At 39.9% G+C, this 288,358-nt stretch overlaps 1 protein-coding gene across 1 annotated transcript; it reads right to left on the reverse strand.

The window, feature by feature from the left end:
- Nucleotides 1-5,221: 5,221 nt before the first annotated feature.
- Nucleotides 5,222-214,761, reverse strand: LOC115266894 (paired mesoderm homeobox protein 2B-like). The gene is made up of 4 exons (XM_062856179.1): nucleotides 213,227-214,761; nucleotides 126,392-126,588; nucleotides 23,770-24,055; nucleotides 5,222-9,945 (listed from the first exon to the last, which is right to left on the reverse strand). The coding sequence occupies exons 1-4, from the start codon at nucleotides 213,573-213,575 to the stop codon at nucleotides 9,569-9,571; spliced, it is 1,209 nt and encodes a 402-aa protein (XP_062712163.1). The 5' UTR covers nucleotides 213,576-214,761; the 3' UTR covers nucleotides 5,222-9,568.
- Nucleotides 214,762-288,358: the final 73,597 nt, after the last annotated feature.

Consider the following 288,358-nt stretch of genomic DNA (forward strand, 5'->3'; position numbering starts at 1 on the left):
TCTTGGAACATCATTGAACATTGGCATTGCGAGTGAAGTGTGAAGCTCTTGAAAAATTCCTGAAGGATCATCGGTGAAATTTCTAAAAGAACTACTGAAGTATACAAAAACAAAATCTATGAGCAGCCCATGTAGTAAAACTTGGAGGACCTTTTGGAGAAACTTCTAAAAGAATATCTTGAGAATTCATAGAGGAATTTTTTGAGAAATGCCAAGGAATAATTGGGGAAGGAAGTTTAGAAGAAATGTATAAGGAAATCTGTGGAGTAGATCTTGATGGTATCCACGCAGAAAAAAACTACGTTAAAAACAAAAATTTTTGAGGTGAATTCAAACAAATTGTCAATTTGTTCAGGCCACAAAAATAAAACTGTTTGGAGCAAATCGAACGTCACATTTGAAGCAAGTGCAATCCATGTTTGAAACAAAAATGTATCTTCTGACAGATTATGTTAGAAATAAATGTAAATATTTTTGTTTTTTGGGGCAGGTCGGCCCTATGGAAATATTTGTTTCCCCTTAAACTTATAAAGTCATTTCCTTCGCAGGAAAAACCCACCGCCTGGGTTGTACTTTCAATGCCAACATCATGTTTACATCTATTAGATAACATACGCTCCCGAAAACAACGGGATTTCGTGGAGACTTTCGGTGAACCTTGCCTTTTTTGCAGGAGGAAATCTTGTTTGATGTTGCAGTTGGAGCTTGTGAGTTTTGTTTATGTTCTCGACGGCGGAACGGGGGACTCCTCAATAAGTATTGTCGAAAAAAATGTGTAATTGAGTTAGTTTTAAAAATTATAATTTTAGTTTTCAACATTTTATCAGTTTACCGAATAAACATGAATATGTTTGTTTCAAACGAACGAAATTTGTCTCCGTCTCGCAGGAGAATATGTGGAGGAGTACCTGAAACAACCTCTGGAGGAATTACAGGTAGAATTTTTGAAAGAATTTCTGGAAAAAATCTGATGGTTTCCATAAGGGAATTGTTGCAAGAATATCTGAAGTAATCTTCGAAGGAAAACCTGGGAAAATCCCTGGACGAATTTCTGATAGAATTTATTGTCGTAACCCTGCACAAATCTGCCTGGATGATCTTTTTAAAGAATCTTCAGAGAACACCTGGAGAAATTGCATGGGAAACTGTCAGTCAAATCTTTCGAAATTAAGAGGTGCGATGAATTTTGTTTCGAGTACATTGGATCTTAAAAATCAAAGCCAAGCGAAAATTTCTCGCAGAGTAATACTTTTAACACGAATTGAAAGATATCTTTGAAAGCAAAAGAAAATCTGGTCAAGTACTGTTCCTTTTAATTCCAACTAAGTTTTTTTTATCTGTATTAACGAGATTTTTAGCCCTGAGCTAGTTCATCTCGGGACCCACGCTTTACTTCCCTTCCGAAGGAAGAACTCACATTTTGTGAGTTTGTCGGGAGTGGGATTCGATCCCAGGTCCTCGGCGTGATAGTCAAGTGTTCTAACCATCCAACCAGATCCGCTCCTTCAACTAAGTTGAATTTTCGGTTAATTTATTGTTTTTTTTTTCCTTAAGTAGCTCGTTTGATGACTTTTCAAACAAGTTCATTACCAACTCGTTCGCTCCTTCCATTCTTAAGATAATCCAAGCTCAACCTCTTGACTCATGCACTTAAATGCGGTGGGTTTGGCGGTACCTACTACGAGTTGTGAAATATTGCCACCGAAATGGACGTGAAATTGAGTGTCGAATCATTCGCATCTGTTCTTCCCAGAGTCTTTCTCCAAGTGGAAAGGAAGACGCCGCTACAAGACCCAACCAAAAGTACGTCATCAACGGAAAGCGGGACCATGGTGATTCCGCGATTTTCCCCTGGTGGTAATGATGGAGAATCTCAAAATAGCACACCGATTTTGGTGACCATCGTCGCCGCTGCTCATGGATAAATTTAGCGAAAATCATGATTTTTTGTTGGAATTGTGCCGGAGCACATACATAATTGGACATGTGTGTCACTCACCTCCTTCGGGGAACGGGACAATTGGAAGGAAACACGTTCATGGTTGACCATTTTACGAAAAGTTTTATTCAATTTATATTTAGAGATATTTACATGACCTAAACTCTTTACAACGTTGTTGGAAGTAGCCACTATTTACAGTTTACAGTTATGATCAAGTATTTAATCTTTTCTTTTATCGAGTGTCCCTTAGCTACATGTTATTTGGATGTTCTTATTTGTGTTTACTTTACCAAGTTATAAATATTTATTCGTTTTCACATTTCTCCCTACCACTTTGACTAGAGCAATTTGATTGGATTTTTTTTTTCGCCTTACAGCTATTAGCTTATTTCTCTTGTCGGTCGTCGATCAGCACTTGAGGCCGATAATCGCTTCTTTTGTAATTGTAAGTCTGGACAGTACTCGTTCCGTATACTGCTTTGTATCTAAGAAAAAAAGGAAAAAGATCACGGAATGAATCATGTTTATTCTGCATCTTTTTTCCATAGTCCAAAATGTTGGGGGTGTATATAAGCTGGGCAATACAATTCGTTCTGTGTCTGGATTTATATTTAGTTTCTGCATTTTCGGTGCAATGACGAACTAGACGTTTCGTGAGATCAAGTTTTTTGAACTGAAATGATTGACGGTAGTTTGAACTAATTAGTTTGACTTGCTTGCGTGTCTTGGACGGGAAGGTGATGGACGCTAAGTTATAATAAGGGAAGTAAATACTTGAATTTTTATGGAGTATTTTTTAATTGCCTTGCTTTTCAGAATTGATTACAACGTGTTGCTATCCGTTGCGTCGATAGGCTGGATTATGATTTACATAAATATCGGTTGATCATTGAGATTTTGTGCCATGTGAGCTACTGTACTTTTAAGTTTACCTATGCCTATCCGCTAGGCTTGTCCGCACGGAGTGCCACCTTTGCGGATAAGTTGCTAACTACTAAACTCTTGGCAATTCATGCCCCTGATCATTACAAAAAATTTTGTCGAAGACACCATGTGCCGGAAATACTTCGTTTCAGAGTAATAGATTTTGTCTCGCTAGATTGCGATCCTGGCCCATAGTGCACTGGTTGATTGGGTTACTACGGTCTCCGAAGAAAACTTCCCAAATCAAATCGTCATGTTACAGATTATTTCTGAAAATCTTTTACGTTTTCCTCCAAATGAAATCCTCTACGAAATCTTGCATGTACTGCCAGACGTATTCGTGTCTTGAAAAAATAATTGCTTCACCAATACCTCCATGATTGTTCACAAATCAATTCAGAGATAATTCGAGAAATTTGCCCAGGTATTACTTCGGAAATACCTCTGCTTATTTATTCCATCTCTAGGCATTCAATTGGAAAATCTTTCGGAGATCGCTTTAGAAAATCTACCGAAAACTTCTTCAAAAATTCTTCTAATCTTTCCAATTTTTTTTCGAAAATTTGTGAGGATATTCGGCTAAATATTCCCTCGCGGATTTTATTCAAAAAATCTTTCATGGATTTTTATTTTCTGGAAATTTTCTTCGGGGATTTATTCAGACATTCCTCCTATTTTTTCAAATTTAGCAAAGTATTCTTTTAAAGCGTCTTGTATGATTTAGTTCAGGAATTCAACTATTTTTTTTCCAAAAAATATCCTTGAATTTGAGCAGAAATTCCTCCAGGTATATTTTTCAAAAATTCTTTCAGAGATTCCTTCAGAAATTTCTTTAGAAATTTCTGCAGAGTTTCCATTAACAGAACATTTAGTAATGCCTTCAGAGTTTTTCAGAAAATGTTTCAAAAGTACCTTCAATTTTTGTACTGGGGTTACTTTGGATTTTTGGAAATTTTTCCAAGGATTTTACCAGAAATTCCCACAGTAACTTCCAATTTCTCCAGAAGTTCCACTAGGAATTCCTCCAGAAGTTTCACAAAAAGTTGTGTATGAGTTTCAGCAGAAATTCATTCAGGGATTTCTTAAGAAAAGCCTTCACAGAATTACCCTATCTTTTCGGATGTTTTCTAGATATTTTTTCCGGAAAATCCTCCGGAAATTCCCTTAAGCATTCTCTTAATCGATCTTCCAAGGATTTATTCCAAAACTTTCTTCCGGGGTTGCTTTATAAATTGCTCCAGTGTTTTTTTTTAATCTGAATTTCTGCCAGAAAATCATATTGGGATTTTTTTTAATTCCCAGGTACTCTAAGAAACTGCCATAGGGTTTCCTTCACACATTTATCGAGGGATTCTTTCCGAAAATCTCCCATGGCTTTTTTTTTTTATAAATTCGACTACATTTAATAATTTCTTCAGAAATATCTCCTGATATTCCTCCAGAGATTTCATAACATATTTCTCCAAGGATTACTGTGGGAAAAATGACCATAGATTTTTCGATTATTCTTTCATGGACCCTTGCTGAAATCCATCCTAGGATTCTTTAAGAAACTCTTTCATGGACTTCTTCGGAAACTCCTCATAGATATACTTTAAAAAGTCATTCTGGTAATTCAGATTTTTTTTTCAGAAATTTTTCAGAATTGTTGTAAAGCATTCATTTAGAAAGCCTTCCATGAGCTTTCTCAAAAATATTCCATGGATTTATTTTTTGGTTCCAAAGATTTCTTAAGAAAGTCTTAGAAAATCTCCCCAGGGTTTTTTTTCAGAATTTTTTCTACAAATTCTTTCAGAGATTCCTGTAGAAATACACAAAGAGATTTCATCAGAAATTTCGAAAAGTATTCCTCTTTGTTTTTTTCTCAGAAATTCCTTCTGGAATTCCTCCAAGCGTACCTCTAGTAATTTCTCTATGGATTCATCCAGGCATTCATTAAAATAATGTTTAGGATTTTTATTAGGGGATTTCTAAAGGCACTTTTCTATATCTCAAGAGGTTTTGTTGGGTATTCCAGCAGGGTTTTCAGCTCTGGATTTCTTCAAAAGCGGTTCCATGGAAACTTTCAGAAGTTGTTCCAGCAGTTCCTTCAGGAACTGCTCAAGTGATTCCTTCAAAAGATTTCTCCAGGAAGTCATCCATGGGAATGTACCAGTGAAGGGGCGCTGAAATCGGAGAACCTTGACTAACTAGCTCTGATTTTACCATGATAGCACTCGAAATAATTTACCACACATCTTCTCCTTTGCGATGCTATCTAACGTCTATTCGTATGAATACCCAGACATTACCACTTTCGTATGACTAATAATGATGCGTATTTCATTTTGCGATACATGTTTAAATTAGAAATACGTCTCCAGTTAGCCTAGTGGTTAAGGCTATGGATCGCCAATCCGGAGATGGCGGGTTCGATTCCCGTTCCGGTCGGGAAAATTTTCTCGACTCCCTGGGCATAGTGTATCATTGTGCTTGCCTCACAATATCCAAATTCATGCAATGGCAGGCAAAGAAAGCCCTCCAATTAATAACTGTGGAAGTGCTCAAAGAATACTAAATTGGAGAGAGGCAGGCCAAGTCTCAGTGGGGACGTACAGCCATAAAGAAGAAGAAGAAGCATAATTAAATAAATAAAGATGGTACGTTCAAATCACATATTTGTTTTTCGAATTGAATTAGGAAATAGGGTAGGCTATTATTTCACCCACTGAGAATTTCTTTGGAAATTCCTTCAAGAATTGCTCCGGTATTTACTTCAGCAATACAATTGAAAATGTTGTCGGCAATATATTTTGAGAAATTATTCGGTTATTTCTGCAAAAAATGCTTGATAACTGCTTTGTGAATTTCTTAAATAATGCTTTTATAAATTGTTCGTCTATTTCTTCTGGAATTTCTCTAGATATATGTTTTATGAATATTTTCGGAAATTCCTTCAAACTGCTTCGTCATTTTCTTTGAGAATTTTCTGCGTTAGTTTTATTGGAATTTGATCAGTAATTTCTTTGGAAATTTGTTATGAAATTTCTTCTTAAATTTTCTTGTGTTTTCTTCTGTAATTCTTTAGGATTTGAGTGCATACATGCTCTTCCGAAAATTGCTTCGACAATTTTTTTTATAAATTTTGACGGAATTTTTTTTTTTTGAAAAATTTATTAAAATTCTTTGAGAATTCTTTTGGTTGTTTCATTGATCATTTCTTCGGAGATCCCTTTGTGAATTTCTGGGAATTTTGGCGCATGACCATTGATCAGCATGATTAAAACCATTTTATTTTGTATGACGAAAAGCATCTGAATCTTCTCCGAAATTTTTATTTATTTTTTCAAATTTTTATTTCTGTGTATTTTAAATTATGCTAATTCTACACTTTCTCCGAAAATTTCATAGCAAGCTTTTCCGGCAATTCCTCTGGAAATTTCTCAAGCCATTGATTTGGAAATTTCTCAGACAAATATTTTAGAAATTCTTTTGTTAATCCCTTCGGCTAATTGGAAATTCCAATACATACTACATACATACATACATACATCCACTACATACGGCGGTTGTTATGATATTTTTTTAAGGCTTTAACGTTTCGTGGGTTGTTGTTTACGATACGGACAATTTCGTCAGCTTTTCATGGGAGGTTTGATTTGATTCATAATGTGGGGTGCGCGTGTGTGGGAAAGTGTGCTGATTTATGACTTGATAATGGCACGGTGGCATCCCTTCAGGTTGTTTTTGTGAGATACCACAGGAATCCCAGGAATCTGTCGTGTATTCCTCACAAATTTGTTCCAGGAATTCTCCAAGAGTGTCTTGTAGGATTTTCAGGGAGTTCTAGATTAGATTCTTCCGAGGGTTTATTTAGGTTTCATTCAGAAGTTCCCTCTGGATTTCTTCCAGGAATTTCTTCTGAGATTCCTAAAAAGGTTTTTTTTGGAATACCTTCAAGAGCTCTTGCCAGGATTTCTCGAAACAGCACTTCCGGGATTCTTTCAGAGATTTTTTCATTATTTGCTGAGGAATACTTTCTGAGATTGTTGCGGTTGTAGGAGGTTCTGGCGAAAGAATTTTAGGAGACCCTGGATTTTTTTTATTTTTTTTTCCCAAATTTCTCTAGAAATTAATTCCGAGGTCCCACCAGGATTACTCCTTCCGAGCTTACCCAAACAATTTTCCTGAGATTCTTCCAGGAATTCCTTCCGTGGTTTCTCCATATCTTTTTTTCTAGGATACCTATAGGATTTTCTTCTGTGTTTCCTCATATCTGAGATTCTTTTTGGGGTTCCTTCTGAAGTTGCCAGCAATGGGGTCCCTCCAGGTGTTTCCTCTGAGGTTTCTAACAGGTTCCCTCTCAGGAACTCCTTCCTGGAATTACATCCAAAATTCTCCTAAAAGTTTCTGATGAAAACCAGAAGGACTTTCTGGAATATTTGCTCAAGGAAATCCTGTAGGAATTTCATAAGGAAATCCATAAACAAAACATGCAGGAGGAACTTCTCAAAATATTCCCTAATCGACTTCTGGAGGATTTCCATTAGAAGCATCTGAAAGAATTCCAGAATGAACTTCCTGAGAAATTTCAGAAGGATCTGCAGGAATTCAAACGAAGCTTGAAGAAATCCAGAAAAGAGTTCCTAGATGAATCCTGGAAACAGTTTCTGCAGAAATCCTGGAAGCAGTTTCTGATGAAATCTAGAAGAATTTCCCAGAATGAGTTTCAAGAGGCATCCCAGAAAGAGTTCCGAAAAGAATCTCGGAAGAAGTTCCCGAAGAAATCCACGAAGGAATTCCTGAAGAAATTTCAGAAGTAATTCCTGGCAGAAGCCTAGAAAAAAAAACCCAAATGAATCCCTGATGGAGGTCCCGGAAGAATCCTGGAAGTAGTTTCTGTAAGAATCCCGGAAAATGTTCTTGAGGGAATTCCGGAAGAAGTTCCCGGTGCAATTACCGTATAAATCCCGGAAGGAGGTCCTGGCATAATTCCGAAGAAGATTTTGATGGAATACTGCAAAAAGTTCTTGTAGGATTCCTGAAAGGTTCTTAGAAAGAATTTCTGAAGAAATTTCAGAAGGAATTCTGGGAGGAATCTCGCATAGAATTCTAGAAATGCCCTAACGGAGTTTTGGAGGAGTTTCTTGGGGAATCTTGGAACAAATTCCTGATGCAATCTCCGAAAGAAGGCCCGAAGGAATCCCGAAAGAAATCCGGGGAAAAGGAAGTAAAAAAAAAACTCTTGAATACATTTCAAAAGAAACTATTAGGAGAATTTAGGATGGAATTCTTGGAGAAGAAATCCCAGAAAAAAAAATCTGGAAGAACAACGGGAGTACCTCTTGGCATTGGTTGATCGGCAGAAGTAAAACCATTTCATTTTGTATGACAAAAAGCATCTAAACTCGAATTTCTCGAAAAAAAAAGCATTTCCCAAAAACATATTTGGTAGGCATCAAAGCGGTTATCCTTGTGCACAACCGCTAACAAATATATTTTTTCAAAAATGAAAGGAAACAAAAAATTGAGGGAAACACGACACTAGACAACAGACCAGCATGCAACGCCCAGTGGCACAGCCGAAAACTTTTCCTGACAGCTACGGCGGGAATCGAACCCGCGCTCTTCAGCACGATGCGACTAAGAGCTTGGTGACACTAGTAGCACCACCATGGAGCCGCAGATGCTATTTGCCATACAATATTGTGATTCCCCGATTCTTAATCGATGCGGAGAGTAGAAAATCAACCAAAGTGTGCAGTTCATTGACCAAATCCAACCCCAAAATAAATTGGCGAAGAAATTGCAATACAAGTTTCTGCAAGTATGTATTCACAAATAAATTTTGAAAGGAATTCTGAAAAAATTCCAAATAGCATAAATAAAGAAATTCATGTTCAAAGAAATTTGCAAGGAAATTCGCAGAGTCATTGTTGAATGAATTACCAAAGGCGTTACCGAAGGAATTTCAAAGGAATTGCTAGAAGAGTTTTTGGAGAGTTAAAAAACAAATACCAAACGAGTTGCTGATATAATTGAAAAATTCTTTAGAGACTACTAAAACAATGAGGGAGTACCGATCCAAATTTTCTGTTTTATTCCGTTTTAATCACAAACAATATAAACTTGCTTTAGGAATTCGACCAGAAAAAGTTGTCGGACAATCTTAAATACCTATGCAAGTAATATTGGAAGTTTTTCATTTTTCTGAATATTTCTGAATATTTGGTCAATCCAAAGTGCAATTAAAGCGCCTTGTCAGCTGGAAACTCAAACCTGTCCATTTGAACCTATGTATGCGTTCCAACCATCAACCCATGCAGCGAAATACTTAGTAATTGACTTCTGTATTTAATTAACGTCACTCAATCTCACCGAAACGGACATATTCGTCATCGCGTTGTCATGGAATCATACCCCTGCTCTGCCTACTATATGCTACAGCTTCTACCTTTTCTTTTTCTCTTTGCTTGGCTCGGCATCTGCACTGTGTATCTAGTAAGCAGCAATAATCCTGCTGAAAAGCGATTTTCTAATGATGACTAGATTCGTTCTTGCTCAGCCTGCTTTGATTGTGACAAGATTTTATGAAAAATTGAGTCTGTATCTACACCGGTGAAGTTGCTTCACCAAATCTTATCGTTAGCCTTTCGTATCTTAAACCTACGACTAGTGTGGAATGCTTAATACTAATATCGACCTCTAGCCCCCCCCGTCCAATTAGAACAGATGATTGGCGGCGGTCGTTTTGTTCAGCCCCCCTAGGGGATCCAACAAGTACCCGGCGGCTCCACCGCCTGCCCCAAGCAGCGACGAGAACGGGGACGAAAGGGCCGCTACCGCGTGGTGGTGGTGATTCTGCAGATTGTGATTCATGCCCAAGTGGTTAACCGCCGCTGTTGCCGACGATGCTTTCTGGCTTTGCAGCAGTGGATTACACGAGGAGCTCCATTTGCTGGCACTGCTGCTGCTGCTACTGTTGTTGTTGTTGTTGTGATGGTGGTGGTGGAGGGACCCGAGGCCACCACCTGCTCCACCTCCGGGGCCTCCGTGGTGCGGCACCGACAGGCCATTCAGATCCGAATCGGATAGTTTTCCTGTACGGATGGTAGGAAGAAATGGGGTGATCAGTGCCGGATAATAGTTGTGACAGATATGGATGGCGTTCTTGCGGAGAAATGACGATGTGTGTTTTATTCTAGTTTTGTTTTATCATAATTCATAATTCATTGACTCGCTGCGATGGAGTTCATGGGAAGAAGGAGCATTCGGATCGATATCTAGGAAAAAAGAAATGAGAAAATTTGTCGCAGTATGTAGTAAGCCATGTCCCTTGTGGTACTTTTTCTCGTCCACTGCTTTGTGAATGGTTGAGATGCTTTGGCTACTAGAATCGATAAACTTTTCATGAAAGAAAAATAAGGGACGCACCTATGGGAGCGTCCAGCGTCCATAAATTACGTAACGCAGAAATTGCACATTTTCCATCCCCCCTTTCCTCCTATGTCACACTTTTTGTATGAGACCACTGAAATTTTTGTATGGATTGTCACACTTTATTGAACCCCCTCCCCTCCCCCTAAAAGCGCGACGCAATTTATGAACGTTCCCTGTAAGAAAACAAGGCTATCACCCTCATTCTTGTTTACGGACGTATCCACTTTCGAACGTTTTTGGTTCGATCGAATCAGTAGGCCATTTGATTTTGCTGGCGTAAACGGGAATGCGAATGATTTTCGTTCGAAAGTGGATTCGATCGAAAACAAGAATGAGGGCACGGGGGTGAATCTTCATCGCGAAAAGAGCCGCTCGTTTGATTACTGTACACTAGCGAACCTGGTGGTGGAAAGCAAGCTTTTTTGTACAGCGAGCATAGGGCGGGAGCGAGGCACGCCATGATGATTTTTTATTTCTCCAAGGAAATTCATTCCAATCTAGTTCTCCAAGTGAAAATTTTACGACTTCCATCTCGAAATTTCAAATTTGTTCGAAGATACACATCTGTTCTGTGATGAGGGTGTACATTGCATCTTGCTTTGCTTTTTAGATTACCGTGCAAATGTTCAATCGTCTAAAATATTTGTTCACACGTCAAACACCAAAGAAAGTAGCAAGTAAACAAACCGATTATTCCATGCACCACCCAAAAAGTGTAACCGGCGCTTAAAATTTCTAGCAGCGAAACGAACCAATGTATGCTGAAACTGGTGGGAACATATTGTGGTGTGACAAAAAATTTCTGCAGGGGGTCGAATACGGTGCAAAAAAAACAATATTGCGCATTGCTCATCACACTGGATCCTTTTCATAGTTCTAATCAGTGTGGGGACAAGGTGTGGGATCTTGAATAAGTAAAACAGCGATTTTGCTTCAATTGGTGTCGGTATCTTTTGCGAGCTTATTAAGCATTTTAAAATTAATAAGTGGAACGTTATAAATAGAAGTGAAAGCAGCAGATCCGCCTCTTTCGGGAGAAGCGTCACCTAGAAGAAGCGCTGTGCGAAGAAATAGAACTAGTGCTGTGCAATTCCCAAGAAATACGGAATGTCTACCAGAAGTTAAACGCATCCGCAACGGCTTCGTGTCGCGAGCCGATATATGCAGGGATAAGAACGGCGGGAGCTTCTTGACGGACGGACGTGAAGTTCAGAAGATCTAAAGGTGGAAGCAGCACTTCGATGAGTACCTGAATGGCGTGGAGAACATACACGGAGAAACTCAAGTACCTAAATTTGAGTTTTTTTAAACTCACTTTTGAGTTCTTTTTTGTTTCTTCTCTCATCCACTCTCTTTGTTGTTGTCAGAGAGCGAAGAGCAAACCAACCCAACTTTGACAGTTCAGTGCGGGAAGCTAAAATTGAGTAAACAGCATTGAACTCAAATTTGAGTATTTTGAACCAGCAGTTGGGTGAAAAAAGCTTAGCCAGTAGGTACTTTGTCGCACGGGATCAAATGTAAAAAAAAAAAACATTTCAGCATCGCTTCCACGAACTCAAATATGGGTTCCCGCACGTAACCCCGAAGTTGGGTGTAATGAACTCATATTTGGGTACTTTGTTTTCTTCGTGTAGGCACGGGAGACCGCGGCAATGGAGGAAACGGCTACGCCAATGCAGTAAAGGACGGACATGATTCAAATTCCGGTTGTAGGACAAAAGGTCGAAGGTCAAAAGGTCGACGGTCAAAAGGTCGAAAGCTCAAAAGTAATAATAGTAGTAGTAAGAAAATCCTTTTTATCGTCTTCTTTCTTACTTTACGTTAACATTGGAACTTAGTCTGCATCTTTTCAATTTAGTGGTCGTTTAGCACTTACAGAGTTATTAAATGAAATACTTTCGGATGTCCCGTTCGGAACGGGAATCGATCCTTTAGTTTGTGATTTGTATAAAAGTTTATCTAATACATCCCTTCGAACAACGGCAGTTCTTTGAACTTACATATTCACGTCTATATGCGTAATTAACATTACTGTTCCCTATATAATTTTGCCTTCTTTTAGGCTGTTCTTTCTAAAAATGCTTTATGACATTTTTTGACGTACTACTAATAATATAAATGTTAATAATACTTTGGCTTCTTTTGAAATAGGTCGTTCTTTCGAGTTGTACTGTAACAGCGGTTATTTTTAATTTGACTTTAGATATATCCAAAGAGTTCTGCTTCAATAATCTACTAAAATATCAAAAGATGTATTTACCAACGTTACATTCTATTTTTTAGTTCAATGTACTTCTCATATATGTACATTGAATTTTGTTGATATTTTAAACGTAATGTTTCTGGATTCGCACTACTGCTCAATACATTCGATATCAATTGAATATCAGTTGGAAAAGAGCAACCAATGCATCTTCAATATTAATGGAACTTCACTTCAATTCGTTGTTGAGAATGTTTTGATTTCAAAACAAGAATCAAACAAAAAAAGGCCCCCCCATCCAGATTCTACCACTACACTACTTCACATCTGTTATTTTTTTATTTATTTATTTGCCAAATACTTGTAGCGTAAGGGTTCACCCTTATAAAATTACTACAATCGGTATCTTAATGTTGTTCAACCACTTTCATATACTCAAGCTAATTCATTTCAATACATATATATATATTAAAAAAAAACAAATTTAAGCTATACTCTACTTTGTTGATTAGTTGCCTCGTTCACTTCAATTCCCCTCATTGAGCCAGCTCAAACACTCACGACGAAAACTTGCTGCAGCTCGCAAAACTTTAATTTCGTTAGGAAGCCACTGGCGTAGCCACGGGGGGGGTTTTAGGGTTAAAACCCCCCCCCCCCAGAGCCAAAATTTCTGGAACAAATTTCCAGTATAAAACGCTTTGTGATGGAAAAAAATTTCGGCTGCGCCGCTATTTTTAACATACAGCTCAAATTCAGTGTATATTTTTACAAAATGTGAGTGTCAAATAAAAAAAGGTATTATTGAACATCAAAAACCCCTCCCAGAGCAAATTTCTGGCTACGCCACTGCAGGAAGCTGATTCCATAGAATGATGGCACGTACAAAAAAGGTATTGCCATAGTGTGACGAGTTGTGATGCAATAGAACATAATGTCTTACACGATTGCTCCTAAAAGGTTGCAGCTTATCAGCTAGGTATTGAGGTCCATGATGAATTATTCTAAACAAAGAAGTATAGCAGCGTAGTTTAAAATAGTTATAGAAAGAGCAGCCTAAAAGATGGCGCTGTAGATGCGTTACACTTGCATATCTATTGAGATTATAAATCCATCGTACGCAGTGGTTCAGAGCAACTCTAAGGCGATTATAACTAGCAACAGTGACATTTAAAATCAATTCAAGACCATACGCGAAATGAGGCAATATTAGCGACTTGAACAATTTTAACTTGGTAGTAACCGGAAGCATTGAAGCAGTAAGTTTCAAGTGGCGAAGACCAGCATATATTTTCCCGCATTGTGAATTAACTTGAAAGTTCCATTCAAGATTATTTTGAAATATGATTCCTAAGTTTGTAGCTCTATCTACATATTCGATAATTTCATCATTAATAAGTAAAACAGGTAGAGATGGACGTGTTTGTAATCTAGAGATAAACATAGCCTTTGTTTTAGAAGAATTTACGGGTAGAAGATTATGTTCGGACCATTGTTGAACACGTTTGAGGTCTGAATTTATCAACAGCGCTATGTTTCCAAGGTCATTACTTGTAGTACAAAGGTAAAGCTGTACGTCATCAGCAAACATATGTATTAAGCATGATTTCAACACAGTTGGAAGGTCATTTATAAACAGAGAGAACAGCAGGGGGCCTAAAACTGAACCCTGAGGTACACCTGATAGAATAGAGATTGGTTTCGATAGATTATCATTTGCTTCCACCACTTGCATGCGTTGGCTCAAGTAGGATTTTATCAACTCTACTGCATTCCGGTGAAAATTGAACTGTGTTGAGAGCTTTTTTAGAAGTTTAACATGTGGGACCCTGTCGAAGGCTTTAGAGAAGTCGATCAGAAGCAAGAATGCTACACCTTTCTTATCAATAGTTTGATGTATATCATCGTGTACTTTTAGTAAGGCGGATGTTGTACTGCGCCCTGATCTAAATCCAGACTGGTAAGGACTGAGAAGATCGTATCGTTTAACATAATCTTGGATTTGAACTTTCAAAATCTTTTCGAATGCTTTCGAAAGAGAGCATAGGATGCTGATCGGTCGAAGGTTATCCAAACTATTTCCAGACGACTTTTTGCGAATTGGTAAGACCTTGGCAGTTTTCCACGCTCTAGGAAATTTGGCTGTAGTAATGAATAAGTTAAAAAGGTGGGTAATTGGAGTAATAACATAAGGTAAAATAATCTTAATAAACCTTAGAGACACGCCATCTAAACCAACAGCGTTTGAAGAAACAGCGAAAATTGCTGATGAAACTTCCAACTCACTACACGCAATGAATTTGAAACCATATGCGTTAAGCGGTGGTATTGAATGAAATTCTGATTCACGAGTAAAGTTACCGCCAAAGTAATTATTTATTTCATCGCTAGTATTACAGAATTCTGCATCGCTTTTTGAATTTGTAACATTTAATTTTTTTAATTTCTTCCACAATTCTTTGCTAGACAGTGATGACTCTAAGTTTGTTGAGAGATAATCAGATTTAGCCTTACAGATCACGCAAGTGACTCTATTACGCAACCTCTTGTACTCATTTCGGTCAGCTGTGTTTTTACTGCGAATCCATTGTCGATATGCTACGTCCCTTTCTAACATAGCTTTTACAATATCATTGGTCATCCATGGTGCCTTTTTTCTTGGTCTATGCAAGCGCAATGGAACAAAATTATCGTAAAGTTCGTTGATGGTATTATTGAAAAAATCAAGTGCCAAATCAGAGTCATTGATACTATAAAGCAACGACCAATCAAGAAACTCTAATGCGTTTCTGAGACGAGCATAATCGATCCGATTGTAATCTCTGAACGATTTCGATTGCTCCAATTGAATACGAGTTATGTTAAGCGATGCAAAAATAATATCATGCTGTGAGAACACTGGAGCTGACACTTGATTGAAGTTAAGGATAAAATTAGAGCTGTTTGTTAACATCAAATCAATCAGGGAACTTCCCCCATTATAAAAATGAGTAGGCTCGTTGTTAACACAATGTATACCGTAATTGGCCAAAGCATCAGTAAAGCGCACTGTTTGAGAGCAACTCTTCATCAGGTTGGTATTAAAGTCTCCTGTTAGAACCATGTTAAAATAATTTAGAGATAATTCTGAAAATTTTTGTTCTAGTACATGTGAGCAATCAACCCCTGGAGGACAATAGACTACACCCAACAAAAACTTAACATGGTTGATACACATTTCAGCAAATAAATATTCAGTACGGTTAGAATCTTCCAATCCTAACACCGGCGCGGAAGCAGCAATTTGTTTGCAACTAATTCCTTTTCTGTAGTAGATACAAACACCTCCACCACGGCTATAGCTTCGATCGTTCCTCAGAATCGCATAACCCTCGACATCAACGGTAGTGTCAGGAATGCTGTCTTGCAGCCATGTTTCTGAAATGCAAATAATATCTAATTTACTGTTGACGAAACAGTATTTGAATTCATCAAGTTTCTCTAGTTGACGAGCGCACAAACTTTGAGCATTGATGTGACATAAATTGATAAGATCGTCGGGCAGAGCAACATTCATGACAACTCGTGGAATATCGGTGATACCTATATTTGTACGTGCATCATTTCTTGATTGACTATCCGGCATCATCGGCGAGCAACAAGTCCAATCGAGAATGAAAGAGCCAACTGAAGTGAGCAGAAATTGTGAACGAAAAGAGCAACAAATCAACAAACGAACTAAACACAAAATCCAAGTAATCCATTAAATCTAACTAAGAAAGTGGCAGTAGGTCGTGAATACAATGAAACAAGTTTATAAGCTATTCGATACAATGTAGCATTATCATTGGCAACATCATGACACCAGCAGCATAAAAAAAAACCGCAGCAACCGACAGCAGTAGACTCCAACGGCAAACTCCAGCAGAAGCAAATTCGACAACAGCAGCAGTTCCCAACAGCAACAGCGACAGCAGCAGTTAACTTTTAGGAAGGCAGGATTCATGGAAAAGTAATGGGAAAGGAGTCATGGAAAATGCTTGGTAGGAAAAAAATAAAAACGTCCGTAGGAAAGGTTTATGCTATTGACTTCTAGGAGGGGAAGAATCATAGGATGCAATGATGATAGGAATCATGGATCGTAATAGGTAGGAAAAGAAATTGCTAGGAAAGGTTATTTTGGACTGTATCCATACTCGGTCAGTTGTCCAACTTCAAAGATCGGTTGAGCAGCAGCACCATCATTCGGTTTGACATAGATAGTACCATCCTTGGAGTAGACGTTCTTTATCCGGCCGCTAGTCTTCAACTTCAACGCGATACCTTTGATGTTGCGCGCCGACTCGGTGAGGTTCTCGTTCAAATACACCCTTTTATCGACATAAAATCCAAGCTGGTTCAGGTTCAAGCTTTTCTTCGATAGGTAGCGAAAGAAGAAGTCATCTCGGGAGGCACGAAAAGCAAACTGTAGCAATATTGGCGGTGACGCACCGGCTGCGATTGGAGCACGAGCCAGCCGTTTGGTATACACTGAAGGGCAATCAGATTCACAGTAACCAATGGCAGCAGAAAGTAGCTTCACGATAGTTTTGGTGTTCTCCGTGGCACTGTAAGGAACACCGGTGAGGATTAGGTCGTCCGATTTAGCCAGTCTGTTGATAGCATCTTTATTCTTCCGCACATCCATTTCCGTTTTTGTTTGGACCTCACAAATCTGCTTGAAGTCCCGAGCACAGTCTGCTTTTAGTTGATGTACTTCCATCCTCAAAGAAGTGATTTCATTGACGAGAGCAGTATTATTGGCGTCAATTTTCTGCTCAATCCGCGCATTTCCCTCTGCGATCAGTTCCTTCATACGCATGAGTAGAACGTCAAAACCCTCTACCTGATCATCCGTCTGATCCAGATCATCTCGTGAGCGTTTTTTGTTTTGGTTCTCACCACTCGAACCTAAAGGCAGAGCTAGTGTGGGTTTCTCCTTACCGTCTTTACCCATAGCAGCGGCACGAGTTTGCCTGTTGTAGCTTATCCAAGTGAGTGGATGGAAGACGTGAGCGCAGTAGCAATGGACCAACAACAGTGTGAATCGATATGGAGGGCAACAGTTGCACTTTTGCACGACAATAAAATTCCGTTTACCAGCGGCGGGCAGCAAACATCGGTTGAAATTTGGCAAAACTAGAACGGCAGTGTTGATGTGTGCCACGATCGCGAAGAAAATTATAGCATGAGGGAGTTTTGCACGTCGAAAAACTTCATCGAATCACGACCAGAACAACTCACTAACTACCGCGCTTCATCACACTCACACTTGAGTTAGAGAGGCACGAATCAAAGCAAAACACTTTCTACCACCTGTCATCTATATTTAATTTCATGCCCAAAGCAGTCATTATCAAATCAACAGCTTTTCACTTTGTATCGTACAGCTTTGTACAGTAGTGCAAATCGAAGTGATTTTCAGATGATTTCCTTGGTGGGTTTGTTTTGGTTTTCAAGTCAACACTGACAGCAATGCGAATTCAAAGAAAAAGCATTTCTGATCATGTTGATTGCGATGTTGAGTAGTTGAGGGATTTTTCCCTTGAATCGAATTTTTACCGTGCGGAAGACGGAAAAAATATGGCGGACATGATCGCGCAGCAGGCACTTAAGTAAATTGGAAACGAATCCTGGTTCTTTCAGTTGTATTACTATCTACAGTAGCATTGGGCAACTCTGGCTGAAACATCGATTTTTGTGAATCGATTCGAATCGGATCAACCGAATCGATTCACCGATTTAATCGAATGCTTTAAATCGATGTTTTCACAACTATGAGAGAAACTCTCCCAAAATATTTAAAGAGACTCCTTTAGAATTCTAAAAGGAGTTCATTTAAAATTATGAGAGATTTTTTAAGAATGTTGAAAATGATTACTCCAGAATCCTGAGCGACATTACCTAGAAAAGAAAGCAAAACTCTTCCGGTATCTTGGTAGGAATTCTCTCTGAATTCCATTGAGGATTTTCCTAGAATCCTCACTCCTATAAGACGGATTGCCTCAGAGTCCCGAGAGGGATTCTTCTAGAATCCTGTGATAGATTGTCTCAGAATCCTTAGAGTAGTCCTCCCTTGGGATTCTCCCAAAATGTTCCAGAATCCTAAGAGGGGTTATCCCCGAATCCTGAATACGATTATCCCAGAATCCTAAGATGAATTCTCCCAGAATCCTGTGAGGAATTCCAAGCGTGGTTCTTCCACATTATTGAGATAAATTAATGTAGAATACTGAGAGAGATTCTCACAAAAAAAAAAAGATTTTCGGAGTTCCCCAAAAAACTTAAAAGAATTGACCCAGCATCCTGAAAAGCGTAGATTAGAACTCTAAGAAGGATTACTCCAGAATCCTGAAGAAGGTTCCTTCAAAACACCTGGCGGGACTGCCACAGAAGCCTGAGATATACTCTCATATAATTCTGGAAGATAGGATTCCCCCAGTATCCTGAGAAGAATTCCTCCATAATCCTTTGAGTATTCTCCCAGAATTCCCCTAAAATCCTGAGTGGAATCTTTTAGAATGCTGAGAATCATTCTGCCAGAATCCCGAAAGGTATTCCGCAGAATTCTACGAGTGATTTCCTCAGAATCATGAGAGGGATCATAAGAAGAGTTCTTCCAGATTCTTGAGAGAAATATATCTATTAACCTAAGCGGGATTTTCCGAAAATCTGATAACGATTCTCCCTGGAAGGGATTACGAAAACTTATAGAATGAACTTTCGCAGCATTCTGAGAAGGGTTCTCTAGAATTCTAAGAGGTATTCCCACATAAAACAGAAAAAATACCGCAGATTCCTGAAAGGCATTCCCCCAGAATCTTTGAAAGGACTCCCCTGAACTCCTGAAAGGGGTTGTCCCAGAACTCTGAGAGTGATTCCTCTAGAATACTTTAAATAATTACAACAGAACCTCAAGAGAATCTTCCCATAATCTTGTCAGGGATTTTCCCTGAATCCTGAAAAAAAGGTATACCACCCTTGGTAGGGACCCCTGGTAGGGAATACCCCAAAATCCTGAAATGAATTTTCTTAGAATCCAGAGATTCCGTAGAATTCTGATAGGTATTCTTTTATAATACTGCTGAGTAAAATTCCTCCAGGATTTTTAAAGGGCTTTTTCCTCAATTCAGAGGGTTCCTCTAAAATTCTTTGAGAGATTCCTTCAAAATGCTGAAAATTATAACACCATCATCCTGAGAGACCTTATCCCAGAAAATAGAGAAAAACTCTTCCAGTAGGAATTCTCCCTGAATTCTATTAAGGATTTCTCTAGAATCCCGGGAGAGATTACTCCAGTTTTCTGAGATGGATTCTCTCGGAGTTTAAGAGGAAATCTTCCAGAATCCAGAGGGATTTCCTCAGGTTCCCGTAATAGATTCTTCCTGAATCACAGGATCACCCTGAGAGAAATTCTCATGCAGTATTGAAAGACATCCCATTAGATTCATGTATCAGATTACCCCAGAACTCTGAAAGGGACCCTTCGAGGGGATCTTCCACATTATTAAGGGAAATTCAGCTAGAACCCCGAGAGGGATTCTAAAAAAAATGGAACCCAGAGATGGACTAACCTAGAATCCTGAGAAGGATACGCTAGAACCCTGAAAGGGACTTTCTCGACTATAAAAAGGATTTCTCCAGAATCCTGTGAAAGATTCACTTAGACTCCTGGGAGGGGTTGCCCAAGAAACCTGATAGACAGATGATTTAGTGAACCCTAGATTATAAAGCCCCTCGATTTTATGAACTTTGATTTTATGTACATTTTACCTCGATTTTAGGTAATTTTTTATTAATGGTAAAGTTCTACACAGTGCATTCTAAAAAAAGAGAAATTAAATATTGCCGTGGACCTGCCTAGGGCTAAAAATCTCGTTAATACAGATAAAAAAAAGTTAAATATTTTTGAATGGAAAAATCGAATGTAAAACATCGATTCGGTCGATTTCGTGGGGCTTCAACATCGATTCAAAAAATTGATTAATCGGAACAAAAACATCGATATCGCGAACATCGACTCAAAATTGCCCAATGCTAATCTACAGCCTTCGAGCTTTTAACCTTTCAACCTTCTTCTTTTAAATATTTTGTCTTATTTATTTTTTGATTAAGCCCTTTCGACCGCTTGCATTTTCGACCTTTTGTCATAGTTATTTTTTGATTTTGACCTTTCGACCTTTTGACCATTTGTATTTTCGACCTTTTGACCTAGTTATTTTTCCATTTCGATCATTCGACCTTTTGATCACTTGTATTTTCGACGGTTCGACCCTTCGATCTTTTGTCCTTTCGACATTTTGTCCTTTCGACTATTTGTCTGTCGACCTTATGACCTTCGACCTTTTGACCTTCGGCCTTTTGACCTTCGACCTTTTGTCACAGAACCCAAATTCCCAAGCTGAGGGAAGTTAAGAATGTCATTAACCAGTTCAACGAAGGTAAGGATGGCATCGCAGCTGAACTCATCAAGATGGACCCAGAGAAGTCACCTGTCTGCACCGGTTGATAGTCAGTTCATTCGAATCTCGCCGGAGACTGCGATAAGGTGACGGACCCTCATACTTACTCTTCAATAACGCTCTCGAAGGTGTACGACGAGCCGGGGACTGGCCAGTCGGTGTTCGGTTTTCATGAAATCCGGTCAACTTGTATACTTTGCGGACGACATGAGTACTATCTCCAGCACATTAGAAACGTTGGCAGAGCTGTTTACTTGCCTGAAACGTGAATCAGCAATAGGTCGGACTGGTGATGAATGCGTCAAACACTAAGTTCATATGATCAAAATAGTATCATTTTATCAATATTTTTATCTTGTCTTATTCGATTAAAGACTGCATAGTGGAGAAGTAGGATAGTGGACGTATGTTAGCCAGGGCAGGTATTTTGGCCCACCTTGGGAATTTTATTAAATCTATATAAATAAAAATGGAATGGTGTTTGTATGTCACGAATAGGCTCGGAAACGGGCCAACGGATCTCCACCATTCTTTTAGTGTTGCATTCGTGCAGGACTCCGACGTGTTCGTACGACAAAATATTTGGGAAAATCGAACCCACATGAGATATTAAAGCACAGGTTGCTCTTTGCAAGGATTTGTAAGGTATGCCCTTCTGTTCGGGTTTGCAGGGAAGTGCCACCGTTGCGTTGTGGGGAAATCGGACATACAGGGGATAGACAAAATGTTCGGGACAGGCAAAATTTTCATTTTCCAAAAAATGGTGGAAACGCTGTAACTTTTTATAAAATGCATCAAAAAATCTAAAATTTTTGCTGGAAGTTGATCAGCTAGTTGTGTATCCATGGTCAAAATTTGAGAAAGATCGGGCTATTCTACATGAAGTTTAAAAGATTCTTGAAAAAGTCATAATCATCCGATAGCCAACTTTGAACTGTTTTATCTCCGGATTTAATGAACCAAATGTTATGAAATTTTGAGCGTTCATGACTTATATAATAAGCTTTCAAAAACTTTTGACATAACCTAAAATTGTTAACGCGGTCGAAAATTATAGCGTTTAGATTATTTTTCTGATAGAACACCAAATTATCGTAAATTTCAACATCGCTTCAAAATTCGAGATGGTAATTATAGTTTATTTGAATTTCCTCTAATTGACTCAAATATGAATATGTTTTGACAGGAAGTTATAAAATAACTAGCAATAAATTGAAAAAGTAATGGGAAGCATATTTAAATTAAACCAATTTACTAAAAAATCATAAAATAAATGAAATCGCTGTTACTTCTTTTCATATTAATAATTTCAAGTTTAGTCAAACTTTTTTCAAAGCTAATTATATGAGTCATAAATGCTTAAAATTTCATTACCTTCGGTTCATTGAATCCAGAGATATAACAGTTCAAAGTTGGCTGTCGGACAATTTTGACTTTTTCTAGAATCTTTCTAACTTCGTGTAGAATAGCCCGATCTTTTCCAAATTTTGACCATTGATACACAATTAGTTCAACTTCCAGTAAAAATTCAAGGTTTTTTGATGCACTTTTCAAAAAGTTACAGCTCTTTCACCATTTTTTGAAAAGCGAAATTTTTGCTTGTCACGATCATTTTGTCTATTCCCTGTATGAAGAGAAATGGTCGTATGAAGAAGCCGAAAGGTAATGCTACCCGGGTAGAAGTGAACTACTGACGATCCAAACGTGATATTGGTATGGTTGATATAAGAGATAAAGGATCTGAAAATAATATCTAAAATATGTTCCTAGAACATCGTCATCGGGGCAATATCAAAATTTGATATTTTAAGATCAATCGAATTTCTCGCTGCTATTGGTTAGATCTTACAAAATCCAAAAATGATATGATGATGATGTTCCTGGGGTAAATTTTCGATATTATTTTTAGATCTTTTATCTCTTATACCAATCAAACCAATATCACTTTTTGATATTCATATCAAAATATGCTATTATTGAAAAATATATGCTAATTCATATGCAACATATGTATTTTCATTGGCAAATATAATCCTACTTCTAGTGGTAATATTAGGATAGAACACTTTCCATTTTAACTTTGCCTACTACGTTTATTTTCCACCAAAAACATTTGCTTTTCATTTTCCTCCGAGAAGGAGATGAATTTCTCCAAACGATGAGAAGGTACCCAACCAGAGTAGGCTACGGCTGCTCTGCTACGAAAAGGGAATCCCACCAAACATCGTCGTCATCATGATGGTTCTGTCTCTTCTAGCAGGAACGATAACGCATGTATGCTTGTGTTTCTGTTCTGTAAGTGTCACGTGTGCGTCAGGCAGGAAGACGGTCGGCCGTGGTGACGCTCCATGGCGCGACATTTTCCCAAATTATCTGACGTTAATTCGTATAAATGAACGGTGTAACAAGCAATTTTCTTGATTAAACAATTCCATCCATTATTCAACCTACGGCACCGACTGACTGGAAGACGTGCGGGATGTTTTTAGATATTCTTAGTCTGATAATCTTGATCTTGTGTTTTGGATGGTAAAGAGAATAGTTCAAATTCAACAGATCAATTTGGTTTGCTTGAATGTTTTGATTCAATTCGCAGATATGGTTTGAGTACTTAATTTATTTTATTCATACCATGTGTGGTATGGTTGCATTGAACTTTTACTTGAATGTTGAAGACAATAGAAAAGGACATGGAAGTTTCAATGGTAATGAACCATAAGTTGTATCATAACGTTATAGTTTTGAGTGGTTACCTCTTTAAACTTGTTTGCAGTTTATAAAGTAATTTTTAAAGGATATCTTACCATTAATCGGCTTAATGTCTCCGTTCGATTGGTGGGAGGAAGCACTCGAGTTGGGCGTGGTGGACACATTGGACAGCGGCGAACCCGGTTTGATATCCTTGGGGGTTGTACTTCCGGCAGCCACGCCACCGTTGGACGATTTCTGTTCGCTCTTGACCGATGACGAATCGGCACCGTTGTTATTGTTGTTGCTTGTGTTGCTGTTGTTGTTGTTATTGCTAGACACCTTCTGTTGGGCGATCCGTTCCTGCTTCCGGAATTTTGCCCGTCGGTTCTGGAACCAAACCTGGTGAGAAGGAAACGGAATGAAACGTTATAACCTCCATCCTGACTAATTATTAACGGCGGAATGGGCGCTTATTCTTGATATTGTCGCATTAAAAGTGGATGTTTATGCAAATGATTTCACATTTGATCTGGAGAGTAGAGTAGGTGGTGCTGGGTGATGGTTGTCAGCTAGCTAGGATGTCAAGGTAGGGTTGTTATCCTATAGTAGGGGTGTGTGAAGCGAAGGGATTATATCGTGACATTTATTAGCGCACATTCTACGATGAGCGGTGCTTGTTTCTATTTCTCTCGTGTGACGACGACGACGGTTTTTGAGGTTATGCGTAGTTTTGAGTTCTGGCGTTGGGGAGACAAGAGTTGGGAAAGGGTCGTGGTTTCCGGGGGGAATATATTCAAATTAATTAGCTTTTATTTGTGAGGAGATTAACCCATATCTATACCTCACCCGTGTCTTCTTCTTCTTCTTCTTACTTCTGATTCGGTGGTGCTTTTCTTTTGCGCACACACCTCCTTATGGACCGGCATCGCAGGTCATATGTCCAACCTGTCACTATTTATACTCCGTGGAGTTTACAAAGTTTCTTCTTTATCGACTGTTTTCATATGGTACAGTGAATTCCTGTTAGTCCGTAGACTTTACAATTCTGTTTTACCGTCCGGAGACTGACTTTTTCTTTTATAGTCCGTAGACTTCCCCACTCACCCCTGGAGGGGGTGGGAAATGAACCCATGACCTTCTGATTTATAGTCAGAAGCCTAACCACTACGCTAGATCCCCCCCCCACCCGTGTCTTAGAAACATATTTTTGAGTTGCTTATACATAAAACTACACAACATTTAAGTCTATTTCTCCAGAGAAGTGTTGTTCACATGATCGATACTTTGATGTATGCAATATGCCTACTTTATGATCAATACTTTCGAATTGTTGGAAAGTTCACTTCAGAATGGAAGCATAATCACTAGTAACGCATCTGTACAAATAAGTTGTTTTGTCAATACAGTAAAGGATAGCTCTTTTGGAGTTTTTGAATTCAAAAATGCTCATCTGTACAAAGGTACAGATAGGGTTTTTATCCAATTCCCTTTATACTAAGCACTGACCAATTATGATCAAGTTTATTCAAGCTCCTCGCCCAATGCCAGTTTGCTTTCAATTCACTTTTTAGCTTTCATAATATATTTACCTACGGAGAAAAGCATTTTATTCCAATAATTGAGCAACTTTTGCTGTATTCTACAGCAGTATAATCCAATTTTGAAGTGCCACAGTGGGGTGTGAATTGAAGTTTAGTTTAGTAGGTGAAACTGAAGACATTAAAACTGAACGGTAATGGAGAACAATTCGGCTAGTTGCTGCTTTGGTGAGGTTGCCTTCGTCATACGCAAAACGAGAAAAAATGTGAAGGCGTAAGTTAAGTAGAATTGAATCGGGAAATGTTGTACAATTTGTATTTGATTTCTTGTGCTATAGGGGCTGGTTATTGAGGCTCTACATATTTTTGCTTCTACCTAATAAGTCATTGGGAAAGGTAAGATGAAAAATCTTATTGGCTATTTTCCATCCAATATGGAATAAGCGCATATGACAAAGTAAATTTCTTTCCTACAACATACAGAATAATGCGGTTTTTCGCACGATTCTCCCATCGGGATGAACTGTGGTGGAAATAATTTCCATTACTAAAGTTTGTGCTACGTTAAATGTTAGACCTATTTAAATGAATTTAGTCACTATGTCCGAATTTTGTTTAAATATTGCAGTGTTATTTTGACAGCCGTTCTAAAATCCATGTTTAAAAACCACTTGGCATAGAAAAAACTGTGTAAGTAACTTGTATAATCTGTATGTTGTATGTTAATAAACTAAATGTGAAATTTGTAATTTACCCTGAGGATGAATGAATAAACATTCGAAACGTCGGCTTTTAACCTAACCGGTTGTTTCGAAGACCGATATATCGCAAAAAAAATCTCATAAATTATCAAGACAGTCGGAAATCAACCAAAATAAATATATACCGTACTGATGGGAATCGATTCCAAGACTACGAATTTGCTAGATCGGTGTTTTAACAAACTAGGCCACAGAGCAGTTGAAACTCTGCGGAATAGAAAGTCAATCTAACTTAGAACCAACACCATTTACATTATCTTTTTCATGGTGCCGTTGTATTAGTAAACGGAATCTTCGATATAATGGTTCGTACATGTTTTGCGGGGATTTCTTTGGCGATTTCTCAGAGAAAATCTCTGAAAACTCCTCCTGGTGCATGTCTTAGAAATCATGAAATGATTTTTTGCGAGTTGTTTTGTCAGATATTACTGCAGCGATTTCGTCTGGAATTTGTCGAGGAATATTGCAATGGTTCTCTCAGGATTTCTTTTTAGGTACACAGCAAAAAAAATCTTGTAATATCACATCATTTTCGCTGCACATCAGTCGCGTCGTAAAAGTGATGTAAATAATTACGTCATTTTCATGCAACAAATTAGCCGCCGCAGCTTGACAGTGGGTCTAGCAATCGCTAGAAGCGGATCTATAGATGAATCATATATAAGTAAAATATTGGCATGGATTCGTACACATATCCGTTGATTGTGAGGCATATCCCTTGCCTCTCGGCTATTTCACCGAGCTAGAAGGTTGGTGATAAATATGATACTGCTTCTAGGTGTCTGCTGGAATGGGTTTGTTGACACTTTCCGGTGCCAACTAGGGTGTACATGGTGAGTGTGATAATTGTTGGAAAACGATGTAACCGAGTGAAATTACGTTCGAAACTGGTTACATCACCAAAAAATACGCGCCTGGATATTACAAAATTATTTGCTGTGTATATTGCAAGCAATTTTCGAAGAGATTCCCTCCGAAGATAGATCCAGAGTATTTCCAGGGACTTCACGCGTTTCTTAGGGAATTGCTCTGGGGTTTTCTCTCCCCCAGGTTTCTTCCAGCAACTCATTCACGGATTTTTCATAGATTATACTATGGTTACCTTTTGGGATCCTCCTCAAATGCTACTGCAGATTTTGGGGGCAATTTCTCTAGGTTGTTCTGCTACAATAATTCCTCCAGCGATTTCGATAGAGATTTTTCTGAGTATTCATTCGGATATTTCTTTAATTCCTGCATGAATTCTTGCCAGAAGTTCCTCTAGAGGCAAATTCTTTGTTATTATAAAGAAAAAAAAAATACCATTGTACCAGTCAACACTTTGCCGAAAAGGTCATATTTATTGTAAAATTTGTATTTTCCTGAAGGTTCTTAATATTTATCCATATTGAAATTTTTTCTAGAGGTCCAGATTATTCACAATGTTTTTAGCACATATCTGCAAGGCACTCTAAAAGATTTGCAGTTGGTCAAGCAGTTGAAAAGTTATTGAGTTCTCGAGTTAAAAAACGAGATGCCCTTATTACAAACCCCGACTTAATTTATGCGCAAAAATACCTTTTTTATGTTTTTTTTTTTAAATTTGTGTACCCCCAGTCAATGGTATAAAAAGAGGTTCCACTGTACTTGCAACATGGGAACTGATGCAATATGGATATTTTTGGAAGGGGCTCGACGAGTAATCCTTGTTATTCCACTAACACACCCAGATTCATCGTCATGTTTAATCCTTGTTAAACTGAAACACACACGAATCGCAACTTCAAATCACGAAACACATATTTCTTATGTTTCTGTGCTCGTGTATGTACACGTTGCAACTCACGAACACTATTTGTAACTGATTGCTCACTTCTCAGTTTTATCTTTTCACTCTTTAATGCTTCACACTCCTCGTTCTTCATTCTCTATTTATGCTTACTTCTCGCTGCTTCACGCTCATTACTGTTTATCAATCACTGCTTACTTGTCACTCCTCATTTTACGCTGCGTACTTTTCACTCCTCACTTTTCACTGCATATTCCTCACTACTCACTTCACTCCTCACTTTTAACTGCATATTCCTCACTACTCACTTCTCACTTCTCGCTCTTCATAACTCACTCCTCACTCTGCATTGCTCACATCTCACTACTCCTTCTTCACTGCTCAGTACTTAGAAATCACTGTTCACTTTTTCTTATCATTCTCAACTCTTCACTACTCACTCCTCAGTTCTCAATGTTTCACACTCCTTACTGCTTTACACTCATTACTTTACTCTATTAAGTATTCACTTCTCATTTTTCGCTAATCACACAGCTCACGCTTCACATATCACGCCAAACTTCTTACTTATGCTCGGAATTGCTCGCGCACTTGCCTCTCCTCACAGTCTCACATTCTGCACTCTTCACAGGGGAATCCTCGCAACTTACTCAAACTTCTCACTTCACATTGTACACAGTTAGTCGCGTTCGGTAATTTTCACCGAAATCTCAACTGCTGAGCGTTCGGTAATGAATTTTTACCGACATTCTGTTAGGAATTATAAAATGTCGGTAAAATGTTATCGTTTATCTGTCTAACTTTAACAAAAATCGATAAATGTTTCCTGCTTTACCGATTTTCATCCGGTAAACAAAACATGAGGTTCGGTAAAATATTACCCAAGTCGGGGATTTTTTCTAAGTGTTTACATTGCTAATTCCTCAATCATTATTGCCCACTCTTTACTCCTAATTGCTCACTCCTCATTCCTTATCATTTGTGGGACAACTACATATTTATTAGCGTGGTTCAAAAAATCGTTTTTGCTCCACACCGCTTATTCGATTCATAACCAGATTCTATGCCTTCTCACAAAATTTGAGCTCATTTAATTGGAATTTGAGACTGCACAAGCCCTTCAAAGTTTGTAATTACTGTGGAAAAACGATGTTTTTCATTCAATCGACCATAGCATTTTCCCAAGTGCCCTAGAGGGTTAGTTAACCCTTGGTACTCCTAGGCTACTATATCAGCTACAACTTTGCCGAAGATCTTGCCGTATCTACGTTCCAATCTGGGATGATTCAAATCTTTATCAACCTCCTTGATGTCTATTTCAAAGTGGAACTTTTCTCTAGGGAGCACATTTTATAGCTAAACACCTTGCCGCATCCCGAGTGAATAATTAATTCAACCCCCTGACTCAACCACCGCCAGTGATCCTCCGTAATCGCACTAATTCGATTCTAATCCGATTTGCATCCTCGACCTTTCCCCAATCCACAGTAGCGGTCCCGTCGAACAAGAAAACAGGATGCGGAAGAAAGTTGGGTCAAATCGATCGACCCCGATGCTACGTGGAAAAGTCGTAAAGAAACCACCGATTTTTATAGTTTACAATCTCCGTTCGGGTGGAACGTTGTCGCTGATTGAGTTAAAAGTTGTTCAAGGATTGGGCGAAGTTTTCTCTCCGCTGGATCGTCAAAAACCCCGAAACCTTGCGGGATTGTTAATGTTTTAAACCTCGCGCACACATGAGGAGGAATCGAAATGTGCCAATAAATATTTTTACGACCATTAAAATTCACACGTACGCAGTAGGCCATAAAAAAACGGAGGGAAATTCTCAGCTTCGCTCTTAAATTTGCGAAACCGATGCGTTAAAGTGGATAGCTTTTCCAGCAGACGGAACGTAGATGGCCATGTCATTCGGCTGCCTAAATATCTCTGCGTCTATCATTTGCCGAAAGTTGACAGATGTTGGCAAGCGTTACGTGAGCAAACATTCGGCAGCACCATCACACACCGCAGGATGCGAACAGATTCCAATTACCGTAGAAGTGGGTGACACTGAAAGGATTGATCTTTTGCAGTAATATAATTTAGGATATTGCTTGAATTTTGTAGCTGATCTCAGCAAATAGATTACCGAGGATCTGACAGCTGAATTATCGGAAAGATTTTCAGCCCGTGGAAAGCCACAAAATTTTGATTGTTTTTAGGTTTTTAAGTGTATTTCCTATTCAAAAAATGGTTTAAAAACAATTAACCGTTTTCACATGGTTACCTAGGTCTACTTAAAACAACTAAAAAAGTTACAGCCACAGGATAAACCTAAGGACCAACAACAGTTATGAAATGTTATCCTGGAATCGTACTTCGTTTTGCATTTTTGGTTTATGTTTTGTGTCCCTTGTTATTATTTTGTGATGTTTGCATTTGTAGTGTTCTGTACAAGCGTTCTACAAGTTACCAAGGTAACCAGATGGCTTCCCATGGAAGCTCCGTTATACAGTATTGACTTCATTGGACAGAACCGTACCACACCGTGATCACGATGGACCCTGCCTGAAGCTGGATAGCTTTGGTTTGTGCTTCGGGTTGTTTTGTTGTTGGTCGACCAGGAGCGCGATAATAAATGTCAATCCAGCAACCAACAACCATCAGTAGAGAAGGCCTGGCCTGGCAAGTCGGTGAAGGTTTGGCACCCCTCGTTCATTAGAAACGCGCGACATCATAATCACCATCGATAGGGAACGGCCGCCGTAAACAGTGAGCAGGGGCCTCAACAGAGGGAAGGGGATGATGGCTTCAAGCAATAAACTAAATACAGAAGTTAGCACGCAGGCAGCAATGTTTATCCTCTTAGCGGGAATAACGAAGCACTTGTGCCAATATTTTTACTTCATCATCTCTGTTTGATATACCTACACAACAAGCGTGGCGGTGGTGGTGAACTAAGGGCTAAATCTCGGATACTTTTTCAAAACGACGTATCAACATAGGATTTGCGTGTATTATACGTCGTTTTGAAAAAGTATCCGAGAAATCGAGATTAGGACACACCCTAAACATATTTCCAACATCAGCTTGAATAAAATTGTGTGATTAAGCTCGTGCGTTTCATGAACAGCAAACTCTAAAGAAATGAATCTACGCTCGTTCTTGTTCTTCAGACCTCAGGTTATCAACAGTCATATAAACATTTTTGACCTTTTATTTCGAACAAACAATGCGTAACTTTTTCTTAGAGTCATGCTGAACAGTTCAAGCATGTGTAGATATAACCGATGACAGATTGGAAGTTGTAACATTTTTTGTTGAAGGGTTTTATTGTTTTGCACACGATACTGTTTTTAGTTTACCATTGGGGACTACGAAGCAAATTACCACAGTTGATCATGCGCGTGAAGCGCCGATTTTTTAACATGAGGAAGCATAGGAAGTCAATTTTAAAAAGCTTCTTAAAAATTCAAAACATTATTTAATTAAAAACGGATTGATGTACGGGTTAAGAATCTTCGTTTTCTACACAATCAGTACCTAATATGAGAAAAAACTTATTAATCAAAATTATATGCTGAAAAGTTTGCTAATTGAATTTCTCATCACATACACCAACCCGCTTTTAATTAAATATTGTTTTGAATTTTTTAGAAGCATTTGAAAACTGACTTCCTATGCTTCCCCATGCTAAAAAATCGGTCCTTCACGCATACAGTAAACTTTTTCCAGGTGGCAGCAGCGTACCTTCGAACTCTCGAATTGTCGTGTTTGTTTTGAATCCCATTCCAGCCTGGGTTGGAACTGAATCAGGTTATGTTGTAGATGGCATCCTTCTATATTAGCATTAGCATTACCATTAAGCGAGTCGCACAAATTCGTAGGTGGTACAGTCCTAGACCGCTGTTATGAGGGTTGCCTCCTTCCCGTCCGAACCAAAGCACAAAGATTTGGGACTAATCTCTGACTCTTAGACAAGACTGACGCAATCCTCCAATGATCGAGAACTGTCCTGGCCACGTCCTTGCAACTGCTGAGGAAAGGGAAAGGATGGTTAGTTTTGGACACCTATGAAAGATGTAGACAGCTCTACGATCTCTCAGGCCTAGGTGTCACGGGTACTTGGGTGTTGTTAGTGGAAGGGTAAACTCCAAAGGATACGCTTGGTCAACGTTCAGGCGCACCGTAGTTGGACTTCTTAGAATCAGTTGTCTGCCCGAATCATCCTATTTTCCTCGTCATCTTGATGGCATTTGGTTGAATTACTAGATTCTTCGGTTGATAATCTGAAATATCTATCTATCTATATATATAAAAATGGATTTCCGTCTGTCTGTCTGTCTGTCTGTCTGTCTGACCGCTATGCATTTGGAAACTACTGAACCTATCGGTGTGAAATTTTGTATGTAAGTGCGTTTGGGGCCGGGGAAGGTTCTTAGCTTGGTGTGTGACCTCTCCGGTCTCTGGAACGGGGGGCTCCCATACAGATGACTTCGCTGGGGACGTCCCTATGGAGCTGTGTGTCAAAAAACACAGTAGGCAGGCAGTACGACGTTTGCCGGAAAGTACAAATTTAGATGAGCGTTCAAAACAGACAGTGCTCGACCAGTGCTATTTTGGCATCGAAACCCGATTATCTAAGGTAATTTACCTTTGAAATAGAACTATGGAGGCGGCCAGGCCAAGGCAGTCAGAAAGAGCAGGTAAGACACCTTTTTTTCGCTTAGATCTAAAAGCGTTGGATAAGGTGAGGTTTAAGTTGCGTGTGAAATTTGTAATCTAGCGTGATAATAACAAGAATATTTCCAAAATAGGAGTACGCTAGCATTGATGATGATCAGCATATTTCGGCGCTGCAGGATTCAGGCGGTCCGAATTTACCATCATTGGTACAGACATGCCCGCAAGAGTCGACGATAACGGGACGCAGAATGGTCGCGCAGGCGTCCACCGACCGCGAAATTCAACAGCTGCTTTAAGGATCGATAATGCACTCGAACGACCTTGGATTGCTAGAAATCCGGCCGAGGGATGGATTCTAAGTGGAGAGAATCAAATGGGTCAAAACGACGATCCTGGTAGAAAAGTATACGACAATTGACAAGTATGGTACTACCAGTGTTAACCGCTAAGATTATTCATAATTCATCCACGAGAAAAACTCCACACTATTGTGGCAATTCAATGTCGTCATGCTCAGGCCCTTCGAATAAGGCCAACGAAAACATAAGTCCTGTTCAATGATCTAGGTTGAACGTTGTTGAACTTACTGCATCCTGATCTTACCTATTCGTCAAAAAATGGGTAAGAGCGGGATACAGCAACTTCAACAATGTTCAACTTTTTTCATTGAACAGAACTATAGAATTCCGATGCAGTTCACTCCCGATCAAAAGCTTTTTGTTATCACCTCAAAAGAATTCTATTTATTTGAAGCCCATATCTCCGCTGAGAAGCATCCGATTTTAAACATGGTTTAGGCGAATTTTATTAAAAAATAATTTCAATGAAAAATTCAACTTAAGGATTGGCTCTCAAATGGAGGGCGGAAAGACTCCACCCCTTCTAGAAAGATGGGCTCCCATACAAATGTATCAGACATTTTTGAATAATCCGATAACTAATCAAGCAAATGGGGCCAAATTTGGCATATAGAGGTTTATGGAGGCAAGAAATGCGTCTATGATAGTGTAAGACTGTCCCTCCTTTGGAAAAGGAGGCGTCAACCCAAATAAACGCAATTGGCCGAACGTAGACTAACCACCTTGGACGGCCGAGAGGGGAAAGTTCCCTTACGTTTAGGTCCTTCGGCCCGAGATATTATCCTCCTATGAGGACTCACGCTCATTTACAATGTGTGTTGGACGGAGACCTATTAAAAATCCAAGCAACGAGGTCCTAATGGACGGTTCATTTTAAACATATCTACAGCTATGGTGCAGGGTATTCAAATTTACCTGAGCAGTACTCTTCCCCAGAGCACAGCCTAGCTCCTACTAGGAAAGGCGGGTGAGGTTCTTGCACCGAATTTTATCACTGGACTATTAACCCATAATAAGGCCGACAAAACTAAACGAGGTGTCAACGCAGACTATTATGGAAATGATTATATGCATGATTAAATGTACAAAACCACTTTTGTATAAGAAAAACACTCAAAAATTTAAATAACAAAATACTTGCCCGTTTAGCCCAAAAACACTGGTGGAAATATAGTTGCCGCCACCCATTTAGACCACCAGCGTTGGCGGCAATATTCTTGCCACTGCCTGTTTGATGTATTTTTCTTCTTAAGACTGCGACAAACAGCTTGAAAAAAAGATTTCGCAGTGGAAAAAGGCGAAACACATAATATACACTGCGTAATACAGATCATGTAAACCAGTAATTTGATTATTTCTTAATATATTTACAAAATCATAGGTTTTACAGTAAGTTTGAGCCTTTTTTTTTTTCAAGCAGTCAAATTTAATCGTTTTTCAGTCAACAAACAGCTCCCAAATTGTGATTAAAGCTTGGTTCAGGACAGAAGACAAACCCAGCGTTGTTAATAAAGAATATGGTTGCCATTGCCTTATGTAGTGTTAAAACAACCACAGCACACGGATGCCTGTTAGCAATATGTGATAGAATTCTAATTTTCGCCCTTTCCCGTCATTTGATATTTCGTTGCCGCACATTTCTAAAGCCAGTGTACAAATTCGAGCGAAAAAACGGACGCAATTCAGTTCCGGCCGCTAAGCAAACGACAAGTACCCATTCCTAAGCAAAAAACTGCGAGGAATCGAATGGTGCCAACCCCTTTCCTGAAAAACATCGGCAAGTGTCTCATTTTGGTCATTTTCCCCTAAAAATGTCAAAAATACTTGAACATATCAAACCAAATTCCAAAAAAGGTAAGGGGAAATCCTAAAAATTCCAAAAAGTTCATGTAGCAATGTTAGACAACTTAGTTTAGTAAATATTTTCCACTTCTGATCACAATAAGTGTCTGATTTAGTCCATTATCCCCTATAAAATGAAAATATTTGAGAATTTCGGATGAATTTGAACAAAAAACTATGACAGTCGTTCAAAAGTCGTGCTACCATATGGAGAAACCTCAAATTGATCATGTCTTGTCCATCACATTCAGATATGATGTCTCATTTTGTCTAATACCCCCTATAAATTGAGAATATTTGAGAATTTTAGATGTTTTTCAACAAAAAACAAAGTCGTTCAAAAGTCGTAATACTGAATGAAGAAACCCCAAAAAGATCATCTCTCGTCCACCACATTCAGAACTGATGTCTCATTTTGTCCAACATCCCCTATAAAACGAAAATATCTCAGAATTTCGGATGTATTTCAACAAAAAACCATGCAAAGTCGTTCAAAAGTTGTGCTACTACATGGAGAAACTCCAGACGGATCGTGTCTTGTCCATCACATTCATAGATGATGTCTCTTTTTGTCCAATATCCCCTATGAATTGAGAATATTTGAGAATTTTGGATGAATTTCAACAAAAGACCCTGCAAAGCCGTTCAAAAGTCGTGCTATCTTATAATAAAACCCCAAACGGATCATCTCTTGTTCATCATATTTCGATATCATGTCTCATTTTGTCCTATGTTCTCTATGAATTGAGAATATTTGAGAATTTCGGATGAAATTGAACAAAAAACTATGCGAAGGTGTTCAAAAGTCATGCTATCTAATGGAGAAACCCCAAGCGAATCATTAATTGTTCATCATATTCAGTGATGACGTCTGATTTTGTCGTTTCCCCTAGGAAATAAAAATATTTAATAACAAAAACTATCTGTTGAAAATTGTTCAAATGTATCGTAATTTTATGTTGGGATGTCGGAATGATCTCATGGTGCCATTTCCTATTGATTCCAATTTTATTGAATTATAGAGTGTCTTATTGAAGTTATTGTCCCCAATGCATTACATCAATAGTAAATTTTCCTTACCTTTTTCCCTTTTTCCCTAGATTTTTTAGCTAAACTCGGCAAAAATCAGTTGAAAGCTAATAGAAAATAGGTTAAATTACCGCTCTCATCTTTAAATTCGACCCAATTTCCAGTGACACTGCCGTTAGTTCAAGTTTATGTTTTAGAACATATGCTAACTTTGGGTTAAATTTACATGTAAATATTTTTGAAAAGTTTCACCTAAACCCTGTTTAAAGTTTCTTTGACTTATAATCGTTTGAATGAAACCTAGGTTCTTGAAATCGGACGTAAATTGGCGAAAATTTGAACATGTTTCCAACTGATATATTCTGTTTTGAATATTTTCATGTATTTTTAATTCCTAGGGGATATTGGACAAAATGAGACATCATTTCTGAATATGTTGAACAAGTGATGATCCGTTTAGGGTTTTGCCATTATACAGCAGGACTTTTGAACGACTTTGTATAGTTTTTTGTTTAAATTCATCTGAGATTCTCAGATATTCTCATTTTATAGGGGATGTTGGACAGAATGAGACATCATCTTTGAATGATATGTGTGAAAGATGATCTTTTTGGGGTTTCTCCATTCAGTATTACGACTTTAGAACGACTTTGCATGGTTTTTTTGTTGAAATTCATCAAAAATTCTCAAATATTCTTAGTTTATAGGGGATATTGGAAAAAATGAGACATCATATCTGAATGTGATGGACAAGACATGATCAATTTGAGGTTTCTCCATATAGTAGCACGACTTTTGAACGACAGTTTATAGTTTTTTGTTCAAATTCATCCGAAATTCTCCAATATTCTCATTTTATAAGGGATATTGGACAAAATGAGACACTTATTGTGATCAGAAGTGGAAAACATTTACTAAACTAAGTTGTCTGACATTGCTACATGAACTTTTTGGAATTTTCAGGATTTCCCCTTACTTTTTCTGGATTTTGGTTTGATATGTTTAAGCATTTTTGACATTTTTAGGGGAAAATGGCCAAAATGAGACACTTGCCGATGTTTTTCAGGAAAGGGGTTAGCACCATTCGATTCCTCGCAGTTTTTTGCTTAGGAATGGGTACTTGTCGTTTGCTTAGCGGCCGGAACTGAATTGCGTCCGTTTTTTCGCTCGAATTTGTACACTGTGCCATGGTACATAATTTTTAGTGACAAGTTACAGCGGTAATTGATCCTTTAATTTCTTTTATATTTTCATACTGTTTTACACAAGAAACGTAATGGTCCGACACTCAACATAAAAGACAAAGCAAAAACCAACAAATTGTAACCCAACGGTTACAAAGCAGTAAAAAAGCAAAAGGAACTAAATTTGGTTTATGGAGGTTTTTAAAGGCTGGAAATGTCAATAATATTGTGAGTTCCCTTCCATCTATAAAAAGGGAAAGGACCATTAGGCCGAACGTCATGCAGCCGAATGAACAATATCTCGAACAGACATTAGGCAGTATGGTCATCATTCCCACATTGTCACACAGGTTGTACTTCCCGATATTTATGCTTCTCACTCCATCAGAGATTTTTCCTTCTTTTAATAATATGCCGTTCTTTGAAGTCACACAGCTAAATAGATGATCTGAAATTTTTCTTTCTTTTAAAAATAACTAATTCTTCCGCATTACACTCCAGGGAATTTTAGAAAGAAAAGATTGACAAAAGATAAAATTTATTCAGACAACTAAACACAAACTGTGTTTCTCAGGTAATAAGCATGTACTGATAAACGTTTGAACTTCTTCTTAGCCAAAAATGTGGAGGTTTGTAAAGACAGTAAATGTTTCTATGGTGGTGGATAAAGGTAAAGATTCTCATACAGATAAAACATGATTCATAACTAAAAAAAAATCAAGCAAATAAAAAAAAAATAAAAATGGAATGTGGAGGGTTTTGAAGGGAAGGAATATTTCAAAAGTTGAGGGTCTGTGACCCCTCCTTCATCTGGGAGCAACACTCCACCATCCTAAACAGAATGCAGAGAATGTCTGCATAATATGTGCAAAACAAACTAATTTGGCATGTGGACATTTTCGAAGGCATGAAATGTATATGATATTGTGAGTCCTTCCAGAGGGTGGAGGGGGTTCTCATAAAAATGTTTTAGAAATTTTTGCATAACTAGGACGACGTTTATAGAGCCGAATGAGGATTAGCCTGAATGGACATCACGCCGAAAGTTCATTGAATCCACAGAATGATCACCATGCCCTCTTTGTCACACAGGTTGTACTTCCTGCTGTTTGTAATGCTCACTTCATCGGAGATTTTTCCTTCTTTTAGTAATAGGCTGTTCTTTCAAGTCACACTGTTACATTTTCTATACGGATCAACTGCTAAAATTTACAACATACCTAAATGTATCTTTCATTCTATCGAAGGTTTTTCTTTCGAGAGGCGCTGTTGTGTAGTTTATGGCAGTTGAACTGTGAACTCTATGATCGATTCCTCCCTTTAAGTTACATTGATAAAGGGTTGGTTAGCAACCAGACCACCAAACAGCGTTCTGTATCTGAGATTTTTCCATCTTTAAAAATAGGCTGTTCTTTTTGCATTATGAAAGAATGGGCCTTCACGTAAAAAATCAACCAAAGATAAAAAAAATAATATAATACGAATTATTTCTTTCTCAGGTAAGTAGCATGTTCTAATAGAAATATTAACTTATGTATGTACCAAATGGAAGATAACGTGCCTCTAGAGCTGGCCTTCCAAAGTATATACAAATGAGTTTACATACCCAACAATATAACTTATTAATGAATGAAATGATCAACAAGATTTTTGAACGGTGCAAATTGTCCTCATGGTAGCTATGTTCATACGTAGAACAAGTTAAGAAAATTAAGAAAAAAACATTAGAAAAACTGTGTTATAGTGCAAGAGCCACAATTAAATTTGGCAATACAAGGTTTGCCGGGTCAGCTAGTAAAATAATATTAACATCGTGCGTCAAATAAGCTACATATTAGTGATACGCTCGCCACAGTTACATATTTTTACAATATAATTTATAGCATACGATAAATTTACCTGAATCCTGCTGAAATAAAATGTTAATTAGCAGTACATTGAAACAAAAATACTACAAAACACAAAAAAGTGCATCAAACTTTGATCTTAGAATATTTATAAAAACGGTAAATATCAAGATCAAAATTTGATTTGGTAGATCTTACACCGCAACGCACCATTCTAAGGTTACCCACGTTACGGGGTTTGAAGATGGCATCCTTCTATATTAACACAATTTCGGGTTATTTGAGATTGAATATCTATGGCACTATGCGCCACCTGGCGGGTAGGTTCCGAACCAAATCGACTCAGAGGTTTGCTTGCACTTAAGTTTATTTGCCGTTTCTTTGTTTTTACATTGAATTCGGCACCAAAAGTCCTGATTTGCACGATAAACAGGAGATATGCGACACGTGGGCCCTGCATGCCCAGTAGGGTGGGGCTAATTCTTAAAATTCCCTCCGGGATATGATTTCCCAAGTGGAAAGTGATCTACTGTAAAAAAATGAGCAATGTCGGTTGATATTTAAGGGTAGCGCAAAGGGTTTGAGTGGAATTTATGCTAGAGCAAACATTTAAAAGCATTTCAATTTTTTTTTCAAGCATGACTTTTCTAGAGTGAATCGGTCATGCTAGAACCCATTTGGACAAAATTTGACCTCAAATTTGCGATATTCTTCGATCATTTAACATAATTTACAGCTCTATTGTCCACTAGGGCACTGTGTGAGCGATTCCAATTGGAAGCTGTACATACACTTTGTACAGCGCCTAAATGTATTCTATTCTAATAGTACTACATCGAACTGGTTGCCGTTGCGCTGCTTTCACTTTCTATCCTATCATGGTAGAATGATGAGCACGAAGATGTTGATGTGTGGCTGTTTGTTGTTCCTGTTTCCTGATCCGAGTCATTGGTGGAGTGAGGCAAGGATGTATACCTTGATGTATACTATCATCGCTACTGTTCCTCATCGTAATCGACGAGATCCTTATAGGTGCGATTTCCGATGGATCATAAACCAAATCGTGGGTTGCTGTGGCAGTCCATTACCATGGAGCACCTAAATGATTTCGGATTGGCTGATGACGTTGCTGTCCTAGCGCAACAGTGCAGTGATATGCAGAGCGAGCTCGATGATCTTGCCATCGCTCCTCGAAATCAGGTCTTACCATCAACGTCAACATGACCGAATCGTTGGATGTAAACACGGTCAACCCTTCCAGCTTCAGGTAGTTGGGCAAGCTGTGGGGAATGATGAATGCTTCCAATATCTAGGCAGTGACGGAATTGCTCTTATCATGAAGCAATTCGCGATTATTATTATTATTAGCTTTATTAAGGAGATTTTCAGCCCGCGGCTGGTTTACCTCCAAAAAATAAAGGAAAAGATCTGAAGATGTCTTAAGGGTATCAGCAGATTAGAGAGTTTTAGCACAGTAGTTGCCATAAATCTACTTATTTCTAATTAAACCTGTCTTCTCATATGGGCCAGAAGGGCTACAAAATATACTGTCAATGTGTTTCAACTGTCCGATCTAAAAACTTGCTTGATTTTTGTGTGAGGTGGATTAGCTTTGAAAAAAAGGTTCCAAGAGTTTCACGAGGGGAAGAGTGCTTGAAAGAGGTATTTCCTGACCACCTCTAGGTGGCAATCGGCCACCATTTGTAGGCCAGGATGCCCCGACGTGAAAGAGCATACAAGAGGGAGTAATCTGCGAAGCTACAAGCGGGGCTTACGACACCGGGATAGGAGATCCCGGGCTGCCCAGCAATTCGCGAGCGTAAAGCCAACACAAGACTTATTCACGATTCCGAGAGTAAACAGTGTGTGAGTTTATTCGTACCCGCCTGCTTCGTGAGTAAGAAGCAAAACGAAAACAAAAACACTCATGAGTTTTTATTCGTGAAGAACTAATGGAGGCGCGGGAAGTGCATTTTAGTGTGGATATAATAGCAAATCCAGTGATTATCCATCATAAACTATTGCTTTATTCACCATTGTTCCTGAAAAGCAGCACTGCGTTTTTAGTCAAAAACTCAGAGAAGGTTCGCGAATCACAGGCGAGTGCTTGCCAGCTTAGTTTACTCACGAATAAAGAAGTGCGAGTATTCTCGGGCTGCTGTTGTTCACGAGTAGGTTTGTTTTGGTTTGTGTCTGCTCAGCTGCAATCTTCATCATTTTCCATCCCTGCCTATGTCGATCTCGATGCCACCATATCGGCCGCCATTTGGCTACCTAGATTATCTAGGTAGCCAAATGGCGGCCGATATGGTGGCATCAAGATCGACATAGGTGCATGGATCAAGAAGGTGAGGGCTGCTTTTGCGAGTTTAAGAAATGTATGGAAAAACTACCAGATTAGTCGACAACCAAAAATCCGAATTTTCAACTCGAACTTGAAATCTGAGCTGCTGTACACGCGTGAAACCTGGTGTGTACTGCCGTTCTACGCATTATGGTTCCATGTTATATGGGATTCCCATATAACATGGGACAATCGGGTGTAGAACGGCAGTGTATCACACTCAACAGCTGTCGGTATTCATCAAAAGATGCATGCTGTATATCAGGCTGACACAAATTTCGAGTTTCTCTTATATCACCCCACCGTCAGAAAATTTTGGTAGGATTTCAACATATTTTATAATAATTTCATAGACTAGAGTACATGTCTAATGTTCTGAATATTTACGAGTAACTTCAAATTTCAACGCGTTCTAAAATCGCAATGTAATTTAAATCATAAAATTCAAATTGTAAAATGACATCATTTCACATCATTCACTGAAAACGATTCTAATCCACCAACTCAGAACAGAATCAAATGGTCAACTCTAACATATACAATCCTCTCAACTGTACCGTAGGAACTGTAGGCATTTTGCATTCTGCGGCAGGTGTGCGAGTCATTTGAAGAGCCACGTGACCGTGCACGTTTCACACACTCGAGTGTGAATCCATTTCTACGACTTGAAATGCATCATTGTCGACCACATCCAGCCGTTGTTGCGTTGGACCAACGCATCCGTGTGCGCTTTGTTGAAATTGATAGTTCGTTGAATCTATAGCTAGTTTGGAGCTTAGATTTGTCAGATGACAACCGATCATCCTCGGATGTGTCATGGTCGACAAAGGTCTGTCATACACTGCATGCAGCAGTTATGTCTATCCCCTGCACATCAGTGACCAGACTAGCTAAATTCAATTAGCTGAATTCCCTTCGGATTGATTGAACTGTGTACTGCGTTGGTGCTGTCAATCGTTGCTTTGTCGAACGAACATTTGTCTGTAAAAATCGGAATTCTATGCAAGGTGGGCGAAATTTATCACTCTCGATTAATTCATCGCCCAGATTTATTCAAACATGATCACAAATAGCCACTATGTGTTTCTCTGCACAATTTTACCGCAATTAAAACCAGATTTGTTTTTTTAATTATTCACAACTGGCTAGCTCTCCGCAGTGTTTTCAATCCTAGGCGACATGACACGTCCACAAACTCTCCGCATGCACTCGTAAATAATTATTATGCAACCAGACATGATTGACTCGCCATCGTTCGAATTGATTTGCGTCGGTCCACTCACAATAAAAAAAAAAAAACAAATTAATCCACCTAGTGGTGATTGTGCCTTTCTCGTCGAATATGTTCTCACAATCTTTCCGTCGACGTAAGTGAAAGTGTTCCTAAATCCTGATATTTTTTTAAAGAAAAGCAAGCATTTTATCAAAGCCATCATTGAATTGACTTAAAACTTATTAATGGTACATGGTCCGACGTTATGTTCAACGTATATGCAGAGCTGAATAATATCAGACTTCTCAGTTGACTGCTTGAGCACCTTCACCAACACTGGAGGCTGATCAATATCAAGACGATACTAACAAGCTAAGATATAAGTTTTTACACAATTACAGATCACTTTGCGGTCTTCGACAAAGTTTTTTCCGCATATTTTAGGCTATATTTTATTGACCGTTGAAAACAAGAACGATAGGTAGTAATTATAGTGAGACGTCTGTTTGTATGTGGGTTTAGTTTGTAAAGAATTTGTTCTCTTACACATATTTATCGCTTGCATGGAATTTATTTACTTTCGTAGTTCCGGCGAAGTACCAAACGCTGGTTGTGCAACTCTACCGGCAGTCTCTAATGTGATATGAGCCTATTTTCTACCCAAGCAACACACCTTGTTATGGAGAAGTTTCTCGTACTTCTCCAAAACATTTTACAGTCATGGAATGAAGTTGCGGCAACATGTTTCATGACTTTTGCATGACCAAAAAAGCGCACGTTTTTTGTTTTGCAAAAGTTTTGACGTAATGAAAACAAACAAACATGTTAGCAAGATGTTATGAAATACATATTATAGCCTAAAGAAGGGAGTATTTTTGTGGAATTTATTATTTTTAAAATACAAAATTCGAACGTCAACAAACTAACAAGAGTAATGAGTAGGGACAATGGAAATTCGCGATTTCGCGGAAGCCGCGAAATTTAAGAAATTGCGCGAAATGACGCGAAATCAAAGAAAATTTAGAAAACAATCCTAAAATTTCGCCAATATTAAATTTTAAAACATAAATTAGCTGATAACTTTTAACAGTGTAAAGAAATTTACGTATCCGAATCTGTCAAAATAAAAGTTTGATGCATTTTGCTTCTACTTCTTTTCAGATTTTTCATCAAATTTGTTACTGTTTTCTGTAAATTTATGATTTCGTTTCACAGAATCCAAGTGAATTATTCATTTCACGTGCAATATTGATGTTTTCTTCAACGATACGGTCAAAAATATGGTGCCGCGAAATCACCGCGAAGTTAGCAATGTTGGTCCGCGAAATTAAGGAAATTTTGCCGCGAATTTCCATTGTCCCTAGTAATGAGTAATGAGAACACAAATACATGAAAGTATAATTGATTTCTTTTATTTTGACAGCAGGTCGTCTGAAAAGAGCAAAGTAAATTTTGAGATGAACCAGACTCAAAAATAAAATGGAGAAACGTAAACCTGAAAACAATCCATCTAATACATTTGACCACTTCCAGTGGGACACCCAGAACTGGTTTCGGGACACTACCAGGTGTCTAAAATATGATCTGAGGCTAAGTTCTTACAAATCGATCATTGTGTTATCAAAAAAGCTGCTGTTTCATGTACTCTTAAACCCTGCGCATTCATCACTCTTTAATACGACATTTTTTAATTCGACAATGTCACAATGTAATACACTGTAAATACGAATGATTCGATATTGTGCTGTTACTCACACCCGTAGCGGCTCCTCGTGCAGCTGCTACTTCCGAAAGTTCCAATTTGGTGCTTTCCGACACCTGATCCGTTTTGTGACCAACTTCAGTGAACTTCGGAAGCCAACAATCGTAGAAGGAACAAGCTATCAATTCGTAACACCATTTGTATTCAAAAACCAATCCTACAATCTGAGCATGAGCATGAGCATGATTGACCGCCCGCGGTTGCTCCTCTGTTATTGCAAGGACATCTGCATTTACACAAAGAACCAACAGATGATGCTTGGGATTAGCTTTCTCTTCATTGTGTAAATGCTGCAATCCCAATACTTTTCAATAAGCAATACCAGCGCCGGCCGCGTCCGAATGCAGGTCAATTGAGGATAGGGAAGGAAATGATGACGTGATTCTCGCTTAGGCCAATAACCGAGGAATTCTCTGCGTTACTACGAGAAATCACTAGGAGTTTGGACAGGGGAAATGGAGATGTGTTGAGGATTTCGACGTGGTAAACGAATGTAATGTTTTGATTCGCGATTAATAATGCGCTCGCGAAGAAATACCCTTCTAAACCTTGGACGACGAACGCGATCTATTGTGCCTCAAAACTCACCCTACATAAGTTATTCATTCGCAACTAAGGAGAACACAATGCTAAACACCGACGCGTCTGTAGTTTGCGTTTCCGCGCGAGACAATGCTGAACGCGATCGATTCACAAGTATTAACAAAAAAACACGTGATAAATAAATCAAAAAGATCTTACCGCATGGTTTGCCGTCTATCTTTTACCGACCCTCTTTTTTCCAGAAATTCATGCAACGTTTATTTGAGTCAAAACATTTATTCATTTGGGCTAAAATATTACAAATGTCGACACCGAAGATGACGAACCATTCAAAATGTTTGTGTACATGCAAAAAATGAAAGAAAAATATTTATTATCAACTAAATTTGCATTTGGAACTAGCGCCGACACATGACGTGACGAACTTTTCAATATTTGTTAGATAAATACACAAAACCCAGTGCAGAATTTTATACATCCTATAGCATTAATTATTGTGATAAAATGGAACGAGCTCACCAATAAACATCCTTCGAAGTGTCCAGTGCGTATGTGCTGCAGCATCTTCCACAAACTGGCCTCGAAATCACACTGAACCGCTACAACAACACACGGGTACGACGATGTGCACATTCAAATTGTCGACGACGACGCGGCCGATCCGAATGAAAAAAGCGGCACTTCCACTTTGCCTCCAAAAACACACTTAACCGCCCCGTACGAAGACGAGCACGCACGCAGGACGACGACGCGATGCAACGACGAACCAAGACAGACTGAAATGTCATCCGCTGCTGGCATCATACGACCGACTCGCGCGAAAACTAGTTTTTTCCTCCAAAAGCACGCACACAGGACGACGACGCGATGCAACGACGAACCAAGACAGACTCTCAAAAACCAATCCTACAATCTAAACAAAAACTAAAATATAGTTAGTTTATCGAAATAAAAGTTCACCCAGGTAATCTGACAGCAATCATTGTCGAATTAGCGTGGTTTTATGGCACCACACGCATGGGTTTGCTTCAATTTCACATTTTACCACTTTCCAACGCAATCTCGGTTCACATTTCATCACTTACCGATTGTCCCTGATGCGGTCTTAGACTAGTTTCATGCAAATTGTCAATCAGTTTTCCTAAAAAAGTCGCGAATTGATGTACTGCATGAATGGGTGTGGTTCATTTGTACATATCGCCGGTTCCTGCGAGACACTCGAAACTGATTCCGGAACACTAACGTTAGTCTTAAATGTGGCCTGAGACTATTTTCTTGCTGACCGTTCTTCGCGTTATCGAAGAAGCCGTTATTTAATATGCTGTGTGTACTTTTCGTGGTTCCGTTCTACATTTGACCACTTTCGTTGGGGCACCTGGAACCGGTTTTGGTACACTATTGGTATTCCAAAGTATGGCCTATGATTTTTTTCATGTTAACCGTTCATTAGGTTACCTAAAAAGTCATGGCGCACCCGTAGTCGGTTGCGGAACACTATCGGTTGTCCCAAATATGGCCGGAAACTTTTTTTTAGGCAACTCGAGATACCTAAAAATCCGCGATTTGATGTGTTGCATGTCTGGGCTTGGTTTACTTTTATATTTGGCCATGTCAAGCGGGACACCCAGAACCGGTTCCAGACATTACCGGTTCAGATATGTTCGGAAAATATTTTCCTGCTTACTGTTCATCAAAATAACAAAAAAGCGACTATTTGATATGTCGCATGCATGGGTTATACTTGGCCATCTCCGACGGGACATCTGGAACCGGTTCCGGAACACTACCGGTTCCGTTATGATTAAAGAATGCTTTCCTGCTTACTGTTCATCAGATTATCTAAAAAGCCACGGTTTGATATGTCGCATGCATGGTTTTGTTCAATTTTATATTTGGCCACTTCCGGCGGACACCCGGAACCGGTTCCGAAACACAACCGGTTGAGATGTGGTCTGAGAATATTTTCCTGCTTACTGTTTATCAGGATATCAAAAAAGCCACTATTTGATATGTCGCATTCATGGGTTTGGTTAACTTTTAAACTTGGCCACCTCCGGCGGGACAACCGCAACCGGTTCCGGAACACTACCGGTTCCAATATTGTCTGAGAATGTTTTCCTGCTTACTGTTCATCAGGTTATCGAAAAAGCCGCAGTTTGATATGTCGCATGCATGGGTTTAGTCCACTTTTATGTTTGGCCACTTCCGGCTGGACACCCGGAACCGGTTCCGGAACACTACTGGTTCAGATATGGTCTGAGACTATTTTCCTGCTTACCGTTCATCAGGTTATCGAAAATCCCGTGGTTTGATGTGTCGCATGCATGTGTTAAATGCATTTTCATATCTGCCCCTTCCTGTGGTACCGGTCCGGAACACCTGAATGGCCATAACTCCGGAACGGCTGGACCGATCCAAACCATTTTCAATAGGAAACAATGGGACCAGATTCCCCGTCGAATGAACCGTCGGTCATTAAAATCGGTTGAGGTTTACTGCCAAAAAGTGATGTGAGTTTTTTTTGTACACACATACATACACACAGACATCACCTCAATTCGTCGAGCTGAGTTGATTGGTATATGTGACTCGACCCTCCGGGCCTTCTATCGAAAAGTCATTTTTGGAGTGAACATATAGCCTTTCCAGTACACTTAGTGTACGAGAAAGGCAAAAACATGCAAAAATGCAACTAGTGAGTGGATGACCGCCACCTTTCATCACCTTCCACCACCCTCTAACGTTCCATAATGTCAAATGCACATTTCGACGGAATATGTACAAAATGCACAGCCGAAAATTCAACTCCCGAAAAAAAAACGCCACCGAATTGTTTTCCCAAAATTCCAATTTCATTTCGCAAATGGAAATCTATTGGATCAGGTGCCGAAGCTCTGTTGGGGGCAGGAGTTTTTGGGCCGGCCTGGCTCAGTGTGGATGAGATGACACAAAGCTGTTGGATGCTGGATGCTGGTGTGTGCGACATACAGTGCACCGGAGATTTTAATATCAATAATCGATTCGCATCAACGAATCATAACTCATATCCGCACACCGTGCGCGCGTGTGCCCCTCAACGCCAAACTGCGATATGATTCAGCTACGCATCAGGCAGTGGTTTTCAATTTGAGTATAGCGTGCCCCACACGAGCATCAATATTTCATCAATATCGGTAGTTTTTGTCAATTTTATGGTTTTTCTAATGAAAAATCTTTCCTTAAGATAGTCTTGCAAGGATAGCTTCCAAAATTTTGCTTCAAGAAATCCTTTCAAAAAATCTTGCATTGATTGTTATAGAAATTCATCTACGAATTCCTTCTGATTTTTTCTTTAATAGAGATTCCTCCAGAAACTTTTCAAAGCATTCATCTAGAAAATCCACCATAAGTTTTCTCCAAAAAAACCTAATGATTTAATTTTAGAAAATGATTTACCAATACAGTCAGAAATACAAAACTCCTTCAAAATTTTCTTAGAATTTTCTCCAAGGGTTGCACTGCTTCGTGGCCGAGCGGTTAGCGGCGTCAGTCGTTTGGGTGTCTCGTAAGCCTCTAATGGTACAAATGCCCCAAATGAAGGATAACGTGCCTCTGGAGCCGGCCTTCTGAAGCCTCGGAGTTTGGGTTCGATTCCCGCTCCAGTCGGGGAAACTTTTCGTCAAACGGAAAGGTGCTGTCCGTTGTCTAATGTTAGTAATGTTCAGTCTGTAAGGTCTCTGGCCGAAGACGGTGTAATGTCTTTTTTTCAGGTGTTTTTTAGGTTTTCCTCCCGGAATTTCTAAGAAAATCCGTCTATGGATTCAAGAAATATTTCTGTTTTTATTTTCAGAAATCCTTTCAGGAATACATTTAGAATTTTCTTCAGATTTTTTTAATTATTTCTGAAATTTCTTCAGCGATACTTTCGGAAATATCTTTAGAGACTTTTTTAACCCTTATAGGGCCGACAGGGGTACCCGGGTACCCAGCGCCCATTTAAAAAGCACGGTGTAGAAAAAAAGCAAAAAGTTTGTCGGACACATAACGGTTAATATTCCTAGAATTACTTCAGAAATTTCAGCACGGCTTTCTTCAAAAGTTGTTCCATGGATTCCTCCAGAAATTCATCCATGGGAATACATCAGTGAAGGGGCGCTGAAATCGGGGAGCCATGACTAACTAGCTCTGATTTGACCATGACAGCACTGGAAATAATTTATCACACATCACTAATCTACCAAAGCATTACAATGACTTTTTTATGGAATTTCCTACAACTTTTTGAATTCAATCAGCTGAGTACACACCAAGATAAGGCATGAGATATGCTTTGGCGCTATTATGGGTGCTCCACAAAACAATTTACACCCGATTTTTTTTTTTGCACGGGTCGGGTTTTTGCTATAAATCAGTCAATTTTGATTGCCAACTGATTAGTAAATTCGATTCTCATGAAATTTTGTACACATGTAGGCACGATTAGTACTATCCGTGTACAAAAAATCAGTACAATTGTATTAAAATGGTATGAGTTACAGCAAGACTCATGCAAAAAAAAAAAGAATCGGGTATGAAGGGCTGTGCTCTGATTGATTACAACTACATGTTTCCATCTTATGACACATACCTGACCTGAACTGTAAGGTCGTCTTCAGTGTCTCGTACTCGAATCGTACACCTTTCGGAAAGTTCCTATAAGATTCCTCTGGGAGTTCCTTCTGGGAATGCTACAGGAGTTCTACTTCGTTCTACTAAGATTTCTCCAGGAGTTCGCTTAGGGATTTGTAGTAGTAAAAAACTGCCCAAGCAGCACACAAGTCACAAAGGAGTGTCGACAGCGCAGGTTTTTGGTTATACAGGAGCTACATTCATGTAATTCTAACTTAAAGGCAGATCAACTTGAAAATGACTCGTGTCCAACCAAAAACCTGCGCTGTCGACACTTCTTTGTAACTTGTGTGCTGCTTGGGTGAAAAGGCCTTGCTTATTTGGAGGGATAATTATTAGAACTGTCAACTGAACAAGTACCACAAGATTCATTTAAGATTTTTTTTCCGGGAATCCTCCACGATCTTCTTCCGGCGATTCCTCCATACTCCATACAATCCATTTCAGGGTTCCTCTAGGTACGAACCAGGCTTGTAAACATTCGACACTTTTCACTACCTTCGTTTCGTTGCCGCGGTCGGGTGTCAGCTTGCTTCTTTTCATTCGAGCGCGACCGCTACCTCTTACACACAACACGAGTGGCAGAACGAAGATCAATAAACAAAAAAGTGGATCAAATCATCGTCGTCTGACACGGTGACATTTGTCTAATTCCAGCTTTTCGCAAGATTTCAGCCAATTTTGATAAAGATTGGTATTATATTAGTTTATTCGTGTGTAATAAATCGATTACGACACATACATTTATACAAAACAGCTCTCTTTATGGGAAAGACAGGAATAACAAGAACCAAACCATCTCCCGAAGACGCAATCGTGGTCAAGCGCATTCATTCGACATTTTTGTTCCGGACAGTAGTTTGATCGTTTGTGTTGCGTATGTTGGAGAGAAAGGCAGCCGAATATCGACAAAAAGGTGTCAAAGACTGTGATCGCTAACAAGACTGGTTCAGTGTGTGGACTCGGAGTCAGTGTAACTATATATTCTATAGAATCGTTACATGTTCTGTAGCTTAGTTGGTTAAAGCTCCGGTCTAGATAATACGGAGTCGTGGGTTCAAATCCAACCACAGCGGATTTTTTTTACAAATTCATATCTCAAGTTGTCAATTAGCAACATTATGTGCCTTCTAATTGAAAGTTTTGAGTATGTTTAAGGTATTCCAGCAAATCTGGTAAGTCCCGGCAAAGGGCAACACCGCACGTGCTCTTCTTTTCACGGGCTTTACCGATTGAATTCCTTTGTGGATATACACTAAATCCTTTTTTTACACGACTTTTTTTTACGCGATTTTATTTTGCACGATTTTTTTTACGCGATTTTCTCGAAGTTACGCGACTTTTTTTTACGCGATTTTGGTTATTTGCGGAGGGCAAATCGCGTAAAAAAAGATTTCCCTTTGATTTTTTTACGCGATTTCACGAAGTTACGCGAACTTTTTTTACACGATCTTTTTTTGCGCGGACGCATCCATCGCGTAAAAACAGGATTTAGTGTATAGCGCATTTCTTACTCCACTGGACCCCCTTTGTATTTGTTTCGATAAGTGTGGCATCGTGGAGAAAACTGCAGTTTCACATCGAATCGTATCGGAGTCTTCTTTGCACTTATTCAATCTATAACACTTATTCAATCTATAACACTTATTCAATCCGTAACCTACTAAAGAACGTAGATTACTCTAGGTGTTCTTTTTGGGATTCCCCCCTTCTAAGATTTCTCCAGAATTTCATCCGAGATTTTTTTTCCGGAAATCCCCCAGGATCTTCTTCCGGGATTCCCCCTATAATGTTTTCCTGGGTTCTTCTAGAAGTTACTTTTGGGACCTTTCGAAAAATTCGACCGTGGTTCCTCCAGAAGTTTTTTTTTAGGAACACATTCATAAATCCTTTTCGGGATAGCGTCAGAAGCTCCTCCCGGGAGCTTTTCAAGATTTCCTTCCAACACTTCTTCAAGAGTTTCTTCCGGGATTCTTTTAGAAATATGCTAAAGTCCTTCTGGGATTCTTCCAGCAACTTCTTTGGGGGAACCCCGAGGAATCCCTTACGGTATTACTCCAATGAATTCTTCCATGAGTCTTCTACGTGAAATTTCTACAGGACTTCCTTAGAGGAATTCAGACTAGAATTTCTGGAGAAATCCGGAGAAAACATAAAACCTTCTACAGGAAATCTAGAAGGAACTTCAGGAGAAATCACCGAAGGAACTCTTGCGCGAATCTTAGACAAAATTCCTGAAAAAATCTTAGAACGATCTCCTGGAGAAGTTTTGGATAGAGATCACCGGTATACCAGAATCTCTTCGTTCCGTAAGTATTCCACAAATTTTTGCGAGTAAGTTCGGGCATGTCAGCGGGGCAGACAGTTCTTCACAGATGGTTCAAAAACCGATGACTCAGCTGGTTTCGGTGTCTACAATGAATTTCATAGCGCCACCTTCATGCTTCAAAAACCCTGTTCTGTATACGTAGCAGAGCTAGCGGCCATATATTATACCTTAGAGAACATTAGCACTCTTCCACCTGAGCACTACTTCATTTTTACCGACAGTCAAAGCTCTCTGGAGACTGTTGGGTCAATGAAACTGATGAAGCACTCAGCGTACTTCCTGAATGGAATATGCCAAGCCTTGCGTGCGTCTTCCAAACGCTCATACATCATCACCATAGCTTGGGTCCCTCCACATTGCTCGATTCTGGGCAATGAGAAAGCGGACTCTCTGGCTAAGGTGGGCGCTAGCGAAGGCGATAGTTACGAGCGTCAAATCGCCTTCGACGATTTTTTTGCATTGGCCCGTCAGGAGACCTTGATCAGCTGGCAACACAAATGAAGAGATGGAGAGATGTGTAGATGGTTGCATTCCATCATTCCACAGGTGTCGAAAAAGCCATGGTTCAAAGGGTTGGATTCAGGCCGCGATTTCATTCGTGTAATGGGTCGGCTGATGTCCAACCACTATATGTTGAACGCCCATACCTTCCGTATTGGGCTCTCGGAAAGCAATCTCTTTGTCTGTGGCTTGGCTTACCAGGATATCGAACATGTCGTGTGGGGATGCGATGAGTATCGTGAGGTCAGATCTGAGCTGCATGAAATTCTCCCGGTCCGAGGAAAACAACAGAAACCCGTTAGAGAAGTGCTGGCAGGCCTTGATTTGGAATACACGAATATCTTTTATCAGTTTTTAAAACGTGTTGATGTCAAAGTTTGATGTAGTCCGTTCCTTGTTTTCGTTGTCCACCATTTGATTTTGCGTCCCCCTATCATTTGTCCTCTTCTTGTCGTTGTCTACCGATAAAGTCGTTTCTTTTTGGTTTCATTACAGATCTGGACAATTTGTCCCATCAGTGTTTTTAGTATAAGTTAGCAAATAATTTATTTTAAAACCCATATAAACCCCCTCCTTCCGATTTTTATTTTTTTCCCCAACCTCGAAACAGCCGCGAGTACTCGGCTTTCCAGACTAACATAGTTTTAAGGCAGTAATAAATTGGTAAATGTTAAATCACTGTATAACAAATGATTTCGGCTCAGTTATGCCCAAGTGGCGCTCGAGGAAAAAAAAGTTCTGGATAGAGTACCTGAAAGGATCCTAGAGGGATTCTCGGAAATCTTGAGAACCTTGAAAGAACTCCTGATGGAAGCTTAGCAGGAACTCCTGGAGAAATCTTAGAAGAAATTTCTGAAGGAATCTCAGAAGAAGGAATCCTCAGAAAGAAGAATCTTAGAAGGACCTCCTGGGGGAATCTGTGAAGGAACTCCTGGAGGAAGCTTAGCTTCTATCCCCTCCCTGTGGGAGTGTTTAAAGAAATCCTTAGTAAACCGTTCGAAGCATCCCATAAGCATCGTTGGAGAAACTCTAGGTAAAACTCTCACCAGAATGTCATAATATAGCATACTTCTCAACGCGTGTGAATACAATTGTAGTATATTAGCACGGTTACAATGATGATGTGATCAAGGTAGGCTATGATGATGGGGGGAATTAGTTAGTTACGAACTGTTACGAAGAGACAGGACGTACGGACAGGTGTGTTGGCTGTGTGATGAGTAGTAGAGTGTCCGAATAAATCTCAGTGAAATATTAACCGTTTGTCTGTGCATTATTTGTAATTCCTGATAATCCCGATTCCTACAACAATCTCTTCAATTTATTGACGAAATTTGACGAAATTGGATTCAAATCTAAATTGCTTTCAAATGAAAATTTCTTAACAAATCCGATGAGTTTAGTGATTTTGCCTAATTGATTGCTTATTTTTTAATCATATTCATTTGTTATTCATTATTATCATCCCCCTTGACGAGTCAACGGACACTGTGAATAAAGTCAATCGAAATCATTTGAAAGCATGAACATTACAGGCGGAAATTGTTTTTAAAATTGTTGGTTAATATTATCCTATAACAGTTCTAAACCACAGAAGTTGAGAATCGCTATTCTAGTGGGCGTGTGTATGGTAGGTGGTGAGGTACTTCACCTCCACCTCATTCCATCAGCCAAGGGGCTGTCCATAAACCACGTGGTCATTTTTTTGGGACTTCTCAACCCCCCCCGCGTGGTCATTAGTCCATACAAATTTTTTTTTCTTCCATACAAAATGGTCATTGGCCGAAACCCCCCCCTCATGACCACGTGGTTTATGGACAGCCCCCAAGCTGCCAGAGAATGCTTAAGTGAGTCGAACTCCCGCGTTTGTTGACAAACAATAATGCGTATTGATTAATGGCTCCCACGCGTTCCCCGGGAAACACATTCACATCAACTAGTCTACTCCGATCAGGGGGCACTGCAGGTGCAGGAAGTCAATTAAAACTGGCTGATATAATGTGGCATAATTGAATTGGAACTTCCAATTCAATTTTGGTGCCGAATCTTGTGCGGCAAATTTGGTGGAAAAATCCGACGGTTGTGAAAATGTGCGGAATTCACGTTGTTTTGTTTCAACTTGTATGCTCGCGAAAAAAAAAACCGATCTCACCCTTGCAATATTTTCACGCACCATATGTGGTGTCAGATGTCAAACGAAAACACTAAAACCGAATCCCCGGCAACCCTCCCAGCTGTCAGCACCTACCGTGCTGCCATTAATCGTCCGTAAATCTTCTTGTAAACATGACCGGCAATGAATAAAAAACATGCAGCTAATGATTTTTCGCACCACACCGTCCACCAGAGCAAAGCGTTGCATCACTTTTTTTCTCTTCTGCTGTATGAATTGGGTACCGTGAAAAGGCTCATCTTCAAATCACCACCCTCCCGTTCTTCGGTACGGAAAGCCAGCTTATCACATCGTCCTGTCCTGGAGCCTCTGATGACGACGACAAGGACGGTGCTGCCTGGTGGTGTAAAGTTAATTGAATAAACATCGGAAACTATAAACCACCACGCAGCCTCGGGAAAAGAGTGATTTCCCCTCGTCATCCCAGCCCAGCATCCTTAACGACTTAATGGGAAACCTGTTCTCTTACCCTACAGCGCAGAACACCAAACTTCAAAATGCGAGCGCGTTCGAAAACGAGGGGTGCGCCCATGCTGCTGTGTATTATTCGGCGATTAACAGCCAAGTACCGTTGAACCATTACACTCTATTCAATTCAATTTAGGTGCCAGATAGGAGAATTTCCCTTTGTCTGTCCTGCCCCTGCCTCTGCTGCCACCCGTTGCCAACTCAATCAATATAGCAAACAAGTCGAATAACTTACAGTGGTGAAGAGTGAGGGGAAGTGCCTTTCATATGTCGTTCATTGTTTGGCTATGGTGTTGTTGAGCCGTTTTCGGAGAAGCTAATCAGCAAGGATAGACGCCCGCCAGTTTGAAACCTTAAGTTGGAACGATTTCAGCACCCTTCGTTTTGAGCAAAATATACCTAGGTGGCTGGTGAAAAATTTAACCTGTTTTGTGTGGTTTGAATAGCAGAAGTGTCGGTGCCGAAGAACTATCAAAGTTTTAAAGAACAGGATTGTCACATTTACGGGGCCGCCCATATACCACGTGGATAACTTGGAGTGGGGAGGGGTTTCGGAAAATTGTACACTTGTCCATGGAAATTGGGATGGGAGTTTGTGAAATGTTCACATGGACATGCGTATAAGAATAATGATATGAGAAATAAGTAACACAAATTCGTCAACGAAACTGATGTGGTCATTGATGTTTTTTTTTTAAATATTTATCTGTATTAACGAGATATTTAACCCAAGGCTAGTTCATCGCGGGACCCACGCTTTACTTCCCTTCCGAAGGAAGCACTCACATTTTGCGAGTTTGTCGGGAGTGGGATTCGATCCCAGGTCCTCGGCGTGATAATCAAGTGTTCTAACCATCACACCAGGTCCGCTCCTCAACGTGATTCTTCTTTATAGCAGTTCTTCAATAAATTCTATTTCATAATGCCAATTGAGGAGCCAACCGAGAGATGCAAAGGGATGTAAGTTACCATTTAATCGATTTTGAGCTGAGCATAATAAAAAATTCTTAAGAATTCAAGCTTTTAGAAACTTTTTAAGATATTATTTAACGATAATTGGAAAAAAACCAATAAATCGGAGTAAATTGGTTTAATTTTGAAATTCCATGCATTTAGTATGGGGTGAAAATTTGGAGAAAATTATGTACTGCCTTGCTAAGCATATCTGTCCCATGTTGTTTTGCATGGAAGTCATGTTTTTCTCAGTCATAACTTTTGAAAAAAGCGTATGAAAAAAAAACCTAATTTTTATTTAAAACAAATGTAACTCAATAACGGTTTGTTCGATTGAAATGATGTCTTCGAAGATTTTCATAGTCTTTTTATTTATGTAACGAGTTGCAAAATGATGATTTTTACACCACGAGTCGTACATTTATCCAACGAGGCTTGCCGAGTTGGATAAATATGACGAGTGCTGTAAAAATCGAGTTTTGCAACGAGTTGCATACAAAAATTTTTGCAAAGACAAAAAAACGGTAGAATCTATTTTATTCAAACAGTACCATCGTGCTTCCCCATGGCTGAATGAGAGCGCCCACGTGTTCCATCCTACGATATTTGAATCAAGCAAGCCGTGCTATAACCGTCACAATCGTCACAATATTTCAAGCTCTTACCTTGGAAACTCTGGTTTCCAATCAAACAATCGCATTATGATTCATAATGCAACCCAAATGAGTTGCATTATGAACCATAATGCAACTGTTTGATTTAGTGAAGAAAAGTAGGCCGTTACGATTCCAAAAAGGCAAGTATAAAAATAGATATTATAGGACCCCAAGCAGCACACAAGTCACAAAGGAGTGTCGACAGCGCAGATTTTTGGTTGGATACGAGTCATTTTCAAGTTATTCTGCCTTTGGGTTAAAATTACATAAACGTAACTCCAGTACCACCAAAAACCTGCGCTGTCGAAACTGCTTTGTGACATGTGTGCTGCTTGGGACGGAGTAGCAAAAAAGTTATTTAAAAAATACACTGAGTGTAATATTTATTCATCGTGGATCTATCTTAGATGTTATTTTAATTTAATATTCAGAAAACCTTATCCTTCGATTTGTTTTCTTATTTTCAGTAGAAGCCTCAAAATTTGCCAAGTAACCTAGGATAGCCAAATGCTCCTAACTATTTTTTCTCGAATTTTTATTTTTCATCAATTATTGAAACAAGCAAAAGGGTACAATTTTTGGAATTATCGATGTCAAAAATAGATTCTAACCAAGCAACACACATGTTATATAAGAATTACGACAGCGAAAGTTTTGGTTGTATACTAGTTAATTAGACATTAGCATTTGTTATTAATTGATCTAGCATTGCGTTAGAAGTACGTTAAATAAACTTCTCTACAATCAAAACTTGTGCTACCGTAACTCTTATTGAACATGTGTGTTACTGCTTGTATACGTACAAGTTCCAATGGAAAAATCATGCACATTTTTTTCCTACATTCAACCATACTTAGTTGCAATGAGTTCAAAAATAAAAAAAATAAGAAAAAATGGACCTTGTTGAATGAGCGGGTTAGAAGCAAAGGGGTGTAAGTAACAAAAAACCCACTTTCGAGTAAATGAGGTTCAAAGTTTTTCACCAATTTTCCATCCCATACAAAATGTATGGAGTTTCGAAATCGACCCAATTTTCTCTGAATTATTGTAGTTTTCCTGATTATCGTAAAATAATCTTAAAAAAGTTCCTGAAAGATTGAAATCTGAAGATTTTTTTTTAATGCTCAGCACAAAATCGATCAAATGGTCACTTACACCTTTTTGAATCTGGACCCCTCAAATGTTCTTATGAATATTATTAAATATACACTCTATTATGCCACAAAAGTTCAACGCAGTTGAACGCAGTGGCTTAATTTCCCCAACAGTGGAGGAAAAAATATAAACTCAGTAAAATTTGTTGTGAGAAACCCAACTGGGTGCACTGCTATAAACTGGTAGGGATTCTCGGATGACATTTCTCGTAGTCATGTGTGCGGATTTTTTTTGTTGAGTGAGGTGATCCTCTTCAGATTCCTTTGTGAATTTATGCTGAAATTGCTCCTGGAATGCTGCTGGGATTTCTCCAAGAATTCGTGGTGGAAATCCTCCACGAAGTCTTGCTGGGATTCCTCAAGCAATTCCTGCCGGAAGTCTTTCAAAAATTCCCGGAGGATTCCTAAGAGCAACAACTGAAGAAATATCATCTGGAAATCCTTTTGAACTCCTAACAACAGTTACTGAAAAAATGCCAGCATAAACTTCTGGGGGTACTCCGACAGGAATTCCCAGAGAAACATTGAAGAAATTCCTAAAGGAATTATCGTAACAGTTTTTGGAATCTCAACAAAAAATCTTAGCAGAATCCCATCAAGCATACCTGGACCTGGAGGAATTCCAACCAAGACAATTTTTCAAAATATTTCTTCCTAAGAATCCTCAAGGGAGTCCTCTTGAAATTCTTCAAGGAGTTTCTGGTATGATTCCTTTGGAGATTTGTTCAAGGATTCCACTACGAATTTCCCTTCCAATACAGCCGGTAATTACTGCAGGGGTTTCTTCAGAAATTTTACTCTGATTTCTTCGGATATTCTAGCTTAGGTTTCTCAAGCATTTTCAGCAGAAATATCTCCAATTGTTGCTCTTGAGACTCCTCCAGAAATTCCTGGACTGAAAGTCACAACCTCCAAACATGATCATCAACAGTCGAAATTCGAAGTAAGGCACGTTTATAAAGAAGAATGAGTTGAAAAAAAAAAGAAAAAGCATCCGAAGGTAGTGACTGTAATTGCATGCGGTATTCCAGCAATACTTTCTGTAGGAATCCTAGGTTACCTGCAGGAATGTCTCAAAGGATTCCTCCAGGAAATCTTTTTGAGATTTCTCCGTTGAGATGCAGGCTCTGTTCCACTTGAAGCATTGTTTAAACAAGAAGGAAGAAGCATGATAAGGTGTATTCTACGAGAAACCGAAACTTTGTATAAGACACGATAATTCCCAAAAATCCCTAGAATAAATTGTAATGGAAAACCTATTTAAATGACACATAACTCATAAAATTGATCAATTACGGTAATTGTGCAGAAGACACCAATACCAAAAAATAATAATATCAAGAATGCCCACACTCCTAAAGGTCGGGGGACATTTTAGGTGCGCTTCGTTCTTGAGTTATGATTTTTCAAAGTAGGTGGTGTCTGGGGAAAAGGATTGTTTTTCACTTTCCGGAAAATAAGGCGACCCTGATTTTTTTTTTTCAAATAAGTGTTAGTTTATGTATATATGAACCCTACCTATGAAAAAAAAACTGATCAGATGCCCATAACCTTATTTTGACTTTTCCAAAAAAAAACGAGAAGTGCACTATACATTGGAAAAAAATCTAAGGTAAGTGCTACATGAAGTAATTTTATCAAAACCTATGAAAGCGATTAAATGTATGCATTCAAAAAGATAATCCAAATTTTCTAAAATGACGTATTTTATAACTATCAAAAGTGGGTCGCAAGCTGTAAAAGTTTGAGAACCCCTAGCTAACAGCATTACTGCAAAATATTGTTAAGTGCTGCCTTGTGGCATTCAAGTAACATGCAATGAAATTCTAGCAGAAGTTTTTGAAACTCTAGAGAAAATAAAGGTCACATATTAAGAAAGCTGAACTGTTTTGGAAATTACGATCTCTTTTAAGGACAAACCAAGAATTTTATTCACGATTTCCTTCAAAATTTTCTCCAGTAGAACATAATGGAAATCCATCCGAAGATTTTTTTTAAATGCCTACATAATATCTTCCACGGCTAACTCGAGTTTTTTCAGTGATTAATCATTCATTTTTTGTATGCTTATTAGCAATCTTGGAATGTCCTGGATCTCGATTCCTCCAATAAACCTCCAATAAACCTTCAGTTGCACCGAGTACATCCTTGCCGGATTTTCTCTAAAAACAGTTTTTTATACTCCTATACTGCATATACTCATCTCAGAACATAATCTTATAGAAAATGTCAATTGACGTATTTCCAGAAGGATCCTTGGAAGAATATTTAAAGGCATTCTCGTAAAAGCCTTGAAACTATCACTGAAGGAAACCATTATTGAGGTGTCCCTCAATGGACTGGAACTAACTGGAATGTATTCAAAAATAATTGTCTGAAAGAGTTTAAGAAGAAATTTGCAGAGGAATTCGTGGTGCATCATCTAAAGAAATTCCGGGAGGGAACCCTGGGTGAATTCATGAAGGACCGCCTGAAGAAATGTCTGAAAGCGTTTCTAACATATAAGTACATACTGTTACTTTTCAAGTAAGTCACAGTGACTGGTAAAAAAATCACAGGATATATTCCTGAAAGAATCGCAGGGCGAATTTCTTAAGAAACTCCTTTGCAGGAGCTGCAGGGTGTATTCTTGAAGGAAATCTGTAGATGAACTTCCCAAAGATTTCTCGGAGATAATTGTGAAAGAATTCCTGGATGACTTCTTGGAGAATTTCCAGGCTCCTGTATTCCTCTAACACCATCTTTGAGAATTCTGATTAAAATCGCTGGAGGAATTTCTCTAGGAATCCTTCAAGTAATTCAAAAAGTCTTCAGGTAATCCTGAAAAAAATGTTGAGTGAATCCCCGGAAAAGATGATAGATGGATTTCTAAAATGTCTGACCCCTGAACAAACTTTTGAAAAGATCCCGAGAGGAATTTCTGAAGAAATCAATCCCTGAAAGAGCTCCCAGAGCAATCCCTGGATGAATTTCTGGAGAAATGCATAGAGGAATTCCTGCAGACGGGCTTGGCGGTCTAGTGGCTACCGCTTCTGATTCGTATGCAGAAGGTCATGGGTTCAATCCCTGGCCCGTCCCTTTCATCCTACTTTGTATCCGTTCTATCAACTTTCTCTCTCTCTCTCTTCTCTACATATACAACTCATGTATATTCATATGCTCATAGCCATCGCTAGAACCAGAAACGAATTGCAAAAACTCGTTCTAACTTCCACAGCACAGTGTATATAACGCCTACAAGTTATGCAACCAAAGCGAACTGTGCCGCTTGACCTTCATAGTATTCACCACACAATCTATACCCTTACGAACACTATAAATATCCCATATCCATGGATCGCATCACCGACCCAACGGTGACTCCCAGATCTTCCATCCTTTCCGTCTAACAAATACCCCAGTCCGTGCTGGTTGTGGGGATGCAGAGGTGCTCTCGGTCTTTGGTAGCAACAACCAGCACACTCTAACATTCCTTACCTTTCCCAACTGACTATGAGGACGTGGCCGGTGCCGTTATTGATCAAAAATGTATGAGCTGCTTAAATTGCACTTTGAGAATAAGTGGAGTGTCCCAGCCCTTATTCATTTGGATCTCAGTGCAATTGGTACCAGATTGGTAGCTCAGATCAATCACGCAGGAGCAACCATTGATATGTAGAGTCAGACTTGATCGTTGATCGTTGATCGAAATGCCTAGAGGAATTCCTGCAGGTATACCTGGAGTGAACTCTGTTGAACTCCCTAGAGGAATTTCTGAAAGCATACCTGGAGCAATCCCTGGATGAATTCCTGAAAGAATCTCTGGAGGATTTCTTGGAGGAATCCCTGGAGAAATTTCTGAAAAAATTCCACGACAAATTCGCAGACAAATCCTTGGGGGAGTTCTTGGAGAAAACCCTGAAGCACTTCCTAGAGCATGGTTTCCCAAACTGTGGGTCGCGACCCCCCAGGGGGGTCGCCGGCCTTCGTCCAGGAGGTCGTGAAGGACAGTAAAATATTTTACTGTAACAGACAACAAATGAGGGAATTTCTATGGTGGGTCGCGAAAACTACCCGACTAGAAAAACAAATCAAGTTTATAACACAATGTGTTATGTTGTTATAATCTTTTTCGACAACTTATTATGTTATAAACTAGATGCAGGATGATGTTAAAATAACTAAAATTGTAACAAAAAGTACACCGATCACCGAATTTCAGCTTCAAGAAAATTAGTTTCTATCATATTTTGATACAATTGTGTAAAATTATTTTCTGAATGGATAGAAGGAAAACTAATTGCTTCACAATGAGTTATTAAACATTATTTATAACATAATATGATATAATTGAGTTATAACTTTTTTAAACACCAAAGATGTTAAATATGATTATATCACAATGAGTTACAAATATCATGATTAGTTATAATTATGATATATTTTTGTTAGAATATTCTAGTCGGGTACGTCTGCTGGCAAAAGGGGGTCGCGCGACCTGAAAGTTTGGGAACCTATGTCCTAGAGGAATGTCTGGAGAAAATCACTGGAGAAATTGTTGGACGGATTTCTGAAAGTATACCTGGAGGAATTACTGGAGAAATCGCTAGAGGAATTTTTGGAGGAATCCCTGGCAGAATTTCTGAAAGAATAACTGGAGGATTTCCTGGAGGCTTCGCAAAAAATCTTTTACAAATGCCTGGAGCAATACCTGGATGAATTCCTGGTGGAATCTCTAGATGAATTCGGGGAGGGACTTCTGAACGAATTCCCGGAACAATCTGGATGAATTCCTAGAGAAATCCCTGGAAGAACTCCATGGAGAAATTCGTAAAGGAATTGCCGGAGGAATTCCTGCAGGAATACCTGGTGAAAACTCTAGAGTAATACCAAGAGAAATTCCTGGATGATTCCTTGGATGAATTCCTGGAGCAAACCCTGGGAGAAATCCTGAAGGAATCCCTGAATGAACTCCTGCAGGTTTCCCTAGAGGAATTCTGGGAGGAATCCCAGGAGAAATTTCTGAAGAAATCTCTTTATGAATTCCTGGAAGAATATCTATAGAAATTGTTGGAGAAATTCTTGGAGAACCTCTGTAGGAATTCTAGGCAAAATTCCTCGATGACTTCCTGAATCGATTTCTGGAGGAACCTCAGCAGGAATGCCTGGAGGAACTTCTGGATAAATTGCTGGCGGAATCCCAGGATAAAATCCTGAAAAACGCAAAAGGGATTCTTGGGAAAATTCCGTGAAACTATACTTGAAAGAATCTCTACAGAAAGTCTGGAAGGAATATGTGGCGAAATCCCTTAAGAAATCTCTGAAAGAATACCTTCAGTAGTACATTAACAGATCTTGAGAAATTCTTGACGGAAGCCTCGAAAAACGCACTGGAATAATCACTGGTGGAACCTCTAAAGATGTCCCAGGACAAATCCCCGAAGAAATGTCTGGTGAAACCCCTAGATGAATTCCTGAAGGAATCTCTGGAGGAATCCATGATGATATCACTGCAGCAAGCTATAGAAAAATACTTGGAGGAATTATTCAAACTCATATAGTTTACGACACTAGGAACAAATCTAAAACAGTCATTCTGATTCCCTGAAACTGCAATGACGATACATATGCATATTCACATATCGGACGCCCATGTCGCTTAAAAGTCATCTCAATTCAGCCCCCCCCCCCCTGCGCCCCCTCCAGAAAAAGTACTAGCTACGCCAATGTTTATACGCCTAGAGAGCGCTTGACGTTTGTATAGAAATAGGGCAGAGTTGTCATTCTTTATATTTTTTTCTTTGCCAATACTCTATCTTCAGTTATTAGTTCAGTAACAAATTTTGAAAACGACGTATAATCAATGCTACACCATTGATTATACGTCGTTTTCAAAATTTGTTACTGAGTTATACTTTTAATTTGCTAGCTAATTCTTCACTCTACAACAGTACACAGTGGTCCACGAACCAGACTTACGAGGAAAGATGCGTTCAGCGCCTTCAAATGAGTTTTAGACAAATATGGTCTTCTACAAAGTTGTTCCTAAAAATAAGGTCCTCTTTCCAATGTAAATTAGGGTGGACCATATTTTTAAATAAAATGGAAACCAAACTTTTTTATTTGTAAGAATAACTACATACATTTTTTTTGAAAAGTTGTAGATCTATCAATTTTGAGCAAGTTTGCTGAAGACAATTTTTATGTAGCTTTAAAATTGATCGATCTAGAGATATCTTTCTGAATAAGCTTAGGGTGGTTCAAGAAAAACCGGTTTTCTGGCATTAACTTTTCAGTTTCGATTTTCCATCAAAGCCACCCAAGAAAATCTTGTAGAGCATTCGTAGACGCATCGTTTCGTCACGATTTGTTTTAGCGTCACCCTATGAAAACTATGGAAAAATGCTCCAAATTTAGTCAAAACAGTTTAAACGTTTTATCTTTTTTGCTTCATATTTCTTATCAAAGTTGTCGAAGTACCATTTTTAGAGCTTCAAAAAACGCGCATTTTCGTGCGCTGAAAATGTTGCTACATCATTCCGTTCAAAAGATATTGATGATTTTCTAAAAAAAATGAGCACTTTTCAAGTATTTTTTTACTTGAGTTACAAAAATAACTACCCCTATTTTTTTATATGTTTTACAACAACATTTCTTCTTTTGACATTTTTTAAGTTTGCTCCAACCCGTCGTATCACCTTTTAAAAAAAAAATATGATTTTTTTTAAAGAAAAACTCCTAAATCAATTAGAACCAAAAAGAGATAACGACCATCTCAGCGCACGAAACGACGCGTCTACGAATGCTCTACTATTTTCTTGGGCGACTTTGATGAGAAAGTTAATGCTAGAAAACCGGTTTTTCTTGAACCACCCTAAGCTTATTCAGATAAATATCTCTGGATCGGTCAATTTTAAAGCTACATAAAAACTGTCTTCAGCACACTTGCTCAAAATTGATAGATCTACAACTTTCCCGAAAAATGTATGTAATTATTCTTTCAAATAAAAAAGTTTGGTTTTCAATTTATTTGAAAATGTGAACCACCCTTACTTTTCATGTACATCGAAAAGAGGGCCTTATTTTTAGGAACAACTTTGTAGAAGACCATTTTTATCTAAAAAATCATTTGAATTCGCTGAATGCATCCTTTCTCGTAAATCTGTTTTGTGGATCATAATGCCCATCGATTGATCAAAGTTACCCCGTTTACGGTCCATATGAGTTTGCGTTTTGTCTTGTCCAGTCGTCGTCGCTAAACTACAAGAGAGATGGCCATCACCCACCAGTCACTCAGTTCCGAGCCAGAATCGTCATGTTCTTTGGACAGCAGACAGACCAACTGCCATGTTGTTTCTAGCCCAGGGCTTGGGGTGGAAATCAAAATTCATTTCCTAATGAAATGAATAATTGATTGAACTGTAAGAGAATGTCGCCTGTAAAAGTGTGACGATGGCTAGAGATGGACCGGACCGCCGTTGAATGACTGTCTGTCTGACTGAAAGACTGACTGACTGCCTGGAGGAGTGGTCTTTGACGTTTGGCATAATGCCGACAGAGACGTATCGTTGGGGCACAAGCCTTCAGTTGATTGGATCCATTGGAAATCTTCGATACGGAGAATGGTTGTTCAGAATGATGGACAGTATTGTGACACTCGAACTTGGGGCAGAAATATTCAACCATCCATTTAATTCTACATTTTTCTCGTCGTTTTCCATCGAGGCTGATTTCCTGGAGTTTTAAGTTTCTGTGATCTACAAAAACTAGTCTAAGTATAGCCCATTCTAGCCAACGTTTCAAGCGAGGCAGATGCCGGCCACGTCCTTGTAGAGTCATATAGTAAGGGAAGGAATGTTAGTATGACAACCATTGTTCCTCTGTATACCTCTACATTTTTATAGCTATCTTGGGACGAAGCTCGTCTCAGTAGAGTAACCTAAAATGTGGATTGCGGTTGATGCGATTCTTTCCCGATCAGAAAGGCATACCCAAGTAACACACATGTTATATAAAAGTTACGACAGCGCAAGTTTTGGTTGTATAGAAGTTTATTTTACGTTATTTCAACACAATGTTAGAATTACGTAAAATAAACTTCTATACAACCAAAACTTGCGCTGTCGTAACTCTATTATAACATGTGTGTTGCTTGGGTAACAAAAACATAACATAATTATATTAACGGTTGATATCTATATCAAGGTTTGTTATATTTAGATATATTTGTTGGAATCGGTACGAAAACTAGTTTGTATTATTTCAAGGTTCTAACAAAGTTAGTTACAATAAATGAATATGTGATTTGATCATCATTATATCAACATTATAACAAACTCAGTAATAATTTTAAAAATGCAATGTGTAACTAATCAATATTTTTTGGTGGTGTTTAGTGCGTAAATTAACCGCTGTATGGCGCCATTGTGTTTAGAAAATACACAATTGTTGATAAACTTTATTATGTGAACTACCAAAAAAGCTCATGTCTTCATCAAATTTGTACAGAAAGCTTATGACTTCGGAAGGTGGAAAATGAGTTAAGCAACTCCACCATTACGTGATGATATTAGGTAATTTTAAATGTTTCTCATCATGATCCAGATCACCTGCACAGTTCGTATGTTCAGCAAAGTAGTTCATGATTCTTGAAATTCTCGAATGGTGTAAAATTGTATGCGCAATTTCACTACTACGAGTTATTTGATATGTTAAATCTCATTATTCTGCTGTCTTAGGAAGTTCGGATCATCAATCATCAGCGAAGTTGTCGAGAAGTTCTTGGCTCTCAAGTGGAAAATGTTATGTGTAATTGAACTGCAGCGTTTGCAGTATTTTGTACATGACTTACAGGTTGAATGTTTATTATGGATGGCTACGGAGTACTTTCAGGGAATATTTATAGAGATATGAAAAGTATTTCTCTTGTAGGTCTTCTAGGGAGCTCACTAGAAGTTCTTCCAGAGATCTCTCCGAGAGTTTTCTCTACTATTCCCACGTGAATTCTTACTGACGATCGTCCAGTCAAATATTCAAATATTTCTCCAAAAGTTCTTAAAGAGATTTCCCCTAGAGTTCCTCTAGAAATTGTGGTTGGAGAATTCTTCAGCTACTTCTCCAAGGATGTCTTAAGAAAAGCTTCCGATGATTCCTACAAAAAATTACTCTAAAGATTCCTACGGTAATTCCTCCAAGGAATTCCTCTAGAGATTTTTTCCAATAATTTTCAAAGGTTTCCTCCAGGAATTTCTGCAAAAAATCCATAAGAAATTCCTCCACGTATTCTTCCGGGTAATCCTCTAAGGAATCATCCAACAATTCCTCCATGACTTTTTTCCATGACCTTCTTCAATTCAATTCTTCAAAGAACTTTGCCTCAAGGATTTGTTGGAAGATTAGTTCATATATATGTTGAGATCCCAAGTAAACCACTCCTATGAACCATCATCTCTGATCATAGAACACGAAAACACATTTCAATTCACCTACCAGATTACGTCACCTTTGATCTGTCGGAGCTGTCAACTTAAACTACTAATATGAATTCAATTGTACAGTAAACAGATCATTCGTGATAGGGATTTCCCGCAAGGTTTAATTTAAGTTTAAAATCCAACATACATTTCGTCCCTTGAGAATTTCTTCAGAGAATCCAAAAGGGAGATTCTCTAAGACATTCTTAGCAAATTACTTCAGCCTATGAATCAAAAATTCCTTAAAGAATTCTCCATCAGGGAAAATCCATCAGAAATTCTGAAGGATCTCAGTAATTAATTAAGTTCTAGTTTTAAAGTTAAACTTTTCAATCCAATTCCAATTTCTTCAAAGTTTCTTAGTATATGGTCACTCAGTCTCTGTTGTGAATATCACTACAATTAACTACAGCTTTTTTCCGCATAGATAATCTGTGTATGCATATCTGCCGATCGAAATAGTTATGTACTAGCAAATGAAGTGTAGTTGTTTTGTTGAAGTCCTACCGAAACATTCACCATGTAAGCGCCATGATACTACTGAACAACTTTGCAGAAAGAATATCATTAATTAATAATAATGAAATAAAACATGCCAAAAAACGCTTTAAACATTTAAATAAACGCTGGCGCAACTAGTGCTTACCCGACCAGAAGCTCCTAACAAGATTATAACAAAATTATTACAACCGTTGTTAGATATAACACAATTTGGTATAATTTTGTTGTAAGGATTCGTATATGTGAATAACCATAACAAAATTGAAACAAAATTTGTTATTATTTTAATCACAAAACTATAACAAAACTTGTTTTATTCATGCAAACAGATATATAACAGCATTTGTTACATTATGGGTATTAAAATAATTGCCTATAACAAAAAATCGTAACACATTTATTGTAGTTTTTGCTACATTTTTTGTAACAAAATAATTTAAAAAATTGTTGGTTTTTTTGTATTGACGCGAAATAGTTTGATAATTTTTGTAATATTGATCACTCGAACCAAAAGCCCTAAAACAAAACTTATAGCATTCATTTAGAACGAAACGCTTAAATCGTCATGTTAAAACTCCCCTCCTCTTCCATTACGCTTTTTTGTATGAAACTCCTAAAATTTTTGTATGGACCGTAACGCTTGGTTGCACTTTCCCCTCTACTTCGAGCGACGCGTAATTTGGGAACGGCGTCATATTTGTTAAAAAAATGTGACAGAACAACTTGTTAACATTTAGTTGTAATCTACCAAATTCTTTCTAAACCAGCAGTGCTTTAAAGCTACTATCGTTATGCGATGTCATTACAGTTGGAAGGTGTAATAAAAAAAAACTGTTGGGATATCACCATGGCTTGTCGGATGTATAGCTGGAAATTAAATACTTCACAGCTATCTTTTTTCTATTTTTTGGGGTTCCTTTATTGCACTCTAATCCAAAACCGGAGTAGTTCCCGGATGATGTGCCAATCGAATAAGAATCCTCACCAACAAAACAGCTGCTTTCATAGAGAACGTTTGGTATGTTTTGATACTGTTGCAGCGCTTTGTAGCGTTTTAAAGAACATTCTTTCTGCTGGAAGCTGAGGCGAAGAACCTGTTGACGCAACAGCACAGTATTTTCTAGATGATGTTGGGTTAGTTTTGTGGCACAATTGTAATGTCTTGTCTGGTGTGAAACACAACAAGTAAACATTGACAAACTTCCCCTTCATCAGACCATTAGCTTTTCTTTCTTCTCTGTTAACCTTAGTTTTGTTTTCTTACGCGATAGATAGTCGGGTAAACAACATGAAAAAAGGTTTGCAACTTTTAATCAGACCGTTTTTATATTTTGGTAGGATGTCAAAAATACAATAGACGTTCGATCCCGAGCAGAGGAGAATAGCAAATTGATAACAACAGAATCACATAGCCTGTTTTTATATCATAATTTGTTATTATTAACTTATCAATATATGTCTTTTCAATAACATGTTTTGTTGGGCAATCTTATTTTGTTTTGTTCAAGTTGTTGGGATATCTTGTGGGTTAATATTTGAACAATATATTTTGTTGTAGAACAAGTTAAGCTATTATTCTACTTTAGAGAATGTACAAATATATGATGAACAATAACACAACAGTAACAAGTTCACAAATTACCCGTTATTAAGTTGTGATTGGTCTAACAAATAATGTTATTGAATTAGTCTTCTAGGAACATTTTTTGTTATGATATTTGTTATTTAGCCGCTTATGACAGACAAGTTTATAACATAATATGTTATGCTTATAACATAAAAATTACTAGTTCTATTATACAGTTATTAAGCCAAAATAACATATTTTATTATGCTGTTGATATTTTCTTCTGCTCGGGATAACTGCAACATGTTAACGTTTCACTTAGCGAACAAAAATCCGATAACTGGAACGTCTGACAGTATAAACAAACCATCAACTGACGTTAAGTGAACGTCTGTTCATTTTGGCTAACATGGCGCACCATTTTGACATTTGGCGGGGCGATAACTGCAAATTTGTTGCACTTACCAGACTTGCATTTAAAAAGCATTGCAGTTAAACCGCTTGCACTGTTCGGTCTACTATAATAGCGTTTCTGAAAGTAACCGTTTCCAAGATATTCGGAATTTAACTTTATGAGTCTCTCAATATGTAAGAATATGTGCTATTTTCATAAGTTATTCGATACTCAATCAACAACATTATGTTATTTCCAACACATTTGTGTATCCCAAAAACTGCAAACAGTTTGAAAGTTATAAGAAGATTGTGAACTTCATTTTGTAGAAACAAATGAAGTTTCTAACGTGAAATGATGATAATGGGTTGTTTTTATCGATAACTCAAAGTTTAGAACAAAGAAATACAACTTTGGAATAAGTAAATTCTCAGCTTGTAAATCAATCATGTGTTTTATTGCTTTAAAGAAGCGTCATTTTTGCGTGACAATCCGTATCAACCAGATTCGGATTTCTTTTCTAGTGCTTTATCTACACGGAGAAACTCAAGTACCTAAATTTGAGTATTTTTAAACTCACTTTTGAGTTCTTTTTTGTCTTCTCTCTCATCAACTCTCTTTGTTGTTGCCAGAGAGCGAAGACCAAAACAACTCAATTTTGACAGTTCGGTGCGGGAAGCCAAAATTGAGTAAATAGCATTGAACTCAAATTTGAGTATTTTGAACTAGCAGTTGGGTGAAAAAAACTTAGCCGGTAGGTACTTTGCCGCACGGGATCAAATGTAAAAAAAGCCACTTCAACATCGCTTCCACGAACTCAAATATGGGTTCCCGCATGCAACCCCGAAGTTGGGTGAAATAAACTCATATTTGGGTACTTTGTTTTCTCCGTGTAAGGATAACGATCGCCATCGATTCAATACAAATCGATATCGATTGATATCGAAAATCTCTCACTGCTTGACCGGGATGTTTCAGGCAATTTGGCCGATAAAACCCTCAAGACGAAGAGAACCAACCTGTCGATAATACCCAAAGTCTTCCTCAACGACGGATCTTGCATGTGATGCAATTTGCGACCGGACGAGCAATGTTTCCGTTACATTGAACTACGTTTTGTTTGCCTTGCAATACTTTTGAGTTGAATTTTACACAAATGACGTATCTCTACAATGTTCACGGGTCGATTACATTAAATACCAAAACAGTACTGCTGTCTTAATTTCGCCAAAAAGTATACCAAGTAGTGAATGTAAATGTTAACATGGAGGAAGCAAAACTGGAACCAAATAATTATAACATGGAATTGGTTTATTCTACTATTTTGCTTCAACCTTAGGGAACATCTATTAAGTACGTCACGCTAAAATTGGAAACTTTCAACCCTCCCTGCCACCTCCAAACATGACGATAAACTTAATGGATGACCCCTTATGTGATAGATTCCATTTCATTGCTTAAAATTAAAAAAAAAAAAAGTGGAATATAACTAACTTATATCTACAGCTGTTATCACATCTGCTTATGATATAATTGTGATAGATTAAAACAAAATAACCAAACACAAATCAAGTCTATTATACGTCAACGAGTTCAATGTGACGTCATACCACCCCGCTCGTGTGCGTCTGACAAACAAGGACTTGAATGAGGAAACTGGCAATATGTAGAACCAGTAGAGCTTCTATTACCGCCCTCTTCAAGTGTTGTGATGGCCTCATTGGCAGAGGTGTCAGATTGCTACCGATGGTGGGTGTCTTAGTTCAAATCCCGTTTGGCTCTGAAAATTTTATAACGTACTGGAAACTTTTTTTTATGTTACCTACTTTTTCTAAAAATAGAATAACACACTTAAACAAATTACCCAAAAAATGAGTATAAAATTAGTTTTTACCCTAAAAGGTTGCCAAGGTATTATAACACAATTTGTTATAATTTTGTTAAATTCTACCATATTTCATGGAGCAGGTTTTGTAATATTTTTGTTATGATCATAACAAAAGTTATTACATTTTTGTTCTTTTCATATGGGAACTTTGTTAGAATTTTTGTTATTTTAACTACTAACGGTACATGTTTTATAACAACCCTTGTTAGTAAAATTTATTGTAACAAAATAACACAGCTTGTTATAATTTTGTTATGTCCATCTAGTCGGGATAGTTACACACTTTTCACTATTTGAAAGTCATTAGCTATCTGTTCAATTTAGTTAATAACGCGAAGATATAATTGCTATCAACTGTATTAAGAACAGTTTCGTGTGACGTCCATTCGCGTAGGTACAGCAATGTGGGCTCCAGCTCCGAAGTAGTGAACGCTGGTTCTAGTGCACAACGAGCGCACATGACATTGAAGCTGAGGGACTAAATGGGCTGTAGTAACGTGCATGGTGACGTCATAACTGGGTATGGTGACGTCATACTTTCCCTCTCCTGTATGTTGGATCAGCAGGTCTATTTATAGAGGAGCTACCAATATGAAGAACCATTTCAGCATATATCGCCCCTCACTTTAAGTGCTGTGATGGCCTCACTGGTAAAAACGACGAGCTCCTGTTCTAGGATCTAGCCGTCGTAGGTTCGAATCCCTGGGTTTTATGTATACTACGTGGAGAAGTTTTTTGATGCCAGTAACTTTTTACTAAAAATAAATTTTCACTCTAAAAATTGATTACCCAAAAATGAGTTAATTTTTACACTACTTAATTTTTACCCAATATATTTATAACTGCTTTATAACAACATGTGATATAATTTGATTGATTTTTTATATCTCATTTTGTTATAAGCTTGTTATAATTGTATCAAGACCTGTTATAATTATGTTATGACTAGAGCAATTTTAGTTATAATTTATGTTATTTTAACACCTAACCGGTGAATTTTATAACTCATTCTGTTATGAAAAATCTTTGAAATAAATAACTTAATCGGTTATAATTTTGTTATGCCTTTCTGATCGGGTTAGTTACCCAATAAATCAATGAAACTCTAGACTTCCCATTACATTACATACATTACATAAATGTAATGTATGTATGTATGTATACATGTGTGCATACATGTATGTATGATCGATCCTATTGAATTTCCAACAAAAAAAATAACCAAAGCCCTGTTTCTTCCCATCGTCAGCAACTGGTCCCAAACAAAAAATGATTGATTGCAAGTAACTTTCCTGCCGTTTTGGGAAGTAATATTTCACCGCAACAAATTGGATGTCTTACGCCCACTTTGTTCTGCCGCCTCCTCATCCCGAACTATTCACGCAGCCTATCCTGTTTCAAAACTAGTTTCGTCCTTTCTCACGATGACTGCTTTTTTTTTTTTTTTATTCTTACTCACTTAACCTAATTTACAGCTCATTTGTCCACTAGGGCACTACGTGAGCGATTCCAATTGGACGCTGCACTTACATTTTGTACAGCGCCTACATGTATTCTATTCTAATTCAACCATATCGAACTGGTGTCTTGTTCTGCTTCAACTTTTCTACCCTGTCCATGGTAGAATGATGAGCACGATGATGCTGATGTGTGGCTGCTGTTCCTTTTCCAGTCCGATTGGGGGTCCATTATGAGTTGCGGTTCGCCGATATCCAAGTTCCGGGTCCGTTAGAGCTATATGCTCCGAAGAGGGTCAGGTGCCAGCTGTTCTCGGGGGGAAGAGCAACTGACGAAAAATTGCAAGTGCCGGGGCTGGGTTCGAACCCATGACCATCCGCTTATGAAGCGAACGTGTGGACTACTGCGCCACGGGCCCCGACCGATGACTGCTTCGATGCCGGAAAATACTGGCAAAACTTTTCGGATCTTCATTTTTTTTTCGGTAAATCCCATAGATCTTATCTCTTGCAGTAAGTAATCAACATCCCTACACAGTCAGTGGATTCTCCCTCCTTCAACCGAACATTTTCCCACTCGAGTAAAGGATCACACCGAGCGATGCGAATATTATGATGTCAATGTGTCATGTCCTGAAAGTGCCACCACCACACTGCAGAGTTCGTTAGTCGGTGCGGGTGACAAACAAGTGTATCCGATTGCAATTTGATATGGACTTTTTGGAGAGTGCGGAATGGATGGACGACGGGTATTCTTTGGCACACTTCAGAAGTTGAAAGGCGCCACCGTAGGTACCAGTAAAAAGAGGGTGTTTGTGTGAAACAAGTGTTGCTAATCGATTCATGTGCCACTCGACTCGTACGCACCTAGATGCCCTATCGCTTGCTTGATAGATGAGAGGCGTGAGAATGCATGTCGGACGATTATCCCACTTGAGAGGGAAAGCTAAATCTGTCAACAGGTCAGTGGGAAGTTGGTGTGCTTTCCATCGTTTGGCGTAGCGATGTAGGCTGTATTTTGACGCTTCTAGCTGGTTTTATCAATGGTTTATGATAGCTTTGTCATTATATCATTTATTCTTAATGGTTTTATAATCAAGATAAGCTCAATTAGTCTTCAATAACACTAGTTTACAGCATTTTTGAACTCGGTAAGCTGATGATCGTTTTTGGTGTAGAATCATGCCCTGAGTTCGAAAACGCGAAGGAAAAAAAATTATGGTAGATCGGATTTTTTTTTCGATTTTCCATACAAGGTTGATGATTTGAAATCGATTTTTGTTCTATTTTTAAGCAAAGTCGCTCACTTCACACATTTCGTTCTCCGTAATGAACGCTCCCATTTAGCTGATTTTTTTACTGTAACTCGCCTACGTATGATATGTGAAATACACGATGAAAATGAATTTTTAAGGTGAAGATATGACGAAGCCACACCTCGAATTTTCAAGAGCACAAATCTGAAGAACCGAATGTCGGTTTACGTTGAAAAGTTGATCGATTGGTCACCACCAGCGGGTCACCAATCGATCAACTTTTCAGCTCAAACCGACATTCGGTTCTTCAGATTTGTGCTCTTGAAAATTCGAGATGTGGCTTCGTCATATATTCACCTTAAAGTGTTTTTTCTTATTGAAAAAAAAAAAAATACATCTCTTCAAATATTTTTGGAAATTTTGCTAAAATTTAAGGAGATTGTCCCCAAAACTCGCCAATATCTTGAATTTAATCAATCTGACGCAAAACCTGCATTGAGATGATCGAATGGTATTATATTCAGCTTTTAATTTATGGAAAAAGATTTAAAATTGGTTGAACAAAACGCAAGATGTTTGAATTTTATCAAATTCCATATTTTAAAAAGTTGTAAAACTTGATATTGAGCTAATACTTAAAAACAGCTCTACTTTAAATTTTTTGAAGCACGGTTTCGAAATCAGCGCTGAATTGTGTTTAAAAAATTATGGTCGTTGACAAAAGTTCACGACTTAAAAGTTCAAGACATAATTAACAATAGTTTACGCCACAATACTCGGTTTGTGGCTGCCGCTCTCCATCCTCGTTCGCGCCCAATGCTCGACAAATCACGCCCTTGGCTCTCTGCGCTCCATACCTTCTTGTGCCAACCGGATCAGTTGCAAACACCAGCTTTGCAGGGTTGTTGTCCGGCATTCTTGCAACATGCCCTGCCCACCGTATCCTTCCGGCTTTGACCACTTTCTGAATGCTGGGTTCGCCGTAAAGTGCAGCGAGCTCGTGGTTCATCCTTCTCCGCCACACACCGTTCTCCTGTACACCGCCGAAGATCGTTCTTAGCACGCGTCGCTCGAAAACTCCGAGCGCTTGTAGGTCCTCCTCAAGCATGGTCCATGTCTCGTGCCCGTAGAGGATCACCGGTCTTATTTGCGTTTTGTACATGGTGCATTTGGTGCGTGGGTGAATCTTTTTCGACCGCAGTTTCTTCTGGAGCCCGTAGTAGGGCCGACTTCCGCTGATGATGCGCCTCCAAATTTCTCGGCTCACGTTGTTGTCAGCCGTCAGTAAGGATCCGAGGTAGACGAATTCCTTCACCACCTCGAAAATATCCCCGTCTATCGTAATATTACTACCCAGACGGATCACCATATAATCTGGGGCAGCTCAGACATCAATTTGAGAGGCTCCAGTTTGATGGAATACTTAAGTAGTACAGATCTTGGATTACTTAACATAGGCAACCGCCCAACCTTTATGGTATCTGGTAGAGATGAAGTGTTAGACATAACGCTTTGCTCTAGCAGAATTAGTCATGAGCTGACCAATTGGCATGTGTCAGATGAAGAATCTTTATCTGACCATCGTTACATCTTGTTTGAACATGTGAATGTTACTTCGCAAACTTTGCGTTTCAGGAATCCCCGGTCAACCAACTGGGATCTCTTTACCGATTTGGTTGCAGCCAAATTTCATGGATACTCACCATCAATTGACACTCCAAGTGATTTAGATGATGCCGTTGATACTACAACGGCCTTCATCATGGAAGCTTTTGAAGAAGCCTGTCCTCTGCGGTCTGTGAAGACCACAAGAGGAACCTCTTGGTGGAACTCCGATCTGGCGAAGCTCAGGAAACAATGTAGAAAGAGTTGGAACAGACGACGTTCGGCTGGATCGGAGGCTTTCAGGTCGGCTCGCAAGGCCTACCAGAAAGCTCTTCGGTCTGCTGAACGATCCGGCTGGAAAAACCTTTGTACAAATGTTTCCAGTCTGAGTAAAGCCAGTCGATTGAACAAAATCCTTGCAAAATCTAAGGATTTTCAAGTGAACGAAGTTCGTTTGCCAAATGGTGATTTCACTTCCTCTGATGAGGAAGTTTTGGAATGTTTATTCAGTACACACTTCCCCGGATGTGTGGATATTACATCTTCGGATGAACCTGATGTCTTTTCTTGTTGTTATGATTCTTTAGCTTCGGCTCGGAGTATCATAACTATAGAATCGATTGAATGGGCACTTAATAGCTTCGCTCCTTTCAAATCTCCTGGGGCAGATGGGATTTATCCCATTTTGCTTCAGAAGGGATTTGATCATTTCAAACATGTTTTGAAACAACTACTTGTTTGCAGTTTTGCTACAGGGTATATTCCCAAATCCTGGCGGGATATTACTGTGAAGTTTATTCCGAAAGTGGGTCGCGCGTCGTATGAAGAAGCAAAGAGCTTCAGACCTATCAGTTTGACCTCTTTTCTTCTGAAATGCTTAGAACGCATAGTCGATCATCACATTCGTGATGTTCATCTGGCCAATGTGCCTCTTCATGTGAACCAACATGCTTACCAATCTGGAAAGTCCACTGTGACTCTTTTACACAAAGTTGTTTACGATATCGAGAAGGCATTCGCTCAAAAGCAATCCTGCTTGGGTGTTTTCTTAGATATCGAGGGTGCCTTTGACAACGTGCCTTTCGATGCCATATTGGAAGCCGCACGGGGTCATGGTATATCTCCAATGATTTCCAATTGGATTCACCAAATGCTCAAAAACCGACATCTCTTCTCGACATTGCGTCAAGCGGCGATTAGGAAATTGAGTGTTTGTGGATGCCCCCAAGGGGGAGTCTTATCACCGCTTTTATGGAATCTCGTAGCAGATACGCTATTGAGGCAACTCAATAATAGCGGTTTTCCTACTTATGGTTTTGCCGACGACTACCTAACATTGTTAGTCGGTATGTGCATCAGCACCCTTTTCGACCTGATGCAAAACGCTCTTCAGGTAGTTGAGGGTTGGTGTCGCCAATATGGCCTTTCGGTAAATCCGAGTAAAACATCTATTGTTCTTTTCACGGAAAAGCGAAACCGTAATGGTGTTCGAACTTTACGTCTCTTTGATTCTGAAATCAATGTGACTGAACAGGTAAAGTACGTTGGAGTCATTCTTGATTCCAAGCTTTCCTGGACACCTCATGTTGAGTTCAGAATCAAGAAAGCTTGTATGGCCTTCGGGCAATGCCGGCGAACTTTTGGTACAACTTGGGGTCTAAAACCCAAGTATATCAAATGGATCTACACAACTGTTGTTCGGCCAATATTGGCCTATGGATGTCTTGTGTGGTGGCAAAAGGGCGAAGTGAGAACGGTCCAATCAAAGTTAGGCCATCTCCAAAGGATGTGCTTAATGGCGATGTCTGGAGCGTTCTCTTCAACTCCCACGGCAGCGCTCGAAGTTCTCTTTGACGTTGCCCCACTACACATTTATCTCAAACAAGAAGCACTTTCTTGCACTTACCGCCTATGGGTACTCGGTTTACTAGAGGAAACTCCTGTGAACCGCAGTTCAACACACACCTCGTTGTTTCCACTTTTGGTGAATTGGGACAAAGTTGTCCTTCCTCCAAGTGATCTTACAATTGCTTGTAATTTTCCATATAGGACATTTTCCACGAATTTCCCTTCCCGGGAAGAGTGGACATCTGGTTATCTGGAGAGAAGTATTTCAGACGGCATCGTATGTTACACTGATGGATCCCTTCTCGAAGGTCGAGCAGGTGCTGGTGTTTATTCTCGTGAGCTAAGGCTGTATCAATCTTACTCACTTGGTAGACACTGCACCGTTTTTCAGGCCGAAATCTTTGCTCTTATGTGCGGAGTGCAATCAGCACTTCAGCAGCACGTAATGGGCAAAGTAATATACTTCTGTTCAGATAGCCAGGCTGCTATTAAAGCACTTGCTTCGGCCAACTCCAGGTCGAAGATAGTTATCGCTTGTCGAACTCAAATTGAAGAGCTGAATTCAGCAAACGCTGTTCACCTTGTATGGGTACCTGGCCATTCTTCCATCGCTGGAAATGAATTGGCTGATGAGTTAGCTCGCACTGGAGCATCACATGACTTCATTGGCCCTGAGCCAGCTATTCCGGTATCCAAGTGTTGGGTGAAGCTTCAGATTGACACCTGGGCAGCCACTCAGCACAAACAATACTGGAATAGTTTGGAGTCATGTCGTCAAACAAAATTGTATTGTACTGAGCCATCTCTAGGGGTGGCAAAGTATCTAACAAATCTGTCAAAGCAGAATTGCAGCATGCTGGTCAAAGCATTGACTGGCCACTGCCGACTCAGCTATCACATGGCGAATATTCAGCAAGCTGATTCATTTGCATGTGATAGATGTGAATCCGATTATGGAACTTCGTATCATTTAATATGTAACTGTCCAGTTTTTGCGCAATTGCGTTTCCGAGTACTCGGGAAACACTTATTAAGTGAAACTGACTTCAGAAACCTGAATCTTCAGGACGTTCTGTTGTTCTTGACCCGCTGTGGTAAAGAGCTATAGGCTCTCTTTACGCTCTATGCATTATCACAGTGCCCTTCTCAGGGCGCTGTTCGAACCCATTGTGGTACGCTTATGCGTTATTACAGTGTCCTTTTCAGGACGCTATGTGAACCCATTGTGGTACGCTTTTGCGAGAATGACGATCCTATTCCCTTACCTGTCCTTTCCCATGTCCTATCCTTTTTCCTTCCCTTCTCCGTCAGGTAAATGATGAATAGGCTCGTGTTCATGGCGATGGCACAAATTTCCCGAATGGAGGAGAACGTGCCTCTAGAGCCGACCTACTGATACCTGATGGTCCATGTCTCGTGCCCGTAGAGGATCACCGGTCTTATTTGCGTTTTGTACATGGTGCATTTGGTGCGTGGGTGAATCTTTTTCGACCGCAGTTTCTTCTGGAGCCCGTAGTAGGCCCGACTTCCGCTGATGATGCGCCTCCAAATTTCTCGGCTCACGTTGTTGTCAGCCGTCAGTAAGGATCCGAGGTAGACGAATTCCTTCACCACCTCGAAAATATCCCCGTCTATCGTAATATTACTACCCAGACGGATCCGGTCGTGTTCGGTTCCGCCTACCAGCATGTACTTTGTTTTTGAGGCATTCACCACCAGTCCGACCTTTGCTGCTTCGCGTTTCAGGCGGGTGTACGGTTCTGCCACCGTTCCAAATGTTCTAGCGATAATGTCCATGTCGTCCGCAAAGCACACAAATTGACCGGATTTTGTGAAAATCGTCCCCGGCTGTTGAGCCCGCACGGGTAAAAATCTGCTCCCAAAAATCATAAAAACGACTCATGATTTCATGAGCCTAGTACATTTTCGTTTTATAATAATACACCATGATTTATGCTCATGATAGTATGAGCCATTGTCTCGTAACGCTACCAATGCGTTACTTTTTTCTGAAATCATGAAGCTAAATCATATATTTGAGATTTTGAATCATGGTTTCGGGTGCGCATCGTTTATGAGTCTGGTATATTTTCTAGGACCATGAAGCCAAATCATGTTATTGAGATTTTGAATCACGGTTTCGGGTGCGCATCGTTTATGAATCTGGGGGTACATTTTCTAGGACCATGAAGCTAAATGATGACGATATTGATATTCACGTGTTCGGACGCCACCTCCTGTCATATTTTTATTCATAAAATCGGCTCGTAAAATGGACTATTAACTAATAAATATATCTTAGTTTCAATTTCGCAAAAAAAATCTTAAATAATTACCACGAAACGAAGACTTTCTTCGCTGACTGCGGAGTCAGTTGTTTGACCGAGCCGGAACGGAATCGAATAGGTACGTTGCGAAGCCGGCACAGGGAGCGGCGTTGTTTGGTGCTGCCGAAACGGGAACAGAAGAATGCGGTCGGAACGATGCTGCGGGATTGGACGAATCCGGACGATTATTGACAGCCGCAGCCGTTTGAGCTGGAATGAGAACGATGGCGTGCAATCGGATGTTACTTAGAAATCATTTTTTTCACTCTCATTTGGAAGACATTTTCAAGAGTTTGTTTTTACTCACGTGTCGTTAAACGGAGCCGGAACAAGAACTGAACCGGACGCTGTCGGTGGCTGCGCCGTTTTATGCAGCCGACAAAACCGAAAAGAAGTACATAGGTAGTCGGGATGGTAGTAGGTGTCGTTTGACGGCGGAGCTCGTACGAACGAAGCCGGAACGGAATTGGCAGGGTTGAAACGAGAACGATGACGCGCAATCGACTTTAGGAAGGAGTAACAAAACGTAAACAAACATTTTCGGCACTTTTTTTACTTACCAGTTTCTTTGGGAGAATGTTTTCACAATTCCACGCTAGATCAGTAAGAACACAAAAAAGAACAATATAATAATCATTCAAATCTATATTCCCATTAAAATAATGGCTTTTTACACTTTTATCACCATTCACTAGCGATGCCACTCACTGAATGACCACGTTTTGACAGGTGTGCGGAGTGTGCGTAACGCTTGAAAAGTTTCATGAGTTCGAGCTCAGAAAAATGGTTGCAACGAATCATGATATTAGTTGCTCAGTTTATGAAATTATGATTCGCGATCATGATTTCATAAAATGACAAACCTTTATGTTTTATGATTTGTGAATCATAAAAACAGGATCAGATTTGTTTCCGTGCGGCTCGTCGCATCACACCTTCCAGAGCGATGTTGAAGAGCAGGCATGAGAGTCCGTCACCTTGTCGCAGTCCCCGGCGAGATTCGAATGAACCGGATAGTTCACCCGAAACCCTTACGCAGTTTTGCACACCGCCCATCGTTGCTTTAATCAGTCTAGTCAGCTTCCCAGGAAAGACCATGATTCTCCATAGCTCTGCGCGGTCGATACTGTCGTATGCCGCTTTGAAGTCGATGAACAGGTGATGCGTTGGGACCTGGTATTCGCGGCGTTTCTGGAGGATTTGCCGTACGGTAAAGATCTGGTCCGTTGTCGACCGGCCGTCGATGAAGCCAACCTGATAACTTCTCAGGAACTCATTTGTTTTAGGTGATAGACGACGGAAGATGATCTGGGATAGCACTTTGTAGGCAGCATTCAAAATAGTGATCGCCCTGAAGTTCTCACATTCCAAATGGTCGCCTTTCTTGTGAACGGGGCAGATTACCCCTTCCTTCCACTCCTCCGGTAGCTGTTCGGTTTCCCAGATCCTGACTATCAGCCGATGCAGACAGGTGGCAAACTTTTCTGGGGTTATCTTGATGAGTTCAGCTGCGATACCATCCTTACCAGCTGCTTTGTTGGTTTTGAGCTGGTGAATGGCATCCTTAACTTCCCTCAGCGTGGGAGTTGGTTCATTTCCGTCCTCCGCTGCACTGGCGTCGTCGTTTCTTCCGTTGCCGTGGGCTCCCGTGCCTACACGCTCAGAAAACCGTTCTGATAAACGTGAACGAACAAACGCAAATATGAGAACAAGCAAATATACACCGTGAACTGGAACTAGTTCCAGCTGTCAATATAGGCGTTCTAGAAACCGTGACATCTAGTTCACGGTGTACATTTCTTATTGTTGTTATCGTTGCTATGCATAGTTCCCGTTTGTTCCCGTTGCCGTGACTGGGAGTGCACGTATATCGGAACGGATTTTTTTTGCGTGTACGTTCTCCACACCGTTCAGGTGCTGATCGAAGTGCTGCTTCCACCTTTCGATCACCTCACGTCCGTCCGTCAAGAGGCTCCCGTCATTATCCCTGCATATTTCGGCTCGCGACACGAAGCCGTTGCGGGATGCGTTGAGCTTCTGTGTTTCTTGGGAACGGCAAAGCAGTTCCATTTCTTCACACTCCGCTTCTTCCAGGCGGCGCTTTTTCTCCCGAAAGAGGCGGGTCTGCTGTTTCCGCTTCTGTTTGTAACGTTCCACGTTCTGTCGAGTCCCTTGCTGCAGCATTACCGCCCACGCTGCGTCGTTGGTGGCTGCTTTCACTGTACTCCAGTAGTCCTCTAGAGGGGCATCAACGAGCTCGCCCTCATCTGGCAACGCGGCCTCGAGATTCTGCGCGTATGCTGAGGCGACATCCGGTTGTTTCAGTTGCTCTGGGTTGTACCGTGCCGGTCGGCGGTACCGTACATTGTTGATGACGGAGAGATTTGGGCGCAGTTTGACCATCACCAGATAGTGATCGGAGTCGATGTTGGCGCCACGATAGGTCCTGACGTCGATAATCGGAGAAGTGCCGTCCGTCAATCAGAACGTGGTCGATTAGAGATTCCGTCTGCTGTGGTGATCTCCAGGTGTAACGATAAGGGAGGCTGTGTTGGAAAAAGGTGCTACGTATGGCCATATTTTTGGAGGCGGTGAAATCAATGAGTTGTAGGCCGTTTTTGTTCGTTTGCTGGTGGGCGCTGAACTCACCAATCGTCGGTCTGAATTCCTCCTCCTGGCCTACCTGAGCGTTCAAATCTCCTATGATGATCTTGACGTCGTGGCTTGAGCAGCGATCGTACTCGCGTTCGAGCTGCGCGTAAAATGCGTCCTTGTCATCATCACTGCTTCCGGAGTGTGGGCTTTGCACGTTTATTATGCTGAAGTTGAAGAATCGGCCTTTGATCCTCAACCTGCACATTCTTTCGTCGATCGGCCACCAACCGATCACGCGCCTCTGCATGTCGCCCATCACTATAAAAGCTGTTCCCAGCTCACGTGTGTTGCCGCAACTCTGGTAGATGGTATGATTACCTCTAAACGTTCGCACCATAGATCCTGTCCAACACACCTCCTGCAGCGCTACGATTCCGAACCCGCGGTCCTTCAGTATATCGGCCAGTATGCGGGTGCTCCCAATGAAGTTGAGAGATCTGCAGTTCCACGTACCGAGCTTCCAATCGCAAGTCCCTTTTCGTCGCTGTGGTCGTCGCCATTGGTATCGGTTCGCATTCTTCTTTTGTTGATTTTCCGGTGCTAGTCTTTTTTACGGCTGGCTCGCAGGGCCTGACACCAACCCCCTACTTTCCGGAAGACCATAGTGCACAGTTGAGCTTAGAGTCCTTCCCTGGCACTCGGACGTAGATCAGCCGCCCCTAACATGGGGATCAGACGCTGTTGTGAGCCGCTCTTCCTGTAGAACAGACGCTCAGGTTTGCCGAAGCAAACCCTCCTTCCCTGTCAGCACAGACTGTCAGCCTACGACCAAAGTTCCCACCGGGGTTGGTTACCCGATCTTCCCTAAGGTTGCTCATAGTTTCCGGCCGGTACCGCGTGGAGGTAGGGATAGGAGTTGCTGGGCAGAGGCTAGTGGTTCACAATGGGATCTGAATTGCGCAGCATTTTATAACATGTATTAAATTGTTTACATGATATCGAGGATTCATCTGTTTTATCAGGTGCCTTGACTAGGTTTTAAGAATTGGAAATAATGATTTTGTCTCTTATTACAGGACTGAATTGCTGCTGAAGGAGAAAATATTGAATTTTTGATATAGAACCCAAACGAGTTTAACCACTACAAAAATCTGGAATTATAAGTAATTCAATTGCTCCCAAAAACTTAATCGTTAGTGCTTGTGTATATCAGGCATTTGCAAGGGAGTAAGAGCATTGGAGTATCTAAGATTTTTGGCTAGTTCTGTGCCTAGAGGGTCCCAATTTTAGTAGCTTTGTAGTCCCTAAAACCGATTCAACCCACTTGCTAAACTTTGGATTAATTTTGGAATAATTCTTTTGCAATTAATAAGTAAGATTCCAGTACAGTAGACGCTCGATAACTGTAACATGTTTACTGTTCAAGCTAACCACATTTTACGGTATCTTGACATGTACACTCCCGTTCAAAAGTTTGGGGTCACCCCCTCAAAAACATGTCATTTTTTTAGGCCCATATCTCCGCCAATTTGCGTCCGATTTCAAAACCCTAGGTTTCATTCAAAAGATAATAAGTCAAAGAAACCTTTAACATGATTTAGAAGAAACTTTTTCAAAAAATTTTGTATGTAAACTTAACCCAAAGTTGCCAAATTTTCTAAAAAATGAATATAAACTTACGGCAGTGTCGCTGGAAGTTGGGTCGACCAAATTTTAAGATGAGAGCGGTAATATGACCCATTTTCTATTAGCTTTCAACTGCTTTTTACAGCACTAAGCAAAAAAAATCTAGAAAAAAAGTTATTAAGTAAATTAATCCTTGATGTCATCGACCAAAAGTTTGGGGTCATCCCTCAAAATGCTGTATCGGCCAAAAGTTTGGGGTCACTATCGTAAAACATGGAAAAGTGATTTGTTGATATCTTTGTCATCTTTCATTCAATTTTAATTCTTCTTGGCTTATTTGAAACAAAATGAATGATACTTACTGCATAGACATTGAACCACACATATTTGTAGAAATTTACATACTTAAACTTAACGTAAAGTTGCCTCATTTTTTGAAGCGTGGTAAAATGTGCTAACTTTACATAACATTTTTATATACAAAAATCGTTGAATACGTTAAGTTGAAGACAGCAAACGTAAATTTAGTTAATTATCTTTGAAATGAGCCAGAAATAATTAAAATTGAACTATAGATGAGGAAGATATCACCAAATCACTTTTCCATGTTTTACGAAAGTGACCACAAACTTTTGGTCGATACATCATATTGAGGGGTGACCCCAAACTTTTGGTCGATGACATCAAGGATTAATTTACTTAATAACTTTTTTTCTAGATTTTTTTGCTAAGTTCTGTAAAAAGCAGTTGAAAGCTAATAGAAAATGGGTCATATTACCGCTCTCATCTTAAAATTTGGTCGACCCAACTTCCAGCGACACTGCCGTAAGTTTATATTCATTATTTAGAAAATTTGGCAACTTTGGGTTAAGTTTACATACAAAATTTTTTGAAAAAGTTTCTTTTAAATCATGTTCAAAGTTTCTTTGACTTATTATCTTTTGAATGAAACCTAGGGTTTTGAAATCGGACGCAAATTGGCGGAGATATGGGCCTAAAAAAATGACATGTTTTTGAGGGGGTGACCCCAAACTTTTGAACGGGAGTGTATGTACGTACAACGATCAGCTGCCTTCTAGGAGACTAGGATACTATGCGTCTGGTTGGTGGTTTCAGCAATGCTATAAGAAGGAACCCTTTAATGTCCCTTGCGTAGACTTTTTCTTCCGGAAGGATTCGCGAGGGGGCGGGCGAATAGCTGCCTGTCGCAGTAGGCGAAGAAGATGAACGATAACGAAATGGAAAAGAAAGAAAATCAGCAAGAATAACAACACAATCGCTTAGGTACATATCCCATCGCGTAGCTACTGTTCGTTGTTGGTTGGCGGAGTGTGAGCATTAACCGACGACGACGACGGTCAGGACGTCTTTCGTGATGAATTAAATTGCTTCAGTGTTCTGACATTCGTTGGTGGTGGTGGTGGTGGATGGGGGTGTCAGATGGAAACAAGGAATGGGTTTCGACTTTAGTTTTTTCTTTATTTTTACCATGGAGGTTTACGAATGAAGTGGTTAAATTTGTGTTAAAATTGTAGTGTAATAGCTAAATAGGACAGTGTCATTACTAAGCAAGATGTATTCTTCATCGTTGGCTACATGGGTTATTCACTCACTTCTACTTTTTCGTGGCTCTACGTTCCCACTGGAACTTGGCCTGCCTCACTTCAACTTAGTGTTCTTTGAGCACTTCCTCAGTTGTTAAGGTACACCGCGGCAAAATGAAATGCGACGTTTTGAACAAGATTTCAATACGATTTGGGTCTGGGACATTTGGGCAGGGGGCCTAGTTTGGGCACTTGCTGCTATAACTCAGTCAATTTAGAGCTGATTGACTTGATTTTTGGGACACGAACAGATACGTATAGTAACTAGCCATATTCAAAAATTCAAGTCAATCAGTTTGAAATTGACTCATAGCAGCAAGTGCCTAAAATAGGTTCCTGTGCCCAAATGGTCCGACCCTTTGTATTATGACATTCAAATTGCTTGTCATGATTAGATAATATCATGTTAATCCACTGTTTCATCTTACACCACCCGATTCAATTTGCCCCGGCGTACCTTATTTGAAGTGCTTCCTTTGCCTGTCCAATGTCACCCCAAATGATAGTACTCAAAGTAATTGTGCAGGTGTGGGACCAAACACTTTAAACTGGCTGTATTATGTAATCCTCGCCCGCAAACTATGTCAAAAGTTGGCCCTTGAGTTCGAAACCTCAAAGAAGCTTGGAAGAATGTTACGGCGGACTATATATTCAAAAAAAAAACATGGTTTTATAGTAATTTCCATATGAACTTTAGGTTATGGGCCCATATAACCACAGCTGTAAAAGCAAGGGCATCCAGCAAGGCCATGCTCTGAGTGACGGGTTCATTTCCCGGTTGGTCCAGAGACGTTTCGTAAAGGAAATTTTCTCGACATCCTTGGGCATAAATAGAGTATCTGCGTGCCTGCCTCACGGTACAAACTTTCAATTTTAAAGATCTTTGTTTTATTCAAAGTATCTATTTTATAATATACCAAAAGTATTTATTTTTATTTTTATTTATCGAGAAGTAATCTTTCTTTTGTTGTATAGTCCTAGGTACCTTCAATGACTGCCAGTTATGCTCCTTTTCCAGTAAATTATTTCAGGAGTGTGTATACATCATGCACAGTAATTTTCTCCGTTTTTGTTATGCCAAAGTGCAGCGTATGGTTTTCCACATATCCACTAGCCAAGTGATTGAAATTTATTTCCCCGAGCTTAAAAACCACACACCGATGGAAAATTATAATTTTGGAATAGCTTCTCATTCCCACGTACCGGCGATGATGATGATGATGGTGTTGACCATTGCGCTATATAAACCTGCAGGATGTTGGAGTTTTTTCTTCATACCTGCAGCTGTAAGCTCATTGTTTTCACGTGGCCAGCCAAAACTGACGCGACGAGCTGTGGCGATTTCAAAACGGCGAATAATCGTAACTTTCGGCAACCGTGGTGACTGGTGGTAGCATATGTGCGCTGGATTGGCTCCAAAATGGCCATTTCCCCCCGTATGTGGAATGCGGCGCGACGCTGGCTGTGTGCAAGGATCATCTAACAGATGCTGGATTTTGTTTCGAAGTTATGAGTGTTATTTTGCATGCAATAATAGTAGTTCACCCCACGCTTGGTAATGGTAATGGGGAAAATGGCTGGCTATGTTTAACCAACATAGGTCGTAAACTTTAATGTGTTGCCTATTCGGGGCGGTCATCGGAAAAAAGGTAATGTGAATCCTGGTGGTTCAACCACATCCTACAGCGCGAATGGTAAATTGTAAACGTCGAGTGAAATGGCTCTTAAAGGGAGCTATTTCAATACGAGCGAGTTGTTGAAATACCAGGAAGTAACAACTTCAGAGGATTCAGAATAAAATTTTGAAAATGATTTTGTAGTAGCGTCAAACGGGCAAAAGCTGTGTACAACACCCACTGAAAATAAATTGGTGAGCTCGTTTCACGCTATTGATCTATCCAAAAATCTTCCAGAGATTCCTTCAGGGTTCTTTTTTCAAACATTCACTATTCCTTCAGGAATTCTAGAGGCTGTGTTTCTCGAGTAATTCTTTTGGAAAACTTTTGATGAGTTGCTGAGGAAATGTTTCCGTGAATTATTCTAGAAATTCGTTTAGGGTTTCATCAGAAATTCCTCTAGCGATTGCTCCATAAATTTCTCCAAGTATTTCTTTAGAAAGCCTTCCTGAGATATTTTCAGTAAATCATATATGGTTGGTCATTTATAATATCGTCAATTTTTTTTTTCAAAAATCTCTTCATTCTTTTTTCTTGGAGGATTGTCGAGGATTTGATGACTTTCTCCAGTTTCTCTCAAGTTCCCATGCTAAGTGATTTTCTTTTATTTGCTCCCATAAATAGTTCCTTCTGTGATTATTTCGGTTTTTTTTAGAGATTTCTAAGTGTTATTTTTGGAAATTCTGCCAAAGAGTTTTCCGATATTTCACTTGAATTTCTTTGCTGGTTTTCGTCCGAAGTTTCTCCCGAGATTTCTCTGAGAGACTTTCACAGTCCTTCCATAAATTTTCTATACTTTTCCTACCAGAGATTTTTTCTGAGCTGTCCCAGTTCTTCTCAGGACTTCTTCCGAAGTTCCTCTCAATCTTTTCCCGACAGATCATTGCGGAATTTCTCGCAAAATTAACGTGGTTTCCTTCCGAGATTTCTCCGAAAATTTACTACATCAAATTTTGTAGGTTATCTCAAAAAGCAGTTTTTCCATGAAACACTCCTAGAAAAGTACAGTACTGGACAGAACAAAGTACGCTTTGGCCGATTTTCATACATAATGCTAAAGTTTGGAGCTCTGTATCCCAGCTTCTAGAGCGCCAAGTCCGAGAGAAATCTCAGATGAAACTTCAAAAGAACTCTCACAAGAATCTTTATAAAATATACCGGATGAAACTCCTGTAGAAATCCGGGGAAAACTCTAGAAAAAAACATTGAAATTTCTTAAATTTCTGGAGAAATCCCAGGAGCAGTTCCTGTAGAATACTCGTGAAAAACTCCTTCCAAATTTATGTAAAAACTCTAGGAATTCCGAAAAAATCTCATGGAGAAGTCTCAAGAGGAACACGGGAGAAATCACGGAAAATCTTCAAGACAAAATTTGAAAGAGAATCTCTAAGGGAAATTCTACAACAACATCTGATGTATATTCTATGAGAAAAGAGAATAAATCTCTCGTAAATTTCTTTGGGCAAAACACAGGAGGTAAAATCCAACGAAAGACTCTGAGAGCAAACATGAGAAAACCTCTGAAAGAAAATCTGTAAAACCCACGTGAAAAACTCTAGGAGACAATATTTGAAATTCAGAAATCTTGTAAAATTATGAAGGAGTTATTCCGGAAAGAACTGTTCGAATTTGAGATGGAATACCAAGAAAAAGATTGAAAAAAAAACAGGAAAAAAATTGTAAGAAATTCTGGAAGGCATTTCCAAAAAAGTTTCAGAAAGAAAACCTGACGGATTTTCTATAAAAATAGATGAATTTCTAAATGGAATTTGCAGTATACCGAAAATATCTGATAGAGTGATCTAGGAGCTCTCTTTTTGCTCCTCTAGCACTGTTTAACAGATTCTTTCTTCATTTAATTTCGAATAATCATCCAGAGGAATCTTCAACTTCTTCACGGAACGACACGCTTACAGTAAGAACCTTCAGCATTTCGGGAAAAATACTTGTTTGACAGTTCTTACTAGAAGCAAGTAGTAGAAATAAAATTTAAAGCGATGACATATGTTTTTTTGACTCTAAGTCATGCGTACAGCCGGAGTGAACATGTTTATGCAAAATTAGTGATCTTTCATTACACTGTTATTTTACCTTACTGAAAAAAACTGCTAAAACACCCTATTTTCAACATAAGCAATAAATCCAAATTTAAAGCGATCACATATATGTAGTTTTTTTTTGGTCTTAAATTGTTCGTAGAATTGTACCGGACATTTTTCATGAACAATGAAAATATGCTCATTACCCGGAAAACTACAAAAAATCTATATTTTTTACACAAAGTAGTCCACAAAACTAAATTTTAAACGATAGTATGTAGCTTTTTAGCCTTGAATTGTTCGTAGCAATTTGGGGGACATACTTGAAGAATAATTGTGATGTTTTTATTACACTCAAATTTTGATTCACTCAAAAACCAACAAAAGTACCACATTTTCACACAAAGTGATTAGGAAATAAAAATGGCTTACAATGCATTGAAGTTTTATGCCTTGAAATTATCCGTGAAAGAGTACTTGACATATTTGAAGAACAATGGTAATGTTTTCATGAGACTCTTAGTTTATTTTAATATCATAATATTCCTACAAAACAGTCAATAAAACAAAATTTAAAGCCTTAACATGTAGTTGATTGGCCTTAATTTTTCCGTTAGAATGTACTGGACATGCTTTTGATAAAATGTTGATGTTTACATTACACTAATATTTTGTTTTATCTAAAAATGTACGAAACTACCACATTTTTGCACAAAAGGCCAATAAGCCAAAACACAGACAAACAGACGTAACACTCTTCAAAACAGATTGGCACATGCATTTATCGATGAATTCAAATTTCATTCGATTTGCGCGATCCTTCCACCAGAGGCGCTAATGTTCGATCGCTTTGACGTTTGCCAGTGTACACGTTGCTGAATGATGCAAACGAAAATTACAGGCGATTTGTGTAGTAGTGTGCGTGTTAGCAAACGTCAAATCGAAATCCATCATGGCCGACAGTGTCTCGCGCGGTTATACCAACAGGTGGCAGTGTGCTCATGAAAAAGACACCGGGCAAAAGTTTTTTTATGAATTTCCTTTAAGAGTTACGTCTGTTTGTCTGTGACCAAAAGTTAAATCAATGACATGTAGTTTTTTTAACTTTTATCGTAGTAGTTTGGAGGATTTATTTGAACAACACTAGTGATGTTTTTATAACACACATTTTTTATTTTATTCGAAATACTTGGAAAATTTTACATTTTTCACACTAAGTAATCGACAAATAAGAATTGGAGGCAATGCATTATAGTTTGTTACCATGAAATTATTCGTAAGCTCACCAAATTATACGAGTTCCAGTGCTCTTGAGACGAAATTGTCAACTTCCATTTGCATCTCCTGAACATGCAGTAGCAATCACAAAAAATACAGGGAAATCTCGTGAATGATTTCCAAAGTTTAGGTTTATTTGAGAGATTTTCAGCCCGGAGCCGGTCCATCGCTTACTGTTCAGAAGTGCTAAGAATGCAAAAAACAAGAAAGTGGCTTTTGCTTAATAACTTTGGGTAGACGCATCTTTTTTAAACTCTTCAAAATGGACGTTGTTCTTGAAACCTGTCCGGTTTCATTGCAAAATTAAGTTTTGAGATCGGTTGAAAAACGATCGAGAAATGCCTTGCCAAAGTGGGACTTTCGACAATCACAAAATTGATTAAACCCCGCTAATCATATGAGGATACCAGAGATATTCCAAAAGTTTTTCCACTGATTTATCTAAAATTATATATATTTAAGGACTTTATCGAGAGTTTTATTAAGAATTCATACTGCAATTTTCCCAAACATTTCTACAGAGATTGTTATCACTTTTCGTCCATAAAATCTTTCAATGTCTTCTCCAAGAATTGTTCTTAAGATATTCCAGTTGTTATTAACGAATGTTGCAAACATTCTTTCAGTAGAATTCCTCCAACAATATCTCCAAGGATTTCTTCAGTCTATCTTTTATTGTTTTTTTTCTTAAGTTCTTCAACGAATTTATTCAGGAAATCCTCCAAATATTTGAAACAGTATTTTTTTCAATTATATCACAGGGATTTATTTTCTAAATAATTCTCATAACTGAAAATCCTTCAAGAAACCTTCATAAATTCTTCCAGCATTTTGTGCCGAAAATCATCCAACGATGGCTTCAAAAATTTTACTAAAAAATTTGCGCAGGACTTTTGCAGATTTTTTTCCTTAACCCTCTAATACCCAATTTTTTTATTTTGATCTAAATATCATTTTTCGATTTAATCATGTTTTGGAAGATGATTCTTTTTAATTCTCGATTTTGTGAATTTCAGTTTTTGATTTTTCTAATTTTTATTTTTGAACATCCCCAAAGTTTTATATTTTTCCTGGAAGCCTATTTAGGGTACGGATTTTTTGAGATGAAAACATTTTGAGATACACCAAAACCTCCATTTAGGTAATGACTCGGGACTGCCTAAATAGAATTTTTACCTAAATGGATTCATTACCTAAATGGATTCAGTTTATTACCTAAATGGAGTACAAGGCTGCAAAGAAGTTTAACTAGGGAGAGTGACTCGAATAGGAGATTTAAAGAAGGCAATGCGGAGTTTCAGAGAACTTTCAAGGGAGTTTCTGGGGGAGGAGGGGCTTCAGGGGCGTTTTCGGGGGTTTTGGAGGGTCTAAGGTGAGAATTGTCATGCAAATGACTAGCTGGGCACGGAACACAAAAAAAACAGCAAAATTCCGCCAGACTGAAAAAATGTTGAATGTCGGGTCAAAGTCGGGTCAATTTTTATCGTATGTTGGGCCACTGTTGGACCAACATCGAACAACTGTTGGGTCTATGTTGGGTTTGGTGGCCAAAATTAAAACAGGTGAATGATAGGTTAATGTCGGGTATGACGTCATCAATCTTAAGTACTCCAACTGTTCTGAACACAACCAAATTCTATTTAGGTAACGTTACCTAAATGGAGGGACCTAAATAGATTTTACCTAAATGGATCCTACCTAAATGGAGGTTTGAGTGTATTATGATTGTTGTTGAAATATTTTTATTTAATTTTTTTTTCATAGAAAATTTTATTTTCCATGTAATTTTATGGGAAATAATTTTAGAGTGTATTCGATTCCCTTAAACTATAAAACTAGGATAGAATGATTTGGGAAAAATATAAAATATGTTAATTGCAGAGATTAAATGCAAAATAAACAATGACTTCTAGAAGGTGACCAAAACATCATTTTTTCGATGATTTTTAAAAAAATGTAAATACGCTTCAAAATACACCAAAACCATTTTGAGATATACAAAACATTCCTAAATATCAGCCAAAAATATAAAAAAAAAGATTTTCCACGAAACAAAAATTACAAAAATGCTCAAACTATACCCCGTCTAAAGGCGGTATTGGGTATTAGAGGGTTAAGATACTCGAGGGCTAGTATTCCTTTTGAATTTTATCTAGATTTTTTTTTTTTCTGAAATTGCTTCCGATGATGTTTCGAATACAGTAAAACTTCTCCTCAGGAAAACTTCTAAAGATCTCGAAAGGAATCATTTTTAATATTAGTCTTCCAAGGATTACTAGAAGATCTGCTAGAAAACATCTGAATGAATTTTCAAAAACAAAAACAAAAAGTTCTACGAGATGGAGACTTTCAAGAACTATAGAAATGCAGTATTATCGAAATAGGAGTCGTGGATTCCTTTTCGTAATCGATATTACAATTTATCCATGGAAAACGCGTAGATTCAGAAGGCTTAGTACAGCCTAAGAATGCCATGAATGTACAACTGTTGACTAGCGCAGTTTATTAAATCACGTTAAAGTGCCTTAGTGAGACTGTTTAATTTTTTCTTAGCTCAATGTAGTTGTCCAGTTGTATTAGATTTTTTCGGGAGATAATTACTGCACCAAATAATTACCAAATGCAAATTGATGCTCTCACCTAGGCCATAAATATTTAAAACGCACCAACTGCAATTGATTTAGCTAATCATTTATTCATCAGACTGGAGCAAGTAGAAATGCATTTGGAATGTTCCACTTCCCAGCACATCCCGATCCCACACACTCCTCTAGGCGGAGCCCCAAAAGTTTATTGTCAATTTCAAACCACCTCTTCTAACTCGTGCCCACCATCACTACACTACTAACCGCCCCCATAAGCTGTTTAAGCTGATATGCAGCTGGCTAAGTCCGGCACCGAGGTTCGTGTGTCATTTTCTATATAAATTTTCCCTGCTCCCAGCGGATCAACTAATTATTTAAATTGTTTCGGAGATTATTTGCTGTCAATGTGAGGGGGCTCCAACAACAAGTCCGAACGGTGTTTAGGAATCCTGGTGTTCCCGGGTAGTGACTGACCACCACACCACTAATACTGATACAAAACCGACCGAGACGATCAGCTTTGTCGTCCGGCTTTGTGGTTCCATAATTTATTGGCTTGTGGCGAGATGAGGGGGATTATAAGCTTCTGGTGGGTTGTGGAATGTGATTTTGAATCAGGAAAGCATAGCTATACTGTTATGTATTTGTTGGATTGGATGTGAGGCAGTACCTCAAGGTGCACTGGATGAACATTGATGACCATCCGTATTATATAACACCCAAAAATTTACAAATTTGAAAATGGTCAATTTTTGCGTGACATAGTTTGTGTATCACCCCTATACATTATACAGAGTAATAACTTTTTAATGATATCTGTTAGTAATGGGTGGAAGTCAGGGTACTTGTGGCCGCTCGAGATTAGATTCATCCCTCAAAATGTGACCTTCTGAAGGTCACATTTTGTGGGATGGACAGGGTAAGGATTGGACCAAAGGTTTCACTGCAGCTCATCAGGGGGTGAATCGCATCTGGCCAGCGTATTCGGTACCTTGTGGTGTTGGTACCAACTTGTTGTGGGACTTGGTCTTCCGGATGGCCAGAAACAGCTTGGGTAACACTGAGCGAATTGTTAAAGATCCACTTCCCTGATTCAATCCCTGAGTCGAGCATCGGCGACCAAGACACTGGAATTGCTGTCTCAGATCCACAAGAGATCCAATCATGGGTTTCTGGATCTAAAAAAGACGCAATAAAGGTTGCAAAGGAAGCTTTCACTCGGGCCAGGGTTGAGAGGGCTGTGAGATCTTTCGAGCCATTTAAGTCTCCTGGCATGGATGGAATATTCCCAGCGTTGATCCAAAAAGAGAAGAAAACACTGGTTCCACCCTTGGTTGAGATTTTTAGGGCGAGTCTGGTTTTGGGGCATATACCCAACCATTGGCGTCAAATCCGGGCTGTCTTCATTCCGAAGGCAGGGAAGAGGGATAAAACCAACCCCAAAGCATTCAGGCGGAATGAAGACAGCCCAGCTCCCTGGGTTAGTGGGTTGGTGTCAGGCCCTGCGAGCCAGCCGTAAAAAAGACTAGCACCGGAAAATCAACAAAAGAAGAATGCGAACCGATACCAATGGCGACGACCACAGCGACGAAAAGGGACTTGCGATTGGAAGCTCGGTACGTGGAACTGCAGATCTCTCAACTTCATTGGGAGCACCCGCATACTGGCCGATATACTGAAGGACCGCGGGTTCGGAATCGTAGCGCTGCAGGAGGTGTGTTGGACAGGATCTATGGTGCGAACGTTTAGAGGTAATCATACCATCTACCAGAGTTGCGGCAACACACGTGAGCTGGGAACAGCTTTTATAGTGATGGGCGACATGCAGAGGCGCGTGATCGGTTGGTGGCCGATCGACGAAAGAATGTGCAGGTTGAGAATTAAGGGCCGATTCTTCAACATTAGCATAATAAACGTGCACAGCCCTCACTCCGGAAGCACTGATGATGACAAAGACGCATTTTACGCGCAGCTCGAACGCGAGTACGACCGCTGCCCAAACCACGACGTCAAGATCATCATAGGGGATCTAAACGCTCAGGTAGGCCAGGAGGAGGAATCCAGACCGACGATTGGAAAGTTCAGCGCCCACCAGCTGACGAACGAAAATGGCCTACGCCTCATCGATTTCGCCGCCTCCAAGAACATGGCCATTCGTAGCACCTTCTTCCAGCATAGCCTCCCGTATCGTTACACCTGGAGATCACCACAATAAACGGAATCGCAAATCGACCACGTTCTGATTGATGGACGGCACTTCTCCGACATTATCGACGTCAGGACCTATCGTGGCGCTAATATCGACTCCGATCACTACCTGGTGATGGTTAAACTGCGCCCAAAACTCACCGTTATTAACAATGTACATTACCGGCGGCCGCCCCGGTACGATCTAGAGCGACTGAAGCAACCGGATGTCGCCACCGCATACGCGCAGAATCTCGAGGCAGCGTTGCCGGACGAGGGTGTGCTCGATGTGGCCCCTCTAGAGGACTGCTGGAGTACAGTGAAAGCAGCCATCAACAACGCAGCCGAGAGCACTATCGGGTACGTAGAACGGAGTCGACGAAACGATTGGTTCGACGAGGAGTGCAGAGCGGTTCTGGAGGAGAAGGATGCAGCGCGGGCGGTAATGCTGCAGCATGGAACCCGACAGAATGTGGAGCGATACAGACAGAAGCGGAAGCAGCAGACCCGTCTCTTCCGGGAGAAAAAGCGCCGCCTGGAAGAAGCGGAGTGCGAGGAAATGGAACTGCTGTGCCGTTCACAGGAAACACGCAAGTTCTACCAGAAGCTCAACGCATCCCGCAAAGGCTACGTGCCGCAAGCCGAAATATGCAGGGATAAGGAAGGGAGCCTCCTGACGGACAAACGTGAGGTGATCGAAAGGTGGAAGCAGCACTTCGACGAGCACCTGAATGGCGAAGAGAATGTAGGCACGGAGGACCAAGGCAGCGGAGGAAATGACTATGTTGGTGCAGCAGAGGACGGGAACGAACCAACTCCCACGCTGAGGGAAGTTAAGGATGCCATCCACCAGCTCAAAAACAACAAAGCGGCTGGTAAGGACGGTATCGCAGCAGAACTCATCAAGATGGGCCCGGAAAAGTTGACCACCTGTCTGCACCAGTTAGTAGTCAAGATCTGGGAAACTGAACAGCTACCGGAGGAGTGGAAGGAAGGGATAATCTGTCCCATCCACAAGAAAGGCGACAAGTTAATGTGTGAGAAGTTTCGAGCGATCACCGTTTTGAATGCCGCCTACAAAGTGCTATCCCAGATCATCTTCCGTCGTCTTTCACCTAAAGTAAATGAGTTCGTGGGAAGTTACCAAGCCGGTTTCATCGACGGTCGGTCGACAACGGACCAGATCTTCACCGTACGGCAAATCCTCCAGAAATGCCGTGAATACCAGGTCCCAACGCATCACCTGCTCATCGACTTCAAAGCGGCATACGACAGTATCGACCGCACAGAGCTATGGAAAATTATGGACGAGAACAACTTTCCCGGGAAGCTGACTAGACTGATAAGAGCAACGATGGACGGTGTGCAGAACAGCGTAAGGATTTCGGGTGAGCTATCCAGTTCATTTGAATCTCGACGGGGACTACGACAAGGTGATGGACTTTCCTGCCTACTATTCAACATCGCCCTGGAAGGTGTTATGCGACGAGCCGGGCTCAACAGCCGGGGTACGATCTTCACGAAATCCAGCCAATTTGTCTGTTTTGCGGATGACATAGATATTATTGCCAGAACATTTGGAACGGTGGCAGAACAGTACATCCGCCTGAAACGTGAAGCAGCAAAGGTCGGACTGGTGGTGAATGCGGCTAAGACAAAGTACATGCTGGTAGGTGGGACTGAGCGAGACAGGACAAGCCTTGGCAGCAATGTTACGATAGACGGGGATACTTTCGAGGTGGTAGAAGAATTCGTCTACCTCGGTTCCTTGCTAACGGCTGTCAATAACGTGAGCCGTGAAATACGAAGGCGCATCATCAGTGGAAGTCGTGCCTACTATGGGCTCCAGAAGAAACTGCGGTCAAAAAAGATTCACCCCCGCACCAAATGTACCATGTACAAGACGTTAATAAGACCGGTGGTTCTCTACGGACACGAGACATGGACGATGCTCGAGGAGGACCTGCAAGCACTCGGAGTTTTCGAGCGACGGGTGCTAAGGACGATCTTCGGCGGTGTGCAGGAGAACGGTGTGTGGCGGAGAAGGATGAACCACGAGCTTGCTGCACTTTACGGCGAACACAGTATCCAGAAAGTGGCCAAAGCTGGAAGGATACGGTGGGCAGGGCATGTTGCAAGAATGCCGGACAACAACCCTGCAAAGTTGGTGTTTGCTAACCATCCGGTTGGTACAAGAAGGCGTGGAGCGCAGAGAGCACGATGGGCGGACCAGGTGGAGCGTGATCTGGCGAGTGTTGGGCGTGACCGAGGATGGAGAGCTGCAGCTGCAAATCGAGTATTATGGCGGCAAATTGTTGATTCAGTATTATCATGAATTTGATGTGAACTAAATAAATGAGCATTCAGGCCGATAAGTTTATCCTCTGTAATGCTTAAAATTATGGAAAAGGTACTATGCGAGTACATAAATCACAAATTTATGAAAGCAATGCCTTTGTCAAAAAACCAATTCGCTTATCAAAGTGGAAAATCTACGATCTCGGCACTACATACGGTAGTTCAAAAGATCGAAAAAACACTCAATGCAAAAGAAATTGCTCTTGTAGCATTTCTTGATATTGAGGGCGCATTCGATAACGCTTCTTATTCGTCTATAGGGTCAGCAATGTTGAGGAGAAAATTCGACCCATGCATTGTTACCTGGGTACATGCTATGCTAGCTAATCGAAAAATCTCCTCTGAGCTTAGCGGTTCATACATTACTGTTAAAGCAACAAGGGGATGTCCGCAAGGCGGAGTGCTTTCTCCTTTGTTGTGGTCACTGGTGGTGGATGAGCTTCTAGACAGCTTAGAGAGAAGAGGCTTCGAAGTGGTTGGATATGCTGATGACTGTACGAGGCAAATTCGAAAGTGTTATCGTGGAAAGAATGCAATCTGCCCTAAATCACACTTTTCCTGGTGTCATAAGGAACAACTAGGCATAAATCCTACAAAAACTTCCATTATCCCTTTCACCAAACGGAGGAAGGTCCAACTGAAACCCCTTTTCTTGAATCATACACAACTAGTTTATTCAAGCGAAGTAAAATATCTAGGTGTCATACTCGACGCAAAACTGAATTGGAACTCTCATCTCCAATCAGTTGTGCAGAAAGGTCTCAATACACTTTGGGTTTGTTCAAAAACCCTGGGTAAAAGATGGGGCCTAAAACCAAGTATGATCATGTGGATATATAAAACCATTGTTCGTCCCAGGACTACTTACGCTTCCCTTGTCTGGTGGCCTAAAACTAATGAGGCTGCTGCAAGGGCGAAGCTCAACAAAATCCAACGCACCGCTTGCATAGCGATCACTGGTGCAGTTCGTAGTACACCCACTTTGGCCCTAGACGCAATGCTTCACCTGCCCCGGTTAGATCAATTCATAAAGCTGGAAGCGAAAAAAAGTGCTCTAAGGTTAAAGAGAACAAAAACGCTGCTGTCGGGAGACCTTACGGGTCACCTCAGCATATTAAATGAATTTGCCATAAATCCCGCAATAGGAATTTGTAGTGACTGGATGGAAACGGTAGTCAATTATGACTTACCTTACGATGTGCTCATTCCTTCCCGCCAGGAGTGGGAAGGAGGTGGACCCAGCGTTCCAACAGGCTCTATAAATTTCTTCACAGATGGTTCGAAAATGAATAATCTGACAGGCTATGGCCCTAGAACAAAAATCTCTGCCCACTTAGGACAGTGGCCCACAGTATTTCAGGCGGAAATATATGCAATATTAGAATGCGTGTTATTATGCCTGAGGAGAAAGTATAGGTTTGCAAAAATATGTATTTTCTCTGACAGCCAAGCGGCACTTAAGTCGCTTAATAGCTACACTTGTAACTCAAAGCTAGTGTGGGAATGCATTCTGGCTTTGAAAAACTTACCCATACGCAATCGAGTCTACCTATATTGGATCCCAGGACATACGGGTCTAGAGGGAAACGAGATTGCTGATGAGCTAGCCAGAAATGGATCTAATGAAAGGTTCATTGGCCCTGAGCCCTTCTGCGGGATCTCAGACTGCTCTGTAAAAATGGAACTGAACAAATATATGGTCAGTCAAATCACATCAAACTGGAATGCACTTCCCCATACGAGCCAATCTAAAAGGCTCGTAACGATAAACCCCAAGAAAACCCAACAACTATTAGGTCTCAACAAAAGGGATCTCAACATCTACACCGGTCTAATAACTGGACACTGCCCCTGCAGATACCATCTACAAAAGATCGGAGCAATCCAAACCTCAAATTGCCGCTTCTGTGACGAGGAGAGGGAAACATCAGAACACATCCTCTGCTATTGCAGTGCACTCACTCAACGTAGGTTCAAAGTTCTCAGCAAGCCCTTTTTAGGGCCTGCTGACATATGGATCTTATCTCCCAAGGACGTGGTTGGCTTCATAAAGCTAGTCTCGCCAGAATGGGGGAGTCACATACTGTAACTCAGGATCTCTATTCATCAATAATAGATGGTCTTGAGTTCAGTCGATACCAAGGTATCTCAGTGACAAATATGTTACTGAGATAACTTGCGTACCTCACAGCAAAAGGGTATATCACAATAGTTCTAAAATCTGGACGCAGTGATCTTCACCCGACAAACGAGAGAAAAAAACACAAAGAGGACAAAACAGAGAAAAAAACTGGCGAAGAAAACACAAGCAAATTAAACTTTCATACCAGCAGAGCGAAGAAAGTCGAGAATACATCCATCCCATGTATGTGACATCGCGGGTACCCATCACATCTCTCACAAGAACAAAAGGTTGTATACCTCGGGCCTCAAGGGTATCCAAAAGTAGTGCTCTGGAGGCGTCATTATCCGGGCATTGCCAAACTACGTGGTCGATAACCGGAACCGCACTTAGTACAAACATTGCTCAACGCGAGGTTATCCTGTGTAAATGCGCGTCTAGAAAGTAATAGTTGGACATAAGCCTTGACATCACGCGAATGAAATTTCGATTTACATCCAAACCATACCACCACGCTCGCAAAGAAACATTAGGCATAATGGAATATAAGCACCGACCCAGCTGGCCATCTCGCCAATCATTTTGCCAACTTTGAAGAGAACTCTGGCGAACTAAATGGAAAAATGCATCGTGGGAAATTCTTCTATCATAGATCTCGCCTACCTGTGCGCCCACCTTTGTGAGAGAATCCGCCTTCTCATTGCCATAAATTAAGCAATGTGAGGGGACCCATACAAAGGTAATCTTGTATGATCTTTCGACCAGTGCACCCATCTGCTCCCTTATTTTTGTAAGAAAGTCAGATGGATGCTTAACAGGTTTCATCGACCGGAGTGTCTCAATCGAACTAAGGCTATCCGAGAAGATGGAGAAATGGTCTACGGGCATGTTGGAAATCATCCCCAAAGCAAAGTTGATTGCTGCCAGCTCAGCAACTTAAACCGAACAAGGTTCCTAAAGTTTGCGGAAGGCGGTGAAATTTTCATTGAAGACACCAAAACCATCTCCGATCCATCTATGCGAGACCCATCAGTGAAGAATCTTTTACAGGAATTGACATTTTGGTACTTTTCGTTAAAAATGCGAGGAATAGATATACACCGAAGTTGATCTGGTATTCCCTGAATAGCTTGTTTCATGGACAGATCGTATTTATCCAAGTATTTAACAGAGGAACTGTCATTGGTGAAGTGTACACAAGGAGGGTTATAACTTGATAGGCTTATGTCAGACGACATGTAGAACAGATAAATTCTCATGAATTTTGACTGAGTGTTCAGACTGAGCATTTCTTCGAAGTTTTCAATAACAAGTGTGTTGTTCACTCCACACTTGATAAGTAACCTTAGCGAGAAGTCCCAGAAGCGGTTCTGGGGAGGTTTCACTGCCAGGACCTCTAGGCTCGCATTGTGCGTTGAGTGCATACAGCCGAGGGCAATACGCAAACAACGCAACGGTATTGAATTCGTTCCAACTTTATTAGGTGGCAGTTTGCTGCTGAGAGGAAGAAGCCATACTCTATAACAGAGAGAATAGTCGTTTTGTAAAGTTTTATGAGGTCTTCCATGTGAGCACCCCACCATGTTCCAGTAATTGTGCGTAGAAAATTGATCCTTTGTTGACATTTTGCACCAAATACTTAGTTTGGGTACCCCAAGTGCCTTTTGAATCAAACCAGACCCAAAGGTATTTCGAAGTTAAAGACTGGTCGATTTCTGTTCCCAAAAGCTTAAGTTTCAATTGGGCTGGAATCTGTTTTCTAGAAAAAAAAACAACTAATTGAGTTTTTTTTTTGCGGAGCAAACTCGATTCCAAAACCTCTTGCCCAACCGGACAGATTATTTAGGGAATTTTGAAATTGTCTTTGCAACATTTCTGCATGTTGCAAAGACCATTTCAACCTGCAACCACAGCATCATCTGCAAGTTCTCTCAGTGTGCATTGGCCTTCCAAACAACTGTCAATGTCTTTCACATAGAAATTATAAAGCAAGGGACTTAAACATGAGCCTCGGGGTAGGTCCATGTAGCTAATTCTGGAAGTTGTCAGTTGTCCGAGGTTGAAGCTCATATGTTTTTCTGACAACAAATTATACAAGAAATTATTTAAAATTCCTGGAAGTCCACTATTGTGCAGTTTTTCTGACAATAATCCTATGGAAACTGAATCAAAAGCGCCAATAATATCCAAGAAAACTGAAGCCAATTTCTCCTTTTCCGCAAAGGCCAGTTGAATATCTGATGAAAGCAACGCAAGACTATCGTTTGTTCCTTTACCCTTGCGAAACCCGAATTGTGTATTTGAAAGCAAGTTATTCGATTCGACCCAATGATCGAGTTGTGATAGGATCATTTTTTCCAACAATTTCCTTAAACATGATAACATAGCAATTGAGCGGTATGAATTATGATCAGATGCTGGTTTACCAGGCCTTTGAATAGCTATTACTTTGACCTGTCTCTATTCATGCGGAACGATATTGTTCTCCATTAATGAGTTGAACAGGTCCAGTAATCTGTCGCTGTCGGAAGCCGTGTTTCCAGATTTGTGGAAGGAGTCCGCCGTTACGCCAATTCACAAAGCAGGTAATATCCACAATGTTGAAAACTACCGGCCAATTTCGATTCTTTGCTGCCTTGCTAAGAAACTAGAACTATTGGTTCCAGAGGCGTCTCGTGGCCAGCAGACTGACCTGTTCTACAGATCACAATTTTGCTAAATGAAAACACATTAGAGTTATTTGATACTATACTAACTAGTTTTTTTTTGGTTTTAGTATTGTGATTTTTACCATAAGCTGATATTTACTTTTTGTTTGTTAACCATTTCCTGAAAAATATCTTCCGCATTTTCATCACAAATAATGGTGCGAGTCGCATTCAGATGCGCCTTAGAGCGACTTTCAAAGTTTGGTATCTCACATAGACTTTTAGAAAAATCCATTTTCGGTGGAAGCCTAACGTTCTTCACACACCGACGATACTTTTTTTTCAATCATGTACATTGTACAACCATTGGCGAAACTACGGATTTTTGCAAGGGGGTGTACTACAAACAAATATTCATTAGTTCATCCATTCACCATTCATCGCCCCATATTTCACAGTAATGCTTCAAAATTCCAGGGGGTGCCTGGCACCCCCGGTAGTTTCGCCTATGTGTACAACATGGTCTCTTTTTCCGCAAATGTTCAAAATTTCTACCTCCATAAATTGTTTTAGCTCGCGCTCCAGCTCCAAAATCGCGCTCGCGCTGGATGTAATGCATGTCAAGCGCGCACGACATTGGGTGTGCCAAAAATGTGCTCTAGCTGCGCAAGTTGTTCTCAGCCTACGTAGAACGAGAAGCCACAGTCCAAGCTTTCATTCATTTCTGGTTTTGCTACACACATGTAAACTTTCCACAGAAGAAGCTCTTCGCGTTTAGCTGTGTGCCTTTGGTCCATCGTTTTTTTTTTCTCGAAAGAGTATACCAAGCAGCATGCTAACAATCATTTACACACATTTGAGAGCCCGATTGGTAAGCATGATTGGCAAATTATTAGAATACTGTGCAATCAATGTTCGTTGTTCCATATTTTTTTGTAGATATTGTTAAATAATCCTTCAATTCCCAACAACGATACAACATACATTTTTTAGCACTGTAAAACTTTAAATTTTTAACATGATTTTAAAGACTTTAGTCGATTGCGCTTAGCGTGCGCGTACGCGTGAGAAGCAGGCGGGAAGTGAAAAATGGAAAGAAACGTTGACAACGCTGTTGCTGGTTCTAGACGAGTAGGGAACGTATGAGCGACAGAGTAAAGTGAAATGAATTCGAATGAACATTGGCATTCGGTGGCAAAACAAGTGAGGAAACGGTTGGTTTGGGAACAGTATCCATCGTTCGCATGAATCGGGGAACCGGTGGCATGTAGTTTCAAAGAGTCGAACAACCCGGGCAGAAAAGAATTACAAAACAATTGCAAGTTTTACCATTCAAAAAGAATTACTGAATGGTAAAATTTGTCATTGGTTTGTTTGAAATAAGTGACAAAAGGGCAAAAATAATAACTGACATTGTTCTATAAAACAACTAAAGAATGTCAAATTTTGACATTACAATGGCAAACCAAGAACAAAAAAATTAAGATTGAGAATTGCAAAATATACCATTATTTGGTTATTAAAAATAGAACAATATCAAAATTAGTTATTCCCTTGTCATTCAAAAGAAGGGTATATGAAGTTGTTTATTCCAATAACAAAATGAAAACTTATAAGTTTTTGGATGGAAAAAAATTGCAAACAAATATCAAAATTTACCATTAGAATAACCAAAATTCAAATTTTGTCATTATGTTGTTCTTGATAAGTGCCAAAACTGCGAGTTCATCAAACTCGCAAAAGGTCAACAATATCTCACCAGTTGCAAAATTTGTTATGATAGCAAAATAAGACATTCAGTAGTTATTCTTCCAAATTTTAAAATGACAAGCGAATGGCATATTTTGATATGATATCATATTATGCTTTTCACATGTTGTTTTTAGCTCTTCATGAAGAACTCATGAATGACAAAATAAGTTATGACAATAAAATTTGTTATTCTTTTGTTTTTGGTTTGCCATTCACCTCTACCCGGGAAGAGAGAGCTGCGCAAGGCTGGCTCTCGCATGCTCTTGTTATATGGTTTCTGCCAGTGGATGTCTTGGAGTCGTCTTTCGTTCTTCATAAACCGGGAACCATGTTTGCGCCTTATGTGCAAGTTGTTATGGGGCATGTGCGGTGGGAGTTTTTAATTTAGTTTATTCTTTTGGTCCTATCTACTCAAAGATTATTTTAAGAGTTTTTTTCTCAGTCTATACCCGTTCCAAGAACAGGTCGATCATGTGGACGAGGCGCCTCTGATTGGTTCATGAAAAATTGTACCTCGCTGCCATGCCCATAATCTCGCAATACCAGCATGGTTTCGTGAAACACCGCTCCACTACAACCAACCTGATGGCGTACACTAGTTCACTTAACTCTAGCTTGGAAAAGCGCTTGCAAGTAGACGGTGTGTATGTGGACTTTTCCAAAGCGTTCGATAAAGAGCGATTCCAAGCAACAGCATCAAAATTAAGGAAAATTTTTAATTCATGATTTTCTATTGAACTGAAACTTTGCACAGTTTTTCAGTTCCATCTAAATCGCCATTTTTCGATATCAAATTTTTATTTAGAGCCACGACTAACTTTTCAAAAGGGTGTATGTGAAAATGGTTCAAAAGTATTCAAAAATATGCACAGCAAAAACGGATTGTTCGATTGTTATGAATTTTTCAGCAAAGTTAGATAGCTAAATGGTGATTTCTAAGAAAATATACACTGTGAAAAAAAATCTATTTTATCATTGAAAAACATCATTTTTGTCACAAAAACTCAAATATCTCAAAACCCTATCTTTTTACCAACTTGAATTTTTTAGGGAAAACGGTCCATTGTATTAGCAATCTACCATAAAAATTTGGTGATGGTAAACTAATAAACAAAAAAGTTATAACATTTCAAAAATTTCACAATTTTTACATTTAGTAAAAAAAATTTTTCTGTGTAAATTATTTCGGTCGGGAATCGCGATTTGATGCTGATTTTATTGTTCAGCAAAGTTAGATAACTAAATGGCGATTCCTAAGAAAATGTACACTGTGAAAAAAATCTTTTTTAACATTAAAAAATATCATTTTTGTCACAAAAACTCAAATATCTCAAAACCCTATCTTTTTACCAACGTAATTTTTTAGAGAAAACGGTCCATTGTATTAGCAATCTACCATGAAAATAAACAAAAAAATTATGACAATTCAAACATTTCACAATTTTCACATTTAGTAATAATTTTTTTAGTGTAAATTATTTCGGCCGGAAATTGAAGTTTGATGCTGATTTTATTGTTAATGGCCTTGCGTGAGTAAAACAAGTTGTTTTTATTATATATTATATATACATATAATATACTATGTACCGTAATGTTCCGATTTTATCACGCCCTCCGCGCATTAGTCGTTTATTCATTAATTTGCTGTTACATTTGAGGACAAGTGTTTTCCCTCTTCTTCAAGATGAATGTTGAAAGCGTGTTTTGCAACGTTAAAAATATTGAAATGGGTATAGATGTTGAAGAATATTACAGGGCATTTTTGAAAAGGGGCGTAATTAAATTGTTTAAACAGATGTCGCTGATGGCAATTTCTCAGTTGTTGTCGTTTTCGAACTTCCTGCGCCCTGCTTTACCGATGATATACAGATGGCTCGTTTGTCAAATTCTAGACGGCAGGACGTGCAAATGCGTAATTTTGTACACAATGTGGACATTTGGGCATAACCAGTCTCTTTCAGTTTATCTATGGTGCTTTCGGTGAGATTTCGTAACTCTTTTGAACATTTTTTTTCATCAAACGGTCTACAAGAGAGCGTTGAGTTGAAGACCTTTGAGAAAGCGACTGTTCATCTTGTTCGTTAGATTATAATAAACAAAATCACTTATTAATTTTAACTTACTTGGTGGCTGAAGAAAAAAAAAATACTATACAATGCTGAGCATTGTCAGGTATGTATACAGACAAACAAACGTAACACTGGCGAAATTTTCATTGACCACGCCTTCAACGATCATTTTGAATCTTGGTTGTGGCTTTCATAACAAGAAGAGCGCCCATCGTTTTTCTTTGCGTTTGACGTTTCACACTAGCGCCTTCTGATGACGATATTGCACAACGCAGTGTTTCGTGAAACATTTCCACCAGGTGGTGATAGTGTGAACTGGGCGATGAATTTTCACTAAAATTGTTCTAGGCGTTTCGTCTGTTTGTCTGTGGTATGTACCTCTTATGCATTTGTTGTTGTTGAAGTTACTCGCATTCTTCCGATCATAAAGTCTGTTCTCTACACACTTAATTTTGATTACCGAGTTCGGTAATTTTTTGACGAGATTAAAACTGCTGAGCACCGAACTCGTTCAGCAAAAATGCATTGTTTACCTTTTCCATACGATTTTGACAGTTGTTTTACTGAGCCTCAGTAAAATCGATTACCGAAACTACCGAGATCGTACTGCTGTTATAATCTCGTCAAAAAAGTACCGAACAGGCAATTCAGAAATAAGTGTGTAAGAGGGATTTTTTTTGCGGATAAACTAGACGTATACGCGTATAAAAAACTTTTATTATACAGCTTTTGTCTTAAAAATAAATTCAATTCCATTTTTCTTATAATCAATAGCTTTTCAACACTATCAAGGGATTTTTTCACCAGTCACGTACAATAAAAAGTATGACAATCTCAATATTTTTGATCACAACACTGGATCGCGTCTAAGTTTCAAATAGATACTATAGTAATTACGAATAATCAAACTAAAGTATCATGAAAACAACGTGTTTAGTTCAGGCGGTAGCCTTTACAATAAAATCAGCATCAAAATATAATTCTCGAAAAAATTTACACAGAAAAAAAATTTTTTTTGTTACTAAATGTAAAAATTGTGAAATGTTTGAAATGTCATAACTTTTTTGTTTATCAGTTTACCATCACCAAAATTTTATGGTAGATAGCTGATATAATGGGCCATTTCCCCTAAAAAATTGAAGTTGGTAAAAATATAGGGTTTTGAGATATTTGAGTTTTTGTGACAAATATCATATTTTTTCAAAGTAGAAAAAGAAATTTTTTACAGTGTATATTTTCTAAGGAATCATCATTTAGTTATCTAACTTTGCTGAAAAATTTATAACAATCGAACAATCCGTTTTTGCTGTATAGCTTTTAGAATATTTTAGAACAATTTTCGCATACACCCTTTTGAAAAGTTAGTCGTGAGTGAATATGAAGGTTTAATATCAAAAAATGGCGATTTATATGAAATTGAAAAACTGTGCAAAGTTTCAGATATTTTTGAAATGGTCGCTCAGGATCGACTGACATGACTCCGTGGAATTCCTCTAAAGTCCCGCATGACCTAACTATAAGGAAGCTCGATAGATTAGGATTTCCTGATTGGCTTATAACCTGGTTACGTTCCTACCTACGTGATAGACCGCATATGTTAAACTGAAATCCGTAGCGTCATTTCGTTTTCCGACACCTTCAGGTGTCCCCCAAGGAAGCCATCTAGGTCCACTGATATTCGTGTTATTCGTTAATGATCTGAGCTACCGAATAAACTCACCTCACCTCATGTACGCCGACGATCTTAAGATATACCGGATCATTAGCTAACTGGTAGATTGTGCAGCCTTGCAAAAAGATGTCAACGCTGTGGCTGCTTGGTGTGTTTCAAACGGAATGGAACTGAACGCGATCAAGTGTAAGCTAATTAGTTTCAGGAAGTCGCAAACGCTGTTGACTTTTGATTATAGAGCAAATGGGATAGCGATGGAACGAGTAAACTCCGTCAAGGATCTTGGAGTAATTATGGACAGCAAGTTAAGCTTTAACAACCACGTGACCTCGACAACCGCCTAAGGCTTTTGCTGTGCTTGGGTTCATCCGACGGAATGCGTCTGAGTTCCGTGATGTGTACGCCTTAAAAAGTGTTTACTGTTCACTCGTCCGAAGTATTCTCGAGTATGCGGTTCAAATCTCGGCTCCCTATAGGGAAGCTCAAATCTGACGTATAGAAAGGGTCCAACGGTGCTTAGTTCGCTATGCTCTACTGAGACTGCCGTGGTTTGACCCACTGCAGCTGCCACCGTACAACGACCGATGTCAACTTATAAGAGTGGAGCCATTGCGCAAGCCCCGCTTGTATCTACAAAGAAGGTTTGCGTACGATGTGCTTAGCAACAGGATTGACTGCCCAGAGCTTCTTCAGCAAGCGCGTTTCTTTGTACCTGCACGCCGAACACGCCAGCGAACTTCATTCATGATTGCTCGGCATCATACAGTTTACGGTCAAAACAATCCGTTAGAGCGATGTTTCAATGCACTTAATGATGTTGATTGTTTTGACTTTAATATAAGTAGAACTCGTTTTAAGAACATTATTAGGAATAGTATATAATTAAGCATTAAATCAGTCTGTACAGCCCAACTGAAGACGGTGAAAATAAATAAAAAATAATAATCGTCTTTTTGCGATGTCTGGGAGATTCTTCAGAAGATTGAACTTTATTATATCGCGTCCCGGAGCAGAATTGTTTGATGAAAGAAAGGCATAGAAAACTCCAGCATGGAGAATGGTCTGTCCAGAGAGCTGTCTCCCGAGGAAGTTTCCCAAAAGAGCGGTTTAGCTGGGACCGAGTCTGGCTGGGCAGACCTTTTTTGCGAAGTTGAATATCCAGCGATTGAAGTATTCGTCACTCTCATTGCTCTCATTAGAGGATGAGCGGTTTCGCATGTTGCGAGCCACTCTCCAAAGCGTTGTCATCGAAAATTCTCTTTAGAGACCCTTAATGAAATGTCGCCAATAACTACGCTTTTTTGCTTTCAGCAGGTTTTCCAACTGTTTTTCAAGCTTAGCGTACTCTTGATAAAGATCTGAAGTACCATGCCTACGAAAAGCTTTGAGAGCATCAATTTTATGAGGCTGGTCTTCTTTTGAAGGTTGAACTTGGAAAACGCCGTTTTTGTGATTGAAGCACTCAGTTAATAACTGTGGAATACTCATAAAATATTAAGTACCCAAGACACAGATATAGCTGAATCGTAGTTATAATAATAATTATTATTATTAATATTTATTAAAGACACTTTACCACTTATGTGGCATTCGTGTCTGCCTTAAGCTTAAGTTAGCTTAAGAATTGTTTGTTAAACTCTTACACAGCTAAAATATTTGTTGGGCAGTCTTTGCCCCAGTTGGGACACGCTAAGAAGAATAAAGAGAACAAGCAAGCATGTAACTCTATTCTCGTTGGACGATAGCGACTTTTCCACTTATTGACCGTAAATATCCATCAATTTGCAATTGGAAAGAAAAACAACAACCGTCTTCATTCGAATCCCGAAAGAAAAGTTGACCAAAATCGTACCGATCTTTGTCCGTTTTCGCAAGAAGAAAACAATCAAAGATGGTGCACGTTCGTCCATTTGTCCATCCGGTTTTCGGGGTCCCATGCAGGGGAAGGGGTTGGTCACTTTTCGATTCCTATCCGATCTCCGGTCCTTTCTTACAAAAGAAACAAGTTCGTCGCTGTCGGGGCTCCCTAAATGAATTGTTTATTTTAATCATTTATAATCGAATAATAAATTAAGAAAGTCAAACAAGTGCACTCACATCGGTACAGGCAGAACTCCTTCGCTTTTGTTTCAGCTGGGGATCTGCCAGTGTCCTGTGTAGCACATGTGAGCTTACGCTTTTCTTTTATGGGACACATTTTGTCGAGCATTTTAGTGCTGTTGTTGCCCGTGGTAACCGGTGTGGCGGTGCGAGAGAACTCGCAAGTTGACAGTTGTTTAAATGGCCATATTTTCTTTGTTGATTGTCAGGGTGGGTGGGGAAGCAAGGGCAAAGTGGAAGTAGATTTCAAGGGGCAAGGGGAAGTAGATTTCGATTCTTTTGGGAAAGAAATAAAAGTTTTCCTTTAGGAGTGGAAGAAAATTTTCTTTCCTGTTACCAGAGGGGTTGCCAACGACGAGTGGACAGTACGGACGTCGTTGCTAATTGCATTAAAATTCAGTAGGATCCGGGTCAAGTGGTACGCGTTTCGTTTTCGATTGGCATATAAAGTTGACGTTCGTTAAATGGCTATTCCGAAACTTGATCGAAATTTTGCTATTGGAACAAAGAAAAAAAAAAACGTTAAAAACAATCAATAATCGCTCAAATCAACGATGGCAACAAAAGGCTGGAATTGTTCCACCAGCTTCATTTAGAAGTGCAAACAAAACCGAAAATGACAGTAGCTTTAAAATGTCAACAAACAGGCGCGTCGTCACCTCTCCTGGCGGCTGATGGCTAGGTTGCATCCTATTCCATCTCGGGCGCAGTCAGTGGGGAACAACCGGCGACACAGATGAGCTAGCTGAACAGGAGGGGAGTTGTTTGACTTTGTTTTATTTTCACTGGGCAAACAACAATGAATCGAATGAACACGGTTTGTGTTCGGTAGGTGGCGTTGGTGCTGCTACCATGGCAACAAAGTGGTACACTAGAAAGCTGTGTCTGATCCTGGATGGTTGCTTGGATGATGAGCTTTAGGGTTTGTTGACAGACAGCTGGTGTGATGAGGAGAGGCAGCTATGAGTTTGACAAATGTTACGCCAATGATTTTTCATTTACTGCTGGATGTTCCCTCCACCAGAACTACACACCGTTCGTTCGTTGGTTGTGGGGACTGACTGTATAGATTGCCCAGAAGAACAACTGAACGATGGGAAGAAAAATATGGCTGCAGTAGAGCGTGCAAAATTAAACAACCTGTTTGGCTACAATTTCTGGCATTGTAAACAAAGTGCACAGTTGATTCAGGTTCTAAGCGAGTAATTGCGATGATGGTTCATGCCAAGAGTCATTGCAGATGGTCGTCGAGGAGTCCAGTAGATGCCATTTACTGAAAACTGAGACGCACAGCAATGCCAGCGACGAATGAGTATAAACACGAGTATAAATCATTAGACATAAAGTACGTAAGGCATAAATACATTAGGCAGACGTTAGACATAATAGTCGTTGGGCATAATGAGCGTTTTAAAAGAAAGGCAAATTATGCCTATCGTCCATTATGCTAGACATCCATTATGCCTATTGTACGAATGCCTAACATCCGTATGCCTAACGTTGCACACCCTTGACGAATGGCCTACTATTGTACAGACACATAGTTGTCCCCTCTTTGAGGCTGTTCGATGTGATCAAGTGTTCGCTCGTCAACAAGCGTACGCAGATAAGTTCTATTGAACGGACTTCTAGGTGTCTACAAATTGTTTTAAAGTTATTTGTTCGTTTAAAATTATTTTAAAATATATGAATATGACAAAACCATACAAAAATTGTCACAATGCATAGAAATCGTTGCTTGGAATGGGTAGCCAAGGCCATAGAATAGCCTACAGAACATATGCGATGTTAACCCTTCCGTTACCAATCCCCCCCCCCCCCCTAACGAGAGTGCAAAAAACACTCTTTTCGCAATAACTTTTTTGTTTTTCAATATTTTTCAACCAAATTCTGACACAAGAAGCGGATATCCTTCTAGTTTAAAATTTTCCAGGGATTTTTGGAATGGTCACCTGGTTCCGGAGTTATTCCGGAAACATGGGTCCAAATGGGTCTTTGGGATTGGCCATATTGGATAAAGTGAATTTTCGATATGAGAACAGTTTAGTTTTTAGACCTAAGTGAGCTAGAATGATAGAAACATTCGTCTGGAAGTCCATACCGGTCACTAAGTGCCTTGGAACTAGTTTTGCGGATGTTCCGGGGAACCGGTTCCGGGGTCAATTATTGAATATGATTCAATACTATCATGCGACACCTCAAACTTCGTGATTTTTCAAAATACATTATTCTGAACTGTTTTTGTGTAATCCGAAATACTTTTGGCCATTTTGGAACCGATAGGCAGATTTCACGGGAATTGGTTCCGGTGGTCCCGGGGTCAAATTTTCTAAGATGAATAAACACCATCATGCGACATATCAAACTTCATGATTTTGAAAGTTATAGAATATTATTACCATGATTGGTCGTTTAAAGTACAATTGGACATTTTGGAATCGGTTTACCGATTTTCCGTAATCCAGTTCCGGGGCAAAGCATTGGAAATGGTGCAATATTGTCATTTGAATTTCAAACATCGCGGTTTTCAAAATACACCATTATGTGCTAGTTTTGCGTTGTATGGAATACTTCTGGCCATTTTGGAACCGACAAACTGATTACCGGGAAATGATTCTAGCGGTTCCGGGTTCCATTTTTCGAATGTGAACGAAACAGTATCATGCGACACCTCCAATTTCATGGTTTTTCAAGATACATCATTCTGAGCTGTATTTTTGTTATCCAAAATACTTCCTCCTGGTATTTCTTCAATGCCTTCTCCATGGGGGTTTCAAGGAGTATATCTATCGTTTCTTCCAGTAAATTCTCTAGGTATTCCTTTATGGATTCCGCCCGATATTTCTTCAATATGTATCTCTAGGGTTTTTTCCAGGTATCGCTGAAGTTTCACCAGACATTTTTGCAGAGATTCCTCCAGCAATCCCTCCTAGAATTATTCTAGAGATTTTGGCCTGGGATTTCTCGAGAAATTCCACATAGGATTCCTCCAAGAACTCGTTTCGGTCTATCTCCAAGAATTGATTGCCTGCAATGCCTTTAGGGACTCTTTCAAGGATTCCTCCAGAATACTTCTAAAAATTATTCCAGAAATTTATCTCTTGGTATATAATCATAGAACATCTTTTAGGATTCCTCCAAGCATTCCTTATGGGATTTCACAAGGTAATTTTCTAGTAACACCTACTAGTCCTTAGAAAAATCACTAGAAGTATCACCAGTGGCAATTCTGGAAGTATCCTTGGAAGACTACTCGAAAGAACCCCAGCAAGAATGTCAAGAGCAATCCATAAAGGTTTCCTGCAGGTATCACAATAAAACTTTCTGGAGGAGTCATAGAGGGTATTCCTGAAAGAAACACAGTGGAAATCGCTTGTTGAATCCCAACTGGAGCTCCAGGAGGAATTCCATGGGAAATTTTCGGAGAAATCCCAGGATATAGTTCCTGGAGTAATTACTCGAGGAAATACTCAAGGAACTTCTGGAAGAAACGAAGAAAGATTGCCTTGAATCATCCCAAGAGTTTTTGAAGGAACCCCAGCAGAAATTATAAGAAGAAACCCTAGAAGAATTAGGTATTACAGTAAGAATTTCTGGATGACATTTTTAAAGAAATTCCAGAAAATATATACCCGAAAAAATTAGAAGGAGCTCTTGGATGAATTTCCGAAGGAACTTCTGGTAGAATTTCAGGAAGAAATGCCAGACATAATCTCAAGGCATCATACTGAGAAATTCCCTGATGAATTCCCGATGGAACTCCCGGATTGATTATTAAAACAATTCTTAGTTGAATTTTCGAAAGAATTCCTCTAGAAAGTTCTTAAAAAAAATACCAAATAAACTCCCAAAACAATTGCATAAGAAAATCTTGGGGGTTTTCCAGAGGCTTTCCCGAAGGCTATCCCATGGAACTTGTGGGGGATATCCTGGAAGATTTTTTTTTCTGTATTAACGAGATTTTTAGCCCTACACAGTTCAAAATTGTTACATCGAGTTCGCTGTAACAAATTTACCTCCATAGCTTCCAACAGGATTCTCCATCGGATTGTAATATTACAGGTTGTCTGCAGTATGGAGCTTGCTTACAACATTGCGTGCAAGAAATTATTTGATGTGAAATCGAATGAAATAAAATGGAATTTTAAACGTTCTAATATTTACATCACGTGTAGTTTTCAGATTTTTTTTCTGTGTAGGCTAGCTCATCTTGGGCCCCACGCTTTACTTCCCTTTCGAAGGAAGAACTCTCATTTCGTGAGTATGTCGGGAGTGGGATTTGATCCCAGGTCCACGGCGTGATAGTCAGGTGCTTTTAACCATCATACCAGGTCCGCATCCCGGATGAATTTCTTAGTGTAACCCTAGAGAAATTCCTTGAGGTAATCCCACCCGGATGAGTTCTAAGTAGAAGAAATTTTCGGAAGAATTTAGAGGTATTCTGGACGATTGAAATTATTTTTTGTTAAAAACTTTTGAGAGCAATGCACGAAGGAAGTTTTGGAGAAATTCCCTTGGAACTCCGGGATGAATAGCCGAAAAAGAATCTGCGAAAAAGTGTCGGTGGAATTTTCAAAGAAACTCCTGAAAAAACTCAAAAAGGAATTCCTTTTTTTTTGTCTGTATTAACGAGATTTTTAACTCTAGGCTAGTTCATCTCGGGACCCACGCTTTACTTTCCTTCCGAAAGAAGAACCCACATTTTATGAGTATGTCGGGAGTGGAATTCCTGAAGAAACTGCTGGGAGAACTTCCGATTGAACTTCGTGAAATGTTCTCGAAGGAACGCCTAGAAGAATTACGAAAGGAACTCTCCAAGAAACTTCCGGATAAACTCCAGAAGGTACTCTTGGAGGAATTCCCCAATGTACTCTTTGCTGAATTTCGGGATAAATTCCAGGAAGAACTCATGGAGAAATTATTGACGGAACTTAAGGAGGAACTTCCGAAGAAATTGCTGGGAGAATTTCCGATTAAACTCCTGGAAATTTTCTTAAAGCAGCACCTTGATGAATTTCAGAAAGAATTCCAGGAGGAACTCTCGACGGAATGCCTTTAGGGATTCTCGAATGAACTTCTAGAGGGATTCCCAAAAGAACTCCCGGAAAAATTCCGAAGAAACTCTTTAAGGACTTTCCAATGCAACTCCTGGAGCAATACTCGAAAGGGCTTTTGGGGGAATACTCGAATGAAATTTTGGAAAATGCCCGACAGAACTCCTGGAGAAATTTCTGAAGGAACTTCTGCAGCAGGTTTTGAAGGAACACTTGGAGAAATCATTAATGGAACTTCTGGAGGAATTTCCGCTTGAGCTCTGGAAAAACTCTCGATTTAGACCCTGGAGGAATTTTCGGAGAGACTCCTGGATTGTTTCCGGAACGAAATGCTGGAGAAATTCCAGAGGGAACTCTAGCAAGATTTCCCTGAAAAACTCCTAGATGTAATCTTGAAAACACAGTAGAAGTGATTATCACAAGAACTACTCGAATGATTCTCAAAAACAAAAATCCTACATGAAAATCTGAAGGGACTACTGGAAAATCTCCCACATAGATTCTTACAGAAAATCACGCAGAAACTTGTCGGGAATTCCCATGTAGCTTCCTCGAAGAATTCTGAAATGAAATCCTTAATTGTTTCTCGAAGGAACTCGGAAGAAACTCTCGCAGAAATTTTCAAAGGAACTCCTGGAGGAATTTCTGAAGGAATATTACAAGTTTTATTTTTGTGTTACATGTTGTATTTTAATTTGTGAATATTCCCCTAGTATTAATGCACATTTATAGGGCTCTATCAGAATGGGACCCGCAATCCTATTACGATTGCCAACATTCAGGCCATTTAGAGCCGCGATTAAGTACTAAAGATGTAAACCTTTCCCTGGCACAGACTTCAAGTTATAGAGCTCTAGTGATGAAACCTGAATCGGGATGCCCCCTTAGGATTAGAAATTCCTAGACAAAACTCAAGCTATGAAAGCAACTAATGCTGCGAACAAAAGGCAACCTGCCAGAGAAAATACGATTACAGGATTGTTTGATGGACCAACAACATTTATGAATGTGGAGCGGATCTGGTTGGATGGTTAGAACACTTGACTATCACGCCGAGGACCTGAGATCGAATCCCACTCCCGACAAACTCACAAAATGTGAGTTCTTCCTTCGGAAGGGAAGTAAAGCGTGGGTCCCGAGATGAACTAGCCCAGGGCTAAAAATTTCGTTAATACAGATAAAAAAAAAATATGAAACCTCATTATCCTGTCATCGGAAATTGTTATCCAATAGGGTAACAGGGCAAAATATATGGTCTGTGTTGTATTTGTCTTAATGAGAGTCCTAATTTATTACGCATTTGTAAGGTTCCACTACAATATATTATATTTGATATGCGTTTGAAGTGCTTCATTATTTTTTTTCGTAATAGGAACTCCTTAGGAAATTCCTGATAGAACTCCCAAATTTTACCGTTGGAATGCCTGAATGCATTCTTAAAGGAATTCCCACCTTAACTCCTGGAGATATTCTCCTTGGAACTCTTGAAGGAACTCCCGATTGAGACCCTGGAAGTATTTCCTGAAGGAGTTCCTGAATTATCTCATACAAGGTTTCCAGAAAAAAATCCTAGAGATATTCTTGAAGATATATAAAAAGTGACTTTCAAAATAACTACTGGAATGAAATCCCAGAAGATTTTAGGGATCTTGCTCAAGGATGGAAATCTAGTGATCATGATAGGATCCCAAATGTGTCGCGGTTGGAAGGCATCGCTCGATCATAGCAACACAACGATAGAATTTTGTCGTCAAGCATTCATAACAACCCATGCTCCGCGAATAATGAATCGCTCGGCATGTGCGGCCGCGATGCGATCGTTATCATGAAGCCGAAATGATAAATTTCGATTATCAATCACTTCTTGTGCATTCTTATTGCTGAAGCTTCACGATATGTATATGAGTGTAATATTCCTGGCCATGAATTCGGGTTCCGGGTGCATAAGTGGCATTAATCGTGATGAATAAAGTTTATCGCGACTTGTAACATGATCCGATAACGATAGATCCCGCGATAAAGCGTGCATCAGATGCTTTGATTGCTCTTTGATGCGGGCACAGTGCGAGGGTGTCGCATCATGCTACCGCATGAGCAACGGCTATCTTTGATTGTTCGTATCGTGTATCATTTATCGTTAGAAGTGATTTTCTTCCATCCTTGATCTTGCTAGAAATTCCAAAGGGAATTCCGTATGATTTCTTGTAAGAATTCTTTTAGGAAACTATGGAGCTATTCCCGATGGAATTTTTTGAGGAATTGTGAAATAACTCTTTTGTACGTCCCCAACCCCCATTTCGACGAAAATATCAAAATTCAAATGGCTGGTTCTCAGTCGTTTTTCAACGGATTTTAAAAATTTTTGCACCAATCGATCACAAATTCCTTCTAGTTTTAAGAACCGGAGTCCACTTTACGGAAGCGGTCATGGTTCCGGAATTATTCCGGGGAGTCGTGGGGTAACCTCCTTATCGCTCATGGTGGCCACATTGTAACGTTAGCTAAAACCTCACATACAGCATACCAATCTTCATGATTTTGCAAAACAGTAACTCTAGAAGGTATTTCGAGACTTTCTGGAGATAATGGCCACTATCGGAGTAACTCCGGGAACCTGGCTCCCCCGGGGAAGTGGCCAGTTCGTGATGTTTTTTCTGAACCCTATCTTGCGACATATCATTCTTCATGATTTTGCAAAACAGGAACTCTAGAAGGTATTTCAAGACTTTCTGTAGATAATGGCCACTCGGAGATACTCCGGGAACCTGGTTCCCCCGGAGAAGTGGCCAGTTCGTGATTTTTTTCTGAACCCTATCTTGCGACATATCATTCTTCATGATTTTGCAAAACAGGAACTCTAGAAGGTATTTCGAGACTTTCTGGAGATAATGGCCACTATCGCAGTAACTCCGGGAACCTGGCTCCCCCGGGGAAGTGGCCAGTTCGTGATTTTTTTTTCTGAACCCTATCTTGCGACATATCATTCTTCATGATTTTGCAAAACAGGAACTCTAGAAGGTATTTCGAGACTTTCTGGAGATAATGGCCACTATCGGAGATACTCCGGGAACCTGGTTCCCCCGGGGAAGTGGCCAGTTCGTGATTTTTTATCTGAACCCTATCTTGCGACATATCATTCTTCATGATTTTGCAAAACAGGAACTCTAGAAGGTATTTCGAGACTTTCTGGAGATAATGGCCACTATCGCAGTAACTCCGGGAACCTGGCTCCCCCGGGGAAGTGGCCAGTTCGTGATTTTTTTTTCTGAACCCTATCTTGCGACATATCATTCTTCATGATTTTGCAAAACAGGAACTCTAGAAGGTATTTCGAGACTTTCTGGAGATAATGGCCACTATCGGAGATACTCCGGGAACCTGGTTCCCCCGGGGAAGTGGCCAGTTCGTGATTTTTTATCTGAACCCTATCTTGCGACATATCATTCTTCATGATTTTGCAAAACAGGAACTCTAGAAGGTATTTCGAGACTTTCTGTAGATAATGGCCACTCGGAGATACTCCGGGAACCTGGTTTCCCCGGGGAAGTGGCCAGTTCGTGATTTTTTTCTGAACCCTATCTTGCGACATATCATTCTTCATGATTTTGCAAAACAGGAACTCTAGAAGGTATTTCGAGACTTTCTGGAGATAATGGCCACTATCGGAGATACTCCGGGAACATGGTGCCCCCGGGGAAGTGGCTAGTTTGTGATTTTTTCTGAACCCTATCTTGCGACATATCACTCTTCATGATTTTGCAAAACAAGAACTCTTAAAGATATTTCGAGACTTTTTGAACATATTGGCCACTACTGGAGGAATTCTGGGAGCCTGGTGCCTCCGGGGAAATGGCCAGTTCATGATTTTTTTTTCAGAACCCTGTTCTGCGACATATCATTCTTCATGATTTTGTAAAACAAGAACTCGAGAATGCATTTCGAGACTTTCTGGACATATTGACCCCTAACGGCGATACACCGGGAACCTGGTGTCCGCAGGGATGTGGCCAGTTCGTGATTTTTTCTGAACCCTGTATTGCTACATATCATTCTTCATTATTTTACGGAACAAGAACTTTAGAATGCGTTTCGAGACTTTTGGATATATTGGCCACTATCGGAGATATTCCGGGAACCTGGTGCCCCCGGGAAAGTGGCCAGTTCATGATTTTTTTTTCTAGACCCTGTCTTGCGACACATCATTCTTCATGGTTTTGCAAAACAAGAACTCTAGGATGTATTTCTGGACTTACTGGACATATTGGCCACTATCGGAGGTACTCCGGGAGCCTGGTGCCCCCGAGGAAGAGGTCAGGTTGTGATTTATTTTCTGAATACTGTCTTGCAAGGTATCACTCTTCATGATTTTGCAAAATAAGAACTCTGGGAGATATTTCAAGACTTTCTGGACATATTGGCAACTAACAGAGGTACTCTTTCCGGAACTTGGTTTCCCCTGACCAATGTTTTTTTCTGATAACATTCCTGCGACATACCACTTCATGATTTTGTAAAACACACACACAATTCAAGACTTTTGGACTTATAGACCATTATTAGAGATTCTTCGAGAACCTCGTGCGACATCAATCTTCATGATTTTGCATAACAGAACAATTTGGTCATATCGGTCACTGCCAGAGGTACATCAGCAACCTGATTTCCTTGGGGAAGTGGACTGTTTGATTTTTTTTGAACAAATATATGGTCAGTGATTCTCGTATGAGTTTCCCGGAAATACGTCCAGGACTTTTTTTCAAGGTTGCGGCCATTCATTTGCAAAGATTTACATTCATTTGCTATTATCTCAGTTCAGAAGCATGCTATCGAAAAACAATGTATGAATGAATTTAACCTTGTAGTTTCATCTGAAAGTTTGCCGAATAACATTGGGGTCGCAAACGTATACCAAAGTCGTGAGCGAGCTGTGAAGGCAACTCTCCAGGCGGTGAATGTAAATTTCATTCACGCTGTGGAAAGTTGCCTTCACAGCTCGCTCACGACTTTGGAATGCGTGTGCGACCCCAATGTTATTTGGCAAACTTTCAGATGAAACTACAATGTTAAATTCATCCATACATTGTTTTTCGATAGCATGCTTCTGAACTGAGATAATAGCAAATGAATGTAAATCTTTGCAAATGAATGGTTGCAACCTTGATTTTTTTGACGTTTTTATGTGATTCTGAAATGTCTTCTTCTGGTCATTTATGAATTTGCAAAACAAGAACTCTAGAAGACATTTCGAGACTTTTTGGTCGATTCGGGATTTTTTTTTTTCTGAACCCTGTCTTGCGACACATTTCATGGGATTATTCTTTGAAACTTTTGGAGATTCCTCAAAAGTGGTTTGGAGATTACACAAGGAGTTTCTTTTGGAATTCCTAAAAACATGTTTCTGGGATTACACCTCAATGGATTTCGCTTTATTATCTTTTAGAATTCGTAAGAAGTATTTTTGTATGGATTCCTCAAGGAATTACTTATGGGGCTATTTTACCATTTCTTATGGAATTCTTCAATTTTATTCTTTGGAATGCTTCCAGAAATACTTTGAGGATTCTTCAACGGGTATTATGGGATTTTTGTATGTAATCTATGTAATGTATGTATGTATGTAATCTATTGATTACTCTGGGAAAGTACTCGGGGAACCTGTTTCCCCACAGGGAAGTGGTCAGTTCGGGGTTTTTTTCTGGACCCTTGCGACATATCAATCTTCATCATTCTGCACAACAAAAACTGTAGAATGCATTTTGTATTTTTTTGGACATATTGGTCATTATCAGAGGTAGGTACTCAGGAAACCTTGCCAGAATCGACTCGTTTGGGATTCTCGGGAGAAGCTTTTAGTGTAAACCTAGTAGGAAATCTTGGAGAAATTCCAGAGACGATTTTGGAGGAAATTCAACAGAAGCATTTGCAGAAATCTAAGAATAAGGGCAAGGATGAAAAGTACTCTAGAAGAAACTAGGAATCCTTACAGGAAGTCCTGGAAGAACCTCAAAAGGAACTCCTGCAGAAATTCATGGAAAAATCTCAGAAGGATTCCTTGGAAGAATACCAAAAGGACCTCTTCTATGAATCGCAGATGGAACTTCAAAATGGAAAGAATTTCACTTTTTTATGAAAAAATCCCAAGCAGAAATTCTGTGGGAACTCATGTAGAAGTTTCAAAAGGAATTATTGAAGAAAAAAAATCCTGGAACAATTATCATAGGAGCTTTTGAAGAAAACGCCGGGGGAACTCTTACAGGAATATCCAAATAATAATCTGGGTGAATTTCAGAAGGAACTCCTGGAGCAATTTCAGAAAGTAAAACCCAGAGATCATTCTTCGAAAAAATATATCAATTCCTGGCGGAGGAATTTAAAAATTGGCACCTGGGTCAATCCTAGAAGCAGTTCCTGGAAAATTCACAGACGTCAAACATTATTTTAGGTGTCCAAATAAGAACTTCACACCGAAATCCAAAAGATAACGTAATCCTTGGAGGAATCCCAGAGAGAAACTCAGTAGGGAAAACAAAAAAGTAATTTTGGATAACATCTAGAAATCTAGATATCTGCAAATGTATATCTGGATATGGATATCTGGAAATATCAAGAAACTACATGTAAATTTCCCATTCGTCGAAATATCCTGAAAGTACTTTTGGAGGTAATCTGAGGAACTGTTTGGAAGAATTTCATAAGAATTCCTAAAGATAAACTCTTTGAAGAACCTCTAAAAAATACTTTTTCAAATTCAGAACATAATCGAGCGAAATCCAACGAGGTATCCCACAAACCTTTTCCCTAAGGAATTATTTGTGTTAACTGTAAACCGCTTGAGGAGGAAAAATTATGAATATTGATGTGTCGAAAAACAAGGATCAGAAAATTTTCACAATTTGGCCTCTTATCAGAAAACAGGTTCCTGAAGGACTCGCCAATATGTCCAAAGTTGTTGTATTGATATGTCATAAAACCAGGGTCAAAAAAGTATCTCGAAGTATCTCCTGATTGTGGCTAACATGACAAAAATACCTTAAATATCTTCTAGAGTTCTTGTTTTGCAATATTATGACGGTTGAAATGTTGCAAGGCCGTTTTCAAAATAACGAACTGGTGGCTCCCTTGGAATAATCAGGTTCTCTGAGCTCCTCTGATAGTGGTCTGTATATCCAAAAATTCTCCAAAAGTTTCCTACAGTTCTTGTTTTGCAAAATCAAGAAGATTGATATGTATGTCGCAAAACAGGCTTCAGAGGGAATCAAAAATTGGTCACTTCCTCGGGGAACCAAGTTCCAGAAGTAAATCTAATAGTGGCCAATATTTCCAAAAAGTCTTGAAATGTCTTCTAGATTTCTTATTATGCGAAATGATGAAGATTGAAATGTTGCAAGACCGGGTTCTGAAAAAAAAATCAACTGGCGGTTTCCCCGGGGGAGCCAAGTTCCTCTGCTGCTGGCCAGTATATCCAAAAAGTCTCCAAATGTTTTCTATTGATATGTCGCCAGACTGGCTTCAGAAATAATCACAAACAGGCCACTTCCCCGGGGGCACCAGGTTCCTGGAATACCTTTGATAGTGGTCAAGATATGCAAAAATCAATTCTGTGGCAAGACATACAAAAAACATGAACTGGCCACTTTCCCGGGGGCACCAGGTTCCCGGAGTCCCTCTGATAGTGGCCAATATGCCCAGAAAGTCTCTAAATACATTCTAGAGTTCTTGTTTTGCAAAATCATGAAGAATGATATGTCGCAATACAGGATTCAGAAAAAAATCACGGACTGGCCACTTCCCTGGGGACACCAGGTTCCCGGTGTATCTCCGATAGTGGCCAATATGTCCAGAAAGTCTAGAAATACCTTCTAGAGTTCTGTTTTTGCAAAATCATGAAGAATGATATGTCGCAATACAGGGTTCAGAAAAAACACGAACTGGCCACTTCCCCGGGAGCACCAGGTCCCCGGAGTCCCTCTGATAGTGGCCAATATTTCCAGAAAATCTCAAAATATCTTCAAGAGTTCTTGTTTTGCAAAATCATGAAGAATGATATGTCGTAAGATAGGGTTCAGAAAAAAATCACGAACTGGCCACTTCCCCGGGGGCACCAAGTTCCCGGAGTATCTCCGATAGTGGCCAATATGTCCAGAAAGTCTCGTAATACCTTCTAGAGTTCCTGTTTTGCAAAATCATGAAGATTGGTATGCTGCATGTGAGGTTTTAGCTAACGTTACAATGTGGCCACCATGAGCGATAAGGAGGTTAGATATAGTGGCCAATATGTCCAGTAAGTCTAGAAATACATCCTAGAGTTCTTGTTTTGCAAAACCATAAAGAATGATATGTCAGAAGCCAGTATTCAGGAAAAAAAAACACGAACTAGCCACTTAACCGGGGGTACCAGGTTCCCGCAGTACATTCAATTGTGGCCAATATTTCTAGTAAGTCTAGAAATGCGTTCTAGAGTTCATGTTTTGCAAAATCATGAAGAATGATGTGTCGCAAGACAGGGTCTAGAAAAAAAAAATCATGAACTGGCCACTTTCCCGGGGGCACCAGGTTCCCGGAATATCTCCGATAGTGGCCAATATATCCAAAAGTCTCGAAACGCATTCTAAAGTTCTTGTTCCGTAAAATAATGAAGAATGATATGTAGCAATACAGGGTTCAGAAAAAATCACGAACTGGCCACATCCCTGCGGACACCAGGTTCCCGGTGTATCGCCGTTAGGGGTCAATATGTCCAGAAAGTCTCGAAATGCATTCTCGAGTTCTTGTTTTACAAAATCATGAAGAATGATATGTCGCAGAACAGGGTTCTGAAAAAAAAAATCATGAACTGGCCATTTCCCCGGAGGCACCAGGCTCCCAGAATTCCTCCAGTAGTGGCCAATATGTTCAAAAAGTCTCGAAATATCTTTAAGAGTTCTTGTTTTGCAAAATCATGAAGAGTGATATGTCGCAAGATAGGGTTCAGAAAAAATCACAAACTAGCCACTTCCCCGGGGGCACCATGTTCCCGAAGTATCTCCGATAGTGGCCAATATGTCCAAAAGTCTCGAAACGCATTCTAAAGTTCTTGTTCCGCAAAATAATTCAGGGTTCAGAAAAAAAACATGAACTGGTCACTTCCTCGGGGGCTCAGGTTCCCGGAGTCTCTCTGATAGTGGCCAATATTTCCAGAAAGTCTCATAATATCTTCAAGAGTTCTTGTTTTGCAAAATCATGAGGAATGATATGTCGCAAGATAGGGTTCAGAAAAAAATCACGAACTGGCCACTTCCCCGGGGACACCAGGTTCCCGGAGTATCTCCGAGTGGCCATTATCTACAGAAAGTCTCGAAATACCTTCTAGAGTTCCTGTTTTGCAAAATCATGAAGAATGATATGTCGCAAGATAGGGTTCAGATAAAAAATCACGCACTGGCCACTTCCCCGGGGGAACCAGGTTCCCGGAGTATCTCCGATAGTGGCCATTATCTCCAGAAAGTCTCGAAATACCTTCTAGAGTTCCTGCTTTGCAAAATCATGAAGAATGATATGTCGCAAGATAGGGTTCAGAAAAAAATCACGAACTGGCCACTTCCCCGGGGGAACCAGGTTCCCGGAGTATCTCCGAGTGGCCATTATCTACAGAAAGTCTTGAAATACCTTCTAGAGTTCCTGTTTTGCAAAATCATGAAGAATGATATGTCGCAAGATAGGGTTCAGAAAAAACATCACGAACTGGCCACTTCCCCGGGGGAACCAGGTTCCCGGAGTATCTCCGAGTGGCCATTATCTCCAGAAAGTCTCGAAATACCTTCTAGAGTTACTGTTTTGCAAAATCATGAAGATTGGTATGCTGTATGTGAGGTTTTAGCTAACGTTACAATGTGGCCACCATGAGCGATAAGGAGGTTACCCCACGACTCCCCGGAATAATTCCGGAACCATGACCGCTTCCGTAAAGTGGACTCCGGTTCTTAAAACTAGAAGGAATTTGTGATCGATTGGTGCAAAAATTTTTAAAATCCGTTGAAAAACGACTGAGAACCAGCCATTTGAATTTTGAAATTTTCGTCGAAATGGGGGTTGGGGACGTACGTGTTAAAAAACTCCCATGGAGCTCTCGGTCTACATGTTATTTCTTAATATCTTACAATGGGTATCCATCAAACTCCTTTACTTGACATTGGTTTATTTTTTGTTATGATCGATTTCCTGATTATAAATGTCCATCGCAGCTATTTTGTCCAGCACATTCTATGATACTTATTTTCGCCCTTCTGATCATATGTTCCATTCCTAGAAGTCAATCATTTTCCCAACAACATTCTATAGCTCCGACCTTCAGTCAAAATTGTGCTCCCATCATCATTCATCGCAGAGAAAACCCACATAACCTTTTCCGGGCGACACCCCCTTTGAAACACGGAAAAAGGGTGACAAATTTACAGCCCCGCAAACAGCCTTTTTATGGACCAAACACAGATTGGCCCGAATCCATTCTACCAGAGCGACCGACGGTGGCAATCAAGTGGATGTGCCATTTTTCGCCACATGCACAGCACACTCGTTGGACGCCGAAGCTCGCTCATTGTAACTCATATGGTCCATGTCCGAAACCTTTGGCTTCCCTCCGCGCAGATGGTATCTCAGATAAAAGGAGAAGAAGAAAAAAAAACAGAAGGACCTGCAAACGAGGTGCCATGGCCTATGAAATATTGAATAGGGCACGTGCCATAAATAATGGATTTTTATGGATGTTTTTCTCGTCGTGTGTACGACGCACACAGTAGGCTCTCCTTCAGGAGGACGCCGTCGTCGTCGGCAAAGTCGACTACGATGAGGATTGCGTGCCCAGACAGATGGGATTTTATCTGGGAGATGGTAGCCGAATGGAGGAAAAAAATACACCCAAAGCCAACTGAGTGAGGTGAATTTAATCAATCAAGACCCGGTTGCTTCGCTGGCTTTCTGGACGGGGATCCCGAACAGGAAATAACGAGACATTGTAGCTCTTTGAATGTTATACAAAACTGTTTTTAAATAGTGAGGAATGAGCTCACCAATTTACCACAAATGTGTATTTGCGCCTGATATTAACGAGAATCTCCAGTTAGCCTAGTGGTTAAGGCTTTGGATCGCCAATCCGGAGACGGTGGGTTCGATTCCCGTTCCAGTCGGGAAAATTTTCTCGACTCCCTGGGCATAGTGTATCATTGTCCTTGCCTCACAATATACCCCAAGTAACACACTTGTCACCGAAGAGTCACGGCGGCGCAGGTTTTTGTTGCGCAAAAGTTACTGTGACTTACTCCTAGCAAATAAGTGTTTATTTGACTCCTTCTTTTCTTACCTGTACCCTCGCCTCGGTGAGGTCAATCTTCATGGCAATCTCCTCCCGGGTGTAGATGTCCGGATAGTGCGTCTCCTGGAAGGCACGTTCCAGCTCCTTGAGCTGGGCCGACGTGAAGGTGGTTCGTATCCGACGTTGTTTCCGCTTCTCCGCCAGGACCGAGTCGTGACCGGAGTACACTTTGTAGGGAAGGCCGGCTGCGAGGGGGAAAGGGCGAGAGTATGGGGAATCTGATTAGATGTTAGCTGACCGAAGGCCGGCGTGATACGGTTCCTGTGGTAAGGCATCTGTTTGATATGTAAAAAAATCAACGTTTTATCAGTTTTTTTTGCTATTCTCCCTGCAATCAGTACCATGCCAGTACCAGCTTTGCTGCATGTGATTACAGGCAGAATAGATGAGCATTTGAAAGTAAAATAGGGTTTTATATAATTCCTTTCTTCTTGCACCACGCCTAATGCCTCATGGCCAGTACGATGACTTATTCATAAATTAGCTTTCATATCATGTAATAACATATTGTAAAACAACGACCATTTGTTTAAAATAATAAGATTGAATAAATACTGCTCGAATTTTATTTCCATTTAGTTCACGTCTATTTCGTGTACTATTTTATTGATAAATTTTATTTATTTGTTTCGTTAATTTTTGCATAGTATGGCAAATTCCTTTTAAAATACTACAACTAATTAGGATCAGCTTGAATTTCAATTATCTTATAAACTACAATCTTATCAACTATAAACTACTTCCCAAATTTTGCTGTGTTTTTCCTTTTCCATAGTATGCGATGCAATCTCGCCTAAATCCATATAATGTACGATTGTTCTTTATTAGAGTTGGTAACATATCTATCTATAAAAATAAAAATGGAACGGTGTTTGTATGTCACGAATAGGCTCGGGAACGGGTCAACAGATCGACATGATTCTTTCACTGTTGCATTCCGCAAGGGCTCCAACGTGTTCGTACGAAAAAATAATTAGAAAAAGTGACCGAGAAGTCAAGAATAACGGGAAAATCTGAAATTCCATTTTGAGGGGCATTTCTTCATGGAACCGGGTGTCAAAAAACAGAGTAGGCAGGCAGGACGACGTTTGCCGGGACTGCTAGTTCCATATAGAAATACCTCTCACAATCAAAGTATTTCCGTAATGCGTAGAGTTGTGAATCCAAAAGTAGGTCAAATTCTTCGATATCCAAATCGAATCTTGTGTTCAAAGTACTATTGAGTGGAATCTTCTAAATTGAGACAGATGTTCCGTTAGCATAATCCCACAATATTTCAGCTAAGATGTTTGCCCACCAGATCATAAAACGTCATCACAGTGCGACGAATAAATCTTTCTTTGTGGTTGTGTAATACTATGTTTCGTATGCAAAAAAAAAACACGCATACATTTGCTTGCATCCTCCCTAAGCGAAAACGGGGATAAGAGTGATTTATCTGATTATTTTGCTGCATTCTACAGCAGTGAAATACAACTTTGAAATACACGCAAAAAAATATTCCCGTTAGATGTACGTGAATCATCACTTGAATTGAAATTTGCCTTCCATATTCCTAATTTATCTGATTCCGATAAAATCCTCTAATTGACGCGTGATCACTACGTGATATGCCCATCCGAGTCATATATTGGTATATACATGGTACGTGATTTGTCACATAGCACTTCAGTGTATGTAACTTTCCAATGTGAAAAAAATAACATGGCGACGGACATCCTTGCAGACTTGGATTTTCTTAGTATTTAGCTGCAGATTTTTAATAGTAAGTAACTAATATAAATCGTAAAAGTACATTCAAAATAACAGTATTGTTTTTCAGTATCATTTGACATCCGATAAGTTATGCAGCGGAAGTTCCAGCGAAAGAAGAAAGGGTATACTTGTCGTCGGTCTCATTGAACCAACTGGATGGTTCGTAGTTGGAGAAAAACAATACGGTGACGGTTGGTAAAGTGTTTCTACATCTTTGTTGGAGTAAAGTGTTTGATAAAACTTAATACGTAATGAAAAATGATAAATAAATGAAGAATTGAAGCAAATAATATCATGGAAATGTATTTAAATTATATCCGCAAAATCCAATGTAATGTACTCAAGTTTCACGTAGTATTCATCTGACAGCAGAACACATAATATTTTATAATAAACAGGAAAATCACGTATCTGTTATCTGAAAACTGTTTATAATGAACTAGAATCTGGCTAGCTCTCCATTGCCGGACCACGCAGTAAGTTTTACGTGAAAAGTACTGTGGAAAAAATCTATGTATGCTTTCACGTAAACCTAAAGTGAATATTTTTTTGGGTGTACCTACCGCAGTCTGTGGTCCACAGAGCTTTTGTGAGGTATGAATTAAAGGTTGGTTCAACAAATGAATCTGGCGAAACGACAATTGAACGCTGATGAAGATCAATTCGGTTATATTATTGATAGTCTACATATTTTTGTTTCCATCTTATAAGCCATTGGCAAAGGTATCAGTATGTCGGCACGTTCTCCTCCATTCGGGAAATTTGTGCCATAAAGGCACAAGCCAAAGGTAAGTTGGAATATCTGTAATTATTGGTAATTTTCCGTCTGATATGACGGAAATTAGCGCATTTCTTCTCTATATGAAAAACGTTAATGCTGCGAAGTATGCAGCTCAACATCCAAGAGCAAAACCCTACTACGTGGATGATATGATAGTTAGCGTGGAAACCGAGTATGCCTTCTTATAAAGCTAGCGCAGGAAGTTCGATTCATTCACTCTCATGAAGGATTTGAGTTGAGAAATATGTTATCAAACTCGCCGAATGTACTTCGTGTTTTACAAAACAATCGCCAGAGAGGCATGGACAAGTCTCAATGTCGGTTCAGAGTTAGCAAATGTAAAAATCCTAGATATATAGGTATAGTGCAGTTTCGGTAGCTTGATGGCGCGCGTCCTGGAAGGTTAACCAAATTTTCTTCTGGTGATTCTTTTGCTGGAAATTCTCCGTTTAGGAATTTCTTTCAGGAAACTTGCCAGATTTCCTTCTAGGAGTTTTTCCATACTTCTTTGTGGGAATGCTGCAGTAATTTATTGTGCAAATTGTCCAGAATACGGAGTACGACACGTTTACCTACACACTTTCTTTAAAACATGATGTATAGCTCCTAAAAGATATACGTTGAACGTCTAAAAGAGAAGTTCTGCGCACTCTTATATCCATTTTTGATCCTCTTGGATTATTATCAAACTTCTTCATCTACCATACTCTACTATGGATCACTAAAATAACTAAAACGGCCGCTATGAAATGAACAGATAGCGCCACCGTAGCCTTGTGTGTTTGACGTAACTCGACTGCTGTCACTTTGTTACCGTCCATATATGGTAGCGCTTTTGTTTTGATGCGGTGAGTAGCGGAAAAGTCGGCTTCAATGATCCATTGCAAAAGATTTGGTGAACTTCTATTGACTGAGATTACGACATATCAGATATTCTGCTTGACAAATGGGTTCAGTGGCTGCGTACACTTCTCAAAGTGAAAGAACTAAGCATCCCTCGATGCAATCGCTGCTTAACGTCATTAGAATCAAGTGCCTCGCTATAACTTCACACTTTCGTGGATGTCGGTGAGTTGGGATATATTACCGAATCTTCGGTTCCAGCAAGGTTACACCGTGCAATGTTCAGTTGAAGTTCAGGGTTGCTTCAGGGTCATCCATACCCAGACTATAGAATAGCAAGCAGCTGTAACCGATCCGGCTCACAGAAATGAGGTGCAGTCTGTTTCGCGCCACTTCCACCTTTGTTCTGTAGAAGCGTGTGTTCTGTGTATTTGTTGCTCGGTTCTACTATTGTTTCGTAATGTGTGAAGGATGTTTTGAGTGATGCTGGTAGGTTTTGTTTCTTACGGCTAGAGTCTAATATTTTTCTCGCTTAGTATCATACACGCATATCTACAAGGATCTATTCCTCTTTATCGATTCTTTCTTCGGTTAACCTTCACGTACCCGACCCCCGACAGTTCATTTACAAAATGCTGGCATTTCGTCAATTTTCATCCGATTTTTTTTTGAAGTCGCCCTCAATCGATCACTAGTTAGTGCTAGTTTATCATACTCAAATGGCCATGTGATATCCGGAACCATTCCGGAAATATTCCAGATTGTGCTGGAGTCACACACGAAATAATCACTTTTAGCCATTTGCAAATCAGACCCCTCCCCAACCCCCTGACCATAGTACAATCCGGAATATCTCCGGAATGGTTACGAATACTACATAGCCATTTGAGTATAATAAATTTGCACCAATTTATGATTGATTGAGGGTGACTTAAAAAAATCGGATGAAAATTTTCGAAATGCCAGTGTTGTCGGGAGTCGGGTACGTGAAGGTTAATGTGTCGAAGACAAAGTACATAATGGCAAAGGGCTCCAGGGATGAATCACCGCGCCCGCCACCCCGAATTTCTATCGACGGTATGAAATCAAGGTGGTTAAAGAATTCGTGTGTTTGGGCTCACTGGTAGACGACACCAACAGAGAAATTCAGAGACGCATTGTGACAGGAAATCGAGCTTACTTTGGATTCCGCAGAACTCTACGTTCGAACAAAGTTGGCACAAATGTCCCAAATGGAGGATAACGTGCCTCTGGAGCCGGCCTTCTGATACGTTCGAACAAAGTTCGCCGTCACACGAAGTAATCTATCTTAAAAACGCTGATTAGACTGGTAGTTCTCTATGGGCACGAACATGGACTCTACGTGCAAAGGATTGTAACCGTTTGTTACTAATTTATATTTTTTTTCGATTCGCGTTATTGTCCTGTGAACAGTCACGTCTCTAGTATTAAGTGGTGTAGGATTTGTTTAGGGTTAGTAGGTTAAAAACAGGTCATAATTAATAAGGCAAGTCAAATTCAAAATATGTATGAATGTAATGGGTAGCAGTTTGTTAAAAATCCATATTGTAAAATTCGGCACCAACATTTCAAAAGGGCGTAACTGCTTTTGCAACCAATGCCTTCTTACAGAGCTGTGGATCGTATTTCATTCATCTCACGCAGTTCACATCCATTAATCGAAAGAGGAGGATTTCATCTTTCTATTTGTGCTAGTGGATTGCTCGAGAGGGATGGGATACGCTCCACAGCTTTGTGGGAAGGCATTGGTTGCAAAAGCAGTTACGCCCTTTTGAAATGTTGGTGCCGAATTGTATAAAACTAGTGTGTAATGTTGCATACAAGCAGTGAATACAACGTGTAAGTGGGCGGTAGTATTACACTAAATAAACAGGTGGACTCCCCAGCGAAGGAGTCGAGGAAAATGGAGAGGGGAGAAAAACTTGTAAGGGGTCCAGACCTGTGAAGAAGCGCCATTTGCTTCACTAATAGAACGGCGTTCGTGTGCTCAAGATCAGTGTCCTTAAAGATTAAAAGTGAATGGTAACCGACCAATTTGCGAGAAGAACTATATTTCGACAGGTATGCTGTCCGTTGCGCTCCCAAACCCTCCTAGGATCTTCTTCTGTGTCGCTATTTTTCCCATCTTGGTTGGTGTGGCGTGTCCATTAGGGAAGTTCAGACTTCAAACATGTCAAAAATTCAAAGCTCCCATATGTTCATTACAATCCTAGGTATAAAACTAGAGTCCTGTCAAATTTTCAGCCATTTCGGTGGTGATTTAATGGTGGCCCAAAAGCAAAATAGGTTTGTATGGGAATTACTATGGAGAATTTTCAAAAAAGGTTCTCCGCGCTGTAGAGCATTAACACATGGATTATTATTATTATTATTTATTTTTAACTAATTAACACATGGATGAAGTCATAGGGTCAAAGTCAATTTGAATTCTTCAGTCCTCAATGATGAATGTTGCCGAAGACCGCAACTCGTTTCGACTCACGAGACAGAAGTTATTAATCAATATTCATCCATGTATGCTTGAACAGAAGACCACAGCTCGATCAACACGCTTGACACGCAATCATAGTATGCGTGTTACCTTCTTGCACACCTTGAAGGGCATCGTGTATAAAGATGCGCATGCGAGTGAGAATTTGTTTAATAACTTTTTAACCGATTGTCGAAATAGGTTCCGGTCTTCGGCAACATTCATCATTGAGATCTGAATAATTCAATTCGGCTTTGACCCTATGACTTTATCCATGTGCTAATGCTTTACAACGAGGAGAACCTTTTTCGAAAATTCTCCATAGTAATTCCCATATAAACCTATTTTGCTTTTGGGCCACCTGTAGCGGACTGTACGACACGGATAACCACCGGATAACCGACGAAAACTCCAAGCGAAAATTCGGACGATAAATTTTGGAAAAACGAGGATTTCAATTCATCTTTATTTAACACTTTTATAAGAACGAAACTTGTCCGCGCGGCGGTACGAATATATCTGATTTGCTTTTTCCTCTCTCTTTCGGTTGTGCCGTTGCACGTCACGCTCTCCACATTCGATCCATTCGATGCATCGCCGAATCGTCTGTGTAGACCAATCGCAGCAGTCGGGGGGTTGTCTTGTTTTGAATTTTCATTCGAGGTGCTGTCACACGGTAGCTCGAACATCTTCCGCCGGAGAAGAAGGGGAGTTGTCCAGAATAGGCAGCGGAGCAAGCTTACTGATGGGCCGTTTCAACACGCCGGTTGCAGTTCGCAGCTCTACCACCCGCACGATGCCATCCTTTCCCGGGAATAGTGTTTCAATTTTTCCCATCTTCCAACATTGTGCAGGTAAGTTGTCCTCCTTTATCAAAACAATCATTCCGGGTTTAACGTTGTCCTTCTTCGTTCTCCATTTGCTTCTTGTTTGTAGTTCCATCAGGTACTCGCCAGACCATCTCTTCCAAAATCCATTCCGGAGATGCTGCACGTATTGCCATCGTGACAATCTGTTAACCGGAATCCCATCGTATGTCGGCTCAGGTATCGCTGTCAGTGGGCGATCTATCATCATGTGTCCAGGAGTCAAGGGTTCAGGATCATTTGGGTTATCCGATGGAGCATACAGCGGCCGGGAATTGAGAACCGCTTCAATCTGGCACAGAAGCGTGCCGAACTCCATCATCGTGAGAAGAGCTGATTGCGATACCCTTTTAAGGATGGTTTTGGCGCTTTTCACGCCAGCCTCCCATAAACCACCCATATGAGGCGCGTTCGGAGGGATCGTTTTCCAACAAATCTGCCTGGGTTGGCAGAATTCAAAAATTTGACGTGCGGTTTGCTGCTGCTTAAACAACTGGTACAGTTCGTGCAACTGTTGATATATACAACGAGCATGCCACGCTACACATCTTTTTAGGTGGCCTCTTTATGCTGCATCCTCTTTCTGGAGGGTCTTTAGTGGCAGCAGCATCATTGCGCATGGAGCGCCATTTTATCAAAAGTAAATGAGAATCCAAAGTGTAAACACGTAGTTGAATAAAGTTCCGTTTTCTTTCGTTAATTAATTAAACTCGGCATTTCATTTCACTGTAACCTTAAGCCCAATAGGTTATGGGCCCAGTTAGCGCTGGAAGTGCGTGAGTTTTGTGGACATTTGTAGCGCGGAAGCACCGGTAAAATCGTTTTGTTTCGTGTCGAGTGTCGTCGGGAGTGCTTGTGGAAAACAAGATGGCGGACACAAAAGCGACGGTCGAAAAGTTAAACGACGGGAATTACGCGGTGTGGAAGTTCAAAATGCGTTTGCTTCTGACGAAGGAGAAGCTGCTGAAAGTGGTCACCGATCCGAAACCGACAACCGCGGATGCGGCCTGGATCTCGGACGACGAGAAGGCGCAGGCGTTAATTGGTCTGGCATTGGAGGACACGCAGCTGATTCATGTCATGACGAAGGAGACGGCGAAAGAGATGTGGGATGCGCTGAAGGACTACCACGAGCGCTCATCTCTCTCAAGCATCATTCACGTGGTGCGTCAGCTGATTACCATGCGTATGGCAGAGGATGGCAGCATGGCCGAGCATCTGAAGCAGATGACGGCATTGCGGCTTCGCCTGACTGCACTCGGCGAAGAAGTGAAAGACAACTGGTTCGTCGCGTTAATGTTGTCGAGTCTGCCGCGGTCGTACGATGGATTAATTGTTGCACTTGAAAGTCGCCCGGATGCAGATCTTACAGTGGACTTTGTTAAAGGTAAGCTGCTTGATGAGGGTCGACGTCGCGTCGAAAGTGAGTGTCGCGGGGACAATAAAGCGTTGGTCAGTTCCGTCAAGTGGAAAAGTGCAGACAAACCGAAAGTGAAAAACGAACGTTTGTGCCATTACTGCAAGAAGACGGGTCATATTCGGCGTGATTGCAAAAAGTTTGCCCAGGACATGTGTGAGAAGGAGAAGTCCGATCGCGCGAAGGCAAACGTGGCCGTCAAATCGGAATCGAATTTCGAAGTGTGTCTGGCAGCGGGCAGAACCGACGGATCGAGTTTCTGGTACCTGGATTCGGGGGCAACGGCTCACATGACCAGTGACGTGTCGTTATTGGAAAGTGTGGATAAATCAAAAGCGACGACGGTTTGTCTGGCGGATGGAAAATCCATCAAATCGTCTGGAAGCGGTACGGGTAAGCTCGTCTCGTTCAACGGGGATGGTGCGAAAACGAAAGTGCGGCTCGACAACGTTTTGCACGTGCCGTCCCTTGCTGGCAACTTGCTGTCGGTGAGTAGAATCACGGATTTGGGATTTCGGGTTCTGTTCGAGAAAAAGGAGTGCTATATCCTGAAAGGAGAAGAATCAGTGCTAGTTGGTCAACGAAAAGGAGGGTTGTATCACTTGAAGCAGGCTCCGGAAAAGGCATTTCTTGTGAATCCGAAGCATTCCGCCTTGTGTAAGCATCTGTGGCATCGGCGTCTTGGACATCGTGATGTGCAGGCAGTGGACAAAATAGTGCGGGACAATCTTGGACATGGATTGAAAATCGATCCTTGCGAAGTGCAATCGGTGTGCGGTCCGTGTTGTGAGGGGAAAATGGTTCGAGAAACGTTCCCAAAAGCATCGGACAGTAAATCTAGCGCGGTGGGAGATTTAGTGCACACAGACTTGGGTGGTCCGATGGAAGAAGAAACACCCAGTGGTAACCGGTTCTATATAGTGCTCGTGGACGATTATTCGCGGTACAGTGTCGTGTATCTGTTGCGGCGGAAATCGGACGCTGAAGAGCGGATTCGGGAATTTTGTAGTCTGGTGAAGAATCAGTTCGGACATTTTCCAAAGAAGATTCGTTCGGACGGCGGTGGCGAATATATGAGTAACTCGTTACGGAAATATTTCGCGGAGCGCGGTATTGTGCACGAGGTGACGGCGCCATACTCACCGCAACAGAACGGCGTCGCGGAACGGAAGAATCGTTATCTTGTCGAGATGCTTCGATGTATGCTAGCGGAGTCGAAGTTGCAGAAGCGGTACTGGGGCGAGGCGATTTGCACTGCAAATTACTTGCAGAATCGTCTGCCATCGTCCGTCGTGACCAAGACACCGTACGAGCTGTGGCACGGGAAGAAACCATCGTACGGACATTTGCGAGTCTTCGGTTCGGAAGCGTACGTGCACATTCCGAATGAAAAACGACGCAAGCTGGACCACAAAGCTGAGAAGTTGGTGTTCGTTGGCTACGCTGACGGTCGGAAGGCGTATCGTTTCTTGAACCAAGAAACGGATATGATTACGATCAGTAGAGACGCCAAATTTCTGGAGCAATGCATTACGGCGGAAGCTGTTCAGCAACAGGATCTGGAAACAGGAGGAGTACTGGAAGTACCGGTGACGTGGCCATCTGAGGATGAGCAGCGGCGCAAGCCGGATCCGGCTGAAGAAGACGATGAGCTGTTTGAAGAAGCCAGGGGTCACAACGACTCGTTCGAAAGTGTTTCCGACGGGGACGGATCCTTCCATGGATTCCCATTGGATGAGATAGCGCGTCGCTCGAGTCGGTCTACGAAGGGAGTTCCACCACGACGATTGATCGAAGAGTTGTTTGCTGCGGGATCGCTGGATCCGGACGAAGTTGAGCCGAAGACGTTGAAGGAAGCGGTCACCTGTGAAAAGCAGGATTTGTGGAAAGCAGCGATGGTGGATGAGCTGAAATCTCACCAGCAGAACGGAACGTGGGAGCTCGTCGATCCACCTGAAGGACGAAAGGTAGTTGGTTGTCGCTGGGTGTATAAGCTGAAGCGGAATGCGGCCGGCGGGATCACCAAATACAAGGCACGTCTAGTGGCTCAGGGATACTCTCAAAAGTACGGTGTCGATTACGACGAGGTATTCGCACCGGTGACTAGCCACACTACCCTGCGGGTGCTGTTAGCCGTGGCAAGCAAGCGGAGAATGGCGTTGAAGCACTTCGACGTGAAAACGGCCTACTTGTACGGTGATTTGGACGAGGAAATCTTCATGAGGCAGCCGCCTGGATTCGCAGTGAAGGGTAAGGAGGGCATGGTGTGTCGGTTGAAGAAGAGCATTTATGGTCTCAAACAGTCTGCGCGGTGCTGGAATCAGCGACTGCATAGTGTGCTTGTGGAAATGGGATTTGAACAGAGTGCTACCGATCCGTGTCTCTACACCAAAGTGGTTAGTGGGAAGCGTGTGTATCTGTTGGTATACGTAGACGATATTATGATTGGCTGTGAAGACGAAGCTCAAATTGACTCGGTGTATGAACAGTTGAAGCGGTACTTTGAAGTGACAAATCTTGGGGAGCCTAGTGACTTTCTTGGGCTGAAGATTGAGCGCAACGACCGAAAGTACAGTGTTTCAGTGGGAGGTTACATCGACCGGGTTGCGGATAGATTCGGTCTCCGCGAAGCGAAGAGAGCAAAGACGCCAATGGAAGAAGGTTTCGCCAGTTCGGAGGATGAAAGTCCAAAACTGTCGGATGACAACGAGTACAGGAGTCTCGTTGGAGCGCTGCTCTACATTTCCGTCTGTGCCAGGCCGGATGTAGCAGCAAGTGTGGCGATACTAGGCCGGAAAGTGGGTTCGCCTACCGAGGCGGATTGGGTGGCGGCAAAACGTGTTGTTCGCTACCTGAAGGCAACGAAGGAGTGGAAATTGTCATACGGCGACGCAGGTGGACAGCTGGTCGGCTATTCGGACGCCGATTGGGCCGGCGACGCGGGTACGAGGAAGTCCACGACCGGATTTGTCTTCAACTACGCCGGAGGAGCAGTATCGTGGGTCAGTCGGAGGCAAAGTTGCGTCACATTGTCTTCGATGGAATCGGAGTACGTGGCGCTGAGCGAAGCTAGCCAGGAGCTAATCTGGCTGCGGAGCTTGTTGGCTGACATGGGAGAGCAGGTCGAAGGTCCAGTCACGGTGATGGAGGACAATCAGAGCTGCATCCAATTTGTCAAGTCGGATCGGAAAAGCCGTCGCTCCAAGCATATCGAAGTGAAGCAGCATTTCGTGAAGCAATTGTGTGAGGACGGAAGTATGAAGCTGCAGTATTGCCCAACGGAGGATATGGTGGCTGATGTACTCACTAAACCGGTGGGTTCGACCAAGCTGCAGAAATTAGCACGCATGATGGGAATGTCATCGTAGGCTGGCAATGTTCGTTGAGGAGGAGTGTTGATATATACAACGAGCATGCCACGCTACACATCTTTTTAGGTGGCCTCTTTATGCTGCATCCTCTTTCTGGAGGGTCTTTAGTGGCAGCAGCATCATTGCGCATGGAGCGCCATTTTATCAAAAGTAAATGAGAATCCAAAGTGTAAACACGTAGTTGAATAAAGTTCCGTTTTCTTTCGTTAATTAATTAAACTCGGCATTTCATTTCACTGTAACCTTAAGCCCAATAGCAACTCCCTCTTTGCGCCGATAAAGTTAGTACCATTGTCGGTCCAAACGATTCCGGGTATGCCGCGACGCGACACAAATCGCTGGAGTGCCGCAACGAAGGCCTCGGTGGAAAGATTTTCTACGGCCTCCAAATGGATTCCCTTGGTAACCATACAAATGAATAAGCAAATATAACCCTTTACAGGAGCCATCTTTCGCCCGCACTGCTTAATCATTATAGGTCCAGCGAAATCAATACCGACCCTCTGGAAGGCAAGTGCCTTGTCACATCGACTAGCTGGCAGATCACCCATAAATTGTTCAAGAGTATGCGGTCTCATTCGAAAACATTGGACACATGTACGGGTAACCTTTCGAACTTCAGAGCGGGCATTGGTGATCCAAAATTGTCTACGAAGTGCTGCTAGTACTCCCAAAGGACCGGTATGAAGATTCTCATGGTGAATTGCCCGAATCAACGATTTTACAACAACATTGTGACTCGGCAGTACCAGCTGGTGTTTGACATCGAATGGTAGTTTGGAATTTCCCATGCGACCTCCTACTCTCAGTAGACCATCGTTGTCGACAAAAGGACTCAGTGGATTCAACTTCTTACTTGACTCACCTGACTGGATCAAGGCTATCTCTTCAGCAAGGTGCCGATTTTGCTGAACCTTCACAATTACCTTCAACGAATCTCTTAGTTCTGCAACCGTCGGGAACAGCTTGAGGGTACGGTCTTCCTTCTGTTTTTGCTTCGAGTTCTTAGCGAATCGCTTGCCGATCAGAATAACAGGTGCCACAATTCCCAAGGGATCAAACATTCTGGAGATGACCGACAGTACTTGTCTCTTTGTTGGGGTTTGAACATCGAACGACGGTGGGGATGCAAGCAACAGATAGTCCATTTTGGGCTCCCACATAAGGCCCAATGTTTTCACTATATCACTTATTCCATCTTCTTCAATGCTCACTAATTCTTCTTTATCTTCTTCAGGTATGGTTTCCAACAATGATGATTCATTGGACGCCCACTTATGCAAGTGCAGACCTCCACTTTCAAGCAACTCAACCAGCTGCCGTTGAAGTTCCGCTGCTTCACGAATGTCGTTGCTTCCAAAAAGCGCATTGTCAACGTAGAAATCGTTGTCCACGATCTTGGCAGCCTCTGGATACTTTCCCCTTTCGTCGTCTGCCAATTGCTTGAGTGCCCTTGTGGCGAGAAATGGAGCCGATGCGGTGCCATAGGTGACCGTGGTGAGCTCCAGCACCTTCAACGGTCCATGTCGATCCTTCCTCCAAAAGACGCGGTGCAAGGGACTGTGCGACTCATCCAAAAGCGTTTGGCGGTACATCTTTTGAACGTCTGCCGTCAAGGCATAACGTGGTATACGGAAGCGCAGGGCAATGGAGTTCAAGTCATTTTGTGGGATGGAACCTACCTTTTGAACATCGTTGAGTGAATATCCGGATGTGCTGGCTGAGGCATCAAACACTACCCTACATTTCGTAGTAGTATTTGTGGGTCGAAGCACGGCGTGGTGAGGTAAATAACACTTCAACAATCCATCCGCATCCTTTGCCTCATCAATCACTTTGCAATGTCCCAAGGCTTGGTATTCTTCCATGAAGTCAACATACTGTCGTTTTACATCAGTTTGCTGAACAAATTTTCGTTCCAGAATATGAAACCGACGCAAGGCCAACGATCGACAGTCATCAAGCCTATCCACACACTCTCGAAGGGGAACTTGAACTACATACCTGCCAGAAGAACTCCGCCAATGTGTTGCTTTGAAGTGCGCTTCGCATTCTTCTTCCTCGCTGCTTTTTTCCAAGTCTTCCTGTACTCCTTCAAATTCCCAGAAACGTTGGACGGATTTACTCAAGTCATCCAAGGTGATGGCGTGTGCGTGCATTATGATGCTTGAATCCAACGGCTCGCTGCACATGCCACCCACAACCCAGCCCAGTTGAGTTTCGCGCAACACAGGGAGATCATCTGCTATGGAATACTCTCCTGGTAGCAGCAGCCGCAAAAACCATTGGTTTCCCAGCAGCATATCTATCCTTCCAGGCTTGAAGAAATCAGGATCAGCCAAACGTACTCCTACAGGAATCTCCCAATTCTTCACAGAAACATTCGACGTAGGCAGAACAGACGTAACAGCATCGGTCACCAAGCACTGAACGTTTGCGTGAAACTTGGAATGCTGGGAACGGATCTCGACCACGGTGCTTTTCGAAACGCGACTTCTAGTGTTGTTCACACCAGTCACCGTAATCGATGATGGACTCTGCTGCAAGCCAAGAAGTTCAGCAGTAGAGCGTGTTATTAGATTTGCCTGGGATCCTGAGTCCAATAAAACACGACATGGGTGGGGCTTGTTGTTCTTGTCCATGACAACCGCTGTAAGAAGCAACACTTGCTGCAATGCTACTTCTTCCTTAGAGCATGTCGCACTCGTCAGCTGGACCTGCTCAGCGCTTCGCTCCGGGACCTGGGACTCTTCCTGCTTGCTGGTGGTATCCTTGCTTTCGGTGACTATCTTCGCTCGTTCCTCCACATGAAGAAGGGTATGATGACGCCGTTTACATTTGTTGCACGTTTTCTCAGACGGACAGTCCTTTCCGCGATGCCCTCGTTTCAGGCAGTTGAAGCAGACATTGCGTTCGCGAACCTTAACCAGTCGTTCTTGGACGTTGAGAGATTTGAAATCAGGACAAGAGAAGTTCAAATGGTTCTTGCCACAGAAATCGCATTTTGCTTCATTTCCAGACGTGATAGCAGCATTGACCTTCTGGGTGGACGACTTGTGTGCTAGTTTCGGCTGAGGTTGCTTGTGGCTGGTAGTCTCGCATCGCTCCATAATAAAGCACTCCTCCTTTAGATACGTTATCATGTTATCGTAGGTCGGTAGCTCGCCGTGCTTTATGGTTGACTCCCATCTTCGGCGAGTGTCCTTGTCCAATGCTGCAGTTAGTAGATGCACCAAGAACAAATCCGATACTCCCAAAAAGTCTTGATTGAGAAACTTCAAACTTTCCACATGCCTTGTGCAATCGTCCACTAGGTTACGCAGCTCGGTATGGCATTCCTTGGTCATCCTTTTCAAGGATAGGAGGCTGTCGATATGTTTCCCGATCGTGTGGCGCTTGTTTTCGTATCTTTCTTCTAGAATTACCCAAGCATGGGCATAGTTCCCATCGTTGATGGTTTTCGCATCTATCAAACCAGCCGCAGATCCCACTAATGCTTTGTCTAAATGGTAAAGCTTTACTGCGGGAGGATCCGGTGATTTGTCAACCAAATCTTTGAACATGGCCTTAAATTTAGGCCAGTTCTCATATTGGCCATCGAAAGTTGGGACTGGCATCCGAAGAGGCTGGTGCACTACCACCGGAGGTTGTTGATAGGCACCCACATTCTGCTGGTTTGGGATCGCATCATTATTCCGCAGAAGGTCTTGCTGCTGTTCCTCAAGTATCAATGACACTTGGTCGTACAGCTCCTCAAACTCAGCGTAGTTCACGTCTTGGGCATTCTGTTGTTCCTCAGTGAGCTGCTCAAGGATCTTCACATGGAGTTCGTTGTACTCTGCGTACGCACTTTCGACTTTACGTTGGTGGACTTTGATCTGGGCCTCTGTCAGCACTGGCGGTTCTTCATCTTCGGGATTCAGGATGTTGAGGACTTTGGTGACCTTACCTTTTGCAAGGCCTCGGCGATGGACAAGCGTCTTAACCTTCTCCATTTCCTGTAGTTGCAGCCTATTCTTCTTCTTTTCCTTCTTGACCTTGGGGGTGGATGTTTCCGGATTCAGCTGCCCAAGTGCAGCATTTCCAGAACTGCTTGCAGGATTTGCCGAAGTATCCTTAGTATTCGGCATCTAAACACTTAAACTGGATGAACGCAACCAAGTTTGCAATCATTTCACCAATTAAGCACTTAATTTTCCGTGACCACTCTTCTTTTCTTCTTATTACACTAATGGCCACGGTTCCACATTGATTTTAACCAACAACTTCAAGATGGCGTCTTCACTACCAGGACCTCGCTTATTCCAAAATGGCTTCGAGCGTGGCTCCGAGCCATACGCTCTTCTCTTCGCACATTTGCAACGCAATTTTCTCGTTTCGCGATTTATCCGACGGAACTCAAGCTTCACTTTATTATTCGGCTCGGTTGGACCAATTTTATGTAGCGGACTGTACGACACGGATAACCACCGGATAACCGACGAAAACTCCAAGCGAAAATTCGGACGATAAATTTTGGAAAAACGAGGATTTCAATTCATCTTTATTTAACACTTTTATAAGAACGAAACTTGTCCGCGCGGCGGTACGAATATATCTGATTTGCTTTTTCCTCTCTCTTTCGGTTGTGCCGTTGCACGTCACGCTCTCCACATTCGATCCATTCGATGCATCGCCGAATCGTCTGTGTAGACCAATCGCAGCAGTCGGGGGGTTGTCTTGTTTTGAATTTTCATTCGAGGTGCTGTCACACGGTAGCTCGAACACCACCATTAAATCACCACCGAAATGGCTGAAAATTTGACAGGACTCTAGTTTTGCACATATGGGAGCTTTGAATTTTTGACATGTTTAAAGTTTGAACTGCCCTAGTGTCCATCCAGCAAACACACGTTTCGTCAAAGTAGACGTAAGTCTGCTTCGCCTAAAAAGTCAAGGATTTTCAATACATCCGGTCATCCCAATCACTACAGTGGAAGAGGTACAAGCTCGGGCAATTCCCCTTAACGACAAGGAGCTTTACCCCTCTCGGCACGGTCACTCCGGTACTCCGTCCTGGGCGGTGTCGATTGCCGTCAAAGAGGGAGGACGCCTATCGTGCGGCCAGTGGACCGACAGCCCACGACAGACAGCACAACTGTCGTGTTTGTTAACACCGTTATCACCTGATCATCGAATCAATTCATCGTCCCGTCAGCAGCATCAGCGAGCGCTCGCAGGACTCCTCAAGATCGTCAGCAGCCAGCAGTAGCAGTATACCGGTACGTGACCTAATAAAAAGTTCTCCCACACCCACGCAGAACAATAGTAGTAGAAGTAGAGCTCATTAAACCCGATCTAACTCCTCAAAACTCTAATAGACCATTTTGTAATGAAACTCTACATTTCCTGATTTCCTTGAAAATGATTGTTATATAAAAGATAAACATCATAAAACGTAAATGTTGGACAAAATATACCACAATAGGGATACAAGCATGTTTTAGAAGTGAGAATGGTGTGAATCAATACGATAAGATTCAGCTATACTTCATTCATTTATTTAGTTAACATCAAATTCATGATAATACTGAATCAACAATTTGCCGCCATAATACTCGATTTGCAGCTGCAGCTCTCCAACGTCGGTCACGCCCAACACTCGCCAGATCACGCTCCACCTGGTCCGCCCATCGTGCTCTCTGCGCTCCACGCCTTCTTGTACCAACCGGATGGTTAGCAAACACCAACTTTGCAGGGTTGTTGTCCGGCATTCTTGCAACATGCCCTGCCCATCGTATCCTTCCGGCTTTGGCCACTTTCTGGATGCTGGGTTCGCCGTAAAGTGCAGCGAGCTCGTGGTTCATCCTTCTCCGCCACACACCGTTCTTCTGTACGCCGCCGAAGATCGTCCTTAGCACCCGTCGCTCGAAAACTCCGAGTGCTTGCATGTCCTCCTCGAGCATCGTCCACGTCTCGTGCCCGTAGAGAACCACCGGTCTTATTAACGTCTTGTACATGGTACATTTGGTGCGGGGGTGAATCTTTTTTGACCGCAGTTTCTTCTGGAGCCCATAGTAGGCACGACTTCCACTGATGATGCGCCTTCGTATTTCACGGCTCACGTTATTGTCAGCCGTTAGCAAGGAACCGAGGTAGACGAATTCTTCTACCACCTCGAAAGTATCCCCGTCTATCGTAACATTGCTGCCAAGGCTTGTCCTGTCTCGCTCAGTCCCACCTACCAGCATGTACTTTGTCTTAGCCGCATTCACCACCAGTCCGACCTTTGCTGCTTCACGTTTCAGGCGGGTGTACTGTTCTGCCACCGTTCCAAATGTTCTAGCAATAATATCCATGTCATCCGCAAAACAGACAAATTGGCTGGATTTCGTGAAGATCGTACCCCGGCTGTTGAGCCCGGCTCGTCGCATAACACCTTCCAGGGCAATGTTGAATAGTAGGCAGGAAAGTCCATCACCTTGTCGTAGTCCCCGTCGAGATTCAAATGAACTGGATAGTTCACCCGAAATCCTTACGCTGTTCTGCACACCGTCCATCGTTGCTCTTATCAGTCTAGTCAGCTTCCCGGGAAAGCTGTTCTCGTCCAGCTATACTTCTTTAACACAACAAATCTCATTAAAACAGGTCAATGGACATTTTTGTTTAATATACGTTTAATTTTGTATAAAATAAAGCGGCTTCGTACTTCACCAATACAGAGTCTCATATTTTTTCTCTTCTGGTCATAGTTGCTACTAGCAATGGTGAGGACAGGAACCTAATTTGTTTAAACTTAAAACCGTAATTCGTTAAAATGAGGCGAAATGGCAATGGAATGACGTGCGTGCCAGCTGAAATGGACTTACGACACATAAGCGATCAGCAGAGAATGATAAAGGACAGTTAATTTTAAAACATATGCTGTATTTGTTCAGTGTTAGTTGGCCTTTCAATAAATAAATTTGCTTTTAAAATCCTAATTACAGATGTGAAACGAATTCATTTTGATTTTGTATGAGAACTTTGGACACGGTGTACATGAAAAAGGCTCAAGGGTCGTGAGTTAATATCCCACCTGAGCTATGGATGTTTTCGGAATTTCACTAATAATTTATCCAACTTTTTGAAGTATATAAGTTAAAGACCACTCCTCAAGGCCGGATGCATCATCAAGGGACTTGGCCCATCGCTTAAGCCAAGTCCAACAACAACAACAAGTAGCCGTCACGTTGGATTCTATTATTCGCCACCAGTCCAATCCATCTGCTTCCCTAGCATAATCCGACACCGCACAACACGTTGCACTTAGATACTGTTCCGCGCCTGCAGCAATGACGATTATGACGACAACGACGACGACGATAGCACCCATGGCATGTTGGCAGAATTCCTGGTAAGGAGCTACGTCAGCAGTTAGGGCTTTGATGGTAGGTTAGGAGTAATTTTAAATTGAATAAACGCGCACTTCAGTTTTAGGCGCAGTCGAGTTAACAAGTGTCTTGTTTTTTTAAAAAACAAACTACCGAACTCCCAGTTCATAAGTTATATATGTTGAGTTTCATTAAAATATCATTAATTGACCACACGGGTTGAAGACTTTACCCTTAAGTCTAATAGACCACTTTGATAAATAAAACGTTAGATTTCCCAAAAGGCTTTTTCAATGCTATTTCCACAATAGTCCTAGTCAGGTGACTGTACACTACACTTCTTGTTCGCGTAGCCCCTCAGCTTACTTGGTAGCAAGCCGACCATTAGACCCAGCTCGAGGGGTCTCTTGTTAATGAGACCTTGCCCGGTTTTAAAATAGTCACAGAGCCCAGAGCTCAAACTTCCTGCAAAATCTTAGAATTCCAAGCAGATTAATCCATGAACACAAACTTTCATCTTCCGGGGACACTTCCTCATGGCATTTAACATTTAACAACGTCTGAGCACATTACACATAATGGTTTTGGAGATATTAACATTTTTCGCGACTGTCGTACTTGACTTCTAATGGCTTCGGATTGCAGTCACAGAAATAAGCGTTGGTTCTTTTTTTTCACCGCCGACGTTTCGATCCTCGGGTTTGGATCTTCTTCAGGGCTCGAAGGTTAACTGCAAGCCGAAACCATTAGAAGTCCCACCAAAATCAGTCATCCAAGAAACAAGTCGTACTTGACCACGCTATATTTTGGGCGTGTTGTGCAAGATTTGTTTCCTTCTCTTGTCTTCAATCTGAACTAACTTTTCACTCGTTGCAAGTAAATCGATGACATTTTCACCGTTGATAAAGGACTAGTTTATGATCAGACTGCTGTAAAAGAATGATAATTATGATCATTTAGAGCGTCACAATGAATTTTACTTTGCGTTCGGATTCTAACTAGACAATGCTTTAGACCCGAGCAGAGGGGAATATCAAATTAATAACTACGAAATCACAAAACCTGTTTTTATATCTTGTTTTGTTATTATTGAATTATCAAGGCATTACGTTTCCATAACATGTTTTGTTGGACAATCTTATTTTGTTATGACCAAGCAATTGGTATGCAGCCCTTAAATAACATTTCAATATTACATTCTGTTGTGGAACAAGTTTGGTTATTATTGTATTATTGAGAGTGCACAAATACTTTATGGTATTGCTATCTAAACTAAAACAAATTTTGAAACAAAACCTACGTCATTCTACAACGTTATTTACAGCATTTGAGGGAAAGCAACTGCATATTCACTCATCAATTTGTCTTCTCTTCCATTTATCATTACATCCAAACTGAGACAAAGTGCATACCCCAGTGCTTGCAAAATGAAGCGTTTTCCCCCGGACGAATCAAAATATGCTCCTCTTTGACCGACGCTGCTCAAGCCAGAGCGGTAGCTGTATACCTTCATTGGCTAACATGCTTCAGAAGCAAGTGGGAGCATGAGCAATCAAATTTATTACTGAGAGTGAGAAATGGTGGTTCATATGCGTGGTGGCTCTCTGAATCTTTCTCTTCGCCGGCGTATACGGCAATGAATATACTTAGTTTTTATCCCGTTATACAGTGCAAATAACATAATCTCTAATGAAATCGATTACAATAGTCACGTACAACATTCCCATACCAACAGAATGATTGTTTTTACAAGTTTTAAGCAACAAATAAAACCACTGAATCATTTTCCCATCTTCACACTCACCGCAGCAACTGAGTATGAACGATCGCCGGTCAGTTTGCTTCACAAGTAAACCGACCGATGAGGAACAGCAGTCGCATTTGATTCGGTTTTTCTTCGCTCCCTTTGCGTATTCGTTCGTAGTGGTTGCTGGCGCTGATAACTGGTCGTGTGATTCATATTCACTCAAATTCAAGCGCTGGCATACCCCATATCACTAACTAGTATTCCGTGGGAAAAAGTTTTCATAATGCACCAGAAAAACTGTTTAACGATTTTTTGAAAAGTGCGCAAAGTTAGGCCCTAGGTGCGCAAAGTATGGTACGCTTACGGTATCACATTTGATAAGAGGTGTGGTATATTACGTGACATGGAGGTGCTGTAATGTGTACAAAACAAAGTCCCTGCTGGGCGGCGCGAGGTTTTGCTAAATTTCTGAAATTGACTGAGTTGTAGCTGAGAAGTACCCAAAATACCAGCCACTGCCCAAGTGGCGCAGTACCCTGCATACATCTAAACGAGAACATAGCAGAACATAGCAGAAGAAGAACGATGGTGTTTTGAAAAATCCTATCCCTATCACACAGGAGAAGATTTTAAAATGCCTCTATAAAATCTAAAACAAAACCTAATTAAAAACGGTTTCATGTACGGTGTAAGACTTTGGACGGACTACATATTGAACGTATAAATTTAAATTTAACATTTTTTTCTTGGTAAGGTACTTAATTTGTACCAATCACCAATTGGGTTTTTAAATTAAGAATAATATATTGATTTTTTGATTTTATTCGAAAGAGCACCTTTTTATAAGCCAGTATGATTTTTTTTTCAGATTTTTAAAACTTTATTTTGATACCTAAATTCAATTACAAAAAGATTTTTTGAAATCACCTTTTGACAGCTGGGCAACTGCTTGACAGCTCCGCCCAGTACGAAATGCGACGAGGGGTGATTCGACAAATCGCTCCCATACAAACTTTAAATCGATTTTTAAATAGGTTCCCGGGTACCAAAGTTCATGAAAATTTGGATTTCGGCTCAGTTTGGCATGTAGATTGTGAATATGGAATTATCTCAACACCACTAAAGAAGCCAATTGCAGCTGGTTTATGGAAAATTCCACGTGTATGGCAATTCAGTAACAAATTTTGAAAACGACGTATAATCAATGCTACACCATTGATTATACGTCGTTTTCAAAATTTGTTACTGAATTCAGGTTTTTTCTTAACTCACGATGACCAGATCGGTTCAGTCGGATTTGTTTTTGATGGAAAAAATAAATCTGGATCAAATGAGATCAATATTGTCAAAATCGGAGAAAATTTATCGCAGATATAACCATTACATAGTTTACCTGCTTTATTTTATTGTCTGCTGTTTCATATTATGAAGTAAAAAATAAAGGCATTGCAATATCTAGAAATTTCATCAGACTCTTCCGTATTTTTTATTTTATTCATTGCTATAATTTGAGTTTTGGGTAAATATAGCATCATAGCTATTGATATGTTTATCTTTGTATTAATTTCCTTCTTTCAATATCCCAGTCCCGTTACGGTGCCAAATTCCTATCACTTTTCTACGATTCCCAATTCTTATAGGTTAAGTATAATTTTAGCTTCAAAAAGTGATACATCTGCAAATGAGTTTTTTTTATCTCAAAATTGAGTAAACTAGTTGAATTTATATGTCATTTTAACAGTACTGCTATTCTAACCTCTAATTATAACGTCAAAAAGTACCGAACAGACTATGTATTACGAAGTAATGAATGTTAGTGAGAGTGGAGATAGCAAATATGGTACCTACTAAATAATTCTAATCAATAAAAATGTCAACTATACAGACAATTCTGCTCAATTGGTGATTGCATTTGTCTATTATAACTTTTTCCTTTCGATCTATTATTATTCGATCATATATTGTTTGACATTATGTCATAAATATCTTTTTTCATTACTAAAAATAATCCTAAACAGAATAAAACTAAACAGCATCTGCAGAAGTAATCATATCGGCATATGATATAATTACCTTTTACCTTCGCTCACGTAGGTACGTGTATAATCGCCGTTCTCACAACGCGAACAAAACAAAAAATAAAATAAAAATCATCTCCGTCCGGAAAGAATCTTTGTCGCCGCCAAAATACACCCCTTGACGAAGCTCAATCATAAATAGTCGACTACCTAGAACTTTTTCATCGTTCTCTTTACTCCTTGGAAATAGCCGACGACGGGCCATGCCACCACTGTTATTAGTGTTTCAGTGCGCATGTCTGCGCGCCGCGATAGCGCTGTTGGTAAGAGAGAGAGGTTCATTGTTTGATCTTGCATTCAAATCTCTGTCTATTTTTGTCCTGCGACTGGCAAACATGAAATGGGGGAATGGGGAAACTGGCAATACGTAGAACCAGTAAAGCTTCTATCGTCCCTCACTGCAAGTGCTGTGATAGCCTCATTGGTAAAGGCGACTGAAAATTTACGATAGCAGGATTGGAGGTTCAAATCCCGTCCATGTTTGTAAGTTTTATAATGAAATCGAAATTTTTTTTATGTGACCTATTATTTTCTAAAAATAGAATAACACACTTAAAAACATTACCCAAAAATGAGTAAAAAAAGTTAGTTTTTACCCTAATTTTGCTTTCGGAATGTTATCAATAACTCTTTAATATCAAAATTTGTTATTGAAATATTTCCCAAATTCACTGTTATTAAGTTGTTATTGCCACTAACAAAACATGTTATTAAATTGATTTTTCAGGAACAAATTTTTGTTATGTGACTTGTTATTTTGCCGCTTATGACAGACAAGTTTATAACTCAATATGTTATGTTAATAACATGAAAATTACTAATTCCATTATGCAGTTATTTTGCCAAAATAACGCATTTTGTTATGCTGTTGTTATTCTCTTCTGCTCGGGGAACGGAGACGACTCCTATGTACATCAGAGGTCATTCAGGCCTTAAGCCTTCAGTACACGCTTTGCCAACCCGACTAGAAAAATATATCAAGTTTATAACACATTCTGTTATGATGTTATGAAGCTTTTCTATAACATATTTTGTTATAAACTAGATGCAGGATGATGTTAAAATAACTAAAACTGTAACAAAAAGTACACCGGTCTAATCAAAATAATAACTTATTTTGTTATAATCAGATCAAAATTATAACACAATATGATATAAATTTTGGCTTCAATAAAACTAGTTTCTATCATATTTTGATACAATTGTGTAAAATGATGTTCTGAATGTCGAAGAATCAGAACTAAATTATTTCACAATGAGTTATTGAACAACATTTATAACACAATATGATACAATTGAGTTATAATATTTTAAACACCAATGATGTTAAACATGATTATATCACAATGAGTTATACATATCATGGTTTGTTATAATTATGTTATATTTTTGTTAGAATCTTCTAGCCGGGAAGTGTGCAAACATTTCCGCACGCATCAACCAACATCAAAGCAAACGCTTGACATTTCCGATGTTTTGTCAATGTTGCGGCCGCTGTTGGCCTGCTGGGTTATGCGTGCGGAAAAAAATGCACACTTGGCAAAGCGTGTACTGAAGGCTTTAGTCTGACCAGTAAGGTGAGGTAAGTAATATCGAGTTAGTTGCTTTTGTGCTGCTTTTGCTTATTCTTTGATGACGAATAGGTCAGAGTAGGGTGTATCACCTTCAACAATATTCAACCTACTTCATTGAACAGGACTAATATGTTTCAGTAATAACTATATACTGCCGTACTGCCTGTGTACTATGTTTTTTGACATAAAATTCTGGAGAAACATGGCCCGCAAAATGGAATTTCAAACTTTCCCGTTTTTACTGCTTACCCGGTCGATTTTTGCAATTATTTTTTCATACAAAAACGTCGGAGCCCTGCACAAACAGTGAATGAATTATGTAGATCTGTTGTCCTGCTCCCGAGCCTATTCGTGACATACAAACTCCATTCCATATTTATTTATACATAGATATGAACATTTTTTACTAATTGGCTGTGACATAGTTCTGTATATGACCATTACTAGTTAGAATGTTGAAAACTCATAGGGATCCGTTACAGAAAGCAAAACGTAATCCAATAACAAATTTATTCGTGAACTGCACCTCCAACTCTTGTTGTTTGAGACATGATGTGAGATCTGAACATTGCTTTAATCATTTGTTGCAATTGCTCAAATAAAACATCAAATTCGGTAGTAGATGTGTCACCCATATCACTTGCATTTCAGATTCGGTTTGATAATACGCAATTTGAATTTTGCTTGCCAGTACTAACATTGGCATTGGTAGCACGATTCGATTAATGTAATGCACATGTAATAAGAAAACGATAGATTTCCAATGAAAATACTGGATTTTCTTACTAGAAATCAAATCTATCACACAGGAGTTTTCCATTATGTATTGCATCCAGCACCAATGTAAACATGCGCGTCAAGTCGGCAGACCTGTTCTACAATCATTAATTTCATCACACCAATACATTATACATTACCCTCAAATGAATACAAAGCTCAGCTGGTAGAATATCTCGCATCGCCAAAGAAACAGGAAAAATCCCCGGAAAAACTGGGGTGGAAAATGAAAAGCGAGAAAAATCCTCACGAACACCATCTCATGTCGTCACCGAACGGGGAGAAATTCATAGCAGTGAAGGAAGTAAAGGGCTCCAGTCTTTCTCGGCCATGCCGCTGGCTGCAGCGCAACAACATGATGGAAGGGAGCCGAGCAGCAATGTCGTCATTTATCTTATGCTCAAATGAATAATGGCCGAGCTGGCTGTTGGTGTGGGGGTGGCTGTGGCGTGGGTGGAGAACGGACAGATGCGAAAACAAAGTCCGGAGAGAGACGAAGGAAAAAATATGGGGAACGATAAAGTTGATGTCGGTTGGTTGGTTGGGTGTTGTTGTTGTTGTTGTTGTTGGGCTCGCGAGCTTGGGGTGAAACTCGTCGTGGAAAAGGGCTTCTTCTCCTCCATTGCCGTCGGTTGACTGCTGTTCTCGAGGTTTTTCTGTTTCAGACAAAGTGGTTTAATATGCTTCTTTTAAAAATCTTCACAAATTTGTTTAGAATTCACGGGTTTTCTCTACACTTGCTTGAAAAATGAATTAACGAAATTCAAGGACATTTCAGATAAATCCCATGTATTTTTTTTGATAGCTTCTTTCTGTCTCTTCAATCCCACTGTAACTAAGCCTTTTTCTCTTTAATTTAGCTTTCCATGAGTACTTGAACAGCTATTGATTAAAGAATGTGCACAGCAAAAAGTAGTCAACTGTATAGTAGTGTTATTAAAAGGAACAAGTGGTTAAATTAATAGTTAAACAATTTTTCATATTTTATTGAAACACAAAGGCACAACATATAAAGTTAAGTCATTTGGAAGTGTTGTGCGTTTTCATTAACGCCTTTTTAGAGCTTTTGCACAAGGTCATTCATGAAATCCAGATCATCGAATCCGCTAAATCAAAGCCTTGGAAATTTAGCACTGTTTAGGTACTTATACTTCCATGTACCATTTTTTTGCCATTAGGCAACCCTCTAAGAATATTTTGAAGTACTCTACCCTATTCGCGAGAACAGGCCCATTCGGCGGATGAAACCTACTGTTGGCTGTTGGTGGTAGGCACCATTGCTGTGTCCAAACTGTTGTTCCACTCTTGTTCTTGCCGTCAGGCAGCGTGTGGAAGGAGTTTGATGCCCCACGAGGGTACGATATATTTATTTCGCTAACCGGCGTACGATTTTCAGCGGGCAGATAAAAACGTCTGCACGTGCTTACTGCTTTCGGCGTGAAGGTGCTTTATTACGCTGCCGCGAAACAAACTTGGCCAAAGGATTACGAGTTGGATTTGTTTTGCTTCAAGGCGAAATTTTATTGATTTTTTCTTATGTACATATACCAAGGAACAGATATATAAATCTAGCAATTGTTCTAGTTAATAGTATACCTACGTTGTTACATTTTCGTTCTTTTTAAAATTTTATGGTATTACCTCTTTCTGCTTACTAGCAGCTAGAGCAAAAGGTCCTATTTTGGGTGGTTACGGTACAACTCAGTCATTCTCGTACCAATTAATTTGTATTTTTGTACACAGGTATCCCGGTAGACGTGAATATCATAATCATATCTTAAAACGATCAAATTTTGATGTCATATCTTAATATGATATTGATGAAATATTCAAAAAGTTGCCAAATATCTGCTCAATATCTCATCGTGATATTATTTCAAAATTAGTACTTAATTTGATCATTGGAAAGTCTTGTGCAACCCGCTGTATAAATGTCGAAATTTCCCAACATTGCGCATGAAAACTATTTTAAGTTTTCAACTTTCATTATGTGCCGTCCCCAAATATCGTAACGCTTCAGGAGATAGGGGTATTATAAATTACGTAACGCTTCAGGGGAATAGGGAATACAGCCTAGCGTTACGACCCATTAGAAAAAGTGGGAGTTATTATACAAAAACACATTATGGAGGCCGCCAGATCTTAGTGAATCAACCACCAAGTTCAAAAATGTCGAATTTAGCGTTACGTAATAAATAGATCCCAAGTAACAATCAGCATGCCTTGAAGGTTTATTCATGTTTTATCCTGGTTTTATACGAGCATGTCAAAAAGCTAGTTGTTCTAAACTAGTTTTATGTGGTATTTTTTTACTTTGGACCTTTTGCGTTCCATAAAACTATCATATAACTTCTGCTATAAACATCTTCAGTTAAAGACTTGCAAGTAGACATGAATTGGTTTTAACACTTATTATATAGCATTTAAATAAAACTTGCATTTGCGGTTGTTGTCGGAGAGATTTTTTTGTAAACAAATACACAAAACTGTGAGGCAATGCATAAAACCAACAAAAGATTTCGTGGCCGTAACATAAACCAAAAAAATGCTGTGGTAAAACCGCCAGTTCTATCCTGAGCTCAGTTATGACTACCTCAGGAGGGTTAGCCCTATTGGAGGAATCATCAGGAACACAGAGTTTTATCAGAAAAATATGTCGCCTAGCCGGGATAATTCATGTAAATACAGAAAAAATATTACTCAATTTTATGATTTTACGTTCAGCTTAAGTCAAATTGAACCATTCAACACGTTTCCGTCATTTTATTTTGTCAGAAAAATTACATAATGTCTTTTAAACTCCGCTGTATTGAAAAAACCTGTTTTGCACCCAATTCCACCGAGTAAATTAAATGCATCTAACTTCCAAATTATGCATAGTTTGTGTGGCGCACTTAGTTTTTGTCATTATCACAGTCACATTCACCACAAATTTTCCGTGGCATGTCTCCTGACACGTATTAAATAGGAAAACAAAATCTGAATTCCATATCTGCATCTTTCCAATTGATGGCTGGAAGCAATTTATTCTGACGATCGAACATTGAGAGTGAAAAATAATCAAAACAATTATTTGACAAGTCAGAAGATGGTTTTATTTAGAAGATTGATAGAACTATGATACAACCCGAAATCCTAAGCTGGTTTGCATTCGAAGTCCTGTAGACCCTAATAAAACTGGGCCAACTAGCCAGAACGTGGGCTTATTGAGGCATACAAGAACTCGAGAGCATTTTCAAGTCGGCATCAATGGTTTTATGTTTAGGATTTTTGAATCGCTAAAAAACTTTGATAAAATTAAAATTGTTACTTGGGGATGTTTCCTTATGTCCACCACAAACTTTACAAACGAGCACTGGGACAGAAAGGAAGTAGAAATGGCCTTCATTTTCAAATTCCTGGAAAATTTGGGAGCTTTATCGACCCGCTAAGCAGAAAACGACCATTTCGAAAAACGAAACAATAGCTTCTAGATTCAACAAAACATACCGCAAAAACAAAATATTATGCAAAAAGCCTGAGTATTATGATTCCTTGCCTTATTTAATGTTGTTAGAACAAAACTTTGGAAAACTTTGTTGCAAGAAGTGGAAAAAAAAACAATAACACAGTGACCCAAAGTTTTGCCCAAACAGCAATAAATTGGGCAAGGAATCATGAAAGCCACGCTTTTTGCGTCATTTCATTGCAGAAATGGAGAATTCACCTTCTCACCATACAAAAATGCGACTCATTACAACAATCTAGTACTTCACTGATTGCGTCCTGTTTTAGACGCAAAATATCCAAACATGTTTCTACACATGTCGTTTATATTTTTTTTTTGTTAATTGAGCCAAAATTCATTTTTATTTTCCATACTATCGCTGCAGTTTGCAAATTTTGGGTAGAAACTTTATTAATATTCTGCAATAAAACATTTATCATTAGGAAATCTGACAAATACAGCTTGAGATCAAAATTAGCTCTTCACATTTCCATCTGCAACATCCAGAAATCGAAAGATCTGAAAATTACTGCTCAAGATCAAAATCAGTTCTTTCACACATTCATCTATAATTTCCGAAAATTGTAAAATCTGGAAACTACTATTCAAGATCAAAATTAGTTCTTTCACACACTCATCTACAACATGGCGAGACCAAACCAACACAGCTACATACCATGAGTCGCAAATACCTTGGAAAACGTAGAACTTGATGCTCTTGTTATCTCCTATTTTCAGACATGAGTCGTGGTGCAGTGGTAACTGCTCATAAATCGCAAGGTGATAAGTTCGATTTTGGTCGCGGCCATTTCTATTTTTTTACTCTAATCCATCTGTCAGATCATTTTATGATGTTGGTTTGATGTGCTACAGCGCAGATCTCCCCAGATATTAGTCTGATCTTATAATATCAAAATGAGATATTATTATGTTCTTCTCCATACTAATTTTTGATTTTATTTTTGATCTTTTATCTCTTATGTCAAACCAACCAATAGCTAATTATGATCTTGAGAACTTCACTGAGTAATATCAAATTATGATATTGTTTTGATTTTTACTTCTACTCGGGTAGGTACTGTACTTATTTTACCGTTGACAATTGTATTAGCATTAGTATTGAGCAAGTTTGCACCAAATCGTTAATGCCCCAGACCGCTTAGTATGAAGTAAAAGCTCTTAGTTTGATGATTAAAATAAGTAAAAAAAACCGCTGTTATGAGAATTGCCTCCTCCCCGTCCGTTACCAAAGCATAGTGATTTAGGGCTAATCACTGACTCTAACACAAGATAGACGCAATCCTTCAACGGTCACAAACTGTCCTGGTCACGTCTCTGCGACAACTGAGAGTGGGATAGGAAGATCAGTTGGACACCTAAGAAAAGCTTGTCGAGATATCTATGTTCTCTCAGGCGAAGGTGTCGCGGAAATGTGGTTGTTGTTCATGGAAGGGTTAAGTCCAAAGGATACGTTTGATCAATGTTTAGGCACCAAAACGAAGTATAGGAACAAACTCACCAAATTATATGAACTTTAGTACTCTCGGGATGAAATTATTGATTTACATTTGCGCTTCCCAGGCATGCAGCAGTAAAATGAAGACGAATTCTGGCACCCCAATGGGAATAAGACAAACTCTCACAAAAAATTCTCAAATTATCCTACTCAACAGTGTTGAGTCAACACAACGTGATCCGCTAAATCGTAAGGTAAGAGAAATTTGTTGAATACTGAAAATCAATATGCAAACACTTTTTGAGGTAAAATTTGCGTAAGGCATAGCACCACCAGCCGTTTCTCAATTCGGCCGGCCATACACCCAAACTTTCGTTTAGGTAATGAGTTGGGACTTCCTAAATAGATAACCTAAATGGATTTGAAGGTTCTAAAGAAGTTTAAGAAGGGCAAATGGTTAGGAGATCCTAAGAGGGATCATGCGGGATTTCAGAGAGCTCCTAGGGGATTTCACGATGTTTCAGATGCGTTACTTGGAAGTTTCAGAGGATCTCAGGTGCCTTACATGGGGTTCGAGGGGTTTTGAGCGGGATCTCGAAGGTATTTTGGAAGCTTGGAATAATTTTTAACGGGTTTTAGAAGCGTTACGCAGGGATTTTCGGGTGTTTGGGAGGGTCTCAGGTATGAAGAGGTTTCATGGGATTTTCGGTGGCATTTCAAAAAATTTCAGAGGATTTTCAGGAGTTCTTCAGGCGTATCTACAGCCTGATCTTCATCTATGCGCCAACGAACGATGAACCCGATGACATGAAGGGTTAGTTCTAAGAGAGCCTTGATAAGGCCTGCATAGAGTGCCCAAAACGAGATGTCAAAAACGGTGATGCAAATGCGCAGATCGGCAGAGATAGTTACTTTCGACCTGTAATTGGAACGGACAGCCTTCATTCCTTTACCAATAATAAAAGTCTGCGCCTTGTGACATTCGCTACTGCTAGAGGGGATGGCAATCAGCAATACCTAATCCGCATGTAAGGATATCCGAAAACACACCTAGGGACATATGAGTGGTTAACCCTCTAATACCCAAATTTTTGATTTTGATCTAAATATCGTCATCTAAAATCGATTTAAACATGTTTTGGAAGATGATTCTTTTTAATTCTCGATTTCGTGAATTTTAGTTTTTGATTTTTCTAATTTTTATTTTTAAACATCCCCACACTTTCATATTTTTCCTGGAGGCCTATTTGGAGTACGGATTTTTTGGGATGAAAACATTTTGAGATTTTATGATTATTGTTGAAATATTTTTATTTTTTTTTCATATAATATTTTATATTCCGTGTAATTTTAAGGAAAATAATTTTAGAGTGTATTCGATCCCCTTATACTATTAAACAAGGATAGAATGGTTTGGGAAAAATTTAAAATATGTTAAATTAGCTGACCCGACGTGGCTAGCCACGTTAGCTAGAAAAAAGATTGTTTTTACAAGTACACTTCTTCAATGAAACTGTTTTTGAGAACATTCCAGAATCTCTCTCCAGAATGCTTCTCTCTTGAACGTTTAGTAATCTCCAGAAAGTTCTCAAAATTTAATGAATTCTGATTTTCCAGAACTTTTCAGAAGGTCTATTTGACATTTTTTTTTTCTTGAACGTTGACAAACTCCCAGAATCGGCATTAAAAAATTTGTTCCAGAAAATTCCAGAAGGTTAGTTTTCTTGTTCTTTCTGAAACATTCAGTAACTTCTGGAAAGTACCTGGGAAGTTTAATGTTCCAGAATATTCTAGAGATTTTTTTCTGTTTTTATTTGGAATGCTCAGTAGCTTTTCTCAAACATTTTATGAATTTGGTTGTTCCAGAACCTTCTTGAAGGGTATTTTTCATTCTTTCTGGAACGTTCACAAACTCTCAGACACTTTTCGTAAATTTAAAAAAAGTTTGCAAAAGGCGTTTGTCTTGTTTTTGTTCAGTAACTTCTCGAAAGTTCTAAGAATTTTGATTATCTAGGACATTTTCGTAGATTATTATTCTTCTTTCTGAAACATTCAGTAATCTCTAGAAAGGTATCGAAATTTAATGAATTTTGGGGTTCCAGAACATTTTAGAAGGCCCTTTACTTCTTTCTTGGACTTTCATTAACTTCCAGAAAGTTCTTGAAATTAAGAATGAAAAGTACACAGAACATTCCAGAAGGTTCTTCTCCTTTCTCTGATTGAAACGTTCAGTAACGCACAGAAAGTTTTATATATCTGAGGAAGTGTGATATCCAGAATATCTAAAACGTTTAACAACTTAAAGTTATTATTAGAAGCCGAAGTTCTCAGTTTTATAACTGAGCTCATAGACAATAAGCTGAGAAGCAGAGTTTGTCCCAGTTGGGACGTTACGCCAAAAAAAATGTCCCATAATGCTGCCGAAGGTTCTTCTTATTCTTCTTTCTGAAGCGTCCAGAAACTTCAAGGGGAATCTCGAAAATTTAAGAAGTTACATATTTTAGTGCATAGAACGTTATTTATTTTCTGGAACTTCCAGAAAGTTCTTAAAATTTTTAGAATATTGATGTTCCAGAACATTCCAGAAGGTTCTTCTTATTATTTCTGGAAAGCCAAAAAACATCCAGAATGTTCTCGTACCCTTTAGAAATTTGATACAACTATGGTGAAACATTTCAATGAAACATTTCATAGCGTTACGGACAGACAGACAGACAACGCTGGGATTTTATATATATGATGTAGCGATTCAATACAAAATAAACAATGACTTCTAAAAGGTGACCAAAACATCAATTTTTCAATGATTTAAAAAAAAATGAAAATACGCTTTAAAATACACCAAAAACCATTTTGAGATATACAAAACAGTCCTAAATATTAGCCAAAAATATAAACATTTTGATTTCCCACGAAACAAAAATTACAAAAATGCACAAACTATACCCCGTCTAAAGGCGGGGTTGGGTATTAGAGGGTTAAACTTGCTCCCAGATAGACCACGTGCTGGTCGACGGGTGACATTTTTCGGACGTCATAGATGTGAGGTCCTACAGAGGACCGAACATTGACTCGGATCATTATCTTGTAGATGATGATGATGATGATGATGATTGTGTACCCACCGCAAGGATTACCTATGGCTGCAGAGTCATACCGGAACGGAATGATCAACCTGATGGTTTGTTGTACCAGGGTAAGCTAAATTCACTGTAGAACTTCGGAAAACAACATGATGGTTGTTATCTCGTGACAAATTCTGGCCATCCTACGAACATTTGCCCGGAAACTCGAATCATTATCTTGTAGTCGCATGAATCCGGGCGCAAATATCCAGCGTTACGAGTTCAAGAAACAACAGAACAGATGCGTTTCAATATCCAACGCTTGTCAGCCGAAGAAGTTGCAGCACAGTATCATCAGAAGCTGACTGAGAGGATAAGAGAGACCAACGGATCTGGAGATGTCAACAGTTTATGGGGGCTTATCCATGAAGAAGTGACAACAATAGCGCAAGATGTGAAGGGTACCGCTCAGCGCCAACGTAATGGTGGAATCGACGAGGAATACCAATGAATGACGTACAAAAAGAATGCCGCCAGAAGTCGAATACTAGTGACTCAACAGGGAGTGGTGCAGGGTGGCAAGAGTAGCAGAGAAACGCATCCACCGCAGTAAAAAAACGGCTGCCCGAAGAGAGTGTGAATGCTGAAGCGCAGGGAAATATGGACACTGGTGAGGAACGATATACGGAGGTTTTGTGCAACTGTGGTGCGCGGCACAAGACTGCGCCAATGCCCGCCATGTGCAATGACCGGGAAGGAAATTTGCTGACAGACAAAACAATCGTGGCTGCCAGTTGGAAGGAGCACTTCGAAGGTTTGTTGAATAATAGCAGTGAAGGAGCACCCAGAAACAGGATTACCATAATGGATGACGCACATAGGTCCAATTTTGAGAAAAGCTGGCAGAAACTCAATTTTTGAACATGTCTTATATGGGAAACAGTATATTGAGCATTCATCCATTATACCAGGAGCACAAACTGGCATTTAAAAAAATGAAAATATTGATTTTTAATCTCGTTACAGCCCTGATAAATAGCTGCTGATGGAAAAAAACGCTGATTTTTTTAAGAACACAAACAAGTTCAACCACTACAAAAGACTATTGATATAAGTGATACAATTGCTTTCAACAGTTTATTTGTTAGTTCTTGTGTATATCAGACATCTGCAATGGAGCAAGAGATTAAAATGTCACTTTTGCCTTCAAAATTGACATTACATGTCATTGGTACGAGAAATTCTTACAGTTCGACTTCAAAGTGTCTTACAAATCGCTCCCCGCTACTCCGCGGGGAGATTCCGTTCAAATGCTCGTTTATGTATGCAGAATCGGTTAAAGAAAAATGCATCTGCCAAGAGCTGCCAAATCAATTGCGCCATGGTGATATGTGTATAGTAAAATTGTATGAAAAACATCAATTTTGTTAGGATTTTGTTCGAAGAAATCGACAAAAAATGAAAATGCCTTTAAAATGAAATTAAGCGCTAAATCATGTTCCAATACATTCATATAGGCTAAAACTTGCGGACTACTATGATTTGGTAATTTTTGCCAGGTATTTTCAAATCTGGACCACTGTGTGACGTTCAAGCAGTGGAACCATCAACACTGGATCAGGTTAAGAAGACTCTTAGGAAGCTGAAAAACAGCAAGGCTGCTTGGAAGGATGAGCTCCCGGTCCGGTTGAACTTCTTAAAGCCCAGTTTGGAGTTCAAGAGGAATCGCTCAAGAAACTTCTTGAACGATTCCTGGCAGAAACTTCCTACGGTGACTGCCATTTGAACTTGCATTTGAACTGTCATTTCGTCGCAACTGCGTACTGCGATCGAAGAAATAACGGTTTCTTGAGCGATCCAGGCAAGGAATTTCCCATGCATCAAGATAGGCTGAGAAATTCCTTCTGAACTGTTCAACAGAGTGAGACCTCTTGAGGAGTCCTTCGTCTGCGAATACCAGGCTGGTTTTCATGTGAGCCGAAATTTAGGGAATATAACTTGCAGGCTCACCATCAGTGCATTGATTTTTCAGCAGCGTATGATTCAGTGAAATGAAATAAGCAGAGATGCTCAAGTCACAATCAGCATGCCTTGAAAATGAATGGGTGATAAAACATCGAATGCCAAAACGTCGAAAGGACAAAACGTCGAAAAGTGTGTAACTGTTCGCAGTTCAGTGTGGATTTTTTTTTTCTTGAGATTTTGTGTAGATAGATTTAATCCTGTTGATAACCTGAGAGGGGTGGCGATACGGTAGATCCACCAAGATGACAGGATGACGAACTAATTAACGGGGACACACCCATTATGTCTCATTAAGTCAGGTCACTGCCCAAGCGCTGAAGATCAGTCATTCATTTTGCACTCTATGATGCTTCAAACCCGAGTTGAAACCACCAGCTGTGTAAAGATTATTGTGTGGATACTTGGCAATGTTGTGCTAGTACCATATTCTGGAATACATACCAGATGAATTGCGGAGAAGGGCAGCCGTAACAAAACCAGACGCCCTTGAAGGAATAATGCGCCCGATGACAATTGTGGAAGGTGCCACTAACATTGTGCCACTCGCAGTGTTGCATTTGAACGCGATCAATTTGCGTTGGAGTTCAAAAACGACACGCTGCGATCAAACATATTTGAACATTGTTCAGTTCAAAATTTGGAACGCACGTGAGCTCTAAAGTGAATGCATCTTGGGCAAGAACTGCACCCGCAGAATGCCAACATGGTACCCTGGTACCTAGTAAACTGAAATGGTCATGTTTCTACCATTTTTTCACCAATTCTAGCAATCTTGGGCTGTTTCGATTCAGAAACTCACCCTCAATTGAGATAGGGAACCGATATGATCATCGTGGATTACCGGAAAATCCGGATTTCGCTGCAAAATCCTAATGCCCGATGCCAATATATTCCGCTTCATTGTGGTGCATATTTTCGCGCAACAACGCATGTATGCAGATGCGTCAGGACGCACATAAGATTTGATGACACGTCCAAGCTCAGTTTATTTTTGACTCGCGTTTAATTCAATTGCAACACTGGGTGCCAGTAGAAGTGGCTCCAAAGAAGTAAGAGAAGAAAAGGCCGGGAAAGTCCGGGAATAAATAATGTTACACTTAACCTTCTAGGACGCGCGCCATTAAGCAATCGAAACTGCACCGCGCTCTCGCTGTGCGAGGTTTATTGGTAGTGTTGTACTTTTTACAACAGCGCGCGCGCTGAAGGGTTAACGTTACGTGATGTGAGTTTTAATATATGACAGTGCGAATATTCCCTACCCGCGAAGAACTGGTCAAAAACATGCCCACCCTAAGGTGTTGTTTCAGGGAGCCTCAGGAAGGCTCCCCTCTGAACTAGTTGGCAGATACAAGTGAAAGAATGAGTATCCTTTAAAAGAATAAAGAACTCACTATTTGCTTAGATTACTCGTTTTCGACGTTTTCGACGTTTTGTCTTTTCGACGTTTTGTCCCTTTCGACGTTTTGGCATTTGACTTTTTGGCATTCGACGTTTTGTCTTTCGACGTTTTGTCCATAAGCCCTTGAAGATTTATTCATGTTTTATCTTGGTTTTATATGAGCATTTGAAAAAGCTAGTTGTTCTGTATTAGTTTTATGTTATGTTTTATGTTAACCCGAAACCCTAAGCCGGGGTTTTTGAATCGCTAAAAAATCTTCGAAAAAATTAAAATTGTTTCTCTTAGAAACGGTCGTTCTGGTCGACCAAGTTAATTTCCCCTGAAGAAGACACTAATCCCGTGTCGAAACGTTGGGCAGTTAATAAACATCGTTTCACTGTTAAAAGACTGCGTAGCCGTTTCTAAGAGAAAGTTGAATCCCAACAGTCGAACCTCCAATAGCATTAAAATTGTTTTTTGGGGTGAATTTCAAATCTCATATCCGTCTTCTATAACATTTCTCATCATCACACTCTATACATTTCTTTCCCGTCCTATCTGTTTAGTACTTCACCAGCGTCATTACCTAACGTCTAAAATGTCTGAGCTGCAATGTATACCAGTTCTGATTCCTCATAACGGGCTTAAGTTGTTCATCGACTGTTTCACCGATGACTAAGCAACCAACACTGCGAACAAATAGGCAATCCGCCAGAAAAAATACAATTCCAGGATGACTGATGGACCCAAATCAATAAATGAAACCTCGTCATCCTGTGATCGGAAGGAGTTATCCATCTGGATAACAGGGCACATTTATGTTATGTGGTATGCTGCATCCATTTGTGATGTTCCTAATTTGTGCATTTGTAAGGTTCTATGTGTATCGTGAAGTGTTAATACTTTGTAATAATTAATTTTCTTTTATTTTTGTAACATGGCTTGTAACATTGGGCTTAACGGTTAACATGTAAAGGATTGACATCAATAATAAAATCTAAACTTTTGGTTAGAGTTACCTAGCGATGCGTATAACTTTTGTCACAGGTGTCGAATCACTTGTGGTCCTCCATAACAATTTTCAGCATATCCAAGACTATACTTTTACATCATTAGTTTTCTTTTTAAACACAATTTTTATTATTCTTAACCACTTAACCTAATTTACAGCTCTTTTGTCCACTAGGGCACTGCGTGAGCGATTCCAATTGGAAGCTGTACTAGTACTTTGTATAGCGCCTAAATGTATTATTTTCTTATTCTACTAAATCGAACTGGTTGCCTTTGCGCTGCTGTCACTTTTCTACCCTGTCCATGGTAGAATGATGACCACGAGGATCTGTGTCGAAGAAATCGTGGGGTGAGCGGAAAGCTTGTAGCGGGTCGCGTCGTTCTCAAACGACTGTGCTCGCGACATTAGATCTCGGACTTAGTATGTGGAAATGCATGCCAAAGTTCATATAGAAACGGCAAAAAGTATGTATGCTGAACTTTTTGAAAAATTGGAAGTAAAATTTGTAGCCCAATCCTATCAATTGTGCATTGTTTTTGTGAATACGGTAGGCAATTTCTGCTGCAATCTCTGGAGAAGTTGATGTTCGATCTCCAAAAAGCAAGAACACTTGACAAAAGCTTATTCTAATGCGACTGCCAGGAAAGGTTCTGGTGACCCCTTGACACAATTTTCCACTAAACTTTGGGATAAATAGAAAAATGGAGGAGAAATTCTTTTTGAAAATGCTGAAATTTTATCGAGTTTCCGATAGAGTTTCTGACTTAAGGTGAAGATATGACGAAGCCACACTTCGAATTTTCAAGAGCACAAATCTGAAGAACCAAATGACGGATTGCACTGAAAAGTTAATTGGTTGGTCGCCACCAGCGGCTGATCATCATCGTTCAACTTTTCAGCGCATTGCGATATTTGATTCTTCAGATTAGTGCTTTTGAAAATTCAAGCTGTGGCTTCGTTCTATATTCACCTTAATTTCCAATAGAATTTTCTTTTAAATAGGGTATGTGTACCATTCCTTGGCCTAAATGCCAGCCGCCTTGACAATTTTGACCATAACTCGTGAATTAATAGAACTAGAAATGATGTGTTGACCGTATCACGCACTCTAGGCAGTGCATGTTTCTGCAATTGGATGTAAACAAGCGTAAATATTCAAGAACTTACTTAATTACCTTTAAAATATTCGTTGCGATGGTATGCAACGTTGGTCTACGGTACAAATATTGGCCTATTAGTGGATACAACGTTGGCCTATTGCTTTCCAAGCGCTAGTACCACTTATTTTATATTTTTTTTAATATTTCCACAAATTTTCACATAATTATAAATAAATCACTTAAACTAAAGTTCTTTCTTAATTAAGTAACGAAAACAACGCAACCCTATTATTGTGTTATATTTTTACAGTCACCGCACACAAAATATTTCTTCCCGTTCGTACTTTCTGGTTCATTCGCAAGCAATGTTGTTGACGTCACTTTTTCGGTGTTGTTGACGTCACTTTACTGATGGGCCAAGATTTGGGTACATACTGAAAAAAATGTCCTCAATATTCGGCCCACATTTAATTTGTAAAATAGTTATTTTTCGTTGAAAACAAATATACAAGTTCAAAATAGCGTCTTTGACCGTCGCATAAAATGTTCAGTTATCGAAAAGTTAATTCGAAATGTTCCAGAATCATGCAATTTATGATCATGTGTATAGACTACTCACTAAGCCGAAGAATCATGGCGTCTACAAAAGCTAAACAAAGTGACATTTTCATTCAATGTTAATGCTCCAAAGTGCTAAAATTGAAACGAAATGTTACAGTTGTTTTCCGCATAGCTTTTCCGATCTCCAGTTATGTGTGTTTGATGGAGTTTTTGGTTAACGTTAAGATAGGCCGAACGAGGGAACCATGTCAACGAAGCATCCCGATACCCTATCTTGAAATTTTTCAAAACCCGGATCATTTTTTCCGTTGAAGCATTTAATCAAAGCATGTAATCTGAAAAATATTAAAAACTCCGGTAAGGTATCTTGCAAAAAAAATAATAGTAATAAACATTGGAGAAGAAAAATTTCATAAAAAGCTGGACAAATAGTTGCAGTCTTTCTCAGAAGAATCACCACAAATCGCTTACACCTTGCAAGTAGACAGTAATGTGAAGTTCTTATGATAAAAATCAATTCGTGAGAAGTTTCTTGCACTACTTCTTTTTTCTTGCTTCAAACTTTTTTCGTGAAGTGAAATTTTGTGGGGGACCCTAAAATGGGCCCGGGGTACTGCGCCCCTCCCCCCTTGGATCCGGTACTGCTGGCATCGAATGCTCTCTTTCATCTCTATCCGTGAGATTCCGTAACCCACAATCGCAAACACATGAATTCACAAGCGTCTTCGAACAGCAGCTCCATTTTATTCCATGAATTATTTACAAAGCATTATTGTCTATATTATTAAGTGCATGGAATTTATCTTCCGTCCGGATTTCTTCTGCTTCTGTTGCTGCTACTGCTGCACGAGAGACCAAAAAGGGAAGAAACTGTCGCTTCGGTTTTATGGTCCTTTATCGTTGTCAGTCCACTCTCGGTCCATGTCGGGTCGAGAGTCCCTTCATTTTCATGTCTACCTACAACCTAGTCATTCTGCAATTCCGTGACCAAGCAATGTCACTCCACATTTTCTTTTTCCCGGACGCAAAAGTTGATCCCGAAGGCGAATCCTTTTCGATGTGGTGCCATATCATACTATCCAATAGGGTACAATGTGGTAAAAGATCGACTCTGTGTTGGTTTATGAACCTTGCTGAAGATTTTCGACTGGAGATTCTGTGTTTTGGAGGATTTGGAGGATTCTCAGTCTAGGGAATCCAAACGATTAAATTGCCAAATGAATTCCGAAACGTCGGACAATGCCAATTTAATCGTGTAGATTTCCTAGACTGAGAAAGCCAAATCCTCCAAAAACTTAGTTTATGAACTTCAAAAGGATTTAGATCTCATTAATCCAGCTCTTCAATTATAAACTAGAAGTTAAAATCTCAGTTTTAGACGTTCAAATCATTTGTAGCTTCCAGGCTATGACTTACATTTCCAAATCTGCCCGACTCTACCCTATGAACAAGCATATTCTTTTTTGAATGTTATTACCGATCCGATCCGAACGTCGCCGGATTATGACGAAAGCGGAAAAAATCTCCTCCCATCGAATTCCTTGGAATGATGAAGACGACAAAAACTTTCGTCCCCTTCACGGAAAACTCCGTTCGCAAGAATTGACTTCCTGAGGCGGATTATGGACGACTCGTTGGAGATGTTCGGTCATTGATTGATATTGGTTGGGGGTGGGTAGCCATTTCTTTTTTTTTCCTTTTTGGGTATTATCATATGGGATGAGAAATACAAACGTCATCCCTGTAAGAAGGCAACTGAGGGAAGAGTCGAAAAAAAATGGCTCGAGTTGGGGGACGTCTGTCAGATCTTATTTCGGTGCCAATCGTTCATACCGAAACAAAGGAGGCCGTGTGGATGAAATATGATACTATCAAAAAGAAGTAGAAAGAAAAAGACGAGAACGGATCAGCAGGATGTGGAGTCGTTGGGTGGATTTCTTCAGTTGTTGCTTTTTGACGAATGAACCAGAAGTGTTAGCATTTCTCTCTTCTGTTCTCTGAAGAAATAAAACCCGTTGCTGTGGCATGTGTTGAGATTTTTCTTTTCTTTTGCTGAAAACTAACATGCGAGCATGAGTGTTGAATGAAAGATGCACATTTTTCAAACATATCTGGGTGGGAATTTCCCCAGAAAATACAGTCAGTTTTTTGTTAGTCGATTTTTCTAGCTATTCCAGTCATCCAGTTACGGGATTTTCAATTTATTATTGTGGATTTAGCACCAAATTGGTGTCGGAAGTAACTTCATTGACTTCCGCTGCTTTTCCTGTGCGTTAAACATAACGTCGGAAGTAGTGCGCTGAATAGAGCATCAGATTTGCTATACAGCGCACTACTTCCGACGTTATGTTTAACGCATAAAAAAGGCAGCGGAAGTCAATGAAGTTATTTCCGACACCAATTTGGTGCTAAATCCACAATAGTTGGTTCTTAGATCTAATGTTAAAGACTTGTAATTGACAAGTTCTTGTTATGTATGGGTTCATTTCACCATAAGAAGATTTCACTGTTTCTTTGGTGAAACATGTGAGCCATGCATCCAAGGGATTTAAGAGAAACAAAACATATAATTTTATTTGATTGATAATGTGTTGAAGGTGGGAAACAATTCCAGCCTATTTTAGCACGTGGTGATTCCAACTGCTCGAGGGTGGTCTGTCTGAGTGGACAATTCATATTATTTACAAGAAAGATTTGAAACAATAACGGGCTCGACTTACAATTATCATGCATATACAAATTTACAAATTTTCTGGACTACTCAGGAGTACACTACATTACTTGATGGTACACAACGGCTATTTTAAACATGGAGGGTTAGATTCGTGATTGGGTTGTCTTGACTGTGTGCCTGTGTGTTCAGCATACGTGATATTTAGCCCATCTACATCTGTTCGAAAGTTTACCGTATTGGAAGTGCTGTGTATGTGACACGTTTCCAACATCGGTAAAGCAGAAGAACAGTACGATCTGTCAACTATTTTCGTACCGTCTGTACCGATTGAATGTGTGTTGACATTCGAGCATATGTTGTATTAGTGCTGTTTTGGGTTGAGTATCGTGTTCTGTGGTATTGTAGTGTTTGTTTACATTTGATCTGTGTCCACTGATTTTCTTTTTGAGATGAATGGTCGTCATACCTATGTATACTTTTTCGCAATTGGTACATGTTATACTGTAAATGACGTTTTGCTGTTCTAGAGGTATAACAGCATCTTTTGCAGGCTTGAGAAGTGTTTTTGTGGTTTTTATGTTGTATGCGGCTATTTTAACAGATGGATATTCTCTTTTTAGGATCTCTGATATGGAACGGCTCAGTATTGGGATGTTTGGCATGGATTTGTAAACGACTTCGTTTGGTATCTGACTGTTTGGTGCTTGTGGAGTGTGCTGCGGTACTGGGAGGATTGTTGTTGTTCGTGGATCTGCTTGCGATGATTGTTGTGGTGGATGGCTATATTGTATGTTGTGATTAGAGGGAGCTGCCGCGATGAGCGTTGTTCTTGATGTGGCTTGTCCCAAATAATATTTTAAATTTTGTTCGACTCTAGAAGAGATCTTCATGACCAATTTTATAAAACTTGCAATAAAACTGATTTATACATCAAAACCTCTTGATAACCTCTTTAAGAGCATCTTCCGGCTAACGTTAGTCTGTCGATTGATGACGTAGGGTAGTTGTTCTGTCGCAGGATTTGGAAAATTTTGTTTTTGATTTGTTCCATTGACGACTTGGTGGTTAGCTCGGTTTATGAAGTTTTTAGCTACGTTAAGCTTCATGTTCGTTGGTTGGAAGGGATGATAATTCAACAGGCGTCTCGAAGAAATGGGCTTGGAATATCACTTCGTACTCACGGTTCCATCGTTGTGGTGTATCACTAGGGTATCCAGGAAAGGAAGTGCTGCACCCTTCTCGTCCTCTACGGTGAACTGGAGATGTTGATCGTAGTTGTTGAACACGGCAAGGGTACTTTGGACTTCGGTTTTGGGTAGTACGAGGAACAGGTCGTATTTTTTCAGAACCCTGATGGTGAAACTCAACGGCTGTGTAACTGTGTCCAACAAATCTTCCATTACGTTGTCCGCAAGGATCGGTGATAGTGGGCTGCCCATAGCAGTTCCGAAAGTCTGCTGATAGTATCTGTCCCTGAATTGGAAATAGCTACTGTTCAAGCACATCTCAACCATTTCCAGAAAAACAGGTTTAGGTTGATCTTCGTTCCTCGTTTGATGTCGGCCCATCGGAATATGATGCTGCCGATGATTCTCTCCTTCGGAATATTGGTGAACAGCGAAACAACGTCGAACGAAACTAGAACGTGGTCAGGAGGAATCGTGACGGAGTTGACGTATTCCACAAATGCGAAACTGTCTTTTACATTGTATTGGCTGGTGGAAGTGGTTTGTAGGATGTTGGCTATGAACTTGGACATATAATATGTAGGAGCTGTGATGTTTGGAACAACAGATCGTAGTGGAAGGTTAGGTTTGTGGGCTTTGGGTCGTCCGTAGATGCGGGGACAAGTTGCTGTTTGGGTCAGAAGTTGGTGTATGGTTTGCTTGTTGGTTCGATAACCTCCTGGTCATGTTGTTGACATTCTTTTTGATCATTGATGTTGGGTCACTCCATAGTGTTTGGTACGTCGAGGCATTGAGTAGTTCCAGCATTTTTGTGTCGTAGTCTGCGAGGTGCATGATCACCATTTTCTTACCCTTGTCGGACTCCAGGACACATATATACTGCCGTTCTACGCTCGATTTTCCCATGTTATATGGGAATCCCAACTATGCGTAGAACGGCAGTGTAGTTCCGGATGTTCTGTCACGAATCTTTTTATGACACGCGTTGCATTCTCACAGAACCGTAGTAGGGGGATGTTCACGTTTGAAGTATGTGCGCGAGAGGTAGTTTTGAATGCGATGAGATATCCAAGGATGGGAACACTCACTTGCAGAGAGTTACACTCACTTGATGTTTTCTCAGCTCAGAAGCGTGCAATCAAGAAATGGTGTATGGACGACTTTTGCCTTGTGGTTTTGTCTAAAAGTTTGCCGAATATAGTAGGGGCCGCACACGCATACCGAAGTCGTGAAGGAGCTGCAAAGGCAACTCTCCACGAGGTGAATGTAAATTACACTCACCTCGTGGAGAGTCGCTTTCACAGCTCTGTCACGACTTTGATATGCGTGTACGACACCTACTCTAATCGGCAAACTTTTAGACAAAACCACAAGGCACAAATCGTCCATACACCATTTCTTGATTACACGCTTCTGAGCTGAGAAAACATCAAGTGAGTGTAACTGTCTGCAAGTGAGTGTTCCCATCCCTGGAGATATCTGTTCTGATCTTGTGTGTTCTTTATCGGGGCAGGTACGGAGAATGGATTCAACGTCCGCAATGAGGTAATAAATGGTATTCGGCTGGATGTTCTGTATCGGAAGAGCAAATTTCGGTCCCGTGCTGAGAAGTGTCTCCATCTCTCTTGAAATGTCGACACCACTAGCGTTGAATGGCGTTCTCGTTTAGTTTGTGGACTGTTCCACATAGGAGATCGTTGATGTTGACTAGCCGATCGAGCTTTCGACTAGTGCTACGTTCGATCTGCGTTTTCCTCTTGGTGAAAGCTCTTTGCTGTGTCGCTATGAACTCCGTCGACACAGACGGATCCGTAGTTGTTTCGATGTTGAGCTTTGCGAGAAGCATGTTCTGTTTCAAGGTTTTGATTTTGTGGAAAGTATATTGTATTTCGATGTTCGATATGGAAAGTATATTGGAGTTCGATGTTTTGAAACGGCCCACAATCCTGTCCAATAACGGAGTAACGGATACACACATTTCATTTTGTTAATGATGTGTGCCGGAGAAATTTCCTTCCTGTGACATTCAAGGACGAAGTCCTTCCTCTCCTCACCGTCGTGTTGCAGAGTTTAACGTTGTATCTGGCGTAGTCTTTAAGCCCAAGCAACACACATGTTATAATAAAGTTACGACAGCGCAAGTTTTGGTTATATAGAAGTATATTTTATGTTATTCTAACATTGTGTTGAAATAACGTAAAATAAACTTCTATACAACCAAAACTTGCGCTGTCGTAACTTTTGTATAACATGTGTGTTGCTTGGGAGGACAGACTTGTTAGAATCCCAATATGGCCGCCACAATGGCCGACTTTGGCACCCACTCACGATTTTGAGGGCACAAATCTCTTCGTAAACAAAATCAGCGCACTTGAGCTTCTTATTTCAAGCTTATTACAAGTGAGCAAGAACAGAATAATAAAATGCATTGTTGTTTCAAGCTTGCTTCTTGAAATTTGTGCGTCTGAAGTTTTGATGCACTGTTGAACCGGGATTTCAAGACGTTTGTCCTTAAAGTATCCTGCAGTGTTGGTCTCGTAATTGTCTATCAGCTATCTTAGGAATTTTAGGTGATTTTCGACCGGAATACTACTAGTGTACAGATGTTGGCTTTCTCGATCTAGGGTCAATCTTAACGGGTAGTTTTGGATTACCCGACGTTTCGGCCGGCCTTATTTGGCCTTTATCAAGGGAAGAAATAAAAATACATGGCTCATTTTATTACTAATCAAATAACAGAAAACATACACTGTTACGGGACGGACGTCGAAACCTCTTTAGTCAAACTCGCATTTACGTTGAGTCAGCTACAAGCTACAAAGAATTTTTATTTAACGCATGTTTTAGTTTATAATTTAAGGTTACCTTACAGTTTTAGTTTTCTACGTCTATCTTCCGTCTTTGTAACAATGTTTGTTCAGTGTATTGTGTTGTCCTGTAGATATTTATATTTAGTTCACAAATAGTTCAATAATATCAATTTTACTTACAATTTGCATGGAAATTAGAGAAATAGAAATACAAATTTTCAACAATTTAGAGATAAGTTTTAACGTGTTCAATGTCACTTTTGCTTTCGTGTACATTTAGGTTTAGGTCGGTTTTACAAATAGAAGAACGTCAAATTAGTTGACAGCATTGGTTTCCACTCTGTCCCGAGTATCACGTTCAGTGGATGTAAGGGTGGTACTGAACGCCTCGGGTTCCGTCGCGCACATACCCCCGACCGTATTGCTGCCAGAACCTTCAGCTATACCAACATCTTCAGCGACATTGAGTACTGCTATCTTAGATACTGGACGTTGCTGGATACCCGCTGTAGTCTGCACGTCGACTCTGCGGACTCGCCCATCCCTTCCTGGGTATACTTGACGGATTCTTCCGCGTGTCCAGCTGTTCCTTTCCTTCTCGTTGGCAATCATCACCAGGTCACCGACCTGGACATTCCGCACCTCTCCGAACCATTTGGACTGCGGTGACATAACCGGGAGATACTCTCGGAGCCACCTTCTCCAGAAGTTGTCGAGCATAACCTTGATCATGCCCCAATTGGAACGCAGGGCTTCTGCATCATGCGTCGGCTTCGTGGCTGGCTGAACTACTCCGCTGGAGCTTAGGAGCAAAAAATGGTTCGGCGTCAAGGCTTCGTGCTCCTCGCTCTCTAGCGGTAGATAGGTCAGAGGGCGCGAATTGACCAACGATTCTACCTCCACAAGTGCTGTAGCCAACGTCTCATCGTCTGGATTGCGATCGGTCAAAAGACAGCTGAGAGCACGCTTTACGGAGCGTACAAGCCGCTCCCATACGCCCCCCATGTGAGGAGCATACGGTGGGTTAAACTTCCACTGGGTGTGGTAGTTGGTGATGGTAGCCGCCAGTGTTCCGTTGATCGACCGTATTTGTCTGGCAAGTTCGCTGCTCACGCCTTGAAAATTGGTTCCTTGGTCGGAGTACACCTCCTGGGGAGCTCCTCTACGAGTGATGAACCTACGAATTGCCTGAATGCAAGACTCGGTTGACAACGACGTCGCCACTTCCAAATGTATTGCCCTAGTAGTCAGGCAAGTGAATAGGGCTCCCCATCGCTTTGCACTAGCCCGTCCGACGCGAACAGTAAGGGGTCCAAAGTAATCCAGACCTACAAACGCGAAAGCTCGTACGTATGGCGTGAGCCGTGCTATCGGTAATGGACCCATTCTCGGTACTTGTGGTACACATCGGTACACCGAACACCAGGTGCAGCATTTCGCAGTCTTCCGTACGATAACTCGAAGCTTCGGTATGTGGTACTTCTGCTGAATTTCGTTCACCACCGTTTCTCCGTTTGCGTGACCGTATTTCCGGTGATACCAGTTGACCAGGAGATGCGTCACGTAGTGCTGCTTGGGTACGATGATTGGAAATTTTGTGTTGTACGAAACGTAAGGCGAGGCTTTGATTCGACTGTCCTTCCGTATTACTTCTCCTTCGCCCAGGAATGGCGCTAGCTTGTAGATGCTGCTGTTCTTTTCTACCGCTTCCCGTTGATCCGACGGCTCGTGCAGGTTGCTCCGTAGAACGTCGAATTCCACTGGGAATACTTCTTGTTGCACTAGCTTCCATACCAGATACTCTGCTGCATTCAGCTCTTCGCATGATAGAAATCCCGTGGTGATCGCCGAGCCATTCCTTTTGTGTTGACAATTCTGGTAGAAACGGCGTACATATGCGATTGCTCTCACCAGCCTCTCCCATTTGGAAAACCGCTGGAACGGTACAACGGGTTCAGCCGTGTGCTGAACATGAATACGGACGTTCCGCAGCTCTTCAGCCGAATGCTCCTCCTGCGCCGAATCTTCTTCAGGCCATTTAGTCTCGTCCTCATATAGGAATGCAGGACCGTTGAACCACCTGCAGTTCTCGTGGTAGTTGGGACCCTTTCCCCATTTTGTGGCTTCGTCCGCCACGTTTAGCTTGGTTGGCACCCATCTCCAATCTGCAACGTTCGTATCTTCGAGGATCTCCGTAATCCGGAATGCTACAAACTGCCGATATCTCCTATGGTCTGATCGAAGCCAGGCGAGTACCGTTTTGGAATCGCTCCACATCACTCTTCGCTTGATCGGAATGGTGTGATTTTCAGTGACAGTCTTCATCAGTCGCGTTCCAATCGTTGCTGCCTGAAGTTCCAGACGGGGAATCCCAATCGATTGCAAAGGAGCTACTTTGGTCTTTGCACTAACCAAACAGCACCGGATTGTTCCGTTGTCCACAACTCTGAAGTAAGCAGCGGCCGCGAACGCGCTTTCGCTTGCGTCTACGAACACGTGTAACTCCAACGATTCATAGGCTTCTTGGCTGTATCCGGGGAAATAGCACCGCGGGATCTTCACTTTGTCCAGCGACCGAAGTATCTCCAACCATTGTTGCCAACGTGGAAGTGTTTCGCCGGGAATTTGCTCATCCCAGCCGACCTTCGATCTCCAAACCTCCTGGATGATGACTTTCCCTTCGATGACAAAGGATGCGACGAGACCTAACGGGTCAAACAGACTCATCACCAGTCTTAACAACTCTCGTTTGGTGGGAGTAACCGCTGCGTCGAACAGGCGCTCCAAATCTCTTCGGAAGCTGGTCGTATAAGAAAACACGTCTTCGCTGGGTAGCCAGACCATTCCCAGGATGCGTTCTTGCTGACTGTCCTTGTCCATCACAAAGCTTTTAACTTCTTGCGAATTTTGCTCTCCGATGCGCCTCAACACTTCGGGTGAGTTGGACATCCAATGTCGTATCTGGAAGCCTCCTCGAGCGTGCACTGTTCGTACTTCCGATGCTAGCTTAACCGCTTCGTCGACGCTGTCGACGCTATCCAGATAGTCGTCGACATAGTGGTTCTCTATTATTGCCGCAGCTGCTTCTGGTAGCTCCATCGAATGTTCCATTGCGTTTAAATTCTTGGCAAATTGTGTAGAGCATGGTGAGCAAGTTGAACCGAATATGACCACGTCCATCACAAACACTTGTATTGGGTCCTCCGGTTTGTCACGCCACAGAAACCTCTGTGCTTGTCGATCCTCGGGCCTCACCTCCACCTGATGGAACATCTCCATAATATCGGCGCTAATCGCAATTTCCTTCTGACGGTAGCGGCAGAGCACCGCTTGAAGAGGCACCAACAAATCTGGACCTTTCAGTAGAGCCGAGTTAAACGATACTCCTTGTACGACAGCTGCCGCATCCCAGATGATTCGCAATTTCTCTGGCTTCCGGGGATTCACAACGATACCCAAGGGCAAATACCAGATGCGATTAGGATCAGACTCTTTCAGTTCTTGCTGCGAAGCTCGATGTGCGTAGCCTTTCGTCTGGTAATCAGCTATCTGCTTCCTCATCTTGGTGTAGAGCTCCGGTGACTTGGACAGGCGACGTTCAAGACATTTCAGGCGCCGCTCAGCCATCGGACGGCTGTTGGGAAATTCGAACTCGTCGTACTTCCAAAGCAGGCCGGTCTGGTATCGACCGGAAGGAGTCCGTACCGTTGTCGCTTCAGGAATTTTTCGTGCCCGTTGATCGTCTGCCGATTCTACCGGTTTCACAACAGACACGCCTACGCTCTCCATCGAAAAGAACTGCTTGATCAAGCCATCAAGATCGTCGTCGTGGCTACGAGTGCAAACATGGAGTACCCGGTGTGAAGCAATTTGATCCGTCGGTCCAGTGCAGCCATACACCACCCATCCTAACCTGGTTTTGGTGGCTACGGGCTCACCTTCCTTCCCTTCGCGTTGTTTGAGCGAGTTCTTCACACTGGTGTTATCCAGACCGATCAGAATTCCTGGAACGATATTGTCGTAGCTCCGAACTGGAAGTCCCCGTAGATAATCGAAGCGATCCTCTAGTTCCTTGAAGTGCAATGACTGCCGAGGAAGATCCAAACTCTCCACGGTCTGCACACCTCTCAGTTGGAACTGTTTGCGTTGTCCTACACCGGAAATCTGGACCTGCACTTTCATCGAATCTTCTTCCATTCTCTTGACTCCGTTAGTCCACTGCATGCACAGTGGTGATACAGGTCCATGTAGGGCGAGCTGTTCAACCAGTGACTTCTCCACCAATGTAGTGTCGGACCCACCATCGAGGAAGGCAAACGTTTGGACGGATCTCCCGTTGGCGTGTAACTCCACTGGGACGATTCGGAACAGAACCTTGTTGTGGCAGTGTTGGTGTACGTTGACTACTCCTGAGACAGAGTTAGAAGCTGCAGCAGGCTGTCGTTCTTCCACTGGATTGCCGGGATGAAGAAGTCTGTGATGTCGTTGTCCACAGCCGTCTGTCCCACACATTGGCGCCTTGCAGGGCCACTTTCCGTGCGGGTAGAGACATCTTCTACAGAGGTGTAACTCCTGTGCGATCTTCCAACGATTTTCCAGCGATTTGGATTTGAACGATGAACAGTCCTTCGGTTTGTGTCCACTTGTCTTGCAGACCATGCAAGGCCGTTCACCACCACCTGATTGAGGTTTATTGAAATCCGGTCTGGTTGCCGCTGGTTTGTAGTCTCCTTGATTCCTACCGCCATGATCAGTCGACGCGTGGGTATTTATGACTGCTTTTCCCCTCGGTTTGTCCATCACCGGCGTCACTCGACTCGCTGCGTCGACGATAACATTCATGTAATCCGAGAATGTTCTCAGATCAGCTCGGGCCGCTCGTTGCGTGTACAGCGCCCAGTCCAATTTTATATTGGCTGGGAGTTTGTCAACCAGCTCGTTGACTAACATAGGGTTGGCCAAATGCATCTCTTGGCCGGTGGCGACCAAGTGAGCACAGAGATTGCGAACTACCAATCCGAAATTGATGACGCTCTCCAACTTTTCGGAACGTGGGGCCGGCGCAGCTCGCACTTCTGCCAGCAGAGTTCCAATGATGGATTCAGGTCGACCGTACAATGTACTTAGCGTGCGGATTATTTCCGGGACGTTCATCGGATGAAGCAGAAAACAATTGACAGCTTTTCTAGCTTCCCCTTTCAGGCAACGTTGAAGCCGCATTAGATTTTCAGCTTCACTGTAGCCGCAGATGTTCGTCGAAGTCTCATAACTACTCCAAAATAGCGGCCACTCCGCGGGGTTTCCCGAAAATTGAGGAAGTTCCTTCGGGACGACGTGTCGGGCTGCCAGTTGCTGAGCTGAGTTGTGCCCCACAACTTGGAGCTGGTACTGGGTTAAATCCCATTCCCTGCTGGTGCGCTGGGTAATTGATGGCTTCATACGGATTCACTAGTCTCGCGTTGATCGCCGCCGGGATATTCACTGATGCCGCGCTGGCCACTGCAGAGCCATGCATCGCACTACTGGCCGCTGGGACTTGAAGAGAAACCGAACTGCCCACTGGAGGAATAAGTGACGGCTGGCTATGGAAACCTTCACGCGAATTCATCACTGGCACAGATGTTATCGTTCCACTGTTGAAACGGTTGGGAATCACTGCTGGTTCAGTCACTCGCGAATACACAGCTGGAGTATCATGAATGGTCACTGCACTTGTCGAGATCGCTCGGATCGCATCACTCGCGAACGATGGTATTTTTGACACGGGAGGGAAAGGGGGAGCAGAGGGACCCGATTGTAGCGAGAATATTGGACCCGAATAGCTCGAGACACTCATCAAAGGTACATTATCAGAGTGTGATAACAGAGAGAGGATTTGATTTGTAGTTGTTCCAGCTGGAACTGTTATACTGTGTTCCCTCGCCCTGAGCTGGTTAGAGAGAAGATTGTCTGCTATCGGATAGGCCCTACCTACACTGAAGGAGCTAATATCAAAACATTGCTCTGTTTGATTTACGTGCGATATCGTGTGTGGAAATGGTACATTCTGTGCCCTACTAGCGTTTTCTACCTGTGCTGGTCTACTGGGTGTACTTACAGGAGCTGAATTCGAATACAAACTCTTTGCGGCCTCCAGTCCCTTGCCTGTGCTGACGAGGTGGTTCAGCGGCGCCGAATATGTGCGGTTGAGTTGATCATCACGGACGACATCGTTCACCGCCGGTTGATTGGTAGCTGCTGGCGGGGCGAGTGGGGTAGAATGATACGCTGGAAGCAAATTTGCGGCTCCCGTTGTTGACCTAACGGCGAAATCTCACTCGGTACACCCAAACCACTGGAAGGTAGACGCTGGATTGGTCTTTGGACGCATCGGAATTGATCGCTGCTGCAGATTGGTGGTTTGGCAATCCGTACGTGCTTGGTAGTGTTGTAATTGGTGGCTGCAGCTGGTTGGATGAAATACCCTGCTGTGACGTGGTTCCAGTGGGGGTACGATCCCCAGAATTGGAAGTCAGGGTCACTGGGTGCTTGTCTATCCATCTCTGCACCTTTTCGATGCTTTTGACGCTGCTCCGCCGACTCCGCACACTCCTTCCGTCTTCGCTTTCCTCCACTTGTGCACGTAGCAAATCGTATTTGCGAGTGATGAAGACCTTCTCCAGTTCGATCTTTTCGGCGATCGCTTTCTCGCTCCTTTCCCGTTCGAGCTGCATGGCTCGCTCCTGAAGCTGCTTCTCCGCTTCTGCCCGTTGCACCATCAGCATTTCGTGGACACGTTTTTCCTCCTCTAGCTGCAGCATCTCTAACTGCAATCGTGCCTCCCGTGCGCTTGCTGTGGTTGAAGCCGACTTGGACATGGAGACGGAGGGGGCTGGGTCCCGGGGAACGCACAATCTGCAGTAAAAGGTGCTAGAAGTACCCAGATTGTCATCTTGCACACCGGCACATGAATGGTGATACCGTTTTTGGCACCTAGCACAATCGATCATAGAGACCGGGCTGTCTGGCTCCGTGCAGAGAGGGCAATGACGATCCATATTAGACACCTCTCGCTCGCCAAGCGCCGGCTGTTTGCATCCCATTGGATGAAACGGATCGATGAGAGTATAAAACTCTTGTAGGTTTGTTACGGGACGGACGTCGAAACCTCTTTAGTCAAACTCGCATTTACGTTGAGTCAGCTACAAGCTACAAAGAATTTTTATTTAACGCATGTTTTAGTTTATAATTTAAGGTTACCTTACAGTTTTAGTTTTCTACGTCTATCTTCCGTCTTTGTAACAATGTTTGTTCAGTGTATTGTGTTGTCCTGTAGATATTTATATTTAGTTCACAAATAGTTCAATAATATCAATTTTACTTACAATTTGCATGGAAATTAGAGAAATAGAAATACAAATTTTCAACAATTTAGAGATAAGTTTTAACGTGTTCAATGTCACTTGCTTTCGTGTACATTTAGGTTTAGGTCGGTTTTACAAATAGAAGAACGTCAAATTAGTTGACAGCATTGGTTTCCACTCTGTCCCGAGTATCACGTTCAGTGGATGTAAGGGTGGTACTGAACGCCTCGGGTTCCGTCGCGCACATACACTGATATTGGTTTGTTTGAGATAAGAGGTAAAAGGTCAGAAATAATATCGAGATCTAGTATGGAGAAGTGCTCAACAAGAATTCGTTAGGATATAACAATATTGCAACACTATCAGACAAGATTTGTCGATTCTTTTCCTGGAAAAATAAAAAAAAAACTGGCAAACTGTGAATATTAGGGGAATAAGAGTATAAGGTTCTGCGTTTCCCCTGCACACACAGGGGCGATGGAATTTCACTAACATCGACCCATCTCTATAGGTGTATGTATGTGTTACATTTTGTTCAGAAGAACTAAATTTGTTCTTATGTAGAATTAGATATCCTGGCAAACGTCGTACTGCCTGCTTACTGCGTTTTTTACAGCTCCATGGAACGTCGCCCGCACATCCATCTATTTGGAAGCTCCCTTTTCCAGTGATGGGAGGAGTCACAAGCCAAGGTGAAAACCTTCCCGAGCCTAAAAAATACCCACATACAATTGTTCACGCCGATTGGTTCAGTAGTTTCCAAGTCTATAAGGGTCAGGCAGACAGACAGGAATTCAATATAGATTTTCAGCTATTCCGGCGCAAGAACAAAAATTGATATCTTATCGCTTTGAGTCATTTGGGCGATATTTGAGTTGATGTTTGAATAACACATGAAAACCAGTTAGAGATTTTGATTATCATAAAAAAAATGTTCGGTTTGAGATATGATTTAGATATTCTCGTCTACCCACAACACAGTGCCCGGATGATTAGATCTGGGACGTCCATTAGAATAATTAATATATCCCTTTCGGGATAGCACTCAAAAAATGAGACTTTTTATATAAACTACCCAACTTTGGCTCTACAGAGTCGGTGGCATCAGTTGCTCAGACCGCGTCTTTTTAGTATTGCGCGTCGTCGTTCGAGTATGAGTATTTTCTTCCATTTACGAAGTAATTTGAGTAGCCCGTCATCTTCGGTGTTGACATGTGTTTTGTTTAATCCAAAATGGAAATAAATATTACGTTTCAAATAGAGGTTTCATGAATCTCATCACTTTCGAAACTGAATCCAGATCAAGGGATTTTCCCCCCTCTCCATTAACAAAGCCTCCTTCCCATGGCAGTCGTGGAGAAATAGTGTGATCTCGCCCAAGTAACAATTCGAAGTCATAAATAAGCATGCATGCTGTATTAATGCTTGCTTATAACAATCTTAGTTGAATAAAAACGTATGTGGAATAATATGCCGATATGAAGTTTATTTACATTGTAAATAAACCATAATAGAATATTCAGCACTTACGCGAACAGCGATTTAAGTTTAAGCTTAACAAACGTCAGCAATTTTTGTTTGTTCGATTTACCTATATAAACTTTAATGTTAGCTGAATAAAAACTTTTTTTATATGTTAAACAACTTATATTCCACAGTTTTCAATAGCTGATTGTTGTTGTTTATATAAGTCGAACGTATGCTTTTGATTTATAGTACTTCAGCTATTATGGTTAAGTTCTATAATGGTTTAATAGGAAGCTACATAAACGAGTTTCTGATTTATTTGTTCGATTAAAACCCTTCAATTGAACAACAAGCTCAAATGCTGATAATAAAGTAATTTTTCAGTTATCAAATTAAGTTGACATTTGTTGCACACTGATGCAAAAAAAAATAAACATTTGCTAATTTTCGTAGAAATTTCAAAGCTTGTAGCGTTAACCATTATTATTTTTTATTCAAAAACTTTTCCAACCTTCCATAAATCCTAATATGTAATAATCTTTCACTGCTTTGAGAAGATGTTTCGCTCTGAGCGACTTTTTTCCTAATTCCAGGATGGCGTAGACGGTAAGGCATTCGACGGGCGATTGGGAGATCACGAGTTCAAATCCCAAATTGAGGAAGCTTTTACAAAAGACGGTGTGTTATAAATATGTTTAGATGAGAAAAATGAAATTGGATTAGCAAAATTGTATCTGCATTTAATTTTATTTTTTTTTAACAGATTATTATAGCTGAATACAAGTTTAATAAGGGGCTGATATAACTCATGTTTTTACAGATAGTAAAGCCAGTAGCCGAGAATGTTGCTTAATAAATTCTCCAGTTTTGCTTTTATAACGCCTTATTACAAGCTGTGATTGCATATTATTAAATTGTTGTTCAATATAATGTCGAATAAAATTGTCGTTGCGACGTTAGTTAAATGAGTGATTGTTCCTTGGGCGGTCTCTATTAGCAACGCACGTTACACTAACCTGCCTTCCCTTCCTCGGCGACCGTGAGGAAGTGGTCGGTGCCGTTATTGACTTAATAAAGTTTGGGATGCTCGGAGGTAAACATCAAGAACGTTAAACTACTACCAAACTCCGTTTGATGGTTCCATGAGCATTTTCAATTGTTTTGGACAGACTAGCAACTACGAGTTGTGCTGTCATCTATGCTCAGGCTCATCACATGCTCATTCAAAAAAAAAAAAAAAACAGTCCGATCTGAAACCCCAATACTTGTTTTAAAAAATATAAAACTAAGGAAAATTCTAATACATGGACAAATATAAGGGAAAATTTCTGAAAAACTACCTAACATATAAACATATATTTCAATGAAAAAATGCACAACTAACGGAGGATTAAATTCAAAATTTTTACTTGAAACGTTGCGCTCCAGTTTCAACCCAAAAATTTAATTAAAAAGTATAAGACAGTCTGTCCCTGTCTATAAAAAAAGTTCCAGCAACACTCGCTGTCATAACTCTGCTTCCATTTTGCTTTTCCCCCACATCACCCTTCGCACGAAAAACATCCAACCCTCAAATGGCGCGTAATAATGGAGCTCATGACCATTCGGGTGTGCGGGGCTTTGATTAAATGTAAGACTGCTAATTAAAATTACCATTACACGGCATGGCAGCCTCGAATCCAGCAGGCAGCCCGGGGCAAAGTTTCGCGCGGCAAAACCCAAAAATAAGCTTCCTCGGCGGCAAAAATAACAAGAGCATCAACCGCGTCGGTAAAAGTGGAATAAAAGTTTCAATTGCTTTCCTCCGCACCCGCCTTTCTCCCCGGGTAACGTTGCTCTTGGCTCAGGGTTTCTGTTTTTCTTGAAGTAAGCAGCCTGCTCTTATATTTATGCCGACCAAAATGGGTCATATACTTTTATGGACACTTTTCATTTTAGTCGCAGCTTGTATCTGGCATTTTAAGCTTTACGATTCAGATTTGGTCCAGGCTGTTTTCGAGGCTATCGTAGTAATCGTTGATTTCTTTCAAGCTCTTTTAAAGCTTTAAGGAAACACATGGCATGATTTGCTACAAAACTTATAATTCCAAAATTAAAGTATACGTTCTATGTTTAAAATGCAAGTCAAATAGAGCTACTCTTGCGTATTCCGTACAAATCAGAAGCAAACAAAAAAAATCTCCTTGCGCAGAGCGAATTTTCCTCCGAACAAAAGAAAAACCTGTTGAAAAATCAATAAAGGCGAAAACCAAACTTCCCGCGGAACGTTTTTCCATCCGTTTGCGTTGCATTTCATTGGCTTGGCTGTTAAACAAATTCGAATCGATTTGAGCAAGACATGAACGGTGAAAGCGGTATCAGCAGGAGCAACATGAATTCGATGCTTAGTGTAGCACGAAAACCGATATTTAATTTCATGAAACTTCTGCCTTGGATCGTGGTTGATTTTCCACTCGAATAGGTGAGGAAAATCTGCTCGAGAGGAAAGATGTGAGAAAGGCTGCACCAATGATTGCACTCTGCTGGGTAGAACATGCTCGGTTAAAGAGTTTGCCTCTTATTTGCATAGGTGCTACATTAGCTTTTAGAGATAAAAAATTTATGGCACGGTAATTTCAGAGAAGGCCGGGTCCAGAGGCTTGTTATCCTCCATTTGGGACATTTGTGCCATCGCCATAATACAAGACTATTTCATCATCTACCTGAGGGAAAATGGAGAAAATTAAGATTTGGTTGGGGATATGGACAGGTATGGAAAGAGGAAAAGATACCCATGAAGATGGTACTAACGCTTAAGCGTACCACATTGAGTTCAAAAAGCGCCCTTAAATACATTAAACACTGTAATAACGCATAAAGCGTAAAGAGAGTGTACAGCTCTTAACCAAAGCCAGTTGAGAACAACAGAACGGATTGGGTGGGTTCGACTGAATGGGATAGTTATGCTACGGAAACGGCTAGGCAGTCTCAAGCAAATCAAACGATACTATTTGATTTTATCCAACGTTTCGACCACTTTTTTGGTTTTCTTCAGGGGTTAATCGCTATTTTCGTTTCTCGTCAAATTTTCTGCATAGAACTGCCGGGGTTTGGTTAACTATTTTGTACATCAAAGTGGTGAATTAGTGGTTCGTAGCTAATTTCTAATTTCTTGTCACTAACTCTTCCACTTGTTTTTGGTACTGTTTAGTTTTCTGTTTACAACTGTTAACTTTACGTAATTTGCCCTTTACGTGTTGCTGAATGATTGCACATGAGTGCCAAAATTTCGGCCTGAAAAACGGTGCAGTATTCACAAAGTAAGTAAGACTGATGTTGCATTAGCTCACACCAGCACCAGCTCGATCTGAAATACTTCTTCCCTTGGTAACCAGACGTACACTCTTCCCGGGAAGAGAATTTCGTGAAAAATGTCCTATATGAAAATTTACAAGCAATAGCTAGATTACTTGGAGCAAGGACAACCTTGTCCCAATTCACCAAAAGTGGAAACAACGAGGTGTGTGTTGATCTGCGGTTTACAGGAGTTTCCTCAAGTACCCATAAGCGGAAAGTGCAAGAAAGTGCTTCTTGTTTAAGGTGAATGTGTGGTAGGACAACGTCAAAGAGAACTTCGAGCGCTGCCATGGGAGTTGAAGAGAACGCTCCAGACATCGCCATTAAACACATCCATTGGAGATGGCCTAATTTTGATTGGACCATTCTTACTTCGCCCTTTTGCCATCACACAAGACATCCATAGGCCAATATTGGACGAACAACAGTTGTGTAAATCCATTTGATATACTTGGGTTTCGGACCCCAAGTTGTTCCAAAGGTTCGCCGGCATTGCCCGAAGGCCATACAAGCTTTTTTGGTTCTGAACTCAACATGAGGTGTCCAGGTAAGCTTGGAATCAAGAATTACTCCAACGTACTTTACCTGTTCAATCACATTGATTCAGAATCAAAGAGACGCAAAGGTCGAACACCCTTACGGTTTCGTTTTTTCCGTGAAAAGAACAACAGATGTTTTACTCGGATTTACCGAAAGGCCATATTGGTGACACCAACCATCAACTACCTGAAGAGCGTTTTGCATCAGATCGAAAATGGTGCTGATGCACATACCGACTAACAATGTTAGGTAGTCGTCGGCAAAACCATAAGTAGGAAAACCGCTATTATTGAGTTGCCTCAATAGTGTATCTGCTACGAGATTCCACAAAAGTGGTGATAAGACTCCCCCTTGGGGGCTTCTACAAACACTCAATTTCCTAATCACCGCTTGACGTAATGTCGAGAAGAGATGTCGGTTTTTGAGCATTTGATGAATCCAATTGGAAACCATTGGAGATATACCCTGACCCCGTGCGGCTTCCAATATGGCATCGAAAGGCACGTTGTCAAAGGCACCCTCGATATCTAAGAAAACACCCAAACAAGATTGCTTTTGAGCGAATGCTTTCTCGATATCGTAAACAACCTTGTGTAAAAGAGTCACAGTGGACTTACCAGATTGGTAGGCATGTTGGTTCACATGAAGAGGCACGTTGGCCAGATGAACATCACGGATGTGATGATCCACAATGCGTTCTAAGCATTTCAGAAGAAAAGAGGTCAAACTGATAGGTCTGAAACTCTTTGCTTCTTCATACGACGCACGACCCACTTTCGGAATAAGCTTTACAGTAATATCCCTCCAGGATTTGGGAATATACCCTGTAGCAAAACTGCAAACAAGTAGTTTTTTCAAAACATGTTTGAAATAATCAAATCCCTTCTGAAGCAAAATAGGTTAAATCCCATCTGCCCCAGGAGATTTGAAAGGAGCAAAGCTATTAAGAGCCCACTCAATCGATTCTATAGTTACAATACTCCGAGCCGAAGCTAAAGAATCATAACTACAAGAAAAGACATCAGGATCATCCGAAGATGTAATATCTACACATCCAGGGAAGTGTGTGCTGAATAAGCATTCCAGAACTTCCTCATCAGAGGAAGTCAGATCGCCATTTGGCAAACGAAGCTCGTTCACTCGGAAATCCTTAGATTTCGCAAGGATTTTGTTTAACCGACTGACTTCACTCAAGCTGGAAACATTTGTACAAAGGTTTTTCCAGCCGCATCGTTCAGCAGACCGGAGAGCTTTCCTGTAGGCCTTGCGAGCCGACCTGAAAGCCTCCGAACCAGCCGAACGTCGTCTGTTCCAACTCTTTCTACATTGTTTCCTGAGTTTCGCCAGATCAGAGTTCCACCAAGGGGTTCCTCTTGTGATCTTCACAGACCGTAGAGGGCATGCTTCTTCAAAAGCTTCCATGATGAAGGTCGTTGTAGTATCAACGGCATCATCTAAATCACTTGGAGTGTCAATGGATGGTGAATATCCATGAAATTTGGCTGCAACCAAATCAGTATAAAGATCCCAGTTTGTTGACCGAGGATTCCTGAAACGCAATGTTTGCGAAGTAACATTTAAATGTTCAAAAAAGATGTAGCGATGGTCAGATAAAGATTCTTCATCTGACACATGCCAATTGGTCAGCTCGTGACTAATTCTGCTAGAGCTAAGCGTTATATCTAACACTTCCTCTCTAGCAGATACCATGAAGGTTGGGCGGTTGCCTATGTTAAGTAATGCAAGATCTGTACTACTTAAGTACTCCATCAAACTGGAGCCTCTCAAGTTAATGTCTGAGCTGCCCCAGATGATATGGTGAGCATTAGCATCACTGCCAACAATTAGCGGAAGGCCTTTTGAAGTGCAGTATGCAATGACTTGTTTGAAAGCATCCGTAGGGGATGGTTCATCATGCGGTAAATACACAGAACAATAGACGTATTTCCTGTTGAGGTTTCCAACAGATACATCAATTGTGATAGCACATACATCTCTGGTGGTTAGTTCAGAGATGAGTGTAGCAACTATTGTGTTGTTGACAAGCACACAGGCTCGAGGCATGACACGCGAGTTTGCCATTTCATGTTTACTGAAAGTGGCAAACACCGGGTTCACAAGGTTTCCTAGATAGAAATTTCCCTTACGAAAGTAAGGTTCTTGTACCAAGGCCACTTGGGCTGTACCATTTTGCATAAGTCTGCAAAGATTGATCGTTGCTGTTCTTTTATGCTGAAGATTGATCTGAGCTATCTTAACCGTAGCCACTACTCAAACTAGGTAAGATTAAACTCTTCGCAACAACAGCACAACAAAGAACAGCAACAATAAAACCAAATCGGTATCGATTGGAAAACGCCAAAGGCGAGGATACACAGAATACACTGTGTAAATCGCATAATGCGAAACCATATAGGTGAAAATTTAAACTAATTAACAACATCTTCATAATCCCGCCCTTATTTAGCCTCAAGTGAGACTAAAGAAGGGCAGCTGATTGTCTCGGAGAAACACAAGGTCCACTGCACCATTGCTCCGGTTAGCGCAGTAAGGGCTACATACTGTGGAGGGCGCCCTGGTACTCCACAGGCTCCGTTAGCGGTTAGGTTTTTATTAGACCCCCCTAGCCATTCATTCCTAGGCACGGTAAGCATAAAGCCGCATCACACCATGAATTAGGGGTCACCTGTTGGTGGATTCTTACCACCGGAACAGGCGGTCCGTAGTGTTATTCTTAGCCAATTGAGACAATCGCTACCGACACTACACAGCTGTTCAATCACATTGATTCAGAATCAAAGAGACGCAAAGGTCGAACACCCTTACGGTTTCGTTTTTTCCGTGAAAAGAACAACAGATGTTTTACTCGGATTTACCGAAAGGCCATATTGGTGACACCAACCATCAACTACCTGAAGAGCGTTTTGCATCAGATCAAAAATGGTGCTGATGCACATACCGACTAACAATGTTAGGTAGTCGTCGGCAAAACCATAAGTAGGAAAACCGCTATTATTGAGTTGCCTCAATAGTGTATCTGCTACGAGATTCCACAAAAGTGGTGATAAGACTCCCCCTTGGGGGCTTTTACAAACACTCAATTTCCTAATCACCGCTTGACGTAATGTCGAGAAGAGATGTCGGTTTTTGAGCATTTGATGAATCCAATTGGAAACCATTGGAGATATACCCTGACCCCGTGCGGCTTCCAATATGGCATCGAAAGGCACGTTGTCAAAGGCACCCTCGATATCGAAGAAAACACCTAAGCAGGATTGCTTTTGAGTGAACGGCTTCTCGATATCGTATACAACTTTGTGTAAAAGCTGTGGTAAAAGTGTAAAAGTCACAGTGGACTTACCAGATTGGTAAGCATGTTGGTTCACATGAAGAGGCACATTGGCCAGATGAACATCACGGATGTGATGATCGACTATGCGTTCTAAGCATTTCAGAAGAAAAGAGGTCAAACTGATAGGTCTGAAGCTCTTTGCTTCTTCATACGACGCACGACCCACTTTCGGAATAAAATTTACAGTAATATTCCGCCAGGATTTGGGAATATACACTGTAGCAAAACTGCAAACAAGTAGTTGTTTCGAAACATATTTGGAATGATCAAATTCCTTCTGAAGCAAAATAGGATAAATTCCATCTGCCCCAGGAGATTTGAAAGGAACAAAGCTATTTAGTCCCCATTCAATCGATTCAAGAGTTATGATACGCTGAGCCGAAGCTAAAGAATCATAACTACAAGAAAAGACATCAGGCTCACCGGGGAAGTGTGTACTGAAAAAACATTCCAAAACTTCCTCACCAGAGGAAGTGAAATCACCATTTGGTAAACGAAGTTCATTTACTTGAAAATCCTTAGATTTTGCAAGGATTTTGTTCAGTCGGTTGACTTCACTCAGACATTGTACAAAGGTTTTTCCAGTCGGATCGTTCAGCAGACCGAAGAGCTTTCTGGTAGACCTTGCGAGCCAACCTGAAAGCCTTCGATCCAGCAGAACGTCGTCTGTTTCAATTCTTTCTACATTATTTCCTGAGTTCCACCAAGGGATTACTCTTGTGCTCCTCACAGACTGCAGAGGGCAAGCTTCTTCAAAAGCTTCCATGATGAAGGCCGTTGTAGTATCAACGGCGTCATCTAAATCACTTGGAGTGTCAATGGATGGTGAGTATCCATGAAATTTGGCTGCAACCAAATCGGTATAGAGCTCCCAGTTGGATGACCGGGGGTTCCTGAAACGCAAAGTTTGCGAAGTAACATTCACATGTTCAAACAAGATGTAGCGATGGTCAGATAAAGATTCTTCATCTGACACATGCCAATTGGCTAGCTCGTGACTAATTCTGCTAGAGCAAAGCGTTATGTCTAACACTTCCTCTCTGCCAGGTACCATGAAGGTTGGGCGGTTGCCTATGTTAAATAATCCAAGATCTGTACTACTTAAGTACTCCATCAAACTGGTAGTTCAGAGATGAGTGTAGCAACGATTGCGTTGTTGACAAGCACGTGAGTTTTCCATTTCATTTTTACTGAAAGTAGCATAGTAGCAGTAGATAGAAATTTCCCTTACGAAAGTAAGGTTCTTAGACTAACGCCACTTGGGCTGTACCATTTTGCATAAGTCTACAAAGATTGATCGTTGCTGTTCTTTTGTGCTGAAGAATTATCTGAGCTATCCTAACCGTAGCCACTACCCAAACTAGGCAAGATAAAACTCTTAACAATCACAGCACAAAAATAGAACAGCAACAATTAAGCCAGATCGGTATCGATTTGAGTGCGCCAAAGGCGAGGATACACAGAATACACTATGTAAAACGCATAATGCGAAACCATATACATTGGCGTAAATAGGGGTGGCCAGGGGAGTCTGGCCCCCTCCAGAATAATCAATTTCAGAAAAAATTCACGCAATTCAGACGAAAAGTATCTTTTTATTATAAAAAATCCATATCGACATGGCCTTGGCTCCCCCTAGAGCTATGACCTACTTACGCTTATGACCATATAGGGACCCACGCTTTACTACCCCTACGAAGGAAGAACTCACATTTTGCGAGTTTGTCGGGAGTGGGATTCGATCCCAGGTCCTCGGCGTTATAGTCAAGTGTTCTAACCATCACACCAGGTCCGCTCCACATTAATAACATCTTCATAATCCCACCCTTATTCAGCCTCAAGTATGAGATTTAAGAAGGACAGCTGAGAAAGCTCGGAGAAACACAAGGTCCACCGCGCTATTGCTCCGGTTAGCGCAGTAAGGGCAAATATTGTGGAGCGTGCCCTGGTACTCCACAGGCTCCGTCTGCGATTAGCTTTTTATAAGAATCCCCTAAACATTCATTGCTAGGCACGGTAAGCGTAAAGCTGCATAACACCTTGAATTTAGGGTCACCTGAGAAGTGGACTCCTACCACTGGAACAGGCGATCTGTAGTGCTATTCTTAGCCAGTTGAATCAATCGCTACCGACACTACACTGCTATCAAGGCTGATCGGGAAAAGAAGTTAATATTGGTTATCAACTTCATACGGGCCCGAAAAGCCGGTAAATTTTCTTCATTGTGCCACTTTTACGAAAACTACAATATCGATATCATGGACTATGAACTCAGCAGGACACCATCAATGGTTGTCGCGACAATCCTCCATGAATCTTACATCGAAAACCGTCTGCCTCGGATGCTACATCGACACAACTACGTAAGCCAATCTCTTGAGTGTAGCAAAAACCATCAGCATCAGCACTGCAGTCGCCGTTGGGACCCATCCGTCACACCGTATACTATAGTAGGCTGCGAAATAATGACCCATCGCACTCACTACTCATTCAGTCTCTCGCACCTGCTGCAGCGGAGGCTATGCCACTGCACACACCGTAAATCAAACGCATTCTACCTGGGCAGGTGATGCACCACAACCAAACCAAGACACACCGAACCGAAGTCCGAGAGAGCTGGTGGAGTGACTGACGCGTGGTGGCGTAGCCTGCCCCCAAAAACCGAACCCAAAAGCCAGATAATGAAATATGATATCCAATTAAGTGGCTACTAATTGCCGGGTAATCCAATTTCGGAAATCATTCTCAATTATCAACAATTACCGCCCGGAGGCAATCGAATTAAAACCAGATTTGAATCTTGAAAAGCCGCCCGCCCGCAACCGGAAGCAGAATTCTCCAGGATCCATCCGTGGTCCGTGGTGGATGCGGTGCGCCTCCTACGTCCTTGTGTGTGTGTTGGTGTGTCTGATATGGTGTGGTTGCTGAATTTATTATGACTTGGCAGGCTGCAAACCGGAGAGATTTCCTTCCTTAGATGGTCCTAGTAGGGACCGGAGGCGGAAGGGATAGTTCTCTAAAGCTTCGCATCGCATCGGTTCAAACGGTGTGTATAGGCTTTCGAGGAACGAACGGTCGTATCTCTTGCAGGTCCCAATTCAAGCCCATGGCCAAGCCCCAACAACGACTAGTTTCGGAGGAGGTGGAGGCGAAGGGAGTGACATTGTACCACAGAAGCAAACCAAGGAGATTAGAGGTGGCTTATGTAGTATAAAATTATGGTCTAGAGGCTGTTAATTTATTATTGCACTAGCAATTATGGCGTCAGTGATAATCATCGTCAGGCGACGTGCAGGCAATAGCACACCAGCATACACAGAACACATACACACTCACATGTGGGGTGTATAGTTTAATCCTTGTGGCAAGCTTGAAATCCCTTGGATAGGGTGTCTGAAACCAGGATAACGGGAAGGTTGATTCTGCATTTGCTTTAGTTTTTAGTTTTGAATTGAAATTTTTGATTCAGCAGTCGAAGAGCCAGTATGATTCTACAGAAACATCGTGTCACGTTTTGTCGAAGGGTTTTGGTGATTCAACACTTCTTTCTATCATTTTGACCTTATTCCGTTTTCAGCGTTTGCTTCCCAACCTTCAAATACCAACCTTGTCACATAAACATTTTATTTTTTCCATCCGTTTATTTGATCGCTTTTTTTTTCTTCCACTGCACTGATTGTTGTTCAGACATTACGTCTCAAAAAATTTACTATTTGACTATTTCAAACTTTTATCTGTTCAACCTTGTTGGCCTTTTCCTCCTGCATCGAAAATACCTCGGGAACGGACACGGTTTGCATGTCTTAAACTTAATCTTTGCCTAGAATGGCCAAACGTTAATTATCGATCAAGGACATATTAACAAATCAAATGTTAATATGTTTAAAGCACTAGACTTCGCCCTCTCCCCAAATTTCGACACTTCATACATAAAAAATGGAATTTGTATAGAGGGGGCGAAGACAAGTGCTTTTACTCTCTACAACGCAAACCAACAAAATGTTCACAAATATTTATAAACGTAGCGCACTTCAATAGAACTCCAACAATCGGTTTTCTTTTAATTTTTTTTTCGTGAATCGATGAATGAATTTCATAGGACCCATGTTGGGCGCTAATGTAACATAAAATACAATGGAAGTATGATTGAACCTTCTTAGTTTTCGTATCGTGCCCCAACTTGGGCGCAATTACAAAAAAAATAATAAAGGAACCCTACAAATCCAACGCGTCCACGTTCAGTGTCAAGTGATAGAACACTACAAATGCACATAAACATCACAAATTAATATCATGCGACACATAACATAAAATGTGCCGTGTTACTCAAATTGAAAACGAAATTCAATCTCAGGATGTCAAGGCTTCATAATTGTTGTTGGTCCATCTGTCGAATGGTTTATTTTCCCATTTTTACGCTCTTAATTAATAGCTCGTTAGATTGAGGTAATAGAGAAATGGTGTCTTCGGGAAAGTTAACGGGAATGACCAGCGCCATCTTTTGACAGTTAGAGTTTTCGGACCAATCCTCATAAAAGTGAGATATATTTTTTTTAATTGTTGAGATAGAGGGTTGACGTCTTTGGCAAAGTTGTAGCATTTTTGATTTCAAACCACTTTCCTGAAGACGTCAATGTTGTATTTTTTCCACCAATGGAGATAGTAGCTTGTGTTTGAAAGTTAACCCCAAAATCACGTTTTTTAGGTAGAACATTCATTTGTTGAATTTTGAAACCCATACAATGTTCTGCAAAGTTGTATGTGTCAATAAAATACGCAACTTTGCCGAAGACATCAAAGCTGTAAGAATTAAATGAGACGAGTTATGTATGATGAGTTATTTATGATTTTTTTTTCATTCACTTCTAGGGAGACCGTGAAAATGAAAAAAAAAACCATTGTGAATTGGGGACTTTGAAAATAATGATTTTGTTTTTTGCTTTCCGTGAAAGTGAAGGAGGAAACATTTTTTGCTTCTTTTTCACTCATACGCTCGTAACAAACTCCGTAGTAAGAAACAGTGTTTCCCGGCTCATCAACCTCCATAGTAGGCCTGTCCACTTTTTCAAAAATGTTCTTTGATTCTCAAGTCCACCCCCATATTTTGATTGGCATCCTGAAAGAAGTAACTGGTCAAAATTTCAGCTAAATCCATTAAAATTAAGAGGTGCATCAAATCAATTTTAATGTTTTTCGACAATTTTTGAACATCAAAAAATCATAACTACACTAAAACTTGTCAAAGCTTAATTCTTTTGGCAGAAATTGAAAGCTATACTTGTTTGCTACGACTTCTCCGAACAACGTGTGCCAATAAAATTGAAGAAAACATTTGTAATTATCACATTTGTGATTAGAATGTAGTGTACTGTCAAGTGACAGATCCATTATTGTAAGAATCGCGCAATGCTGTTGCGCTCGAACTATACCAACACAAAGAAATCTATCATGTAAGAAGCTACGTGTTGCGAGAATAAACCAGGAGCTGGCATTCTTGGCCAGATCGTCGATCAAACCACAAGTGTTATTTTACCCGTGATAATCAGAAAGAAACCTCAAACTAAATTATTACACAGAAAAACCATAAAAAGTTGATTTTTCGATAGATTTCGTTCTGGAAAACCCTAATATACGTAATAAGTTTGATATTTTAAAACGGCATCATATTCTCTCATGTTTTTTGGTTATTTGCTTCTTTGACACCAATGTAGGAGTTGAGCAAAAAACATTAAAATTCGGGAAAGTTAAATGTGGCCAAAAACTAGCTTTTTGGAGGCAATCACGCTGTGGCGCGAAATTGTAGGAAAGACTGAGGAGACTTGATCCCTGGGGAGACTTGTTCCCCCCATATTTGCTCGGAATCAAAAACATTTTTCTCCAGCATATTTTTTTCAAAACTACTCCTGGACAAACGGCTATGTTTTGGCTACAAGTGATTTCGATTGTACATTGCCTTATTTTTAACGGCTGATGGTTTGTTTTCAGTCCTTCAGAAATCTTTTAGACGATTCCGAAAAATCTCAATAACTTTGTGAAAATTGAACCAAATCGTGTCAAAATTTTACAGCACATAGTTTAAATAAAATACTTTCAAACTTATGTATCCAAATAAGGCTGTTTTTAACATATTTTAATTAATTCAGCTTAGTATACACAACAGCGACATGGGGAGACTTGATCCCTCGAGGATTACACTCACATTATACATGTGAAAAATAAAATTCTATTCAGAAGCCTCTATTTACTTGGAATTCTAGTCTATCCAACGATAAAATGTGTCAGACAATTATAACTTTAGTACAAACCAATAAAAGGGGGATCAAGTCTCCCCATTTTGAAAATACGGCATATCCATAAAAATTTAAGGAAATCTTACAATTCCAAACACTCCATATTCATCGAAAATACAAGAAAACTCGAAAAGAAAATAAATAGGAAGACTTTGGTATTATTTTCGCTTTAAATAAACCATGTGCTCAAAGGGGGATCAAGTGTCACACATTTTTGGAAAATACATTATAAGACATGCCTCCATAAAAACACAGTTTTGAAAACTTTAACAATAATTTAAAGGCCTTCTGTTGTGTATTAACTTGCAATAGATGTTTACCTGTCATTTTGTACGGAAATCGGATCTAGTTTTGTGTTTTTTCTTAAAGTTTCAGGTAAATTAGGAAAAAGGGGTCAAGTCTCCCCAATCTCCCCTACTGAACGTAGTAGCTTTGCTTCCTTGTAGTTTGCCTACCACGGGTGATAACAAACAAGCGTGATGACAGGTGTTGGCTATCATATCAGTGCTGACGCGATACCACTTTTTGCGCGCCAAAGCGTGATTGCACCAAGGAATTGGCATCCCTATCCCACCAATGCAATGTTTTCGTAGCCAGCATAACAGCGGCTCAAGCGTAGGGCTCAAGCTGACAGCCTATCTTTCAACACAGCAGCATAATTTTAATGCGGGGTAAGAAAACAAGAAGACCATAACAGTCCCCTGGATTGCACCCGAAAAGCTAGTTTTTTGGCCACATTTGGCTTTCACGAATTTTAGTAATTTTTGCTCAACTCCTACAGCATTGCATTGGTGTCAAAAAAGCAAATAATCAAAAAACATTGGAGAGTATCATGCCGTTTTAAAAAATCTAACTTATTACGTTCATTAGGGTGTTCCAGGACGAAATCTAATAAAAAATCAACTTTTTAGGGTTTTTATTATTACAAATGTGATAATTACACATATTTCCTTCAATTTTATTGGCACACGTTGTTCGGAGAAGTTGTAGCAAACAAGTATAGCTTTCAATTTCTGCCAATAGAATTAAGTTTTGACAAGTTTTAGTGTAGTTATGATTTTGTGAAGTGCAAAAATAGTCGAAAAACACAAAATTGATTTGACGCATCTCTTAATTCCAATGGATTTGGGTGAAATTTTGACCAGTTACTTATTTTAGGATGCCAATCAAAATATTGGGATGGAAAGGCCTACTCCATAGTTGCGAATCCAGTGGTTGTGTTTTCGAAGGCTGGTTGGATTTCTTTCGCAGTATTTTTTGCTGGATAATTTAAATCAAAACTGTCTCACTAGTAGGCGCAAACGCTGCTGCGCAACCGTCTATTAGAATTATCTTTAGTTAGACATTTTCTCACCAGATGGTGTTCTAGTGCAGTTGTTTCGATTTGACAATATATCAGTCCAAGGAATAGTTACAATTTTGGTGTGTGTGAAAACATGTTTATCTGGCCAGGCTTAGTCCGGTAATGGATTGGTAAAATCTATAAGAAATCTTTCGAGCAGGCGCTGTGGTAAAAAAAGTTACTCTTTCTAGTAGTTTGACCCTGTGATTTGATGTCAAGACGGCGTCTTTAGCAGAAGCTTCCAATTGAATAAGGGGCGATTTTTTCACCCTGGCTTAAGTGTTAAGCCAGATTTAACTGTATGGGTAAGCCTGGCTTACCGGTTAAGCCGAGGTGAAGAAATCGGCCCTAAGGCACGTTTCAAAACGCGCCCAGATACAAGTTTTTGCACTAGATTGCATTGGTGTGTTTGTGGATTTCTTAGTCATCCTTCTCCATAAAAATATTCGACGATTACTCTCCATAGTTTTCATAGAATCACTCCTAGGTTTGGCAAGTATCCCGAGCAAAGTCGAATAACAGCCCAATAACAAAACGATAGCTTGTGCTTGCTCCAGAACTCATTTAACAAACCTACACAGATAAAAATAATGAGATTTACACGTCATGTAAACTTAATGTTATGATGGTTTACATGATATATCATGTAAGTTTGTGTTATATGTCATGTAAACAGAGTCATACTGAATTACATGATATATAATGGAAGTTTACATGATATTTCATGACTTTTACATGATATGTAATGTAAACTTCTGCGATATCCCACGCTCCGATCATGTGCATCATATGTCACAGAATTTTACACTCTTTTTTCGATCTGTGTATGTTATCACATTGATCATTTATTTTACCATACCTGTCAAGTTCTGAAGCTTCATCATCGACAATAATACCGGAAGTTAGTTATCAATGACCGAGAAAATATCTCTCTGATAACAAAATGAATTTTCAATCAGATCAAATGAATTGAATTATAGAAGTTGTTATCAGGATGCCCCTGAGTTAGTTAATTTAGTTAATTATTTTAAATATCAGATAACAGAGTATGTTATCCATTTATTATGAAACTTTTCTGGTTCGTCGCGTAATCCCTACCGAAAATCCTACCTAGAATTTCTCTTGGCATTGCATTCAAGATTCTTTCCAGGATTCCTTGAAGTATTCTTCGAGGGATTATTTCAGGAATTTCTCCCAGGTTTTTTTAGGGATTCTTCCCGGTATTTTTTAAAGACTTTACCACTATGCGGCATTTGTCTCTAGCTTCACGGTATTTCAAATGGGTTTTCTAGGGATACAAACTATTTGGGCACCCGCGTCAATTCTCGGCACCTCACAGCAAAACAAATCAAAACAGGGAAGTGGAACCATCTCGGCAGGGGTTCTATTTTGGGCACTTTTTTGCTATAATTCAGCCAATTGACACAATTTTTGGAACGCGATGAGATACATATAGTATCTAGCCATGTACAGAATTTCAAGTCAATTGGTTTGGAATTGACTGAGTTATAGCGAAAAGTGCCCAAAATACCGGCCGCTGCCCAAGTGGTTCGCTACCATATCATTTGCCGCATGTTTTCCAAACGCACTTTTGTAGGTAATCATCTCCCGCAACATTTCTGCAACGAGATCCATAGTCAAAAAGCTACACGTTCGCTCTGAAGCCGCACAAGTGCTCAAAACAACTTTTACACGTAGACGGGTGCACTTCGTCAGCACATAGATGGGTGCCGAAGTGATTTCCCATTTGATTTTGCTGGAAACTCGGCACTGGTGTCGAGAATTGGTGCTGGACTAAGTACAGTAAACTCGTTCAAAATCATCATTCCGGCAGAAAATTTTTACAACAATCACTGTTAACAACAAGTTCAAGCAATAAGGTATCTGATTCAAAAGGAAGAAGTGGACGAAAACGGTCGTTTCGTTGTGAATTTTGGTAATGAACAATTTTGTTTACCTATTGTGCCGGGAATGAGTTCAAAAACCCTACCAAGATTCCTTGAGCGTTTTCTCCTTTCAGAGACTTTGGCCGGGATAACTTCAGGGTTTCCTCCAGGGATTCTTTCAATGGTTCCTCCGGCATGCCATCCTTGAGACCATCCTTGAGTCTTCCCGATATTCTTCTAGGTTTAATATCAGGATTTCTTCAGGGGTTTTTTCCGAGATTTTTTCCCGGATTTTCTACGAGGATCTTATTAGGGATTTTTTCCCTTAGGGTGCTGTCTGTAAACTACGTAAACTCACTCTCCCTCTGGTAGACTTTGTCCATCCAAAAATTCCGAAATTTGTATGGACCGTAGGCTTTGGCTGACACTCCTCTCTTTCTAGTCTGCGTAGTTTTTGGACAGGACATAATTCCTTCCAGAATTCAGTTGAGATTTTCTTTCCGGATTTTTTTAACATAGCTCTGGGAGTCCAAAACAACTGATTCAGGAGGTACGACTTGGCATTTTTCGCCTTTTTTTGTTTTTCATACATATGCGGGCCACCCTAATCACGCAGAGAAAAAATTGTAAATACAACTAAATGCTAGTTCAAACCAACCAATTTTTCAGTTTACTATAGCTACAAACTGATTTCCAGTTTAAACTGAACTGTTCCATTGCATATTGGTCGGGCTCCATACAAAGGGGCGGCCAAAACTCTCATAAAATGAAATTTATATTTTTAAACTTTATTTCACCTTATAACAAAGTTAATATACTGTAGTTTTATGATTCTTAATTAAAAGCATACCAGCTTTTGTATTTCAATGACATTTTCACCGCCAAAGTGGCCTTAGCCATAAAATTGAAAAATGAACCATTCGATAAAAGTAAAATAATAATATTTTGAGAATGGAATATATGTTTCATGTTATCCAGCATATGAAAGCTTGTTGTTAGACTGTTTGAATGCACGTATGGTACAAAATTAATATGTCACAAAACTTTTCAAATTTTTATATATTGTACCTTACGATTTTTGGTAATTTTTAAGGTTAAAAAACGGTTCGTGTCGTCACGTGTCGCCGCAATTTCAAATAGTACATCTTAAACATCATGCTTAGGGCTGCATAAAAACGTTTAAATATTTTGCAGAAATTTGCAGTTTTTCAAATTAGAGCTATTTAAAAAAGTCATGTTTTTTTCACATATTTTACGTTATTTTTCCATTTGTGTCTGAAATAAATTTTATCTTCCCACATTTTTCACACGTTTCGAACAAACTTGATTAGATTTAATCAAAAGTTGATCATTTAATTTAATTCAAATTGATTTTCTAACAAAAAACGCAAAAAATGTGGGGTTTACTGATTTTTACTATTTTTGAAATTATTGAGGTTACGTAATTTTTGAATACCCCTTTTTAAACACTAAAAATACTATATAACATATCTAAATAACCTATAACTTCGACTAAACACATAAAAAGAGTTTTGGCCGAACTTTATCTTTTTCCGACCATTGTGCATTGTTTGGTAATACAAATATTTTCATTTATCGAATTTTTTGACACTTTGTTAGAACAAACAGAGATTCGTTAGTTTTAACATAAGATAATGGATTGTTATAAACGACTGCACTTTTGCAACTAACACGCAGAAAAATAATTAGTAAACACAATTACATTCTAGTTCAAATCAACCGATTTTTTAGTTTGTTATAGCGACAAACTGATTTCTAGTTTAAACTGAACTGTTCCATTGTTTAATAATAAAAATATTTTCATTTACCGAAATTTTTGACAGTTTGTTAGAACAAACAGAGATTTGGTAGTTTCAACATAAAATAACAGATTGTTTTAAACGACTGCACTTTTGCCACTAACAAAGCCGGGGATTGATTGTGTTGGTGACGGAATTCTATTTTTAGACACTCGACAAGTGGATGGAAGCGAGAACGAACAAAAAAGGCAAAAAATCGAAACCGACCAACTTTTTTTATGCAGTCTTGAGTAGGTACCTGAGCGTTATCCATCACGGCCAAAACTGCACTTGGAAGTTGGAGTGATTGATTTGCTACACTTTCTTCGTTGTGGCTGTGGAATTCAGAGAGTTTTCCTGGTATTTCCACACTGATACCTTCAGGGATTTCATCCAGGATTGCTTCAGGAATTTTCCCGGAACTCTTCCAAGGGTTCTTTTTGGCATTCCTTCCGGGATTCCTTTAGCGCTTTCTCCCGAAATATTGGATTGTCTCTTTGATTTCTCCAGAAGTCTTTCAGGGATCCCTAACGGGATTTCTTCAGATCTCGGAATTCTGTCGAAGATGCAAAGATTTCTTAGGCCACTTAGGCCACAAAGCATAAGATCGAAGTTTATCTGCATTTTCGGAATTTCAACCCAGAGCTTTGCGTTAGTTTTTATTTTATTGTATTTTTTTGTGTTCTACTTGTTCTGCGCTTTAAACTATCATGAACCTCTCGCACACCCTATTCATTTATCCTATCCCGGCGGCTGTATTTCCCGTTTCCGGCTGTATCCTCAGTCTCCCCACATGGCAACTATGTCACCCTGCAGAATGGCAAAAACCATGGCACCAAGAATCCACTCTTGCTGCTTTTGGAACAGGAATTATTTATGAGTGACTATGTATTTCATTCTCACTTGTGTACGTGTGTCGGTTGGCTTCTTTCCCGCTCACGTCGTTTCCGAGGAGTCCCATTGGACCCTCTCAATTAGCGGCATCCCTTTGCTTCTGTCTGACCGGTAACGAAACTCCAAGTCAGGGGAATCGGGCCCTCAAGGCATGAACCTGACATGCATGCAACGCCACGACCGACAGTCAGTGTGTAGACTGTGCCAGAAGTACGTAGGGTATTGCGCTACTTGGGCGGTGGCTTCTATATTCGTCTGTTTTCCACTATAACTCAGTCAATTTTGAATCAATTGACTTGAAATGTTGTACACGGGTAGATACTATACCTATCTCACCACATTCCAAAAGTTGTGTCAATAGGTTCAAATTTGACTGAGTTATAGTGGAAAACAGACGAATATAGAAGCCACCGCCCAAGTGGCGCGATTCCCTACATGAGTACATTATAGATGGTGTCCCGTTTGGAGCGCCCAAATGTAGACCGTCACTTCTTGGGAATGCGGGGAATGTGTCTCGTACATACAAACTATCGGGTCTTTGGTACAACAGTGAAGATGCGAGCTCGGTTTAGGTACGGAATTTAGTGCCCGGTGTTAATAACGCAATTAGACACCGGTTTAGGAACCTAATGCAGCTTAATTGCGGAAGTTTGGGGCGTTGCGATGGTTCGGCAAAGACGGCTCCATTCCAGTAGTGGCTCTGATTTAGGCGAATCGTTGTGGCTGTTGTCTACTTTAAGGCTCGGTTACCTTGCGGTCAAAGTCTAGTGCATGGTTGGAATTCCAGATGTGGTTGCTGGATAGTTTGCGAGACTGAGATTGTGCACTGGAGCGCGATGTGGCGGCGGTTCTATTCAAGGCGATAATTGCAATTTCACAGGTTGATAGTTGCAGGCTGGAATAGCTAAACGCGTACCCAAGCATATTGTACTTGTGACAACAAGAGATTAAGGCATAATGAAATCACATGGATGGTTGCTTGTAAACTGAGAAATTGGTTGACCGTCGGTTGATTTTATGGACGATTAATTGGGATAATGGAATTTCAATCGGTTTTTAAGAAGCGAAACACTGTGACAAACTTAATGATATCGTGGAGGTTTGATTCCTCGAAATCACCAGTATTAAATAAATAAGCTTTTGTCGGAGGAATAGTTTTAAAATGTATTATTCATTTATAAATTCGGTGAACATTTTTCACTCACTGTTTGAGCAAGGAAAAACTGTGAAAATAACAAAAATGAAGAAGGTTTCTTTGTTCATTTACGATGATTTGACATGCTGACCAACCGCATCGACTGTAGCTGCTTGCTCCAAAGAATCAGTTTCCGTGCACCCAACCGACAACTCCGCGTTGCTAGCCTTTTATGGATTCCCGGGCATGGACGTAATAATCCTCTGGACAGGTCTTGTGAATTATTTAATGCTGTTTATGACGAATTTGATTTTAATATTAGTAGAATAGAGTTTAAAAATAGGATTAAGTATCGGTCTGTGTAGTTTTTCTAACTAAAGACGGCAAATCAATAAATCAATAAATAAATAAATAAATAAATAAATGATTGTAGCCTTCTACTGACAATTCATCCAATATGCGAAGATTATGAAACAAGAAATCCATTGTAATTAGAGATAACATTTCAACTAATTCTTCTTCATCGACGAAGGCCTGCTAAGGGCCATACCAGAACTTAGTGGAGACTGTATCACTAAATTACTAAATTTTCTTGAACAAATAAGGTCCGAATTATGGTCCGAGCGACGGTTTTTATTTTGAAATAATTGTTAATTATTGCATACATAGTAATACACCGACAATGCTTAGATGCTTTTTTCATTTTTCATAGCATTATGCTGTTTATGATTAAAGTGATACAGGATGGGAGGGTATAATCAATAGTGGAGGTAGTGTTTCGATTCAGCACTATCTGAATAGATGGGAAAATTCAACGATTTACATATGCAATTATTACCAAAAGAATTATTGCGTTTTTTTTGCAGATTAACTCTCTAATGCCCAACCCCGCCTTTAGACGGGGTATAGTTTGAGCATTTTTGTAATTTCTGTTTCGTGGATAATCAATTCTTTTATATTTTTGGCTGATACTTAGGACTGTTCTATAAATCTCAAAATGGATTTTGTTGTCTTTCAAAGCGCATTTACACTTTTTAAAAATCATTGAAAAATTGATGTTTTAGTCACCTTTCAGAAGTCATTGATTATGTTGTATTTAATCGCTACAAATAACATACTTTAAATTTTTCCCCAATCATTTTATCCTAGTTTAATGGTTTAAGGGAATCGAATACACTCTAAAATGGAATTCTTTAAAATTACACGGAGAATAAAATTTTCCATAAAAAAAATTGAAATAAATATATTTTAACAATAATCATAAAATCACAAAATGTTTTCGTCTCAAAAAAACCGTATCCCAAATAGGCTTCCAGGAAAAATATAAAAGTGTGGGGATGTTCAAAAATAAAAATTAGAAAAATCAAGAACTGAAATTCACAAAATCGAGAATTAAAAAGAATCATATTCCAAAACATGTTTAAATCTATTTTAGATGACGAAAAATTATATTCAGATCAAAATCAAAAATTTGGGTATTAGAGGGTTAAAAACTATTATTGGTTAACTTGATATTATGGCCTAAAAAAATCAGCTTCCGCACAATAAACATTGAGTTACATTTTCAGCCAGATTCGTTCGACGGTTCTCTAGATTTGTGCTCGAGAAACTCTGAGCTGTGTTGGTGCGCTTTATTGGGAACAAGCAGGAGAGATGATCGCTGCTTCTTGTATGTTTTTTTTTGTCACGCGTTTTTCTTTCATTTCCGTGAAATTTTCAAATCGGTTTGGAAGAAATGGCTTAATTTTACGCCATCCACTAATGGCATAGTAATTTAATGTAATTAATAGTGATGATGAAATAATAATGTGAATTTGATTTCGTGATCGCGGAACTTTTCCGTAGCCGTATCGTGGAACCATGAGCGTTAGTTTGACCGGTACGCCAATCGTCCATCTAGTGCCCTTCGGAAGTTATTGTTTTGAGAACATTAACCAAATTAAACTAGCGGAGACGTTTAAAATAGTGCATTGTGCATCGTGAAAAGCGGCTACTTAATGACAGAAGACCAAATTTGGGATTGGTGGTCCAGTGGCTACCGCTTCTGATACATATGCAGAAGGTCCTGGGTTCAATCATTGACCAGTACATATCCTCCTACTTTGTATCTTCCTAACTTTTTATCTTTTTTTCTTCTCTACATATAGAATTCATGTATATTCATAAGTTCATAGCCATCACTAGAACAGGGTTGTAAAAGCCGTTTCACTTCCTTCAAACTTTCCTAGCACAGTGCCAATCTATCATATAACGCCTACGAGTTATGCAATCAAGCGAACTGTGCCGCAATATCTTCAGAGTAATAAATACACTAATCTATCACCTTACTCCTGGCATCCACGCACCAATGTGTGAACCCATTGCCAACCATGCCTTACCAATACACCGGCATCCGCATGAATTTGTGCAGACGCAGAGGTATATTCGATCTGATGTGGATACGAAATATTGCAATCATCACTTCCTTTCCCTTCCTCACATTGGCTTGTAATCAGACGTGGCAGGCGTCATTGTCGCCTAGAAATAGAAGATCATCAACACTCATACACTGAAAATGCCTGCTAAGTCCTCGGTAGATATCTCATTGGCTCCTTGTGTGAGTGTAGCTGGTCTGGTGATACTGGAGTAGCATCCACGGGCGGTCAATCAAGCCCAAGCTCAAGCTACAACGTGATCCGAAGTCTGAGAAAAAAGTTATACCCTAGGTAAAGTGAGGCGAAGCATTATTGTTGTTTTTCCAGTACACGTAAAGGAATAATATCAATAATAAAATTTCAATACTTAGCCTCACTTTGCCTAGGGTATAACTTTTTCCACAGACGTTGGATCACTTTGCGGTCTTCGACAAAGTTGTTTGGCATATAGTCACCTACAATAATACCAAAGGGTTTATTTATTGAACGCTTACAGCTCCACCTAGCAGCAAAATTCGAAAACTCAAAATTTCTGCATACATTTTGCCAAGTTTTTCAATACAAACTTCTAGCGTTTTGAGCCCTCCCCTAGGCTCAACCGATTTTGCTCAAATTTTGAACGTAGCTTCTGGGAGTCGGTAAGACTTGGCATTTTTTGAATTTTTTGTTGTTCATATAAGTGTGGGCCACCCTAGTGCATATCCATTCGTGGGATCAAATCCCACTCCCAACATACTCGCAAAATGTGAGTTCTTTCTTTCGGATGAAAAGTAAAGCGTGGGTTCCGAGATGAACTAGCCTAGGGCTAAAAATCTCGTTGATACAGGTAAAAAAAACATTCGTAAATTCCAGTGTTCATTTCGCCCCGAATCGACTATAACATTCTGATTCAGAATTTTGGTATCCTTAGGCGTTTAAGAGAGTTTGAAAAAAAAAATCAATCCGATTATTTTAGCGAAAAAAAAATATTGATGTTATGTAAATGTAAATACGTCTAAGATGGAGTTTTATCTTTGTAATATTGATCTCCGTAGGCAAATTGCTTTTCTCTGTTAGGTGTAATCAAAAGTTCTACCATTTGTCAATTAATGAAACATGTAGTGAACATACTGAAGTTGTAAAACTATTGATAATAAGTTATGTTTTTCTCTGTTTTTAAGGAAGTCCAGTAAAAACTTCTGCTTTAACGGGGTATTCAACGTGAGATGTATGAAGTGTGCAATTTTACCTAAAAATAAAACAAAAATCAATTTCAAATCCATCGTATAAGCCAAAACTCTGCTCTATTGTAGTTTTTATTTTTTTTTTTTTGGGATTGCCAACAAAAATCTCTCATTGGTTGGCCGAATATGAATCTAGACCAAATTATTTTCACACCTAAATTGCCTAAAATATTGTTAATATCTATTTAAATATCTTTCAAGAACGCATATTTTACGAGAAGAATGAGAAATTCAGCTAAATCCTTATTGTTTTCATGAATAATTTCGGTGTCATAATGAAAGTTTTACTCAAAATAATAATCTAAATAGGAATAACATAGAAAAATCAACTTTTGGGCAATTCAAGGGCAATACATTTTTGAGAAAATCTTCTACTGTAGTGTCAGATTTTGAGTAAGTTTCCAAATAATCCTGAAATTAAAATTCACATTTATCTAAATTGAAAATTTTGGGTAAAAAGAAAAAATGAAATGAATCTTATAAAAACTCATATTTGTAGGATTTTGCAAAAAAAAGTAAAATTTTACCAACTTATTCAAAATCAATGTTAAAGTGATTCGTGGAAAAAAATGTAAAATCGGTTTTAAATTGAGAAAGTTGTGACATTTAAACTGATTGCATCGTTTTATTATTCGAAAATTCACCTTTGATGCTTTTACGCCACATCTAAATTACAATTTTGACTCAAACTCGGAGGTTTTTTTTTCTTGTGATTTGATTCTAGAAAAACATAATAATCGGCTCTCTACTAAATAAGATATAGCATTTCACAGATACGTAGGCATTAAGGTACAGTCGGGACCCGCGTTTGATAGTTGGGTTGCATTTCAGTTAGGCTTCCGTCATCAGCCAACTATAAACAATTGGATGTCTGAATCCATTGTCAAGCTGAAAATAACAACCAGTTAGTTTTGAGTTTGAAGATCTGGCAGTATAACAGGAAGAATTTTTATTTCATATTTTCAGTTCAATAGACATAACATAACAAATAACATTAAAAAAATGCACAGTATTTTCGAACAACGTACTGCGCACTGATTTAAGCTGTGTCACTTCCAAAAACTTGCTCAGTATATAGGGAATAGACAAAATGATCGGGATAGGCAATATTTTCACTTTCCAAAATGTTAAACTAGCTGAGGAATTCCACGGAGTCATGTCAGTCGATCCTGAGCGACCATTTCAAAAATATCTGAAACTTTGCACAGTTTTTCAATTTCATATAAATCGCCATTTTTTGATATTAAACCTTCATATTCACTCACGACTAACTTTTCAAAAGGGTGTATGCGAAAATAGTTCTAAAATATTCTAAAAGCTGTACAGCAAAAACGGATTGTTCGATTGTTATAAATTTTTCAGCAAAGTTAGATAACTAAATGATGATTCCTTAGAAAATATACACTGTAAAAAATTTCTTTTTCTACTTTGAAAAAATATGATATTTGTCACAAAAACTCAAATATCTCAAAACCCTATCTTTTTACCAACTTCAATTTTTTAGGGGAAATGGCCCATTATATCAGCTATCTACCATAAAATTTTGGTGATGGTAAACTGATAAACAAAAAAGTTATGACATTTCAAACATATCACAATTTTTACATTTAGTAACAAAAAAAAAATTTTTTTCTGTGTAAATTATTTCGAGAATTATATTTTGATGCTGATTTTATTGTAAAGGCTACCGCCTGAATTAAACAAGTTGTTTTCATGATACTTTAGTTTGATTATTCGTAATTACTATAGTATCTATTTGAAACTTAGACGCGATCCAGTGTTGTGATCAAAAATATTGAGATTGTCATACTTTTTACTGTACGTGACTGGTGAAAAAATCCCTTGATAGTGTTGAAAAGCTGTTGATTATAAGAAAAATGGAATTGAATTTATTTTTAAGACAAAAGCTGTATAATAAAAGTTTTTTTATACGCGTATACGTCTAGTTTATCCGCAAAAAAAATCCCTCTTAGAGAACAGACTTTATGATCGGAAGAATGCGAGTAACTTCAACAACAACAAATGCATAAGAGGTACATACCACAGACAAACAGACGAAACGCCTAGAACAATTTTAGTGAAAATTCATCGCCCAGTTCACACTATCACCACCTGGTGGAAATGTTTCACGAAACACTGCGTTGTGCAATATCGTCATCAGAAGGCGCTAGTGTGAAACGTCAAACGTAAAGAAAAACGATGGGCGCTCTTCTTGTTATGAAAGCCACAACCAAGATTCAAAATGATCGTTGAAGGCGTGGTCAATGAAAATTTCGCCAGTGTTACGTTTGTTTGTCTGTATACATACCTGACAATGCTCACGAAAAAAACAAAAAAATACTACCGCTATGAATATTAAAAATTGTATAGTATTTTTTTTCTTCAGCCACCAACACCAAACAAGTAAGTTAAAATTAATAAGTGATTTTGTTTATTATAATCTAACGAACAAGATGAACAGTCGCTTTCTCAAAGGTCTTCAACTCAACGCTCTCTTGTAGACCGTTTGATGAAAAAAAATGTTCAAAAGAGTTACGAAATCTCACCGAAAGCACCATAGATAAACTGAAAGAGACTGGTTATGCCCAAATGTCCACATTGTGTACAAAATTACGCATTTGCACGTCCTGCCGTCTAGAATTTGACAAACGAGCCATCTGTATATCATCGGTAAAGCAGGGCGCAGGAAGTTCGAAAACGACAACAACTGAGAAATTGCCATCAGCGACATCTGTTTAAACAATTTAATTACGCCCCTTTTCAAAAATGCCCTGTAATATTCTTCAACATCTATACCCATTTCAATATTTTTAACGTTGCAAAACACGCTTTCAACATTCATCTTGAAGAAGAGGGAAAACACTTGTCCTCAAATGTAACAGCAAATTAATGAATAAACGACTAATGCGCGGAGGGCGTGGTAAAATCGGAACATTACGGTACATAGTATATTATATTATATGTATATATAATATATAATAAAAACAACTTGTTTTACTCACGCAAGGCCATTAACAATAAAATCAGCATCAAACTTCAATTTCCGGCCGAAATAATTTACACTAACAAAAATTATTACTAAATGTGAAAATTGTGAAATGTTTGAATTGTCATAACTTTTTTGTTTATTTTCATGGTAGATTGCTAATACAATGGACCGTTTTCTCTAAAAAATTACGTTGGTAAAAAGATAGGGTTTTGAGATATTTGAGTTTTTGTGACAAAAATGATATTTTTTAATGTTAAAAAAGATTTTTTTCACAGTGTATATTTTCTTAGGAATCGCCATTTAGTTATCTAACTTTGCTGAACAATAAAATCAGCATCAAATCGCGATTCCCGGCCGAAATAATTTACACAGAAAAATTTTTTTTACTAAATGTAAAAATTGTGAAATTTTTGAAATGTTATAACTTTTTTGTTTATTGGTTTACCATCACCAAATTTTTATGGTAGATTGCTAATACAATGGACCGTTTTCCCTAAAAAATTCAAGTTGGTAAAAAGATAGGGTTTTGAGATATTTGAGTTTTTGTGACAAAAATGATGTTTTTCAATGATAAAATAGATTTTTTTTCACAGTGTATATTTTCTTAGAAATCACCATTTAGCTATCTAACTTTGCTGAAAAATTCATAACAATCGAACAATCCGTTTTTGCTGTGCATATTTTTGAATATTTTTGAACCATTTTCACATACACCCTTTTGAAAAGTTAGTCGTGGCTCTAAATAAAAATTTGATATCGAAAAATGGCGATTTAGATGGAACTGAAAAACTGTGCAAAGTTTCAGTTCAATAGAAAATCATGAATTAAAAATTTTCCTTAATTTTGATGCTGTTGCTTGGAATCGCTCAGCTCTGGAACTTTTCAAAAAGTGCATCAAATATTCTCACTGTCAGTAGATCAACTAGTTGTGTATCAGTGGTCAAAATTTAGAAAAGATCGGGCTATTCTGCATGAAGTAATAAAAATTCTAGAAAAAGGCATGATTATCCGATAGTCAACTTTGAGCTGTTATATCTTGGACAGTGTTGGTAAAAACTCAAATTCTCAAATCTCATGGTTGAGTTGTTTCACGCGCGATTCTTGACTCGCCAAACTCACCACCGAAAAAATCAAGCATGAGTTGACTCGCCATTTCACTCATTGCTTCATTTCTTGGTGTTCTTATTATTTACATCAAAGTTTTTAGGATTATATAATAGAACCAAAGCAAATCTAGCGTACAATAACATTGAATGCTGTTCAAATTGATTTGGGATTGTTTTACAAGCGAACGAGATTTCGGCGCTTGACTCGTGAGAGCGAGATTTTGCATGAAAATCTCGCGCGTGAGAAAATGATTCAGAATCGCGCGCGAGTTTGCTCACGCAGGAGCGGTTTATGAGTCTGCTTTGAGTGTGATTTTACCAACACTGATCTTAGAATTCAATGAACCGAATACAATGAAATTTTGACCATTTAAGGAGTGTATCGTAAAGTAGTTGAAAATGTTTACAATAGAGTCAAAAATAGTTTAATATAACTTTTAAGTAATTTTATTTTTGGAGATACTGTATAAACCCTTAAAAAAAGAAATGGCTTTTATGATTTTCTAAAAATGTTCTTTTAACTGGGTTTTAAGATAGATTACTGAACACGTGTTTTTAAATTTTTGCACACCTTCTAAAAAATTGAAATTGCGAAAAAAGTTCGATAATGTTTGAATATTGTTAACTTTTTTGTGCAAAAATAATAAGCTCCAGAATCCACATGATGTAGGCAAATTTTTTTTTTTCAAGAAAAATCTCCACTGCATTTAAGCGCAATTCTTAAAAATGAAAAAAGGCCATTTTTTGGGGAACCCCTTTTTTCTATGCTTCTCTAAATCATGTTCACGCAAATAGAAAATACATAAAATGAAAAATTCGCATTTTTTTAAATAGAGTATGTTTATTAATTTATGGACGAGTAAGTTAGAGCAAAATTTGGAATTTTATAACCTTTTAAGACATTAAAAGCAGAACTTCAAAGTTTGACCAAAAAAATAGACATTTTTGGAGTGGACCATTTTGTAGATATAGGAAATTTTTCTATCAAAAATATGAATTTTGAAAGTTGGTGTTGAATGATATGTTATGAGAACATAACTGCTAACAACCATGAATATTTCCCAGATTTTTTATCGTACAAATTTTATTCGCTACAGATTTTTGAAATATTGAAAAATCTTAACAAAATTGCATTTTGTGCAGATTTTTATTTTGTGAGATGTATTCATTTAACCATATTTTGAATAATACTAAATATTTTCCAATTTTTTCCAAGCTGTTCTAATCTTAACTATATTGTGAAGATTTCATAGAAGAACCAAATGAAAAGACCAACCCAGCTTCGAGATAGAGCATCCTGAACATTTTCAACTACTTTCCTATACACTCCTTATTACCCCTGAGCTCTGAAAAACGTTTGACAAAATTTGACATTATTAACATGAGAAAAAGTTAGAGCAATTTCATTTATGATTTTTAGTAAATTGGTTTATTTTTTATATACATCCCATTACTTTTTCAATTTATTTCCGGCTATGTTGTTACTTTCCTTCAAACATATTTATATTCAAATAGAGGGAATTTATATGATTTATAATAAGCATCATAAATTTTAAATCGATGTTGAAGTTTTAAATAATTATGTGTTTTAATGAAAAAATAATCTTATCGTTACAATTTTCTTCCGTGTTAATAATTTGAAGGTAAGTTTAAAGTTTTTCAGAGTTCATTACATAAGTCATGAATGGTCAAAATTTCATTGCATCAGATTAATTAAATCAGGAGATATAACAGCTCAAAGTTAACTATCGGATATATCTACCTGTTAGTAGCGCCTAGTCGACCCGCGAGCCCCTCGAACGATATAGACATACCCATGCACCGGCCGAATGATCGTTAGATGTGAAGGTTGGACGAAACAATCTGACAGCAGTGGATGGAAGAATAGGAATCAACGATCACAGAGCACAGTTGTTTTGATAATCTGAGTTTATACCTATTTATTCTTAAAACTTAACTAAAAACTAAATTTTTGGCTTAAATTAGGTAAATTAATTGCAAGTGGCTAAAGTCCGACTTAATCTAAACTAAAATTTTATGAATTTACTTAACGATATAGGTCACATGCAAAATTGTTATTCTACAATCGGTCAAATTGAAGAAATTTTTTGTTGATTCGACGCTAGGGTAAGTGACTCACACATATTGAATTGAATCTTAATTCTAAATTTCACCACTCGTTTTGCAGATATCTAATAGAATTGTGAATCGTGCAATTACCACATGTATGAGACAGATGTGAATCACCAAATGTAGGTAAAATGAACTCCCTTTCATCAGTCTCATCTAAATATAATTATCCTTTGTAGGAATTTAGAATTTTTTCGTACGCCGATTCAACGCTGGAAATAAATTCATAAGTTCACTGATTCACGTTTCGATTTTTCGATAACACTACCTTTTTCAAGAATCTTTATAACTTCGTGAAGAGTAGCTCGATCTTTTCCAAATTTGGACCACTGATACAAAACTAGTTGATCTACTGTCAGTAAAATTTGAGAATATTTGATACACTTTTCGAAAAGTTATAGCTAGTTAAACTTTTTTTGGAAAGTGAACATTTTGCCTGTCCCGATCATTCTGTCTATCCCCTGTATATGATAACGTATGAAGAAACTGCAACAAAGAATGGGAATCTCGCTTTGCTGAACAAATTGAAAAAAAAACTATTTCGCTTTTTACTCTCAACTTAAGGTGTCATGATGCGTCACTTAGCTTTCAAACGAATCATTGACTTTTTGCTTTTCAATGATTATTTGCCTCGCGTTTTTGAAGTGATAAAAAACTGTCAATTCTGTACCAACGCAGCAGAAAAAGTATCATCACAATCACTGCGAGTGAGCAAATAGGATGATACTTTTTCATATGAATATTCGTTTTAGTAGCAGAGAATTATCACTTTGAAATTTCGAGCCAAACATCAAACATGGCTGCCGATGCTGATGATGCCGTAAAAAGCCTTAAACGAAACCAAAACAAACCAAGACGTACAATTGAAAAGGGCCTATCTGCTTTTTGTGAACAAATATGTGCCTGTCTCTGTAGGGCCCGTCTGCATCTACCCACGCACATCAACACCCTTAGCAGATTGCTTGAAGAACACTCTTTCTGATAAGGGTGTTGATGTGCGTGGGTCGATACAGATAGGCCCTGCACAGACAAAAACATGTTTGTTTACGCAAAACAGATAGGCCCTTTTCAAATGTTCGTCTAACAATGCACACACCCCTCAGGAAGTTTTATGCTCATTTCACTTGCCCCCTCTAACTAGTCGAATTCCTGAGTTGTTGCTCAACGAGCGGGTTCCGACTGTATTATTAGATGTAGGTCTTCAGGGATTAGGCTAAGTACTGCCTTACAAATTGTTTTTTTTTTTTTTTACTTAACCATTTATTTAAGGCTCATGCGCCACCAGGCATAACGGAGCCGAATCCAGTTAAAACAATTAACAATTTCATGTTTTTGTCTTATAAACTATGTTAGTTTTGGGAAACCGAAAAACTCGCGGTTTGGTCGAGGTTAGGGGGAACAAAAATATTTGAGGAAAGGATAGGGTGATGGGGCTTTTCATTGACACGTGACAGCTTGGTGTGGCGTATTGCCGCTGGTCAAGCGTAGAGTGGACAAACTTACAAATTGTTTGTTATAGCTGTTGTATAAATTGTTGTTAAATATTTTAATTACTATTGCAATTTTTGTCAAAAAAAAAGTCAGTTAAGTTTTTCATAGATTGATATTGCAAATTTTGAATAGCATATTTAAACTTCTTATGGTAGTTAGAAATTGAACAGTTTTTGCATAGCCATATCTGAAACAACTGTTTCACTGTTTACTGTTGTACAGTAGTTTGGTTTTTCGGAAAACAAATATTTATTATTTTTTAACGCCACCAATACTCACATTGCAAATTCATCGACGTCTGGAACATGGACGCCCGGTGCACATCCTGGTGGCTCCGGCCACCCATCACCGAACACTGGCTTCCGGGTCCGGCGGCCGCTGCTGCATGGTGCAGCGCACTCATCGTCACATTACCCGGTCCAACTCCGGAACCAACGGGATTGTACGACCGGGCCATCGAAGCCGCCGCTGCCGTATAGCGAGTGTACGCTGCCTGGGACATCTGACTGCACGAGGTCAGATCGCCGTAGGTGCACGGCATGTTGCCCAGGCCCGTCGGATCCATACCGCCCTGGAGGCAGCTGGAATCGAATCCGGCCGCCGCCTGGTTCAGGTAGGAGTAGTCCATCTCGTGGGGATAAATTTTGGCGGTTTTTGCTTCGGGTTCGGTCGAATAAGGGGTTTGTTTCGATTACTATTATGCTGATTCGCGTTTTGTTTTGTTGTTCTGAATGTTCAAGGGGTGCGAGACTCCCGAAATGGAATTAAATATTAATCAAGCCGCTTTTCGGTACCAGAAATGGTTGGCAAAACGCATACAATCCGAAAGCACTGGTCGCTGGTTCCTGGTTACTCGTTTTTATTTTCGGGGGTTATTTATTTTTATTATCCATGAGTTTTCCGCGTTCAACACCTCCGCCGATGGGGATTCATGCCTTTTTGATGAGATTCTCTCTCGTTCTGCTGGCAACACACAATACTTCCCACCCAATATACCTGGAAATGTATTTTTGTTTTTTTTACACCTTTCAACACTCACTTTTCGCGCAATTCAAGTTTCATGAGGCAAATTATTTTTTAAAGATACGACCTTGCTGGGAACACTTGACTATCGCCACAATCACTGCTGGTATCACTTCAATCAGATCGAAATCATTGTTACTGTTATCGAATCAGGAATAGATTATTAGATTTCCGTTGGTTCGAATTGGATTATCTTCCTCCCCTCGCCGACGCAGAAGCCTCCCTTCCGAAGCGTGTCGTTTACTTAAAGACGTCGACGTCAAGTCACGCTATGCGCAAACACATAACCTCACTCACTTCGCTTCGCAGCCCACCCTCGGTACGATTGTTATTTCTCGCGAACTTCTTCGCCACTCACTTGCTCAAAAAAAACAACCCTCAATTAAGTGCTCGGAGAAAATTCTTCAATTTCATCACCACCTGTCACACCTTTTTTTTGTTCTTCTGCCTTCCCGATTAAACGCCTCAAGGACTTGTGTGTGCAAAACCGCACAAAACTCTGCAGCAACTTTCGAGACAGAACCGAACTTCCGGAGGAAACAACAACTCTCCAGTGCCAGTAGAGGCCAGACAAAAAGCACAGCACGCGACCGGTTGCTTCCCGTAGCCAAAATCAAATGATAAGCCTAATTCAATAACGTGAACTCAAAACCTGCTTCGAGCTCTGTGATGCTGTGATAAACCCCCTACACAAACGCCACTCGTGAGCATCCCTAGCGCTGGCTGTTTTCCTCCGCATGGCATTCAGTGTCCTTTGCATTGCGGGCAAGTGATTAGGGGCGTGGCTTGCGACCGACCCTAGCCAATAGTCGCAGAGCACAAAGCAGAATGCGATCAGTGACGTCATCGATTTCCACGGTGTTGGTGATAGGACTTCGTGCGAGTCCTTTCGGAGTCGTCCTTTTGCGTGAAGCGCACACAAGCGCAGTTGGTCGTCGTCGTCGTCTTTTCGACGACGACCAGAGAATCGTGAGCGCATCCGGCGTGTGTGACGGACGAACGGCGACGAAAGGGAAAAGCGAACGATAGGGTTCCAATGTGATTCGTCACTTGAATCTTTCAATTGAATAATAAGCATGCCAGACGGGATGAAATTGTAAAACGTGACGAAACCCGGTGGCACCCTTCTCTGGATGTTATGCACATAAAGCATAAGTACAGATGGAAAGAAGGGAGGAAAATCTTGCAACCGGGGAAAGTGCAACATTTTATTTGGCCAGTTTTATTTTGCGACACGATTCCACAGATTTTTATGGTTTATCATCTTTTGGGTTTTGTTTGTACGGGCTTTCACGAGAGGGAGGGGCTGGGCGAAATTTTTAAGGAGTCAAGTTGCCACATCGCACTTTACAGTCGAAAGTTTTAGCCTTGCTCTTTATAGTTTCTGATTGGTATAACGCCCCAACCAGGAGAAAGAGATTACTTCTCACCACAGAATTAAACAGAAACTCTTCACACAATAATTAATCTCTAATCAGGAAGTGTTCCCTAAGACCCATCAAACAAAACTGGTGAATACATTCAGGAAGAAGCTTTAACAAAATTTATATAAACTTATAAATGGTAATTTTCCGAGGAAGCTCTGGAAGAATTCCTATTGAAATTGAGAGGCCCAGAATCAAAGGGGTGTAAGTGACCATTTTGTCGATTTTAAGCTGAGCATACCAAAAATTCTTCAGAACTCAAGCTTTCAGGAACTTTTTTAAGATTATTTTTACGATTATTAAAAAAATACAATAAATCGTAGAAAATTGGGTCGGTTTTGATGCTCCATACATTTTGTATGGGAAGAAAAATTGGTGAAAAACTTTAAACGTCATTTACTCGAAAGTGGGTTTTTGTCACTTACACCCCTTTGCTTCTAACTCCCTCAATTATAATGTATTTTTATTGTGAAATTCTCGATTTGTGAGGGGAATCTCCGGAGGCTGTTTTCTTTTTCATTTTTCCATTAAGCCACCGTGTTCAATAAGTTGGGTTTCTTGGAGTAATGTGGAGGAATTAGAAGAAAAAAAAAACAGAAAATCCTATTTAAGGAAGAAATTCTTAATTTTACCTGTACAAATGATCGATGGCATACCGGGAGAACCCCTTGCATGAAATTGCTGGATTATTTTTTTATTTATATTAACCAGAGCTCAACCGAATGAAGAACTCACATTTTGAGAGTTTGTCGAGAGTGAGATTCGATTCCAGGTCCTCAGCGTGATAGTCACGAGTTCTCAAAATCACACTAGGTCGCACCAGCTTTTTCAACAGCTGTTTCAGAGGTGTTTCAAAAAGTTTGAAAGGTGTTTCAGGGAGATTCAGGAAGCATCAGGGCCACATCCAAACCCTTCTGGAACACCGCTAAAATACGTTAAACGCCTCTGAGACCCCCTATAAAACGCTCTTGAGATACCCTCTGAAATCCCCCGGCATTTTAAAGCGTTTTAGGAGATTTCAGCGGGCGTTTCAGGGGGCCTCAGAGAGTCACCCTCTGAAACACCCCTAAGACCTCCCAAACCGCCCCTGAGACACCCTGGTACCCTCCCCTGAAAAACCTCGAGGGCTCTACGAAACACCCCTGAAACGCCGCTGAGCACCCTAAAACTTCCTTGAGACCCCCTCAAACAAGTCTGAGACACCCTGGTGCCTCTTAGACACCATGAAACGCACCAGAGACCCCCTGAGTTTCCCTGAAATCCCCTGAAGTGCACATGAGACTCCTCGAAACTTCCATGAAACAATCTGTAATACCACTGAAACTCCATAGGAGCTGTATAAAACCTTCTGAAACTCCCATAAGACATTCGAGTACCCCTTTAAACACTCTGAAACTCCCTCATATGCCCCTGAAACCCCTTGAAATCAACTTAAGTGACCAAGACCCACTGGAACCCTATTAGACCCCATGATATGCATTTTGGACTTCCTTAAACCCTCTGAAATAACCTGAAATACCCCTGAGACCCCCTGAATCGCTTTCTACAACAAAAGTGAAACCCAGGACTACTATTTTCTCGACCCACAAAACAACATTCCCATGGCCACCAAACCCTTCATCTCTCAGGAAACCTCGAAGAATGTATTTCTTCAGAGAGGGGCTAGTGCACATCGCACCCTCCAGGTTCTCCCCGATAAGGATAGACACCATACCAGTGATGCCGTTGAAGGCTTTGCACATTAGCCTATAAGTACTTTCCAGCTTACCACGGTAGCTTTTGGTACGCCGTGCCTCAAGTCGGGCTGCCATACCTTAGTATGTATGAGGCGACACTAGCCAGAAGCTTGCGTATACTGGCATACACCGCAGAGCTATTGGACATCATCCGGGACAGTGCCATTATAGCTGTGAAGCCTCCCTTGCAGAAATTATCAACCCCCCTTCTTCGATCGATTCACCGTAGACTTCCAGTGGGCATAGCAGACCTGAACATCCCGGGAGCCTCTGCAATAGCTACTTTTGAGGCCAGGTTCGGAACTCCGTCGGGACCTGGGGCCTTAGTTCCACATCGGTGACCTTCCCCAAGTAACCAAAAGTTCAGATAAAAGGGTACTTTATAAGCTAAGCAGCTTGTTCGAGGTTGCTCATTAGCCTTCTATAAGCAGCTTCATTTTTAAGTAATTTTGGAACTTGAAAGTTCACATAAGCACGCTGGGATAGCCTTCTAAGCAGCTTCTGACAGAACTTTGACAAAATTCATGCAGAAACAAAAATGTGTTTTCCAGAATCACAATTCTGTTGGTGTGTTTGTATTCAAGTCTGGAAACTGCTTCTGATAATTATATTTTCACACATGTCGCTGCTATGTAGATTTGAACTGGATCCTCCTGCGTGATAGCCTGCCGACTTACCGCTGCGCTGCTGAAGACACTTGACAAAGTCAAGCTAACTTCACTACTGTACAAATGTGCAAAACTAGCTGCCGACAGAAAATCGATTCAAGTCAGACTTTACCTGCTGCTCACTCAATCGCAACTGTAGTACTGTGGTAGAGCGCAGGGTTCTCATGCAGCGACTATCGGTTCGAATCCGATGGGCAGCCATTTTTTTTTCTTTGCTCAAGCCTAATATTCGTTGATTTGATAAATTCATATTTGTCTTTTATTCGTGTATGCTTCAACAGTTGTTTTCTGTAAAAGAAATAAATTTAATCTTCATTGAAACACAATGCTACTGAACTGAACTTCTGTGAACTTGAAAGTTCCGACAAAGTTCCGAGTAGCATCTTAAGCAGCTTTAAAGTTCCGCGAAGTTCAGATAAAGTTCCGAATGGAACTTTCTGGCTGCTTAAGAGGCTAACAATGAGCCTTGCCGGAACTTGTGACCGAAGTTCCAGCAAGGCTCATCGTTAGCCTCGTAAGCAGCCAGAAAGTTCCATTTGGACCCAGGTAACCAATAAGCATTTAAATAAGCTGTATTTTAGCTATAAAACTGCATTATATCTGCTTGCTGCTGTATCATAGCAGTTCTACTGCTGAATTGCTCTGTATTAGCATATCAAATGTTGCTTAAAATCTGACAGCTGTTGTGTAGCATTTCAAATGCACGATATTTTTTGGTTAACAAGCATCCTAACTGCTACTTTATTGCCATAAAACTGCTAAGAGAGATGGGCGATGTTAAAACTGTTACACATTTCAACTTTTCAATTCATGTGCCACGACTGTAGGATCCATTACCATTCAGATGTCTTATCATTTACTGGTATCAACGAAGCAAACCAATGAGAGAACTAATGTTTCCAAATAAATCCCATGGAATAAGAAACCAATTATGCCATCGTGTATTCTGTGGATGGTTTGATTATCAGCACTTGTCCGGGCCGCTGTCCGGGCACAGAAAAATAACTTCCACACCGTGCCACACCGAAGCCTTTTAATAGATCAAAAAATCAACGCACATTATCTGATCGTTTATAGCTCATCCTGTAGCGCGGTTCAGCATCATCATCAGCCAGAGGATTGTGGGATCGAATCCCAATTTCAGCGGGAACAGCAAAAAACAACTGCAAAAATAATCAGAAGCCCCAAAGTCGCACTGGAGAGTGTGAGTAAAAATAGAAACGGAAGAATATGAAGCGACTGAAATGCGCAGGGCAAAATATTTTTGTTTATGTTCGATTTTTTGGGGATAGGAAAGATAAGCATTTAACCAGCCGTATATTGGGCCAAAACCTGCATTTAATTAGCACTTATGGCGCATATACGGCATACTAGCATTTAATTACCTGCAGTAAAGGCGCATATAGTGCTAAATAAATGCAATTTTAACTGCTTATTGGTTACCTGGGGAGCTTTATCTGAACTTTGCTGAACTTGGAAGTGCATTTTGTCATGGGAAGCGGAACTTTAGGTTACTCGGGTCTCCTCTTCGCCAGACCCAGTCCTCGGCTGTCCTACGAAAGGAGATCAAGGACTAGGATCATGACGCAGAAAAAGCCCCTCGATGATCCCCTCCAACATCTTTGGAAATTGCTCTGTAGGAGCCATTACACCTCTCGTCTTGGCCATGACGATCCTTAAGGCATCACCTCACAGACTGGTATTGGCACTCTGACAGAGACCCTTGAAGCAGACCTTTTTGTTTGCCTTTATTTCCCGGTACAGATCGAACACGTGGATGGACCCGTGCAGCCTCATAGCCTTATAGTCTTCGGCGCCGCATCGCCTGCACAGCTTGCTTCTGTCAGGGCCATTAGAGTCCCATGACTTATGTCCTGGTGCCAGACACCAGAAGGAAACCTACGGTGGTTCATGCGAAGTCAATTGGCATATTGACCAGCTCACCTTCATCTTCGTTACTTTGACGGACTTATTTGCGTCCACCGTAGGTAGTGGAACCGAGGCTATCTGTGTCCCTGCCGGGCCCTTCCGTAGGCGAATGGCTGCGGTGGCCACCTGCACCTCCCACTGTTGCCGCAGTGCTGTGACGATCTCTTCAGCTTCGGTGATCTCGTCTAGGTTCTTCACCTTCAGAGTCGCCTCCGCTGTAGGAGCCCTGACCTCGACTCCTTCGCCAAGGATCACTTCCGCCAGACTTTTTTATGCGGCGTCCTTGCGTTCCTTGTTACGCTTACTGCGGACGTCGCATCGGCTCCCAGATCCACGAGCTTGGCGTCGCTTCGTATCACCTTCGAGACGTCCGAGTACTTAGACTGTTCAGACGTACTTTCGTACGTCTTCTAGGTTTGGTGCCCCTACGCTCCTGCCCATCTAGCAGTTTTTTTTCCGCTTCCTCTTCCGCTCAACTTTAGTCCGCCCTAGGGCCTAGCAACGGTCGCAACCCCCTGTTCCCTCCCATCCGGGACGGGTCAGCCTTTTCAGGCCCACCCTTTCCAGCTTTCCGGGACGCCTGGCTGGGGTCTGACTTACTGGCATTACAGCCGGTTTTCAGGGTTAGTATCTACCTAGCCTTGCGGGCACCGCCAGGCACCTTCTCATTTGACGGCTACATTACCCACGTCTGCGAGTGCTTATCAAAAGCAGTCACATCCGCCACACCTTTGGGGCAACCTGCGAAAGCGAAGGCCTCCGTATGGGGAGACGTCGCACGCTGGGGCAGAACGCTGTTATGGACAAACAAAATCTCTAGTGCTCTGGATATGCATCCTAGAGGTTTAGTGTCTTTAGAGAAGTGTCTTGTAAGAGTTTGCTTTTTCAGAAGCGTCTTGGAAGAAAACTTTCTTCTGCAAAGTTGATCATTTTGCTATTTTCGACATTTCCTTCGAAGACACTTATACTGTAAAATGCACACAAAAGTCACAGTGGACATCTGAAAAAAAATCTTTTGATCAATATTTCCATGTAAAAAAAATTGGAAAAAATTTCAAACATTACGTTGGCAAAAATAAATAATGGGATGATTTAATGGAATTCAAAAAAATAATTTCAATTGTCAATTTTCATTTATTTTCATGATGGTTTCATACTAGTTTAGAACAAAAGCCCCGAGTTACCCCACTTTTCTTTCCCCACAATATCGATGCAAGTGGTATTGACATTTTTTGGTCAAAACATTAGCTGCCTCCACCTGCTGCTTCATGGAATATCAAATAAATGTTTAATCACCTTCTTTAGTTATTGTAATAAGAAAAACCTCCAATTTCCGTGATTATGTAGATTTTTGTTATGGAATAATGTTTTCCTTATTTATTTTTGCTAACGTAATGTTCGATTCTTTTTTCAATTTTTAACTTGAACATATTGATCAGATCGATTTTTTCGATTTTTTTTAGTGTAGTGGCCCACAGTGCCTTTTGTTACAGTACAGTCAACTTTTGTTCGTTGGGCTACGGTGGGCTTCGTTTTAACTGGGCTCCCGTCAGGTGGGCTTTAGCCCAGTAACGAAATCAAACGTCACTTTTTGACGTGAAGCAGGATTTGTCAAGGTTGGTAGCCCTGAATCTCTATTGTTAGAGATTATTTGACAGCTGAAAACTCAGCCCACCCAGTGAAAGCCTTTCACTAACTGGGCTAAGAGCTTAGTGCAACGAGCGAAAGTTTACTGTATAAATGTCTTCGGAAGGAGTTTCAAAAAATAGCAGAATGAACAACTTTGCAGAAGAAAGCTTTCTTCTAGGACGCTTCTGGGGATTTTTTTTATTATCGTACAAATTGGGCTGAAGGGCCTCAGATTTTCATGAAACTTTTTCCACAGGTAGGGCTCATGGATAAATGAATAAAAAAATGAGAAAAATTCAGGGTCGCCTATTTTCCCGGAAAACTCAGGTGGATATTCTTTGGTTTCTCCTGACACTACTTACTTTGAAAAATCATAACTCAAGAACGAAGCATCGTAGAAACAAAGTTTTTTTTTAAGAAATAAAAGCAAATTTTCTCAGAAATTTGAAAAAAATATGAACTTAACAAAGTTTTCCACAAAAATTTCCACAGTTGAAAGATTTTGTAAAGAAAAGCTAGAAAAACTATGCCCGAACAAATGGAAATTTTAAAAAAAATATTTTTGAGAAGGTTATTTCATAAGCATTAATCGCTGAGATTTTTGGAATGCACTTTTTTTTTCGTTTTTTCAGTTATGGCCAATTTTGTTTAAAAATGTCCAAATGTGCCATATAAGCCTTTTTTTGAAAAATCATAACTCAAGAACGAAGCATCGTAGAAACTAAGTTTTTAAATGAAAATGAAAGCAAATTTTCTTAGGAATCCAAAAAAATATGTTGTGGAAAAAGTTTTCCCCAAAATTTTTCACCGTTGAGAAAATTCAGAAAGAAAAGCCGGAAATCTGTGCCCAAGTTTGTGGCATATTTTCAAAAAAAAAAATTGAGAAGGTTATTTAATAAGCTTTGATCACTGAAATTTTTGGAATGCACATTTTTTTTCTTTCCTGAGTTATGACCAACTTTGTGAAAAATGACCATGTAAGCCTATATTATATGGCCATTTTTCACAAAATTGGCCATAACTGAAAAACGAAAAACAAGTGCATTCCAAAAATTTCAGCGATTTTTTTTTTTTACTTGTTCGTTTATTTGGAAGGTTCGGGCGCCACATGGGCATAACTGAATCGAAATCTTTTGTTTTTACAATGAATTTATATTTTACATTTTATTACTGCCTTAAAACTATGTTAGTTTGGGAAGCCGAAGTACTCGCGGCTGTTTAGAGGTTAAGGATTGAAAAAACAAAATAAAATTGGAAAGGAGGGATTTATGGGTTTAAAACTACCCAGTCAACCAGTGATCGTATAAGATGTTGAATAGGATGTTAGAGTGGAGGCGATATGCGTACATTTTACATGCGCCTAAATGGAGGCATGCACGCATATGGCCTCCACTTTAGCATCCTATACAACATCTTATACGATTACTGGTTGTCTGGGTAAATTATTTGCTAACTTATACTAAAACATTGATGGGACAAATTGTCCACATCTGTAACGGAACCAAAAAGAAAATACTTTATCGGTAGAAAACGACAAGAAGAGGACAAACAGAAGGGGGTGACGACAGACAGGAGCGAACAACAAAACCAAAAGGCGGACAACGAAAACAAGGAACGTACTACATCAAACTCTGACATCAACACGTTTCAAAAACTGATAAATCAGGTTCATGTATTCCACATCAAGTCCTGCCAACACTTCTCTAACGGGTTTCTGTTGTTTTCCTCGGACCCGGAGAATTTCATGCAGCTCAGATCTGACCTCATGATACTCATTGCATCCCCACACGACATGTTCGATATCCTGGTAAGCCACGCCACAGACACAGAGATTGCTTTCTGAGAGCCCAATACGGAAGGTGTGTGCGTTCAACAAATAGTGGTTGGACATCAACCGACACATCACACGAATGAAATAGCGGCCTAAATCCAACCCTTTGAACCATGGCTTCTTCGACACCTGTGGAATGATGGAGTGCAACCATCTACCCATCTCTCCATCTCTCCATTTGTGTTGCCAGCTGATCAAGGTCTCCTGACGGGCCAATGCAAAAAATTCGTCGAAGGCGATTTGACGCTCGTAAATATCGCCTTCGCTAGCGCCCACCTTAGCCAGAGAGTCCGCTTTCTCATTGCCCGGGATTGAACAATGTGAAGGGACCCAAGCTATGGTGATGATGTATGAGCGTTTGGACAAAGCACTCAAGACTTGGCGTATTCCATTCCGGAAGTACGCTGAGTGCTTCATCGGTTTCATTGACCGAACAGCCTCCAGACTCCAGAGAGCTTTGACTGTCGGTAAAAATGAAGTAGTGCTTAGGTGGAAGAGTGCGAATGTACTCTAAGGTGTAGTATATAGCCGCGAGCTCAGCAATGTATACCGAACATGGCTTTTGAAGCATGAAGGTGGCGCTATGAAATTCGTTGTAGACACCGAATCCAGTCGAATCATCGGTTTTGGAACCATCTGTGAAGAATTGTCTGGCCCCGCTAACATGCCCGAACTTACTTGCAAAAATTTGTGGAATACTTATGGAACGAAAAGTTTCCGGTATACCGGTGATCTCATCCTTCATAGAGAGATCAAAATCCACAGAGGAGCTGTGGAAGTCTGAGAAGTTGTCACAATTGGTGTTAACCGGAGATGGGCTTACCTCCAGCGTCATGTACCAGTAGTACACACTCATAAATCGAGTTTGGGGTTTCTGTTCGAGCAGCTTTTCAAAGTTTTCTATGACTAACGGATTCACAACCTCGCATCGGATGAGGAACCGGAACGACAACTCCGCAAAGCGGTCTGTCAGAGGCTGTACACCAGCAAGTACTTCTAAACTCGCTTCTAAACTCATTGTGTGAGTCGAGTTCATGCAACCTAACGCGATCCGAAGGCAACGGTACTGAACCCGTTGAAGCTTCAGCAAGTGTGTTTTCGCCGCGGATTGAAAACAGAAGCTACCGTATTCTAAAACCGACAGAATGGTTGTTTGGTACAGCCTGATCAGATCTTCCGGGTGTGCTCCCCACCATGTTCCGGTAATAGTTCGCATAAAGTTGATTCGTTTTTGGCATTTCTGTATCAGATACACAATGTGCTTCCCCCAGGTGCATTTGGAATCGAACCAGACGCCGAGGTATTGTGAAGACATGCTATGAGTGATTGTCTTACCCATCAGAACGAGCGGAAACTTTGCCGGTATATCTTTTTTAGAAAAGACAACCATCTCAGTTTTCTCCGGAGAGAACTCGATACCCAGCTTAAGAGCCCAAGTAGACAAATTGTCCAAAGTATCCTGTAGTGGTCCTTGCAGATCGACTGTTATTGATCCCGTTACAGAAACAACACAGTCATCCGCAAGCTGCCTTAACGTGCAGTTTTCCATGATACATTCAGCTATGTCTCTAACATAAAAGTTGTAAAAAAGGGGGCTTAGACATGAACCCTGGGGGAGGCCCATGTAGCTAATTCGTGAAACTGTCAAGTCGCCATGAGCGAAACTCATCTGCTTCTCAAACAGCAAATTATACAAAAAATTGTTCAGAATTGGTGAAAGGCCACTTTCGTGTAGTTTGTCGGAAAGAACATCGACACACACTGAATCAAAAGCCCTCTTAATATCCAAAAACACTGAGCCCATTTGCTGCTTTTGAGCAAAGGCAAGCTGAATTTCTGAAGAAAGCAACGCAAAACAGTCGTTCGTCCCTTTGCATCTGCGGAAACCGAACTGTGTATCTGACAACATGCCATTCAATTCAACCCATTTGTCCAGTCGAAAGAGAATCATCTTCTCCAACAGCTTCCGTAGACAAGACAACATCGTGATTGGACGGTACGAGTTATGATCCGACGCGGGTTTCCCGGGTTTTTGAACAGCTATCACCCTCACTTGTCTCCAGTCATCCGGAACGAAGTTGTTATCCATGAACTGATTGAACAACTTCAACAAGCGCCTCTTAGCGACGTCGGGTAGGTTTTTAAGCAAGTTGAACTTGATTCGATCCATTCCTGGAGCGGAATTGTTACATAAAAGAAGAGCAAGTGAGAATTCAATCATTGAAAACGGCCTATCCATGTCGTCCCTATCGTCGGAAACATCACGAATTATTCGCTCCACGGGCATAATTTCAGCGATTAATTTCAGCGATTAATGCTTATGAAATAACCTTCTCAAAAATATTTTTTTAAAAATTTCCATTTGTTCGGGCATAGTTTTTCTAGCTTTTCTTTACAAAATCTCTCAACTGTGGAAATTTTTGTGGAAAACTTTGTAAAGTTCATATTTTTTTCAAATTTCTGAGAAAAATTGCTTTCATTTAAAAAAAAAAACTTCATTTCTACGATGCGTCGTTCTTGAGTTATAATTTTTCAAGGTTCGTAATATATAAAAAAAATCCACCTGAGTTTTCCGGAAAAATGGGCGCCCATGAATTGCTCTCAATTTTTTTTTTTTTGTTCATATATCTGTGAGCCCTGCCTGTGGAAAAAGTTTTATGAATGTGGAGCGGACCTGGTGTGATGGTTAGAACACTTGACTATCACGCCGAGGACCTGGGATCGAATCCCACTCCCGACAAGCTCACAAGATGTGAGTTCTTCCTTCGGAAGGGAAGTAAAGCGTGGGTCCCGAGATGAACTAGCCTTGGGCTAAAAATCTCGTTAATACAGATACAAAAAAAAAAAAAGTTTTATGAAAATCTGAGACCCTTCGGCTCAAACCCGTACGGGTATAAAAACAAGTCCTTTTCTATAAAAATCTAAAACTGATCTAGATCAGTTGCAACTTCTCTAGATTAAATATTTATTGTGTAACCAGATTTTAGTAAAAACTCTTACAAAACACTTCTCTAAAGGTACCCAGGTACATCACAGGCTCCTTTAACGATCGAGCATGTTTTTCGCTCCCTCAAACACTCATTCCTCGGCACGGGTCACTTGACACCACGAATCGGGTTCAACTACGCAACTACGTGGCGGGAGGTTTGTCAGGCCCTGAGACTGTAATCCTTGCTACCACGAACCTCCTTAAGACTCCCTGAAACGCCAGAGACCCCCGGAGCGCTCCTGAAACTCCATGGTGCGCCCCTTTGACGCCCTTGAGACCTTATGGTAGCTCCTTAAGCATCCTGGGACCCCTTTTGACAAGCCCGTAAGATGTCCTAGTACCTCCCAAATCGCCTTTGACACCCTTCAAAATTCCCTTTGAGACCCCTTGAAGCGTATCTGACGCATCTTGAGACGACCCTGAGACACCCTTAAACACGCCATGAGACACCTATTTAAACGCCCCTGAGATCCCCTAGAACTCCTTTGAAACGCCCCTGAGATCTCCTAGTATTCCTGATACACCAAAACCTTATTTTACGTCCACTATTGGCTTAGCGAAAAAAAATTCTGCCGACAAAATAATGATCAAAATACACATTTTTATATTTTCGTACACTTCTCCTAATCACGAAGATGCTTCAAAAAATATAAAACTGTTGAGTTTGCTCATTGTCTTAGCGGTAGAATTTTTTGTCGCTCAGCCAAGCATGGACGTAAAAAGAGGACGAGGTGTACTCCATGAAATCGTTATGAATATTTTATGGAAAATAATCACTTTTTTCATGTCCCATTAATATTTTAGCCTAAAATGAACGCAATGATTGCCGTGAAAGAAATACATGATTTTTTTTTAATTCACGGCGTGGTTAGAATTCTAGAGAATGCTGCCACGTGAATGAAATTCATCAACGAACACAAGAGGCAAAACGAGTAATTAACAAACTAAAGCAATCACTTGTGCAAATTGTAATATGACAGCGCTCGTCAAAATTGCGCGCGAAACTGTTTATCCAGAGTCCATTGAAAATTAAAAGCCATTCTGTTTGTCTCCAGCAAAATGTGACAAACACTTTTTGATAAATCCAGTGTCCAAACAAACTACCACACTGCCGCCAAATTCGTCATACCTACCTACGCACGCAGAGCAATTCCAATTTGATTGGGACCGGAGCCTTTCCGCACCTAATATTTGCACAACTGTCACGCACCACTACCGTCACGAGATGCAATCGGCCATGCGGCCGTGTTGTTATTTTGTCGGTATCATTCACATCCGTAGGTAGGTATAGTGCGTGTGACATTGTGTGGCATCCGACCCGGCGTGAAATTAACGAAATTAGTGCCGTACCTACCAACCGAAGTGCAGTTCTCTAGGCATCGGAACCAATTAGCGAGCGAGGACTACCCGCCCGGACTGGATATAAAGTAATTAGGCTCTCACGCGTTTCCGGTTCAATGGTCCGGTGCAGCATCCGATCCGGGGATGCAGTCGTAGGTTATTTGCTTTCCATGATCTGAGTAGGCTCTGACCAGTGGTCTGCGACTTCGCCGCGATGCACAGTGGGACGTATTCGAAGTGGAAGGTGGTCAAACCCTTGAGAGATTCTGAACTCAAGCACGAAGACCCTGGCCTTCTTTTGCTTAACGTCCCGAATGTAACAGAGCTTGCTTTTCGGCTTGGTGTTCTCTGACCTTTTCCGCTGTATAACTGCGAGCTTTCTTAACCAATTGATCATTTTGCATTTCTGAGGCTCAAAGATTGTCCATGCCCTGAAGTCATTAGAAACATGTCCTGGATAGACAGGGAATCTTACCGAGACCCCTTCAGCATCGCAATACCGAATGCGCCCTGTTTTGCCTGTAATGAAGAGGAATTTCGTTCGTTGGGGAACAACCATTACTGGTCTTAATTTTTGAATGTAGCCCTCTGTACATCACATCTATTGTGCTTATTTGTGTACACCTCGTTGTTGCTGCTATTGTTGACTGTTTTTCCGTCTCATTGATCATAATTCGATGCGCCTACATTGACAGCCTAGCTAGTCTAGGTGGCTGGTCAAACGCCGCGCCGGTTGCAACGGGCCCGGGCGATGGATCTCACGACGACGTGGTGAGCGAAAAATTCGATTAACGTCAATTACAATTTGCATAACATTTTGCTTCACAGGATTCAACCCATCCGGGGCGGGTGAGCTTCCGCTGCATTGAGTGTCTGTACACGGAAGCTCCGGTGCATAATTTTCAAGCTGTACGAATTGCTTTTGCTTCAGTCTGAAGCGCAGGTTGCAGTGTTGTATGCATTCGTCATCGATGTGGTGCAGAGGCAGTGAATCAGATATGTGTGATGTATAAATATATTTATAAATTTATTGCACCGCAATCCGTAGTAGAAATGCAACGCGCGCTCGTGGTTTGTATGGATGAGATTCTAGTGTGCGGATGATTCATGATTCATTGAGTAGATTCGCGAGGACAACAAGTCAACAAGCATTGTAGCGCAAGCACAATGATACACTACTTATACCAAGGAAGTCGAGAATAGTTTCCCGACCGTAACGGGATTCGGAGTGGCAATCCAAAGCCTTATCCACTAAGCTAGGTAGAATCCATCTACAGTGTATCAAACAATTGTCCGTACAGCAATTTTTTGGTCAAAATAATTTTTCATTCAAATGTGTATAACTTTTTTATACGTCAATCAAAAACGCTGAAATTTTGACCAATCATAAACCATACATTGAAGCTCCATTGTTAAAATTTTGAGAGAGATCGAATAAGTTTTCTGAAGGTAATAGATCTTTTAGTAAAACTTACAAGATTTTTGAACACATTTTTAAAACATTATATCTCAATATGTACTCGAAGAAATTTTTTAATTTTTTTTGTGTTACAGCTTATACCTAAGGTTTTCATATGCTACTTCGTTTGAGGTTTTATATTCACTACAAAAAATATGAAAAATCTGTATATGTTCAGAGTATTATTTGGAAATTTATCATATTTTGATCAATAAAAGTGCCAAGTGTTTCCAACTTTTTTAAACTCTCTTAATGTAATATTTTTATACAGGACCTACTAAACTACTTATGAATAGTAGGTCCTATGCATTTTTCGTTCAGTTAATGCACTTTTATAGGTGGAAAACGTTTGACAGATTAAATGTGTAAAATATGGCATTTTTTTTTAAATATCATCAACTACATAAGCACATTTTTCATATTTTTTGTAGTGAATATAAAACCTCAAATGCAGCTGCATATGGAAGCCTTAGGTTTGAGCTGTAACACAAAAAAAAAGTTGAAAAAGATTCATCGAGTACATACTGAGATATAATGTTTTAAAAATGTGTTCAAAAATCTTATAAGTTTTGCTAAAAGTTCTATAACTTTCAGAAAACTTATTCGATCTCGCTCAAAATTTTACCAATGGAGCAGGGATGCCATATATACAGATTTATCTGTATTATTCAGATTTTTGAGCATACGTACAGATTTCGTTTTATATGCAATACAGATTTTTGAGCTATGGGGGCTATTTTATTTTTGTATGGGATACAGATTTTTTCTCCGAAAAGAGATGAACCAGCCCAGGGCTGAAAATCTCTTTAATAAAGTAATAATAATAATAATTTTTCTACGAAATTTTGAATGGGATTCAGATTTTTGAAAATAGTGATACAGATTTTTCAAAAAATCATCTGGCATCCCTGCAATGGAGCATTAATATATGATTCATGATTGGTCAAAATATCAGCGTTTTTGCCCAAGTAACAATTTCAATTCCTTTTAGATTTGATTATTTTTATGGAAGCTTTATCACAGCATGACCAATTCATGGAACATTTATAGTTGATTTTATCAAGAGAAAACAATCTTCGTTCGTTTGCGGTTTTTAAGTTGTCTTCAAGTTAGTTTAGAAATTCGCGCATAAAACAACTGAATTTACAAGAGCATTAAATCTTATAATAAGTTTTAATGTGTATTTGAAGTTATTTTCAACACATAACATCAACATATTTTATTAAAAGTTTATGCTTCGTTTATTCAAGTGCATTTCATCTGGCTAATCCTTCTTTAAAAACTTCTTGAAGCCTTCTATTCTTGAGCTAGAGCCATTACTCTAGAACAAGAACTATGCGAAATAATGATAAGACAACGAACTATTTTTCAATCCAAATAACGAATGTTACAAATTGGTTGAAAAACCGCGTTCTCATGCAAATATAAACACATAAACATGTTTGCTCACTGTTAATTTAGCCATTCTTGTGCTAAAAAGTAATCATGTCAACGAAATAATGATTTTACGGCCAATCAAAAATGCGAGTAGCTGGCTGCTGTCGTCCTGCCATCAACTAGTTCTTCACACAGGACACAGCTATGTGAATCGAAATGAAATGGGTACTTACTGTGACTCTGCTCAAGCTCATGCCAAATAGTGTATTTTTAGTAAGTTGCACTTCATTTGCAAAAATACAGGGAAACATTATAGCATTGGCACATTTTGACGCGAAACACCGCGAAATGTACAGAGACAACTTTCTAGAATCGAAAACGTAAACAAACAATTGTCAAAGGCTGTTACTCTTGAATAAAACGAATAAGTTTCATTTAAGACGAACAAATCTGCCTTAAGATCATAACTAGTAAAAACAATCTTCAATAAAGGCTGTAGCGTTCATGCAAGGTGACTTGGTTCCATCATTGTTTTGAGGGGGTTTGGATTAAAGGTAATAACAATTGATGGCGGCTGCATGAGTTTTGTTCGCTTGGAACGGCAGCCATGCTTAGAAAGAATTGAAAAAGTGGCGTAGCCTTTGGTTTTTAAAGGAAATTTATGTTTTCGTATATTAATGATTGATATTATTTTTGAGGCGCTTTGTAATTTTCGTATGTTTTTGGGTGGCATATCAACGAAAAAGTTGGTATGGCACGGAAAATTTCGATTACCTGTCATCAATGATCTGTCAGGCAATTTAAATGTTTTAGCCATTTCAATTTGATAAAAATTAATTCGCAGTTCAATTAATATTTCATCCATCAAACAAAACTTGTTTGCATCTGCATAATGCTTAGGTAAAAGATTTCATTTATTATGCACTGTTGACACTTTTGAGAAAGACAGCTAAAAGATCAACATGCCTCAAGATATTCTTGTTAAAGTTTCATGAAGTTCTTATAATCAATCATCAGCGCATGTACATAAATACAACTAGTTTCAAAGCAGTCTTCAAAAGCAGCTTTGAAGATCTCCTGAAGAGTGGGCCAGATTAATCTTATGGATGTTTTATACCTATTTTATCTCAGATTTGCAGAACAAAGAGCTTTATTGCTAAGTTTTATGATTCTATCTTAGAAATTACTTCAGGATTGCCACAAAAGTATAATTGTTACTTGGGTGATAGACGTATAAAAAAGTTATAAACATTTGAATGAAAAATTATTTTGACCAAAAATTTGCTGTACGGACAATTATTGTTTGATACACTGTAGGTAAAATCTAGATTTATATGAAGGACCATAGATCCATGGATTCGATTAACAAATCATCTCACCAAACCTCTTACCTTACATTCAGCTGTTGAGCTAAAAGTCTCAAGGGTACTTCAAAGGGTATCAGCAGTATTCTAGGCGGTCTCAGAGGCGTTTCAGAGAGAACCACGAAGTTTTAGTGGGTTTCATAGCGTACCAGGAGAACTCAAAGGTGTTTTCGGGGGTATCAGGGGCGATTCAAGTGGTCTCAGGGGTGTTTCAGGTAGACTCAGGAAGGTTACAGGGAGTTGTAAAGGCGTTTTAAGGGGTCTCATGGGTGTTTCAAGGGGGTTCAGGGGCATTTCAGTGGAGCTCAAGGGATCTTGGAGGTGCTTCAAGGAATCCCAGGATTTTCAGAGAGTTCAAAGGTCTTAGGAGGATTCTAGGGGTCTCAGGAGCAGAGATGCCAGATATACAGATGTTTCTGTATTATACCGATATTTGACCTTTTGAATAGACAAGATACAGAGTACAGAAAAATACATATTTTTAAAATGTGATACAGATTTCTCCAGGAAGCATGAAATTTGAAGTTATTTTCAATAAATTTAATAAGAACTTTATAAATTGCTTAAACTTTGAAAGTTTAAACGTTTAAAGCTTAAACTTTGAAGAATTTATGAAAATTTGTGCATTTTCACATATGTTTTAGAAAAAAAATATCAGTAAAAATTAAAAACCGTCAAAAAGTAGAACATTTTTATTAGTTTCTTTTGAAATCTAGGATTCTTGGAGACTAATATACTCTCAAATTCGGCGATACAGAAAAATCTGTATTGACACAGATTTTGGATAAAATAATCTGGCATTTCTGCTCAGGAATAATTCAGTGGGTCTCAAGGGTGTTTGAGGAAGTCTCTGAGAGTGCCGGTGAGGGTCTCAGGGGCGTTTAAGGGGTGTCAGTGGACTTCAGAGGGATCCAGGAGTTTCGAAGCGCTTCAGAGGAACTGAGAGGGTTCCAGGGGAGTTCCACAGGATCTCAAAGGCATTAGGGGGCCTCAGGAGGATTCAAGGGTGTTCCAGCAGGTCTCAGGGACGTCCCATGGGGTTCCAGAGAGTTTCGGGGGATTTCAGGGGGCTCAGAGGAATCCAGGGGTTTCTCAAGGGATTTCAGGAACGGCCCTAAAGCTCCTGAATTTCTCTGAAACGTCCCGTGCATACATTACATATACATTACAATTGCGCAATATCACGTTTAAGATACGACATAATCAATAATAGTACGCGGCGTACTGTACGCCACAATACTCGGTTCGTGCCTTCACCGTCACATACCATTCTATTGCACAACGCTGAAGATCGTCCTTAGCACGCGTCGCTCGAAAACTCCGGGTGTCTGCAGGTCCTCCAAATGCCTTTGAGATCCTGTATAACTCTCCTAGAACCCACTGAATCCCTTTGAAGCGCTTTGAGATCCCTCTGAAGTCCACTGACACCCTCAATACGCCCCTGAGACCATCAGGAAATTCTCTGAAAGTCCCTGAGACCCTCCCGGCACCCTATGAAACTTCCTAAAACACCCTTCACACCCACTGAGACCCCTGGAATTCCCTGAAAATCCTGAGACTCCTTGAAGAGATCCCTTGAGCTCCACTAAAATGCCTCTGAACCCCCTTGAAGCGCCCCCGACACCCCTTAAAATGCCCTTATGATTCCCTGGAACCTTCCTGAGACACCTCTGAGACCTGCTAAAGCTCTCTAGTATTTCCCTGGAAACTTAATAAGACCCCCTGAAACGCCCCTAAGACTTCTAGATACCTACCTGAAACCCCTAAGATCCCTAAACTGCCCCTAAAACCACCTGAAGCGCCTATGAGACCCCTGGAACTCCACTAAGAAGCGCTGGCATCCTCTGATACCCCCGAAAACACCTTTGAGATCTCCTGGAACGCTATGAAACCCACTAAAACTACGAGGTTCTCCCTGAAACGCCTTTGAGACTCCCTAGAACACTGCTGATAGCCTTTGAAATGCCCTTGAGACTTCTAGCTCAACAGCTGAATGTAAGGTAAAAGGTTATCCCCGTCTTTCGTAGCATTACTACTCAGAAGGATCCGGTCGTGTTCGGTTACGGCTATCAGCATGTTTTTTGGTTTTGAGGCATTCACCACCAGTCCGACCTTTGCTGCTTCGCGTTTCAGGCGGGTGTACAGTTCCAAATGTTCTAGCGATAATGTCCATGTCGTCCGCAAAGCACACAAATTGACCGGATTTTGTGAAAATCGTTCCCCGGCTGTTGAGCCCGGCTCGTCGCATCACACCTTCCAGCGCGATGTTGAAGAGTAGACATGAGAGTCCGTCACCTTGTCGCAGTCCCCGGCGAGATACGAATGAACTGGATAGTTCACCCGAAACTCTTACGCAGTTTTGCACACCGTCCATCGTTGCTTTAATCAGTCTAGTCAGCATCCCAGGAAAGCCGTTTTCGTCCATGATTCTCGCGTGGTCGATACTGTCGTATGCCGCTTTTAAGTCGATGAACAGGTGATGCGTTGGGACCTGGTATTCATTTCTGGAAGATTTGCCGTAGGGTGAAGATCTGGTCCGTTGTCGACCGGCCTTTGATGAAGCCGGCTTGATAACTTCCCACGAACTCATTCGTTTTAGGTGACAGACGACGGAAGATGATCTGGGATAGCACTTTGTAGGCCGCATTCAAAATAGTGATCGCCCTGAAGTTCTCACATTCCAAATGGTCGCCTTTCTTGTGAATGGGGCAGATTACCCCTTCCTTCCACTCCTCCGTTAGCTATTGCACTGAACACATGAAACCAAAAGGTTACCATCACAGGTTTAATCGGCCCATCCTCACCATTCTCATTCATCACTCCCACTTCAAGTATACTTGCCACCACTACCAGTCGAAAGTGGTGCACTTCACGATTGCACCAACTGCACGTGATTGCATTTTCCAATGCAACGCATCGCCAATGGACGGCGCTAGGTGCATCCATCACGTGATTGAATTCGACATCCGCCACCTCCAACCAACCAACGAACGCCACCAAACCGATATGGCTTGTGGCCATCGGGAGAGATTCCCCCCGAACCGAATGACATTTGGCGTAGCATCGAATCGAAGGGATTGCCGTCCGTCGCTTCAGTGGAAAATAATTAAGAAAATTAAATGAATTTATTTGTTTTCCACGCACGATGTGTACTACGTGGCGCGGCGTGCGAAAGCGAAACGATCGACCCAGCTCAGTTCGAGCGAAAGTACGAGACGGAACGGAATGCATTTGAAATAGGCAAGACCTCGATTTTATCCGCCAACAACCAACGCAACGCAGCGGTGTCACCATCACGATTTATTCGCTATTTACTGTGATATATGGAGTCCATTTGGAGCGATTGGAAATAGTTTTGAACCTACCGGATTATGGATTGCATTCGCTTGGCACCGACGTACCCTATATACAGTGATAGACTTTCGTTCAACTGCACTTTGTAAGCTATTATCATTCTATTGAACTTTTGTCTTTTTTCACATTTTAATGGAAAAGAAGCATAAAAATTTAAGTTAAACCTGTGAAGAAATAGCAGTTGATGAAATGATATCAACAACCACACTATACTTAACATGGCGCCATCTTACCACCTCATCCGCACTGGAAAAATGCATAGGTACCAAATCAGTTCCGTATCAAAAATATGTAAACACAGTAGCACATCACCATCATGGCAACCATAAGTGAAATCACCATTACCATTATCGTCATTTCCATTTCATTACACATCCTCTCATGAGAGTGCATGGTCGTCGTCGTCGTCATCCTCATCGCCATCATCCTAGCAAACGACGTCGTCCCAAAGTGGTTTAAGCAGCAAACATTTTTCTTGAGCGCTAAACAAAGATCCCACTGAATATGATCTGGTTGTTGGGTACCCAGCACAGCAACTATCACAACACATAAAACATCCCACTCCACGGGTTGAGATTCCGTATGGCGGCGGCGACTGGGATCGAACGAGGAACACAAACTTTTTTACCTAGTGCTACTACACCTCCTTCACGATTCGACTTGGTAGAGCTCGCAAGGAGCTTCCGCTGGGAGATGGCACCGTCTCCTCCACTTCTGCATTTGGACAGTCCAGTGCAGCGCACTATACAGCATGGCAATGCAATAGGGCGAGCGAGAGTGGTTTGACATTGCAGCGAGTGTAGTAGCCATAGCCCATCTAAAAGCACACTTGAATGCACTCTGACTTTGGAATGTGTTTCTTAGACTTTCAGGGCAATGCAAGATATCTCACTAGGGTAAGAAAATGAAGACGTATCCTGAAAAATAAGAATCCAATAGCTAATTTCTTCATCAACCCAGCTTAACAACGTGAACCTGGTTAATCTTAAACCATACCTAAAGTTAGGCGAAAATTTTTAACCAGGTTTAATCTTAGTATTGCATCACTTTGGGAGTACTTCGTTAGTTACCGTACGGTTTGGGTATAGTAGTTTACGTAACAAGGTGCAGAATGAAGATTTTTACAGCACGAGTCGTACATTTGTCCAACGAGGCTTGCCGAGTTGGATAATTACGACGAGTGCTGTAAAAATCGAGTTCTGCACCGAGGTGCGTACAACGTTTTTTGCAATTTCATAAATTACCTCTTAAGGATAGTTTTTAACAAAACTTTTACATCAAACTGTACACTGATGTTCATAGCCATGTTTGAGAAAGTCTGATCATAGCAGTTAATGCTGTGCAGTTATCGCAATTTTTCAAACCTGCGTCCAGAAAGCATCAAGAAGTCAATCAAAACTGAAAACAGTGCTGTAATGGTTCATTACGCAACGCAAATCAGTGCTGTAATGAATCAATACAGCACTGCTAATTTGGTGTGGGAAAGTAGGCCTTTTCCTGACAGATTTGCATGGGGTAAAACAGCCTATTACGATGAGAAATGGCAAAAAAAATAACCTTAATGCAATACTCACCGATCAGGCTAAGGCCGAGGTGGACTCTGCTGTACATAGTAGCCGCCTCCATTCCACTCGGTCCATGGCTGTTTGTCTCCAGTTCCGCACTCTGCGTAGGGTCCGCAGATCGTCCTCCACTTGGTCGACTCACCTAGATCGCTGCGCTCCACGTCGTCTTGTACCGGTCGATTGACTCTCGAGAACCACTTTAGTCGGGCTGCTATCCGAATTCCTGATGACGTGACCCGTCCACCGTAGCCTCCCGGGCTCGTTGGTTTTTCTCCACGTAAGGTCCATGCTTCGTCCCCATAGAGGACGACCGGTCTAATCAGCATTTTGTAGAAAGTTAACCTCGTGTGACGGCGAACTTTGTGCGATTGTAGAGTTCTGCGGAGTCCAAAGTAAGAACGATTTCCTGCCACAATGCGCCTCTGAATTTCACTGCTGGTGTCGTTATCGGCGGTCACCAGTGAACACAAGTACAAGAATTCTTCAACCGCCTCGATTTCATCACCATCGATATAAATTCGGGGTGGCGGGCGGAGCTCTTTGCCATCATGTACTTTGTCTTCGACACATTAACGACTAATCCGATTTGCCTGGCCTCACTCTTTAGTCGGATGTACGTTACCTTAATGCAATAGCAGGGTTTAATATAAGCATTTTTTCACTCCTACTTAGCAAATAAAAGCAATACGTTTAACCATTCATGACGCGCCCCATTAAGCAACCGAAACTACACCGCGCTCGCGCTGTATGCGACGAGCGAGGTTTTTTGGTAGTGTTGTACTTTTTACAACAGCGCGCGTCTTGAAGGCTTAATCAAACTTCTCGAAATTTCCAAATTTACCCATGGCTTCCAAATTTCAGCGACTTTTATTATAATTATTCCGAGAATTCTCTTATTTCTCGAATTTTTTCTGCAATTATCGCGCATTACGCAATTACCTTCTTGCTATTTTTTTTATGAGTTTTGCAAGAATTTCTCCTGAAATTTCTAGAAAATTCTCTAGGATTATCTCCAGAGACACCACCACAAATGCTTTTGTGGATTCTTTGATGATTTATCAAAAAAAAATCTGAAATGTTTACAGGGAGAAGATTTTTGCAGGATTTCCTAGAATAGCTTTAGCAGGAATTCCTGTATGCGGCCCTGTCCATTGATTTCTTTAAAATTCCTCCAGTGAATCCTCCAGATATTGTTTCAGAAATTACCACAGGAATTTTCATATTCATATAAAAAATCAAAAGGATTATTTTGTTTTTTTTTTATTTGTGAATTTTAACTATATTAATTCTTCCCAAATTTTGCAACTAGTCCAGACACATTTCAACAGAAATCACTAAAAGAATTTCTAAAAGAATTCTTAGAGAATCACTGGGAAATAATTTCGAAGCAATCCCTCTTGGATTTTTGGAAGAATTTCTGAAGATTTCCTTGGAGAACTTTTGAAACAAATGTTTTGTTGAAGAGCTTACAGAAAATCACAACAGGAGTTCCTGCTACCCTGAGGAATTTCGGAATCTTTGGAGGACCATACGACGAATTCCCCGAGAAAGTCATGAATGAATCTTTGGAGGAATTTCTTAAGAGCTCCCTGGAGAAATTTGTAGGATTTTTTTAAAGTATTCTTGGAGAAATCTGTTAATGAAAATTTGAAGAAAAAAATCTGAATACAGTATTGTTCCGATTTTATCACGGTCTCCACGCGTCAGTCTTTCTTTTTTCATTCATTTGCTGTTACATTTGAGAGCAGGGGGTTCCCCTCTTCTTCAAAATGAATGTTAATCCTTTGGGGACGGATGGTTCGTATTTGCCCAACCGAGAAAATCGACCATCAAAAACGTGTTCTAGACTAGCGAGATTGCATCCAGAGAGCTGAAAATACCGTCTCCAAAGGGTTAAAGGCGCGTTTTGATACGATAAAAATTTTGAAAATGCGTATAGATTTTGTAGAATATTTAAAAACATTTTCGGAAATGGGCGTGATAAAATCGGAACAATGCTGTACCTGGAAAACGCACAGATAAGCGTCTGCAAAAATTCCTAGAGAAAACTTTTGAGAAAAACTAAAGATTTTTACGCGGTCCGCATAAATAAACCACGGCATTGAAAAAAACGTTCTAAAAAAGGCAAGTCATGGTAGATTTGAAAAAAAAAAAGATAAGAGGTCTTGGGGGTTGCAGGATGTTTAAGGGGATGTTCAGGGGGATTTCGGAGGGCGTTAGGCACGTTACATTGGATGCCAGGGGGTTTTAGGGGTATTTCGGAGGCATTTCAAGAAACTTCAGAGGGTTTTCGGCGGGTTTTAGGGACGTTACATAGGCGTTTCAGGGGTTTCGGAGGGTTTGAGGTACGTTACATGGGTCCGATGTGGGTTTTGAAAGGATTTCGGAGACATTTCAGGAAGTTCAAATGTTTTTCGGCGAATTTCGGTGACGTAGCAGAGCCGTTTTGAGGGGGGGGGGGGGGTGGCTTGTTCGTAGTTGTACGTTAGAGAGGTCCGACGGGATTTCGGGGTGTTCTGGAAGCTTTCCCGAAACATCCTGGAAGCCCTTGAAACCCCCAAAAACGCCCTTTAAACCTCCCCCTGGAACGTCCTGTAATCCCTTGAAACGCCGCATAAACATTCTGGAACCCCCAAAAACGCCTCAAATTTGACCCAGGAACTTAAATTTCTTAGTAGAAACAGATTCCTTCCAATATATTTCGACGGAATACTTAATTCTAAATGCTTTTTAGACTTTAAATATGACACATTTTGACACATTTTAAAATGATAAATTCGTATCTCTTATATTTTCGTACTTAGAGCCATTTTTCTATGAAAAATTCCATATTTTCAAAATTAATTTCAACGTTTTCAACAATAAAGGTAATTTTCGTTTGAACCGCTTCAATTAATTTGGAAAATATGAAACTTTTCATAGAAAAATGGCTTTAATTACGATGTTTATTTGGCATTGAAAGATGAAAATAAGATCTTCCGAACAAGACTAAAAGATTTGAAAAGGGCTTACGTCATTCTGACATGTTGAGTGTCAAAACGAAGCCAATTTTAGATTTGAACCACGAATAACTTTTTTAAAAAGAGGATATAAAACTTTGCAGTCTTCGAAAAAAAAAAAATTGCATATTAAATGCACTAAACCTGCGCGGAACCAAGTTTTTTTTTTTGCGAAAAATCAATGTGTAAAAAGTTATTGAAAAAAAAACTTTTTTTTCGAGTGTCACCCTAACTTTTTTTTTTGAAAAAAATATATATGTATATTAGCGTGGCTCAAGATACCACATGTCAAAAAGTTCGATGGGTCCCCTTTTCATTTCGTGCTATATGATGCCACGATTCTCTGGTCAAATTTCCAGCTCAATCCGTTAACATTTGGGCCACAGACAAACTGACGTAACATTAGTGAAATTTCCATCGACCACGATCTTTTCATATCATTATAGTTGTGGCTTTAACAACTAGAGGCGCGCGCATTGACGTTTCACACTAGCGCCTTCTGTTGACGATATTGCACAACGCAGTGTACCGTGAAACATTTCCACCAGGTGATGATATTGTGAAGTGGGCGATGAATTCTCACGAAAAGTGCTCTAGATTAGCGTTTCTCAAACTATAGGTCGCGGCCCACTGGTGGGTCGCGGGCTGAATTTTGGTGGGTCGCGAGGACTGGGGCGATATTGTAATACATGTAATAGTTGACTTATGTCAAATAATATCGTGGCCATTTTCTAATTTACAAATACTAATAATTGTGTTCATTTTTACTGACAAATAGACGTAAAATTCTGACATTTGTCATCGCACACCGATTTACAAGCTATTTAAAAAATGTGATAGTATTGATTGGCAAAACTGAATAATTTTGGCATTGGGCGAACATGTTTCCAGGAATATAATTTGAATCGAAGAATATTCGAAGTGTTACTTCGATTTCAATTGAATCAGACCATCCAGCAGGGCTATAAAACTTTACCCATTCGCCGTAAATACAGAAAAGTATTTACAGTCCTATATATTTGATGGATTAAAGAATATTTGCACGAGAAAACAAGGTGCAAAGTGCTTGATTTTATAAACTTCCATTGCAAAGTAAACTTTGAAAAACATTGTATGACCTCTATGTTTTCGTTTTTTCTGAAACGTGTGATAGAAAACGTACACTTTATGATGTTCTGTAGTATTGTATGATGCTAGGCCGGGTAAGTTTGTAAACTTATCTAAAATTATTGACACTAAGTGTTTACTAACTGATCACTTGGGTATCTTAATCTTATTTTGACAAATCAAAAAAAAAAAACGAAAAGAGATCTGTAAACAGAAAACAAGAAACATAGAAATTTAGCTCCAAATAGGTGATGACACAGTTTTTTTTTCAAAAATTTATTGCCAAATTTTCTAAAATGACGTATGTTATGAAATTACGTGCTAGTGGGTCGCCAAATTCTCTAACAATCAAAAGTGGGTCGCGAGCTGAAAAAGATGACCCGATGACGAGAAAGAAGCGTTCTACGCGCAGTTAGAGCAAACATACGATGGTTGCTCGCCGCGTGACGTGAAAATCGTTGTCGGCGACATGAACGCGCAGGTAGGAAGGGAGGAAATGTACAGACCGGTAATCGGGCGAAACAGCCTGCACGCCGTATCGAATGATAACGGCCAGCGATGCGTAAACTTTGCAGCCTCCCGTGGTATGGTAGTCCGAAGCACCTTCTTCCCCCGCAAAGATATCCACAAAGCCACCTGGAGATCACCCGACCAACAAACAGAAAACCAAATCGACCACGTTCTAATCGACGGTAAATTCTTCTCGGATATAACCAATGTCCGCACATACCGCAGTGCGAATATAGATTCGGATCACTACTTAGTCGCTGTATGCATGCGCTCAAAACTTTCGACAGTTATCACCACGCGTCGAAGTCGAACGCCGCGACTCAACATCGAGCAGCTGCGTAACGTAGAAGTGGCTCAAGACTACGCGCAGCAGTTAGCAGTGGCCCTACCAACGGAAGAGCAGCTTGGCGCAGCTACACTTGAAGATGGCTGGAGGGACATCCGATCCGCCATAGGTAGTACCTCGGCTACAGCACTAGGCTTCGCGACTCCGAATCACAGAAACGACTGGTACGACGGCGAATGTGAACAGTTGAAAAACGAGAAGAATGCAGCATGGGCGAGAATGCTGCAACACCGTACGAGAGCGAATGAGGCACGTTACAAACAGGCGCGGAACAGGCAGAACTCAGTCTTCCGGATGAAGAAGCGCCAGCAGGAAGAACGAGATCGCGAAGCGATGGAAGAGCTGTACCGCGCTAAGGACACACGAAAGTTCTACGAGAAGCTGAACCGCTCGCGCAGAGGCTTTGTGCCACAAGCCGACATGTGCCGAGATAATCACGGGAATATTCTCACGAGCGAACGTGAGGTGGTCGAGAGGTGGCGGCAGCATTACGATGAGCACCTCAATGGCGACATTGCAAGTACCGGAGGTGGCGTGGTAACAGATCTAGGAGTATGTGCACAGGACGAAAGACTTCCGGCCCCTGACCTTCAAGAGATTGAGGAGGAGGTTGGCCGGTTGAAAAACAACAAAGCCGCTGGAGCAGATCAACTACCAAGCGAGCTTCTAAAATACGGTGGAGAAGCACTGGTGAGAGCACTACACTGGGTCATTACCAAGATTTGGGAGGAGGAAGTATTACCGGAGGAATGGATGGAAGGTATCGTGTGTCCCATCTACAAAAAGGGCGACAAGTTGGATTGCGGGAACTACCGCGCGATCACACTACTGAGCGCTGCCTACAAGATACTCTCTCAAATTTTATGCCGCCGTCTATCACCGATTGCAAGAGAGTTCGTGGGGCAATATCAGGCTGGATTTATGGGTGAACGCGCTACAACGGACCAGATGTTCGCCATCCGCCAGGTGTTGCAGAAATGCCGCGAATACAACGTACCCACACATCACTTGTTCATCGATTTCAAAGCGGCGTATGATACAATCGATCGAGAACAGCTATGGCAGATTATGCACGAATACGGATTCCCGGATAAACTGATTCGGTTGATCAAGGCGACGATGGATCGAGTGATGTGCGTAGTTCGAGTATCAGGGACACTCTCGAGTCCCTTCGAATCTCGCAGAGGGTTACGGCAAGGTGATGGTCTTTCGTGCTTGCTGTTCAACATTGCTTTGGAGGGTGTAATACGAAGAGCGGGGATAAACACGAGTGGGACGATTTTCACGAAGTCCGTTCAGCTGCTTGGTTTCGCCGATGATATTGATATTATTGCTCGTAAATTTGAGACGATGGCGGAAACGTACATCCGACTAAAGAGTGAAGCCAGGCGAATCGGATTAGTCATTAATGTGTCGAAGACAAAGTACATGATGGCAAAGGGCTCCAGGGAGGAATCACCGCGCCCGCCACCCCGAATTCATATCGACGGTGATGAAATCGAGGCGGTTGAAGAATTCGTGTACTTGGGCTCACTGGTGACCGACGACAACGACACCAGCAGAGAAATTCAGAGGCGCATTGTGGCAGGAAATCGTGCCTACTTTGGACTCCGCAGAACTCTACGATCGAATAAAGTTCGCCGTAACACGAAGTTAACCATCTACAAAACGTTGATTAGACCGGTCGTCCTCTATAGGCACGAAACATGGACCCTACGTGCAGAGGACCAACGCGCCCTTGGAGTTTTCGAACGGAAGGTGTTGCGTACCATCTACGGCGGAGTGCAGATGGAAGACGGGACTTGGAGAAGGCGAATGAATTACGAGTTGCATCAGCTGCTAAGAGAACCAACCATCGTCCATACCGCGAAAATCGGGAGGCTACGGTGGGCGGGTCACGTCATCAGGATGTCGGATAGCAACCCGACTAAAATGGTTCTCGAGAGTCATCCGACCGGTACAAGAAGACGTGGAGCGCAGCGAGCTAGGTGGGTCGACCAAGTGGAGGACGATCTGCGGACCCTACGCAGAGTGCGGAACTGGAGACAAACAGCCATGGACCGAGTGGAATGGAGGCGGCTACTATGTACAGCAGAGGCCACCCCGGCCTTAGCCTGACCGGTAAGGTAAGACCCCTGCTAGATGTTACGTCTGTTTGTCTGTGTTTGGGCGGTGCTAAACTCATTTGATGTTTGTATGGAAGTTTATATGGAAAAACACCATTTTTTACATTTTTCTCTTGAGGGGCACTATTTTTACTTAAATCACATAACCGATTAAATAGAATTATAATCTTATATGTGCCGAAAAACTTTGTCGAAGACCGCAAAGTCATCCGAAGTTTGTAAGAAAAGATATTACATGCAGACCATCTGGTGGTGCTTAACATTTAACATGTAATGGAATAACAATAGCAATAAAATCTCGTTGAATGGGCACGTACTGTCTATGCTATAGCTTTTTTCGCAAGTTTCTAATCACGTTGCGGTCTTCGACAATGTTTTACGGTAATCCTAGGCTATATTGCTATCGGATTGATTACGTGGTTTAAGAAAAATTAGAACATCTCAAGAGAATAATGCAAAAATCGATGTTTTCTCATATAAACTCCCATATACAGTGTGGCAACGTGAAAGTGATACACTAGTTTGGGAGTCATACGTTGCCATTCATGCTATTGCATTGAAAACAAATGTGCTTGGAGAAACGGGATCTTAGATATGGGGCTTTTAAGAAACAAAGGATTCACGGATTGACTCTGAAGAATATTTCCGACAGGGTTGCCAGATCTCGCGTTCTGCTCAAGACGCACGCTGCTCACATTTTTTTTCGTATGATTTTTTTTTACTTTGGAAGCGTCTCTGAATAAACAAAATGATCGTGTGTATAAAGCAAGTCTTCGTGAAACTCCTGCCGACAAACGAGAGGTTCAACGATATCGAAGTGCTGCAGCGGTGATGGTTTGGGGCGCCATATCAACAAAAGGCCAATTGCCATTGTTGTTCATCGACAGGGGCATAAACATAAAAAAAGAGTACTTTTTACAACACGTCATCAAAGATCACCTATTCCGCAGTGCCAAGAAACTGTTTGGAAAAGAAAGCTTTTGTTTCTAGCAGGACTCAGTACCGACGCATAAGGCAGTGGTTGTTGAACAGTGATGCAAGCAAAATTTACCGTGCTTTATCAGCTCATCGGAATAGCTGGTTTCGTGTCCGGATTTGAACCCACTGGACTTTTGTACTTGGGAATACATGCTAGGGAACCTAGGCGACACGAAGAACTTGGTTTTGGATACTATCAAAAACGGTATGGTAAAAATTTAGGATGAATTGCCGGACGAAGAGGTGCGTGCGACTTGTAATAACTTCGAGAAGCGTCTGCGGGCCGTAATCCAAAACAAAGGGGAATGATTCTAATTGAACTAAATACTTTGTAAGTTTAATACTTTGTTGTGTTATTGAAAGTGAATTAGCAGAAAAATTAAATCCTGTTTGAATTTTGCATCAATTTTCGAGTGTATCACTTCTACGTTGCCACCCTGTAAACTTCAAACGAGTTTAGCACCGCCCAAATGTTAACGGATTGAGCTGAAAATTTGACCAGAGCATCGTGGCGTCATAAAGAACAAATTAAAAGGAGGCTCATCGAACTTTTTGACATGTGGTTTTTCCATACAAGCTTGAGCCACCCTAATGTATATATATCTGAAACTATAAGAGATAGTAATATTGTTACTTCGGCGAAGTTGATCAGAATTGAGTATTTTTCAACTTTTGTTGCTCCATATGGTAACAATGAAAAGATGACATGTTGATTTTGAGAACCATTTGGACCACCCTAATTTCACAATATTGAAAAAAAATATCACAAAATATGAAGAAACTAATAATTTAAGCGTAAATATTTTTTTCCGCTTAAATACGGCCCACGGACTTTTGTACATTGGTTTTCTTGGTGTAATCCTTGGAGTTCGTGTAGTAAACCAGAAAATTTTTGCGTGGTCCTACTGGCTCCCAGCCAGGCCCAGTATTCGTTCACGACAATCCGAAACTGTAGACGAAGGACAGAAATCCGACGGAAAGTGCCTCGAGACCCAAATACTCTACATCTAGTGTTCGTGAGCGCCGCCATTTTACCGGAGCTTCGCGGCACCCTCAAGCCAACTAGCGTGAACGCGCGACAGTTAATGCTAGGAACGTAAGCGAATAAGGAGGAGGATGTGAAGCCGTTGCAGCGTCGAGCATCGACGGAGAAAGGTGGATAGTATAGTTGCGGAATGGAGAAGGGGCATCGCAGGAAGAACAATGAATTTGAGGTAGGAGAGCACCATTAGGTACGTGGAACGGAATCGACTCAACGAATAGTTCGACGAAGAGTGCAGAACGGTTCTGGAGGAGAAGAACGCAGCGAGGGCGGTAATGCTGCAGCAACGGACTCGACAGAACGTGGAACGTTACAAACAGAAGCGGAAACAGCAGACCCGCCTCTTTCGGGAGAAAAAGCGCCGCCTGGAAGAAGCGGAGTGTGAAGAAATGGAACTGCTGTGCCGTTCCCAAGAAACACGGAAGTTCTATCAGAAGCTCAACGCATACCGCAACGGCTTCGTGCCGCGAGCCGAAATATGCAGGGATAAAGACGGAGGCCTCTTGACGGACGGACGTGAGGTGATCGAAAGGTGGAAGCAGCACTTCGATCAGCACCTGAACGGCGTGGAGAACGTAGGCACGGGAGCCCACGGCAACGGAAGGAACGACGACGCCAGTGCAGCGGAGGACGGAAATGAACCAACTCCCACGCTGAGGGAAGTTAAGGATGCCATTCACCAGCTCAAAACCAACAAAGCAGCTGGTAAGGATGGTATCGCAGCTGAACTCATCAAGATGGGCCCAGAAAAGTTGGCCACCTGTTTGCATCGGCTGATAGTCAGGATCTGGGAAACCGAACAGCTACCGGAGGAGTGGAAGGAAGGGGAATCTGCTCCATTCACAAGAAAGGCGACCATTTGGAATATGAGAACTTCAAAGTGCTATCCCAGATCATCTTCCGTCGTCTGTCACGGCTTCATCGACGGCCGGTCGACATCGGACCAGATCATCACCGTACGGTAAATCCTCCAGAAATGCCGTGAATACCAGGTCCCAACGCATCACCTGTTCATCGACTTCAAAGCGGCATACGACAGTATCGACCGCGCAGAGCTATAGAGAATCATGGACGAAAACGGCTTTCCTGGGAAGCTGACTAGACTGATTACAGCAACGATGGACGGTGTGCAAAACTGCGTAAGAGTTTCGGGTGAACTATCCAGTTCATTCGTATCTCGCCGGGGACTGCGACAAGGTGACAGACTCTTATGCCTACTCTTCAACATTGCTTTGGAAGGTGTGATGCGACGAGCCAGGCTCAACAGCCGGGGAACGATTTTCACAAAATCCGGTCAATTTGTGTGCTTTGCGGACGACATGGACATTATCGCTAGAACATTTGGAACGGTGGCAGAACTGTACACCCGCCTGAAACGCGAAGCAGCAAAGGTCGGACTAGTGGTGAATGCCTCAGAAACAAAGTACATGCTGGTAGGCGGAACCGAACACGACCGGATCCGTCTGGGTAGTAATGTTACGATAGACGGGGATACTTTCGAGGTGGTGGAGGAATTCGTCTACCTAGGATCCTTACTGACGGCGCATCATCAGCGGAAGTCGGGCCTACTACGGGCTTCAGAAGAAACTGCAGTCGAAGAAAATTCACCCACGCACCAAATGCACCATGTACAAAACGCTAATTAGACCAGTGGTCCTCTACGGACACGAGACATGGAAGATGCTCGAGGAGGACCTGCAAGCACTCGGAGTTTTCGAGCGACGCGTGCAAAGGACGATTATCGGTGGTATGCAGAAGAACGGTGTGTGGCGAAGAAGGATGAACCACGAGCTCGCTGCACTTTACGGCGAACTCAGCATCCAGAAGGTGACTAAAGCCGGAAGGATACGGTGGGCAGGGCATGTTGCAAGAATGCCGGACAACAACCCTGCAAAGCTGGTGTTCGCTAACCATCCGGTTGCTACTAGAAGGCGTGGAGCGCAGAGAGCACGATGGGCGGACCAGGTGGAGCGTGACCTGGCGAGCATTGGGTGCGACCGAGGATGGAGAGCGGCAGCTTCAAACCGAGCATTGTGGCGTACTATTGTTATGTCTTGTCTTAAACGTGAAGTTGAACAAATAGATGTATGTATTTAAATAATTTATTTGTGCCCCCCATCAAAACTCGGAATTCCGACAAAAATTTTCCGATGGGAGGGAGGTTGACATTAGTGAAAATCGAAATTTGTGTCAGCCTAATGTTTGGAGAGGCATATTTTGCCATTAAAACAGAATTATTGAATGGAAAAATTTACCATTGGTTTGTTTGAAATAAGTGACATAAGGGCAAAAATAATAACTGACTTTGTTCGACGGAATAACTAAGGAATGTCACATTTTGACATTACAATGGTGAACCAAGAAAAAAAAAATGAGGTTGGGAATTGCAAAATATACCATTATTGAGTTCTTGAGAACAGAACAGTAACAAAATTAGTCATTCTCTTATCGACCAAATGGAAGGCAAATTTAGTAATCAATTCCAAAAACAAAATAAAAATCTTATAAGTTTTTCAGATGGAATCTAATTGCAAACAAATGTCAAAAATAATCGTTGCAATAACCTAATTTTAAACTTTGTCATAATAAATACCAAAATAAAGATGCTTCATCAAACTCACAAGAAACCAACAATATCTCATTAATTACAAAATTAGTTATGATGGCAAAATTAGACATTCAGCAGTTATTCTGCCAATTTTTAAATCATTTGCTAAATGACAAGCAAATGACATATTTTGATATGATATCAAATTATGCTATTGACATGTTGTTTTGAGGTCTTCATGAAGAACTCGTGAATGGCAAAATACGTTATGGCAATAAAATGTGTTATTATTTTGTTATTGGTTTGCCATTCACCTCTACCCTTACATGTACAATGCTTTATGGCTTGCAGTCGAATTAGACCGAAATTGCACATTTTACCCTATAAATTGAGATAAAGCTCACATTTGTGAAACGCTGGAGAATATCTGAGCTCGTTTTCGATTTAAGCGGCCCAAAATCTGACAAAGTTATTTGTTTTTGAGATATTTGAATTTTGCTTGTTTTACGTTGAAAGATAAGTCGCAACTAAGCTACAAAACAGGGGAGCATTCTTCAAATACTTATCAATAAAACTTGTTGATTTCACCAACCTAATGCTATCCCATCGACTACCTTAAACTCACAAGCATCAACCCAAACGAGACTGACCCGACCGCACATTTCCCTCGACAGAGACAGTACGCTCCATAAACATCCCGTCCGTCGTCGTCTCAATCTTGATTCGGTCCATCTCGTGCGGAGCTTTACGATTATGGACCACTCGGTGTGACATCCGTCCGTTCTGCCTTTGGTGTGCAAAATAAACATGTCTTAGGTCAAGAAGACATGGCCCCCATCATCATCCCGAAACGAAAAGATGCCCGTCGCTAGTAACATCTTGAGATATTTTAAAAGTGTTATCCCTTCCGACATCCTGCTGGACCGAACGGACGGACGCTGTCCAGTGTTAAAAGTCCGTTATCGTTAGAATCAAATTTTATGGCGCTGTTTCTATTTCTCTCTCTGTGGAATCGACGGGGAAATGGGCAACCAAGTTTCATGATTTTAAACTTTGCACAATATGATGATCACCGTTGATGAGGATGGGATGTTTATTCGATTAACTCGGATTAGGGATACTTTTCAGGGTGTTAATCAATCATGGATTTTTGCGAATGAATCACCTGATTGGGATTGTTAATTGATCCAAACAAGAAGCTGTTGTTGCATTATGATTTTGAATTAACTCAACGTACATATGTACAGATAGTAAATTATTGCAGATTCATAGGAAAAATCCACAGCTCAGGTGAGATTTGAACTCACGACCCTTATACGCTGGACTAGTGCCAACTAAGCTACTGAGCCATGGCAAATCAAGATTGATTTTACAAGTGAAGTTATGTTACAAGTGAAGTAGTTAGTTACTTCACTAACCTTGCATTTTTGCAGCAACAGTAAATAAATCGCATTTATTATGTTGCAAATCAGAAAAAAAAAACAAGCATACAAACTGTAAGAAAGTCATCCTTCTCTTATACGCTTCCGGTGCCGGTGCCACGCCGAGAGTACGGAAGTAATTATGCAGATAATGAGCTGTGGTAAGAGATTTTTACGACACTCATAACTTTTCCCCGTTGTTGTTGTTTTTGTCGACTGAATCCGCTTTTTCCGACACACAGCAGATTCTACCGAATATCTGTAATGTATGGAAAAAGTGATGCACTTTTCACCCACATGGCAGCGAGCTCTCCCACCGGAACCGATTTTGTCTCCTGTGGTTTACAACACGGCGGAGCAATGCCGGCATACAATAGTTTATGGTCCCGATCCGTGGCATTTCCCTTGCAGTGTAATGGAAATTTATCGTGCTAATTTGGTGGACGTGATTTCCTAGCCGTTGTTGGTTTGGTTCCGTTGTTTCTTTTTTCCCATTTTAGTAGTGGAAGATCTATTCTATTCCGTAGTATGGAATAGTAAATCTCGATATTTATACTCCGGATGGCGGATTCTGTGGCACAGTGCTTGTAGTGGTAACAAGCGAGATTTAAAGCATGCAACCTAATCAAATTACTTCGGTGCTGTTATCGAAGAGGGGTGGTAGATTGTGGCAAAAAGTGCATGTAGCATAAACCAACGGTAAATCTAGTAGGCGGCAATGCAATGTGAGCAGCAAACGTGAGTCAGAGCTTTGGGATTAACTGATGGTGATGGCGTCACAGCGTTGTTGCATTTCTGGAGCAGGAGATTTCAGATCGCGCATCGTGGGCCACTATCTGCACTGCGAGGCCTTGACAGGTGCACCGTACGGTGACACTTTTAAAATTCTACCTTAATTTTAAAATTCATTACCTGTTTGTTGAAAATTCATTTGAATATATGAGAACAAGGGAGGCAAAAACATTGGAAAGTGCTCCAAGACTGCCGTAATTCTGCAAAGTGACGTAAGCGCCATTCAAAATGTCGATATTTTTTGGTATATTATATATAATATCTGGTGTAAAAATAACACTGTGGTATGCTTGCTGTATTAGAATGCAAGATCTAGTCGTAATCTATCATCTATGGAAAGAAACTTAGAGAATCAGCAAGAGTTTTATGCAAAATAACCAAAAAACGGGCAAAAACTATCAATGTCGCTTACGTCACTTTGCAGAATTACATTGGTTCAGAGGGTAAAAGAAGGACTGAGGGACATTGAGGCGGGTTCAACATCCTCTTCATGGGGTGCTTCAGAGGGTTCCAGAGGATCTCAGGGGCGCTTCAGGGGGTTTCAGCAAAGCAAAGCAAATCAAAGATAACCGTACACATCGTAGTTACTACTCCGTGATTGACCAGAACAATCTAAATTGCACAGAGATCCAATGAATGGTGCTTGGGACTATCTACACACTCTCAATGTGCACAAATCGAGAGTTCAATATTGTAAAGTCAATAACGTCGCCGGCCACATCCTTACGGTCATCGGGAAAGGGGAAGGAATGTTAGTTCGACAACCGTTGGTACTAGAAACCGTGGAATCCACAGCATCCCCACAGTTGTCTCGGGAAGAAGTATTTGTTAGCAGGGTAGGGTAAGGTGTGGATCTTGGAGCCACCTTTGGTAGGTGATATGATCCACTAGTTATATGAAAATACACGACGAAAATAGCGATTGATCGTTTACACTACCGTGAAAACCGACTTTCCCACGAAAGTTATCGCGCGCTTCGGATTTCGCATTCAATATTTCCCTACCGAGAAACCGATCGACTCACGAAAATAGTCGCGCGTTTCCCACAATATTGAACTTAGAGTATACGGAGAATAAACTTTCAAGCTTAGATAGCTATTTCTGTGGTCGACAGCCGTTGAGGTAATTAAGCCAATTATTTTAAATTTGCTCAATGATTGTTGTGAACTGCAATCGCTTTCTTCTAACATTTTTATCGTTTCAATATTAGGCTAGCACCAACACAACAAGATTAATTTGCAGATATTACAGACTCCAGAAGTCCTCATGAAAACGCATTGGCAAAATTACCCCAACTTCTTCTAATATGTAAAGAAAAAAAAACTCGGAATGATCTCACCCAGTTCCATGTCGTCGAATGACCGCAACCACTCCTTTAACTCCTTCAATTTTCTGCAATACTGTTTGCTACCAAGTGTGCATCCATTTTTATCACTTCATGAGGAAGGAAAATGTGCAACTGCCCCAAACTCGCATCATTTTTTCAGGAGCGATTAAGTGGGTCTCAATGCACAGTGGTGCCGCCATAGGCCAAAAATCGAAAAATTGATTCTCTAATTAATGAGTTAGTATATTTTTTATATATCAATGATGCTCCCATGAATGCAGAAAAGCCATTTTTATGTAAGTTTCTGTTGCATGTTTTGCTTGAGAGCGTGAGTACTGTTATGAAATTTGACTTTCTCTAAATTTGTCGAAAAAATACATGACTTTTGAGTTGTACATCGCATCCTCGTATAACAAAATCAAATGGATTTTCAAATAGTTTTCAACGCAGAGAATCAGGATAGATGTTTATCTTTCAAATTCAAAGCACCAAGAAGTGGAACTAGATGTTTTTGATCCAATGGGGATGTGAGTAATAGACACATAATTTTACCCATAGAATGTATACATAATAAAACTTCATGTAATATTTCAAACGTGTTCTTAATCACATTTAATCAATCGTCAGCCATCAAATGATCAGATTTGAGTAGGAGAATCAATCTGTAAAGGTTGTATACAAGTTTGCAGGATGTACTGGAAGTTACCCGTTATTTTTATAAAATATGTATTAAAATAACTATAAAATTATGTGCATGTACTAGTCCTTCTGTAACTTTCTGAAATGCATATCAAAATGCCTGATTTTTTTACAGGAGATATTACAATGCTTTTTGCAATAATTGAGGGATATTTTGTTTGAAAACAAACTTTGTGATTGTTTTTATTTTTTAAATTATGAATTATGCTTTTAATTTTTAATTATGCTTGAGGTATGAGTAATTTCATAGCAATTATCCTCATTTGGTCTCGTCAAAACATACCGTCGTCTTACTCTATTTGATAATAAATTTCGCATTTATTGCTATCATAAATAGGCTCAGTGTACCAGTTATGGCTATAGTACCTCAAATTCGCCATAGTTGATTTTCAACCTTTAAAGATACAAATCAACAATAAAAATTTCGTGAACAACAGATCACGATCATAAAAGATGATTGCAATCATTCAAACTTCAAAATTTGCTCAAATTATGGTAGAAACAAATCATTTTTCTTAACTTTTCGGCCTCCTTGCACCCTATTTCGCCATAGTGTACCAGTTATGGCATAAGGAATGCATTATCCCATAAGGAATGCATGTAAATAGTGCGAAGTGGAACCCAAATTAACAAATGTATCCATAACTGGTACAGGGTTCCTATCATTGGCACACGCCGTAATAAATACTAAAAGTAGTTTTGGTTCCGTTTTCATATTTTTCCTGTAAAGTATGAAAACTAATCAATCATTTGACTTATTGTTTACATTCGTTGGTCTTCTACTCATTTTTTTAGAATAAGCTTTTCTTAGGTGGTGCGATAACTGGTACAGGCACCCTACCATAAATACGTTCTTTGAGTAATATTTACTGGACCTATTTCGTCATATTCCCTTCCCTAATCTAAATATTTTATCAATTTATTTACGTAAATTATTTGTATTAAAATTGATTTCTTTGATACTATGGCAGGCACTCTGTCGAATATAAAGCAATATAGAGTGATATTTGTATATATTTCTATTATTGGGTTAGAGCTATCTTTGATTAAAATGCCGCGTACTTCTTTACTGGATAGCATTTCCAATGCAATTGCTTGAAACAAAAACGACTGCAAATACTTGAATATTTCAAACGCAGGCCTATTAATTGTATGACACACAGTTAGCATTATATTTGTGGTTTTGAATTTCCTTTTACATACGTATTCAGCCATTTCATAGAAAAACGATATAGTGCATCTCCGATTGTCGTGAAACTTGGTGGGCTTGTAGTTCTTCGGAAGTAATTAGACCCGTATTTTTTTTTATTTCGACATTAGGGTGACCAATTTTCATATAGGGTGGTCCAAAAAATTAAGGTTTTTCAAAAAATTTTTTTTTAATCGTAACTTTTGAACCAGTTGACCGATTTTAAACTTCTTTTTTTTTTTTGAAAGCTATTGAATTGTAGTTTTCAGGAAAAATACGTTTTTGCAATTTCTCATCGTAATAGGCTGTTTTACCTCACGCAAATCTGACAGGAAAAGGCCTACTTTCCCACACCAAATTAACAGTGCTGTAATGGTTCATTACAGCACTGATTTGCGTTGCGTAATGAACCATTACAGCACTGTTTCCAGTTTTGGTCAACATCTTGATGCTTTCTGGACGCAGTTTTGAAAAATTGTGACAACTGCACAGTATAACCTGTTATGTTCAGATTTTCTTAAACATGGCTATGAACATCAGTGTGCAGTTTGATGAAAAAGTTTTGTAAAAAACTATCCTCAAGGATAATTTATGAAATTGCAAAAAACGTTGTACGCAACTCGGTGCAGAACTTGATTTTTCCAGCACTCGTCGTAATTATCCAACTCGGCAAGCCTCGTTGGATAAATGTACGCCTCGTGCTGTAAAAATCGTCATTCTGCACCTTGTTGCGTAAACTACTATTAAGGGGCTAAAATGTAAAGAGTACTATAAAATATGCAAATATATTAGTTTTTTCACGTTTTCATGGTCTCGGGACCAAAGAGGTACCCTGGTTTTATATTTTTATCGGGACCGAAGAACTACAAGCCCACCAAGTTTCACGACAATCGGAGGTGCACTATATCGTTTTTCTATGGAATGGCTGATTGTCTTAAATAACCCCGAATAAGTGTTTAAAAATGTTGCAATTGAAGAAGTAATTGATACTGTACATGCACTATTGTGAAACTGTTTCAAAATTATTACTTTTGGTTATTTGTAATTGTAGTTATACGTACCAATTCGATTTGTGATGATTTTTCTGTTCTTCGACAACGATAAATCCATTATTTCTGGGGAAAAATCTTTAATTTTTAAATAGTTTTTATTGACGTAAAAACTTGAAGTATTTTTAGGCAAAGTACGTTTAATTGGCAAATTGAGAGATAAATTTGTGCAAAAATACCACTTGTTTTGGTAGGATTCGAACCCACGACTCCGTTATCGCTAGTCCGGCGCTTTAACCTTTTAAGCTACAGAACAAGTTACAACTCTGCAGAATAGAAAGTCAAACTGGATTCGAAGCACCACCCTAAACCGGGTCCGTCTTTCACAACTTTATCTCTCTTTCGGCTCTCTGCCAATCTCCCGCACTCTCGCGGCCTACGAACAACAAGTGTGCGCGTATTGCTTTTTTTTAGAATGTTGATATTGAAGCTCGACTGACACATACTTCGTCACCAACCATATGATCGGTGCAAACTCAGTATGCGTTGAGCGCTCAACGCGGACGGACGCACGGCCGTCCAACTGCGTTAGAGAGAACGCAACTCATGTATTATATTCTGCAGAGTTGTAACTTGTTCTGTAGCTTAGTTGGATAAAGCGCCGGACTAGCGATAACGGAATCGTGGGTTCGAATCCCACCAAAACAAGTGGTAATTTTTTCACAAATTTATCTCTCAATTTGCCAATTAAACGTACTTTGCCTAAAAATACTTCAAGTTTTTACGTCTATTTCAGACATACTAGCCGACTGGTATAGCCGGAAAAGGGCAATAAAATCATTATTTTTTATTACTGCAGAAATAAAACCTACAAATAAAATAATAAAACAAAATCACAATTATATTGCTAATACTTATACTATTCACAAGAATCTATTATGATGCTGTCGTGTGATGTTTTAACTTGTACTTTATACATTTAACTGAGTATAGCAGAAACTGATATAATTCGACCCACTCTTCATAATAATTGAAAATATTTTATTTCTGATTTCTGTGCAAAATAATGCCTTCTTAATGATATTTTCATTATCATCAATAAAAATGTCCAAAGTTTATATTTTTCAAGTGATGTTCAAGAAAACGTACTAAATTATCCTATTTTAGTCGTAACATGCTAATTTTGGTCATTATTAATGATTGTGCCCTTCAAAAAACGAAGAAAATGATTTATGACTGCTTCCCTGAACAAATTTAACCACTGTGAAATGGGGTATCAAGAGGCGTCTCAAGGGCATTTTATGGGGATCCAAAAAGGTTGTCACAATGTCACCTCCCCACTAAGGGGGGTTCGCATGAGACGGGGACAAATACAGTAGAAAAGAAATTGGAGAGTATTGGTTCCACAATCTACTAGGTTCAAGTACTTGGGAACCATTGAAGCAATAAATCGAGTCATTCCATGACAAAATAAAAGCATACATTTTACATATAAAAATTAACCATCACTAATTTTTACTTACGGTTAGGGGTTTCTACTTAAACCTAATGTGGGGATGTGTGTCAGTCTGTAGAGTATCCCTCGGTGGCTGCAGAACTGAGGTCTGTCCGGATAGAAGTTGGATATGCCGGCATTCCTGCCGACCACTCCGTTTTAGAACCCACGATTGCTGGTCCAACATGGCGATGAAAGAAAGGCCTGAATAAAGCAGACATATGAGGGGCACATTAATTACCGTACAAAGACACACTTCAGGATAGGTTTTAGCAAGTTGCACTTCGTTTCAGGCTTACCGATCCCAAAACTATCACCACTCTACTCCATCACTGCCAACACTTGGAATTAGGCAATCTACTGCTTTCGCGCGCGCACTGCGTTATAACCTGCTTAACGATGAACTGGCTATTGATGGGCCCCGCAGATATCAGGACAGAGTATCGGCGTAGGTAGTTTGCAGATTGCTACCTGCTGATGGGTGGCGATAACAGTGATGAGAGCTAAAGAGATAAGCGCTGCGAGAGAACCTCTGCTAACTAGGGTTCCTGCTATCTTTTTACGGCAGTGAGGTGTCTTGAGGATTGAAACGGTTTTACCAGTGTGTGGATTTTTATCGCGAACCACTGAATGGTCCATGCTCAGCAAGTGATACATTCGCGATTGTAACATTTCGTGAACCAACATGCTCGGGAACGCTCCTCGAAATGCTGATCATTCTCTTGTCCGGTTCGATACGAGAGCGCAATCAAGAGAGAAGATGCTCGATGACGCTAATGAAAGCGATGCATTCGGTAAGAATATTTTATTGCCATAATTCTTTTTTTATTGTGACTACACAACCTGCAACGTCGGGAATACAGTTAAATTAAATAGTAGTTCACGTTTTTAAAGCGAAAACGCATTAAATACTAATGAAAATAACGATTATTCACAGTTGCCCCCAGCCAACGATGAGAGATCATCGGTAAGTGTTACACTTAGCGATGCCCGCTTATCGCCGCAGCTTGTTTATATCGGAGTGTCTTCTTTGTGTTCCTTCGTGAACCATGCGACTCGACGAGAGAACATACACCGCTTGGTAATTGAAACAGAACCAACAGAAAGGAAGAAAAACTGCCGAGTGGTTCACTGATCATTTTTTCTTCCAAACACTGGGTTTTACAATATAGAGATCGGAATATGTTCTCTCTCGCATCTATTCGGCAAATAATGACCTTTGTGCACATATGTGTTACGGACATGATAGGGTATGGCCAATCCAAGAGTGTGTTCTGTAGTGAGTGTGATGTATTTTGAACATGGTAAGATAATCTATCCTTCTATTTTGTATGGCAGACTGTGAGCTAATTGGATGCTCTCGCGATACTAGCTATCATGGTCTTGTGTAAGGTTACAAGGTTTCAGAGGGGTACTTGGAGGTCTGAGGTTTGATTTAGGTGGTTTTAGCTGTTGTTTGCCTTGAATACAGCATATGGCAACATGATCATAACACAATCCAAGATGTTGGGAATACGGAAAGATCGTTTCGCAATGTAGACCTGGAGTTGTAGTTAGTCCGAAAACTGCGAGAAACATGCGGCTAGCTAGAGAACCGGAAGGGTGAGAATGTGAGGACATTCACAATGGTCCACGAACCAGATTTACGAGGAAAGATGCATTCAGCGCCTTCAAATGATTTTCTAGATTAATATGGTCTTCTACAAAGTTGTTCCTAAAAATAATGCCCTCTTTTCAATATACATGAAAATTAGGGTGGTCCATATTTTAAAAGAAATCGGGAACCAAACTTTTTTATTTGCAAGAATAACTATATACATTCTTCGGGATAGTTGTAGATCCATCAATTTTGAGCAAGTTTGCTGAAGACACTTTTTTATGTAGCTTTAAATTTAACCGATGTAGAGGTTTTTTTTTTGAATAAGCTTAGGGTGGTTCAAGAAAAACCGGTTTTCTGGGGTTAATTTTTTTTATATTCGATTTTTCATCAAAGTCGCCGAAGAAAAACTTGTAGAGCATTTGAAGACGCGTCGTTTCGTGTGCTGAGATGGTCGTTATCTCTTTTGGTTCAAAAGTTACAGGCATTTTTCGTAAAAAATCATAGTTTTTTTTAAAAGGTGCTATGCCGGGTTAGGGCAAACATAAAAAATACCTTCTGCCCGCATTCAAAAGAAGAATGTTGTTATAAAACATATCAAAAAATTAGAGGGGTGTTATTTATGTAACTCTAGTGAAAAATACTATTTTTTCTAGAAAATCATCAATATCTTTTGAACGGAATGACGTATCAACATACTCAGTGCACGAAAATGTGCGTTTTTAAAAGCTCTGGTCCGCACGGCCACGAAGCCCACATAGTTTTAAAAAAACTATAATTTTTATAGAAAAACGCTTGTAACTTTTGAACCAAAAGAGATAACGACCATCTCAGCACACGAAACGACGCGTCTGCAAATGCTCTACAAGTGCTTCTTGGGCGACTTTGGTAAAAAATTGAAACTGAAAAAGTTAACGCTAGAAAACCGGTTTTTCTTGAACCACCCTAAGCTTATTCAGAAAAATACCTTTAGATCGGTTAATTTTAAAGCTGCATAAAAAGTGTCTTCAGCAATGTTGCTCCAAATTGATAGATCTACAACTTTTCCGAAGAATATATACAGTTGTTCTTGCAAATAAAAAAGTTTAGTTAGCAATTTCTTTGAAAATATGGACCACCCTAATTTTCATGCACATTTTAAAGAGGGACTTATTATTAGGGACAACTTTGTAGAAGACCATATTTGCCTAAAAACTCATTTGAAGGCGTTGAACGCATCTTTCCTCGTAAATCTGGTTCGTGGACCACTGTGCATTGGTTTTAGAAGTAGATTTCAGTGGTGTTTTGGGGACGTAAAGGGGTTTTCGAATGCATTGCAGGAAGTTTCAGAGAATTTTCGGATGGTTTCGTAGGGTCGGCGCATTCCATAAAGTCTGAAGAACTTTGGGGCGATTTCGGAGGCATTTCAGAAAGTTTCGGAGGCGTGGAGCGGACCTGGTAGGATGGTTAGAACACTTGACTAGCTATCACGCCGAGGACCTGGGATTGAATCCCACTCCCGACATACTCACACATTTGAGTTCTTCCTTCAGAAGGCAAGTAAAGCATCCCGACTAGAAAATTGTAACAAAAATATAACATAATCCTAACAAATCATGACATTTATATCTCATTGTAATATAATCATGTTCAACATCCATGGTGTTTTCAAAATACTATAACTCAATTATATGACATTATGTTATACATGTTGTTTCATAACTCATTGTATTATAATTTAGTTTTGAATCTTCGACATTTGGGAAATAGTGTAACAAAATTATATCAAATTATGATAGAAACCAGTAACCCAGATGCTAAAATTCATATCACATTTTGTTATAATTTCGATATGATTATGACAAAATAAGATATAATCTGTATTAGACCAGTGTACTTTTTGTTACAATTTGAGTTATTTTATCATCATCCTGCGCTTAGTTTATAATATAATACGTTAGAGAAAAATATTATAACATCATAACACAATATGATACAAACTTGATATAATTTTCTAGTCAGGGTGGGTCCCGAGATGAACTAGCCTAGGGCCAAAAATCTCGTAAATGCAGTGAAGAGAATTGTCAGACAAAAGAGACACAAAACAAGCAACAAAGAAGGTGCGACGATTATCACTACTGGTGACAGATAATGACATGATCTCGAAATTTTTTGTTGCAGACAAAACGGAAGCTGAATTTGTTGCGCACTTTTCAACTCGTGAATAATCAATTATTACTAACCCAAAGTCGAAACTGTTTGATGATAGAGCTTCACCAGAGTTGCAGTGTTTACCGACTCGAAGTTACCGTTCGAAAATCGCAATGCAAGGCTTAAAAATCTCTAAACTCGTGGTGTACGATGTTAATCCCATTATTTTCAAGTTGGGACAAACTTATGTCGCATGGGTTGTTTTGTCGCAGCAAATATAGGTTGCGACATTGTCATTATTGTTGCGCGATGGTTGAATTTTGATTCACTGGTTTTGGAGGGTTTTCGGTTCATTACATGGGGTCCGTGGAGATTTCAAAAAGATTCGGAGGCAGTTCAGGAAGTTTCTGAGCAATTTTGCTGGGCTTCAGAGGCGTTTAGGGTGTTTCGGAGGGTCTGAGGTGCGTTCCATGAGCTCCAAGGGGTTTTTGGGAGATTTCGTAGGCATTTTAGATTGTTTCAGAGCATTTTCAGGAGGTCTCAGGGGTGCTAAAGACTGGACTCGAAAAAATGAGACACAAAAAATAATGTATAACTTTTGATTGCGTGCACAAAAATAGCTGATTTTTCGACCAGGAATAGTACATAAAAATTTCATCAAAATCGGTTAAGTGCTGGCGGAGATATAGTCGAAACAAGAGACTTACCATTTGAGAATCTTGGGTCAAACAAACACTTTAAAAAATATCAAAATCAAAAATAAAACTGTAGAGCCAAAATACTGAACCGATTTCAATTAAAATTTTTATGTACAAAAAGTTTGTATGTAGATGTATTGTGTCAAAATTTCATTTAATTTGATTTGACCTTTAAAAAATTATAGCCATATATGTAGCACTATATCACAATAAGCAGATGTGGTTTTTGGTATAGTGGCATTCTAACTGCTCTAACTTTTAAAATGTTGAATCAAAATGGCTGAAATTTCCACTGAGAACAGATTAGCACAACGATTTTACACTGTCGAAGTTTCAAAAAAATCGGGACAGTGTCGCCAATACTACAATCAAAATAATGCACACTGATTTTAAAATGTTAAAAAGTGCCCAAAATTTGAAAACCTCGTTGATTTTGTTTGAATTGTTAAAAAAAAGTACTAAACCGATTATAATGAAACTTTCACCACTTATTATGACTTACTGAAGAACTTACAGTCAAATTTTCAGACGTTTTGATGAGCTAACAACCAAGTTATAGCCTAAACAATTTTTAAAATGGAAGGCCAAAATTTCCAAAATCACATTTTATTGTATCGACAATATTTACGCCAATACTGAACCGATTTTGATGTTAATGCCCTAAAAATTAACTACACATAACATGCTATTCCTGGTTGAAAAATCAGCTATTTTTGTGAACGCAATTAAAAGTTATATATTATTTTGAGTGCCTCATTTTTTCGAGTTCAGTCTTTACGAAGGTGTTTTTGGAGGATTCGGATGGTCTCAGGTGTTTTACATGGATTCCGTGGGGGTTTTAGGGAAATTTCGGAAGCTTTTCAAGTTGCAAGTTTATTTATTCATTCACATTAAGTCAACAGGTAAAATATTTACCCCAATGACACCCGAATACAACACCTAAGGGTAACTCTCGCTGAGACCGTCCCACTATTTACACCATGTCTTCAAAAATGTTTAAGGTGGCGATTTTCTGAAAGTCCTCCCTAAAAAAGTAAGGAAAATGCATTTGGTTAATCAAAATGGTGGACCCCCCGTTAGTTAGAGCTACAAGAATTTTGGCGGACCCCTCGATTTTTGTCAATTGTTGGTTCATTTAAACCGTTATAACTCGAAAGTTTCGCCAGAAACCACCTAAAAACTATAGGTTGTTGAAAAGAGAGAAGATAGGGCTACTATTTACAGTTATAAAAAGTTGGGTCGGCCATATTGATTTTGGCCGCCATCTTGGATTTTTATACCAAAAGTGTTTTTTCACCATGTTGGCAACCACCGATTTTCAAAATTTTTGCGTCAATCGAAAGCGGGGACATTTTTACACAACATATCAAAAATTTAGAGATGTATCTTTTTCCTATCAAAAGTTATCTGAACTTTTGTGAATCATGCCACTTTTGCACACTGGGCCAGGTGCCGATTGTTTACATAAATGCAGCGTTATTTCACAGTGTTTACGAACATTTATTCTAAATCTGAATCCACTAATGAAAAGTTGAAAGTTTCAGCTTTTCAAAACACCAAAAAAGTTTAAAAAGCAATGCCCGCATCGTTGAGAAACAGTTAAAAATGAGAACGATCCTCCGATTTGCCCTAATTTTGCTGCAGGTGCGTTTGTGTATACAAGCAGACGCCAACTTTGATGCTGTTGCGTGTCATTTCCGGTGCGCATGGAAATGTATGGAGAAAACGTGTCATGATTTATAAAAGTGCAGATAACTTTTGATAGGAAAAAGATACATCTCTAAATTTTCGATATGTTGTGAAAAAATGTCCCAGCTTTCGATTGACGCAAGAAATTTGAAAATCGGTGGTTGCCAACATGGTGAAAAAAATGTTTTGGTACATAAATTCAAGATGGCGGGCGAAATCAATATGGCCGACCCAACTTTTTATAACTGCAAAGAGTACCTCTATCTTTTCTCTTTCCAACAACCTATAGTATTAAAGTGGTTTCTGGCGAAACTTTCGAGTTATAACGGTTTAAATGAGCCAACAATTGACCAAAATCGAGGGGTTCACCAAAATGCTTGTGGCTCTAACTAACGGGGGGTCCACCAATTTGATTAACCAAATGCATTTTCCTTACTTTTTTGGGGAGGACTTTCAGAAAATCGCCACCTTAAACATTTTTGAAGACATGGTGTAAATAGTGGGACGGTCTCAGCGAGAGTTACCCCTAAGCCATTACATAAAAGCTAACAAAATACACGCTTAAAACTACGCTTATTTACATCACGGGACACATTAAAATCAAATACAAAATAGCATGTGTTAAACAAACGGGACATATCACGAATCGGCTCATGTTGGCTGTAGTTGGTCCTCGCTGGCGGTAGGTTGAGAAACGGATGTGATCGAAGACTACGGCGGCGTGTGTTGATTTGTAGCATACCAAGCAGAGCGGGGCAATCGATGTGGGGCATTTGTGGAAGTTTTAAATGATTTTCAGAGACCTCTTCACAAACACCTGTGAAACTCCTTGAAACGCCCCTGGGGATTTTTTTTATTATCGTACGGGTTTGGGCCGAAGGGTCTCAGATTTTCATGAACATTTTTCCACAGGCTGGGTTCATATATGAATTAAAAACAATTGAGAAAAATTCAGGGTCGCCTATTTTCCCCGAAAACTCAGGTGGATTTTTTTATGTTTTCCCCTGATACTACTTACTTTGAAAAATCATAACTCAACAACGAAGCATCGTAGGAAAAAAGTTTTTTAATGAAAATGAAGGCAAAAAAAATATGAACTGGGAAAAGTTTTTCACAAAATTTTCCACACTTGAGAAAATTTATAAAGAAAAGCCGGAAAAACTATGTCCGAACTCGCGGAAAATTTTCGAAAAAATATTTTTGAGAAGGTACCGTGATTTCGGGTGAAATTGATCACTTTTCACAGATTTTGGCTTTTAATTTTTAAATAGTTATTGATATGGTCACACTAAATGCTTTAAAACAAGTACGACCACGGTTTTTATCAGTCAACCAGGTTGAAACTTTTACTGCAAATTATTTTATTGCAATAAATATCATTTTTAATAAAAAATCAGAAATTTCAGTTTCGGGGTGAAATTGATCAGTCAATGAAATGTCTTTGTAAGTGCTGGAAATAAATTTTTCATCTGAATTATCCACCCCAGAATGCGAAAAGCTTTGTAAAACTTATACAAGTTTAGTAAATTCTTAATTATTCAAATTTAAAGTTTAATAAATCTAACGAAAACGCCTAAACTTATGCAATATTTGACAAGTCATTACTTTAGAAAAAGTACAATTTTATGCATAAATATCAATATTTATAAAACCTTTGATGACGAAATCGGGTTTAGCGAACACTTGGCAGCTATAAACATTCATTCGAATATTCATTACATGTGCGATACAGCTACAATAACAAAAGTTAGAAAGTGTCTTTGAAAATCACCAAACACGCAGTTTCGGAAAATATTAAATTTTATACAGAAATATGTGACTAATTATCTGCAAAACATGTAAACTCATCATTCAATAACCCTTGAGCCAGATGATGATCATTTTCTACAAATTGTTTTGAGTTCAAAGCTTTATTTTAAACAAATAAAAATTGCCTTCACGTTGATCAATTTCACCCCACTGATCAATTTCACCCAAAATCACGGTAATTTGATTGCTGAAATTTTTGGAATGCACTTTTTTTTGGTTCCCGAGTTATGGCCAGTTTTGTGAAAAATTACTATATAATATGTATAGGCTTACATGGTCATTTTTTGCAAAATTGGTAATAACTCAGGAAAGAAAAAAAAAAATTTCAGCGATCAATGCTTATGAAATCACCTTCTAAAAATATATTTTTTTTAAATTTTCCACGAATTCGGGCATAGTTTTTCCGGCTTTTCTTTACGAATTTTACCAACGGTGGAAAATTTTGTGGAAATCTTTGTCCAGTTCATTTTTTTATTGTATTTCTGAGAAAATTTGCCTTCATTTTCCAAAGAAACCTTTGTTTCTACGATGCTTGAGTTATGATTTTTCAAAGTAAGTAGTGTCAGGGGAAAACAAAATATTTCCACCTGAGTTTTCCGGGAAAATAGGTGACCCTGATTTTTTCTCAATTTTTTTTAATTCATTTATCCATGAGCCCTGCCTGTGGAAAAAAAAAATGAAAATCTGAAACCCTTCGGCCCAATTTGTACGATAATAAAAAATAATGCCCAGAACTGAACATGTCATAAACTAGAAACAGTCAAATTAATCACACAAGAAGGCACAATGGTAACCAAGCCAACACACGTTTGCATGTTCTTTAGAAAAGGATGGCAAAATGGATGTAATATACGTACACTTCAAGCGCGCTTAAATGGAAGCTTGTACGCATATGGTTTCCTCATTAGCATCCTATCCTACATCATATACGACTTCGTGTTAGCTGAGAAGATTCTAGCTCTGAGATCATATGCTTAGTAGCAACAGAGCAATGGCGAATAATTTCGCCATCATATCCCGTTCACCCTTAATGTTAATCCATTATTATCTATTTCTTCTTCAACCAAGTGTAATTCATTATGTAACAACCGCCTTTGAGCACAAACTGCAATCTCCTCCTATGCGACTCACTAAACGAATGGACCCGTCAACCACGATCTCGTAAATTTATCCACCTTCCACCTTGCAAAAGGCACACGATTCACATAAATTTTGCAGAAAAGCACTGCAAGACACCCCCGCAACCACGCATCGTAAAAACACATTTACACTACTGTCTCCGAACCGTTCGCTGCTCCTGTCTGCTTCAACAGGCAAATGAAAACACTTAGGTAATTAAATTGCACGTGCATGAGACACCCTTCTTAGTTTGTTCGGTTTGAATCTCAGAAGTCAAAGTGTAAATAATGGAAACTAAGAAAAATTCCTACTATTTTCTGTTTTTTTTTTCGAATCCGCCCTAACCAAATCAAAGCAGCCACGCCAAATTGACACATTTATCCAGGAGCCAACAAAATTGAATCCAAGCAGGCCCAACATTCATTTTTTTCCGGAGCCGAGTCTGATTTCTCTACGGAACGCATAGCAAATCTGAGCAGATATCAGGTGTTTGTCGCTAGGGTAAAAAAAAGAAAACACACAACACAAATTTTGCTCAATTATCGCTCCTTTGAAATACGACCACTGTTTGATTGCATCGAGTTCGTCCCATACACATACCTACATTCGTTTATCGTACTCCCACGCGTATGCAACTGGGAGCCACACACTCTGATCATCTGGCTCTGTACATCGCCAAAAAATCAACCTACCGATGTTGGTTCTGTACGGTTTCGTACGCCGCAAGATACCGGGTTGTATGACTAATTGCCCTGGGTTTCTCTGTTTGATTCTGCAGCTGCACCAAGCTGGGATTGAAAAAAAACATAGCAGTCCGGAAGAACCGGAGAAAGGCTCAACCAATCTCAATTTTTGGTGCCGTTTTCGGTGCGTGATATTAGGTGAGAACTTGCATGTTACTTATATAAAATGGTGAAATGATAGGATCTGTAATCATATGAAACTGTGATTCATATTTAGGTTAAACCATCCGTCACCCTTTTTGTTTGTTTTATCTGTATAAACGACATTTTTAGCCCTAGGCTAGGTCATTTCGGGACCCACGCTTTACTTCCCTTCCGAAGGATTAACTCACATTTTGTGAGTTTGTCGGGAGCGGGATTCGTTCCCAGGTCATCCTTTTTCGTATTCGCTGTATTCAACCCCTAGGGGCGGGACAGCTCTAATATAAATTAGCGATATTAGCAGTATTAGGAAATATTAATCCCAGAGCCCAACCAAATTTAAACAAAGCAAGCCTCGTCGATTGAACTGAAATGATTTGAAATGACAACTATGATGACAACAAAAAGAAAAACAATGATCATGGTGCTTTCATCGTCTTAGCTTCTTAGTGTTGCATAAGTAAATGAATCAGGAGTAGAAAACCGAAGTCGGCAAAATCTTGCTCTCTTATCGAGCTTCACATACCAGCTCATACCAAGAGGAACTTGGGACATAAATATTAAGACGGACAACTGCAAACAGTCGTGTACGTATTGCTGTAACACAAAAGTTTATTTGTCGTATGTTTCGTATCGTTCGGTCTGAAGATCTGATACAATATCGAGGTCAGATCACTGGAGATTACTCGATATTCGATTAGCTTGATTATTGACTATTGACTGGAACCAGCAGAAATATCCTAGCTCAAAAACGCCCCAGAGAAAATAAACTAAAGTGCTTTATTGGCACAATACCACACCGTCACACGTCCAAGGGAAGTGTAAATAATAGGTTCTGTTTCACAGTTCAGTTTTTTTTTATATTGATTCAACCTCGGATGCAACATAGAAGTTTAGCAAGTATAGTGGTCGTTTCCTCGAGAAATTTAATAACGCATTTTCTTATGATTCCTCCTTGCTTGGCTATAAGCGTTCAAGTCCTGGAACTCAGTTTATTCTCCCAGCTAAAATAATAGAATTTAAAGTTTTCAACCTAAGAAATTGTAGTCGCAGGCATACCGTACTTTTTTCACCTCGCGTCTTCGTGACAGTTGTTAGTTATAACATGAAAATCCATGGCATACTATCCAAAAAACTGGTCGGTTGACGGTGAAGATTAGGACATTAATATTTATTAGGCAGTATTAGAGCCGGTATTAGACGCTGTCCCGCCCCTAGTTCAACCCTATATCCAAGAATACAGCTAAAACATTTTCACAAGAGCAGACAGAAAACAAATGCAGGTAAAAGCGGCAGCCCGGAAAAGGTGTAATTGCTGTAGCGTATGAAAGAATGAATCGGAACCACATGCTAAGGTTTTTTTAGAACTGTTAATAGTGTTGTATGACATACTGCGCCAGAGCCCGCCATGTGTAATAACTGACGAATTTCGCCCCAAATCGTATTCGGAGTTGGCAGCACCCTCTCAGATTACAATGAAACTTTCTGGGTATGTACACCAAGACTAGATAAGCCACTTTGCATACTTAGTTTCTTCAAAATTTATCTGGACTGACTTTTGAAAAGAACTAAACTTTTTTTATGGATTTTTTAAAAATGTTTTTAATCAAAAAATGACTACTCCTACAAAAAAGTGTTGTATGGGTGATTATCACAAAATAAGTCAAATTTTAAGAAAAAAATACTGAAAAAAATCCAAAATGAGCCCTACACTGAAAAAAATCATTTCTAAAAATTCAAAGTTGATTTAAAAAAAACGCCATTTTTGATGAAATTTTGTCTCAAGACAGGTAATTATGTTCCCTACCAACCGTCCATACATCACAATATAGGCACTTTTAAGGAAAAAAAGTTTTTCTAACAAAAACTTTTTCATGTCCAAATTATTATTTTTCCAGTGTCTTTTTTAAAAACAAACTAAACCAGTGAAGGTTATCTAGTAATCTCAAAATGCAATGAAACTTATTGTGTCATATGCGACAATGCAATGCACCCATATTCACGCAGCAGTACTCTAGAAGTACGAAACAATATACAATTAGAACACGCATTTCATACGTGCTGCTGTAATTTCTACCCAAACGTTTCTACCCCATGTTCTTACCTAATATTAGGTAAGGCTATTTATTAGATTCGAACTACCTAATCGAAAAAAAAACAAATCAAGAGTTGTACCTAAAGCAAATATGAACAAAACAAGAAAATGAATTGGTATCATTCAACGTGTTACTTCTCTTTGGTTATTAAAGGCAGTTCTGAAAAGTAATGGATCAATCGTATAAATCAAAATTCAACAAATTCAAGTGCAGTGCAAAAATAAACAATCCAAAGTGCAACCGTCATAATCTACGGGGCATGTCATTAAGATTGATAGATAAAATTCATTCCATGGGATATACACATGAAATCGACGAATCGATGAGTATTTGTGAGTCATGTCGTGGATTGATAAGTCACAACAGAAGCCCGAATAGGAAAAAACGCCGATCGGATGGAAACGACGAAACTATGCAACCATCATTTAGTGGGCAGCAACATCATGATGTTCCAGAACCAGAACCGTCAACGAGTGGTCAACAAATCGAACATGAGCTGGGTAAGTAAGCCTTCAACGTGTTAGCTTCTTTTATATAACTCATTTTGCAGCTCGTTGCAAAACTACATTTTTCAGTATTCTTCGTATTTATCCAACCCGGCAAGCCTCGTTGGATAAATGTACTACTTGTGCGAAAAAAAATCATTTTTGCAACTCGTTGCATAAATAACTATCATTAACTTTCCACTGCATTCATTATTATATTGTTAACCTTAACTTTTATCTTACAGATATGGTACCATCTATTCCATCATTGGAGTCAATTCCGTCAACAGATCAACTACAGGGTCCCCATAATATTGAGAAGTTTAATACCATTGCTGAAACATTGAGTTTATCGCCAATCTCATCTAGAAACATGAGAAGTATGGAATATCGCATAAACAAATCATTGCAGATTACGAAAGCAGTTCGAAAAAATATCTTCGGAATAGATTCAACGGATGTTGGCAAAGTGGAGGCGTATGACGAGATAATTATGCAGTTAAAGGATAAGTTCAATCACCCTACAACTGACAGAAGCGAACAGATTAAAATACTATCTGTACTTCCTAAGTCTTGGTCGGTAAATAAAATCACAAGAGAGTTTAACGCACCAATGTATATGGCGAGGCAGGTGAAGGATCTTGTTTATGAACAGGGTATTCTTTGTACCACCGAAAAAAGAAGGGGGCATGGTATTGATGACGATACAAAACAAATAGTAAGAGAATTTTTTGATGATAATGATATCAGCAGGCCAATGCCAGGAACAAATGATTTTGTTTCTGAGGTTCGAAATGGAAAAAAACAACAAGTTCAAAAACGACTTTTGATGATGTCGCTCAAAGAGGCTTATATGATTTTTGTAGATATGTACAAAACTGTGAATATTGGTTTCACAGTATTTACACAGTTGCGACCAAAGCATTGTATTTTACTTGATTCTACTGGTATACATAATGTATGCATATGTACTATTCATGAAAATATAAATTTAATGTTCAACAGTATAAGAATTGTGTCACAAGATGAAATAATACAAAAAATGCTTTGCGATATTTCCACCAGAACAGATAATTGCTTTTTCCGTGCTTGTGAAAAGTGTGCTTGTAATGAACACATTGAAGAGGAACTTACATTGATATTAGAATCAAATGACAAAGAAGAGATTATATTTCAGCAGTGGTTGAATACTGATCGCTGTAATTTAGAAACGATTATTAAACCTGTTGATGAATTTGTTCCGTATCTTGTTGATAAAATTGACAAACTTATAACACACGACTTTATTCATAAACAACAATCATCATTTCTCAGAAATAAAAAAGATACATTAAAGGATGATGAAATTCTTGCGATTTGTGATTTCTCTGAAAACTATTCATTCATAATTCAAAACGCTGCTCAAGGATATCATTGGAACAACTCGCAAGCAACAATACACCCATTTGAAATTTACTATATGAAAGATAATAAACTTGTAAATGTTAGCTTCATTATCATATCGGAAGTAATGGCTCACGATACAGTTGCGGTCCAGTTGTTCATCTCAAAAATGATAGATTTTATGAAACAATTAACGAACTTTTCTAAAATTTATTTTATGTCTGATGGGGCAGCATCACAATACAAAAATAAGAAGAACTTTGCTAGTCTATGTAGATTCCAGTCAAAGCATGCATTAAGAGCAGAATGGCATTTTTTTTGCAACGTCCCACGGTAAAGGTCCATGTGATGCTATTGGTGGCACTCTCAAGCGAATGGCAAAGAGAGCAAGTCTTGCTCGAGATAATGGAAATACCATAACAACTCCACGAGAGTTATATAACTGGGCAGTTGTACAGACAGATAAAAATATAACTAAATTAAATTTCTGTTACGTATCCACTGAACAGTACATTAAAATGTCAGAAGATCTCGAAGAAATATATAATAACGCCAAAACAATACCAGGCACTCAGAAATTCCATAGTTTTTTGCCTATTCCTGGCGACAAAGTAAAGGCAAACAGGCATTCTAATTCAGAAGATGAACCAAAAATATTTAGTAAGATCGGAAAAAAATAGAAAAGAACATGTTTGAAATTGGCTCTAAGACACATATATATATATTTGAAAAATTCATAATTATAAATAATTGTATATTTAAAAGTGCACTTCAATACATATTGCGATCAAACATTACATTTCCTAAGAAAATACATTTGTAATATTTTCAGTTTTTTATGTATAGGAAGACCCTTCCAAATGATTGAATAAATAACACAAAATCTCCTAGAAAATTGAGTTTCATTGGATTCTGGGATTGTTATGGCCTTCACTGGTTTTATTGTTGATAACAAAATACACTGAAAAAAAAATCATTCGAACAAGAAAAAGTTTTTGTTAGAAAAACTTTTTTTCCTTAAAAGTGCCTATCTTGTGATGTATGGACGGTTGGTAGGGAACATAATTACCTGTCTTGAGACAAAATTTCATCAAAATCAAAAATGGTGTTTTTTTTTTAAATCAACTTTGAATTTTTAGAAATGACTTTTTTCAGTGTAGGGCTCATTTTGGATTTTTTAAAGTATTTTTTTTCTTAAAATTTGACTTATTTTGTGATAATCACCCATACAACACTTTTTTGTAGGAGTAGTCATTTTTTGATTAAAAACATTTTTAAAAAATCCATAAAAAAAGTTTAGCCCTTTTCAAAAGTCAGTCGAGAAAAAAAATTAGAAAAATTAGTATGCAAAGTGGCTTATCTGGGCAAGGTCTACACACCAAGAAAGTTTCGTTGTAATCTGAGAGGGTGCTGCCAACATTTGTTCGAGTTGGCGCGAAATCCGTCAACTGGGAAACATTTTCTGTCAATGTTGTATGGCAGGTTAAGGGCTTACAGTCTTGCCTCCGAGCCTGCCTCTGAAGCGATGTCCTGCTGGGTTCCAATCTAACGCTTTCTTGCAAATTTGAACAAATTGTGAGGCCATCGTGCATGAACTATATACCGCTGGCATCTGTTGATGAAGACCTGCAGCTGTTGAGTGTTTTCCACTGATACACAACAAATTTCACTGGCGTACAACAGCACAGTTCGTTAACTAAACAGAAACTCGCCAAATCAGCCCACGCTTTCGTGATCCATGTACCTATGTCAATCTATATGCCGTCATCGGCCGTCATTTGGCTACCAAGATATTGAACGTTTTCAATATTCTCCACTTTTTGCTCAGACATCGCAAATCTGGAACTGTTAAACGTGTTTACATCCAACGATTTGATGGTAAAACCTGCCGTCGAGGAATACTCCAGGCAGATCATCGAGCTTACTCTACATATCAGAGCGCCTTTGAGCTAGGAGAGCAACGTCATCGACCAGTTCAAAGTCACAGCACTCCTCGATTTGGTTCATGTTCACCAAGATCTTGTAGTTTAAGATGAGAAACAGAAGTGGTGATATGGTGGTATAGCTGATGATATTGATATTATATCTCGATATTATATAATTCTCAGTTTACGTTTCTCAGTTTTCGGGCATTTTCGACTCCTTTTCCTCCCTCTGTCCCACTTTTTTCGTATACTCAATAAATGGAGTGTTACCCCCCTCCCCGCTAAACGATGATTGTAATATTTGAATGGCCCCTAACATGGAAAGCGTAGACATCTACAACCATGCGTCTCCATGTGTGCCTCAATCTCGTTGGAAACACTTGGCTGGTAATAAAATCACCAGAAAACCTTAATTGCAAGCACGAAAAACCGGAAGTTGCCAATTTTCATTGGAAAATCAAAAGATTTTTCGTGGGTTTGGTGGCCCAGCTTCTAGAAGAATGTTCGTTGCAAACATATCTTGACACCATTCACCTATAGTAATGATCAAGTCCCATTCAGGAATGATTTTATGAGTTGGGCCATTTTATCCCATCTTGGCATTTTGGGCTTTGTTCCCCTACTTTTGACTCCGATCAAACAAAGCTCGCCGTCACACGAAGTTAACTATCTATAAAACGCTGATTAGACCGGTAGTCCTCTATGGGCACGAAGCATGGACCCTACGCGCAGAGGACCAACGCGCCCTTGGAGTTTTCGAACGGAAGGTGTTGCGTACCATCTACGGCGAAGTGCAGATGGAAGACGGGACTTGGAGAAGGCGAATGAACCACAAGCTGCATCAGCTGCTGAGAGAACCAACCATCGTCCATACCGCGAAAATCGGGAGGCTACGGTGGGCGGGTCACGTCATCAGGATGTTGGATAGCAAATCGACTTGGTTCTCGAGAGTCATTCGACCGGTACAAGAAAACGTGATGCGCAGCGAGCTAGGTGGGTCGACCAAGTGGAGGAAAACTTGCCGACCCTACGCAGAGTGCGGAACTGGAGACACACAGCCGTGGACTGAGTAGAGTGGAGACGACTCCTATGTACTGCAGAGGACACTCAGGCCTTAGTCTGATCGGTAAGGTAAAGTAAGTAAGATACGGTGTCTAGTCCGACCCGATCCGGGTCGTCGTTGGAGTAAGGCAAGGTGTACATGCCAGCGACGTCCCTGATTGGATCGGACTAGATACGTTATGTAGTATTCTGCACGAAAATGCCCTGTATTGTGATTCAATAAGGCCGATGATTTTCTCAGGGACACCCTTGCACCTAAAACCTGTCCACTTATTTTCGACCGGTTGAGACGGTCGAAAGCTTTTTCTACGGATTTATTATTTTCCCTAACTGCAGATTTCTTCACCTCGGCTGAACCGGTAAGCCAGGCTTACCCATACAGTTAAACCTGGCTTAACGCTTAAGGCGAAACTGGAAGCAATTCCTCATTTTTTTGGTTTTTGATTTTTCATTAAATAACGAAGCAATATTTTCAAAATCGGTTTTCATACACATGTAGAGTATGGATCAAGGTATCTTCTAAATTGTTTTGAGGTGGAAAATGCTTTCCATTTTTTCAGAAACTATTTTTTTGTAAAATTTCATTCAAAAATGGTGTCCGCAAAAACGAAAAACATTTTTCACCACAAAAAATCCAGAAGATACCTTGATCGCTACATGTGTACGAAAACCGATTTTGAAAATATTGCTTCGTTATTTAATTAAAAATCAAAACCCAAAAAGTGAGGAAATGCTTCCAGTTTCGTCTTAAGCCAGGGTGAAGAAATCGCCCCTAAGTGCCGAAACGTTACGTGAATAATAAACCCGCTTTAAGAATAAAGATATTGTAGCCACTTAAAGCTTACGTTTAAATGCACATGTTGTACGGTAATTGCCAATTGTTAAACACTTAGCACTTCAATTTTTGTTTTCATTTCAAACCCAAATGTTGAAAGTATCCTAAAGCTTACTCATGCTAATGTTGAAAGAATCTCGCCAATTGCTGGGCGGTTTACGTTGATAGGTGAAATTTAAATTCATCGAATACAACTATGTTTTCATTTTCAAGTTTCGTGGGAGTTACGGAAGGGCTTTGGAGGGGTTCCAGGGAGCTTTAAAAAGAGGGTTCAGGCATGTTTCGGAGGCTAATAATGGCTTTCTGGGAATTGCAAGAAGGTTCCAAAGAGATTTCCGTTGGATTGAGTGGATGCACCTGCAATCCACCAAAATCCCCTTTATTGCCGTTGCAACTCCCTGAGAATCCTAGAACATCCCTGGAACCTTCCTAATATGCTGAAACGCCTTTCGAATGCTTTTGAAATCGCTTGAAATATCCTGACCCTTTGAAACTCTCTGAAATACCCTTAAACACTCCTGAAAAGCCTTGAAACTCTGGAACACTCTTGTAACCTCTTGAAACGCTCCAAAAACTCCTTGAAACCACCTGTAATGGCTTTGAAATTCTCTGGAATACTCTTGGAACCCCCTGGTATATCCCAGAACGCCACTGAAAACATCTGGAACACCTCGAACCCCTTTGAAATCCTCTGGAACTCCCCTAAAACTTCATGTAACGCCCCAGAAACACCCCTAAATAACCTGAAACACCCCTGAAACCTCCTGTAATTCCTCTAAAACCCTCTGAAACATCATTCAAATTCCCGAGAGCACTGGAACACTACTGCTTTCTTCTGGAATGCCCCTGAACCCAAGTAACATTTTTTAGTTAAATAGACTTGAAGACGTTCTTATAACTACCATAAAACCAAAATAAAAGGTGTTAGGTTATAAGACGGTTGCCGAAACCTCTAAAAAACTAATTGGCTATCCAAATGTTACTTGAGAATCCCTTAGAAAAGCCCTGGCCCCTAAAACGCCCTGAAATATCCTTGAACCCATTGAAAACTCGTGTAACACTTTGAAACCCCTAGAACGTCCTGTAACCCCTGATAACACTTTTGACGGCGCTAGAACGCCGATGAAAATCCTTGGAACGGCCTTCAGAACCCTCGAAAACCGCGGGAATGCCTTTGAAACCCCCTGTAGCGCTCCTGAAACATCCTGGAGCACCCCTAAGAATTCTCTTCATCGCCCCTGAAACCCCTTGGAACTCCCCCTCATATTACCTGGGGCGCCACTAAAGCCCTTGAAACTCGTTTGAAATCCCCTCACATGGCCCCGAAAACCCTTGCAACACCTCTGAAACGCCCTGGAATTCCCTTGAAACCCCTTGGAAACCCTGGGAAATATCCCTAAAGCCACTGGAACGACGCTGAAACATTGTATTTAGCCCGCGTATTCCAAAGTTTTCATTTCAAATCTAAAAATAAATTTGTTATCAATAATCAAGTTCCAATAACATATGTAAACATGGTTTTACGATACAATTGGAAATTGAAAAAAAAAAGACTTCAATGTAGGTCCTGAACATCTGATAATTTTCTCATGTTTTATTCCTGCACAATCCTTATACAGTTGTAACATTATTCAAACAGAGATTCCTTCAGATTTCCTCCAGATACTCCTCCATGTATTATCCCAGACATTTATACGTCATTTGAGAAATATAAGAAATTCGTTCAAAAATATTACCTACGAATTCCTATGAAAAATCTTTTAGAAATATCTCACGGATATTTGTTATGGATCTTGTAAAAGCTTTTCTATGCATTTCTCGAGGAATTCAAGATTTTATCTGAAATTTTTCTACAGATTTCTTCAAGAATACTTCTAGAAAACCTTCCAATAATTTTATGAAAGGATTTCATCATGAATTTTCACATGAATTCCATAAAAAAATTCTAGGAATATCACCAAGGGTTTCCCAAAACGTTTCCGTATATTTTCAGGAAGTTCTGAAGAAATTCCTCCTGAGATTCCTTCAGCAATGTCCCTGGGATTTCTTCGAACATTCCTTCAGAGATTCAATCAAAAGTGCTTCCTTAAATTTCTAAGGGGATTCTATTGAATGTTTATTCAGTAATTACTTCAGGGTTTCTTTTCGAAACTCCTGCTGGGGTTCCTTCTGAAATTCCTTTGAGAAGATATTGTTATCTCCAGAGACTTTCTCAAAGTTATAGGGATATTTCAAGAAATATGGCAATGGATTTCTTTAATTTTTTTTTATGGAGTTTTTCATAAATTCTTATGTTCGTTACAAATCCTGGGATGGCTTCGAAAATTCTACCCAGCGTTCTCCAAGAATTATTTGTGAAACTCCTTTAGTGATTTCTGCAAAAAATATAACAAGTTTTTTTTTAGAAAATGCTCTTATGGTTCAATCAGAAATATCTCCTCGGATGACTTTAAGATCAATGCAGAAATTGTTCAGAAATTTTTCCAGGTAATTTCCAGACATTCCACAGTGGGAAAAATCGACCCCAAAAACGGATCTTTTAACGCCGCTGGTTTCGGTACTTGAAGTTAACCATTTCTGACGTGAAAAAAATACGAGAAATCGATTGGTGCTAAATTCATTCACCGCACGGCACGGGAAGTGGTCCATTTTGCCCCATTTTGCCCTTTTTTATACAAAAAGAGGATTCTTTCAAACAACTAACACGACTATGGATCGTTGAAAATAGCTGCAGGTGTAATTAGAGGTTAATAGAAATCATAAACATTTATGAAGGATCCTTTGAAATGCTTATTTTGTCCTTTATGCCCCAACAACTGCTGGAAATTTTGAATTTTTTTATAATTATGAATGGATTTTGAAGGTTACTGATTTGAATTTGATTTTTTCGCTTAAACAAAAAGCGCTAGATCTCTTATTACCAGAATCATTTTCAGTAGTTGTCCAATTTGTCCCATTTTGCCCTATTATCATAGAAAAATGAGGTTTAAAATGCATTTATAAGAAACAGATACTGCTATGGAACGATGAAATTAGTTTTAGTTGTAATTTATAAGCTAACAGCCAACATGCGCATATATGAAAAATATTTTCCCTATTTTACCCTACATGCCCCTAAACTGCTGGATGATAACATTTTACGTATTGTTTTGTGATGCCACTGGTTGCAATACATGAAGTTCTGTTATTTTTGCCTTTCTCGTACACCAAGGTGTACCGAAAGGCTATATGTTCACTCCAAAAACGAAAATTTGATAGAGCCTCCAGAGGGGTCAAGTCTTATATACCAATCGACTCAGCTCGACGAATTGAGGTGATGTCTGTGTGTGTGTATGTGTGTGTGTGTGTGTGTGTATGTGTGTGTGTGTATGTGTGTGTACAAAAAAACTCACATCACTTTTTGGCAGTAAACCTCATCCGATTTCAATGACCGACGGTTCATTCGACGCGGAATCTGGTCCCATTGTTTCCTATTGAAAATGGTTCGGATCGGTTCAGCCGTTCCGGAGATATGGCCATTTAGGTGTTCCGGAACGGTACCCCAGAAAGGGACGAGATATGAAAATGCATCAAACCTATGCATGCGACACATCAAACCACGGCATTTTCGATAACCTGATGAGCGGTAAGCAGAAAAATAGTCTAAGACCATATCTGAACCGGTAGTGTTCCGGAACCGGTTCCGGGTGTCCCGCCGGAAGTGGCAGATATCAAAGTGAACCAAACCCATGCATGAGACACATCAAACCTCGGCATTTTCGATAACCTGATGAGCGGTAAGCAGGAAAATAGTCTCAGACCATATCTGAACCGGTAGTGTTCCGGAACCGGTTCTGGGCGTCCCGCTGTAAGTGGCCAAATATACAATTGTACCAAACCCATGCAAGCGACACATCAAACCACGGCATTTTAGATGACCTGATGGACAATGAGCAGGAAAATCATCTCAGACCATATCTGAACCGTTAGTGTTCCGGAACCGGTTCTAGTCGTCCCGCTGGAAGTGGTCAAATATACAAGTGAACCAAACCCATGCAAGCGACACATCAAACCACGGCATTTTAGATGACCTGATGGACAATGAGCAGGAAAATCATCTCAGACCATATCTGAACCGGTAGTGTTCCAAAACCGGTTCTAGGCGTCTCGCTGGAAGTGGCCAAATATACAATTGAACCAAACCCATGCATGCGGCACATCAAACCACGGCATTTTCGATGACCTGATGGACAATGAGCAGGAAAACCATCTCAGACCATATCTGAACCAGTAGTGTTTCGGAACCCGTTCCGGGGTTCCCGCCGAAGTGGTTAAATCTGAAAGAGAAACAAACCCGTACATGCGTCACATCAAATAGCGGCTTTTTAGATTACCTAATGAACGGCCAGCAAGTGTTTCGGAATCGGTTTTGAGTGACCGGAAGAAGCCAAATGTAAAAGTGAACCAAATCCAGGCATGTGACACATCAAATCGTGACTTTTGCGATAACCTGATGAACAGTTAGCTAGAAAATAGCCTTACGTCACTGGTAGTGGACCGGAATTGGTACCGAGAGTCCCGTCGAAATTGTCAAACCCTGCATGTGACACCTTCAATTTGCAGCGTTTTTGGTTAACCGATGAGCAGTTAACAAGACAATAATGTTAGACCATTTTTGGTTCAGCCGGTAGTTACCCGGAATCAGATCCGGGTAAATAGCAAAATGTAAAATTTAACCAAACCTATGGATGCGGTACATCAAATCACGACCAGTCTTGTAAACATTCGACACTTTTTACTACCTTCATTTCGTTGCCGCAGTCGGGTGTCAGTCGGCTTTGATACATTCGTGCGCTATCGTTACCTCTTACCTACACACAACACGAGCAGTAGAACGAAGACTGATCACGTCTTATCGACAACCTGATGGAAAAATAGGGTCAGACCACATTAGATTCCCAGTAGTGTTGCGGGTTCAGCTGTGGCTTCGAAAGTGGTTAGAAGTAAAAGTGAAGCAAACCCATTCATGTGATATATCAAATCGCGGTGATTAGGTAAAGGTGAATAAATAGAAATGAAATATTCTCAGACCATAATTAGGACAACCGGTAGTGTCATGGTCCATGACTCATGGAATCAGATCCGGCTATCCCACCGGAAATTACCAAGTATAAAAATGAACCAAACCCATACATACGACACATCAGATCGCAGATTTTTTGATAATCTAATGAACGGTTAGCAAGAAAATAGCCTTAGATCACATTAGAAACTAGCTGTTGTGTAGCAGAAACAACGTTCATGTGAAAAATTAAATCGTGGCTTTGTTTAATGGCCTGATAAACATTAGGTATGAACAACAGTGACGAATAGGTCTAAGTTCTCATATATGAGAACAAAATATAGACAAAACTAAAGCGATCTCATCAAATCGTACCATTTTAGATTCCTAAGGTGTAAAGTTATAGCAGGATTGGTCAACGTTGAATGGAAAACTAGAATTTGATCGCGTAAACAGAAGATGGTGGCTGTTTTAAGGAATTTTGAGCTCTAAAACTATGTAACATAAGTGTATTTGGTATGGGAAATTTGTTTGGAGTCCAAAAGAGTACCCTAAATAGCGGTCCAAAGTCCAAGATAATGGCCCAGTATTCAAGTTAGTGCCTATTTCATAGGATTTTTAATTCTTGCATTATGGGCATATTTTGTATGAAAATATGTCCAGAATTCAAAATTTGTAATCAGAAAACCCAAGCTGTGCGCTGTTTCACAAGGTCTGCAATATGACTATAGTTTGAATGGGGAAGAATGCCGGTCTTCGTCCAAAACTGGTAACCAGAAAATCATAAACGACATGCCAAAATTCAATACGGCGACTATTTTATGTAATTTTAGGTGCAGAGTCCAAAAATGAATACCAGAACATCCAAGATGGTGTCTCAATGTTCAAGATGGCGGTTAGTTTAGTTGGGGTAGATATCCGGAGTCATAAAATGATGACCGGAAAATCTATAATGACGTTTCAAAATGATTCGGCTTCATGACACTTGTTTGGTTTGAGTTTTGGATCGTTGTCTTATATTTTCTGAATATTGGATGTTATGCTAATATAAAATGTATCCATATTGAGTAGATTTAGCAAGCAGTTTTCATTTTGTATTTATGTCAATGTCATCAACATGTCGCTCGAGTTTTGTTGAAAGGATATTTTAAAGCACGAGAAAGGCACCATCACCGCTAGGTGGATTAATTAGGGTTTTTATACATACATACAAATACGGTTTATCGATTAGCTTTAGAATCATCCTCGGGAGGGTACAAATAGTTGTCCATTTTACCCCAATTTTCCCTGTTTTGTTGTCGCCTTGATTGATCAATTTCTCGCATTTTCTTATGTCCGAATTGATGAACTTTTGGTACTGAAACCAATGTAATCGAAAAGACAGTTAAAAATATGACTGGTGGGGAAACTAATTTGTGGCAAATATGCACACAACTGATTAAATGAGGCATCTCAAATATATATAATTTGGTGCTTTAAGACGCCCTATTCAATCAGTTTAGCTCATACATATTGGACATATTTCATAAAATGCTTATTATGCCCTTAAATCCCCATCCAAATCTGAAATTATAGAAAAAGTCATACATATATATATATATATATATATATATATATATATATATATATATATATATATATATATATATATATATATATATATATATATATATATATATATATATATATATATATATATATATATATATATATATATATATATATATATATATATGTATTTTTGATAACATTCGTTTCAGTACCAATGCTAATAAGAGAAATTCATATATTCATTACATGACAAAAAATCAGGGCAAATTAATTTATACATTACATGACAAAAAATCACGGCTAATTGGGGTGAAATGGACAGCTATTCATACCATTCCGAAAATGATTCTAGCATAAATCGATAAACCGCATTTGTATATATTCAAGATGTTTCAGGACTTTATGTATTGCATCTAGCAATATTACAAAACAGTACAAAATATGTTATTATACAGCAGTTTTAGGGGCATGTAGGGTAAAATAAGGAAAATATCTATCATATATGCGTATGATAATTGTTAGCTTCCAATTACAACTAAAACTTATTTCAACGTTCCTTAGCAGTACCTGTTTCTTATGAATGCATTTCAAATCAATTTTTCCTATGATAATTGGGCTAATTGGACAACTACTGAAAATGATTCTGGAGATAAGAGATCTAGCGCTTTTTGTGTACGGAAAAAAACAAATTCGAATCAGTAACCTTAAAAAATAATTCATAATTATATAAAATTCACAATTTCCAGTAGTTTTGGGGCATATGGGGCAAAATAAACATTTCAAAGGATCTTTCATAAATATTTATGATTTCTATTAACTTCTAATTACACCTGCAGCTATTTTCAACGATCTACAGTCGTGTTAGCTGTTTGAAAGTACATTTTGATTCTCTTTTTGTATGAAAAAAGGTCAAAATGGGGCAAAATGGACCACTTCCCGTGCCGTGCGGTGAATGAATTTAGCACCAATTAATTTCTCGTATTTTTTTATGTCAGAAATGGGCAACTTCACGTACCGAAACCAGCGGCGTTAAAAGATCCGTTTTTTGGGTCGATTTTTCCCACTGTGCCTAAAAAGTTGCCTAAAAAATCACAAAAAAAATTAAAGGAATTTCTGAGAAATCCTTGAAGGAACGTCTCAAGAAACCCTTGATGAGTTCTTTTCTAAAAATCCCTTAAAAACTCCTGGATATACCTTTGGAAACTCCTAGAAGAAATTCCTTAAGCAATTTCTGAAGTTATCTTCTGAAAAATTCCTGGATAATATCGGCAGACAATTGAACGTTCCATAATAATTACAAAATTTCTCATAAATAATTCAAAAAGTCCCAGTGAAGAAACAGGGGTGTAAGCAGTAATAGATAACAAAATATCCATAAACAAATAAAAAAAATGCATAAATAAATCAAAAGTTTCCATAAATAATTGAGTTTTGAGCAATTGAAAACGTTAAAATGCAATGAATAAATCAACTGTTGCAATAAAAAAGCAATTTTTCCCACTAAATAACATCGAATTTTTCAAAAATAAATCCGAATTTTCCATAATAAATTAGAAAATTTACAATAAAAAATATTGAAAAAGCAATAAATTAATTATGGAAAAATCGAATTTATTATTGGAAAATAAGTTTTTTGGTGGGAAAAATGGCTTTTTTTATTGCAACAGTTGATTTATTCATTGAATTTTTGACGTTTTTATTGCTCAAAAATCAATTATTTATGGAAACTTTTGATTTATTTATGCATTTGTTTATTTGTTTATGGAAATTTTGTTATCTGTTACTGCTTACACCCCTGTTTCTTCACTGGAACTTTTGGAATTTTTTTATGAAGAATGATCACTTTGTTATGAGTCGTTTATATTTTAGACGGATAATATCTAGAAGAATGTATGAAAAAACACCTTAGGATAAGGAAAATCCGTAGAGGAATTCTTGAGGAAATCTATTACAAAACATCTGTCGAATTTGCAGACAAAGGTACTGATGGAATTCTTCTTTTCTTCCCTCAATACATTTCTGAGGGATCCCTGCAGTATTTACTTAAGGAATCCTTGAAAAACTCCTGGAGATACCACTGGAAGAAATCTCATAAAAATTCCTTATACAATATCTGAAGGAATTTGTACACAGAACTCTCTAAACTACTACCTGGAGAAATTTCTGAAACGAATTCTGTAAAAACAATATAAAAAATCCCGGAGAATTTTTTAATAGAACCGCTGAAGAAATAAAAAAAAATATATTTTTGAGTAAATCTGAGAAATAATACATATCGGGAAGAACTGGAAAATCCTTATTCATAGGAAAATTCCTTTAAACATCCTTGAAGAAAAATGCTAAGGAGAATACAGGAGTAAATTTTGCAGGAATTGTAGAGCAAATTCTTGAAAAAATAATTCTCAAAGAATGCCAGAAGGAAGATCTAAATTAATCCAAAGCAATCCCAGAGAAATTTCTGGAGGAACTTCGAGAATGATCTCTTAAGAATTTTCTAGAGGAGTTTCTAAATATATGCCCGAGAAATTCCCTAAATAAATTGAGTATTGAAGGTGCCTCTGGAGAATTTAAAGCAAGAATTTTTGAAAAAAAAAAATCTGGAAGAATTTCTGAATTTCTAAAACCCTAGAGGAATTTCTGAAAAAAATTCCGAGTCATTACAAAAAAATCTTCTGGTATTGCATATGTTGAAGATACGTTTGGAGAAATTCCTGGAGAATCTCCTAGAGAAATTTATTGAAGAATTTCTTGAGAAATTTCTAGAAAAGTATTCGAAGGAATCACAAAGAAAATCTTCAGTAAAAATTTTGACAATATTTAGGGAGGAATTCCTTCAGAAATGTTTGTATAAATAAACGAAGGAAAACAAGCATAAACTAATGCAGCAATTCTTGAATGAATTTCCTGTAGAATCCTAATCGATTATATATGTTGAGGTACGTAAAAATATGGAAAAGTTTGTATATTTGTAAAAGTATGTAAAATTATTCATACAAATTTTCTTTTCACGTCATGTATAGTACAATTTTAATGTGTACAATCAGCTACTAATTATCAAAGATATAACAATTTCTGTAAAACGTGTTTTTCTTTGAAGAGGCTTGCCGTGACCATAATAACAGTCCAACGGCTTATCAGTTGAGCAAACCCAAAACAAAAACATTACTAGAGGACCTTGTGGTGCTTTTGAACGATCGGTATAACAAAAAAAGGTTTTATTTTGCAAACGGGAACGATTTTTCTCGAAAAAGTCGAAAAAAATATTGATCGTTCAAGGACACGACACATAAATAGCGAACACTCAAAAAAATGTGGTTGAAATCGGTTGAGAACTGACTCCGCTATCGTAGTCACCGCATCGACGTTTTTTATTGGAAAACTCGATTCCGAGATATTCGCGTTTAAAGTTTCAAATACATATACACTACGCGCTCAAGGAAGCGAAGTGCGAAACGCTATATCTATAGCTACTTATAGCTATATCTACTGCTTAGCTCTTTATGAAAACTTGACAGACCATTATTATGTACCCATACTTTAAGATAAAAGAATAAAAAAAATCATTTTTTTTTTCTTGACCTCAACATATTTACCCCCTATAAGAAAACACCGGGTGGAATATCTGAAGAAATTTCTGAGCAAATCCGTGGACCAGTTTCAAGAAATTTGTTGAAAACTGCTGAAGAAGTACCAAGAAAAAATTCTGGAGAAATTCCTACATGAATCTCTGGAGGAATCCCTGGAGAAATTTTCATATAAATTCATGGACAGTAGGGTGGGGCTAATTTAAAAAAAATCTCTCCGGGATATGATTTCCCAAGTGGAAAGTGATCTACTAGTCGAAATAAGTGAGTTGTATAGAAATGAGCGATTTCGGTTGTTATTCAGGGGTGGCGCAAAGGGTTTAAGTGATTTGTTTTTTGCTAGAACAAACCTTCAAAAAACATTTCAAATTTATTTTTCAAATCGGGCCAAATTTGTGCTCGAAATTGCAATATCTCCACTGGTTTCTGAGATATTTGAAAAAAAAAAAAATGTTGTATTGTATTTCTGTATTTTTTGGGTTGGATACCAAAATTTGACATTTTTTTTTCAAATATCTCGAAACCCAGCGGAGATATCGCAAATGTTATGTTTAAAATTTTAATTTGAAATGTTTTTTGAAGGTTTGTTCTAGCACTTCTAGCACTTAATCCTCTAATACCCAATTTTTTTATTTTGATCTAAATATCATTTTTCGTCATCTAAAATCGGTTTAAACATGTTTTGGAAGATGATTCTTATTAATTCTCGATTTCGTGAATTTCAGTTTTTGATTATACTAATTTTTATTTTTGAACATCCCCACACTTTTATATTTTTCCTGGAAGCCAATTTGGGGAACGGATATTTTGAGATGAAAACATTTTGAGATTTTATGACTATTGTTGAAATATTATTATTTTAATTTTTTTTCACAGAAAATTTTATTTTCCGTGTAATTTTAAGGAAAATAATTTTAGAGTGTATTCGATTCCCTTAAGCTATTAAACAAGGATAGAATGATTTGGGGAAAAAATATGTTAATTGTAGCGATTCAATACAAAATAAACAATGGCTTCTAAAGGGTGACTCATTTTTTCAATGATTTAAAAAAATGTAAATACGCTTTAAAATAGACCAAAAACCATTTTTAGATATACAGATCAGTCCTAAATATCAGCCAAAAATATAAAAAAAATGATTTTCCACGAAACAAAAATTACCGTCGTGCGGGGCTACTTTTGAAATGCGGGGCTACTTTGGACACTTTTGAATATGGATTTTTTGAATTCAAAATATGGTTCAAATCTGTTTGATGTCTTAGGAACTATTATAAAGCAATAGTTTTCCCTTCATTTGGTTGAAATTATTTTTCAAACAGACCGTTTATTGCTTGTCAGGACGCGAAAAAACATCGAATAAACCAATATAATATACATAACGTATCAGAACATTTGGTCTGTAGGCATTGTTTCTACAGTTCATAAATTTCAAAGGGTTGATCAATTCATTCAAAATGTATCAACGTAGCATATACAATCGAGTATTTGTATCGTTATACGTTATAAATGACCGTTTCGCCCAAATAAAGGATTGATGGTCCCTTTTTTCAGACAATCTATATAGCAATATCACGCTGCTCATAATACCAAAGGTAGCACAGAACCATCTTAAAACGCATATTTTTATTGAAATTATGTATGATACAGTATACTACAGTATTGGTACAATGTAGTTTTCCAAATAACCCTGGAATTTGAAATGCAGTTTTGTTATAGATAAAAATGTCCAAAGTAGCCCCCATCCGGTTCTATATGAGATGTGTCCGATTGGTGTATGAACAACTTTTTTGTTTATTGATGGATTTAGCTCAAATTTTGCATACATCCTACATACATACTCACAATTATTGTGTATAAAAATTGCGGAAATTCATTCACTAGTCTGGGAGTTATAATGTCATAAAGTTGAAAAACCATGAAAAAGTGTATAAAGAAGCCCCGCACGACGGTACAAAAATACTCAAACTATACCCCGTCTAAAGGCGGGATTGGGTATTAGAGGGTTAAACCTATTGCGACACCCCTGAATATCAACCAAAATCGCTCATTTTTATACAGCTCACTTATTTCGACTATTAGATCACTTTCCACTTGAGAAATCGTATCCCGGAGAGATTGTTCTAAATTGGCCCACCCTAATGGATAGGGGTGCATTTTGATGAGATACTAAGAGGAATCTTTAGAGAAATCCTTTCTAAAATTTTCGATAAATCGTCAATGAATCCTCAAAGGAATGACAGCTGCGGCGGGAATCGAACCCACGCTCCTCAGCACGATGTGACTAAATGCTTGGTGACACTAGTTTTTTCTAATGTCCTCACCATTCAGATTAGGTGATTTAATCTCCTTTTTTAGCAATCAACAAGAAAAACTCCAACGGCCATCTTTGATTTCTCAAAAACACCAATCGCAGTAGCCCGGACCGTTTAGCTGTAGCAGCACACCAACCACGTGGTGAACAAAGTTTGCTCCATTCGGTCCAGATGGAAACAACCGATAACTGTGCATAGGTATCAGCTGCATTGTCCCTTCTGGTGTCCTGGCTGGACTGGACAGGTAAGCGGCTACAGCACAAGTTCGTTGATTGGGATGATTTAGAATCGATTCTAATTGACGTTAATTGTCGCACGGATTGGATTAGAACCAGCTGGGTTCTTCTCGGATTTCGCGTTCTTTTTTCTGTTCCTGTTTCAAAAGCTCTGTTTGTTATCAAATTGGAACCAGGTTGATCCGGGCGAAGATTCGATTGCACACAATCTCACTCGGGACAGTATTATGGGAATGGAATGGGGGAAACTGCGGGATCGGTTCCGGTACCGGGATGGCAGCCATTTATTGAGTGATGTGAGCAAAGTGACAGCGCGCTGCTGGCTGCTGCCATCTGGTGGTGACGAAGAAGAATGGCTTATCTCGCCTGCCGAGTGGGTTAATTGATGGATTAGCCCCATTTTTGGGGATGGGCTGCGTAGGAGGTGGCGGTGACGGTGTTTTTTGGGAAATTAATTTTCTGGATGGAGTTTGGGAACTGGGACGAATGGCTTTCGATGCAGAGGAGGACAAATAATCCCAAATGTGGAAAAAAACAGAAGTTTTATGTCACGCGGCCCTGGCGGACACCAATTGCTGAATGCCTAAAACTGAAACCTTATTTCAATTCTTTTCTGCAAGTTAACAGCCTTTCATCCACAGTTGATTTATGAATTCATTTGGAAATTAAACTAAACAAGTGTCACCCTCCACCGCCATCGGAACAGGTTCCGCACAGCGTGAGAAAAATTTCCTCCTCATCGAGCAACAAAAGAAAATCCACCGAAAAAAGTGAAAATAAATTGCATGAATCCTCCCCGAGGACCAACAAAAACAGATCTCGACAGCATGCCTAATGCCCTCTACCACCGCCACCGCCAGCCAGAAAGCATCAATATTCCACAATCGTATGAACTAGCATATAATGCGAACCTGCTTGTCGCATCCGATGCTACATACAACAATAACGGAGACGGAGCCTTTCGATACCGCACGCAGAGTGAGTAGGATATGAATATAAAACATATTTATGACACCGGCAACCCCGGCTTCCACTGCACTACTGGTAGCGACTTGCGAGCGTGCGATTTGATCGCTAAACAATGTTTCCGTAAGTGAATTCGAATATTTGGCATGCTAGTGAGCAAGTACCTACATCCTCGGATCGCACGCACTCACCCTCTTCTGCGTCAGGGGTTGCTGGTTGATACGGAAACCAGATGATGTGCGTACGACACTAACTGAAGAAGGGTTGCCAAAAAATATAAAATATTGCATATTGTGAAGAACATTACATGAATTTTAAAAATAAAACATTTTAACAGATATTTAGCATTCAGCGAATCACACAAATTCGTAGATGGTACAGTCACAGACAAACAGACGTACAGGGGATGGCCAAAATGTTTGGGATAGGCAACTTTTTTTTCTCTCACAAAAAAGTTCAACATGCTGTAACATTTCAAAGAATGCATCAAATATTCTATTATTTTGACTGCTTGTCAACCTATTATATGTGCATCATTGGTACAAATTTGAGCTCGATTGGTTAATCTGTAGCGAAGTTATAACCGTTCTGGTAAAACTCTATTTTTTAGACTACTAATTTTTGAGCTGTCATATCTCGGAGACCAGTGAACCGAATTGATTGAAATTTTGATTTTTATCCACAATATATTAGACACATTCTACCGTGACGTTACAACGTTTTAACGCATTCGTAGTCAGATTTTCTACTAT

The sequence above is a fragment of the Aedes albopictus genome, chromosome 3 (assembly GCF_035046485.1).
Source record: "Aedes albopictus strain Foshan chromosome 3, AalbF5, whole genome shotgun sequence".
In the NCBI taxonomy this organism is placed as follows: domain Eukaryota; kingdom Metazoa; phylum Arthropoda; class Insecta; order Diptera; family Culicidae; genus Aedes; species Aedes albopictus.

Coding starts and splice junctions, on each gene's coding strand:
- LOC115266894 (XM_062856179.1), bottom strand. CDS start 213,575: ATGGACTACTCCTACCTGAACCAGGCGGCGGCCGGATTCGATTCCAGC. Junction 126,589..213,226: donor GACGTCGATGAATTTGCAAT/GTGAGTATTGGT, acceptor TCCCCCTCGCAG/CCGGCCTTCCCTACAAAGTG. Junction 24,056..126,391: donor TCACCGAGGCGAGGGTACAG/GTAAGAAAAGAA, acceptor CCTTCTCACCAG/GTTTGGTTCCAGAACCGACG.